General features: G+C 39.8%; 1 protein-coding gene, 1 long non-coding RNA gene and 2 pseudogenes across 13 annotated transcripts; 1 reads left to right on the forward strand and 3 right to left on the reverse strand.

Moving 5' to 3' along the window:
- Positions 1-16523: 16523 nt before the first annotated feature.
- On the reverse strand, positions 16524-95866 carry LOC138842560 (uncharacterized). The gene is made up of 4 exons (XR_011377261.1): positions 95734-95866; positions 59839-59896; positions 17507-17634; positions 16524-16786 (listed from the first exon to the last, which is right to left on the reverse strand). It is a non-coding gene; the product is annotated as an uncharacterized lncRNA (long non-coding RNA).
- LOC115852322 (solute carrier family 2, facilitated glucose transporter member 3 pseudogene) lies at positions 42249-44908 on the reverse strand (annotated as a pseudogene).
- Positions 95180-213498, forward strand: KTN1 (kinectin 1). Of its 12 annotated transcripts, XM_030855068.3 has the most exons (45): positions 95203-95327; positions 131095-131132; positions 134886-135438; positions 138821-138958; positions 140352-140522; positions 141907-142037; positions 156013-156129; positions 158618-158758; positions 161216-161322; positions 162139-162271; positions 163684-163771; positions 165142-165308; positions 165725-165793; positions 167204-167241; positions 167917-168007; positions 168389-168457; positions 169173-169210; positions 169355-169436; positions 170264-170332; positions 176770-176804; positions 177223-177313; positions 177977-178045; positions 178665-178702; positions 179380-179470; positions 179620-179688; positions 180794-180831; positions 181619-181709; positions 181786-181854; positions 182344-182381; positions 183727-183817; positions 185970-186038; positions 187114-187151; positions 189063-189153; positions 191391-191477; positions 194704-194793; positions 198266-198346; positions 199126-199215; positions 199335-199427; positions 200383-200454; positions 200694-200777; positions 200938-201021; positions 203867-203950; positions 205705-205797; positions 206654-206774; positions 212998-213497. In XM_030855068.3, exons 3-45 carry the CDS (start codon positions 134916-134918, stop codon positions 213000-213002), a joined length of 4074 nt encoding a protein of 1357 aa, XP_030710928.1. In that variant the 5' UTR covers positions 95203-95327; positions 131095-131132; positions 134886-134915; the 3' UTR covers positions 213003-213497. The 12 variants fall into 12 exon arrangements, with proteins under 12 accessions (XP_030710929.1, XP_060150819.1, XP_060150820.1 ...); XM_030855069.3 differs by lacking the exon at positions 131095-131132 and having other exon boundaries at positions 95180-95327; XM_060294836.1 differs by lacking the exons at positions 131095-131132; positions 198266-198346 and having other exon boundaries at positions 95180-95327; positions 212998-213498.
- LOC115852324 (actin-related protein 2/3 complex subunit 1A pseudogene) lies at positions 123842-124910 on the reverse strand (annotated as a pseudogene).
- Positions 213499-288358: the final 74860 nt, after the last annotated feature.

Raw genomic sequence — 288358 nt, forward strand, 5'->3', positions numbered from 1 at the left:
GCATGTGGGATCTTCCCAGACCAGGGCTTGAACCCATGTCCCCTGCATTGGCAGGCAGACTCTCAACTGCGCCACCAGGGAAGCCCTCAAACAATTTTTTTTTTTTTAATTGGCCTTTGAAAAGCTTGTAGGCCCTAGGCACTGGGCCTTAGTCTCTAAAATGCGATCACGCTGCTATAAAATGGAGATGGAACTTCACTGTTGAAGGACTATTAGGAAACATTGTTTCACTAGGGGGTGCTCTTTCCTCTCCGTGAAGGGAATTTCTTCTCATTTGGGGAGCAAACAAGCTTCTGGAGTGAGTACAAAGCGGTCCATGCATCCCCTAGATGTTAAAATAAAAAGTGAATATTTCTCTGTGTCAGAAGACCAGGGGGTACTTCCAAAAATAATTGGGATTAGGGAATTCCCTGGTTGTCCAGTGGTTAGGACTCTGAGCTTTCACAGGTTCAATCCCTGGTCAGGGAGCTAAGATCCCACAAGCCCCGGGGTGCGGCCAAAAAAAAAAAAAATTAGGATTAGTCACTGTACCAATCAATGCAGATATATTTGTACATATTTATACAAGGAGATTCAAATTTGTCAATGGCTAACCCAACTGAAAGTGCTTGTAGAGTAATCTACATTCGTACTTCCTTGATAGGTGCTATATGTGAGGGGCAATTTTGCTGCCTAGGAATAAGCCGAAAAGCAAGAGCTTGCGTTAATGTGATTAGGTTTCTTGAGGCCATGTTAGGAGAGGACATTTTTTAATCTGGTGGCAATTTTGCTAGATGCAGCCTTCTCTTTCTTTTAGGAGCTCTGGACATTCATCGTGATGAATCTCTACATTGAGCTGTCAGTTCTCCTGACAGGGGTTTTATATACAACAATAGGTAGGCTGATTTGAGCATTGCTTGAAGGTCTTGTCTAGATCAAAATTTGATGAGTTCTTGTCCTGTCAGTAATTATTTGAAATAAAAATATCCCGCAATAACTCATCCTTCGCCTTTTCAGTGGATACGGAGCATAAACGTCAGCATCTGGGAAGGAACCTGTGTTAGGACTTAACCGAGGAGGCTCTGAAGCACAGTCACAAATAACCCTCTTAGCCGCCATAGCCTTGGCTCACCAATCGCAGAACGTTGAAAATCTCGAATGCTAATGGTACCACAGTGCCTCCCCGGTAATGCCACTGCTTTCCTTCTCAGATGGTACTGTGTTCTGCGTGTAAAGAAGATTTGCAGCGTTTTAATTTTCCCAGGAAAATGGCTCAATTTTGTGTAAAATTAAAGAGAAAAGTTAAAATTTCACGAGTTCTTTTCTCTTTGATTAATCCCCATTATCTTCTTTCTGTAGGTACCGTCAGAGAGTTTCTACAATAAGGAATACATTATTTTTTAAAGCATATAAATAGGAAGTGTTATTTATGAGCACAACTTTGGCAGATTTGGTTCTGTTCTGGAAGCAGAACCAAATCAATCAGCACTGATTGGGGCAGAAGAGAATTGCTTTACCATTTCCCAAACTGAACAAAACCAGGGAAGTCTGATCCCAGAAGAAAGCTACCTGCGCCTGCCAGGCACAGCACATTAGGTTTTACAGTATTTGTTTGGGAAACTACACATAAGGATTTCAGCTTCTGTCTTCTCACTGAACAGCGCTGTGTACACACCTCACTAAAATATGAATCTTTGCACGTGCCCGTGCTTGCATGCTGTATAATTAGAGTCAAGTTGGGAATGACTCTCCAGTACCATCTTTCCTCCCCAAGAATAACATTTAAAAATTTAATTCTGATACACATCCTCCGGAAACTTGAAACATGTTTATATTTCTCATGCAAAATCAGGTAAACTTCTGAGATTGAAGCTGTTTACCCATCCGTGAAGGGTCTGCCTCAGATTTCTAACCCGAGAAATGCGAGAAGATTGTTATTTTCATTCCCTACTTCCATATCAAGTGGACTTCCTTTTTGCAGTTGTGGAGGGAGAAATATGCAGATGCATATTAGGAGGTAGCGGTGTTCAGTGGTTAAGAGCCTGAACTTGGGAGTTAGATCCAGTTGGAATCTTTGCTTCATCATGCACAAGGATTGTGACTCTAGGCAAGTTATTTACTATCTATGAGCCTTCAGTTTCTCCCCTGTGAAATGGAGCTAATCCTAGGTCTCTCCTAGAGCTGTGGTAAGGGTTACAGGAGATAATCGGTAGAGCACAGTGCCTGGCACATACCAAGTGCCCAGTCAGTGGTGGAGGGGTTACTAGGAATATTATCTGCAGCCAGATGGGAGTGACTACCAGCCCTCACTTCTAATGGTGAACATCTTTTAGAAAACTTCAGAGTATTCTAAAACAGAAGACAGGACCATTTGTCAGGAGCCTTGGCCCTTTAGAAATAGCCCATGGGATCACGTGGGGGAGGGTGTGGTGTATAGAGAGAAGAATTGGCAGTGCAGTGAAGGCTTCCACACTCCCAAGAGGCTCTTGAGGGGAGCAACCTTTGGGAGGACGCCCAGGCCGACGTGAGTGAGCACACCTTCCCAGTTCCGGAGAGAAGGCTGCCAAGGGCTACTGAGTCACTTTTCCCTTAAACCAGGAGTCAGCCCCCTCACTCACCCCTTTTTTCCCTTCTATTTCATAGTCGCATCAGTGCTAAGAGGTACAATGGGAATGATAAAATACAATTACCATGATGACAAATCCGCAGATGATGTTCTTTATGAAAATGAATTCTCCGTTGGATATGCTGTGCTTACTCAGAAGGGCCACAGAGTGCCAGATCTCCAGGTCGTGCTTCTTGTAAGTCAAAGGGAGCAACTGTTGGGAGAAATGTCCTAGGAGTGGCTAAGAAGAGACTCCCCACCTTTGGGAAAGACCTGAGCACTTCACTGCTGATGGAGAGCTGGATAGAGCGCTCATCCCCTTCATAACAGTTCCAAATATGTCTCTATGTTGACTATTTTATTTCAAGACAACTTATCTGTCATCTGCCACCAGTATGGTTGCTCATCCATTACTCTGTGCAAGACACTTTTTAGCTGCCATGGAGGACACAGAGATGACTGTCTTTAAGGAACTTACAGTACAGTAAGGAAGATGGTAGTCACCACCACAATAAAGATAATAACACTTACTGATAACTTACTATGTCCAGGAACTGCTTTAAGTCCCTTAAAATGTCTTTTTATCTGGACTTCCCAGGCAGTCCAGTGGTTAAGATTCCATGCTTCCACTGCAGAGGGCACGGGTTCAATCCCTGGTCGGGGAACTAAGATCCGGCATGCTGCCTGGCCAAAAAAAAAAAAAGTCTTTTTATCAAAACAATGCTATAAGTAGATGTAATTATCATCTCAGTTTCAAAGATGAGGAAACTGAGGTCTGTGGAAGTTAGGCAACTCACACAAAGATAAGTCCTGCATACAAACATGCAGTAACACCAAGTGGAATTTAGTTGTGTCCTGGCAGTTTACAGGAGGGAAAGATTACTTCCTGTGGATTGGCATCAGGGCATTCCTCACAGAGGAAGCAGTGACAGAGCAAAATATTGAAGGGCATGCGGGGTTGAATTGTGGCCCCTCCAAAAGACAGCTCCTCCCCAAACCTGTGAATGTGACCTTATGTGGAAAAAGAGTGAGTGTAGGTGTAATCAAGTTAAGGTGCTCGAGCTGAGATCATCCTGCATTTAGGGTGGGCCCTAAATCCTAAGACAAGTTTAAGAGAAAGGCAGAGGGAGATTGGAGACACAGACACACAGAGAGAAGAAGGCCATGGGAAGATGAAAGCAGAGATTGGCAGCCCTAATTCAGGGATGCTGGCAGCCACGAGACGCTAGGAGAGAGGCATGGAACAGATTGTTCCTGAGAGCCTCCTGAAAGAACCAACCCTGCCAGTACCTTGATTTTGGACTCACGGCTTCCAGGACTGTGAGAGAATAAACTTCTCTTGTTTTAAGCCACCCAGTTTGTGATCATTTGTTGTGGCAGCCCTGGGAGACGAATACAAAGGGTATGTGAGAATCGCTGGGAAACAACAGCTCAAGCTAAGACACTAAAAAGGAAAAATACAACAGATTTGAGCATGTGTCTATTTCGGTTTGGCTAAAGCACCAGGACCCTGAAAGGGAACAGGCTGTTGAAAATGGAGGTCATATCATATGATGGAGGGCTCTGAATGTCAGGTTAGGAAATCTAGATTTTATATGCTGAGCAATGAGGAACTTGATGAGAGTTGTATATTTAGAATATTAAGGTGTCCTTGAGCTGGCAAGGGGTAATAGGGGCCTGAAATAGGGCAAGGGCATTGGGAAGGAAGAGAAGGGACAGAGGAAGGTACCTTGTAGGAATCCGAGAGACTTGGCAATCGATTGATCTCAGTCTGACTTGCTAAGTAGCTTGATTCGTATTTTACCTGACATTGTTCATGTGCTTTTGTATTCTGGGCTGCATCATACCCACGTGTTAGATGAGCTACCCCGAGTCTTTTGGCCGCCTGTCAAGTGGGATTATTAACTTGTTCTGGCTTCCTGGCAGTCAAGTTGTGCTCTATGTTGGCGACTTTTCTTTTTCTGAATCTTAGGACTGTTTCCTTGGCTTGCTCTGCCCCTGCTTCTCCTACACGAGCTGAACCTTTGGAAGCTTCAGAAGCTGTTTCAATACCGTCAAGTCACCTCTTCTGGGCTCCCATCCTGCCTGAGCTGGGAGCAGGGGGCAGGGTTTCAAGACTGCTGTGCTGGCCTCACTCCAGCATTCTATAATAGATCCTGTCTTGACATTTGATGCTACGTGTGATGGAGAGGCGGTGTTGATGAAGCCGTGACATCTGGAACAGATGCAAATCTCAGAGCCATTTCAGAAGGTGGACGTTGACCATGCCCTGGAGACCTTTAATGAGGTCTGAGTCTTCAAGCCTCATTAGCATCAAATTCCTTTGGTTAGTTTCCACAAATCACACTGACCCTCCTGATCTGGCTTTATACTGTGAGACCAATGGGAGGGAAAGAAGAGGAACCAGAGTTTACCCAGGGCTGACTCAATGCCAATTATCATGTAAGGTGCTTTGCATATCATCTTTGAGTCAGAACTATGAGGCAGGTGCTATTATCTTCATTTTACAGATGAAGAATTTGAAGCTGAAAGCAATTAGGTCATACAGCGAGTGGTGCTGCCAGGATTCAACCTTGGGACTTTCCCAGGGACCACACTACCTCCTACATAAGAGATTATTTTTAGTCAATGCCGCTAAAGCGGTAGAATTCAGTGTTGGGCACATGTGCAGGATTTGCTGGGTACGTGCTGGGTTTTCACTGTGTGTCATGATTTTGTATGATCATTTCTCCCATGGTTCCTTCTAGAGCCTAGGCACTGACCTAGCACTTCCTGGACATCAGCTTCAAGAATGTTTGAGGACTTTCTAGGCTGATGTACTTGTGCTGTTTCCCTAAAGAACAATAGTGTGTTTCAGCATCAGGTTGCTGTTTGCAGTCTTCTGGTTGCATCTCTGGGTTTGGTTGTACTGGAAAGAGTGAATGCAATGGTTCCTCTTATGTAACCTGCATCTCCGCATTGGTCTGGGGAAAGGAGATGGCCTTGATGGTGTCATGGCGGTGCTGCTTGCAAAACCCGTGATGCTAGGGCCTCTGTACATGGTTTCTAAACCCAGGCCAGTACCCCCGAGTCCACTACTCTAACAGCCTTTTTTTTTTTTTTTTTTTTTTTGTGCTACGCGGGCCTCTCACTGTTGTGACCTCTCCCCTTGCGGAGCACAGGCTCCAGACGCGCAGGCTCAGCGGCCGTGGCTCACAGGCCCAGCCGCTCTGCGGCATGTGGGATCTTCCCGGACCGGGGCACGAACCCGTGTCCCCTGCATCAGCAGGCGGACTCTCAACCACTGCGCCACCGGGGAAGCCCCTCTAACAGCCTTTGTGTGAGCTGTTTCGTCCCACCTTCCTCCTGTTCAATCCCAGAACGTGCTTCTCCCTTCTTTCTGCAATTCCAATCCTACACTTTGTTCTTGGCTCAGTCCCAGTTCATTTCCTCCATGAAGCACCTCATGATTTTCTTTCCCCTTCTGGATTCCTGCAGCCAGTTTGCTTCTATGATCCTCCTCCCCAGCTCTCCTGACTCTAGTCCGTGCATTAGCTCTCTAATTGATTGTAGCCTCTTAGAGTAAGGAGTGTGGTCTTCCATTTAGCGCCATGGTGCCTCGCAGAATGCAGGGCGTACAACCAGGGCATTAATTGTTGATTGAGCCCATAAGTTGCACATATATTTCTAGAACACAGACTACCTTGCAAAATCTGCATTGCTTTCCCCACTGTGCAGAGAATAAAGTGCAAATTCCTGAGCATGGATTTTTTTTAATTAATTAATTTATTTATTTTTGGCTGTGTTGGGTCTTCGTTGCCTGTGCACAGGCTTTCTCTAGTTGCGGCGAGTGGGGGCTACTCTTCATTGTGGTGCATGGGCTTCTCATTGCGGTGGCTTCTCTTGTTGCAGAGAACAGGCTGTAGGCACGCAGGCTTCAGTAGTTGTGGCTCATGGGCTCAGTAGTTGTGGCTCGCAGGCTCTAGAGCACAGCCTCAGTAGTTGTGGCGCATGGGCTTAGTTGCTCCGCGGCATGTGGGATCTTCCCGGACCAGGGCTTGAACCCATGTCCCCTGCATTGGCAGGCAGATTCTTAACCACCACGCCACCAGGGAAGTCCTGAGCATGGAACTTTTGTTTTAAGGAAAAACAAAAAGAACAAAAACAAAAACAAAAAATCAAACCTCTGCATCTTCAGTTTCCAAACTGTACTTCAGCCTCTGAAAAAGCAGTAGGTTATCATTGCTTCCACAGTTCTCTCAGCCGGGAATACCATTTCCAGATTCTCTGTCCCTGGAAATTTTTCCTAGTCTTCAGATGCTGCCTTCTGTGTGGGGCCCTTCTTGATCTCCCAAGACACAGCTAAGACAGTTTTTCTTCTGAACGTCTATACCATGTCACTTTAGCTCCATTTGGCCTGTATTTCATTTAACCTTGTCCTATATTTTATCGTTTACACTCCCTCTGGATTGCACACTGCTTAAGGAGCAGAAGGCTGTTGATTCAGTTTTGTACCCAGTTAACGCCTAACATAGGCTAAGTAGCCTTTCATAAAGCCTGGCTATGCTTGGCATAGTTCCTACCTGATAGGAATCAACAGCAGCTCTTAACGCTCTTGCAGCAGCTTTTGCTTGTAGAGGAGCTAAAAGGGGAGGGTTAGGAGGAAACACACCCGATCCTTCCTTCTTTCTGTCGCCCTCCCTGGTGGCAGAGACAGGGTTCTTAGGTCTCATTTCTGGATGCTTAGCTGGCCGTCCTTAACAACCTCTCTTTGCTGGAGAGGAAATGGGAAATCATTCCTGGTTCAAGTGTACATCATCACATCAGAGGCAGGCCAGGGCCCCTACGTCTTATGAGTCAGCAGGCATTAGACCAAGCGCATCTCTTCCCTTACCTCTAAAAGCCACAAAGCAGCAAACTCATTATCGCTGCACAGGGAATCATGAGCATTAGGCCAAGGTCAGAGCAACCTGGATTGTTGCAAGGGCTGCTTTTTTTCAGGGATGGTAAAGTGAGCCAGTCTCCTTCAGTTGCTCACTGAAAGTGAACCAGAGACATCCGCTTGACATCATTAGTCAGGTGAGCCAGATGTCAGCTACTAGCTGTTTCTAACTTCCCCAGCTTGCTGTGCTCATCTGGTCCTTTATGATTTAGTAAAAATTGTCTCAGATCTTCATCGCTTATTCAGTAAGTAGCCCAGATACTTTCCCAGTAGCTCTGAGAATTCTTTCTTGCAACACAAACAGAAGGAGCCTGTGTTCCCTCTGCCACTTCTCTCTGTTTCCACTGCTTTCTTGGTCTCCACTCTGCATTCTGCCTCCTGTTATGCCCTGTTTCTTTTGCATATACTATCTACTTACTGGACTCCTTACAAACCCTCAGTACCCAGCGTGCCGCTGTTCATTGCCGTGGGTGCTGCAGACTTTACTGAAGATCGGGGCAATGGAGTGCGTGTGTGTGTGTGTGTGTGTGTTTCCTAGGACTGTTGTAACAAAGTAACACAAACTGATTGGTTTAAACAACAGAAATTTATTGTCCCACAGTTCTAGAAGCTAGAATTCTGAGATCAAGGTGTCAGCGGGACAGTGTGTCAGCTCAGAAGGTGCTAGGGAAGGAGCATTCCAGGCCTCTCTCCTAGTTTCTGGTAGTTTCTTGGGTTGTAGCTGTATAACTCCAGTCTTCACATGCTGTTCTCCCTGTCTGTGTCCAAATTTTCTCTTTTTGTAAGTACACTAGTCTCACTGGATTAGGGGCCCACCCTTCTCCAGTACCACCTCATCTTAATTATATCTGCAACAATCCTATTTCCAAACAAGGTCACATTCTGAGGTACAGGATTGGGGGCGGGGGTTAAGATTTCAACATATGAATTTGGGGGGGATATAATTCAACCCATAACAGAGTATGTGTGGGTGTGTTGTGTGTATTAGGGTTAGGAGTGTTACATTACAGAACAGAAAGGCAAAACACTTGCAACTGAATACTTAACCATCTCAGTTTTTAAAAGTCCCTCAGCCATTCCATCCTCTGGGGAACTTCCTGTGGTCATCTCTTCCCCTTGGCCTCCTGCCATGTTGCTGGACCCCTTCTGACCCTCTTCTTGGACTTCTCTTTGCTTCATTGTGGTTCATTCAACAACAACTTCAAAAATTACTGTGTGTTTCTGATGTAAAACAGTTTAACTATTTTCCTCTCTCTTCAAACCATATAGATGTGGCCTAGAGGGCCATACTAATAACCAAAAAGTCCATTTAAGATGTTTCTAGCAAAGACAGTTCTCTGCCTGAGAAGAAATTCTGTGATCAGCTCTGATAGAAACCTTTTTTTCTCCTTCCATCAGTAAATAAAATGAAATTATTTATTGTTCTAAATATTTTAGTGAACTAGCTTTTGTTTATTTCTGGGTGCATTAAAAAAAGAATGCCTCCTATACAAAATGAGAAAAATACCAAAAATGATAGTGAGCATAGGTTGTGCATCTTAGGCCAGGGATGGGCAGCTCATTACTCCTCCTTCTACTGGAAGACATACTTATAAATATGGTACTCTTTTCTGCTGAGCAAGGACATGGCTTCAGGATCCTTCTCTACAGAGCTGATTCAGGCTGGCGTTATTAAGTCCATTAGAGTGGACGGGAGAGATGAAACCAATTTGCCACCACTGTTCTAGACATTCCATGGAGGGAGTTGTATGCTTCTGGTGATTACTTCTATTTCTGTTCACTAACAGTTGCCATTTTCCCGAAATGAATAGGGTGTGGAGAATGTGATTTCTGTATTGGTCAGTATAAACTGGGTTATGCTCTGGTAACAAATGACTCCTAAATCTTGGTATTTCTTGCTCATGCCACTCGTCCTTTCAGAATCAGCCGAAGGTTTGCTCTGTGTCACCTATTTTTTATAAATTTATTTTATTTTTGGCTGCGTTGGGTCTTCGTTGCACGCAGGCTTTCTCTAGTTGCGGTGAGGGGGGGCTACTCTTCTTTGGGGAGCACAGGCTTCTCACTGCGGTGCTTATCTTGTTGCGGAGCATGGGCTCTAGGCCCACGGGCTTCAGTGGTTGTGGCTCGCGGGCTCTAGAGTGCAGGCTCAGTAGTTGTGGTGCACGGGCTTAGTTGCTCTGCGGCATGTAGGATCTTCCCGGACCAGGGCTCAAACCCGTGTCCCCTGCATTGGCAGGCGGATTGTTAACCACTGTGCCACCGGGGAAGCCCCTGCTCTGTGTCACCTTATCCAGGGATTCAGGCTGACAGAGCAGCCTCTATCTGTGATATTGCTGGTCTTGTGGCAGAAGGAAACAGATCATGGTGAACCATGCACTGCCTCTTAAAGCTTCTGCTTGTAAAGTAACTCATGTCACTTCTACTCACATTTCAACAGCCAAGCCTGATGTCAGGGAGGTGGGCAAGTATAATTCTCCCTGAGGGCTGGGCAGCAGATACTTACATTTTATTGTTCTCAAATAAATGTAGTGAAAGAAAATAGAGACCTTTCTATTTATCAAATTTTAATGACTATTCCTTATTCTTCTTACTATATATAGTAGAAATCTTATTTTGAGGTTTAAAGAATAGACATTTGATGTGATTTACATCAGGACCTTTATTATTCAATGTCTTTTCTTCAGCTGGGATATAATTAGTTTTAACCGAAGGCTGCTTAATGGTCAAAATGAGGTATAATATTAATGCAGACTAAGATAATAATCTTAGTGGTTAAATTTGGACTCATCATCCAACACAATAGTGCTGCCTTTTATTCACCTTCATAGCAGAATAAGGTAAACCTAACAGTATTAACCTCATGAGCCATACCCCCTTTAACCTTCTGAAAATATGTTGTACTCTTTTTCTTTTTTAATGGTTGTTTTGTTTTGCTTTTTTAAAAAAGTATTCATTTATTTATTTATTTTGGCTGTGCTGGGTCTTAGTTGTGGCAGGCAAACTCTTAGTTGCGGCATGCAGGATCTAGTTCCCTGACCAGGGATCAAACCCGGGCCTCCTGCATTGTAAGTGCAGAGTCTACTCACTGGACCACCAGGGAAGTCCCTGTTGTACTCTTATGCCTACTTTTAATAGGAAACTAATATTTTCATATTGAAATACATTAAAACAGATATGAAAACAATGATCATATGCTGTGATAATTATTCACTTTATCCCATTAATGTAAGAGTTTCAGCATGTGACATACAAAGTAGAGTTGCTAACGGATGTTTGGAAGAACACTGGTTTAGAAAATGTTAATAGATGTTACATTAAAAGAGGTTTAGGGCTTCCCTGGTGGCGCAGTGGTTGAGAATCTGCCTGTCACTGCAGGTGACACAGATTCAAGCCCTGGTCTGGGAAGATTCCACATGCCGCGGAGCAACTAGGCCCGTGAGCCACAACTACTAAGCCTGAGCGTCTGGAGCTCGTGCTCCGCAACAAGAGAGGCCACGACAGTGAGAGGCCAGCGCACCGCGATGAAGAGTGGCCCCCGCTTGCCGCAACTAGAGAAAGCCCTCGCACAGAAACGAAGACCCAACACACCCAAAAATAAATAAATAAATAAATAAAAGAGGTTTAGTAATTCAAGGGTTCAGGGAGTGCATGGTTATAAACAGGTTTCTGTCATGCAAGATGTCTCAGAATCTTAATGATGCATTATTCGTTCATGAGCCATTTATCTGGTCATATTCTTCAGAACACACTTTGGGAAATGCTGACTCACAGCTTTCAACCAGTCCCCTTACAACCACTTTTTAACCTCATTGGAAAGCCAATCCTTTGAGCCTTCTGTTTGCTTCTAATTAATCAGCTCTCTGCTTTCTTTACTTCCCTGTTTATCCACTTTAGACTGAATGATTCATCATTTTAGTAACATGCTTGGCCAATTATGTAAGCCCCCTTATCCCTTATTTGTACCAACGGATGGAGCCAACTTTCTGCTTCCACTGAGCCCTGCTGGAGAAAGCCGTATGATCATTAATTTCAAACAGGCCCTTAATATCTGACAGTCCTACTATGTTTCCTGTTCAGCTTACATCCTACTCTCCCAATCCCTGTGGCACTATTTCAGATCCTTTCTACTTTCTGGATTCTACCTCTTTCCTCTCCCCCGCTGTGTACCCTACCCACCTAGCTCCTTTACACAGTACAATTGTGCCTGGTGTTCCCAATCCTACAAATTTCCTATAGCTGCCCCCATTCTAGCTTCCTTTTCTCCTGTTGGGACAGTAGAAATGTTCCTCCTCCATCCAAGGACAATCCCTCTACTTGTTCTTTTATTTCCATATCCTCCCAACTTTCCAAGGATCTTACACTATTGATTGTACTTTTTTATGTTGTTGTTATTTAGAGTCAATCTTACTTTTCAACTGGTCTTTCTTATTAGCCATCAGCTTTTACATGTGTTTAGTCTTTCCCATTACAAAAAGGAAGGAAAGAAGAAAGGAAGAAAGGAATGAAAAACGGAGGGAGAGAAAAATTCTCCCTTGACATTACATTCTGTTCTAGTTAGTGCTTCCTCTTTGTGGCCCAAAGTCTCACATTTCCATTTCCTCATCTCCCACGCTTAACTCAATATGCTACCATCTAATGTTTTAAATTTTAAATTGAGATGTAACATACATATGGTAATGTACACTAACCTTAAATGTACGGCTCAGGGAAGTTTTACATATTTATACACCCCATGTAGCTACCACCCAGATCAAGATATAGAGCATTTCCAGGAACAAAAAGTGGCAATATCCTCAATGTTTACTAACTTGATATCTTCACTTCACAATACATCCTGAAGATTACTCCATAGCAGTGTATTGAGACCTTCTTCATTTTTTTTTTCAACTGAGTAGTGCTTCACTATGTAGCTCTGCTATCATTTATCAGCATTCTGCAGATGGACGTTTAGACAGATTCCAGTCTTTTGCTATTACACACAGTGCTTCGACGAAGAGTAACATACAGACGTCATTTTGTATTTCTTCCAATGTTTGTTTGATTCTTAGAAGTGAAATTATGGGCCAAAGGTTAAGAACATTTGTAACTTGGCTAGATATTGTCAAATCCTCTCTATAGAGGTTGTACCGTTTGCATTCCCAATAGCCCTGTGTTAGTGTACGTGTTTCCCCACAGACCTACTAACAGTATAAGTTGATAAAACTGTTTTTTTAATTTATTTATTTTTAATTTTTGGCTGAGTTGGGTCTTTGCTGCTGCGCGCAGGCTTTCTCTAGTTGTGGCGAGTGGGGGCTACTCTTCGTTGCGGTGCATGGGCTTCTCAGTGCAGTGGCTTCTCTTGTTGCGGAGCACGGGCTCTAGGTGTGCTCGGGCTCCTAGAGCTCCTAGGCGGGCTCTAGGAGCACGGGCTCTAGGCGTCACCAGGGAAGTCCCATAAACTTTTGAAATTTATATGCATATCTTTTTTTCCTCTTCTTACTTTCTTGTAGCCTACTTGAGATATAATTGACGTACAATATGCTGCACACAATTTGATGAGTTTTGTCATATGTATACTATGAACAATACTACAATCAAGATAGTGCATGTGGTAGGAGTGAAAGAAGGCTAACTCCTTATCTTCCCACAGGCAAACTGAGGGAGCATTCTTACAACTGAAAGATCAAGAAGGAGCAAAACAAGCATGTTCTCGGCTCCCTCCTACATAGCCTTACATCTTGGCTTGACTGACACGTCCAGGTGCCACTTTTCCTGACTGTCCTTGGTGGCTCCCTTTTAGGCAGTCTTGTGCATACGTCTGTTAGGGCACCACCATAATTTTTTATTTATTTTTCTGTATACCCATGAGATTGTGAGCTCCTTGCGGGACGACAGTATTTTATAACCCCTTGGTCTGATACACAGAAAGTGTGAATTAATGAACAATAGTGCAGAATACTGCAAAAGCAAAAGTTACAAAGTCTTGGTAAAATTAAGAGAAATTTAAAGAGTCTGTTAAGAACTACAGTATACTGAAATTAAAATCAAATTATAATGATTTTAAGACATTTAGTCATTTGACTCTTAAAAGCCTTGAAACATTCTACCTTCCACGGTATTGAGCTGTAGTCGTGCACAGATCTCCACTTAACTCTTTAGGCTATTGTGCATTTTTCTTTCTTTTCTTTTTTTAAAAAAATAAATTTATTTATTTATTTTTGGCCGCGTTGGGTCTTCGTTGCTGTGTGCAGGCTTTCTCTAGTTGCAGCGAGTGGGGGCTACTCTTCCTTGCGGTGCGCAGGCTCTAGGCGCACAGGCTTCAGTAGTTGTGGCACGCAGGCTCAGTAGTTGTGGCTCGCGGGCTCTGGATTGGTCCTTTTCCCTTCATTAGAATATATCTTGATTTGGGGTAAAACCTCAGTTTTTCTTGGTCATCTTATGGCTTTTTGTCCTGAAGACTCGAATCTTTATTTGGAATGGTTTTCTTCTATCAGTGTTTGGAAAAAAATTTTTAATTTATTTGTTTGGTTCTATTCTTTGGGAATATCAATTATGTGTCTGTTAGAGCTCCTTTGACTGCTATATCTCTCATCTTCTCTGATGTTTTTATATCACTGCCCTTTTCCATCTCTTTCTGGGACTTTAAAAAAGCCTGTCATTTATGTCCTTTGTTATGTTTTTGATTGTGTTTTTTCCACTTTTATTTATCATGTAGTGTTTTTTGGTAATGATTTTTCTGTTTCTATCCCACCATTTCTCTTGAGCTCTGATGCCTTGCCCTATTGTTTTTTGAACCCTTCCTCTGTTTCCTTGGATAACTCCTCTTTTTAAATTTTTTAAATTAATTTATTTTTGGCTGCGTTGGGTCTTCATTGCTACATGCGGGCTTTCTCTAGTTGCGGTGACTGGGAGCTACTCTTCCTTGCGGTGAGCAGGATTTTCATTGCTGTGGCTTCTCTTGTTGCGGAGCACGGGCTCTAGGCACGTGAGCTTTAGTAGTTGTGGCTCACAGGCTCTAGAGCGCAGGCTCAGTAGTTGTGACGCACGGGCTTAGTTGCTCCGCAGCATGTGGGATCTTCCCGGACCAGGGCTCGGACCCATGTCCCCTGCATTGGCAGGCAGATTCTTAACCGCTGAGCCACCAGGGAAGCCTGGATAATTCCTCTTTTATACATATTCTTTGTCTGCAGTTTGATTACATTCATTTACTCTTTTCTTTCTTCCTCCAGTATATATGCATAGACCCTGGATGTTTTATTTCTGATGTCAGCAGGGGGAGATTTGTTGGGGGAGGAGGTCAAGAAAAATTGGGTAGTTTTCACGTTCCTATAATTACAACTTCCTCTTTCCTAAGCGTTCATATACTCTTCATATTTAGCATTCAGGAGGTTAGTGTGGTATACAGTAAAATCCCTTAACCTCTGGAAAATCCCTTAAACTCTCTTTCTTTTTCTCAGCTCTAGACCAGGTTATAGACAAAACAACTTATTGCTATCATGGTCTCTCCTTCAGCTATCCCTCCTCTGCCACTTCACATTGCAAAATTGGCATCTCGTTTGGGGCAACCACTGCTTCTCCCATGGTCTCCCCTCACCCCTTAATCCTGGTGGTTTAATCAAAGACTCTTTGGAATTGTCACCTATTCTCAGAAATACATATACCCGACCTGAGGTCCGAGGCTCTCCCACCATTTCTGTTCAAATTTGAAAGTGTTTGGCAAACGTTCTTCATGATTGTTGTTTGAAATGGTAGTATCTCCCTGTTTCACTGAAGATGGGAATAAGGAATCGAGGAGTGGCTTACCTAGGTGGTTCTAGATCAGGGTCTCTCATGAGACTGCAGTCATCTCAAGGTTTGACTGGGGCTGGAGAATCCCATCCCAAGCTCACCATCATGGTTGCTGGCAGGTTTCAGTTCTTTGCTGATAACTGACCAGAGGCTTTAGTTCCCACCACGTGGACCTCTCCCATAGGGTTGCTAATGCATGGCAACTTGCTCCCCCCAGAGAATGTGATGGGAGTGATAGAAAGAAGGAAAGTGAGAGGGAGCACAAGAGAGCACCCCAAATGGCAATCATATTCTTATATAATTTAATTTCAAAAGTGACACACTATCACTTCTGCTGTATTCTACTGTTCACACAGACCAATGCAGGCACAATGAGAGGGGACTGCACTTGGGTGTGAATACCAGAAGGTAGGGACCATAGAGGCTATCTTGGAAGACGGTTACCACAAGCATGTGTGTGTTTGTGTGTGTGTGTGTGTGTGTGTGTGTGTGTGTGTGTATACTTGTACGGGTATATATATATATGTATATATATATATATATATATATATATATAAAATACCATACACACACAAATTAACAAGAAGAATGTTTATAACAATTCTAAATTTGAATGTACTTAATAATATAGCTTCAAAATATATGGCTAAAAAATTGATAAAACTACAAGGAGAAAGAGAAATCTCCCATGATAGTGAAAGATTTTAATTCATTCACCCAGTAATGAATAGATCAAATAGATGAAAATATCAGTAAAGATAAATATATTTTGAATAATACAGTTAACAAACTCAATCTAACGGACATATATAGGACCCCATAAAACAATTGGAGAATGCACATTCCTTTCATGCCATACAGATCCTTGTGAAATTTGACTACTTAATAGTCCACAACTTGTGTCAATACATTTTGAGGAATTGGAACTGCAATTTCTGACCACAATGCATTTAAAATGCAAATCAATTTGTAAAAAGATGATCATGAAAATCTTATACATTAGCAAACTTTAAAATAAACTGCAAAATTATTCACAGGTAAAAAAAGAAATCATAATGGGAAATTTAAAATACATAGAACTGAAAAATAAAAACAAATGCAACATATAAAAATTTTGGAGATTCAGCTATAGCAATGCATAGAGGGAAACTTATAATCTTAAATGGATAATTTAGAAAAGCCAAAAGACAGAAAATTAATGAGCTAATTTTATTTATTTTATTTATTTATTTATTTATTTTTTGGCTGCATCGGGTCTTCGTTGTGGCACGCGGGATCTTCGTTGATGCAGGCGGGATCTTTTGTTGCAGCGCGCGGGTGTCTCTCTAGTTGTGGTGTGCAGGTTTTCTCTTCTCTAGTTGTAATGCGTGGGTTCCAGAGCGCGTGGGCTCTGCAGTTTGCAGCACACAGGCTCTAGTTGAGGCGTGCGAGCTCAGTAGTTGTGGCACGTGAGCTTAGTTGCCCCATGGCATGTAGGATCTTAGTTCCCCGACCAGGGATCGAACCTGTGTCCCCTGTGTTGGAAGGCAGATTCTTTGCCATTGGACCACCAGGGAAGTCCCCGTAAGTGGCTAATTTAAAAGTTATTAGTGTAACAACAGAATAAACCCAGGAGTAGTAGAAGTATGGAACTAATAAAGTAGAAATTAATGAAATAGAAAACAAAGGTAAAAAAAGAATCAAAAAGCAAAAAATTGGTTCTTTGAAATGACTAATAAAATTAACATACCTTTGGAAGATTAGTTTAAAAAAGGGAAAGGGTGCAAAAACACTATACTGGAAATAACTGGGACATAACACAAGGGGCAGCAGTGATTAGAAAGAAGTTAAGAGAAAAACTCATTTTTAAATAAATATAAATGAACAAATGCCTAGTAAAAAAGTAATTTACCAAAATTAACAAAAATTCCAAACCCAACACTGTGTATTCCTTTAAACACATGGAATTGGTAATTTCAAATGAGATTCTCATAAAGAAAACAACTGCTCCAGATAATTTTGAGGACAAGTTCTAACAAACATTCAATGCAAACTCTTCTAGAGAATTGAATAAAAAAGCACATTTATTCATTCTATGGGATTTATTAAATTATTAATTTCAGAAGGTTGTAGTAACTATTAGAAAAATCAGCAAAGCATTTTGTTAATTCTTCCGTTAAATAATCCAGCAGTTCAGGGTAACTCTTGGGTTTATTGTAAGCTCTATCTGATTCGGTTTACATAACTGAACTTACCTCAGGTGTTTAGAGCCCAAGAGAATCCTGTTTTCAGTCTTCTTATTCATCCATGTTAATAGAAGTAATCGTCCCTTTTGTGAGGTGTACACTTTCCAGCAATCTGTGAGGCCATGGTGTTGTAGTATCTGCAAGCAGAGAGTTTGCAAAGTCCACAAACTCTTCCGTGGGAATTACAGATGGAAGAACTTCTTCTTGTATTACCCATATCAGTTCGAATTTGCCCCAGTTTTTCCACTTAAATAATCTTATATAATATGCCTGAGTTGGTGTAATCCCTTCTCTCCCCAAATTCCAAGAATATGAAATCTGGAACTCAACCTTTACCACTGAGTTTAAGAGGAATATATTTAATTGACATAAAGTATAATTCAGCCCTTTTCTCTCTCTGTTCTGCATGCTGCCATAGTTTGGACCTTGTGAAAATTTGTCCATTTATGATGCCTGAAAACTCCTCTCATTAATCCTTTCTGTGCCCTCTGATGCTCTTGCTGGGCTCCCAGGGGCTGTCTTTTTCTTTCATGATCAAATAAATGAACTCTGTCCTAGATGTTTATGAATCACAATTGCAGACTTCTTGTTGATTTGTCTATTTTCTCCCTTCTCTGAGTTTATCTTTTATTTCCAGTGGAAGCATCACTCCCAGCCTCTTGGGGAGGCTCTTTATTTCCAACAGCCCACAGAACCTTTCCTGTGTGGCATTATGCTAAAGGTATGGATTGGAGTAAGACACACTCAATTTGGACCTATAAAACTATCAAGTATCAGCGCAATTTATTCAACATGGCAATTTACTCAACATTTTTCTGCTCAGTTTTCTCATCTGTTAACTGGGAACAGTGATCCTACCTTGCAGGGATGAATGTTTGTGTCCCCCTAATAGTCATATGTTGAAACCCTACCCTTATACCCCAGCATGATGGTATTGGGAGGTAGTTAGGATTAGATGAGGTCATGAGGATGGAGCTAATCTCATGAATGGGATTAGTGTTCTTACATGACTCACGAGAGAGCTTGCTTCTCTCTGCTCTCTTCCATTCAGGATGTAACTAGAAGTCTGCCACCAGAGAGAGGGCTTTCACCAGAACTCAACCATACTGGCACCCTCATTTCAAACTTCCAGGCTCCAGAACTGTGAGAACTAAATTTTTGTTGTTTATAACCTACCCATTCTATGGTATTTCTGTTAAAGCAGCACAAACAGACTGAATCTAAGACAGTAATAATAGTAAGGTTAGAATGAAAGTAAGTGCTTAGCATTATGCTTAGAACTCAGTGAACATGTGCACGCTGATCATTATTATTATCAGAATTCCCATTCCCAAAGCCAAGACAAATCGATCTTCAAATTTTTGATTCTAATCTCTATTGATTATCTATTGATCTTACTCATTTAGGGGAAGGGCACATTTTTATTTATTTTTATTTTTAATTTTATTTTATTTTTGGCTGCACTATGCGGCATGGGGGATCATTGTTCCCCAACCAGGGATGGAACCCAGGGTCCCTGCAATGGAAGCGCAGATTTTTTTTTTTTTTTAAGATTTATTTATTTTTGGCTGCATTGGGTCTTCGTTGCGGTACGCAGGCTCTTCGTTGTGGTGTGCGGGCTTCTCTCTAGTTGTGGCGCGCAGGCTCCAGGGTGTGTGGGCTCTGTAGTTTGCAGCATGCAGGCTCTAGTTGAGGTGTGCGAGCTCAGTAGCTGTGGCACGCGGGCTTAGTTGCCCCGGGCATGTGGGATCTTAGTTCCCGGACCAGAGATGGAACCCGTGTCGTCCCCTGCATTGTAAGGTGGATTCTTTACCACTGGACCACCAGGGAAGTCCCAAGGGCAAGTTTTTTTTTTAATTAATTAACTTTATTTTTTTATTTTTGGCTGTGTTGGGTCTTCTTTGCTGCGCGCGGGCTTTTCTCTGGTTGCGGAGAGTGGGGCCACTCCTCGTTGCGGTGCACAGGCTTCTCATTGCAGTGGCTTCTCGTGTTGTGGAGCACAGGCTCTAGGCACACGGGCTTCAGTAGTTGTGGCGCGTGGGCTCAGTAGTTGTGGCTCGCAGGCTGTAGAGCACAGGCTCAGTAGTTGTGGCGCACGGGATTAGCTGCTCCGCGGCATGTGGGATCTTCCCGGACCAGAGCTCGAACCCATGTCCCCTGCATTGGTGGGCGGATTCTTAACCACTGCGCCACCAGGGAAGCCCCCAAGGGCAAGTTTTTAGATTTTAATATTTAAATACCCAGTGAGATATCTGGGAGCATGAACTGAGAACATAATTGTGATGATGGCTTGTGTCTCTAATTGCCTTTAATGTACTCATAGCCTTCCTGGATCCTGTATCGAGTCCTCGTGAAATATCTTATCTGTTAGTATGGCAATGTCTCTTGCTTTCAGGATCCTCAACAGTGAGTTGATATTTAAATCTTAGAAGGTCAGATGAGACCATTTTCTCTGTGATTTTTTCACAGATGTGCATAAGGCAGTTTTTCTTACACTTTCAGCCTCATTTGACCCCTTATCAGTGTTTGGCATATTTGTGAACTGAAAAATTTAGGTGAAAATTTTAAAAGATTCCTCACTAGTAAAAAGTAATATTCAAAATTTATGATGATAATTTCAGATTTTTAAGGATTGTATGCAATTTTTGTCAAGCCAGGGTCATAGTGGATAACTTGAGTTATAGATCACATTGGTTTCTTTTCTTACTGTTTATTTCTAACTCAGTTAGAAAACCCAAACTCACAACGATAGGTGGCTAATAGCGGCAAGTGTTGGTTTTTCTTTCAGATAATTCTCGCTATTAGTTGGATAGATGTGGACCCCAATTTACAAACATCAACACCCCCCATCTCACAGCCATTTGCAGTAATCCTCTGCTACTCCTCTCATTAAGAGGTGAAATCTCCTCCATCCTCTACATAGTTTTCCCCTTCGAAATGCTCCGTGTTGTTTTTTTTTTTTTTTTTTTTTTTGCAGTACGCGGGCCTCTCACTGTTGTGGCCTCTCCCGCTGCGGAGCACAGGCTCCGGACGCGCAGGCTCAGCGGCCATGGCTCACGGGCCTAGCCGCTCCGCGGCATGTGGGATCTTCACGGACCGGGGCACGAACCCGTGTCCCCTGCATCAGCAGGCGGACTCTCAACCACTGCGCCACCAGGGAAGCCCGTTTGGAACGCAGCCTTTTCGCTCTAAGAATGTTCAAGCCGGCCATGTTGAGGAGAACCTAGGTGTCCCAGAGACAGCCCCAGTCATGCTCCCAGCCGACAGCCAGAACCGACTGCCAGCTATGTGAATAAGACCATTCTCAGAGTTATCCCCTGCCTGCCTCTCAAAATTTCGCTTTACGTCACTTCGCTTTTACGAAAGACGTACACCTAGAACTCACTTATTTCCTCTAACCCAAAGAAATCCAAAGGGGATTTTGCTTTTAGCAAAAAAGGTGAAAAGTTAAACTAGCGTTCAGCCTTCATTTTGCAGCAGCCCTATACAGGTAGCACGCACCCCGAGCAGCAAGTGGGGCACGACCAAGCTCTCCCCCTGGGAGCTACACTCAGCATCTCAGCATCGAGCCTCCATATCTTTGAACTGTGTCTGTGCATTCTTTAGCAAGATGTGTCCTAAGGTAATTGCTTCTCTTCTTTATGCCGTTTTGGCTTACAAAAGGTTTCATAGGAACGCTTTGCTTTCTGATAGTGGGGAAACCTGCAGCCCAGCCCTTAGTCAGGCCATCCCAGGCAACACCAAACAGCTCAGAGACAAGCTGTCCCTGCTGAGGCCTGTCCAAATTGCAGAATTGTAAACAAATATGTGGTTATTGTTGTTTTAGGCCACTAAGGTTGGGGGCTATCCGTTATACAGAAGTAGAAAACTATTTTAGGGCTCCATCAGATGCCAGAACCGTAGCATGTCACACTCCACCATTGAAGTTTGAACGCGTTCATTTAGGGGAGGTGAGGTAAATGGATTCTTAATACATTCTTTGGTCACAGTAGACTCTGGAAGTGATTGATTCACTGTTGCAGCTTTTGAATGTGATTTAAAATAGGCTGAATAATACATCCTTGGTTTATCTCCCAGATATCTGAAGAATCATCAGGAGTTAGTGAAAATTTAAGGTCTTGGTGATTGAGCCAATAGTACACAATGCAGTTTTCTGAAGAAATCCTGATGTTTTACCTTCATCATTAAAAATCTAGATAATTGGTGCTTGAAGTTAGCTTCAGGTCAGTTTCAGATACAGTTTATGCTCCTGAGATTTCCTTGGATGCCACGTCCTGAACCCTTAGCTATTTATTCTACCTTAGCCACAACCAAAGCCACCCAACTCCACTGCAGCCCACGTGGTTCTGCTCCCTGGGTCAGACCAACCTCTCACTGGGAGGGCTGGGTCACCCCCCTTGCTGTGATCCTGCGTCCAGGCCAACCATCCCTGTGCCTGGGAGTTCTGGTGCCTCCTGTCACTTCTGGACCTGGACAAATACCATACCACAGGGCATGGGGGTCTACCTTCCCAGAGGTCACAAAGGGGCTTGTATTAATCAAGGTTCTCCAGAGAAACAGAAACAACAGGGTGTGTGTGTGTGTGTGTGTGTGCGTGGGTATGTGTAAAACTGCCTACTATTCCCTCTGAATAAAATACAGTGTGAATTGGCATTCAGGCGCAGCCTCTTTTATTTAAATATCATTCTTGTCACATACCTGTCTGGTGCTTTGCCAGTGCTGATCTCAACACACTTATGTCCTGTTAAGATTATGACGCACAGAACTTTGACCAAATGAATGATTAGCATGGGTTTTCAGGGATAAGGAGAACAAAAAGTCACCCAGAACTTCTCATGCACATATCATATCACAATATGCCAAGGGCTGATTTGTACCCCAATTCTCATCAGCGATTTCCTCCTCTGTGAAGTACTAGTATCCACAACGGATAGTAACTGCTCTTCCACCATGCGTGCCTTTGTTAGTAGCGTCTACAATAGAGTCATTCATTAAAGGATTTGCCAATAGCTTTTTCAGTCTTCTCTCTGAATATGATTCTTGTCATTTGCTTTGCAACTATTGTTCAGCAATGCCATGACATGCACCTACTTTTAATGACTCATAAGAATGAACATAGGCATTGTTTTAATCTAGCAGCAAATTTTATTGTTTTCATATTGGAGAACATTATTTTCTGTTTGTTTTGGAATAGGACAGATGGTTGGTTCATATGAGTGGTCATGATGCTTTGTTTGAACATTGCACAAAGGATACAGTGCTACTATTTGACAAAATTTGAAGGAGACAACATGCTGAGAACTAGAGAATAAACTGATGAATGACTATCATTCAATTTCAAAGATTTATCTTATTTCCTGTCTATACTTTTTATATTTGGTTACTTGTGGGAAATCAGTATACTCACACTTCACTTGTCGCAGCATGACTAGACTCACATTCTCTGTTTTAGATTCCTGGTCATTTTTTACATTTATTTGGTTGTTCTCAATAATAGCATTTATATTATTATTTTCATGACTATATTTACACTTCAATGAACCATTTTTATTTTATTTATTTATTTAGCCACACTGTGCGGCTTGCAGGATCTCAGTTCCCCGACCAGGGATTGAACCCGGGCCACGACAGTGAAAGCCCTGAATCTTAACCACTAGGCCACCAAAGAACTCCCTCAATGAACCATTTTGAAACTATTGTTGCCTTGGACATAAAATATTACAGAGAGTAATTTCAAAAGTGCAAACTCAGCAAATATAAACACTATTAAATGATATGAAAATATGTTCTCTGAGATAAATTATAGCATATTAATTGAATATAAGCTGAAGGATTGAAGTAGTCCTTGTAACATTTTTACAACTTTAAGAATGTAATAATTACCACACATGAAATGAGATTCGTGGGAAAATCCTATGTAGTTATATTAATACATCTCACATTTTTAAATGTATGTGCAACCGTTTATGAGGCTTTGCTTGAGGCTTTATGGTATGATGTTTCAGATACCCAAAGTTCTAAGACAGACCGCCATGCAGAGACTTTGAAGTAGGTGTTCAAGAATCAATAGAACCGTCTACAATGATGGAGATGTTCTGCATCTGCGCTTTCCAAATGTTAACCTCTAGCCATCAAGTGGCTGTCGAGCACTTGGCATGACTGAATTTTTAATTTTATGCAATTTTTAGTCATTTATTTATTTTTATTTTTTTGGCTGTGCCACATGGCTTGTGGGATCTTAGTTCCCCAACTAGGGATTGAACTCACGCCCTCGGCAGTGAAAGTGCAGAGTCCTAACCACTGGACCGCCAGGGAATTCTCAACTTTGATTCATTTAAATTGAAATATGGAGGACCACACAGAGTTAAGTGGCTCTTAAATCCTTCACCCACACTGAGAGCACAGATGGGTTGAGAGAGAAAGGATTGGAGAGAGCTATGATATGGATTCCCCGACTGCCACCAAAGAGTAGAGCTGGTGGGTAGGTGCTCCTCGCTCAAGCCTAGTGAAACAGAGAGTGGGCTGGCTAGCTGCTGACATACAAATAAACTTTAGTGCGGCTAAGACTGCCTAAATGTTTCCCAAGACCTAGATGTGAGAGAGAGGTGAGGGTACCTCTCCACACATACTGTCTGATAGGGTTTCCTGGGGGTGTGGGTGATGAGGGCCTAGCAGAGACTCTGAAAAAAATCACCAGGTTCCCATGGGCTACAGAAGGAGTGAGACAGACAGACCAGACAGACCTGAGATATGATTGCTCAGATCAAGGAAGCTACAAGTGAAAGATCTCTGATTGGGACTTCTCTGAAGAAACCATGGAAGTTACCCACAAAAGGAAAGAGTCAGCTTGAAACACCTGCCAGGACAAAGTCTTCAAGGCCGTTTAAGGTCATTCATATGAGAAGTTTCCTGGCTTCCTTACTTCTTTCTCTTGCTCACTCCTCTCTCTGCCTAGGGGGTCAGCAACCATGGTTAGCAAGCACGACAAGTGTAAAAGCCTAGACATTCCACTTCAACTAAAGGTGGTTTGCTGATGTCAAGTCATGGTAAGGATTTTTGTTTCCTAAAAGGGATCAGAAAAGGCGTGAGACTGCTTGAGGTCATTCAGAGGTAAAGGAAGGACTAGCTCCATCTAATCAATCTGAAGGGATTGTGAAAGGCAAAATTAAGTTGCTTTATGATTATAAGTGATGAGTCCAGCCTGTTCACTATACTAGGTATTTATGTGAACAAAACTGTTCCATCACTTTTCCCTCTGAAATTAATCACCAGAAAACCACTTGATGAAACGGTATATATTAGACATGGTTGGAGCCCCACCCAGATCCTCTTTACTGGGTTGTCCAACGCATCCTTCAGCTGCTGTGCGTGTTGGTGGCAAACCACTCACAGCTGCACCTTTCCCCAGAGAATTGTTCTAGTCCAGAGAGAACTAGCTCATCCAGAGATGCCGGGGAGGTTGTTAGCCACTTACCCTCAGCCAACCAGTAACTGATTGATGTGGGGAACAAAGCTCTTTGCCTCAAGGGGAGACTAACTCTGTGATGCAAGACACATTCCAAAGCTCCCCATGGGATCCGTGTGAAGCTAGACTCCAGCTGAACCTATGGTTTTGCTTAGGTTTTACTCCTGGCCTATCCGGTTACCCTTCTCCCTTGCAGGCTTCTCCAGAGAGCACTGCTCAATAAATGACTCACCAGTCCCATCTCAGGCTCTACTTCTAAGTAACCAGACCTAAGCCTTTAAAAGTTATTAATTGTGTTCATTCTTTTCATTGATTTGCCTACAAGTTCCCAGATTTATAATTTTTATTGTCCAGTAAAGTTTTTTTTTTAAAAATTAGGGGACCAACATTGTGTCACCAACTTTTAGTTTTGCAAATAAAAATTAAGGGGAAAAAAACCTCTCTATGACAGACACCATTGGTAAGATATTAAAATCTCATGCTCTTCTTCCTTGTTTGTAGAATTCCAATTTTGTTCAGGTATCTAGCAGCCAGGGGATTCAGGAAAATTGGGCTCCCCTTCTGCAGCAAGGGGTGAATGTTGATCAGTATAAGCCAATTATGTAATCCCAACTCCCTTGCCAATGATTTGTTTAGGAGTGAGTATTGACTTAGGTTTAGCCAGTGAGGTATAATGCAGGATTTCTGGGAAAGGTTTTTCTTACTCTTAAAAAGAGAGATACATGAAGAAAAAGTGCTCTTCATGGTAGGATTCAGGTTGTAGAGATTGAAGCTTGTACAATTTGGGGGCCCTTTTCAAGGAAAAAGGTGAAAAATTGTCTTGCTTTTTCACAGTTTACAAAAATATAGGACCAGGTGAATGCATTGCTAGGGTCCTCTCCAGGACCTTGTAAGGAGCCTGTCAAAGTGAAGGGTTCTAAAGCTTAAGCTTCTTTAGTTTCATGGTAAATCACCCCTGGCAGCCTTTCTTTTTTGGACATTGTTGTCTTCATGGGACAACTGGAACTGTTGCAGCCATCTTGCGACCATGAAGAAAGCCAGCTTAAGGGGAGAAGCCAACACACAGCAGATGACACAGTCCAAGGATGAAAGGAACCTTGTTGGAATCACAGCACATGACTTTCCTTGGAACCCCTTTAAGTGCCAGCTTCTTGTATGAAAAATGATAAATATCTTTATTGTTTAGTCACTTTTCAATAATTTGTAGGCAAAAGCATCCAAAAGAAGACAACTAGCATCTACTCTCCATTGTTTCACACACATACACAAACACGTACACCCCTAAATATTTGGAAAGGAGATAATCTCAGAATATAGGATGGTCCTTTCCATCAAATTAGCTTTATGGAAAACTCAGTTCATTATCCTCATTTTTCTAATTGGCTGTATGCCCAATGAAAATTTCACCATGGTATTTGGGAAGCAGTTGCCTAGACCAGTGCTACATGAAGCGTGGTCCGTGGGCTAGTGCCAGTCCATGAGCTGTTTGTTAACAGACTATAATGAGACAAGTACTGAAATTGAGAATGGGAATTTAGAAACCTTTTAGACAGTAATTTTGTTACAATTAATGAACCAATATTGATATATTATTATTATTAATAAAGTCTATACTCAGATTTTCTTAGTTTTCGCTAATGTCCTTGTCTATTCCAGAATCCCACCCAGGACACCATTGTACATTTAGTTGTCACAATGCCTTAGATTCCTCTTGGCTGTTTTTGATGGCCTTGACAGTTTTGAGGAGAACTGGTCAGATATGCTGTTCAGTGTCCCTTAATTGAGATTTGTCTAATTTTTCTCTCATGATTAGTATGTTTTTGTTTTTTAATTTCATTTTTCTAGCACAGTAATCCAATTTTATTGTGTTTTACAAAATTATTGGTCTGCAACAGATTAGACAAAAACCTGGTCCCTCATCACAGGTAGTTTGAGCAGCACTGGTCTAAAGCACTACTGTTCCAGCCTTAGCATTTAAAATTCTCAAACAATTTCTCCTAATGAAACTACTGGTTTGCCTTTGGATACCATTCTGTTCTCTGAATCAAAGTGTTAGGGGTGGGGATTCTCAGTTTGAATCTTAAGAAAAGGTAAATTACCTTTTTAAAAGATTATTTTTTGGGCTATCTATAGTGTGTCAGCAGATGTTTGATGGCTTACAAAGCTTTTGAAAGAACACACACAAATAAACTCTCAACTATGATGAAGATGAAATGTTTCTGAATCAAGATTGTAATAGAGAAGAACATATCTTTATGTTCTTCATAAAGTATTGATCTAACTCAGTATTCTAAGTATTTGATCTGTTTCTTTTACTTTAACCTTTGTATTCTATTGCTTTTGCTACAAGTTAAGAATTTTGCCTATAGCCTGAAATGTACAGGATAGACCATTCTCTAGGCTCTGACTTTTAAAGGTATAACACTTTTCCATTCACACAGAGAGAAAAAGTTGTAGATCAGAGAATAGCATTTGTCTTGTTGGAGGTTTACAGGAACATCATGACCTGACCTACGTGGACAGCAGCAAGAACAAAAGATTCTGACACCAAGAAGTTTGCAACAACAAAACCACATCCCCTCCCCTTTTAGATTAAAACAAGCTTGAATTCTAACTCAGGTAAGATGGTTCTTTGGGACACTAGTCCACCATGTTTTTGGCCTGTGGGCTTTCTGAATAAAGTCACTATTCCTTGCCCTAACACCTTGTCTCTCAATTTATTGGCTTGTTGTGCAGCAAGCAGTTCTGGGCAAGTGCAGCGAGCTTGGACTTGGTAAGAAGATCTTTACTCAATGGGTTTCTACTCAGTGCTCTGTGGTGACCTAAATGGGAAGGAAATCCAAAAAAGAGGGGATATGTGTATACAAATGGCTGATTCACTTTGCTGTACAGCAGAAACTAACACCACATTGTAAAGCAACTATACTCCAATTTAAAAAAACACAAAAAATACAAAAAATTTTAAAACATACTATTTCCATCAGTTAAAAAAAAAAAGGAGATCTTTATTCAAAGGGTTTCATACAATTTAAGCCAGAAGCCCTAGACGTATCATACAAACTAGAATATAGTCATAGTGACTATTCATCTACATTCTGCTTTGTTTTGCGTTGCCATTAGGTGTTTTGTTTTTGTTTTTCTTTCTCTTCTTCATTTCACTATAGCAAGCACCTTGAGCATTGACGGCCAAACTTTCTCCATTATATCACATTCCTCAGTAGGTTATCACTGCCATATTCATTTTTTTCATGTCTCCTCTGATATATTCATGTTGATGACATAAGGAGTCCCCTAAACCTTGCTGCTTTGGAGATTCTGTCTTTGATCCTCGTGTCTAGAATCCTTGTATAATGAACCTGCTTTGGGCTTTGATGATAAAAGCTTCACATGGTATGTGTTTCCTCTCTGGAACTTGATTTTTCCAGTTGCAAGATGTGTTTTAAACAGTGTATATAAACCATTGTATGCCACTTCCTTTTTTTTTTATTTTTGTAGTTCACGAAATTATAGGCAGGTTTTTTTTTCCTGTGTTTAACGTAACAGCCTTTACATTTTGGTTTAGATCTCCTTTTTGCTTTTGAAGCTTTTGACTTCATTTTGAAAAGCTGGTTCTTATTTCTTGCCTCACTCATTATGATGGACACAGCCACGAGCTTGAGTTCATTTTTGTTGGTTGTCCAATAAGTCAATTGAGTAGCCATGGAGGGTTTTCAAAAACAGTTTGCCTTAAGGCTTTTGACTCTCATTTAAAAACTATGGTAAGACTTTCCTTGCCTCACATCTTGACCTTTACATAACAGTTGCCGACACAGAAGGATGAAGAAAAGCACACTTAAGACTATCTTTTCATTAATTCAGTGATGTTCACCTGTGAGATACTACTCCTGCCCCAGCATTGCTGGGCTTGCTTCAGAGGTAAACTGCTCCTGTTTATCGTGGGAAACGTGGGTATATTTTTAAATGTCGGGTCAGAGCCATTTTTTTCCTAAGTATGTTTCTTTAGAACCATTTTATTTTCTTGCTACAATTTTGTCTCTATTTGCCTCTGATCTGGAACTCTGACTTTCAGATGTCTGTTATGATTGGTTTCTTTATTTCCTTTCCTGTCTCATTTTAAACAACTCAAGGAAAGACAAATTATATATTCTTCTGTAGGTCTGCTAAGCCAAATGTGATTTTGCCACAGGGTTGTCTGTTCATTTGCTCATTTATTTATCTGCATAGTCAAAACATGTTTGGAGAGAGCTTGTTGTGGGGCAATGCTAGTGTGATGTATTAGAGATATAGTGGTGAAGACAGACAAAACCTCTGATAAGAAACTTTTGATGTAGTGGGAAAGAGACACATTAAATACATATATACGTACATAATTAAAGATGAAATTCTGACCAAGGCTGTGCAGAATAAGTACAAATGCAATTACCCTAGTTTTGTGCTTAGAGATGGGGGGGGCAGTAAAGGCTTTCCTTCCCTAAAGAAGTGACATTTAGACTGAGACTTGAGGGATAAAGGAAGCTGATCAGTGGAGGTGGAATGAAAGACCTTTCTACAATGAACCATACGCTGGACAAGTCTGATTTTCTTTGCTTTTTTTCTTTACCCTGGAAGAATTCACTCATTCAAATAATATTGAGAATCTACTATGTGCCAGGCAGAGATAAAAACGTGTTGTGAAAAGAATGTTGTATTAAATACTTTTTAATGGTAAAGAGAAATTCACTCATAGTTCTGAGATTGGTTTGGTCTCTAGAGTTCATTTCTCCTCTTCTTTATTTCAGCAGTTGATTAAGAAGATACTTAAAAGCACTAAGGATAGAGGGGTGGATTATAATAGTATCTTATTAATAATAAAGAAATAATTGTGAACTCATCAATAATCCTTTCTGGGTTTCAATTCCTTCATCTTTAACATGATGAGCTGAACTAGATACTGTGCAAGGCTTCTTTCAGCTTCAAGTTTTGGTTAAGAGCCACTAGCTTTCAGTATTTGCCTGTGAGAAATAATTCTGACAGCATTATTACTTGGCATGTTTTGCATGATATATACAAAAGAATTACTTCTATGAATATAGTTTTGAATTATATGAAGATGTTTTCAAAATTTTATTTTAATTTAGCTGTCAGTAAATTTCTTATCATTATCTATTTCTGTTTCAATTCACCAAATATACTATTGCTTGGAAACTTGTACTCAAGGAGCACTAAACTAATCAAGTGTATATTCAAGCAAGTGTAATCAGTTATGTAGTTAATTATGTATATAGGCACTTCCGGGAAGATGGCGGAAGAGTAAGACGCGGAGATCACCTTCCTCCCGACAGATACACCAGAAATACATCTACGCGTGGAACAACTCCTACGGAGCACCTACTGAACGCTGGCAGAAGACCTCAGACCTCCCAAAAGGCAAGGAATCCCCCCACATACCTGGTTAGGGCAAAAGAAAAAAATAAACAGAGACAAAAGGATAGGGACGGGTCCTGCACCAGCGGGAGGGATCTGTGAAGGAGGAAAAGTGTCCACACACTAGGAAGCCCCTTCACGGGCAAGGACTGCGAGTGGCGGAGTGGGGGAGCTTCGGAGCCGCGGAGGAGAGCACAGCAACAGGGGTGCGGAGGGCAAAGCGGCGAGATTCCAGCGCAGAGCATCGGGGCCGACCGGCACTCACCAGCCGAGAGGCTTGTCTGCTCGCCCGCTGGGGCGGGCTGAACTGGGAGCTGAGGCTCTGGCTTCGGTCGGAGCACCGGGAGAGGACTGGGGTTGGCAGCGTGAACACAGCCTGCAGGAGATAGTGCGCCACGGCTGGCCGGGAGGGAGTCCGGGGAAAAGTCTGGACCTGCCGAAGAGGCAAGAGACTTTTTCTTCCCTCTTTGTTTCCTGGTGCGCGAGGAGAGGGGATTAAGAACGCTGCTTAAGAGAGCTCCAGAGATGGGCACGAGCCGAGGCTAAAAGCGCGAACCCCAGAGACGGGTGCGAGCCGCGGCTAAAAGTGCGGACCCCAGAGACAGACATGAGACGCTAAGGACGCTGCTGCCGCCACCAAGAAGCCTGTGTGCGAACACAGGTCACTATCCAGACACCCCTTCCGGGGAGCCTGTGCAGCCCGCCACTGCCAGGGTCTCGGGATCCAGGGACAACTCCCCCGGGAGAACGCACGGCGTGCCTCAGGCTGGCAACATCACGCTGGCCTCTGCCGCCGCAGGCCCGCCCCGCACTCTGTGACCCTCCCTACCCCCGGCCTGAGTGAGCCAGAGCCTCCGAATCAGCGGCTCCTTTACCCCGTCCTGTCTGAGCAAAGAACAGACGCCCTCCGGCGACCTACACGCACAGGCGGGGCCAAATCCAAAGCTGAGCCCCTGGGAGCTGTGAGAACAAAGAGGAGAAAGGGAAATCTCTCCCAGCAGCCTCAGAAGCAGCGGATTAAAGCTCCACAACCAACTTGATGTACCCTGCATCTGTGGAATACCTGAATAGACAACGAATCATCCCAAATTAAGGAGCGGTGTGGATGAAAGGCTCTTGGTGCTGCAGCCAGGAGTTAGTGCTGTGCCTCTGAGGTGGGAGAGCCAACTTCAGGACACTGGTCCACAAGAGGCCTCCCAGCTGCACATAATATCAAATGGCGAAAATCTCCCAGAGATCTCCATCTCAACGCCAGCACCCAGCTTCACTCAACGACCAGCAAGCTACAGTGCTGGACATCCTATGCCAAACAACTAGCAAGACAGGAACACAACCCCACCCATTAGCAGAGAGGCTGCCCAAAATCATAATAAGTCTACAGACACCCCAAAACACACCACCAGACATGGACCTGCCCACCAGAAAGACAAGATCCAGCCTCATCCACCAGAACACAGGCACTAGTACCCTCCACCAGGAAGCCTACACAACCCACTGAACCAACCTTAGCCACTGGGGACAGACACAAAAAACAACAGGAACTACGAACCTTCAGCCTGCAAAAAGGAGACCCCAAACACAGTAAGATAAGCAAAATGAGAAGACAGAGAAACACACAGCAGATGAAGGAGCAAGATAAAAACCCACCAGACCTAACAAATGAAGAAGAAATAGGCAGTCTACCTGAAAAAGAATTCAGAATAATGGTAGTAAAGATGATCCAAAATCTTGGAAATAGAATAGACAAAATGCAAGAAACAGTTAACAAGGACCTAGAAAAACTACAGAAGAAACAAACAATGATGAACAACACAATAAATGAAATGAAAAATACTGTAGATGGGATCAATAGCAGAATAACTGAGGCAGAAGAATGGATAAGTGACCTGGAAGATAAAATAGTGGAAATAACTACTGCAGAGCAGAATAAAGAAAAAAGAATGAAAAGAACTGAGGACAGTCTCAGAGACCTCTGGGACAACATTAAACGCACCAACATTCGAATTATAGGGGTTGCAGAAGAAGAAGAGAAAAAGAAAGGGACTGAGAAAATATTTGAAGAGATTATAGTTGAAAACTTCCCTAATATGGGAAAGGAAATAGTTAATCAAGTCCAGGAAGCAGAGAGAGTACCATACAGGATAAATCCAAGGAGAAATATGCCAAGACACATATTAATCAAACTATCAAAAATTAAATACAAAGAAAGCATATTAAAAGCAGCAAGGGAAAAACAACAAATAACACACAAGGGAATCCCCATAAGGTTAACAGCTGATCTTTCAGCAGAAACTCTGCAAGCCAGAAGGGAGTGGCAGGACATATTGAAAGTGTTGAAGGAGAAAAACCTGCAACCAAGATTACTCTACCCAGCAAGGATCTCATTCAGATTTGATGGAGAAACCTTTACAGACAAGCAAAAGCTGAGAGAGTTCAGCACCACCAAACCAGCTCTACAACAACTGCTAAAGGAACTTCTCTAGGCAAGAAACACAAAAGAAGGAAAAGTCCTACAATAACGAACCCAAAACAATTAAGAAAATGGGAATGGGAACACACATATCGATAATTACCTTAAATGTAAATGGACTAAATGCTCCCACCAAAAGACACAGATTGGCTGAATGGATACGAAAACAAGACCCATATATTTGCTGTCTAAAAGAGACCCACTTCAGACCTAGAGACACATACAGACTGAAAGTTAGGGGATGGAAAAAGGTATTTCATGCAAATGGATACCAAAAGAAAGCTGGAGTAGCAATTCTCATATCAGACAAAATAGACTTTAAAATAAAGACTATTAGAAGAGACAAAGAAGGACACTACATAATGATCAAGGGATCGATCCAAGAAGAAGATATAACAATTGTAAATATTTATGCACCCAACATAGGAGCACCTCAATACATAAGGCAAATACTAACAGCCATAAAAGGGGAAATTGACACTAACACATTCATAGTAGGGGACTTTAACACCCCACTTTCACCAATGGACAGATCATCCAAAATGAAAATAAATAAGGAAACACAAGCTTTAAATGATATATTAAACAAGATGGACTTAATTGATATTTATAGGACATTCCATCCGAAAACAACAGAATACACAGTATTCTCAAGTGCTCATGGAACATTCTCCAGGATAGATCATATCGTGGGTCACAAATCAAGCCTTGGTAAATTTAAGAAAATTGAAATTGTATCATGTATCTTTTCCGACCACAATGCTATGGGACTAGATATCAATTACAGGAAAAGATCTGTAAAAAATACAAACACATGGAGGCTAAACAATACACTACTTAATAACGAAGTGATCACTGAAGAAATCAAAGAGGAAATCAAAAAATACCTAGAAACAAATGACAATGGAGACACGATGACTCAAAATCTATGGGATGCAGCAAAAGCAGTTCTAAGAGGGAAGTTTATAGCAATACAATCCTACCTTAAGAAACAGGAAACATCTCGAATAAACAACCTAACCTTGAACCTAAAGCAATTAGAGAAAGAAGAACAAAAAAACCCCAAAGTTAGAAGAAGAAAAGAAATCATAAAAATCAGATCAGAAATAAACAAAAAAGAAATGAAGGAAACGATAGCAAAGATCAATAAAACTAAAAGCTGGTTCTTTGAAAGGATAAACAAAATTGATAAACCATTAGCCAGACTCATCATGAAAAAAAGGGAGAAGACCCAAATCAATAGAATTAGAAATGAAAAAGGAGAAGTAACAACTGACACTGCAGAAGTACAAAAGATCATGAGAGATTACTACAAGCAGCTCTATGCCAATAAAATGGACAACCTGGAAGAAATGGACAAATTCTTAGAAAGGCACAACCTGCCAAGACTAAATCAGGAAGAAATAGAAAATATGAACAGACCAATCACAAGCACTGAAATTGAAACTGTGATTAAAAATCTTCCAACAAGCAAAAGCCCAGGACCAGATGGCTTCACAGGCGAATTCTATCAAACATTTAGAGAAGAGCTAACACCTATCCTTCTCAAACTCTTCCAAAATATAGCAGAGGGAGGAACACTCCCAAACTCATTCTAGGAGGCCACCATCACCCTGATACCAAAACCAGACAAGGATGTCACAAAGAAAGAAAACTACAGGCCAATATCAGTGATGAACATAGATGCAAAAATCCTCAACAAAATACTAGCAAACAGAATCCAACAGCACATTAAAAGGATCATACACCATGATCAAGTGGGGTTTATTCCAGGAATGCAAGGATTCTTCAATATATGCAAATCAATCAATGTGATACACCATATTAACAAATTGAAGGAGAAAAACCATATGATCATCCCAATAGATGCAGAGAAAGCTTTTGACAAAATTCAACACCCATTTATGATAAAAACCCTGCAGAAAGTAGGCATAGAGGGAACTTTCCTCAACATAATAAAGGCCATATATGACAAACCCACAGCCAACATCGTCCTCAATGGTGAAAAACTGAAAGCATTTCCACTAAGATCAGGAACAAGACAAGGTTGCCCACTCTCACCACTCTTATTCAACATAGTTTTGGAAGTTTTAGCCACAGCAATCAGAGAAGAAAAGGAAATAAAAGGAATCCAAATCGGAAAAGAAGAAGTAAAGCTGTCACTCTTTGCATATGACATGATACTATACATAGAGAATCCTAAAGATGTTACCAGAAAACTACTAGAGCTAATCAATGAATTTGGTAAAGTAGCAGGATACGAAATTAATGCACAGAAATCTCTGGCTTTCCTATACACTAAGGATGAAAAATCTGAAAGTGAAATCAAGAAAACACTCCCATTTACCATTGCAACAAAAAGAATAAAATATCTAGGAATAAATCTACCTAAGGAGACAAAAGACCTGTATGCAGAAAATTATAAGACACTGATGAAAGAAATTAAAGATGATACAAATAGATGGAGAGATATACCATGTTCTTGGAATGGAAGAAGCAACATTGTGAAAATGACTCTACTACCCAAAGCAATCTACAGATTCAATGCAATCCCTATCAAACTACCACTGGCATTTTTCACAGAACTAGAACAAAAAATTTCACAATTTGTATGGAAACACAAAAGGCCCCGAATAGCCAAAGCAATCTTGAGAACGAAAAAAGGAACTGGAGGAATCAGGCTTCCTGACTTCAGACTATACTACAAAGCTACAGTAATCAAGACAGTATGGTACTGGCACAAAAACAGAAAGATAGATCAATGGAACAGGATAGAAAGCCCAGAGATAAACCCACACACATATGGTCACCTTATCTTTGATAAAGGAGGCAGGAATGTACAGTGGAGAAAGGACAGCCTCTTCAATAAGTGGTGCTGGGAAAACTGGACAGCTACATGTACAAGTATGAGATTAGATCACTCCCTAACACCATACACAAAAATAAGCTCAAAATGGATTAAAGACCTAAATGTAAGGCCTTAAACTATCAAACTCTTAGAGGAAAACATAGGCAGAACACTCTATGACATAAATCACAGCAAGGTCCTTTTTGACCCACCTCCTAGAGAAATGGAAATAAAAACAAAAATAAACAAATGGGACCTAATGAAACTTAAAAGCTTTTGCGCAGCAAAGGAAACCATAAAGAAGACCAAAAGACAACCCTCAGAATGGGAGAAAATATTTGCAGATGAAGCAACTGATGAAGGATTAATCTCCAAAATTTATAAGCAGCTCATGCAGCTTAATAACAAAAAAACAAACAACCCAATCCAAAAATGGGCAGAAAACCTAAATAGACATTTCTCCAAAGAAGATATACAGACTGCCAACAAACACATGAAAGAATGCTCAACATCACTAATCCTTAGAAGAAATGCAAATCAAAACTACAATGAGATATCATCTCACACCAGTTCAGAATGGCCATCATCAAAAAATCTAGAAACAATGCTGGAGAGGGTGTGGAGTAAAGGGAACCCTCTTACACTGTTGGTGCGAATGTAAATTGATACAGCCACTGTGGAGAACAGTATGGAGGTTCCTTGAAAAACTACAAATAGAAGTACTATATGACCCAGCAATCCCACTACTGGGCATATACCCTGAGAAAACCATAATTCAAAAAGAGTCATGTATCAAAATGTTCATTGCAGCTCAATTTACAATAGACCGGTGATGGAAACAACCAAAGTGTCCATCATCAGATGAATGGATAAAGAAGATGTGGCACATATATACAATGGAATATTACTCAGCCATAAAAAGAAACGAAATTGAGCTATTTGTAATTAGGTGGATAGACCTAGAGTCTGTCATACAGAGTGAAGTAAGTCAGAAAGAGAAAGACAAATACCGTATGCTAACACATATATATGGAATTTAAGAAAAAAAAATGTCATGAAAAACCTAGGGGTGAAACAGGAATAAAGACACAGACTTACTAGAGAATGGACTTGAGGCTATGGGGAGGGGGAAGGGTAAACTGTGACAAAGCGAGAGAGAGGCATGGACATATATACACTACCAAACGTAAGGTAGATAGCTAGTGGGAAGCAGCCGTATAGCACAGGGAGATCAGCTCGGTGCTTTGTGACCGCCTGGAGGGGTGGGATAGGGAGGGTGGGAGGGAGGGAAACGCAAGCGGGAAGAGATATGGCAACATATGTATATATATATAACTGATTCATTTTGTTGTGAAGCTGAAACTAACATACCATTGTAAAGCAATTATATTCCAATAAAGATGTTAAAAAAATTATGTATATAAATTTCTTTTTGAATCCATTGCTGTTTAAACCTTGAGATTTAAAATGGTTATTTGGAACTGGAAAGCAAAATTTAATGCCAGGCTTTAGACATTTTCCCCTTCCTGCTCAATTGCAGAAATTACAAGATACCAAATCTTGGCCTCTTAGTACAGTTATAAAATGTTACACTTTCCATATAATCCTTTGTGTATGTGCACACATATATACACATATATTGTTTGAAGGGATATGTAGATACCATTTAATGTATTACAGTTTTGGCCAGAAACAAAGCCTCTGCAAAAGCCTGTGCAACAGACAGAGAGTGCTGTAGCATTTTGCCAATTTTAAACCTGCTTCTATTTCTCTTCTGATTTCTCGCTGAAACACGAGCCACCTTTATCTCTGCATAGATGTCACCAACCCAGCTGCTCGCTCATCAAATTAATTAATAAAGATTCCAAATGAGTCATAATTTCATCTAAGGAGTAATTTTGGCAAGAGTTACTCCTTGATGACTTGGCTGAACTCTCTTGCTTCTCTTTATCCAAAGAGAATATTAGTCTTAGAGTCCTGGCCTCATTCCTGCAATGTATCCCTGTGGACCACCACCTGCCATTGGGTAGGATGGGAGGTTTCTCTACCCACTCTAAAGATGGCAACACAGCGAAGAAAACCCCTACTATACTCACAAGGGAAAAATAAAACTAATAACTGCTTAGGTGGGAAATGGGTTTGGGGCCTGATAAGTCAGGATTAGAATACAATTTTCATCTGTTATTTGCTATATAACTTCAGTATCCCCGTCTAAAAATGGGGTAATGATACTGCAATCCACATGCAAGTAGTCCTTGTTGGTTGCCCCATGCTTTCTTAAGATCCATTCAGTATATTGACATTTCTGGGAAAAAGTAAAGCAAAATCCACATTGAAAAGTGATGAAGGCCTATGAGGTTACTCAAGAAGTGAGGGGATTACATTGCACAACACCCAGCAAGGGTCTTTAAAACTCCTCTTTAAACACTTACTTTCCCCTAGGTTTCAGTACCTATATCAATGTTCATGTGCATTAGTTAGGGTAGTGATAAGTTACCATAACAAAGAGTCCCAAAATGCATTGGTCTAAAGAAAAAAAGTTTTTTTCTCTGTCTTGCAACAGCTAGGATGTAAATCATCCAGGTGAGCAGTGCAGCTCTGCTTCCTTGTTATTCAAGAACCCAGGTTCTTTCTAAAGCCCTTCATTGACAACATCTGTATAATAAAAGATGGATTCCAGATGGAGGGAAGAGAAAAGAGGGTGTGGAGGAGGCACAACTCTGTGTCTGAAGACCCAGGCTCATAAACGTATATTTCACTTCTGCTAACATTTTATCATTAAGTTGTTAACAACTTAATCACTTGACCACACCTACTGTAGCAGTTTGCAAATTGGCTGCAATTCTTAACCCTGCCCCGTAGTCAACCCTTTTCATTGTGACTCTACAGCTCCTCTGATCAAGAGGCAGAGTTTGGTTCTCTTCCTCTTGAATCTGGCCTGGACTTGTGATTTATTTTTGCTGGTAGATGACGGCAAAAGCGATGCTGTGGCAGTTCATAGTCTAGATTTTAAATGCCTTCTACTTTCTCTCATGGAGTCCTTTCCATCTGCCATGTGAAAAATTGAACAAATCCATGTGAAAAAATCCAACTAGCCTGATGGAGGATGAGAGACCACGGAGCAGAGATGAGCCACTCCAGCTGAGCCCAGCCCACATCACTGACCCACAGAATTATGAACTAAATAAATGGTTATTTGTTGAAAGTTGGGTACTCTGGGAAGCAGATGCTGAGATGGAGTCAGGAATACAAAATACCTATGAGGACGTCCCTGGTGGTGCAGTGGTTAAGAATCTGCCTGCCAATGCAGGGGACATGGGTTCGAGCCCTAGTCTGGGAAGATCCCACAGGCCATGGAGCAACAAAGCCCGTGCACCACAGCTACTGAGCCTGCGCTCTAGAGTCCACAAGCCACAACTACTGAAGCCTGCGTGCCTAGAACCTGTGCTCCACAACAAGAGAAGCCACCACAACGAGAAGCCCACCACGCTGCAACAAAGAGTAGCCCCTGTTCTCCACAACTAGAGAAAGCCCATGCACAGCAACGAAGATCCAAAGCAGCCAAAAATAAATAAATTTAAAAAACCATGAAAGGAAAAGGGAGCAGGGTTTGGCAGGGGGGCCATCAGAGCATGATGTTCCTAACAAGGCTCCATCCGCCCAGTAAGGAGCTCCAGAGCAATGACTGCCCATTATGGGAGTCCTGCATTGGACAGAAATGGCTAGACCTTTGTACCAGTGCCTTGCTCAGTCACCGGCTAGGTGCTACCCTGAGAAGAGAATGGCCTCAGTGTGAAAGCTGTCAGCTAATTCCACTTCTTGCTATCAAGCGGTGAGTCCTCACTCAAAGAAGAATCTGAATGGTGCATCTTCATATATGCCACACTGTTTTAAACCACCAAGTTTTAGGGTTGTTTGTTATGCAGCAAAAGCTAACTGATTCACATAACTGCAAGGGAGGCTGGGAAATATTATTGAGCTGGGCAGCAAACAAAGGCATCACCCTTTTTAAAAAAGAGTGTGAGTGTAGGCATGAGTGCAGGTGTACACAAATGCTTATAAATCAATGTTTACCCTTTATTAGCTATCTTATGTGATTTATGTAGTTGTGAAAATTAGAGCTAATATATATAAAGTATCTAGTAAAGTGCTCAGAGGTGGATCCAGGTTTTGTGGGGCCAGAAGCTTATATAATTTGCAGGTCTCTTTTCAAAGAAAAAGAATACAAAATTACAAAACCAAAATTAAGTTCAAGACCTTGGATAGGTCCTTTGTAAATGAGAGCCTGTCATTAGCTTTATAGTAAACCTGCTCCTGATGATGCCTGACAGGTGATAAATGTTATAAAGTGTATGTTATTATTTGTCCAGTGCAAATAAAATCACATAGCCATTAATTTATTGGTAGTCAGCATTTGCACAAACGAGGTGTCATCAGGTTCGCTTAGGTGCAAATTCCATACCAACTTCAATTTCCTTCTAGGGGGTCCTTATCATAGGCAAAGGCCACTCATTCTTTTGTCTTTCCATCCTATGAACCTGTGAAAGGGGAATCTGTAGCCTTGTGAAGCAGAGTCAGGCTTTCACTCTAGAAGCTGAAAATATCAGAAATGCACTTCCTGAGCCTCTCTTTCAGCCAAGACAGTGCCAATCAACCAGGCACATGACCTAGACCTTGAAATGAAAATAACTATGAGGAAGGAGCCCAGCCGAAAGCTGTCTGGTAGCTGTTTGGACACACAGGTGCAGTGTCTCTGGCAACAGTGCCCAGTGTCAGATGTCCAGTGTTGGTGGGGCAGAGGTGCAAGTTACAGTGGCTGTACCTAGGGGCAGCACCAGTGAGTATAGATCCTGACCTGGGTTCACAGCCTCCCCCAAATTCCATGAGATGTCCAAAATCTTTTCAATAGATTTCCTTTCCTGCTTAAATTAGCCAGAGCAGTTTTCTCCTGCTTGTGGCTGAAACCCTGACTGACATATTATACATGGGTTTTTAATTTCAGCCCACACAACTGGGGAGCAGGAAATGTTCCCTTTCACTTTGGGAGAATTCTTACATCTGGAGATGCTGTGGAAAGAAGACTGCGCTTACATGAGAATCCGTTGAAAAGCACTTTCCTCGAGTCAGATTACTCATTTGATGTCTTCTGTCATTTACTTGCTATATGACCTTGGGCCACACAAGAAACTCAGTTTTTAAAATGTCTCTAAAATGTCACTTATAATGCATACACCTGTGGTTGGTGTAAGGCTTAAATGTGATAGCATATGTGAAAGTGATCTTTAAATTGTTACGGAGTTAAATTTATTTTATTTTTTTTATTTTATTTTATTTTTTTTGTTATATATACATTCAGAATTTTTATTTCAAAACAAAGAACCATAGTAACAATAATAGAAAATCCGTTTGGAAATTATTCACAATCTGGTCACTGAGAAATGGGAAGACCTCCACACTGCATGACTGCCGAGCCACTGGTTCTGAGGAGCCAGAGTGGAGGTGCAGTTAGAGGAAACTCAGCCGTTCCAGCAGAGCCCCACCCCACGGCTCTGTGAGTTTTTATCCAAAGGCTCAAGGACCAGAGGGAATGGTGAGAACTTAGAACCAAAATCCTGGCAACAGGCAAGGGTTTGGCTAAGGGGCCTGAAATATGTAAGCACCAAAGAGGGAGAGGGAGATCAAGCAACATATGAAAAAGGGAAGAAGGGCCCAATCTCCATTTCTAAAAATACTGGGTAACTGGATGGGCGTAGAGGTGTCCATGGCCTCTGGCAAGTGTAGACCCCTCCATCTCACCTAACTCTCTGAACCGCCCCGAATTTAGAAGCTTCAGTTTGTTTCTTACTGCCTTCAAGGAATGCCTCCCTCTCCCCTGTGACTCCCCTCCAGCACCCCCCAGAGGCACCGAGTCCCGGAGCATGGAGTGAGTCCTCCACTCTCAGTCTCAAAATTTAGGGAGTTCTCCCCTTCCTCTCCAAAAAGGAAAGGCAGCCAGGTAAGACTGAACTCTAAAGTTTGAAAGAAAACCATAGATTCAAATTCTACCCAGCAGAGGCAGTGCTATCGACATTCTATCCAAAAGGGGGCGTTAGGAACATAGAGGAAACAAGTTACCCATAAACTACTTCCACCCAGAGCAAGGTGACAGTGCACATACACTCACGCTCAAGTGTGGGCTCCACTGCACATCCATGCATACTGTCAAGTGTGGTCTGTGGGAAGGTTCAAGTCCCTGGAAGGACACTTGACATAATACTATGGTAACATGGTAACAAGGGTAACTTGACATGGTAACAGACATAAATGAGCATGAGATGACCCTAATGTAACAACATACTTCAACTGGATAATAATCTTTCTGGAAAAATCCTCTCCCAGAGCTGAGGTTACAAATTCCAAGGTAGCTATGCACATCTCTGAATTCTTTTAAAGCTATGGCTTAAAACAAAATAAAAATCAACATCTAAAATCTTCTAAAGAACAAACTGAAGAAATAACAAACCTCTACCAAGAACCAATATTTTGGCTTGTTCATTTGGAAGGCTCTCCCACCAGATGATAGGAGTATTAAAAAAAAAAAAAAGTGAGTTCACTACAAAGAAGCCGTTTGGTCCAGTGAGGGGAGAGAGGATTTCTAGAAATAACCATCCCTTCTCTGGACTCCATCCAAAATTAGAACCCATCAACTACCATTAACTACAATGCCCATCTTAGTGATAATCCTAGATTTCAAGTAATACTACATATAATCTTAAACAAAGGAAAAAGTTCCAAAGGAACTAATAGCTTCTTCATACAGGCACATGACTTTTCTGAGATTTGAGTTTTCACCTGAAGGACAGAAATTGTTAAGAGGCAACGTGCAAACCTCACACACCACGTCATACACCCTTCAACAATGCGTCACATTTCTCCCTGAATTTGTCCCTTCTTATTGCACCCTAACCTCTTCGGTATTAAATCTTCCACCCCATAACCTCTTTTTTTTTCCCCCCATAACCTCTTTAAGCACCTCCCTCTAACCTCAATTTCCTCATGCTTTTATTATTTGGTAAAATTACTTTATACTTACAAAAATAAATATTTATGCAATAAAACCAGAAGATCAAATAAATAAAACTCAAGTTAGTTTGCTCTGCAGAGCCGTATGGAAGTGAGGAAGACGGTCTTATGGAATCCCTCTCTGCCCTCCACATTCTTACGTGTATCTGCTTCCTGGTAAGTCGAGGTCGGAGGAACTGCAGCCTCATGCCCACTCCCCTAGATGCCCTCGAGAGGCAATAGTAGAGCCTAAGGGAGCAGGAGCTGGCAGAGTTGTCATATGCCAAGCAGCCAATCCCTCCTGAAATGAAGGCAGGTTCCCTTGGTCTCTCCTGAACAGAAGAGATTGTCCAAGAAATGAAAATTTTAAAAGCCTTTGAAGATAACAACTAACCCCAGCATTGGGATCCTCTGAGCGCCCAAGGGTGTGTGGGATGAGAAAAGAATTGAGTAGCAGCATTCAGAAACGGTCCTGGGTTACAACCTGATGAGGTCTCTCCCCTGCTTAGGGAGAGGTTGCTTTTTCATGACAGGAGGGAGGTGGGAAGGAGGCACTGCTTAGACGTTGGTGTCCTTCGTGGGCTGGATGCTGTTCATCTCCACGATGGGACCTTTCTCACCTCGGTTACCCGCTGGCACCGGCCCTTCAAAGGCTCGTGTAATTTCCTCAAAAGTCCTGCCACGAGTCTCAGGGACTTTGAAGAAGGTGAAGACCCAGAAGATGACAAGGAAACCCGTGAAGATAATGAAAACGTAGGCTCCTAAATAGAATGCAGCTGAGGGGAAGAGCAGTCCAACCAAGAAGTTGGAGGTCCAGTTGGAACAGCCAGCCACTGCCATGGCAGCCGGGCGGGGTCCCTGGCTGAAGAGTTCAGCCACAATAAACCAGGGGATGGGGCCTGGGCCAATTTCAAAGAAGGCCACGAAGAGTAAGATGGCCCCAATACAGATAAAGCTCATCCAACCGTAATTATCCTTTAATAACAAAGAAATCGTCATGAGGACGGAACAAAAAGCCATCCCTCCGAGGCCTATCAGGTGTAGCGTCCTCCTCCCTGCCTTTTCTACCAGGAACACAGAAACCACAGTGAAGATGGTATTAACCACGCCTGCACCAATAGTGGCGTAGATCGGCTCCTTGACACCTGCATCTTGGAAGATTCCTGTCGAGTAATAGAACACAGCGTTGATCCCCGAGAGCTGCTGAGAGAGCTGGAGCATGATGGAGATGAGGATGGGCTGTCGGTAGCTGGGGGCTCGGAAGAGTTCCACCACAGTGACTTTTTTTTCCTGTGCCATCCTTATACTCTCATCTTTCATCTCCTGGATGTCCTGAGCCACATCCTGGGTGCCCCACAATCGCTGGAGAATCTCCTTAGCGCTCTCCTCTTCCTTTCTGTTAATGAGCAAGAATCTAGGACTTTCAGGGCAAAATGGAAGGGCAGCACATTGGAGGATGGCTGGGATGATGGTGAAGCCCAAGAGCAGCGGCCAGAGCTCTTTAGTCCCCAAGATGTTTTTTAGACCAAAGATCTGGGCCACCAGAATCCCAATAACGATGCCCAGCTGGTTGAGAGTGCCAAAGGCCCCCCGCAGGGCCGTGGGAGATATCTCTCCAATGTACATGGGCACGAATCCTGTGCAGAGTCCACAGAAGAGGCCAATAACCAGTCGGCCCAGGATCAGCATTTCAAATGACTCCGCTATTTTGCAGAACCCCATAAGGCAGCCACCAGCGATGGCCAACAGGTTGACAATAAGCATTGAATTGCGCCTGCCAAACCGGTTGACAAAGAGTCCAACAGAAAAGGAGCCAACCATACCACCAATGGAGAAGATGGCCACAGACAAGGACCACAGGGACGTGAGTACCACCTCAGAGGGAGGGTTTTTGAACCTCTCTTGCAAAGTGTAATTGAGATAGTCCTTTATGATCTCCTCAGGAGCATTGATGACTCCAGTGTTGTAGCCAAACTGGAAAGAGCCTATTGTAGCAATCGTGATGGCAAAGATCAGAGGGGCGGTGACCTTCGCTGTCCCCATGGCCCTAAATTAATTCCTTTCAATCTTCAATAAAGATCTAGAAGTGGGATTCCAGAGACCCCTCTTCCAGCCAACAAAACCTCCAAAATGTCCTTCTCAGCAGCAAGTTTTCAGGCAGGTCCTCGGTACCGCTCCAACGTCTCCTCAAATTTATTTTTAAATATAAAAAAATCTACCAAGGGCTTCCCTGGTGGCGCAGGGGTTAAGAATCCACCTGCCAATGCAGGGAACACGGGTTCGAGCCCTGGTCTGGGAAGATCCCACATGCTGCAGAGCAACTAAGCCTGTGCGCCACAACTACTGATGCCCACGCGCCTAGAGCCCGTGCTCCTCAACGAAGAGTAGCCACCGCTCGCTGCAACTAGAGAAAGCCCACGGCGCAGCAACAAAGACCCGACACAGACAAAAATAAATAAATAAATAAGTTTATTTTAAAAAAATCTACCAAGCTCTTGCTCTAAAACTGATACACTAATTCCTCCTTTGGATAGTTTGGATAGTAACGAAAGTCAGTTTGTGAGCTTATACACATTCTTCACATAATCTGAGCTTGTTCCATCTTGTTTATATAGTTAATTGGTGGCATTTACTATGTCAAATGTAACTTTGTAACTTTCTTCTTCCTATATAAGTCCTAGGAGTCACCCATCTCAACAACTCAGGTATTTTTCAAAATCGGTGAAATTTTATCATTTGGGTTCCTAAAATAAATATAATGTAGGAGAGAATAATAATTTCATGATCATTTATTCAATCCACAGCCTGGTCTTAGCTCTTTTCCATTCTTAGCTTGGAATTTCAGTTTCTCTTTGGAGTTTCCTTTTGGAGTTTCAAAACTTGGTCAGAGAACTTGGATGAACAGGAAATCAGTCTCAGAGAGAGTAGATTTAAGTATTTTTGTAATTATTCTTGAGGTTCTTTGCAAAACATTGTTTTGCTTTTATATAATATGTACTCATTACAGAGAAATTGGAAATATAAATAAGAAAAAATTTTTTAAATCCCATTACTACTTTGGCATTTAGTTGTCTATTGTTAGTTATTTATTTTTTGTATCCATTGCTGCACAACACATGGCCCCAAACTTAGTGGCATAAGACATTTTATGATGCACACAGAGTCTGTGTGTCAGGAATTCAGACAGGGGACCAAGGAGTGACTTTTCTCTGTTCCAAGATATTGGGGCCTCATCCGGCAAGAGAACTGCTAGTGACTCACGAGCTGTGCCTGGAATCATCCGGTGGCGTCTTCACTCACAGATGTGCTGGTTGCCCTGGGATGACGCAGAGGCCAGACTCGGCTGCAATTCTTTTTTTAAAACTTTTTTTTTTTTTTTTTTTTTGCGGTACGCGGGCCTCTCACTGCTGTGGCCTCTCCTGCCGCGGAGCACAGGCTCCGGACGCGAAGGCTCAGCAGCCATGGCTCACGGGCCCAGCCGCTCCGCAGCACGCGGGATCCTCCCGGACCGGGGCACGAACCCGTGACCCCCGCATCGGCAGACGGACCCTCAACCACTGCGCCACCAGGGAAGCCCTCGGCTGCAATTCTTGATTGGAGTCTGGAGCATCTAGGTTTGGCCTCCCTGTATGATTTGGGATTCTCACAGCATGGCGGTTGGTTTCTGAGAAGAATTATCCAGAGAAAGTGAGCAATTATCCAGGAGAGTGAGCATTCCAAGAGAACCAGGCAGAAGCTCCCTGACATTTTATAAATTAACTCTAGAATCCACATAGTGTCACTTCTGCTATACTCTTTTGGTCAAAACAGCCACAAGCTTGCCCAGATTCAAGGGGAAGGGGACACAGACCCCACCATTTAATGGAAGAAGTACCAAAGAATTTGAGGGCCAAGTTTAAAACATATATCTTGTAAGACTTTTCTGTATGGCTTACACAATAGACTCATATACACACACATATATATTAAATACTTTTTTTTCCTACCACACCACGTGGCTTGTGGGATCTTAGTTCCCCGAACAGGGATCAAACCTAGCCCCCCAGCAGTGGAACCACAGAATCCTGGTGATTGGCATCTGGAGTGGGGGCAGTCTTGCAGGACTAAGCCCTAACCTGTGGGATCTGACGCTATCTCCAGGTGGTGTCAGAAGTGTGTTAAATTGTAGAACGCTCAGCTGGTGTTGCAGAGAACTGTTTGGTGGGGGGAAAACCCTCACATATCTGGTGATAGAAGTGTTGTTGAGTGTGGTAGTAGTATGAGAGTAAAAGAGATACACAGAAAAACTGAGCTTTTCCTACACAGTAGTGGTATCTCATTGTTTTAATTTGCATTTCTCTGATGACATGATGTGGAGTATTTTTTCAGATGTTTATTTGCCATCTGTTTATCTTCTTTGGTGAGGTGTCTGTTTAGGTCTTTGGACCATCTTTTAATCAGGTCTTTGCTTTCTTATATTTTAAGAGCTCATTATATATTTTGGATAACAGTCTCTTATCAAATGTGTGTTTTGCAAATGTTTTCATCCACTTTGTGGCATGTCTTCTCATGCTCTTGACTCTTCTATTTTCAACCTGTTCCTTTTGCACTTAACAGTGCATCTTCTACTTGATTGTTTTTCACATCAGGCTCCATTCTGAGAGGGTTGCTTTCTTGGTGCACATACTCTGGGCACAGGCTGGTGATCTCGGGTTCAGATAACTCAGAGGGCTTCTCTGGTGGCTCAGTTTTTAAGAATCCACCTGCCAATGCAGGAGACACAGGTTCAAGCCCCGGTCTGGGAAGATTCCACGTGCTGCAGAGCAACTAAGCCCGCGAGCCACAACTACTGAGCCCACGTGCCACAACTACTGAAGCCCACGTGCCTAGAGCCCATGTTCCTGCAACAAAAGAAGCCACCTCAATGAGAAGCCTGCGCACCACAAAGAAGAGTAGTCCCCGCTTGCCGCAACTAGAGAAAAGCCCGCATGCAGCAATGAAGACCCAATGCAGCCAAAACTAACTAACTAAATAAATTTATAAAAAAATAATAATACTTGTAGATATTCTTTACTTAGGGCTTTGAAAGACAAGAGGGAGATTAGTTGAGATGATTGAATCCATATTATGGAATAAACTATGTATAGACATAGCTTATATGTAACTGTACACTATATATAGAGTTATAATAATTTACAGGTGTAATTAAATGACTATTTTTTCTATTTTCTGCATAGTACTTATCTCCAGCTCAAACATTATGTTTTCGATCATTTATTTTCTACCTCTTACAATAGAATGTAAGGGCTAAAATTACAAAGATTTTGCTCTGTTCATCACTGTGAGCCTAAAACAGCATCTGGCACATAGTAGCCTCTGTGTTCACATTTGATGAATAAATAACTCTGGGGTCCTGTATCCTTCAGATATTGGTGAGACCTTAAGGCAGTTGTAGCTAGAGGAAATGTGTCTGCTTTGGTTCTAGGCCAATCTCTTGTCTTCTCATCTTCAGATCTGCCTGTACCTTTCTCCAGATCTATCTTGTATCAAGTAATGACCGCATCACTTTATACCATCAGCAGAAGCCTTCATTGCAAGGAATCCTTTGTTCCCCCATCTGAAATTGCTCAGAGTGCAGATTTAAAGTACAGAGTATCCAAGAAATGTATTTTTATGGCTCTAGTTATAATGTATGTGACTCTAATTCTGCAAAATACTTGTTACAGCTGCCAGGAAATGCCCCTGAATGCTGGCCGTCAATTGCCTTCTGCAAGTGCTGTGGCAGCTGGAGGAGTCTCAGGAAGAAGAGAACAACTTTCAGTCTCTGCCTGGAAAATCCTCCATCCTACTCCCTCTGCTCAGGAGACCCCCTGTGCATTGTCACCTTGGCTAGGCTCATGACTGGCTGGGTGAAAAATAAAACACATTACCTTGCTAGGGCTCCTATTTATATATGCACATGTGGTCCATATTGTGTATTAGGCATAGCAGAAGATACTCATTACTTTCTAATAGATTGTTTTTATTGTTATTGATTGCATCACTGTTAGTATTTAGGGTTAATAATTAGGAAATATGTATCTAAAAAGTTACATGACACCAAAGAAGATATACAAATGGCCACTAATCATATGAAAAGATGCTCCACATCACTAATCTTAGGGAAATGCAAATCAAAATTACGAGATACGATACCTATTAAGATGGCCGTTATAAAAGTTTTTAAGAAGAAGAAAATAAGTGTGGCAAGGATGTAGAGAAATTGGAACAGTCATGCATCGCTGGTGGGAACGTAAAATTGAATTGTACATCCACTGTGGAGAGTGGTATGGTGGGTCCTCAAAAAATTAAACATAGAATTTAATCCAGGAATTCCACCTTTGGATATATACTCCCGAAACTGAAAGCAGGGACTCGATCAGATATTTAGACACCAATGCTGATAGCAACATTCACAATAACCAAAAGGTGGAATCCAACCAAACGTTCATCAACAGATGAATGGATTAAAAAAAACGTGGTATATACATACAATGGAATATTACCCAGCCTTAAGATGGAATGCAATTCTGACACATGCCACACGTAGATGACATGCTAAGTGAAATAAACTAGTCACAAAAGGTCAAATACTGTATGGTTCCACTTATAGGAAGTACCTAGAGTAGTTAAATTCATAGAGACAGAAAGTAGAATGGTTGTTTCCAGGGGCCTGAGGAGGAAAAGAACGGGAAGCTATTACTTAATGGGTACAGAGTTTCAGTTTGGGAAGATAAAGTTCTGGTAATGTATAGTGGTGATGGCTGCACAACAATGTGAATGTATTGTACTTAATGGCACTGAACTGTACACTTAAAAATGGTTAAGACTGGGCTCCCCTGGTGGCTCAGTGGTTAAGAATCCGCCTGCCAATGCAGGGGACACAGGTTCGAGCCCTGGTCAGGGAAGATCCCACATGCCACGAAGCAACTAAGCCCATGTACCACAACTACTGAGCCTGTGCTCTAGAGCCCACGAGCCACAACTACTGAAGCCCACGTGCCACAACTACTGAAGCCCACGCACCTAGAGCCCGTGCTCTGCAACAGGAGAAGCCACCGCAATGAGAAGCCCATGCACCGCAATGAAGAGTAGCCCTCGCTCGCCACAACTAGAGAAAGCCTGCACGCAGCAAAGACCCAACACAGCCAAAAATAAATAAATTTATTTTTAAAATTATTGTTAAAAAAATGGTTAAGATCGGGGCTTCCCTGGTGGTGCAATGGTTGAGAGTCTGCCTGCCGACAAGTTCGTGCCCCGGTCCGGGAGGATCCCACATGCCGCGGAGCGGCTGGGCCCGTGAGCCATGGCCGCTGAGCCTGCGCATCTGGAGCCTGTGCTCCGCAACAGGAGAGGTCACAACAATGAGGGGCCCGCCTACAGAAAAAAAAAAAAAAAAAAAAAAAGGTTAAGATGGACAATTTAATGTTATGTATCGTTTACCACAAGAAAAGACCCTCCAAAACACTTTGTCACCGTCTGGCGTCCCCAAGGAAAATAAGATGGAATCTAGGTGATAAGGTCTAACCTCTTCCTTTGTGCTTCGTCTAGTTTCCCTCACTCATAGTTTGCTGAATCCAGAGGCCTTGCACCCAGCCTTTCACACCAGAGTTCCTGGTGCAAAATTGCCGTGCCACTCGTCCGGCCGCGTGCAGAAGCGCTGCGACCGACACTCAATTCAAGATGGTGGCACCCGGCACTTCCACTTTGATCTGGAGCCTGAGCAGCGCAGCTGTGCCTGGTCTTGAGAGAACTCCGCCCCCTCCCCCCTGATGAGATCCCTATAAAGCAGCCACACCTAACGCCCGTCGGGAGAACGTGTACTCTAGAGCAGGAGCTCCCATCTCTCCATTCTTTTTTTTTTTTTTTAATTTATTTATTTATTTTTGGCTGCCTTGGGTCTTCATTGCTGTGTGCAGGCTTTCTCTAGTTGCGGCGAGTGGGGGCTACTCTTCGTTGCAGTGCGCAGGCTTCTCACTGCGGCGGCTTCTCTTGCTGCGGAGCACCAGCTATAGGGGCGCGGGCTTCAGTAGTTGTGGCTCGCGGGCTATAGAGCGCAGGCTCAGTAGTTGTGCCCCCCGGGCTTAGTTGCTCTGTGGCATGTGGGATTTTCCCAGACCAGGGCTCAAACCCGTGCCCCATGCATTGGCAGGCGGATTTTTTTTTTTTTTTTTTTTTTTGCGGTACGCGGGCCTCTCACCGTTGTGGCCTCTCCCGCTGCGGAGCACAGGCTCCGGACGCGCAGGCTCAGCGGCCATGGCTCACGGGCCCAGCTGCTCCGCGACACGTGGGATCTTCCCGGACCGGGGCACGAACCCGCGTTCCCTGCATCGGCAGGCGGACTCTAAACCACTGCGCCACCAAGGAAGCCCGGCAGGCGGATTCTTAACCACTGCGCCACCAGAGAAGTCCTCCATTTTTTAATCAAAGAAAAAAGCTTTCCTTTGCTTCTGAACCAAACTCTGTCGTGTTCTATGGCTGCAGTAACACCGAGCAGGAGTTCAACTCGAAAAGGTAAGTAACAACATTACATACAGCTGCATCTATTTCCATACTGAAAATGTAAATGAAAGAGAAGTAACAATAGTAGTAAACACTTAGGTTTACTGTTTGTCAGGCACTTTTCTAAGTGCTTTATATGAATTCATTTAATCCTGCCAACAGCCAATGAGACAGGTTTCATTATCATCTCCAATTTACAGCTAGGGAAATAGAGACACTGAGAGGTCAAATAACTGACAGAGGGTTGCACAGCTAGCAAGTGGTGAAGCCAAATCAAACCCAGCCCCCCAGAGAGACTCTCCCCTTCCTCACTGTGGCACATTGCTCCTCTAATCCCATAACATCCTAATATGAGTGCCGGGTTAACACATAAGTCCTCAAGGAGAGAATATAACCCTGCCCCATTAACGCAAATGAAACAGCTAACTGCTGCCGCCATGGCTCTATCATTCCCCCATTTCACAAGCTCTCATTTTTGAGAAGGCTCGAGGCCTTCGGGCAGTGAGGACTGTCGTGGCCCACGCCCTAGTTGGAAGAAGAATTTCCAGACACGAAGTATTTTAGAAAAGAGTGAGTTTACTGAGAACGAAGAGCAGAGCTAGTGAGGGGCGCTGCAGATACAGCGGGCCGACTTCCTGATAGACCAGGGAGAGTCGACCGCCTTTGTGGGCTAGTGGCCAACCTTTATAGCCTCAAGACAAAATTCCTGCTGGCGGATGGCATTAGGTGATTGGTCAGGGTGCTACAAGGTTGCTACATGGTGACTATTTTACCTACTATGGAGCTGGGGGGCTGTCCGGTTTAGATTAGGAGAGCCCATGGCAACAGTTGCTATGGGGGCTCGGTTAATTCCAGAATTTTTGTCCTGTGTCCTTGAGGTAGGGTGTCCTTGATATAGGGCTCCGCATTCCCCCCTCTTTTTATTTATGGACCAAATCTTTGGCCCCTTAACACCCCGCTCATGACTGACTATTTGCCTATCCCCATCTCGGGCCATAGGAACCCAGGTTATTGGGGAAAGGGGTGATGACTGTTCCTAGATTCTTCCTGCTGGACAGGGGCGTCGTAGGGGCCCTGGGTTCCCGATGCCCTCTCTCTGTCAAGGTGTATTTACGGAGGGAGATGAGAGCCCACAGAATGATAAGGTGGCTTGTTCCAACGTAGTCCGTGTGCCAGCTGGCTGGTAACCTTGTTGTAGCACCATCTGGAACTGAATCTTTTGAACCTGTTGGGAGATGAACTTAGATAATGTGTTAATAATGCAGGGGCTAAACAACAAAACAAGGGCTATCAGGATTAAGGGTCCCAACCAGGGCAATAGCCATGTCCATATCTGGATCCCCATAGAGGAGAGGAGGCTGGAAAGCCAGCTGGGGCCCTGTCCTGCTCTCTCTTTTAAATCTTCTATTAATTTGATGTTTTTCTTTAGACTCTGGAGGTCCTCTTCAGCCTGGCCGGAGGCATTAATATAGAAGCAGCCTGTCTCATTTAGTAGGGCACAGACACCCCCCGCCTCAGCTGTTATAACATTCAGGGCCCTCCTATTTTGTAAAACTACATCGGCCAGAGAGCCTAGGGCTGACTGCTGTTTCCCAGTGGCTGCTACTGTAGCCTTCCAAGACTCCTGGACGATGATGGTGAGATGGAGCACGCTCCTCTCTAAGAGGGGTATGCCTGCAAACCAGAAAAGCCCTCTAAAGACACTATGTATTATTTTGGGCCAATCAAGAATTGGGTTATCATAACCGTGTCCCCCCCAATCAGTGGTTCGTTTTTGCCTCTTCCGGACAGGTCTTAAGGCCTCCTCGAGGAAGGACCCATGGTTGGGGATGCCTCCTGAGGAAGCTAAATCCTTTGTAGTCATAATGGTCACCTCTGGGACCTCAGCAATAATCGTGCAGGAGTCCCCAAAGTGTGGGAAGATCCAGATAGACCCCGTTACCGCATAGAGATGAAAATCCAGTGCCCCTCAAGGATACCCCCGTTGTGGGTCCCCAGATCCAGGCCCTGACCTTTTGGAAGTTTTCCTCTGGAAATAGACTGGGGTACTGTGGCCTAGGATTATATTGGGAAGGCCAAACTCCAAGGAAATAATCATCTACACATAAAGGGGAGATTCCGGGCTCTGACTGATTATGAGTGTGACGGAGGGACTGGCAAAACAAATTTCTGAATATTAGTTGAATTATGTTATATTTTGGAGGAGAGTCTTGTCGGGAGGTTAAGCTAAGTGTCTGGTGGTCACACCAATCCCCACATATTTCGTTCCCAGGGCCGAGCTTTTTATGGGGATATGGTCTTCATTAATATATTTCTTAGTCGCGTTTTTCCTTGAATTTCCCCAACACAAAGTGGAATTACCTTCATGTACATCATATTCATCCTCCTCTAACCAGGGATCCCATTCCAGGCTAGTGTGATTAAAATTGAGGGTGTAGTTACAAAGAGAGTCATTTAGCCAGCCCCAAAATGGGTCCCCATCCATCCAGGTTGGAGATAGTCCTTTAAATTATGTCTTTTCTGGTATGCATAATCCCCTGATTGTAGGTCATGGGGCATCTGATCTTCATCCAAAAATAGATTACTGAGATAAGCTTCAGAAACAAACTTAGAGTGTCCTTTAATAATTCCATTAAACATTTTAGCAATATAACATAACAGCAAGGAACTATCTGGGAAGTGAGTCTTGGTAAACACAGACCTTAATTAACAAAACTAGAATTTAATATTCAGTAAACATAATTTTTTTTCTTCATTGTGAGGGCATTAACCCTGCAGCCAGGGATGGCTTTATCCCATCAAATAAAAAATGAGGTTTGTCAAAAAGCCAAGTGGCTGTTTTGGATTTCCCTTAGCCCTGACTGTTTGATTGACAGCTATTGTTTACCCATTTTAAATTCCCTGATGTAGGAGTAGACTGCTGCCATGTTTTAAGGACATCAGGATGGCAAAAGTCTGGTAATGAGGGGTTAATTTTTGTAGAAGCAGAGTGCCATGATCTTCATAGATCATTGTGAAATAATATTTACTTTACCAAAGTAACAAAAGATTTTAAAAGTAAATACAAATCACTTAAAGGCAAAGAAATTTACATAGTCTGTTATTAAAAGCAGCATTCCAAGAAAACTTTGTTCTCTTAACAGAGAGAGAACCAGATTTCAGCCTGGTCTCAATAAACTTGGCCTAATGATTTATATAACTGTAATTGATCATATGGGCTTTTTGCTTGCGGAAATTTTTAGGAGTCTCAGACTGAACTTTTACAAGACCTCTCAGGGCCAGGAAAGTCACACCAAGGGCTTGTCACAGATTTTGCTTACCAGATCTAGGTGAATTCCTCCCCTTTCAAGGTTCCCAAAATACCTTGAAATTTCTGTACCTGTTGTGAGGTAGACTTCCTAATTTATCTGATAAAGCTGCTGAGAACCTAAGAGTTTCCCATCTCTGGAGGGAGCAGACAGACGGAAAAGGTAAATGTTTCAATTTTGCTTACAAAGGTATAATTTACCAAATTACTGTAAATCAGAATCAGTTTCAGGGGAATATTTTCCTTGCACCTGGAAAACACAGATTCAAACCAGTAATTTTTCAGATAGAACCCATAAAATTATAACCATATTTACCGGTTCATTCAGTCCTTTGTAATTAATTCTTTTTGTTAACAGCTTTATGAAGCCATAAGGTTTTTCATTAGAATTCTTCAATTTCTTACCGAGTTTAGCATTATAGTCTGCAAGTCAGAAACTTGTATTTATCCAAAAGTCCTTTTTTTTTTTTTGCGGTACGCGGGCCTCTCACTGTTGTGGCCTCCCCCGTTGCGGAGCACAGGCTCCAGATGCGCAGGCTCAGCGGCCATGGCTCACGGGCCCAGCCGCTCCACGGCATGTGGGATCTTCCCGGACCGCCGAGTCCCCTGCATCGGCAGGCAGACTCTCAACCACTAGTGCCACCAGGGAAGCCCCAAAAGTCCTTTTTTATAAATCTTCTTGAAGAGGAAGCATTTTTGCAAAGACATTAGAGTGAAACTGTAAGTGTCTATAATGACAAAAGACTTGAGAAGGCATATTAAGAAGGCACGTTTAAAACCTGATTATAATAAAATTAACAAAGTAACTTGGTTACTGCTGTGGCACACAACACTTAAAGAAGCGATAGTTATTTACTTAGCCAAGGTAACAATAAAAGATTTCAAAGGCAACTACAGAACAGATCACTTAAGAAGTAAAGAAATTTAAAATCTGTTAACAAAGGCAGTTCAACAGTTTAAGAAAACTTGTCCTCTTAACAGAAGGAAAAGCCAAATTCAGGGTTTGCACCAGCTTACTTTTAAAATTCATTTACTTAATTAAATTTATTCTAAACTTAGTCAATCCTGCCCATGCATAAGACTCTTTCCTCAGGGTCCACTTTTCACAAAACTTTTTATCACTTTCTGTATCTCTCACCTTATTTTTCCATTCAGAAGCAGTCAACTCTAAATTAGACCTACTTCCTTTTTTCTTAATAAAATGTAATTCCATTCCTCATAACTTCTTTACTGAAAACACACATCCTACTTTCCTTAAGCAACCATGAACTGTCCTTTATATCAGTACTCTGTAGATTGGTAAACATAAATCCAAGTAATGATTCCTTGAAAAATGTGCTACTTACAGAAAATATCTCATTGAGCACCAAACACATTTATTAATAGTTCTAAACCTTTGTTTCTCTGTAAAAGGAAGCCAGTGTTCAGTAATTAAAGTTTCAGTATCTTATTTTATTTGGAAATGGACTAGTTATTTAATAAACTTCCATTCTTCAACTTAATTTAGCACAACTCTAAATATTTTAAGTTGTCGAATATCTGAAGAGATTATTCTTAAGTAGACATTCCTAAAACATAATTATTCCTAAAAAGTTCACCCAAAGCTCTTATCTCATTTGTATTTCTTTTCTTAAAAGCTTCTTCACATTGAGTTATTTTCATTGCTGACAAATTTGCAACAGATATGGTAAGATCTTATTTAGTTTATATTAAACCTAGGCACAATAAAAGTATTAATGTTGATGTCTCGAAAGCCATGTCTTTATTAGTTAGATCAACAAACTTAAACATTAATACCAAGTATTAATTTAATATTGAATATTCCCCAGTTCACGTGAATCTGAAATTTATTTAGCTTAATTTTTCTTGTATTTAGAATTGTTTCATTTGTAAGCGCTTACTTTTCTTTTAAGCCAATTAAATAGAGCTAATTTACAAATTAACCTCAGCAGCATTATCCAAAGGCACAGACACATACTAAGACATTCACATATATCCAGACAGTTAGGGATCTCATAGTTTCCGCTTGAGATTTAAAATGTCTCTTTGCCTCTTTTTTTTTTTCTTGGCTTGAAGTTCTACTAATTAACCCAAGGCTGAAGTCTCAGGCAAAGCGGGCTGTGTTTGTAGCTCAAGGACATGATAAGAGTTACCGTCAAACTTTTTTCCTTTTTCCTAGGCATATTTTTGTTCTCTCAGGGTCAGGATTCTGAAAAAAATATTTCAACAGGCTAGCTTTTCTAATTGCACATGCGAAAAGAACTCTTTTTGCAATTTCAAAAAAAGTTTTATTTTAACCAATTTTCTCCAGGGTCTAAAGAATATTGTGGCCATCCTGACCGAAGGAACCAAACTTGTTTTGAATTTGGGAAATGTCAGACATGGGAAAGGGAACATGGACTCTAATAGTGCCCATGTCTCCATTTGCTACTCCTCTTAAGGGAAGCTTATTAGAATCTGTTTCCTGGCTTTGGGCAGTCCTCGATCTTGTGTGGGGCGGGGAGAGGGGGCTTTCGCCCTGATAAGGGGGTGCCTGTTGGGGAGCTGTGGGTTGAGGCGGGGGCAGGGGCTGAAGCAAAGGTGTTGATGGGGTGGGGGACAGGAGAGATCGAGTAGAGGGTCGTCTAGGAGATCTGATGGAGAGGGAGACAGAGGGGGTCGGGAGGATAAGGCAGCAACAGAAAGACACATGTGGCATGAGTCCCTCAGATCTGGATTCTGACTAAGGGCCATAAAGTCTGGACGTAAGGAACCTCTGAGTCCTTTCCTTGTTTCTGGCAAAAGAGATCAAGTGGGAGGATCATGTCATAATTTACTGCGCCATTAAGAGGCCATGGTTCTTGGTCCCCCAGTTTATACTGGGGCCAAGCCGTGTTGCAAAAGAAAATGAGCCTCTTCTTTTTGAGATTTTCAGGGTCAAATTTTTCCAGTTCCTGAGGATACAGCCAAGGGGTGAGTCTGTGGGAGGCTCCCGAGACGTACCAGAACCCATTCTTAGCCTGTATGCCGTAGAATGGGGGTACTGAGAGTCACCGGCTGACAGCAAGGCGTCCCCTTTGTCCCAGGTATCTCTCCATGTGGCTAAGGCACAAAATGGGCCGACGTCCCAGCAATCGCGTCCGACCCTGAGAGGTGACCCCTCAGCGTGTGACTAAGGCATAAACCGTGAGACTGAGGCACAAACTGTGCGACTAAGGCACTTTGAGACTTGGGCAGGGAAAGAAAAAAAAGAGAGAGATTCCCGGGACCCACCGGGTGACTCACCATTTGGCAATTCCCTGAAACATGAAAAGGCACTCCTGGGATGGCTCAGAGGCCACACCTAGGTTCCTGTAAGTCAATCCAGACTGAGAAAAAGGTGAAAGAAGACAGGCTGAGGACTCGGCCTCGTAGTCCTGCCGGGAAGGCAGCGGCCAAGGGCTGGGGGCTCAGTGTTTTTTGTTGTTGTTTTGCGGTACGCGGGCCTCTCACTGCTGTGGCCTCTCCCGCCGCGGAGCACAGGCTCCGGACGCGCAGGCTCAGCAGCCATGGCTCACGAGCCCAGCCGCTCCGCGGCATGTGGGATCTTTCCGGACCGGGGCACGAACCCGTGTCCCCTGCAACGGCAGGTGGACCCTCAACCACTGCGCCACCAGGGAAGCCCTCAGTGTTTTGCTTGAACCAGTATGTGCCCCACGGTGCATGGAAGTTGTCTTGCTGGGGGCAGATGCTCTAACAGCCTGGCCTGTTCCATGACCCCCTTATCCTTTCACGGCATTCTTCAAGCAGCAGGTGCCCTGATGGCTTTTAAATGCCTGATCTGTGCCTGAATGCAGCTGGCCTTGTCCTCAGTCAGAAGGAAGACAGAGGGACCCTCACCCGTTCTGGGCGGCAGTTACTGGGGCGAAGTGAACTGTGGAGCCTTCGGAACACACCAGGGTGTGTCCCTGGCCAGAGTCCTCTGTTGCTTCCATGGTAACTTGCCTGTTCAAAGAGGGTCCCAAGAAATGAGGAGAGGAGGTCGGGGGAGGAGATCCCCCAAGAGATGTCCCCGTATGGGCCACCAAAATGTCGTGGTCCACGTGCGGGTTGGAAGAATTTCCAGACACGAAGTATTTTAGAAAAGAGTGAGTTTACTGAGAACAAAGAGCAGAGCTAGTGAGGGGCGCTGCAGATACAGCGGGCCGACTTCCTGATAGACCGGGGAGAGCCGACCCCCTTTGTGGGCTAGTGGCCAACCTTTATAGCCTCAAGACAAAGAAAATTACTGCTGGCGGATGGCGTTAAGTGATTGGTCAGGGTGCTACAAGGTTGCTACATGGTGACTATTTTACCTACTATGGAGCTGGGGGGCTGTCCGGTTTAGATTAGGAGAGCCCATGGCAACAGTGCTATGGGGGCTCGGCTAATTCCAGAATTTTTGTCCTGTGTCCTTGAGGTAGGGTGTCCTTGATGTAGGGCTCCACAAGGACTAGACTATTCTAAACTGTTCCTGCGATTGGACTCAACAGATTGTTTGGCAAACACCGATGTGTGCCCTGCGCAGGGATCCTCTGGGATATCCTTAATTTTTTTTTTTTTTTTTTTTTGCGGTACGCGGGCCTCTCACTGCCGTGGCCTCTCCCGCCGCGGAGCACAGGCTCCGGACGCGCAGGCCCAGCGGCCATGGCTCACGGGCCCAGCCGCTCCGCGCATGTGGGATCCTCCCGGACCGGGGCACGAACCCACGTTCCCTGCATCGGCAGGCGGACTCCCAACCACTGCGCCACCAGGGAAGCCCCTTAATTTTTCAATTACGACATGAGCATTTCATCTTGTATTGGCTGGTGCACAGTAAATGGAGCAAGTGGAAGCCAGCCGATTTCCAGAGTGGCAGAAATCTCAAAAATCCCAAACGAGAATCATTTAGTTCTCACATTCTGTGGCATTCTCTCGCAGAAGTACAAAAAAGCAGCACTGACATGCCATTTCCACTCTCCCATCTCTGATGGACATGCACTCTGGAAAGAAGAGCAGTAGGCACTGGGCTATGCCTGGGAGATTAGCCATGAGGATTGTGGTCTTTGTTGTGCTTTGATACGATTTCAGCGTCTCTCCATTAAGAGTAGCAGAATTGAGTCTAACCATCATACTTGAAATTACCTTACTTTACAGAAGCCATCATCTGTGAAACTTTTCAATTTTTCATTGTGATAATAGTAAGAGTGGCATTAATTGAGAGCTTACTAAGTGCCTGGCACTATACTAAGCACTTTATGCATCTTATCTGATTTCCACCTCACAACAACTCTTTGAGAAGTATTCTTACCTGCATTTTACAGGTGAGGAGGCCCGGAAAGTTTAAGAAACTGCCGAAGTCCACACATCTGCAAAGAGACAGAGCCAGGATTCAAAGCAAGGTCTTTATGAATCTGTTGCTCGTGCTCTTAACTGCTTAGTTATGCATTTTGTTTTAAGACTGCATTTACCTTAATTCTCTGATAGATGAAAAGAAACACCGGTAGGATTTTGTTAGGTTGAATGATGCGAAAGCATTGTTTTTGTAGATCAAAACAGTAAGATATTGGCAGTTTCATAGAAGCCAATCTAATAATTCATAACTGAGCAACGAATGAATTTTCTTTTTCATATCCTGAGCATGCTAATGGGCTAATGTGCACAAAATTATGGATCACTGTTAAGTTCTGGCATCATCTTGAAAATGTAGGTGTCGCTTGATAGCTCTGTTGGAACCCTGGGGCCACCCTCCTCCATATAAACTTTATAGAAAAGAAAGTCCCCGGGGAGAGCAGGGCTACGGAATTCTTTGTGGGCCACATATGGGCAGAGAAAGTGCTCTCTATACTGCCTTTTTAGGGAGATGATAGGCGCTGCCTGTGATGGGATGCTTCAGGTTTTTAGTTTCTCTTCTCTCCAAATAGTATTTAAATATTTGCATTATTTGGAGTGTTAAAGGTTACCTCTGAATATCTCTTCACTTCATTATCCTATAGTGGCAATTACAATTTTAATACACACACACTCTGTGTGTACACATATACATAGTTTAGTTAATGTTGATTAAGAAAAACTCTCTTCCTCTCAAAGCAGTGCATTTCTCTCTTCATTCTCATTTATATCAAAACAGCCTAAAATAGGTCTTTACAATAATACAATATAATACTGAAGTTTTTAAAAAGGAAGGAAATTCTGACACATGCTGCAATATGGGTGAACCTTGAGGACATTATGCTAAGTGATATAAGCCAATCACAAAACAATAAATAATATATGATTTCACGTATATGAGGTATCTAGGTAGTCAAACTTATAGAAAGCAGAATGGTGGTTGCCAGAAACTTGGGGGAAGGGGAAAATGGGGAGTTATTGTGGAATGAATATAGAGTTTCAGCTTTGCAAGAAGGAAGAGTTCTGGAGAGTCATCGTACAGCAATGTGAATATACTTAACACTACTGAACTGTCCACTTAAAATGGTTAAGATGGTAAATTTTATGTTATGTCTATTTTACCACAATTAAAAAAAAGATTGATGTTTAAAAACAGTCCAGTTTTCCCAAGATTTCTTATTAGTATATGGGACGATGTGTGAGTTGACTGTGAAGATTATTTTAGAATGCAAAACAAAGACAGCAATCGATTCTTCTTTTTAAACTAGTCCTTAAAAGCTCTCTGAATAGAAAAAGCTTGTTGACAATTTTTCATTTAATGCCAGATTTGCTACATTTTACATATAAGCAACTACAGGCTTTGAATATAGTTGTTGTATGCTCTTTCCAGCACAAACATGGAGCTTTAAAAATATATTGACAGGGCTTCCCTGGTGGCGCAGTGGTTGAGAGTCCGCCTGCCGATGCAGGGGACACGGGTTCGTGCCCCGGTCCGGGAAGATCCCACATGCCGCGGAGAGGCTGGGCCCGTGAGCCATGGCCGCTGAGCCTGCGCGTCCGGAGCCTGTGCTCCACAACGGGGGAGGCCACAACAGTGAGAGGCCCGCGTACAGCAAAAAAAAAAAAAAATATTGACAGTGGGTTCTCTCATCAGTTTAATGGCCTAAGGCAGAATTTCATACTGTTACACATTTTTTAAGAGCATAGCAATTCCAAACACAAGACTTTTTATCCTTTCCTCCATGCTCAAGTATCCTAATGAGTAGCTTCATGAAAATCAGGACCAGATTTATATCTTATTTAAGCTTTAATACTGCTAACTGAAAGTGTATCAAAGATTTTTGCTTTTTTTTTCCTTTTCTCTTGTTGAGGTGACAGGAAGTTATGTCTTTGTTCTTAAAATGCAGGAGGATAAAGAATATTTTATATAACTGTTCAGGGTAACACTTAAGCCTCATGGCTAATCCTGTGTGAATGGAAGCTCAGTGGACAAAGGTGCAGGTGTAAGGGTTAGGAGCTTAAGAGAAGTCACAGGTGTTTTACAGGAATAAGGTAATTATGATGTGTCACAAATGAAGAGGTCGGAAAGTCAAATGCGATGGACAAAAAGAGCACAAAGATACTATCTGTAATTATGAAACTTCAAGATCAAAGAATCTAAATATTTACTACTCATTGTTGAGTTAGCTCAAAAATCATTTGAGGTTGTGATAAGCTGCCATAACAGAAAGTCTTATTAAAGGAGTCAAAAAATAGGGGATAATTTTTCTCATTACAAAAAGCCCAGAGGCTTGTGGCTACTGGCATTGGTTGAATAGATTAAGCTGTTATGACCATTGTCTGAGTCAGTGGACCTCATGCTTTTGGGCCCAGAACCTCTTTAGAGTATTAAAAATTATTGAGGACCCCCAAAGAGCTTTTGTTTATGTGGTTATATCTATTGATATTCACTGTGTTAGAGAAATTATAAGTTTCAAAAATTATTTATTAATTCATTTGAAAATAATAAGCCAATTACAAATTAACATATTTTGTGAAAAATAACTATACTTTCAAAACAAAAAGAAAAAATCAGTGAGAAGATTGGCATTGTTTTGAAATCTTTTGAATGTGTCTGACTTAATAAAGAATAACTAGATTCTCACATCTCCTGCGGTCAATCTGTTGGGCCACGGTCATTTGGTTGAAGTATATGAAGGAAATCTGATCTCACATAGCTACATAGTTAGAAAAAAGATGACCTTGAAAATGCCCTGAAAAGGCCTAAGGACCCCTGGGAGTCCTTAGGCCACACTTTGAAAACTACTGGACTGGATGATTCTTTTCCTCATGTTTGTTGCCTCCTAGTGAAAAGATGACTATTGTACCTCTGGTTTTTGTTTTCGAAGCAGAAAGAAGAGGGAAAATATGGGGATTTCTCATAAGGCTTTTCTTCTCTGTAAATTTCCTCTTCATCTCATTAATCATAACTGGATAATAAACCATCATCAGACCTATCATTAACCAAGGGGTGTAAGAAGATCATGACTGATTTAGAACTGGGACCACCCTGGGGCTGGGGTAGGATTTACCATCTGTGAAATTAAGAGCTTTCCCTCAGATTTAGCAGAAAATACAGGATGTCCAGTTAAATTTGAATTTCAGAAGTCAGAGTGGCCATCTGCTTCAGGAGAACTGTCTCTATGAGGCAGGATGGCTGCTGAAGGTGGGATTAGGGGATGCAGAGAAGAGAAATCAGCTAGCGGAAAGCAGCGAGCAGGAGTTTGTTTCTGGGCTTTCACCACCCACGGGTGCAGAGAGGGCCTCTGTGCTGCAGGTGACAGAAGCGTGGCCAGCACAGCATAACCGAGCAGAAACAAAGAGGAGAGGCCAGTCTGCCTGGCAGCACAGAATGTTAGAGGAGCCCTGCAGGACCCAGTCCTGAGGTTTGGTCCCTGGATTCCAAGTGCTGAGGAAGACAGACAGGCTATAAGAATGCAGTCTCACTGTCCCCACCCCTCCTTTCCAACCTCTCTCCCTTCCAGGTCAGAAGCAGTTATATTTGCATTTTCTACTGGTGAATCTATATTTATCGATCTTCAGATTTCAGAAATGATCACCGCCTTTTCAGTACTAATTCTCAGTACTAATTTATGCCTCAATAAGGTTGTAAGGAAGCAAAACCAATGGAAACATGATGCTTTTTTTTTTCTTTTAATTGGGGTATAGTTGTTTTACAATGTTGTGTTAGTTTCTACCATACAGTGAAGTTCCCTGTGCTATATAGCAGGTTCTTATTAGTTACCTATTTTATACATATTAGTGTATATATGTAAATCCCAATCTCTCAATTCGTCCTTTTTTTTTTTTTTTTCTTAAAGCAAATCCTTTCCCTGGGCAACAACCAAGTGGCAAAATAAATTCTTTTAATCATTCATTTATTCACTTAACCTATTTTATGTGCCTTTTCTATGCCAGGCTCTAAAGGTGAGCTAAAGGTGAATTAGACGTGGTCTCAGACTGTTAGTAGAGGGAGGGAGCTATGTAAAGAAATATCTAATAGCAACAAAAAGAAATAATGCTAATAAAATCTTTAGTAGAGAAATGAACGAGATAACATTTATTGTCAAGCATTGAATGAAATGCTCTATATTAGAGAAATATATCAAATTCAGTAATTAATATCAATAATCAAATTTAACCCTCCTGATATGCATATGTTATAAGCATTATTATTATCTTCATTTGGTTAGCAGATGAGAAAAGTGCTTCTTTCTGCTTCAAAAACAAAAACCAAAGCTCAGAGACATTTAAAGATTTGCCCACATTAGTAAGTAGCGGGAGTGGGATTCGAACTGGTGACCTCTGGCAGGTGAGGAAAGGTTTCAGTGAGTAGGTGATCCTTGAAAAACAATTAGGTGTTTCCTAGTAGGAAAGAGAGAGGGGATGGTTTAAGGGTAGGGCAATCCAGGAAAGAGGAGAAAGTGTAAGTGGGTGGGGGACAGGATGCACCCAGGCTGTGGGGAAGCAGGGAGCAGTTCTGAGAAAGCTGGACATGGGCAGGGTTTGGTGTGAGGAGTGGGGGAAGGCTGGTGAAGAAGGCAGGGCAGAGCACAGGGGCCTTGAGTCTTACTGAGGAACGGCGGGTTTGTTCCATCAAAGGTACTTAGGCAGGGGACTCACAGGATCAGATGTGCATTTCAGAAAACTTACTCTGACAGCAGTGTAGAGAAAGGACGGCAGGAAACTATTTGTCTCCCTGGCTCAGGAGACCAGGAAAGTAATGCCACTCCTGAGAATATAACTTAGAGAAACTCTCAAAAATCTGTTCAAAGAGAGGGATGCCAAACTGTTTGCATTAGCAAAAATATCCTAAATGTCCTTCAACAGAGAATAAATAAATAAATTGTGGTATAGTCACATGACAAAGTACCACATGGTAGTTAATGTGACTGAATCAGGGCAACGTATGTCAACAGGAAGAAAACATGAAATTGAGTGAGGCAAACAAGTTGCAGAGGGTATGTAAGGTAGATGTCATTTTAGTCAAATTTTAAAACCTACAAAGCAATGCTTTAAATTGTTAATTCATAAATATCTAGAGAAAACATACATGAGGTTGATAACAGCAAATTCACGAGAATATGCTGGGGAAGGGGGGACTTGGGAATGGGGGACAGGTTAGTCAAATGGGCTTAAATATCTATATCTATATTTACAATGAAATCTACATCTATATCTTCATTTCTTTAAATAAAATGGCAGATATGACAATGTTAAGATTTTGATGACACTGGTAGTCAGAACACAGTTCATTACATTATTCTCTATACTCAGCTGTATATTTCACATATAACATTAAAAAAAAAAGTGGATTCAAAAGTGTACGCTTTCTCCAACAAAAAGAAAGTAAAGAAAGAGAAAGCAGCACTCAGGCAGTAGTATAGTCCAGAGATAGGGAGCTGGGAGACCACTGCAATGTTCAGGCAAGAGGTGATGGGGGCGTGAACTGAGGTGGTGGCAGTGGGAATGGAGAGGCCATGAGAGATGGGAAGTAGGTGACTGTGGGTTGATGGGAAGTGGGGGAAAGAGTAGAATCCAAATGTCTTCCAGCATCGAGGTTGCGTTACTGGGTGGTTGAGCAGGTGGTGGGACTAATCACCAAGAAAGGGAACATAGGAGAAGAAGCAGGTCTGGTTGGGGGTGGTACGTGGAGATGGCTTTCAGACACGTTCAGTCAGAGGCACTCTCAGGAAGAAGCGTCGGATACGTCATTTGATATTCACACCAGGAGTTCAGGGTCCGGGGTAGAAATAGAAATTTGGTTATCACCAGCATTTGGGGGAAACCATGAAAGTAAATAATGAGATTACAAGTCTTACTGTAGGAATAAATATAGATGCATAATGTGGATGACGATGAAAATAAATGTTAATGGAAGGTGAAGTCAGGTATGAGAAGTATGATATGTAAGTAAAATATGAATCCTAACTTTTACTCATTGTACTTGAAACTTTTAAAAGAAGTAGTAACCTGCATCCGACAAATTACATGTCTATGATCCAAAGTATGTGTCGTCTTAACCCCTCATCACCATGAAGAGGAACTCACTAAGGATCCGCGGAAAGTCTGACCTCTCTGCAGGGCAGTTTGGAACCAGCAAAAAGGCATCGCTAAATCACCAGTGGAAACCAACCTGAGGCTGGTAAACCAGTCAATGCTCAGAATCACCTAGGGAACCTAGGTAAAAGCAATGCAGAGTCCAGACCGATCAGCTGGAACCCTGGAGCTGGGGCCCGGGGATCATAATTTCAAAAAGCTCTACAGGTCAGGCTGGTCGTCAGGACATCAGTTGGTCATCAGCTACAATATCAGCTACTGGACAGCAGCTGTCACCTGAAGTGGAGCCTGCCCATCTCCATCTGCCTTCTCCTCCATTGGGACCTTGAGCTCAATGTCTTTATGTCTCAGTTTCCTTAACCATAAAATAGGAACAAAAATAGTACCTACTCTTGGGGTAGTGGTAAGGATTAAATGCATTAATTTATGCCAAGTACTTAAAATAGTATCTGGCATATGTAAACATGCAATAAAAGATACTTACTATAACTATTATTTTTATTAATATATGTGAGAAGTGTACTGGGATACCATTCTGCTACTATTTTTGCTAACTAAAATATTCTAATGATTTTAAAAAAAGAATAAAATTCTACGCTCAACTTGAGTCCTTTGTACTAAGATCTTCACTGCCCCTGTCTTCTAAGCCTCCTGAAGTAGTTGCCTTATCTCTTTCACTTCTTTGGCACATAAAATTAACCTGAAGATATTGGAAGCCTGAAAGCATATTTTATGCATGAACTGGTCTGTGAGAGTTTTGGCATTTGAAAGAAGATGGATTTGTATTCAAATGGCTCTTATTACTATCCAGGTGCCTCAGCAGACCCTGATGATATTCAGAGTTTCTGGCAGTTTCAGAGGAAGTATTTCCATGGTTAAGAAACTTGCTTCTGAGCAAATTTAGTTTGTTAGACTTCACGTCCATGCATGCCCTGAAGACCTAATTATACAGACTTCCTGAGGTAGATGTATCATATTACACCCACATTTTTGAATTATTACAGTGCATATATTCAATAGATTCTTAATCCAAATTGGTTCATAAAGGTGAAAAAGAACACGTCTATTATAGACATACTCTTTAGCAATCTTACTAATCTCATAATAACCATGCCCCTTGAGTATATATATATATATATATATATATATATATATATATATTTTGTGTGTGTGTGTGTGTGTGTGTGTGTGTGTGTGTGGTACGTGGGCCTCTCACTGTTGTGGCCTCTCCCATTGTGGAGCACAGGCTCCAGACGTGCAGGCTCAGCAGCCATGGCTCACGAGCCCAGCCGCTCCGCGGCATGTGGGATATTCCCGGACTGGGGGACGAACCCGTGTCCCCTGCATTGGCAGGTGGACTCTCAACCACTGCGCCACCAGGGAAGCCCTGTACCTTGAGTATATTTTATGAATATTGTGTTGAGTCATTTTGAGAGTTAGAATTCCTCTACATTGAAAGTTAGTAGTTTTAATTTCATGAGAAGGTAATACATCTAAGATTTTGCCTGTTAAGTGGTTATTTCCAAATCATTACTAAAGCACATTTAAGAGCTAAACAAAAATGTAGCCAACTGAAAGAGGGCATGAAATGACGTAACACTGAAATTTCAACACATTAAAAATGCTCAATATCACTGTCAATAGGGAAATACAAATTAAAACTGCAAGGAAATACCACTACACACCTATTAGAATGGCTAAAATCAGAAACGCTGACAACACCAAGCGTGGCCAAGGTTATGGAGAAAATAGAACACTCACACATTGCTGGTGGGAATGCAAAATAGTACAACCACTTTGGAAACAGCTGGACAGTTTCTTTTAAAATTGAACAAGTATTAATATTTGACCCAGCAATCCCACTCTTAGGTATTTACGTAACTAAGAGAAATGACAACTTATGTTCCCATAAAAACCTAAGTACAAATATTTATAGCACCTTTGTTCACAATTGCCCCAAACCGGAAGTGACCCAAATGTCCTTCAATGGGAGAATAGATAAATAATCTTCCACATATCCATATGTGGAAGGCCAAATAATGGCACCCTGGAAGACAACCATGTCCTAAACCCTGAAACCTGTGAATGTTACCTTATGTGGCAGAAAAAGGACTACACATGTGATTAAGAATCTTGAGAGAGAGAGATTCACATGTATCCTTATAAGAGGAAAGCAAAGGGAGACTTAACTCCAGACAGGTATAAGAGGAGGTACTGCAACCTCAAAGGCAGAGATCAGAGTGATGTGGCCATAAGTTAAGTACTGCTGGCGCCTACCTGAGGCTGGAAGAGGCAAAAAAAGAATTCTTTGCTAAGGCCTCCAGAGGCCTTGCCAACACTTGGTTTTGGCCCAATAATACTGATTTCAACTTCTGGCCTCCAGAAATGTGAGAGAATACATCTGTTGCTTTAAGCCACCATGTCTGTGGTAATTTGTTATAGCAGCCATAGAAAATGAATACCCCGTACAATGGAATACAAGTCAGTGGTAAAAAGGAATGAACTATTGATATACACACTAACATAAATAAATTTCAAAATCTCATATGCTTAGTGAAAGAAACCAAACTCAAAAGGCTATATGCTATACAATTCCATTTATATAACATTCTTGAAAAGAGATAGTCATTAGTTGCCAGGGGTTAGGAGAGGTTGATTACAAAGGGGCAGCCTAAAGGAGTCTTTTTGGGACGATGGAACCCTTCTGAATCTTGATTGTGACAGTGGTATACACTTTATTTGTCAAAACTCATAGAACTGTACACCAAAGAAAGTAAATTTTGCTGTGTGTAAATTTTGAAATAAAATTTAGAAAAGAGGGGCTTCCCTGGTGGCGCAGTGGTTGAGAGTCTGCCTGCCGATGCAGGGGACACGGGTTCATGCCCCAGTCCGGGAAGATCCCACATGCCGCAGAGCTGCTGGGCCCATGAGCCATGGCCTCTGAGCCTGCGCATCCGGAGCCTGTGCTCTGCAACGGGAGAGGCCACAACGGTGAGAGGACTGCATACCGCAAAAAAAAAAAAAAAAAAAAAAATTTAGAAAAGAACTCAAGCTTGAGCAACCAGGAAAAATGCTGAAGTGTTAAACTTTCAAAGGGAAGTTGAAGTTCCTTTTAAAATATTGTTGCTATACAGGGTTGTGAATGAGAAGCAAGGAAATATTGGACGATGTTTACCAAAAATGCTAATTTAACTTCAAGAACACTGTAAATACATCTTCTCTGACTTGCAGGGTCCAAAAACTTAAGCCATATGAGATGCACAGTCTTGTTACAGTGTGCTTAATGAAATGATTGAGGGCAAGCCATACAGAATAGAGTAACTGAGAATTCTAGGAGTACAGCTGTACCATTTCAAACTATCCTGGTCCCTGCTGAAGTCTGATATCACCTGGTGGCAGTTTATTGACATAAATATTGCTGGAGACAATTCTGGGTCCTGTGATGGGCTGAGTCTTCTGGGATAGCAGCAAAGATTCCAGGAATCTCTGGGTTAGTTGACACTTATCTTGATGGCCTTATCCAGGGAGATTGAGCCAAGAATATACCATACACGCAAGAACTCACTTTCAGCCTCTGTACTTCTTAAGACTGGAATTGTCTGCTGTTTCCCTGTTTGACCTAGCCCTCACCTCATTTCTCTGCAGAAGATAAGAATTTTAACTGGCCCCTGTTTTAGAAACAGGGTTGGAAGGATAATGGAAGTCAATTGAGAACTGCATTATATTTGAATTAATCTCATTGCAGGGTGTGTTATCACTGTTTAGTTTTTTTTTTATGGTAAATGGGTCTAATTCATTATTTTTGAGAGCAATTAGAGAGCTGGCCAGTTATGTTAAGCCAGTCCTAGTTTGAGAAGAAAAAGTGTTGTTATCTTAAAATATGGTGATCCTAAGCCTGTTTTGCTCTCAGATCTATTCCTCATTCTTCTGCTCTGCGGGCCTATTTCCTAGGCCCTTATGTCAGTTAGACTCTAGCTGAGTTTGGCCAATGAGAGGCAGAATAATGGCCCCCAAAGATGCCCATGCCCTGATCTCCAGAACCTGTAAAAGTATTAAATGTTATATAGACATAGAGAATAGACTTATGGTTACTAACGGGGAGGGGAGGTGGGTGAGGGATGGACTGGGGGTTTGGGATTAGCAGATGCAAACTATCATATATAGAATGGATAAACAACAATGTCCTTCTGTATAGCCCAGGGAACTATATTCAGTATCCTGTGATAAACCATAATGGAAAAGAATATGAAAAAGTGTACATATATGTATCACTTTGCTGTGCAGAAGAAATTAACACAATATTGTAAATCAACTGTACTTGAATAAAATAAATTTTAAAAAAATTAAATGTTACATGGCAAAGGGGCCTTTGTAGGTGTGATTAAGGTTATGGACCTGAGATGGGGAGATTGTCCTGAATTATCAAAGTGGACTCACTCTAATCACATGAGCCCTTAAAACAGAACCATCTCTGTCTGGGAAGAGGACAGATGAGTCAGAATGGGTCTGAGAGATCTGAAGCATGAGAAAGACTTGATCTGCCATTGCTGGCTTTGAAGATGGAAGAAGGGGGCCATGAGACAAGGAATGTGGGGAGCCTCTAAAGGTTGAGAATCATTCTTATTTGATACCCAGTGAGAAAACAGGGACCTCAGTTCTATACTTGCATGGAGCTGAATTCTGTCAGCAACCTGAATGACTGTGCAAGTAAATTCATCTCCAGAGCCTCCACAAACAAATGTAGACCTGCCAACCCCTTGATTTAGGGTTTGCGAGGACCCTAAAAGGGGGACCCAGCTGAGCTGCACTGTACTTGGACTTCTGACCCACATAAACTGGGGCCCCTGGGTTCTGTAATATCAGTTCTTCCTCTTGTCCCTCCAGCTTGAGTGTCCTAAGAGCTTCTTGCTGTTACTATTATCTGAGATAACTTCCTGTCACTGAAAAAAAAATGCGAAACCTAGAAGATGAGAATTATGTTTTATTCAGTGGACCTGCTGAGGACTTGAGCCCAGAAGACGGCTTCTCACATAGCTCTGAGGGACTACCCTGAAGAGGTAAGGTAGGAGCCAGGATATATAGGAGTTTGGCAACAAAAAAGATTACTGTTAATTAAGGAAAACCAGAAATCTCAAGTTAATGAATTTAGCGCTTTTCTTTGTATAGGAAGGTGCAAGAGTCTGGGCTCATCCAAATCATTCCTTTGATATGCACCTTCACTACCTAGGGCCAGTATCCTGTTTTTCTCCTTCCTGAATTCCTTCTCAGGGTGCAGAGTCAGGGGCAGCTGTAGTGGCTGATGGCTTGAGGGCCACCACATCTTTTGTTTACTGAGATGGCAGATGACATTCTTCGTCCACATTCCGTTCCCTGGTATTCTTCTCAGCCTATTCCACCTCCTGTGTTACCAACTCACTGTGGTAAATTCCTTCTGTTTTAAATACTCCAAGTGATTTTAGTTTCCTGATTTGATTCTGAGTGATAAATACAGGATAATTCTGGGGATTTTTTTGTTCTTTTTTCAGTGGTGGTCAGAAGGGAAGTACAATCATTTATTCATTCAACAAACATTCATTGGGAGTCTATGCTATGTATCAGTGTTGAACAGGGCAGACAAGGTCCTTGACCTCAATGAACTTTATATTGCAGTCAGGCAGACAGAATTTTAATTAATAGTCAAAGTAAAGTGTTAGTATTATGATAAGAATAAGGATCTGTAAGAACATAAAACAAGGGGTTCTTAAACTAATCTAAGGGCTAGAGAATGATTCTATAAAGAGGAGATATTTAATGAGATTTGAAGATTGAGTAGGGTTATCCAGATGATCCAAAATAGTTAATAAGTTTGGGATGGGGCTTTGCTGGAGAATAGGAGTAAAACAACCCTATTTTATTCTGCCGGAAAAGTTAAACGAGAAAAAAAAAATCCTGGACCTAATAAGCAATTACAGAAAAGAGGCAGGATCCAAGGTTAATATCTAAAATCAATCACTTTCCTATATATGAGTAATAAACAAGTGTAATTTGAAATTTAAAACTCATTATCATTTACATGAGCACCCATCAAAATAAAATACTTGGGTGTAAATCTAACAAAATATGTACAAGATTTTTATGAGGAAAACTACAAAACTGTACAAAATGTCAAAGAAGAACTAAACAAATGGAAATATTTCATATTCATGGACAGGAAGACTCAGTATTGTCAGGAGGTCAGTTCTTCCCAACTTGATCTATAGATTCAATGCAATTCCAAACAAAATCCCAGCAAGTTATTTGTGGATATAGACAAAAGCTGATTCTACAGTTTGTATGGAGAGGCAAAAGACCCAAACTAGCCAACATAATATTGAAAGAGAAGAACAAAATTGGAGGATTGACACTACCCAACTTTAAGATTTATGATAAAGCTATAGTAATCAAGATAGTGTGTGTTGGCAAAAAAAAAAAAAAGACAAACAGATCAATGGAATAGAACAGAGAGCCCAGAAGTACAGTCACATAACTAAAATCAACTGATCTTTGACAAAGGAGCAAAGATAGTCTTTCCAACAACTGATGCATCTACGTGCAACAGCAAACAGCAAAAAAGAATCTAGATACAGACCTTACACTCTTTACAAAAATTAACAAAACATGGATCAGACCTAAATGTGAAACACAAAACTCTGAATTCCTAGAAGACAACATAGGAGAAAACCTAGATGATCTTGGGTGATGATAACTTTTTAGATACAACATGAAAGGCATAATCCATGAAAGAAATAACTGATAAGCTGGATTTCATTAAGATTAAAAACTTTTGCTCCATGAAAGACACCATTAAAAGAATAAGAAGACAAGCCACAGACTAGGAGGCAATACTTGTAAAAGATACATCTATAAAGGACTATTATCCAAAATATACAAGGAAGTCTTCAAACTCAACAATAAGAAAACAAACAACCTGATTAAAAAATGGCAAAAGCTCTTAACAGACACCTCACCAGAGAAGATATACAGATGGTAAATAAGCACATGAAAAGAAGTTCAACATCATTAGAGAATTGTAACTTAAAATGAGATGCCACTACACACTTGTTAGAGTGGCCCAAATCCAAAACATTGACAACACCAAATGCTGGTAAGAATGTGGAGAAAAAGGAACTCTCATTCGTTGCTGGTGGGAATGCAAAATGGTTCAGCCATTTTGGGAGACAGCTTGGTAGTTTCTGACAAAACAAAAATACTCTTACCATATGATCCAACAGTCACACTCCTTGGTATTCACCCAAATGAACTGAAAATTTATGTCCACACAAAAACCTGCACATGGATGTTTTATAGCAACTTTACTCATAAGTGCCAAAAAGAAGCATGAAGATGGATAAATAAACTGGTACAACCAGACAATGGAATATTAAAAAGAAATGAGCTATCAAGCCATGAAAAGACATGGAGGAAACTTATATCCATACTACCAAGTAAAAGAAACCAATCTGAAAAGACTACATATTGTGGAATTCCAACTATCTGACATTCTGGACAAGGCATAACTATGGAAACAGTAAAATGATTAGTAGCTGCTAGGAGTTAGCAGAGAGGGAGGGATGAATAGAGCACAGAGGATTTTTAAGGAAGTGAAATGATTCTGTGTGATACCACAATGGTGGATACGTGTCATTATACATTTGTCAAAACTCATAGAATGTACAACACCAAGAGTGAGTTTTGAGTGATAATTTAGGTTCATTGATTGTAATAAATGTCCCACTCTGGCGAGCGTCGTTGACAGTGGCAGAGGTTGTGCATGCATGGGGACAGGGAGTATATGGAAACTCACTGCACTTTTGTTCAACTTTGCTGGGAACCTAAATAAAACTGCTCTGAAAAATAAAGTTTATTAATTAAAAAAAATTCTGTATGCTACTTTAGCGAAAAGCCCGAGTAGTGCCATCTTTGACAATTTGCTTTCTCGGCCAGGACACACGGCTCTCAGGGAAATTCCTCCTGGAACCACTTTGGTATCTGACCTTATTTAACTTGGATTCCAGATCAGATGTCCGAGTTATATCTTTTTTACGCATTTTTGAGAAATACATAAAATGAAAAACGCACTTTTTTCTAAATCAAATAAATAATGCACCCAACAGGTACCCCTGTCAATGTAACACAGAACTGTTAATCTAACAAATCAACTTCTAGCAATTTATTATGAGAAAATAATTATTTAAAGAAGTTCAACACAGTATTGTTCATAATAGTAAAAATAGGATACAGTTTAAATGGAAATCAATTATATAAAGCGAAGCATATATATATACTGTTCAGCAATGAAAAATGTTGACGTAGATCTATATTTATTGACATAGAAAGATGCACACAACATCTACCAAGAGAAAATAGCGGAAAACCATATACATGTCTGTGTGTGTTCCTACGCAGTACCCCTAGGTGGTAGGTTTTAGAGTGTGTGCCAGTTGTCAACTTATTGCCTTTCAGCTTCAAATTCATAGTTCACTCCCTGTTCTACAAAAATGGAGATACATTTTTTGCCTTTGCCAGCTGACACCTGTGGTAAACTTCATCCGTACAGGAAGCTGGAGTTTCATTGCAGGTGGGAGGGATTTTCCTCCCTTGTTCCAGTGTATTGCCTTGGCAGGCTCCTGTGGCCAAAAGCTTCCCCAACGGCCCCACCTGACCCCTCCAGTGGTTTTGCAACAGAATGCTTCTGGCTTCCCCAGAAGCCTAGAGAGCAGATTTTGAGCAAGGTTCGACAGCACAGCAACTCAGTAACTTCCCTGCCATCCTGTGGTGGGGGGTAGGGAGGGTCCTTGAGCCTTCTATCTCAGACTTAGAGGTTGTGGCTGCTCCTTATATATGCCCTTCTTATATTCTTTTTCTTAAAATTAATTAATTAATTAATTTATTTTTGGCTGCATTGGGTCTTTGTTGCTGCGAGGAGGGGCTACTCTTTGTAGCGGTGCACGGGCTTCTCATTGCAGTGGCTTCTCTTGTGGAGCACAGGCTCTAGGCACGTGGGCTTCAGTAGTTGTGGCTCACGGGCTCTGGAGCACAGGCTCAGTACCTGTGGCACACGCTCCGCAGCATGTGGGATCTTCCCTGACTGGGGCTTGAACCCATGTCCCCTGCATTGGCAGGTGGATTCTTAACCACTGTGCCACCAGGGAACTCCCCCTTCTTATAATCTTTAGAGTTCTCTTTGTTTCTTACTAGCTGAATCCTTGTTAGTCCAATTCCCTTCTATAGTTAATAATTTTTTATATTAAATTTTTCCTTGCTTAAAAAAACCCACCTACATAAAATTATATGTAACTCCACTCTCCCTGTGATAACCATCATTAACATCTTGGTGCATATACTTTAAGCCTTTTTTAAAAAAATAAATGTGTATGCATGTATTTTATGTGTATATATACATATGTAAAAACTATGTCCATATGTAGTTTTTACAACAAAAGATAAAGCACGTTATACAGATTGCTTTGTGAGCTTTTTTTTACATCAATATTTGTGATGGTTGCAAAGCACTTCACTTGGTATATATACCTTAAATTGTTAAAAATTTCCCTAGTTTGGGACCCTCAAACTATTTCTAATCTTATGTCATTATAAACAGTGATGCAATGAATATCTTATGCTGGAAATCTCTTGTTTATTTGTCCAGATTTACCTTCTACTCTTCTCTATCCCACTCTCAGCTCCACTCTCTTTAGGGAGTACATTAACTTGTTCCTTTGCTCTCTGGCTTCCTGTCAGGTTCAGACAACACAAAGGCCCAGCAGGAGACTTGAGGAAAGGACAAGAGTGAGATCAGAGCATTCATCCTGGCTCCTTCCTTGTTAGGTCTCCTAGAGCTAGCTGTGCTCCTCAACTGAAAGTCATTATCCTCAAGGTGGCCAACCCTACACAGTCCTCTCTTCCCAGTTCTCCTAACCAATCCTTCCCTTGTCCTTTTTTACTGGGCCCAATGGTGACAGCTCTGCTGCTCCTGGAAGCCCTGGGTACCTGCACCATTGTTGTGGTTTTCCTATAAATCATCCATACCATTGTAAATTAACCCCATTCAAATTATCCTAGTTGTTGTTCTCTCACTAATATAACCTTTGTGTTTAAATCTTTATGTATATCTTTAATTATACTCTTCAAGTAAATTTCAAGATGAAGAATTTGCTAAGACACTGGGTACACCTGTTAGAAAAGACATGTATGCATTTTAGATGGCATGTCTATAATCTTGGTGATACAGAGAGTCACCCTTTAAAATGTGTAATCTATACTCTGGATCCAACCAGATGAGGATATACCTAAATATTTAACAAAGATAAGAAATTGGCAAGGAAGACAGCCCAACATTTACCTTGGTCCCTGAGAAGTTCTGGAGACCTCAAATCTTCCTGAGTGTTTTAATAAACCTATTTTGTGAAGGAGTATTACTAAGATCCAGTTAGAAAATGAACAAAGAAAGAAAATCCAATTAGTTAATGTTGGCTTATAGAGTAGAATAAATAAGCCTTCCACGTGTCAGTTATTATCTGGGCTTTTGAGACAGCATTCATCAAATTTCTAACATAGGTAGTCCAAATTTGTCTTCATGTTTCAGTTTCAGGCCCAATCCTCATGACCATGATTTCTTATACCTGAGTTTTTCTGAGACAATGAACAATTTAAAACAGGTGTGGCAGATATGACTTTAACAAACTGAGGAGACAAGAAATATTGTAACTTTTACAGGTTACACCATATGAAATTGATGTTTTGTAAGTCAAAATTGTTACATACCATCAATTTCATATGCGTTACCCTAGTAATTTTCTCTAAATCAATTTAATTCTATTTAGAACCTCATCTTGCCACACTGGCTGGAAAGATAACCTTGGCCATTTGCAGGTTTTCTTTACACCTCCCCCTTCATCTACGACTGTCCTCCTACCAACCTCCTCGTCTACCTGAGAATATGTGAAAGTTCCAGGGTGAATGGGAGTTTGGGGAAGGGGACGAGCATCTGGTCAAGTTGATGCTGTGTCTTCCATGTCCTCTGCCTCTGTTCTTCCTAGGCCGTGCTGGGAGCATGGAGATCAAGAGAGGCTGCCTAGGGATCTGCCAGCCTAGGCGCACTGGTCAGCGATTTCTTCTCTGGGGTCTTATTGCTTCCATAGTAAGTAGCATAGCTGTGATTGCAAAAGGGTTTCCAGATGATCATGCCAAGGCTTACTGTAAAGGAAATGGATCACTGTCCACAGTACCTGGAACACCATAGGCACTCACTAAATATTGATTGAAGGGATAAATAAATCATCTGAAGGGGTCAACCTAAGCATACTAAGCGGAGTAAGCAGAAAAATAGCAATAGCAAACCCTTAAGGTGACAGGCATTGTTCTAATTGCTCTGCATAGATCAACTCATTCAGCTCTTGCAGTAACCCTAAGAGTCATGTAACTGAGCAGAGCTAAATTAACCTTTCAAGTTTGTGGAAGACCCTTGCAGTCGGACTCAAAAGCCTGTCTGCTTAAGTACTAGTTCATACTGCAGCCCAAGCATAGAATCAAGGATGCTTTCTCACTTTGTACAGAAAGAGCTAGGCCTTCAATGTCCTCACATATTGCTTTCAGCTTCAGCACAGATTTCACTAGTGGCATTTATCTATGATACGTAAGATCACTAACAAAGCCCAGGCAACATCCTGGCTTGCAGCCAGACCACTGGCCTTCCCATCTGGGATACTTGGCAGGACTGGTCATGCGACAAAGACAGCTAATAACAACAATTGCTGGGTGATGAATGGCTAGAAGTAACGCAGCTCAAAGCATGACTGGGACAAGGAATGCAATCAGGAAATGCTGACCTGGAACTTAGAGTGTGCTGAGTTGGGCTGTGATGGATGGAAGGCAGCAGCTGCACGTACAGCATGTTGGGACACACAGTATGAGAAGTGCTGCTTAATTTGAATTGAAATGGGCAGCTTGAGAGGCTGAGATGCAAGCAGTGACCACAGCCACAAACCAAAATACAAACTTTCCATTAATCTGTCCAACGACACTCACACTCTTGGGTAGTATTGTTGTTGTTCGGCACCATCCTTCAATATGATAAAGAACAATGATACAGGGCTGTGGGCCCAGGGCCATGCCTTATGAGATGTCTGAGGGAGGAACCTGCAGCAGAGGCTTCAAGCTGAGACTTATTGGGCTCATCTGAGCCAATCTCCGAACAAAGGTTCCTGTTTAATATTTGGAATAGCAGTTCTGGACCACAGTGAAGTGCCTGTGAATGAGAGCAGAGTATCTCTGGTTCCTTTTTATTTCACACCTCAAAGTCAAGGGCTCCCTCTGTTATTTTTCTTCTTTCCCATTGTGCTTATAGCTCTTGCATCTCAGCCCAAGTCAGAGCTCTGGGCACCCTGGGAGCCAGGAGACTTGACTCAGCAGGAACACGATCCTGAGCAGTCAGTGAAATGTTGGGTCCACGCTCTGTGGGCTCAAGTTGTTCTGGACGCACTTGTACAACTCGCAAGGGGAAGACACTTCATGAGTCTGTGACTTTTTATTACAGGCCTCAAATGAGACTTCAGATGGATGTTTAAAAATGATCCCCTTATCAGAAAAATGGCTTGCAAATATTTTCTCCCATTCTATAAGTTGCCTTTTCAGTCTCGACTGTTTCCTTTGCTGTGCAGAATCTGCTTGTTTGTTGTAATCCCACTTGTCTATTTTTGCTTTTGTTGCCTATGCTTTTGGTGTCATATCCAAGAAATCATTACTAAGCCAATGTCAAGGAGCTTTTCCCCTATTTTTTTTCTGGGAATTTTATAGTTGCAGGTCTTACATTTAAGTCTAATCCATTTTGAGTTGATTTTTGTGTATGCTATAAGGTAGGGGTCCAATTTCACTTTTTGCATATGAATATCCAGTTTTCCCAGCACCATTTGTTGAAGAGATTGTCTTTTCCCCATTGCATATTCTTGGCACTCTTGTCAAAGATCAGTTGACCATATATGCATGGGTTTGTTTCTGGGCTTTCTATTCTCTTCCATTGGTCTACATATCTGTCTTTATGCCAGTACCATACTGTTTTAATTACTGTAGTTTTGTAATATATGTAGAAAATCAGGAAGTGTAATACCTTCATCTTTGTTTTTCTTTCTCAAGATCACTTTGACTATTTGGGGTCTTTTGTGGTTCCATATGAATTTTGGATTTTTTTCTATTTCTGTAAAAAATGCCATTGAGATTTTGATGGGAACAGCATTGATTCTGTAGATCTCTTTGGGTAGTATAAACATTTAAATAATATTAAGTCTTCTAATCATACAATTCAACAGGAAAAAAACAAATAACGTGTATTAAAAATGCACAAAGGACTTGAACAGACATTTCTCCAAAGAAGATATACAAATGGCCAACACATATATGAAAAGATGCTCACATCACTAATTATGAGGAAATGAAAATCAAAACTACAATGAGATAGTTATAGCTATTTTTCTAGGATAGCTATAATAAGAAAGACAGATATTTTAAGTGTTGGCAAGGATATGGAGAAACTGGAACTCTCATCTACAACTGGTAGGAATATAAAATAGTGCAGCTGTTGCAGGAAACAGTTTGACAGTTCCTCTAAAGATTAAACAGAATTACCATATGAGGCTAGCAATGCCATTCCTAGTTATATACCAAAGAGAAATGAAAACACATATCTACACAAAATTTGTACACAGATGTTCATAGCAGTATTATTCATACTAACTGGAAACAACTCAAATGTTCATCAGTTGATAAATGGATAAATAAATTGTGGTATGTTCATAAGATGGAATATTATTCAGCCAAAAAAGGGATTAAGTACTGATTAATGGTATAACATGGATGAACCTTGAAAACATGCCGAGTGAAAGAAGCCAGTCACAATTCACATTTTGTATGATTCTATTTACATAAAATGTACAGAATTGGAAAATCAATAAAGACAGAAAGTAGGTTAGTAGTTTCCAGGAGCTGGAGGGCTTGGGTGGAAATGGGAATTTATTGCTAATGTCTATGGGATTTCTTTTTGGGATGTTGAAAATATTCTAAAATTGATTGTGGTGATGGTTATACAACTCAATATACTTAAAACTATGGACTTGAATACTTTAAATGGGTGAATTGTATGGTTTGTGAATTATATTGCAATAAAACTTATATACAGTAAGTATGTATAATACATGTGGAATCAACAAGAATAAACCACACTCAAAGGGTTTTCCTTGCATAAACCACACTCAAAAGGGTTGTCTATGATTTCCATTATATTTTCTTAAAAGATTAATAAGAAATTAAAGACATTTGTAATGTAATTACAAAGGTCTTTTAGTTTTTTTCAAAGTCCTTGCAAACTTTTGTAGTCACTTCACTCACTCCTAATTTTTTATAACAGCTTTATTAAGATATAATACACATGCCAGAAAATTCACCCCTATAAATTGTACAATTTAGTGGTTTTTAATGTAATTCAGAGTTAACACACACACTTATTTTGACATTGAAGTTTCTAGCTATTTGTCTTTACCAGCTCTTTCCGAAGTAATGAACATAGTTTTAATTAACAGGTCTTTTTGCACTCAGTATTTGTTTAAATTATGTAAATACAGTTACAGAAATCTGACTGAGAAAACATAACGGACCCTTGATAAGCATACTCAATCACGGGCGTAGATGTGCTTGGGTGTGCTAGTGTGTAGCCTATAGGCACAGGTGTTACAAGGCAGTGCATAGCACAGAGAGAATGGAGACAGCCACTGAGTTTGGAGAATGAGTTAAATGGAGACTTGTTAAGAGAGTTTATACTAATGAAGCAAAATGTTTTGGAAGTTTAAAGGAGGAAAGAAAATCTTATAGCTTCTTAGAAGAAATGGCTTTGAAATGTGCCTGTAAGAATGGATGAAAGATTTCTCTTTAGTGGAAAAAAAAATTGGAGAGAATATACTGGGCCTCAATGATGTACAGATCACCCACCCAACAATTATCAACGTGAGATTAATCTTGTTTCGTCTATAGCCCTATTTACTTCCCCCCTTGGAAATATGGGTACAGTTTTGTTTTCTTTTTCTTTTTTACTTTTTTCCAAATTGAAGTATAACTTAGGTACAGCAAAACACCAATCTAGCAACACAGCTCAGTGAACGTTTACATATGTATATACCCGTGTAACTACCACTTGGATCAAGACAGAACATTCTGCCTCAATAAAGCTGGAGAAAAAAGATATAGAACATTCCCAGTTTACTGGAAGGTTTCTTTATGTCACCTTCTAGTCAATGCTGCCCCACTCCACAACATAACCACTATTCTGACCAGTATCACTATAAATTAGTCTTACCTATTCTTGAACTTCACGTAAATGGAATGATATAGTAAGTACTCTGTTGTGTCCATCGTCTTTTAATCGATCTCTTGTTTATGAGATTGATTTATGTGGTTGCATGTAACAGTAGTTTGGTTTTTAATTGCTGTATAATATTTCATTATGTGAATACTCCACATTTTTTGTTTGTTTTAATTTTTTTTTAATTAAAAATTTTTATTTTTTTATTTTGGCTGGGTCACACTGCTTGTGGGATTTCAGTTTCCCAACCAGGGATTGAACCCGGGCCGTGGCAGTGAAAGCACCAAATCCTAACCACTAGACCACTACAGAACTCCCTCCACATTATTTTTTAACCCATTCCACTGTTGATGGACATGTGGGTTGTTTCTAGCTTTTCCCATGAAGCTTCTTGTGCATGCCTTTTGGTGGATATATGCACTCCTTTCTGTTGGGTATATTTACTGGAGTGGAATTTCTGGGTTGTAGAGTATAAATATGTTTAGCTTTAAGTACTGTAAATTTTCCAAAGTGTTTGAATGAATTTATACTCCAACCACCAAGTTAAGGCAGTTCTTTCAGTTGCTCCACATCCTTGCCAACATTTAGGATTGCCAGTCTTTAGGCATTCTAGAGGAGGTATAGTGGTAATCATTATTCCTTTTTCATTTTTGTCTGTTTTTTTTAATCAGATACTTATGTTTATTATTAAAGTTCATAAAGATGTAGTTAAGATAGGGTCATTAGAATGAGCCCTAATCCAATATGATTGGTGTCCTTAGAAGAAGAGATCAGGGCACAAGTGCACAGAGAAAAAACCATGTGAGGATACAGTAAGTAGGTGGCCATCTGCAAGCCAAGGAGAGAGTCCTCAGAAGAAACCAAACCTGCAGACATTTTGATCTTGGACTTCTAGCTTCCAGATTGTGAGAAAATTAATTTCTGTTGCTTAAGTCAATCAGTCTGTGGTATTTTATTGTGGGAATCCTAGCAAACTAATGCATATGGTAAGTGTGTGTTTAATTTTATAAGAAACTCTCTTCCAAAGTAGTGCATCATTTTGCATTCTCATCAGCAATGTATGAGAGTTCCAGTTCCTCAGCATCCTTGTCAGCGCTTGGTATTGTCAGAATTTTAATTTTAGCAATCTCAGTAGGTGCAGTGGGATCTAATTGTGTTTTATTTATTTTTAAAAATATGTATTTATTTATTTGGTTGCGCTGGGTCTTTAGTTGCAGCAGGTGGGCTCCTTAGTCATAGCATGTGAACTCTTACTTGCAGCATGCATGTGGGATCTAGTTCCCTGACCAGGGATCGAACCTGGGCCCTCTGCATTGGGAACGTGGAGTCTTAACCACTGCGCCACCAGGGACATCCCCTAATTATGTTGTAAATTTGCAATTCCCTAGTGACTTGATAACATTGAACATCTTTAATTCTTATTTGCCACTCAGTGTAGCTTTAATTTGCCATTTTCTGATAATTAGTTATATTGGACATATATTGGACATATTTCTATATGATTATTTGCTGTTTAGATAACCTCATTTGTAAAGTGCCTATTCAGGTATTTTGCCTATTCAAAAAATAGGATGTCTGCCTTTTCCTTTTAGAGTTGTAGGAGCTCTTTACATATTCTGGAGAAAAGTACTTTGTTGGATATATGTATTTCAAATATCTTCTCCCAGCTCTACCTGCATCTCACTCTCTTAATGGTATTTTTTTTTTTAGAGTTCACATCCATTTTTATTAATTAATTTCTTTGAGCATCATAATTTATTTAGCCTTAATGGTGTTTTTGATGAAAATAAGTTCTTCATTTTAAAGAAGTGCAATTTTTAATCTTTTATGTTTATACTTTATTCTCTTATTTAATAAATGTTTGTCTACCTCAAGATTGTAAAGATATTCTCCTACATTTTCTTCTAAAGGCATTATTTTTTTAAAACATTTATTTATTTATTTGTTTTTTAAATTTTTGGCTGCGTTGGGTCTTCGTTGCTGCACGCGGGCTTTCTCTAGCTGCGGCGAGCGGGGGCTACTCTTTGTTGTCGTGCGCGGGCTTCTCATTGTGGTGGCTTCTCTTGTTGCAGAGCACAGGCTGTAGGTTCAAGGGCTTCAGTAGTTGTGGCTCGTGGACTCTAGAGCGCAGGCTCAGTAGTTGTGGTGCACGGGCTTAGTTGCTCTGCGGCATGTGGTATCTTCCTGGACCAGGGCTCGAACCCGTGTCCCCTGCATTAGGCAGACGGATTCTTAACCACTGTGCCACTAGGGAAGCCCCTAAAGGCATTATTTTAATTTTCATATTTGGGTTACAATCTGTTTGAAATCAAAAATTTTTGTGTGTTATATAATGTGAGATAGGCATCACATTTTCCTTGACCAATTGATTCACCACTATTTACTGAAAGGACAGAATATGTAAAATTATTTATTTATTTATGTAATATATTTTTTTATTGAATGAAAGATTCTTTAAATTCTATAGTGCTTTACAATTTTCAAAAGTTTCACACAAATGATTTCGTATAGTCCCATAATAAACCTGCTTTTTTTCTCCTACCTCTATACTGTCTCATCCCCCTTCCCTCTCCACACTGGTAATCACTAGTTTGTTCTTTCTATCTGTGAGTCAGCTTGTTTTTTGTTTTATTCACTAGTTTGTTATATTTTTTAGATTCCACATATAAGTAATATCATACAATATGTCTTTCCCTTTCTGACTTATTTCACTTAGTGTAATGCCCTCCACGTCCATCCATATTGCTGTAAATGGCAAAATTTCCAGAACGTGTAAAGTTTAAACTGTGGATATTATGTGAGGAATGGAAGGTGGTGGTATTCCAACATGAAGGAATGGGAGGCAGTGCCACAGGAATAATATATTTAGCAATGAGTAAGTAGGTCTGTTTGAGGGGGATATCAAACTTTAACATTCATAAGTATTACCTATTAAAAATGTTAGGTCCTGAATATGCCTCCCTCCACCCCTCCTCCCTCAAAATTCAGAACAGGAGGCCTGATGTGGATCACAAATAATTTGTGAACTACACTTTGAGAAATGCTAGTAAAGGCATGGTGGCTGCTGTATGTCTCTGTCTTTTTCAGATCACGCTGATATAATTACTTTAAAAACTTTGTGGACTTCCTGAGTGTCCATTGATAATCTATTCCATTATATAAAAGCCAGGCCCACAAATCTCTTTCAAATAAGCTTTTACCTTCCTTGGACTCTCTGTGAAGCTGCTGTGAGACAATGGACTTAGATTCTTAAAAGCCCCGCTGTTTAAACAGAGAAAGTCTGCAAGATAGACTCTTAAAAATCCTTAGAAGGCCTTCTGCCTGTCTGCAAGGATCTGATCTGCACCACCTTAAACCTCTCTGACTTTTTACTAAAGAATCTTGCAGTTTTATCCTAGATTTGATTTCTCTTCTGAAGCCATGTGAAAATTGTCACCTACAATAGACTCCTACAACTGATGGGACAAGATTAACTACAAGATTTATGAAAAGAAATTGGAAAAAAGTTTAGGAATATTCAAACCTGATGATGCTTTGTGTAATGCTTCAGCTGTTGATTTGTACTTCTTTCAATCAAAGCATTTTTTTTCTTTTTCAGAGATACGTTATTTCTATCTCTCAATACTAAATAACTTTTGACAAAGGTATTCATTGAAATTTTCAGTGGAATATCAGTGCTTGGATCTGAGCTTTTCACTAATCTTGACATTATATCCTCTATTGTCAGGCTAGAAGCTGAAAGGAGTTTTTTTGCTATTGACCTTTATGCTCCTGTAATTTGGTTTCTTTTCAATCTCCTGAACCAACGGGAATTCAGATCTCTCATAATAGTCCCGATGCACTCAGTAGAAGAAAATACAGTTATAGAAAAATAAAATAAAGTCAAAGAAGGAAAAAAGTGGTGAAAAAAAATCTCTTTCATTGGCCTTTAGCTGACAGTAGACATCTCCTTTCTCTCCCGGGAATTTCATAGGAGGTGGACTCTGATAAACCCGGGCATGAATTTCTAAGCATGATGAATATTTCTTGGTTAGTATTTAAATTCACAGTTCACTGTTTCTGCAAATTCTGTTCTTCTTTATGTCCTTAAAAAATTAGAAGAACTGATTCATAAGAACATAACACAAGACTAGTGATCTATTTACCCCATTATTTGGTTGAGAGTAGTACCAATGGAGGTTTTGTGGGAGAGTATTGTTTTACCTCAGTTGTTTCTGACCTGAAATAAAATAAATCTTAATCTTGAGTTCTACTCTGTGATTGGTGCTGTAAGCCTAGTTCATCTGCAAACAGATCTTTTGACAATCACTGATGTCATTACCCAGACACAATAGAAAATGAGAGCGATGTTCAATACTTAGAAGACCAGGGTCTCTCACCAACAAACCCTCATTGAACAGTGATTTCTGATGAGATACTAAAGAACACTGAGCTTTTTCTAGGAAAGTCAGGGCTCACAATCATATAAGCAAAAAATTAAATTACTCACTGGATTAAATGTGTAAGTATAATTTTTGGTCAGTTAAGGAAATGAATGCTTGGTGAGCATGACAAATCATAATCTAAAACAAAAATAATGAAGTTTAAATAACAGAGCATTGCAAATAAATATGAAATATTTGGGTTGGATTAGATGATTTATAACATCTCTTGCAGATCTAACATACATTTTTCATGGTGCTGGAAAAATTAGATTAATGAGAATTCACAAGAAAGGATAAACATCAGAGTACTTCATTCATGTCCTGGAAAAATACGAGTAAAGAGCATGACAGTCAAAGTTTTCCCTTCGACTTGCCAAGAAAGCCTAACTGTTCCCAAAGGCATGTAAACCACTGAAGAGGATTTTTGTGAAGAGAGGTGAGCGAATGAAGGGGCATGCCAATGTCATTGTCGAATGTTTCTCCCTGGGATGCAAAATAAGTTTGGATGTCATCAGGAATATATTTTGGGAGGGTGGAGAAGATGGGTTGAGCCTGACATAAACCAGATCCACTCTAAAGCAAATTTGTTGAATTCCTTTCATGTCTCAGGGAACTTGGGTGACCAGCTGTCCCAGATTTCCTGGGACTGGGGGATTTCCTGGGATGTGAGACTTTGAATGATAAAACTGGGAAAATCTCAGGCAAACTGATACAAGTGGGTCACCCCAGTTATGAGAGAACCAAGCAGAAGTCAGATCCCATTGGTAGTACAGATCCACCACCCCAATCAATAGAGTATACCCCTCTTCTTGTTCAGTGGTTTGAGAAACACAAAACAGCCAGTTGGAAGCCTCAACTTTCAGTTCAGATAGAACCATGTTGTGTCTCCTCGTAGAAGCCTTCTTCCCTTGGGAATTAAGAACTTTTAAAGATGCAGAGGGACTTCCCTGGCATTCCAGTGGTTAAGACTCCACACTTCCAATGCAGGGGGCACAGGTTGGATCCCTGGTTGGGGAACTAAGATCCCACATGCCTCTTGGTGTGGCCAAAAAATAAAAATAAAAAATAAATCTGCAGAGATCAGAAGCAAAATTTTTGGAAGCAGATGATTAAGTAGAATAATGAGAAGAGCCACTCTTACTTCTTAACCTTGGTTTCTGTACCTATATACTCTGTCTGTGGGGTAAAAAAAAGAGACGCAAGATACGTATTGCATCTTGTAGAAGAGCACCCTAATGTTGCAAGGCATTGTTTCTGTCTCTCATTTGTCACCAAAACTGGGTCTTTGACAGCCATTCCAGCCATTCTATAATGTCAGCTCTTCTAGTGAATCTTTTGCCTCACTTTTTTTTTTCCTGTGAAATGAGTTTCTTTGTCAGAACAGTGTTGTGTGGGATTTGTGACAGTGAATAGGCATTCAGTAAGTACACAGATGGTGGTGATGGCAGAAGCTTTGCATGCAGGGAAAGCAAGTCCATATCTAGAAGGAGTGTCTATTTCTGGGGGGACCAATCACTAATCCCTTCATGATGGAAAGTGTTTAATAAAATCAACCTGCTATCTGATGGCTGCTGTTCCCCCCAGGGTATGTTGCTATACTAGGGTTCAGTGTAGGTATCTGCTGTTAGTAGGCTGGGCACTTAGCAGTAGTGGTAGGTAGATTAATCTTGGTGAGAAGAAGTCCATGTGCTTGAAGCCCTGCAGAACCTCCATCTCTGCAACTATGACCACTTTCCTTATGAATTCATTGAACGAATTGCAGGTTGGCTGAGGAAAGAGGTTGGTTTACCTATAGTGGCCCATCTTGCCTACCTGATTATAGAGAACTGCAAGCTTTTGCCCTAGATAAGCATTCCTACAGGAAAGAAATATCCTTACATTTTTTAAAAAAATCTTGGCAGTGGTGTATTTTTCCCAATTAATTAATTAATTTTTGTCTGTGCTGGGTCTTCGTTGCTGCACGTGGGCTTTCTCTAGTTGTGGCGAGCTGGGGGTACTCTTCACTGTGGTGTGCAGGATCCTAATTGTGGTGGCTTCTCTTGTTGCGGAGCATGGGCTCTAGGCGCGCGGGCTCCAGTAGTTATAGCACATGGGCTCAGTAGTTGTGGCTTGAAGGCTCTAGAGTGCAGGCTCAGTATTTGTGGTGCACTGGCTTAGTTGCTCCGCAGCATGTGGTATCTTCCTGGACCAGGGCTCGAACCCGTGTCCCCTGCATTGGCAGGTGGATTCTTAACCACTGTGCCACCAGGGAAGTCCTATCCTTACAGTCTATGTCCACTATTAAGTGGGCATATACACATGCCTCTTCCCCAAACCTCCTTGTTAACTGTTCTCCAATCTTATACCAAGTCCCTGACCTCCAACCCATGAATTTTTGTAGACATAAATATATGGGCATCTCTCCTTCCAGGAAAAGTGCATACCAGATGTATGGCTTGACTTTCTTCCCTTTGGGAAAATTTATCCTCCCCATAGTTCTCCAGGGTCACCCCTGAACAGGGTGTGATTCTGTAGCAGTTTATTTTCATCTAGTACCCACACGTTGTATAGTTGCATCTCTAAACCAGGATCAATTTTTTCCTTCCTTGATCAGGTGGAATTTATTTTTTTAATATACTTTTAAAAATATTTATTTTGCTGCACCGGGTCTTAGTTGTGGCATGTGGGATCTAGTGACTTGACCAGGGATTGAACCCGCGTCCCCTGCATTGGGAGCGTGAAGTCTTAGCCACTGGACCACCAGGGAAGTCCCAGGTGGAATTTCTTATGAGACCATAGGTGTGAATGAAGGATAGGCGGCACTGGAGTAGATGGTGTGGCGGTCTTAACCACTTGTTTGTAACACATTTGTGCCTTCTCTGAAGGCACAAATGAGTTATGAACCTGTTTAACCTAGATCTTGCATAAACCATATCTTTTTGATGATGAACATCTTTTCCCACTCCCAAAGTTATGGGTTGATGGGTTAGATTACACCCAGTTCATAATAGGCAGCTCAGGTCACCTGGACAGTTGGTGTTCCATGGTCAAGTACTTGATCTTAATTAGAGGAAAATGGCCAGCATACCCCAAAATCTAAAAGTCTGCACTATGCTTCTCCTATTGAGATTTGCCAGTGGCTTTACATTGTATTCTCATTTTCGCTGTTGGATCTGCTGGGTCACAAGTCTCAACTGACCATAGGGCACATGAGTCTTAGACCTGCTAGAGTTCTCTCTTGATCTGGGCCCAAAATTCATAGCCTAACAGGTTTCCCAGAAAATGAGTTAGAGTAGCAGACCCGAATGTAGTATGCATTGCCTACAGAATCCAAAGATACCATGATGGTTAATTTTATGTGTCGACTTATTAGGCCACAGTACCCAGATATTTGGTCAAACATTATTCTAGATGTTTCTGTGAAAGAATTTTTTAGATGAAATGAACATTTTAATTGGCTGACTTAGGGTCAAGCAGATTATTCTCCATAATGTGGGTAAGCCTCATTTCATCAGTTGAAGGCCTTAAAAGACAAAACCTGACCTTCTAGAAGAAGATGGAATTCTGCCAGCAGACTGCCTTGGGACTTGAACTGCAACACTCTTTCTTCCCTGGGTCTCCAGCCTGCCTTGCCCACCTTCAAGATTTTGGACTTCTCAGCCTCCACAATCATGTGCATATATAAAAAATTGGTTCTATTTCTCTGAAGAATTCAGACTAATACAGATGCCTTTTCCTTAGTGGTAGGGCTTGCAAAATGCAGACACTGGTCTTTGCTTGGGAATATAGATTGTAATATAAGACCAGAGAGGGACTGCAGAGTGAGACAATAGAGGGACAAGGCTGGAAACCTGAGGGACATCAACACAAAAGAGATAGAGAAGACAAATTCAGAAAGGGACTGAGGAGCTTCAGGCTACATAGAAGGAAAAGAGAGAGCAGAAGAGCCATGTTTGTGAGGTCACTGAGGTCAAGGAAAGAGAAGCCTTTCAAGAAGTAATCAGTGGTGTCATGTGACAGAGAGGAGTTAGCAGCAGGGAAATCATTGGTGACTTCAGTGAGAAGTGTTTCAGAATCCAGTTGTGGGTGCAGAAGCAGGTTACCGATGTATAAGGCAGAGTGAATGGGTAGTGAGAATATAGTCAAGTAAGTTGCATCTTAACCAATCCAAGAATCAATCAAAAACCTGGCTTTGTAGGAGATGGGGTAGATGGGGTGGGCTGGAGTTTGAATATTTTCCCCTTCGTTTAACTGGAGAGATCCCTGAATGCAGGAATGGCTGATGGAGAGGGAAAGGTTGAAGATTCAGACAGAAAGGGCATTGTTGATGGACTGCAGTCCCTGAGGAGGCTCAGAGGGCTGACATCCAGAGGTCTGTGTCATGAGAGTCAGCATCCAGAAGAATTATTCTACAGCCTTCACAGAATGATGATTTGTAATAGAGGTTGCAGTCTGTTTACCTTCTCTCATAAGACTTCCAAAACAATATATGCAAGTACCAAAAGGTGGCTTTTAAAAATTGTTGACCTGGATCAAAGGAAGTTGGTAAATTGGAGATGTGGTCAGAAATAAATGGAACTAAGCCTGGGAAAGGTTAATTACAGGGTTGTCATACTACAGGGAGGAAAAACACTGGGCAAGGACTGGCTGGGAATCTAAGAGTTATCATGAGGAGCTGAATATGAACAAGCAAATAGAAGCGTGTTTTTTGTTTTTTTGGTGGTGCCATGCGGCTTTCGGGATCTTAGTTCCCAGATCAGTGGATTGAACCCATGCCCCCAGCAGTGAAAGAGCATAGTCCCAACCACTAGACCACCAGGGAATTCCCAGAAGTGTGGTTTAAAAAGCAGGCACCATTCTGCAGGACACACATTTTTAAATGCATGTTTTATATTTAAACACCTAGCATGCTGCTGTATATGTTGCAAATATTGCTGACTTTGTTCGATTTGTTGCTACTGATCTGCCCTCACCAGGTCATACTCTTAAAAATTATTTGGGTGGGAGTGGTGACAGTTATACTGAAATATCCATGTTCTCTTGCCTGATTCCTAAGGCAAAGATTCATCCCTGCAACTTGCCTGGTTAGGGTGAAGCTTGTATAGGCAGCAGTGGTGAAAGAGTCATTGTTTTTTCTTTTCTTTATGTGACACTAAGCAGCAGCAGTATGTTGACCACATTTTTTATTTAGGCCTCATTGAATAGCTAATACTAATCAACCGATCTAACTTACTAAACAAATAAAACTTCTCACATGAGGACTACAAGTTAATCTTCTTTTACCCTCCACATTATTTAGGTCTCTTATTAGTAAAAGCGTAGTATCCATTATTCAAGCATGCTGTGAAGATCCCTGGTTCAATCCCTGGTTGGGGGAACTAAGATCCTGCATGACACAAGGCGAGGCCAAAAAAAAAAAAAAAAGAATCAGAGAGTTTAAAGATTGTTTCTTCCAATTGCTAGGTGTATTTGGACAAAATGTACATATTTCAATACTGTATTATTTTGGTAAGAAGAGTTTACATGATGCTGGCTGGCAGCCAATTTAATATTGTTGATTTAATTTAGTGTTATCTATCTGCTCATTGTTTATGCTAATGACAAAAAAGATATCATAAGTAAGAGAATCCTATACATAAATGAAAACTCACATTTTGTTTGTGTACCTAAAAGTTTATACTTTGGGAGTCAACATGTTGCAGTGGCACATGCATGGGAATTGGAATCAAATAGATCTGGGTTCAGGTGCTGGGTTTTTTTTTTTTGCGGTACGCGGGCCTCTCACTGTTGTAGCCTCTCCCGTTGCAGAGCACAGGCTCCGGACGCGCAGGCTCAGCGGCCACGGCTCACTGACCTAGCTGCTCCACGGCATGTGGGATCTTCCCGGACCGGGGCACGAACCTGTGTCCCCTGCATCGGCAGGCGGACTCTCAACCACTGGCGCCACCAGGGAAGCCCCAGGTGCTAGTTTTTGAGCTCTGTGTTCTTGAGGTAGTTAGTTATTCAGCGTAAGCCTAGTCCTATGGGGTTGTTTGGACAATCATGTGTGCTAATTACGTTAAACACCTGCACCGTGCATATGCGGAAGAAATGCTGGCTCCTCTTTCCTCATTTAATCCACCAGTTTCCAATCACTGGCAGCCTTTGAAGATAGAAGACATGAAGGTGCCTTCAATAATGTTAAATTATGCTACAAAGTAGTTTTACCTCCCTACTTATTCCTGCCCAAATTTCCCTTGAAAGTCCCCAGTGATGTCTTGGGATTGTATGGGCAAAGTGGAAACTCCCTTCTGCTTAAATAAGACTAAAATTTCTTGCAGCTATTTAGAAGTGGAAGAAAGATGTGCGGCTTATCTATTACTGCATAACAAACCATCCAAAAATCATAAAAATTATATGGAGTCAGAAATTCAAGTAGGGCTTGGCTGAGTGGTTCTTCTGCGCCGTGTAGTACTGACTGGGATCACTTAGTGGTATTTAGCTTGTGGCATGGATGGTCTGGGGCTCCAGAAGCCTTCATTCATATGTCTGGCACCTTGGTGGGGACAGTTGGAAGGCTGGGCCCAGCTGGTTCTCTCTTCCTCGCCATGTAGTCTCAAGGCCTCTCCACATGGTCTCTCCAGCAAGGTAGTTGGACTTCTCACATGGCAGCTTAGGGCTCTAAGATCAATGGTTCCAAGAGACAGGAAGTGAAATTGCCTGTCTCTTACAGTCTGGGCCCAGAAATTGGCACAGTGTTACTTCTGGCATATCCTATTAGTCACGTCAGTCACAGAGCCTTCCCAGAATCAAAGGGAGGGGCACAGATCCCACCTGTCCATGTAAAGAGTGGCAAATGATTTATGGTCACCTTTAGTCTGTTATGAAAGCATTTGAATGCCATATGCTTGAAGAGATTACATGTCAACGGGAACAATGCAGACCTCTCATAAGCACAGTTATGTGCCAGATACTTTGTTAGAATAGCTGATTACATCTAGATCTCCAGTTGCAGATGTTTGTATAAACTTCCCCACTCCATTATTTGGGTGGAAAAGGTGGACCTGGAATCTTCCTTTTTCTTTCAGTTCTGTGAAATGCTTCTATTATACTTTCATCTCTGCCATCCCTGAAATGGTGGAGTAGGAGGTGTAATACGTTACTCATATATTACTCAAATCTCTACAGAACTCACCACTTCTGGGAAATCTTCCCTGGAAAAAACAGGAATAGCCTGCTTTCTCTCTATCTGCTAGAGAGATAGGTACTGTGTGTCTTTAAAACTTTTCCAAAATTAGATAAAAGTTATTACACACTAGAAGTCAGAAGGCAATCGCCAGTAAATTGCACTTGAGAAAGAGAGAGTGAGCAAGAGAGAGTGAGCAAGAATACTCTTCAGGTAATAGTGTTACACTTTATCATTTTCAATAAAATTTAATTTCTTAGTTGTTAACCACTAGAGATACTTCAGATGTTGGGAGTGCTAATCGTTGTTAGCAAGTTAGTTGCTTCTTCAGTAACATTGAGAGTAGTAAGCAGCAACCAAGGTTAATTATATCTTAGGTTATTTATATCTGTTAATTATAGTTAATGATATTATATTATACTATACTTCAAAACTTAGAGGGCAGGTCTTAATTCCTAATAGGGCTTATCATGCATAACAGTTCTAGTAAGGCTTTGTTTTTACGTGAATAAATATGAAGCTTATACTGAAGAATGAAGTATCCAGGCACTTCCCTTTCAAAGTCAAAGTTCAATCACTCAGAGAAGTTGAAATAGCTGACACATTTACGCTTTTTTTGTTTCAAACTATGGAACACAAAAATAAGTGATCCCTGACAATAAGAAGTGGTATATTTAGGGTAAACATGTCCCTAAGTTCCATCCACTTCTTGTCTTATGTACAAATGTACCTAAAAATTACTGTTTCTAAAATGACACTGAGGTTTTACTGAAATCATAAAAATGATAGAATTTTAAAATTCTAACCTAAAATCTGCTTTAGTACCAACCAGAGGAAATTAGATGGTTGTTTGTAGGCTAATCAAGAGTCCTTAAACTCCTCTATAGGAATGATACATTTCCCCTCTTTGTATTAAGAGACTAATGGCTACCCTCTTCAGTGAAGCTGGATCCTTTATCGCAGGCTCAGGAGACAGCCAGAGGTTTAGAGATAGATTGCTTTGAGGGCACTGGAACCGCTGAGGTGCTGAGTAACCCTACTGAGAAAGAAAAAAGAGGGTGGCGCTTCTGGAGTTAAAATAAGACAGAATGCATCATTGGAGAACACAGTGGCTGAAGACTGGCAGAATTCTCAACATCTCAGGCTACCACATACTGTTCAGTTTTCATGTGTACTTTGGAGGTGCTCTAGAAAGCTCTGACAAAAAATAATTAGAATTCAGATGTACAGTACATTTTTAGCCAGTCCATATAAAGGTGACCCTGGTGGTGCAGGAACTGTTCTGACGTTCATTACTTAAAAATTGGTCTTGTTCCCCTTTGTCAGTATGTAGCGGGAGGTGTTAGTGATGAGTCCTAATTTTATGTGTCTCTATCCACCCTCTAAAAGGTTTTGAATTATTTTGAACTCTCATAACATTTGAGGAGAGCCTGTAGGTGTTTTGTATATGTTCTGGACGATGCCTAGCATTCTGGGAGAGATTGATAAGAAGTAAGTAATAAACACATCTCGTTTGCCAGTGGACCAGGAAGATAGCTATCATTCCTTTAGCAAAGAGCAAACTAATAAGCAGGATTCTGGCCAACCTTTCCTTTCTTCTGCAGCTTAAAGTTATTTACTCGGGCTTAATGAATGGCCATCGGCTGGCAGACACAACAGCTTCACAATATTTGCACACAATTTATTTGGGTCCGTTTAAAATTTCTCTCTCTCTTTGGCTCCAGGGATGCCCGAAGGAGAATTCAGAGAGAAACTCTGGAGACAGAGGAACGGATGATTTCGTTTTCTAGTGATAAAAAAAATCCATATATACACTAATATGTATAAAATGGATAACTAATAAGAACCTGCTGTATAAAAAAATAAAATAAAATTCAAAAATTCAAAAAAAGAAAATCATAAAGAAGAGAAAAAAAAAAAATCCAGTCTGAGGGGCCAGGTTGGAGGGCCATCCAAGACGAAACCAGCTTTGGGGGAAAGACAGAGAGAGAGAGACAGCAGGGCCCCCGGACGAAGGGAACTCCGCTGCGCCTCGAGCCCCAGAGCTCCCACCTTCCACCTAGCTGCGGGACGTCATCTCGGGAGGAAAGCCCCGGAATCCCGAGCCCGCCGAACGCTGGGACTTACCCGAGCGCGCGGGAGAGCGCGCGGGGGCCGAAGCGGCGACGCCTGTCCCTTTAAGGGGCCGGTCTCCGGGCACTGCCGGCCCAGACGCCGGGACGTGCCGGGGCCGCCCCGCCCCGAAACCGCCCGTTTCCTGCCGGGCGGCGCGACGGCACCTGAGGTACTGCGGCGGCGGCGGCCACTTGGAGCTGGCGGCTCGGGCTGTACTGCCGGCGCCGCCGCGTCTTTCTGGTATCCTTACCCGGCCGCGCAGGGTAAGGGAGAGCGGGCCGTGCCGGGCCCAGGCTCCGGCCGCGGGGACCGCGGAGAGGGGAGGGTTGCGCCGGCCGCGGGGTCCCAGGCAGACGGGAGGGCCGCGTCGGGCGGGGGGGGGGGTGCGGCCGTGGGGCCGGGACACCGCCTGCCGCCGCCCCCGCCGGGTAGGCCTCGGGCGCCGGGTCGCCGCCGCCGGGCTCCTGCTTGGGCCGGGCCACCGAGGCTGGCGGGCTCCGAGCGGCCTCGCGGCCTCGCCGGGCCGCCGCGGGCCCGACCCCTGTTCCGCTGCGGCGTCTTGTCCGAGGACGTCTCCCGAGGGTGAGGTCGGCCGGAGAGGGCCTTGGGGTGACCGAGACACCTATTTTTAGTTGGGCGTGAGGGCCCCCGGGAAGGAAGGCGGATTACCGTATCCTCGGCCGGGGGACTGAGGGAGCGCGTCCCCGGAGGCCTCCCTGGGCGGGAGCTGGGCCACGCTTACGCCATGCTGGAATTCCAGTCCTCGCTGCTCTCGGGGTACTTGGTGAAGCGGCTTTCGGCCCTTCCAGTGCCCCCTTCCGCCGCCCTGTGCTCGCCCCCGGGTCCTAGAGAGGGGCGGTTGGCCATGGGAAAGCAGCGTGAGGGCAGAGTTTGGAAAAATCTGTGGACCGCCCTCGAGACGGGAAGTTATCCTTCCTCTCCCTGAGGGGTGTGTCTTCCTTACTGATTCCCCCTCCCCCCTTCAGTTTCCAACAATGAGATTTTTGGCGTTGGGGACCTCGGCAGAAAACCCAGCCGGCAGCCTAGAAAAGTCGTACGGTAATCCGACAACTGGTGTGGCATGTGCAGCACCGCGCGTCGGTCGTGAGGCAGCATGTGTACCAGAGACCGGCATCCCCAGACGCGGGGAGCGGCATCCTAACCTCGGCCAGCTGCACCCTGATTAGGTTCAAGAGCGGGCTGTTTAATCTTAGCTCTTCCTTGTGGGAGGAAGCAGGAATCTAAATTCATGGTTGCGCCTATTCCAGAAAAGGATTTCTTAGCAGGTATCTGAATAAGCACTGCTTAAAAAGCTGCAGTTGAAGTTAACTGTTCAAAGTTGTGCTTTTTTTGAGACGCTTTGTGGAAACCCTTGAGAAATTTAGACACCCGTAGCCTGCTAAAGGCAAACACCTTGGGGTGAACTAAGCATTCTGAATTGTGTAGGAATTGTCTTAAAGTTTGAATTCTTGGTTAATTAGGTTGCACTTCTCCTTACCTCACCTAGCAGGTGAATGGCATCACTGTCTCCAGTCTGGCTAAAGTAGTTGCTGATGAGACTGTTATTATTGTCCCAAGAATAACACTGGAGTACTCTTGAATTGCTCTGTGTTTTGGGTAGACATACCTTGCTATAAATACTTTCATATTTAATGTGTTCTCTGATAAACAAGCCCCCGCCCCGCCCCCGACTCCCCATATCCTCTTGTTTAGGGATCTAACAAGAAATAACTGGGTTTATTGTTTGTAGATTCTAAGGAAAATTCATTAATTCATCCCTCTTACCCTCCCCCCAACACTGAGTTAGAAATCTCTTCTAATTTTGCAGCCTTAGCAGTGTAACCAACTCTATCAGGTGCACTTGGAGAGTGAAGTGTTCTATTAACCTTTGTGAGATTCATACTGAAACTTAAAATATAACAAAGCCTGATGAAATTTTTTCTTAAAAATATTAAACACTTTAAAATTATAAAGGGTATTGAGTATTATATAACCCTTTCTTGATGGCTCAGGGTCAACATGAAGAGCCATTAATTTATGAATGTGTTTCCAGTTTAGTATTTTCTGTATCCTCCTTTAATATCATAGTCTCTTCTGCTTGATGCAAGTGTTTTCATCTGTCTCTCACTCCAAGCCTCCTTCCAGTTTGTAGGCTTTAACCTGCTTTTAGTAGGGAGAACATTTTAATAATTAGATGTTAAAGGACAGCCAGTATGACTTTTATATTTTATTATTATTATTTTTTTTGTGGTACACGGGCCTCTCACTGTTTTGGCCTCTCCCGTTGCAGAGCACAGGCTCCGGACGCGCAGGCTCAGCGGCCATGGCTCACGGGCCTAGCCGCTCCGCGGCATGTGGGATCTTCCCGGACCGGGGCACGAATCCGTGTCCCCTGCATCGGCAGGCGGACTGTCAACCACTGCGCCACCAGGGAAGCCCCAGTATGACTTTTATAAAGGGCCTGAGAAGTGAAGGCTTTTTTGAGGCTTAACTTTAAAGGACTTGTGTTAAGATTGATACTGTGGGGAACTTATCTTGAATTTTACTTGAAATGTATGGAAGGTATATTTTTAATTGCATACTTATTATAATTTTTTATAGCAAAGAAAGTTTTAATCTAAAAGATCTCACAATACTTTGTAAAAAATTTAAGTTGTTAATAAACGTAATGGTATGGGTTTCTTAGGAATCTGACCTAATGTGTAAAAAGGAAATGAAGAGAGACTATGCTTTTCAAGAACATTCGAACGTTTGAGGATAACATCTTATAAGCTGCTTTTTCTGTGTACTGTTTATGTTTTTAGTTATTTTGAAGGTAAATCCAGAGGATACTTAGAGGCGAGAAGCAAGTAATTGTTTCTTTAGAAGTGATCACTTTTATGCATAAATAAAGTTGAGTTTCATTGCTTCCTCTTTCAGTTTTTGTGAACATGACTTTGGGTGTTCTGATCATAAAAGTGTAGTTTATGTACAAAGCACAGGTTAAACATTGGTTTAAATAAGAATGTAAGCTATTTTTTTCTGTAAACAGAAAATTAAACAGAAAGAGGAAAAGCCTTTAGTACCATAACTAAGGAGTTTGATTTAACTTAACCTTCTGTATGTGAGCTCTAGAAAGAGAAAAGTAATGACAGTTTATAACTGTTTGCATGCCAGGGTGTTTAATTGGTGTTTAAATGGTTTTTTTGGTCTTAGTGTTATTTAGGCTTTTAAAATTAATTTTTAAAATGGTATACGTTTTTAATTGGTTTTATCTTAAAAAGATAAAATAGGCAAAATAGTATACTTTTAGTACTAAGAATAGTTTTAGTAATGATTCCAGTAGGAAATCTAATATTCCTAGGAAATGTGTAAGAAGTGACCTCCTTTTAAAAAAAGTTGTGCTTTAGTATTTCACCTATCACCTTAACTACTACAGGCTGATTAAGAGCTTCTAACCTCAAGTCTAGTTTCAGCAAAGTGATTTGTACACTAAGTGGAACTTAAATGAATTGTTTATACTCCCCTCCTTCCAGGACATTGCTTTTTGGGTTTCTCTTCTCACTAATTGCTCTGCTCATTCTGTGTTTACGATTCGTTCTCATTCTTGAAGTGCTCAATCCTTGGTTCACTTTTCTTTTTATACTCCTCTGGTGATTTCATCCAGTGTCATGGCTTTAAATACCTATATGCTGATGGCTTCCATTTTTATATCTACAGCCCAGATTTACCTCCTGTATTCTGTACGACCTGTTCTGAATTTCTGTTTGGATGTAAAGTAGTAAACTCAAACTAAAATTCCATGTTCCTCTTTAAACCTGCTGTAGGGGCAGGCTGATCCATCTTATTAGATGGCAGCTCTATCCAGTATTCAGGTGAAAAGAAAAATGGAGTCATCCCTGACTTATCTCATTCATACTTGGCATTCTTGGCTCAATCTTACCTTGAAAATATATCCAGAATCAAATCACTTCTTACCACCTCCATTGCTCATTAGGCTAGTCGAAACCAATCTTCTCTCTCTTGCCTAGATTTCTGCAGTTAACCTCTAATGGGTTTCTCTGCTTCTATCCTAGCTCTCTACAGTCTTTTTCAACAGAGCAGCCAGATCATACCACTTCTTTCCTCAGAACCCTGCAGTGACTTCCCATATGCAGAGTAAAATCCAAAGTACTTATGGTCTACAAGGTCTTACAGAATCTGGATACTCCTACTCTCCCCATCCTCCCTTACCTCTCCTAAGTTAGCTACTACTCTACGTCTTGCTTATTTCAGCTGTCTTAGAGCCTTTACACTGGCTGTTACCCCTTCTTCAATCATTTTTTCTGTAAGGTATCTACATGACTGATTGCCTTGTCTCCTTCAAGTCTTTGCTCTTGAAATGTTTTTCAAAACGATCTGCCTTCTATTTAAAGCTGCACTTCCCTACTTATGATCTCTGTACCCTGTTCTGTTTTACATAGCAATTGTCACCTTTCAACAAACTATATAATTTCCTTGTTGATCGTGTTTATTATCTCTTCTCTCTGCCCCCAGACGTACGCTATAACGTAACCTCTATGAGGACAGGGCTTTTTGTCTCCTTTTGTTTATTGATGGATTCTAAGGGTTTAGGGCAGTGCTTGGCACATAACAGGTGCTCAATAAAGATTTATTAAAGATGTGTTCATTACAAGTGAATTAAAATCTTTATCCTACAGTTTTTTGTTGTTGTTTTTTTTTTTACTGTGATGCATACCTCATTTTTGGACACATGTAGTTTTCAGTTTGCTCCTTTCCTAGGAACAGTCAGAGAGCAGAAGAAAAGTGGCAGGGAACCTTTGGGAACCCCTTGGTGGAGGGAGTGATGTTTAAATGTGGCGGAGACCGTCTTACCTGTCTCACGTGATTAGGACTATTAGTTAGGTAATATAAAAAGTTGGTTAAAGCAAGAACTCGAGGTATCTGTGCACTTCGTTTTAATTTTAAGCATTTACTTACTTTTATTTGCCTCTCTTTTTTTTTTTTTTGCTGTACGTGGGCCTCTCACCGTTGTGGCCTCTCCCGTTGCAGAGCACAGGCTCCGGACGCGCAGGCTCAGCGGCCATGGCTCACGGGTCCCAGCCGCTCTGCGGCATGTGGGATCTTCCCGGACCGGGGCACGAACCCGTGTCCCCTGCATCGGCAGGCGGACTCTCAACCACTGCACCACCAGGGAAGCCCTTGCCTCTCTTTTTTATTTGGATCAATCTCTTGTCTTTGAGTAGGGGATCTCCTGATCTTTTTTCTATACATCATTCCTTAAAAGCGTAATTTCTAGTATTGCTTTTTTTTAGTGTAATGAAACATTCGAATTCAAAATCATTCTAGATTTTTCCAATCCTTATCAAGGCCTTCCAAAGGATTTAACTTTGTTTTTGTAGAAATAACAGCTTTGTCTTTATTCTGTCATTTAATCGATTTATAGAAATAAGCAAATGTGTAGGTGAGTAGGTTGCTAGCCAGAAGCATTTAGCTTTCTGTAGACACTAGCCCATGTATTTTTAACCAAGGGGAGAAATGTCATTTAATCCAGTGAGAGGTCCTTTAAGATAGCTTCCATATTGAATCGTTTTCATGGGGGCCATAGGATCCTAGCTGCCTGCCATTACTAGAGAAGAATGTCATTTATCCACATTTCTTTATTTTTGGATCTGAGTGACATCTGCAATTAGTTATCAGAACTTATATGATTTTTAGTAATTACATTGTCTGTCAAGAGACCTGATGTTATGCTACATTCTCACTGGAAAATGTGGGATGATCATTATTTACTCTTACACATGAGTCATTTAAGTTGCTAAGGGAACAGTCTGGTCTGGAAGTCAGTAGTTAGGAGATCTGCAGGTCTTAGACCTTATTAATTCTAAGGTTTGTGCAAATTTCTTATTGCTCAGTTCTTTAATTGTATAATGTGTGGTGTAAGTGGAAAGAGTGTGGGTGCTAGGGAGTCTGAAGAACTTGGGTTTGAATTTGGCTTTGCTAGTTAATACCACTTACTGTATGTGTGGATTTACTTGCAGGAAACTCATTTGCCTTGCTTATATTATCTTAGTAGATGCTACATAAGTGATAGCTAACATTAGAGTGCTTATTTGTTGTAAGGCTTTGTAAATATGTATAGTATCATATTTATCCTCTGCAACCTTATGAGATAGATAGTATTTGGTGGAAACGAGGGAGGCAGATTAAATAATTTGTCCAAAGACACAGAGCAAGTAAAAGGAGGAACCTGAATTTGAACTAGATATTCTGACTCTAGAGCCCATTCTCATACATTGAGTTGTTTCGTAAGAATGCTTTCTGAAAAAAAGAGTAAGGCACTTGTCCATGTGCAGTTGTCTGATGTTAGGTATTAGAAAGCTACATGAAGGTTATAAAGATTTCTTTCCCCTGGAGTTAGAGGATTAACTCTTAAAGCTAGTGACTTAAATTTGAGAACTTAAAGTTTTCCAAGGAGAGAAAATAGTAAAAGCCATTTAAAACCAAATGCTATAAAGTGTTTTATAGAGAAAGCAATAGGTAGACTATGATCTTTTTAATTTACAAGAAAAATTTTCAGTCTTAATTCCTGTGTAGCGTTATGAGTTTCACTGCCGTGTGATCTTGTAGGCATTGCTCAGTGGTTATTTCAGAAAGGCCAACCCTGATCACCAGAATGAATCTTTATTCTTTGTCTCAGCCTTATTTTTCTTCACTTCATGATCAGTTATTACCTAACATTATAATATATGCTTGTTTATTTATATGCTTGATATCTGTTTCACCTCTAAGAATATAAGCACTATGAGGCGGGAACTCTTGCTCACCACTGTGAACTATATTTCTCACACTTAGGTAGTGCTCAGTTTAATGAATGAATAAATTGCCTGATGTTTGAAAATGATTGGGACTCATTGAGCCTTCTGCTTTACTTGTCATTTTTTTTTCAAATATGGATACTTTAATAGGAAATATTATATAATTATTTCAGTTCACAGTTTTCATTTTTTTGAAAAAGTACTTCATAATTTAACTATAAATTACCTACATGGCAATTATATAAGTGAGGAGCTAGATATATCACGTATTTTAAGGAACTCTCCATATCTAGCCATATTTAAATGACAGATCTGGAGTAAGAAATAATGATTAAAAAAAGCATTGTCCAAATACAAAAAGACATGTAATACGTTCCTTTAAGGCTTAAATAATGACTTAGGAAAGTCGTATCGTTCCTTTCAGACACCACTGATTAAACAGATCATGAGAAAGTCAAACTAATAATGTTAAAATTTGCATGTATTCAAACAAACAAACTTGAGGCTAGAATTTGAAACTTCTTGACTTGGATTACTGCTAATTTTGCCAATTGCTTTACTTGTCATTTGTGCCTCTGCCTTCTCCATTAGCATGGCTAGTTGATTTACGTGCAATGCCATGGAAAGTGAGACTTCAAGAATAAGGGTTTCAGGTTTACTCTTGGGAGTGGGATGGCAAACAAAATTTAATGCACGAATTTCAGCCAAAGTACTTCTTAGTACTAGTTAATCTTGTTGATCAGCAATGTAAGTGTTCTGAGTGAAATATATACATACATTATTTAGTGATTGCATATGTTTACATCTGGTTACCTTTGAAGTAAATTTGAACAAGCTAGGCTGTACTTTGAAAGCTCTCCAGTGTTCTGAATGCTATGTTGTTGAACATTTAAAGTGTTTCCTTACATTTTTTAAAAAATAAATTTATTTTTATTAATTTATTTTTGGCTGCATTGGGTCTTTGTTGCTGTGCGTGGGCTTTCTCTAGTTGCGGTGAGCGGGGGCTACTCTTCGTGCGGTGCTTGGGCTTCTTATTGCAGTGGCTTCTTTTCTTGTGGAGCACGGGCTCTAGGCGTGGGGGCTTCATTAGTTGTGGCACACGGGCTCAGTAGTTGTGGCTCGTGGGCTTAGTTGCTCCGTGGCATGTGGGATCTTCCCGGACCAGGGCTTGAACCCATGTCCCCTGAGTTGGCAGGCGGATTCTTAACCACTGTGCCACCAGGGAAGTCCTTTAAATTTTTAATATCCATGCACAGGTTGAATTCATTTGTGTGCTTTTGGCCTGTACTTGATTAGTTTATTGGGAAGTCATGTTCGTTTGAAATGTGTTCCATAATTATTTTACATAGTTTTCCTAACCTGGATATCTCAGGTTGGCTGAACATGATTTCTGTGAAGTGAATTTCTCAAGCTTCTCATATGATTTGGTATTTTCATTTCTGGGTATAGTTTCAGTTACTGTGGTGTATAATCCCTTTTGGTATCTTTTTTTTTTCTGTTTTGTTTTTGAACACTGTAAATGGGATCCTTCTGTATGAGTTTATTTGCAACTTCCTTTTTCTCCTCAACTTTATTGTCCAAATATTCTTCCACCATCTTGTATATAGCTCTAATTCATTCACTTCACTTCTACCTGGAATTTCATTGTATGTATATTTGCCACCTTGTTTGTTATCTGTTGATGGGCACTTGGGTAGTTTCCAGTTTTCTTTTGCTATTATAAACAGTTCTGCTATGAATACCTTGTATAGGTCTCTTGGTGCACTTGCATCCCTACTGTCTCTAGTATCGTGTTTTAAAAAACTTTTTTGTTACTACTTACAATAAGAAATAAATTTTACGTTATGAGACTCAATACATTATCAGATGTATACATATGTAACAAAGTTTCTTGGGAAAAAAACCTCATGTGATACTAGTTTGTTTCATTAAGAATAGAAATGCTAATCAAGACCCACTGAGTTGATTTTTGCTACCCACTAATGTTGAGGTTTGCAGTTTGAGTAAATTGTGTCGGACCATAACCTAGATAGGAGTGGAATTGCTGCATTGTAGGAGAGGTGCATTTTCAGCCTTACTGTAGGTAGCGCTGTGTTGTTTTCCAATATAATTGTACCAGTTTATTCTCCTCACTAGTGTATACATGTGATGGCTCCACATTCTGGTCTATACAGTTGAGCCTTGAAAAACTCGGTGGGGTTTGGGATGTTGACCTCTGTGCAGTTGAAATTCTGCCTATAATTTATAGTTGGCCCGCCATATCTACCCTGTTCCTCTCAATCCATGGTTTGGCATCCACAGATTAAACTAACTGCACGTTGTATAGTACTGTAGTATTTACTATTGAAAAAAATCTGTATATAAGACCCTCACATTTCACTCCCATGTTGTTCAAAGGTCTACTGTACTTGATGTTGGTAAATACTAAAGTTAGACAGCTTGTTGGGTTGAATTGATATCTCGTAGTTTGTGCATTTTTGCTTACTGAGGGGAGATGTCTTTTCAGATGTTTCCTGGCCATTTTTGTTTCCTTTTCTCAGAAATGACTGTTGGGTTTGTTTTTCTTTTTGATAGGAGTTCTTTATATGTTCTGAATTCTAATTCTCTGCGGATCATGTATCACAAATGTCTTCCCATTTTGTGGCTTGTCGTTTTCACTTTTGTATGTTTTCTTTGTTAATAAAAGTTAAACATTTTAATTTAGTTGAATTTCTCAGGATTTCCCTTTTATGGTTTGTGTCTTTGTGTCTTGTTTAAGAAATCCTTTCCTACCTCAAGGTTATAAAGGTATTCTTTCTTGCATGTTGTGGTATAAAGTTCAATGTTGCCTTTCACAACTGTTTTCCCAGGAATTGATTTTTGTTTCTTCCCTTCTATGCTGCTGTTTTCTTTTCTCCGAAGTTCCACTACTTAGCATTTCAGTTTTTTTTTTAAGGACTAAAATGTATGAATTTAGTAGATACTTTGAAATAAATCTTTTGAGTTACTAGTATTATGTATTGTCCACACCTTGCTTTTAGAGTCATAGGTAAATAATTATGTTAAGAATGTTAAGGTATGGATAGTTATCTAGTAAACTTGGAAGTCTTCACTCTCCCCCAACGCCCATATGACATTATAGATTTGTAAATAATCAGGGAAGTCAAGTCAGTGTTTGCATGTGGTTTTCTTAAGTTGTTATGGACATTTGTTGTGAAGTAGTCTGGTTAGTTATTTTCTTAAAGTTGCAGCTCTTTGTGCTTGGTATTTTGCAGTTTTACCGTAGTGCACTGTGACTGTGGACCTATTTCTCTATATCCAGCTAATACTCAGAGTATACATATAATCTGAGGAATCAGATCTTTCTTCAGTTTTGGAAAATTCTCAGCTATTTAAATATTGCTTCTTTTATTTTTACTTTTCTTCTCTTTTGGTAGACCTGTGTTGGAGTTTTTTATTCTCTGTGTATTTTAATTGCTCTTTCAGTTTTTTTAAAAAAATTTTTCTATGCCTTATATCAGGTGAATTTGGTACAGTGTAGCAATTTACTTTGTTCCTCTGCTACGGTCCAGCCTAGAGTTTATTCTGTCTATTGAGTCTACATGCCAGTATTTACAATTTTCTTTCTTTTTTTTTTTTTTTCCGGTGGCGGGCCTCTCCCGTTGCCTGGGTTCGTGCCCTGGTCCGGGAAGATCCCACATGCCGCGGAGCGGCTAGGCCCGTGAGCCATGACCGCTGAGCCTGCGTGTCCGGAGCCTGTGGTCCGCAACAGGAGAGGCCACAACAGTGAGAGGCCTGCGTACTGCAAAAAAATAAATTAATTAATTAAAAAAATTTTTTTGTCAGACTGTTTCATAAAACTAATACCATCTGGTGTGAATTCATGTTTTTATTGGTTTTTTTTTTCTTCCTCATCATTAGATTTCTTCCTATGTTTTGGATTATTGGTTTATTAAGTTCATTTTAAGTGGAGTTTTTTTTTTTTAACGCTTTTCTAAGTGATCATTCCCACCCCCACCTCCAAATTATTTATTTATTTTTAAACCATTTCTGTCTGGCCCACTCTTCCTCTAGTTGCAAGCTAGGTTTATTCTGGGACAGTTAAAAGAAAAATGCAAGGTGGAAAGTGTTTCTAATGTGAAATCATGTACTGAGAAAGAGGGAGATAAGGATGTGTGTGTGTTTGTGCGTGTATGTGTGTGTGTGTGTGTGTGTGTATATATATAGAGAGAGAGAGAGCGAGAGAGCGAGAGCACACGCTCATGTTTAGAAGAGTATTGAATGAAATCTAAAAAAAATGACAGTTTGTTATGGGGGAGAGGAACACAGTGTAGAAGAGCACTACACTATGTTCTGAATTTTCCTTTTTCTTTAGACCTGACTTTGGAGCCATGTAAGTGTTTTACATAATTATTAAAAAAATTTTTTAGATCTCTAAAAATTAAAAGTAAAACAAAATAAATGAATTTTACGTGTATTCACTTGGTGGATACCAGAGTGAAACTCCGCCAAGTGGCTTTAAAAGACAGTGACTTGACTCACTGATGATATTCCCCCTGAAATAGACCCTGGGAAGAGAGTGCAGGAAGGATGGCAAAGAAGAAAAACAAGTCTTGAACTATTATAATTTTGGTGGCAATGTATACATTGTATTTCAGTACTGTGTAATGTATGTATTGTGGGCTAATTGAAATGAGTGAATATATTGGTTTTGTTGAAAACAAACTTTTAGCATTATTTAAAGAAGATGTAGGTTTTTTTTTTTAATACTTAAGATGTGGAGCATTTTTTAAAGGCTTTATTGAATTTGTTACAATATTGCTTCTGTTTTACGTTTTGGTTTTTTGGCTACAAGGCATGTGGGATCTCAGCTCCCCGACTAGGGGTCAAACCCGCACCCCCTGCATTAGAAGGCGAAGGCTTAACCACTGGACTGCCAGGGAAATCCCTTTTTTTTTTTTTTTTTTTTGCGTTACGCGGGCCTCTCTCACTGTTGGGGCCTCTCCTGTTGTGGACCACAGGCTCCGGACGCGCAGCCTCAGCGGCCATGGCTCACGGGCCCAGCCGCTCTGCGGCATGTGGGATCTTCCCGGACCAGGGCACGAGCCCGTGTCACGTGCATCGGCAGGCAGACTCTCAACCACTGCGCCACCAGGGAAGCCCCAAAAACCCTATAGTACTAAATTTGAGTAGAAGCCTCTGTATGCACTCATGCAATAACTTAACTTATTGAAATGTATGCATTTTCTGGCCCTGTTGACTTAAAAGGCCTAGAAACAGTGACCAATTCAATAGCAGTCTTGATGCTCACATTGTGGTCTTTAAATACCTTTTCACAATAAAAGTAAACTAGTGCTCAGAATGGGCATTTTCCAAGTCTGAGGCAGGAAACGTAGGAGATGAGCCTGCATATATTAATTATCAATAGTACCACAAGCTCAGAGGCTTGCAGTGACACACATTTGCACCACCCCCTTAACTGGGTCCTCTGCTACAGGGTTTCACAAAACTGCTATTATGGTGTTGTCCATGGCAGGGGTCTCATCTGAAGTTCAGCTGGGGAAAGATCTGCTTCCAAGTTCATGTGCTTGTTGGCAGCATTCAGTTCCTTGGAGGGTGCCCAACTGAAAGCCTTAGTTTCTTGTTGGCTGTTGTCTGGGAGGCTGTTCTTAGGTCCTTGCCTCATGACCCTCTCCATAGGCAGCTTACAACATGGCAGCTGCTTTCTTCAAAGCCAGTAAGGGAGAGAAAGAGTGACCTAGGAACAGGGGTTACAGTCTTATGTAATATAATTATGTATATGTAATCATTTTTAACATTCTGTCACCTTTGTCATATTTTACTGATCAGAAGCAAGTCACAGGTCCCACTCATACTTAATGGAGGGGATTGTACAAAGGTGAGAATGCCAGGAGAGCAACTCGAGTTTCTTTTTTTTTCTTCCCTAGAATGTCTTGTCAGAAAGCAATAGAGCAACTAAAAACTATGAAGGTAGTGTCAAAACAACCTAGGAGCCATCCTGAATAAGATCCCATTGGTCAAAAGGGGGACAATTTCATTATATGCAGATGATATGATACTATATATAGAAAACCCTGAAGACTCCACATAAACACTACTAGACCTGATAAACGAATTCAGCAAGGTAGCAGGATACAAGATTAACATACAGAAATTGGTTGTGTTTCTTTACACCAACAATGAAATATCAGAAAGGGAATGTAAAAAAAACAATGCTTTTAGATATTGCAGCCCCCAAAATAAAATATTTAGGAATAAGCCTCACCAAGGAGGTGAAAGACTTATATGCTGAGAACTGTAAAACATTAATAAAGGAAATTGAAGATGATGCAAAGAAATGGAAAGATACCCCATGCTCTTGGATTGGAAGAGTTAATATTGTTAAAATTGCCATACTACGCAAAGCAATCCACATATTTAATGTGATCCCTATCAAATTACCCATGACCTTTTTCACAGAACTAGAACAAATAATTTTAAGATTCATATGGAACCATAAAAGACCAGAATTGCCAAAGCAATCCTGAAGAAAAAGAACAAATTGGGAGCCATAACCATCCCAGACTTCAGACAATACTACAAAGCATGGTACTGGCACAAAAACAGGCATATGGATCAATGGACAGGATAGAGAGCCCAGAAATAAACCCACACACCTACGATCAATTAATCTTCAACAAAGGAGGCAAGAATATACAATGGGAGGGGATTCCCTGGTGGTCCAGTGGTTAGAACTCCATGCTTCCACTGTAGGGGGTGCAGGTTTGATCCCTGGTTGGGGAACTAAGATCTCGCATGTTGCGCGGAGCAGCCAAAAAAAAAAAAAGGAATATACAATGGGAAGAAGTCTCTCCAGCAAGTGGTGTTGGAAAAGTTGGACAGCCACATGTAGATCAAAGAAGTTATAACGTGCCCTCTCACCATACACAAAAATAAACCCAAAATGGCTTAAAGACTTAAACATAAGACATGATACCATAAAACTCCTAGAAGAGAACATAGACAAAACATTCTTTGACATAAATTGTACCAGTGTTTTCTTAGGTCAGTCTCCCAAGGCAATAGAAATAAAAGCCAAAATAAACAAATGGGACCTAATCAAACTTACAAGCTTTTGCACAGCAAAGGAAACCATAAACAAAACAAAAAGACAACCTACAGAATGGGAGAAAATGTTTGCAAATGATGCTACTGACAAGGGATTAATTTCCAAAATATACAAACAGCTCATACAACTTGACAACAAAAAAACAACCCAATCGAAAAATGGGCAGAAGACCTTAATAACATTTCTCCAAAGAAGAAATACAGATGACCCATAGGCACGTGAAAAGATGCTCAACATTGCTAGTTATTAGAGAAATGCAAATCAAAACTACAATGAGGTACCACCTCATGCCGGTCAGAATGGCCATCATTAAAAAATCTACAAATAACAAATGCTGGAGAGGGTAGGGAGAAAAGGGAAGCTTCCTACATTGTTGGTGGGAATGTAAGTTGGTGCAGCCACTATGGAAAACAATGGAAGTTCTGCAGAAAACTAAAAAAAGAATTACCATATGATCCAGCACTCCCACTCCTGGGCAGATATTCAGACAAAACTATAATTCAAAAAGATACAAGATACACGTTGCCCTATGTTCATAGCAGCACTATGCACAGTAGCCAAGACGTGGAAACAACGTGAATGTCTATTGACAGATGAATGGATAAAGAATAAGTGGTACATACATACAATGGAATACTACTCAGCCATAAAAAGAAGTAAATGATGCCATTTGCAGCGACATGGATGCAACTAGAGATTATCATACTAAGTGAAGTAAGCCAAAAAGAAAGACAAATACCATATGATATCACTTATATGTGGAATCTAAAATATGACACAAATCAACCTATCTTGGGAACAGAAACAATCAGGGGCATGGAGAATAGACTGGTGGTTGCCAAGTGGGAGGGGGTAGGAGAGGGTTTGATTGGGAGTTTGGGATTAGCAGATGCAAACTGGTATATATAGAATGGATAAACAACAAGGTCCTGTATAGCACAGGGAGCTATATTCAATATCCTGTGGTAAACCATAATGGAAAAGAATATGAAAAAGAATGTACTGAGTCACTTTGCTGTACAGCAGTAATAAACAACATTGTAATTCAACTGTGCTTCAATAAAAAATAAATTTAAAAAAGGGACAATTTGAACATCAGTAAAGAAAATAACGAATGAATTGAAACAAGTCAAGTATGTTTAATCCTTGAGTTCGTAATGATGCTAAAACTTAAAAAAATACTTTAGTTGCTCTTGGGCTAACTCATTATTTGACAGTTTTGATAGGTAAAGAAAAATAAGCATTTATCCTACTTTTCTTATATGAATTGGATCTCTGGGTGACCAAATAAGAGAAGTTTCTTTCTATAGATGTATTCTAATAAAGATTGATAAACTTTATTTATTATATATTTTTTGGCTGTGTTGGGTCTCCGTTGCTGCGCGCGGGCTTTCTCTAGTAGCTACTCTTCATTGTGCGCGGGCTTGTCATTGCGGTGGCTTTTCTTGTTGCGGAGCACAGGCTCTAGGCGTGCAGGCTTCAGTAGTTGTGGCACGTGGGCTCAGTAGTTGTGGCTCATGGGCTCTAGAGTGCAGGCTCAGTAGTTGTGGCGCATGGGCTTAGTTGCTCCACGGCATGTGGGATTTTCCTGGACTAGGGCTCGAACCTGTGTCCCTTGAATTGATAGGTGGATTCTTAACTACTGCGCCACCAGGGAAGTCTCAGTGATAGGCTTAGAATGTCACCATTTTGCATCTCCTAATGAATAATGTCTAGGCGAAGATCACCAATAGTTGGTAATATCACAAAAAGATATCCAGATACTAGATACATCGTTTTGGAAGTATGCCATGCTGTCTGTGCCTTAGTCTTGCCCTCAGGTTATAATCCTGAATCTGATCTAGCCTTTAAATTTAACTACCAATTTATAGGAAATAGAAGACAAAACAAAAACAAAACACCAAAAAAACTTGTTAATACTGTGGGGATGCCATCAACAAAATTCCTACTGAGAATCTTTACAGGACAACTGCCTGGTTTTTCCAACCCCAAATTCTAAGAATTGCAAGAAAGTGAATAATAAAAGATACAGGGATGATGAATGGAAGGAGACGAGATAAATACAGTAAGTCCTCTACATACGAACGAGTTCCATTCTGAGAGTGTGTTCACAAGTCTAATTTGTTCATAAGTCCAAGTTAGCCTAGGTACCCAATTAACACAATCAGCTATATAATACTGTACTCTAATAGGTTTATAATACTTTTCACACAAAAAATAAAACATTTTTAATCTTGTGGTACAGTACATTGAAAAGTACAGCGGTACAGTACAACAGCTGGCATAAAGGGGCTGGCATCGAGTGAACAGGCAAGAAGAGTTACTGACTGGAGGAGGGAGAGGAGGTGGGAGATGGTAGAGCTGAAGGATCGTCAGCAATAGGAGATGGAGGGCAAGCTGCAGTTTCACTCACGCCTGATGTTGATGGAACGCACGTTTGCATCTTTGAAAGCTCGCAACTCTTGAGTTTCGTATGTAGGGGACTTACTGTACATCAATCAATACAGAATAACTCAAAAAATATTTACACAGCAGTTGGGGAAATGGGAATACTGGCTTGATATTTGATATTAAGGGATTATTGTTAATTTTAAATGTGCTGTGAGCCTGGATTTTTGTCCTCTTTCCTTTCCAGGCTCAGAGCTCCTATAAAGCTATATAGCTATAGGTAATAGGTTTTCAGCCTGATTCTTTTTTTTTTTAAACTTTAAAAAAAAGTATTTATTTTTGGCTGCCTTGGGTCTTCGTTGCTGCATGCAGGCTTTCTCTAGTTGTAGTGAGCAGAGGCTTCTCTTCATTGCAGTGCGTGGGCTTCACATTGCAATGGCTTCTCTTGTTGTGGGGAATGGGCTCTGGGGTGCTCGGGCTTCCGTAGTTGTGGCTCACGGGCTCTAGAGCGCAGGCTCAGTAGCTGTGGTGCACGGGCTCAGTTGCTCTGCTGTGGCACGTGGGATCTTCCCGGACCAGGGATTGAACCTGTGTCCCTTGCATTCGCAGACATATTCTTAACCACTGTGCCACCAGGGAAGTACCCAGCCTGATTTTTTTTCATACATCTTCTTTCTCCCCCCACCCCACCACCCAAGCTGTGCAAATTCTATTCCCATACCCACCTCTTGGTGTCAAGCAGCAAACCTGGTTCTGTTCTGTTGCTGTTACCTGTGGGAGCTGAACTTCTCTGACCATTTGCCTGCTATAGTCAGTATCCAGCCATCTTTCCCATTCTTTATTCCCTGTGCTCCATTTTAGGTACTGTATGGTTTATTCTTTTGAATTTTTATTGTTTCTAGCTCAGGGATATATTTATTTTCGTTTTGGGTTCAACCATATCTTTTTGATAATCTTATTTTTCATCCATTGTTTTTTTTAATTGAAGTATAGTTGATTTATAATGTGTTAGTTTCTGGTGTACAGCAAAATGATTCAGTTATATACTTTTTTATATTTTTCAGTGTGGTTTATCACAGGATATTGAATATAGTTCCCTGTGCTATACAGTAGAACCTTGTTTTTTTTTTTATTGATGTATAGTTGATGTACAATAAGATATAATTTACAGGTATATAATATACTGATATACAGTTGTTGTTTTTTTTTCTCTCAATCCCTAACTCCCTAACTATCCCTCCCTGACACCCTTCCCCCCGGTAACCGTAAGTTTGTTCTCTGAGTCTGTGAATCTGTTTCTGTTTTGTAAATAAGTTCATTTGTATCATTTTTTTTAGATTCCACATATAAGTGATATCATATGATTTCTCTTTCTCTGTATGACTTACTTCACTCAGTATGACAATCTCTAGGTCCATCCATGTTGCTGCAAATGGCATTATTTTAGTCTTTTTAATGGCTGAGTAATAGTCCATTGTATATGTGTACCACAACTTCTTTTCATTCCTCTGTTGATGGTCGTCCATGATTTTATGTGTTTGGATAGAAGCATCCTTATTGGAAGTCTTCATCTTTTCATTTCTACCTATTATAATCTTGTTTTTGAAGCGCAACTTAGTGTATCCTGAGTGCTCTTGTTTAGTGATCTGTTCCTTTGCTCAAATCTGCTCTCTTTTAACCTTTTTTTTAAAATTATTTTTTATTTCTATTTTTTTTAATTTTGGTTATGCTGTGTGCCTTGTGGGATCTCAGTTCCCCCACCAGGGATTGAACCTGTGCCATTGTAGTGAAAGTGCTGAATCCTAACCACTAGACCACCAGGGAACTCCCTGCCCTCTTTTAATCTTGTTGGTTGTTTTTCAACTTTATAGATTAAGTTTGATTTTAGTATCACACTAATTTGTTATGACTACAGTCAATTAAAATCCTAAAGCCTTGAAGTATGATTCTTGTTGCTGCTAGTTCATCTCACTCATCCTATGTTTCTTTAGTTTGTTTTGGAGTACAGGTATCCCTTGCTAGTCCAACTCAGGCTGGGTAATTTTTTTCTTTTTTGAGGTAGCACTGGTATCCCTTGCTGTCTGAACTCTTGTTGCTTATTGTTCCAAACTTGGGAATCAAATATATGTATCCTTTGTTTAATGACTTGAATTCATTCTTGAAAATTCTGCTAAGTGAAAAGCCATTACATGAAAACATATTTCCTTTAATTTTTTCCTACATATAAACTTAATTTTTTTAATTGAAGTATAGCTGATTTACAATGTTTCAGGTATATAGCAAAGTGATTCAGTTATATATATATGTATTATATTTTTGTATATATAAATTTTAAGATTCTTTTCCATTATAGGTTATTACAAGATATTGAATATAGTTCTCTGTGTTATACAGTAGGTCTTCGTTATCTGTTTTTATTAGTAGTGTGTATCTGTCAAAGCATATTTTCATTCATTTTTAATGGGAAATTATGCTCTGTTTTATCTCAACCAATTTTTACACGTAGGAAAATATTAATCTAGAAATGAAGATGAGTTTATACAAGCATAAGCAACACTTTGAAAGTAAATAAATATACTTGATCTTAAAATGTAATGTGATAGGGACTTCCCTGGTGGCTCAGTCGTTAAGAATCTGCCTGCCAATTCAGGAGACACGGGTTTGAGCCCTGGTCCGGGAAGATCCCACATGCCGCGGAGCAACTAAGCCCATGTGCCACAACTACTGAGACTGTGCTCTAGAGCCCATGAGCCACAACTACTGAGCCTGTGTGCTGCAGCTACTGAAGCCTGCATGCCTAGAGCCTGTGCTCCACAATAAGAGAAGCTACCGCGATGAGAAGCCTGTGCACTGCAATGAAGAGTAGCCCCCGCTCGCTGCAACTAGAGAAAGCTCGCGTGTAGCAATGAAGACCCAATGCAGCCAAAAATAAATAAATTTGTTTTAAAAAAAATGTAATGTGATAAAATGAAGGGGTATTGTATTATACTTGCCAAAGGAGGAAGAGAAAACTTGGTTGTGGTGGTGGTTGATGAGGTGTAATTCTTTGGAAAGTCTATTCTTATTATACCATTTTTTTCACCAATTTCAACCTTTCTGGAGCTCAGGGTTATCTTACATTCAGTCTGCACTTAAAAGTCAAATTGTGGTACAGATAAGCACTTTTAGTGGAATAAAGGCCAAACAAGTCCTTTAAGCAATGTGGAAATAGAATACAGGCAGAAAATACTGAAGAGTTGTAGGAGATGATAGCTTTGCATCCCTCTTGCTTGGCAGTATGTGCACAAAGCACATGTTCTCAGTTCATCCAAATGTGTGCAGTACATCAATACATATGATGTGTTCCAACTGGATACCATTGTATTGATTAAATTGTTGAGTGTACCTTTAGCTGAAATTATAATGTTGAAATTTTTATTCTTCATAGAATATTTATTTTATGTGTATTTTAGGCGAATAATAACTAATGTTTATAGTAGTAGTTTGAAAAGTAGTACTTTTCAAGAGTCATTTGATGAAAACCAGTTAACTGAACGATTATATGAGGTAGGTCTGTAGATTGTAATAACATGGTATCCCTCCTTATCTGAGATAGCTATTGGAATTCCTGCTGTTCCAGCTAGGGAACTGAAAGAGTTTGGTAGCAAAGGATAAATAAAAATCTTATTTTATGAAACATTTTTAGTTGGTTTGTCCTTTGTTCTCCTATTCTGAGTTCAGCACATCTTTGTAAACTGGCAAGCTTGTCGTATTATCAGGGTAATGGATGGATTAAAATGTGACTAAGGTCAGGCAAAGAACAGAGTCTGATACATAATAATCCTCTTTCTAAACTATTAATTGGCAACTTTGGGATATGATTATTTAACCTATTAAATATTCTCTAATTTCTACTACTCTTTGGCCATGTTTTAGTACTTACCTATCTTGTTTCCAAGGATAGCTTGTATACATTATCAAGTGTTTTGTCAAAATCACACATTCTAATTTTTCCTAATTTAGTAAACCTTTTATTAAAAAAAAGACATTGAAATGACTTGTTTATAGTGAATGACTTTCGATGCTCCTAAATTTTTTAGTTAGTGACATTGTCTGAATTTACACACAGTGAGTTCACCTATTTTAATTCGATTGCTTTCTGCTATTTTTAGTATATGATAGCTTTTACTTTTACTTTTTTTTTTTTTTGCCCCTTAACCTTTTCAGGCATCTTCTAATAGTGGGGAAAGCAGAAGTCTTTCGGGGATCTTGAAATGTAGGATCCTGGCAGCTGTGTACTGTCTGTTGAAGGCAGTACTGTATCTATCTTTGCATGGCTTTTGAGGTTGTATAAATATGGTTTCTAAGCACAGTGTTCAGAGCAAGATGGCTGTAGGATAAGGACCTCTACTTGTGACTGTATTTCATTTTTTTCTAGCTTTATTGAGGTATAATTGACATAACATTGTGTAAGTTTATTAGCTTTGAAGTTTATAATACATTATTGTTGACTGTAATCACTGCTGTGCATTAGATCTCCAGGACTTTTTAATGTACTAGTTGTAAGTTTGTACCCTCAAAAAAAAACTCCCCAAAGCCCCAGGTAACCACCACTCTTCTCTGTTACTATGAATTCAAGATTCCACATGTGATATCATACAGTATTTGTCTTTCTTTGTCTTATTTAGCATAATGCTCTCAAAGTCTGTCCATGATATTGCAAATGGCAGGATTTTCTTCTTTCTCATGGCCAAATAATATTCCATCGTATATATGTATCACACTTTTAAAATCTATTTATCTGTTAGTGAACTCTTAGGTTGTTTCCATGTCTTGGCTGTTGTAAATAATGCTGCAGTGAACATGGATATCATGTTGAAGATATCTCTTTGAGATACTGATTTCATTTCCACTGCATATTTACCCAGTGGAATTGGGTTTGCTGGATTATGTGGTAGTTCTATTTTTAATTTTTTGAGGAACCTCCATACTGTTTTCCACAGTGACTGCACCAATTTACATTCCCACCAGTGGTACACAGAGGTTTTCTTTTCTCCATATCCTTGCCAGCACTTGTTATCTCTTGTCTTTTTGATGATAGCCATTCTAACAGGTGTAAGGCGATATCTTATTGTAGTTTTGACCTTTGCATTTTCCCCATGATCAGTGATATTGAGCACCTTTTCATGTACTTGTTGGCCATTTGTATACCTTCTTTGGAAAAATGTCTATTCGGGTCCTTTGCCCATTTTAAAAAAATATATATTTTTTGGCTTTTGAGTTGTATGAATTTCTTATATATTTTAGATATTAATCCTTTATCTGGCATATGGTTTGCAAATATTTTCTTCCATTCTGTAGATTGCGTTTTCATTTTGTTGATCATTTCTTTGCTGTGTAGAAGCTTTTTAGTTTGATGTAGTCCCACTCGTCTATTTTTGTTTTTGTTGCATATGCTTTTGGTGTCATACACCGAAAAATCACTGCCAAGGCCAATGTCAAGGAGCTTTTTCCCAGTGTTTTCTTCTAGGAGGTTTATGGTTTCAGGCCTTAACATTTATGTCTTTAATCCGTTGTGAGTTAATTTTTGAGTGTTGTAAGATAGGGGTCCAGTTTCATTCTTTTGTGTGTGAATATTCAGTTTTCCCAGCACCATTTATTAAAGAGACAATCTTTTCCCCATTGTGTATTCTTGGCTCCCATGTCAAATATTCGTTCACTGTATATGAGTGGATTTATTTTTGGGTTCTTGATTCTGTTCCATTGGTTTGTCTGTTTCTATGCCACTACCATACTGTTTTTTTTTTTTTTTTGCGTTATGTGGGCCTCTCACTGTCGTGGCCTCTCTCGTTGTGGAGCACAGGCTCCGGACATGCTGGCTCAGCGGCCATGGCTTATGGGCCTAGCTGCTCTGCGGCATGTGGGATCTTCCTGGACCAGGGCACGAACCCGTGTCCCCTGCATCGGCAGGTGGACTCTCAACCACTGCGCCACCAGGGAAACACTACCATACTGTTTTGATTACTGTATCTTTGTAGTATAATTTGAAATAAAGTGTGATTTATTTCAGCTTTTTTCTTTCTCCAGTTTGCTTTGGCTGTTTGGAGTCTTTTGTGGTTCCATATGAATTTTAGGATTGTTTTTCTTTTTCTGTAAAAAATGCTGTTGGAATTGTGATAGGGATTGCACTGAATCTGTAGCTGTATGACTTTGGGTAGTATGGACATTTTACAGTATTAAAATTCTTTGGTACATGAACACACTATTCTTTTGACACAATATCTTTCCATTTATTTGTATCATTTTCAGTTTCTTTCGTTATTGTCTTACAGTTTTCAGTGTGCAGATTTTTCACCTCCTTGGTTGCATTTATTCCTAAGTATTGTTTTTGGTGCTATATTTTAGGTTTCTAATAACTGATCACCTTTGAACCTCTTCAGTTATATTTCTGTTGTTTGAAAGGGAGTCTTGGCAATCACAAATTTTGAAGGCTTACTGTATTTCAATTTTGTAACTAGGTAATTTATAAACCAACTTTAAGAATGTGGGAATTCATTTGGTGAAATTCTAGAGATGAGAGTTTTTCTTGGGTATCGTTCTTAGATTAACTTCTCTCACTGTTTTTTGCTTTGGTTGCTTATTGGGAACAATATCAAGAATGGAACCAACAACCAAAAAAAATTTTTTTTTTTGGTGGGGGCTGCTGTTGTAGGTTTAAATGTTAAAATACAAAGTATGTACTTATTTCCAATTAATGGTAATTTTATCAGGACTTTTTGATTTTTATTTTTCTGTTATATACTTCTTTTGCAGCTTCAAGAATATTATAATGAAGTCCATATTATGATAAAAAGTCCCTGATTTTATGTCTCACAGTACTGGTGGACACAAATGGGATTGATGTAAACTATATTTATGAAGGTTATTTTGAAAGAAAATCCATAATCATAAGGGCTACCTGTATAAAGCTATTTATGTTAATGAAGTAAACTTTTTTTTCTTCCCAGATTCATGCTGGTTGTGTTTTAGCCAGTTAAAATCTGACAGTGCTATGTGTTGAGCACTGACTGTGTTGGGCTTGCAGGTATTTGGGAGAGAACATACAGATCGGTAGGAGAGTCATTGATTTGGCATGTTAAATTTCAGTAGTATAAAGCAAACCTTGTATAACAAGTAAGTAAAAATCTTTAGTGAATTTTTTTTAAACCATAATTTTCAAGGTACAATTTCACTAGAAGTTGTGTACATAAGATTGTGAGTATAAAAGCAAGTGCTGCTTGATTTCAGTGAATGGGGATGGGAAAATTTCTTACTATTTTAAGATTCTTTAACTTCACCATGGGTTAATAATTTATTAACAGAGGTAATGTTTCAGAAAAAAATAGGAAAATGAAAATATATAAGTAGTTTCCTACCTTATTTTACTATCCTTATTTGTATATGCTTTCATTTTGAATATGTATAAGATTTTGCTCTTGATTCACAATTTTGTTCTTTGTGTGGACTTTGTGTCTCTTTGCTTTCTTTTAAATAACAGGAGTTTGTGGAATACTGTTAAAGTAAAAACTGAAATTTAGACTGTAGAAGTGTAGAACTTGAAATGTAAACTTCAGAATAGATTGTATAGTCTTAGAAAAGATAATCAGGATTTTACTGTTATTTAATTAGTGTACTTGATTGTAAAATGCTGTGGAGTTTTGTCCTAATTTTATATGATTTTATACTTGGAAGCTCTGAACACTGTAATTGAGGGACCAGAGAGAAAATTTTTTTTTAACTTTTTTTTCTTTTTAATGAGAACACCTGACTTTGTAGGAGAGCACTATTTCTTGTCTCATTTTATTTATTTATTTATTTATTTATTTATTTATTTATTTCTGTATGCGGACCTCTCACTGTTGTGGCCTCTCCCATTGCAGAGCACAGGCTCCGGACGCCGTGGCCATGGCTCACAGACCCAGCCGCTCTGCGGCACGTGGGATCTTCCCAGACCGGGGCATGAACCCGTGTCCCCTGCATCGGCAGGCGGACTCTCAACCACTGCGCCACCAGGGAAGCCCAGAAAATTTTTTACTAGCACTTTTCCCCTTGGCTTCCTGAAAAGGTTATTAAGAAAAAGGTTAGATGTGATCCCTAATGAAAGAATTTGGTAATATTCTCAATTGTATTCTGGTAGGAAGAAGTATTGCTCATTTACAGAAACTACATGCTAGATTATTAAATTTTAGATTAAGTATTTATAATTGTTTGCTAAATTAAATTTGTTACACATAGCTGATAGACTTTATTGCTTCTGAAAAGTGAATATTCCAGTGTTTTGCTGGATCTGGAATTCTGTGTTAGTGGTCATTGTTTTTATGGAGATTTTATTCCATTATCCTTTGGCTTCTATTGCTGAGTAATATATGTCTAATTTTATTCTCTTATAGGTAATTTTTCTATGTTGCTTTTAAGACCTACTTTGCATCTTTTGAGTTATATAATTTTCCTACACATATATTTAGGTTTGTTTCTTTTTATTTATGCTGTCCAGATTTTGTTGCCTTTCTGGAATTGATTTATATCTTTTCAGCAGTTTTTGAAAATTCTTCGCCATTTTGTCATCAAATATTACCTTTCTTGATTCTTTTCTCTCCTTGAATTCCCATTTGACTTATTGGACCTTCTCATTCTTTCCTTCATGTCTGTTAGTTTTTCTTTCATGTTTTCCCTAATGTATTCCTTTGTGCTGCATTGCCAGTTTTTATAAGCTCTGTCTTTCTGTTTGATAATTCTTCAGCTGTGTATAATTATCAGTTCATTTAGTTTTTAATGTCTGCATGTCTGTGTATGCACATATGTTTGTGGATGCTTATACACAATTTACAGTTTCTTTAATTTTTACCTTCTGGTCTTTTATATGAGTGTTTTATTTTTTTTCCCATATGTATGATTTAATTTATGCTTCTAATAGCTGAAAAAATTATTTTTTATAGTCCTCCACATTATTCTATTTGGAATTCTTGGGGATATAATCCCTGTTTGTATCTTTGATTTTCTTCTCTTTTTATTGTAAGTTCACCTTCAACAGGAGGGTATCTGAAAATACTGTACTGTTCAGGCCAGACTGGGTAGAAGGATTTTTTTTCCAGAGGCTTTCATGGCCTTGGAGCCATTTTTGTGTTCATATTTTTGGTAGAAACATTGGGGGTGTTCTGGACTGGCAGAGACTGTAGATGTGAATTTAAGAATCTATGGTTATAAATTTTTTTTTTTAAGGGTCAACAATCAGTATTTATTTGGAGATGTCACTTGCAAACTGTTTTACATCGATCTCTTTTTAAAAAATTTTCTGGTTGTATTTTATTTTAATTTGTTTATTTTTAAATTTGATTTTTTAAAATTGAAGTATAGTTGATTTACAGTGATTCAGGTGTACAGCAAAGTGATCCAGTTATGCATATATATACACACATACAATTTTTCATATTCTTTTCAGTTTTACTTTATTACAAAATATCAAATATAGTTTCCTATGCTATACAGTAGCACTGTGTTGTTTATCCATTCCATATATAATAGTTTGCATCTGCTAATCTCAATCTCCCAGTCCATCCCTCCCCTGTACCCTCCTCTCCCTTGGTAACCACAAGTCTGTTCTCTGTGTCCGCGATTCTTTTTCTGTTTCGTAGATAAGTTGCTTTGTGTCATGTTTTAGATTCCACATATAAATGATATCATATGGTATTTGTCTTTCTCTGTCTGACTTAATTCACTTAGTATGAGAATCTCTGGGTCCATCCATGTTGCTGCAAATGACATTATTTCATTCTTTTTTATGGCCGAGTAGTATTCCATTGTATATATATATACCGCATCTTCTTTATCCGTTCATCTGTTGATGGACAGTTAGGTTGTTCCCATGTCTTGGCTATTGTAAATAGTGCTATTAACGTTGGGGTTCATGTATCTTTTTGAATTATAGTTTTCTCTGAATATATGCCCAAGAGTGGGACTGTAGGCTCATGTGGCAACTCTATTTTTAGTTTTTCATTTCTGATTTTATTGATTTGGGCCCTCTCCCTTTTTTTCGTGACGAGTCTGGTTAAAAGTTTAATAATTTTTTTATCTTTTCAAAGAACCAGCTTTTACTTTCATTGATCTTTTCTATTTTTTTAAGTCTATTTCATTTATTTCTGTTCTGATCTTCAGTTTCTTTCCTTCTACTAACTTTAGCTTTGTTTGTTCCTCTTTCTCTAGTTGGTTTAGGCTTAATGTTAGGTTGTTTATTTGAGAATTTTCTTCTTTCCCGAGGTAAGCTTTGTTGCTACATACTTCCTGCTTAGAACTGCCTTTGCTACATCTCATAGGTTTTGGACTGTTGTGTTTTCATTTTCATTTGTCTCCAGGTATTTTTTTAATTTCCTCTTTGATTTCTTCAGTGATCCATTGGTTGTTTAGTAGCATATTGTTGAGCCTCTGCGTGTTTGTGTTTTTTGCAGTGTTTTTCTTGTACTTGATTTCTAGTCTCATAGCATTGTGGTCAGAAAAGATGCTTGATATGGCTTCAGTTTTCTTAAATTTACCAAGACTTGTTTTGTGGGCTACCACGTGGTCTGTCCTGGAGAATGTTCCATGTGTGCTTGAAAAGGATGTGTATTCTGCTGCTTTCGGGTGGAATGCTCTATAAATATCAACTAAGTCCATTTGACCTAATGTGTTATTTAAGGCCTGTGTTTCCTTATTGATTTTCTGTCTGGATGATCTGTCCATTGATATGAGTGGGGTGTTAAAAGTCCCCTACTCTTGCTGTGTTACTGTTTATTTCTCCATTTATGTCTGTTAATATTTGCCTTATATATTGAGGTGCTCCTGTGTTGGGTGCATATATATTTACAAATGTTATATCGTCTTAGATTGATTCCTTGATCATTATGTAGTGTTCTTCTCTGTCTCTTGCAATAGTTTTTATTTTAAAGTCTGTTTTGTCTCGTGTAAGTATTGGTACTCTGGCTTTCTTTTGATTTCCATTTGTGTGTAATATCTTTTTCCATCCCCTCAGTTTTAGTCTGATTGTGTCTCTGGATCTGAAGTGAGTCTCTTGTAGGCAGCAGATATATATAGGTCTTGATTTTGTATGCATGCAGCCAGTTTGTGTCTTTTGGTTGGAGCATTTAGTCTGTTTACATTTAAGGTAGTTATTGACATGTATGTTCTTACTGCTGTTTTGTTAATTGTTTTGGATTATGTTTTTGTAGGTCTTTTTCCCCCTCCTCTTTTGTTCTCTTGTGTTGTGATTTGATAACTATCTTTCATGTTATGTTTGGATTCCTTTTCCTTTTTTGTGTGTATATCTATTGTAGATTTTTGATTTGTAGCTAACCATGAGGTTTTTGTATAACAGTGTATGTGTATATGTGTATGTGTATATATATATGTATATATATATGTGACTGTTTTATGTTGCTGATCTCTTAATTTTAAATGCATTTAAAATACCCTGCATTGTACTCTCTCCCTCCAGTGATTACTGTTTTTGATAACATAGTTTACATCTAATTGTTTTGTGTATCCATTAACTGCTTATGTGGATATAGATGATTTTACTACTTCAGTCTTTTAATTAAACCTCCTTACTGGCATTGTGTATGGATGATTTCCTACCTTTATGTTTGCCTTTACCGGTGAGCTTTTTCATTCTATAATTTTCTTGTTTCTTGTTGTGGCCTTTTCTTTTTTGCCCAGAGAAGTTCCTTTAACATTTTTTGGAAAGTGGGTTTGGTGGTGCTGACTTTTTTTAGCTTTTGCTTGTCTGGAAAGCTTCTGATTTCTCCGTCAAATCTGAACGAGAGCCTTGCTGGGCAGACTATTCTTGGTTGTAGGTTTTTCCCTTTTGTCACTTTAAGTATATCATGCCACTCTTTTCTGGACTGCAGAGCTTCTACTGAAAAATCAGCCGATAGCCTTATGGGAGTTCCCTTGTATGTTATTTGTTGCTTTTCCCGTATAGCTTTAGTGTTCTCTGTTTATCTTTGATCTTTGTCATTTTGATTACAGTCTGCCTTGGTGTGTTCCTCTTTGGGTTAATACTGTACTGTATGTGTATTTATTGGATATCTTTTCTCCCCCTAGGAATCTTCTAAACGTGTCCTTTAACCTTTCTCTCTCAGGTTCATCTTTTTTTTTTTCCCACGTTCAGTACTTTAATTTTTTAGCAGACAATTTACATACCACCCCCACCCCTTCCTTTAAGTTAGTGTGACAGTTTTCCATAATCTGCTTAAAGAGAAGCTTTGGTCAAGAATAGAATGAAAGAGCAAAACAAAAAAGAAAACCCAAATCACTGCTGCTTTTAAAAAACCAACACTTTCACCAATTATCCTCAAACAAAACACACAACAAGGTTTGCGCCATATGTGTCTTCAGTATTTCCTGGCGGCTGGCTCTTCTCCCCATCATGCGAATGGCGGAGCTGCCCAGTGCAGCCTGTCCATACTTGTGCTGGATTTGGGAGGCTCGCTCAGCTTCACATTATCTGAAGGCCCTGGACAGAAGACTCTAAGGTCTTGAAATGCCAAATGGTCATGGCTCTGTCGATGCCAGTAGTGCAAAATTTGCGACAATCTTACTTGTCCACTTCATAAATAGACACTTGAGTGATGCTGCTCTGGTGCAGCATCCCCAGGGCCTTGTTGTGGTTCTCAGTTGTGGCCCGCTTGTCCATGTTGCGGAAGTGCTCCATGGCCGACATGTTGTGCTGGATGCGCTGTTTTGGGATGTCTAGCTTGGAGACGAAGGTCAAGCAGCCGCAGTCGTTGCATCTAAAGAGCATGGGGCAGCAGTCATGGCCAGCAGCCATGATGCTGTTCTCCGAGATGAAGGACACACTCAGGAGGGGCAGGAACTCTGTCTTCAGAGTTGAGACCTGCACACTTTTTGAGGCATCGGCAACGGACACTGTGTTGTGGCTGACCCAGGCCAGGTGGCTCCTGCTGGCGGAGAAGTTGACCCCATGCACCCAGCTGCCAGTGCCACTGCCACCAAACGCTGACATCAGCTGACCAAAAGGCATCTTGCTGCCCCAGGGTGTACTGGCTGGCTTCTCATCCACTTCTTTAATGTAGGCAGAAAACACTCTGCATTTGAAATCACAGGATCCTCCTGCCAGCAAGACATTGTTGGGATGCCAGTCCAAGCTGAGAACTGTGGAGCGAATGGGTTTTTTAACGTGCTTGCTTATTCGCCAGTCATTTTTGGACTCGAAGTAACAAACAGAAATGAGTCATGCTCCACTGCCCACAACAAATTTGTTCTGTAGTGGGGACCACTTGACAGAAGTGGCTGCATTGTTAATTCTCAGGATCACCAGGGTTGGCTTCCAGATACCATCTTTCTGACTCCAGACGTAGGCGTTGCGGTCAGCCCCTCAAGTGACCATGAGGTCACTCTTGGGAGCGCAGTCGATACCTGTGATGTGTCCATTGTGCTGCTTGAGTTCATGAATTTTCACCCACTGGCTCCCAACTTCTTATAGATGTGGACTTCATGGTTATTGGGGCTAAGGGCAATCTGGGTATGATACCAGTTCCAGGCATGACGGGTAATTGGCTCTAGTAAAAATTGATGCAGGGATATTATTCTTAGTGTTTTTAAAGGACAGAAAGCTGGGGGTTGGGGCCATCTGGACGGGCTCGGAGCGTGGAATTCGTGGACTCTGGTCAGTTGATGCGAACAGGCTCTGGCCAGGTTCATCTTTTTCTCACATTTCGGGTGATGTTTGTAAGTTAAGCCTACCAGACCTTTGTCTTTTTTGAGTTAGTCACTTATTTCTTCCCATAAAGTCTTTACAATGTTTTCTAGTCAGATTTTCCAGTTTTTTCCTTTATGGCTCTGGGTTTTACATGAGACATAGAAAAAGCCTTTTACAAAACAAAATTATTTTAGATTGAAAGAAATACACTTGTTTTCTAGTTTTTTCATGGTTTAACTTTTTAACCTTTAAAACTTTGATCCATATATAATTGAGGTAGGGGCTGAATTTTCCCCTGAAATGGCTGTCATTTGTGCTGATACTATTTATTAAATAATCCATAGATTTACTTACTGATTTGAAATAGCTCTCTGATTATATACTAAATTTTTCACATGTATTTGGGGCTTTTTATGTTGCATTTATTTGACAGTTCTTGGGCAAGATGTAAAGATTCTTGTTTTATAGTGAAGCTTTTCCAATAGCTCCCTTAGAGTTTTTTTGGGTAGCATTTGACGATTTTGGCTTGTCATTTACATTTCCTGTTTAGTTTGTGAAATGATCTTAAGTATTATGTGTTTTTTAGGAATAGGCAAGAATAAATATAACATTTTATTATTTTAGTACTTTCATTGTTGAGTGACCTACGGTGATGTACTTATGAGTTATTTCATCAGTCTATTATGTTCAACTTTTAACACCCTAGCAAAACTTTCCTAAAGGATGATAGGGTTTGAAGTAGGTTTTTTGTTTGTTGATAAATTTAACTGGTACCATACATTACTAGGACTGCCTTGTTGTAGTGGGATTGGACATAGATGAGGAGGCTAGGGCACTTAGAGGGCCTCAAGGAGAAGTTACAGGAGGAAAAGATTTTGGATCACAACTATGAAGAATATTCTAATGTTTTTGTGAAAGGAGCTTATGGGAGGTGCTGATTCCTCATAAGCATAGGCTCACTGACCATTCAGCTGGGTCCAGTGTTTTAATTAGATGGCCCTTTCCAACTCAGAGGCCTTGTGAAAAAGTAAAGGTAGGTCAAGACTAGATTTTAGGGGAAGGCAGTCTTGTATATATGGTATAGCTGTTTTACAATTACATCATTGGTGTGAACTTCATGTTTTAATGTTAATTTTTGAACAGTGTTAATTTTTGAACAATTTTGACGATTTATCTTCACCTTTGGAAACTTTTACATATTGATTTGAAATACTGATTATTTAAATGTATTATTAAATTTTTGGTATTAAAGCTTTTAATTTGTCTAATTAAGTTATCATAAATTAGCTTTCTTTACAGAATAAACTTTTAACCAGGTTATCTCCTGTGGGTATGTTTTTTTAAATTTATTTATTCATTTAATTTAATTTTTTAAAAATTTACTTATTGATTTGTTTATTTTTGGCTGCATTGGGTCTTTGTTGCTGCCTGCAGGCTTTTCTCTAGTTGTGGCGAGTGGGGGCTACTCTTCGTTGTGGTGTGTGGGCTTCTCATTGCAGTGGCTTCTTGTTGCGGAGCACGGGCTCTAGGTGCACGGGCTTCAGTAGTTGTGGCTCACGGGCTCTAGAGTGCAGGCTCAGTAATTGTGGCGCACGGGTTTAGTTGCTCCATGACATGTGGAATCTTCCCGGACCAGGGCTCGAGCCCGTGTCCCCTGCATTGGCAGGCGGATTCTTAACCACTGCTCCACCAGGGAAGTCCTGTGGATATGTTTTTAAATGAGCAGTGTCTTTTCCTGGGAAAATGGACTAGTTGGGGCTTGATGGGTAAGCAAAAGTCTGAAAGATATTGGTATAACTCTCAGCAGCTACCAGCTACACAGATACTTTTCATTTTCTTGGAGAAGCTGTTCAAACTGATTTATCTAGTCTTGTATTAAAGGAAAAAAAGGAAGTTTGGTTAAAAAAAAAAAGAAATAGAAGTTTCACGTGTTGTGACATGATAACTAATGGAGAAGTGAAATTTTATTATTCATCTCTGGTATTAGTTGGATTTGTTTCAGACTGGGGTAGCAGTTCTCTAGAACGGGTATTGCTGAAATAACTTAAATGGTATGTTAATAAGGTGTGAGTCATAGAAACAAGTACGTGTTGCAGTTTACAAGGAGAAATTGCACCTCAGCTTTAAGATTTCAGTGTAATCTGTAAAGTTAATTTTAGAAAAGCTGTTATAAATGGACTTCCCATGTCAGGCGACTCAGTGTTTTGATTTGCTAGATTATCTTATCTTTTGGTTGCTTTGAATGTTTTTCTTCTTACCTTAAAAGATAATTTTATAATTGTATTGTGGGCTCTGGGGACATTATACTTTTGGTGTAGAGAATGGAAATTTAGGTAAGTTTTTATATTTTGATGGCTATTTCAGTAAATGATTAATAATTTGTTTTTCTCATTGGTGTCTTTTTCTTATTTATTTGTAGAATCAAGTATTTAAAAACTTACTGTAGACTTAATACACACGTAAACTTTTAAACATATATAGCTGTACAATATAAGGTGAATCTACTTTTTCTGTGTGTTTTCGTTCCAAGTACTTTATACATTTTCTTAAGTTTAAAATTTTAATCTGTCTGGATATCTATTTGATCTGAACGATCAGATAAATTGATTTTTAAATTTTTAAAAATCAATTTGAATCTATTTTAGGTTTTGAGTTCCATTATTTTCTGTTCTTTTATCTTTTATCACACTGCAGTATATTGCTACTTTCCTATAATTGTTACACAATTATCTCCTATCTCATAGAATGCTATGAATGTGTACATAGAGAATAAATGCTCTAGGATTTTAGGAGGAAGAGAAATATCTGTAGGCAAGGTACTTGAGCTGGAAGAGTAGACCTCATTGAGGCTCAGGTTTGGTTTTTATGCTCTGTTTTATTGATACTATGTACTTCCTCGGGTGGGTCATAAATTCATTTAAAGTCAGTGAATCTATTTGTGCAACACTGCTAAGCACCCTGTATTCTCTCCAAAGTTTTAAATTTAAGTGGAGAATCAAAATGAACAAAATTTATAAGTAAAAAATAACAATGTAATAATTATAATGTGTTTTATAGGACCACCAGCGCCACCCTTTCCACCCTTACTCAGAACTAAACTTTGTTTCCCATTTCATTAAGAAAATAGTAGCATTAGGAGGATAATTTTTACAGACTTCTACACTGTATCTACCTCCTTGCCTATGTTTCCGTCTAAGGCTAGTCTCTTCAGAATTTGTACACCAAATTCTTTTCCTCTTGCCATTTGAGAACATTGTCCCTCACCCCTCACTCTCTTGCATCATCAGTCTTTCTGCTTCTGCCAGATCATCTTTATCAGCATATTAACATGCTGTTATTTCTCCTGTCTTTAAAAACTTTAAAAACCAAAGCCCCAACCTCATATTCCCCTCCAGTTTCCATTGCATTTCTTTTATTACTTCAGAGGAAGTCTTCTCGAAAGAGTTGTTCACACCTGCTGGAGTTCTCACTTTTGACTTCACTTCAGTCAGGTTTTGATCACTACCACTCTACTGGTTTGGTCAGTCACCACTAATGTCTCTGTTGCTAAAATCCAATAGTCAATTTCTATCAATAGTTTTTACTGTACTTTATTTACTAACACCATTTGACAAAGTTGATTAATCTCTCTTTCTTAATATAATTTATTCATTTAGCAACCAGGGTGACATTTCTCCTAATTTTCTTTCTACTTCTCCTTCGCTGTTTCCTTTGCAAGTTCCTCTTCATCTTCCTGTTGTTGAATTGTCCAGGGGCTCTGTCTTGAGATCTGGGCTCTGTTTATACCCATTCCCTTGGTGATTTTATCCAAGCTTATGGCTTTAAATATAATTTATATGCTGAGTATGACTAAATTTATATTTTTAGCATGTATTCCTCACCTGCCTAAGCACTCTTTGTTTAGCTGTCTGCTGGATATCTCCACCTGTCTAAAACCTAACTCCTGGTCTTTAACCCCAACCATGTCCTTTCCACACTTCCCCCATCTCAGTAAAGGGCAAGTCTTATTTTTGGCTTAGTCTGAAAGCTTTGGAGTTGTCTTTGTCTTTGCTTGTTCTCTCACACCCCATTTTCCAGTCCTCAGCAAATCATCTTTTCACTACCCTCATAGTGTACTCAGAATTTGACTACTTTTTACTACCCCTCTTGCTACCTGCTTGCTCTGATCATCTGTTGCCTAGATTACTTCAGTTGTCTCTTAAGTTTTCCCTGCTGTCACCTTCTCCCTATACCCTTTTTCTACTCAAAACCCTCTGTTGGTTTCCCATATTACTCAGAGTACAAGCCACAGCCCTTCCATTTGCCTGTAAAAAACTACATGATTTGTTCACTGCACCCTGCCCCCTTCAAATGATCTCTTTAACCTCATCTTCTACTACTATTCCTCTTGTTCATTATACTTGAACCACATTGTCTTTATTGTTCTTGGTCAAATGTGTCAGGTTGTGTTCTGTCTCATATACTGTATATTAACTGCTGGACTGTCTTCCTTTTAGTAGAATGTTAGCCCTATAAGGGCAGGCATTGTGGCCTTTTGTACTGTTGTTTATTCAGAATGCCCTGGAAAACAAGGTTGACGTATACTAATTGGTGCTAAATAACTATACAAAGTGAATTAATAGACTGTTGTGGAAGATGGTAGTTGAAAAGATATTTTCATAGGTGTGATTTGGGCTGTGTTTTGAAGGATAAGTGAAGATTTGATACAAAGGACAAGGCAAAGGTTTCTAGATTTGATACTAGGGAGGAGGGGAAATTGGACTTTTTAGAGAGTTTTTCCTTTTTGTTCCCCAATTTAGAACCTGTAGTACCTTCTTAGTGCTGATTTTGTCTACTCAGTTGACTGCTGATATTCTGTAGCTGGTTGTAGTTTATATTTCCTCAAAATCATATCTAAAACTCCCAGACAAAAACCTATTCCTTGTCTTGAACTTGACATGTGATTTCATAATTTACAGATTTCGGCCAAGCTAGAAACATAGGAGTTAGTTGTCTTAGACTCCTTCCTCACTTTCACCATGCTCTTTTTTTTTTTTTCTTGGGTCGCGCCAAGTGGCATGTGGGATCATCTTTGTTGCCTGACCAGGGGTTGAACCTGTGCCCCCTGCATTGGAAGCACAGCGTCTTAACCACTGGACTGTTAGGGAAGTCCTTCACCATGCTCTAAATAGTTGCCTCGTCCTCTATCTGCATTGACTTAATTCACTCTCACTTTAGCCTATTGAAATAGTTATTTTAATTGGTGTCCTTGCACCTGTGTTAACCTATCCATTGGATTTTAAATTTTGATGCTAATTTTTATTTGTAGAAGTCCTAATTGATTCGTATCTACCCAGTTACTTTTTTTTTTTTTTTTTTTTTTTTTTTTTGCGGTACGCGGGCCTCTCACTGTTGTGGCCTCTTCCGTTGCGGAGCGCAGGCTCAGCGGCCATGGCTCACGGGCCCAGCCGCTCCACGGCATGTAGGATCTTCCCGGACCAGGGCACGAACCCGTGTCCCCTGCATCGGCAGGCGGACTCTCAACCACTGTGCCACCAGGGAAGCCCAGCCCAGTTACTTTTGATAGTTTCTGTTCTTTGCTCATTTTTCCAGTTACCTCTTCTTTATGTGTGTAGGTTATAATCTATATCTATTAATTCCAGTATCTTGAATCTTGAGGGATGTGATTCCTTAGTTTATTTTTGTTGCCTCTTGCTCATGGTGGCTTCTGTCATTTTGTGTTGTGGGCTGTTATCTGGATGACAGTCTTCTTTGGAAATCTTGAGGTTCCTGGCTTGAGGGAGCAATATACCAAAGAAGATGTGCATTCACGTCTGCCACATGCACTATGGGCACCACCAACTTGGAACCACTTAAATTTTTTGTCTTGGCATTTCCAAGATCGTGTTAAGTAGTTTGGACTTTAGACCTATGTAAGAAGAGACCCCTGGAGCCAAGGCAGAATTGGGACCAAAAGTCAAGACTCTTGACTTTATTTTAGTGCTTTATTATATTGCCGTTTATCAATTTTAAAATTTATTTTTTTTCAGGATATATCTGGAATATGACATGCATACTTTATTTGAAGGTTAGTGACACCATAATGTTTAATCTTACATTTTACCAAGAAGGGTTCAGAAAATACTGTAGTTAACTTCTGTTGTGTAATGGAAATCTGAGTAAGTGATACTTGTCCATGAATATACTTTTTATCAGTGTATGGTACTTCCATAAATAAAGTTTTCCTCAAAAAAAATAACTTGAACATTAAAAAAACAACATAAGATGTTATTATGGATTTAAAGGAAGAGAAACATGGCATGTTTAGAACACAGACTACTTAGATTCAGCATGATCAGGTTACAGATAGATTTTTTAACTTACGAACTCTGTTATTTTTTGCGGTACGCGGGCCTCTCACTGTTGTGGCCTCTCCTGTTGCGGAGCACAGGCTCCGGACGCGCAGGCTCAGCGGCCATGGCTCACGGGCCCAGCCGCTCCGCAGCATGTGGGATCTTCCCAGACAGGGGCAGGAACCCGTGTCCCCTGCATCGGCAGGCGGACTCTCAACCACTGCGCCACCAGGGAAGCCCATGAACTCTGTTTTTACAAAGAACCTGTGATAAGAGCTTTTAGCTTAGGTTTCACAGCTACTTCTAGTAATATTATAACTATGTTGTACATTGGATAAAGCTCTTGTAGGCTACTCTTGGTGCCTGTATATCTTTTCAAGGTGTATTCATTTAGTTGTTCAGACATTACAGATTTATACAGGAACTTCTAAGAAATTAAGTGTTCCTGGGTTGAAAACTACCTTTCCCTCAAATCTTTGCTTGCTCTTTACAAATATGCTTGCTTGTATGTTGTTCGGTATACATCCGTGGAAAAAAATTGACTTTCAGTTTGTTCAGACTTCAGTCTTGGATTTTTGTTATATTTTTCTTACTGGTTCTTTTGAGTCACTCCAGTTGACATACTTTTATCAATTGAAGCACAGATAATTTAAAAAATTAGTTTTTTGGTGTCATTTGTTTTAAATGTTCTTTTAGTTTAAAGAAAATGATGTCAGAGGCAAGAGTAACTAAAATACTGTGGTAGTAAGGAAAGAGATTTCAAAATTCTTACATTTACTTGAAATTCAATAGTATACCTATCAAACTGCTTGCATTTTTCCTTGTAATATGTAAGTAACGGTTCTTTTAAAATTTGTGTTTATTTAAACTTTTAAAAGTATAATATTGTGCATTCAGCATGGTTACTTAAATTTCTGTTTTAATGTAGAAAAATTTAAAAAGTTGAGCAATGAACTGTATGTTAAAAATATTTGGGGCTTCCCTGGTGGCACAGTGGTAGAGAGCCCTCCTGCTGATGCAGGGGACACAGGTTCGTGCCCCGGTCTGGGAAGATCCCACATGCCGCGGAGCGGCTGGGCCCGTGAGCCATGGCTGCTGAGCCTACATGTCCGGAGCCTGTGCTCCGCAACAGGAGAGGTCACAACAGTGAGAGGCCCGTGTACAGAAAAAAAAAAAAAAAAAAAAAGGAATTAAAACTTTTATGAGTTTCTCTTAAACTAACAAAATTTAAAATATTAAGGCAAGCGAGACTGCACCCATGATTATGGCACAACTCTTTAATTTACATATTCATCTCAATAACCTATTATACATGAGGTGTTTTGATCATACAAGTAAAACTGTGATTTTGACTATTCAGTATTTAATTGAATTTAAGAAAGTCTCAGTATTTACAGTTTTAACAGCAGTGTTTTATTGAGTTGATATTTGCTAATTTAACCCATTCTGATGTTGTATATTCTATCTCAGTTTTTTGTATTATATATAATACTGCTGTGAACATCTTTATATATGCTTTTCTTTGTAAATTTCTTGGGATAAAGAATCAGGAATGTTGGATTAAAGCAACGCAAACACTTTCTTGACTTTAAATTTGCCTTGGTGTTTTGGTTGGGCTCCTCCTAGTTGCAGAAAGAGCTCACATGACTGGGAATTGAATTGTGTGAAGGGAATCTTCTGAAAAATCCAGAAATGGAAATCATGATTCTTCCAGGCTCGTGTGGGACCTGGAAAAGGGACCTAGAAAAATCATCAGAACATTTGAGGAATGTGTGTTTCAGAGTTCTTGTGGTCTCATGGCCTCTTTTCTCCCTGAACGTTTGCTTCTTGCTCTGCTTCATCATAGATTTTGCTCTCCTAAGACTTAAGTTGCATGTGGGTGCAGTTTGCTGTTCATCAAAGCCCTTCTGACTTTGACTTGACCTTTTTTCAGCATCTGTGGTTGCTTCTAAGTGCCTTAGCCTCTTTTCTTTCCTCAAAGCAAAAATCCATAGAGTTCTAAGTCATTGTTTTGTCCTTTTTCTCCCCCAATTCCCCAGCCAAGTTGAACAGGCTTTGTAGCCTGTAGGTGGTCATGTTAAAACAAACAAAAATCAAAAACAAAACATCTTTTAGGGCTTTCCTGGTGGCGCAGTGGTTGAGAGTCCGCCTGCCGATGCAGGGGACACGGGTTCGTGCCCCGTTCCGGGAGGATCACACATGCTGCGGAGCAGCTGGGCCCGTGAGCCATGGCCGCTGAGCCTGCGCGTTCGGAGCCTGTGCTCCGCAACGGGAGAGGCCACAACAGTGAGAGGCCCGCGTACCACAAAACAAACAAACAAACAAACATCTTTTAAAAAGCATTTCTGGTTGACCACTAACAGGCACAGTAAAATATGTTTAATAAATTAAAAATCTTGGATAGTTCATGAATTATCAGGGAAGAACAATTCTGTATAAAGTTCCTTTTAGTGTTTTGTTAGCACATGATTCCTTTTCCCCTTCATCTTGTTAAAACCTTCTCTTAGTAAGTCCAGGGTTGTGTTAATACCATTAAAAATTTTGCTTCTTAATTAAACATTATTAAGAGAGGATGGTGATTGCCCTTGTTTTTGCAGTATAACTTTTTTTTACAGTAAGAGGTACCTTGAAAAAAATTGAGAAAAGCATCTTATTTGTAATTTATTTTAGTGCCAAATGACATATCCTAACATTTTGATTTTTTACTGTATTATATTTCCATATCCTTGTTGTAGCCCACCATGTCATGAGGCTGTTAGTTAACTGGAATAAAGGTGCTCACAGTTTGTGAATGGACTTAAATCTTTAAGTGGAGGAATGAACCACCTTTGTTTTCTTTGCAGTTAAGAGTGTGGTACTTTTAATGGATATCTAGTGTGTTGGTAATAGTTAATGCCTCTTTATTTCCATGTATAGTAGTATTCATGAACATTGTACAGTAAGAGGAAAACTAAATACTAATAGTGTCAAAAGTGGATATTTTTTGGGAAAAAGTAATGAATGGCTAAGTTTTTTTTCCCTTCCGTTAGAACCTTTCCACATGATTTAAAAATGGAAGGCTGGGGGCTTCCCTGGTGGCGCCGTGGTTGAGCGTCCACCTGCCGATGCAGGGGACATGGGTTTGTGCCCCGGTCCGGGAAGATCCCACATGCCGCGGAGCGGCTGGGCCCATGAGCCATGGCCGCTGAGCCTGCGCGTCCGGAGCCTGTGCTCCGCAACGGGAGAGGCCACAACAGTGAGAGGCCTGCGTACCGCAAAAAAAAAAAAAAAAAAAAAAAAGGAAGGCTGTGTTACACTCCTAGTTACCACAAAATTTTTTTAAAAGTATATTCAAATTGTATTTGGCAAAGTAATCCAGTATGTGATTTAAAAAACCTGTTCGGATTTGTAGATCAGGTTAAATATGAAATACCACTTGAAAGAACAGAGATTTTTTGTGTTTAACAAGACTGACTCAGGTTTTTGTTTCTTCCTTCTTTCACATTTAGGTTTTATAGGATCACATTAACAAAAGCACCATGGAGTTTTATGAGTCAACATATTTTATTGTTCTTATTCCTTCAGTAGTTATTACAGTAATTTTCCTCTTCTTCTGGCTTTTCATGAAAGAAACATTATATGATGAAGTTCTTGCAAAACAGAAAAGAGAACAAAAGCTTATTCCTACCAAAACAGATAAAAAGAAGGCAGAAAAGAAAAAGAATAAAAAGAAAGAACTCCAAAATGGGAACCTCCATGAATCTGATTCTGAGAGTGTACCCCGGGACTTTAAATTATCTGATGCCTTGGCTGTGGAAGATGAGCAAGTTGTACCTGTTCCACTGAATGTGGTTGAAAGTTCAAGTAGTGTTAGAGAAAGAAAGAAGAAGGAAAAGAAACACAAGCCTGTACTAGAAGAACAGGTCACCAAAGAAAGTGATGTATCAAAGATTCCATGCAAAAAGGTGGAACCTGTCCCAGTTACTAAACAGCCCACCCCCCCCTTGGAAGCAGCTGCCTCAAAGAAGAAACCAGGGCAGAAGAAGTCTAAAAATGGAAGCGGTATTGTATTCTATTCAACTTTATTGCGTGGTTATATTTGTTTTAATAACTTTAGAGTTTGAAGTTCAGATACTTTGTTAAGTGTGCATACAAATGTTAAATACTGAATCTGAAATTGAGAACATTATCCTTTTCACTGTGTGTTTGCTTTCATTCATTGCTGATAGAAAGAATTAGTACTGAGCATAAAACAGTGTTCAAAACTAAATTTCACATTACAAATGTGGAAAAGGCCTTTAGTGGAAATATATAAAATCTGTTTATATATATAAAATATAAATATATAAAATATATTATAGAAATACATAAAACCACTGAGGACCTGTAAATATCAGTAGTTAGAAATGTTCACATTTATTTCAACCAGTACTTTCTAATCAGTGTGATAGGAATTAAAGATGAAAAGAAAAATCAGATATCATTTTCACCTTTGATTGATTAATTTTGCAAACATTTGTAATACATGTGTTTTGTGCTAGGCATTAGATTAGGTACTAGGACTGCAGAGATGAAGTGTGCATTTTCAAGGTAGCCTCATGCTAGTTGTAGATACAAAGAGAAATAGGTTATTATAATATAAAAAGTTTAGTATAATGAGCTAGGTATGTCTAAACCAGTGTTGGAGTTCTAAGGTGGGCCACTTAAAGCATGTAATGCCTAAAGTTAATCTTACAGGTTGAATAAGTACTAGCTAGTTTTTCTTGGTGGATAGGGTGTTCCAAGGAGAGAGCTTAATAGGTACAACAGAAAGGACGTGAGAAATGGTGTGCTGATGGTTGAAATTGCAGTTTGCTCTGTATGAAAGGACTTGTGTTCACTATTAAGTTGTTTTCGTATCTTAACTTATGTAGTATTAAGTTAGTTATACTGGATTTTAAATATTTGCTTGCCAGCTCTGATCAAGCATCGTACTAGAGAAATAAGAGTAAAGGGGACAGAAGGACATGTAAGTCAATAATGAAATGTGACTTATATAAGAAAAATACAAAGTATAGAAATACTACGGAGCCAAAACACCTAGTGCTTATGGGGACCATGGGTCAAAAGCTTTACAGAGGAGGCAGTGCCTGAGCTGGGTCTTCCGGAATGAATCACTTCATCGAGCAAATAGTGGGATCTCATTCCCCACTGGCAGAAGATCATGCATAAAGGCATTAAAGATGCAAGAGTACAGTGTATTGTTGAACCATGAAATGGGAGGTGGGGAGGGTAGGAACAAAGCTGAAAAGCTAATGGAGTGGGTAGATCATGATGATTTTTGTATACAATGCTAAGGAGCTGGGATGTTGTGATTTGGCCATTGTTGAAGATTTTCAAGCAGGCTTAGTTTACATGGCCTGATTTACATTTTAGAAAGGTATTTTTGGCAGAACTAGGGAAGACAAGTTTCATAGGGCAGTGTTTAATATAGGCACACTTGTTAAGAGGGTATTATTCTCCAGAGTTAAGTTGAAGGACTGAACTGTGGTAGTGACAGAAGAAATAGTAAGGAGGTTAGAGAGATCTGCAAAGCAAAAATGACGTGACTAATGTTATGCATAGGATATGGCAGACAGAGGAGAAAGCAGGATCAAAGATAATTTCCAAGTTTTAAGTTAGGTCAGGGTAGGCAAACTGCAACCTGTGAGCCAAATCTGGCCTGCTTCTCGTTTTTTATGGCCCATGAGCCAAGAATGGTTTTTATATTTCAAATGGATTAAGAAAACTAAAGGAGTAATATTGTGTTAAATATGGAAATTATATGAAATTGAAACCTCTGTGTCCATAAATCAAGTTTTTTTGAATGCAGCCTCACTCAATGTGTTAACGTTTGTCTGTGGCTGGCTTTCACACTGCAACAGCAGGTGAACAGTTGTGACAGAGTCTAAATGGCCCACAAAACCAGAGTATTTACTGTTCAGCCCTTTGTAGAAAAGATTACTCAAGCTCTGATTGGTAAATGTTGATAGCTTTAAGAGGGAATAATGGAGAGAGAGTGGATGTGTGCCCAGAGGAGAATGCTTTCAGTTTGTGTTTCTGGTGCCTATAGGGGCTATTTACATAGGGAGGATGCAGTAGGAAATTTAAGTGCAGAGGCATAAGGCTAGACTACAGATTCAGAAGCCTTATTAAGCATGATGGTAGTAGTTGATGTCGTGGGTGTAGAGAAGATCATTCAAGGAAAGTATTTAAAATGAGGACACAATCCTGAAGAATACCAGTGTATAAGGTATTCAGTAGGAACAGCTTACAAAGGAGACTGCAAAGGAATATTCCAAGTGTAAGAAAAGAATTATCATGGGAGCTGAATTTTATTGTGGTACAAATATATGTAACATAAAATTTACCATTTTAAAGTATAAGTTCTGGGCTTCCCTTGTGGCTCAGTGGTTGAGAGTCCGCCTGCCAATGCAGGGGATGCGGGTTCGTGCCCCGGTCCGGGAAGATCCCACATGCCGCGGAGCGGCTGGGCCTGTGAGCCATGGCCGCTGAGCCTGTGCGACCGGAGCCTGTGCGACCGGAGTCTGTGCTCCGCAATGGGAGAGGCCACAACAATGACAGGCCCACGTCCCGCAAAAAAAAAAAAAAAAAAAGTATAAGTTCTGTGGCATTAAGTACATTCACATTCTTGCACAGTCATCACCACCAGCCATCTCAAGAACTTTTGGTCTTTCCCAACTAAAATTCTGTACCCGTTAAGCACTAATTCCCCATTCTTCCCTCTCTCTAGTTCTTGGCAAGCACCATCCTACTTTCCGTGTCTATGAATTTGACTACTCTAGGTACTTCATATAAGTGAAATCATACAATATTTGTCCTTTTGTGACTGGCTTATTTCACTTAGCATAACGGAGAAGAGAGTAATTTAAAGAGGTAGAGACCAATAGTATGAAATGCTAAATAGAATTCAAATAAGGATTAAAGGATATTATTGGTAGAATGTGGCATTTGGGACACTAGGGACCTGAGTAAAATCTTTCATGGATATAATGGAAGAGAGAAAAATCAGGTTGCAATTAGTTGAGAAATGATTGGTAGGAAAGGAAGTACAGACTGTTCTTTGGTCAGTATAAAAAGGAAATGGGTGTGGGGGGCTAGGGATTACAGTGGTGGGAAGGGTTTTATTTTTTAAGATGATAAGGGATTTGACCATGCCTATAAGCTGAGTAGGGCTAGGAGTGGCTGAGAAATGGGATATAAAAGAAGGAGCAAGTACTAGAAGTCCTGATGAAGTTAAAGAGCATATGTGGCAGAGTAAGAAAGCTAGAATAAGTGAGAGAATTGTATATCAGAGTTTAAAATTTTGGTGGTAAAGCATTTTAGGAAGTATTCATTAATAATTGAATCTTTTCTGGTGTGTTCATTGTTTGCTATGATGATTTTTCATTTATTTTTATTAAAGATGATCAGGATAAAAAGGTGGAACCTCTTATGGCACCGTCAAAAAAGCAAGAACCATTACCCCTGCATCAAGAGACTAAACAAGAAGGTGGATCAGGAAAGAAGAAGGTTTCATCAAAGAAGCAAAAGACTGAAAATGGTGAAATGTGTAGATATGTATTTTATAAATACTAATTCTAGAGAAGTCCACTAGGACAAGGAACCTAGAGACCTCACATGCTCTTTAACTTCCAGCTTAATATGTACCATAACAGCTTTAAAACTAATACAAGCCCATGGTGCTTTGACAGATGGTTAGGGTATAAGTTTGTGGTGAAGACCTTTATATGAAATTTATAAAAGGACAGAAGCATTTATAAATATTCTCATTCTTAACTGAGTTTTGAAAATAATGTTAATAGCATACAAACTCTATAGAAGAAAAGTATTCCTGAAATATTTGTACTTTTTAATATCACATAAAGATTATGCTTGAGAACATTAGTTAAATTTATCATTACCCTACATTCCTAACTATTTATTAAACATAATTTGCATGTGTGTATGAGAAGCATCCAGTTAAAAGTGATGGAGCAATTTTTATCTGTTCCGAATTGTCCACAGAAGACTTAGCTATGAAATTTACGTAGATAAAACAGTGATTTTTATAATATTGGGCTGTGATATCAACTAGTGCTAGAAAATAGTAAAATTGGCAAGGGAAAAGATGAAATTCTGTTATTTGCATTAAAATTATGATATATCAAGCAATCAGGTATAGAAAAATATTATCACAAAATATTTGTTAATATTAAATATTTATTATACATTTTAAATGAAAGAACTGTATGTGCCCCAGAGTTTTTTTTTTTTTTTTAAGGTAGGGATATAGAGAGACTTCCATATGGGTGTGGAAGTTTGTGTCTCTAACCAACAGATATCAGACTTCAGTATTCAAACTTTTCCCATTAAAATTAGGAACAAAGTAAGAAGCCTTCCTTCCTCCACTTTTAATGTGGTTCTGGAAGTTTTAACTAGTGTAGTAAGATGTACCATATAAGTTAGAGGCATAACTATTAGAAATGAGAAGATATCTGCAAGGAGCAGTGACTAATTTTGTATCTAGCAAGGAAAAAAACTCAGGAATTAACCAATTGGAATAAGAGGTCAGTAAAGTACCAACATACATTAAAAATTAATAGTTTTCCTTGAGCACTAATTAAATGTGAATGGATTCTTAGTTAAATCAGGAGAAACATGAGAACTAACTAAAATGTATAGGGATGTATAAGAAGAAATTTTCAGATACTATTAGAGGAGATGTGTGATACAAATGATATGCTATAAAATAATATTGAACTGGTATTTCTTAATTAGAAGAGTGTTTTGAGTTGTTAAATGATAAAATAGGAATTTAAAGCCAAATTGAGCTGGTATTAGAGATTTGAAAATAACTGCATTTATCATTAAACTTAATTGTGCTTACATGTTATTTAATTACTCTGTTATAAAAAATGCTGAGTAATTATGATTTTGTTGAACTTAAATTACAGTCTTGGTAGATGAACCCCTTATTCATGCAACAACTTATATTCCTTTGATGGATAATGCTGATTCAAATCCTGTGGTGGATAAGAGAGAGGTTATTGATCTGATTAAACCTGACCAAGTAGAAGGAATTCAGAAAACAGGGGCTAAAAAACTGAAGATTGAAGCTGATAAAGGTAATATACAGAATGTGACAATCTTTTGTATTGAAAAAAACACATTTTTGAGTTCTGATGGAGTGAGTGTGTTTTCTCATAGAAGCAATGAATTGCAAAAGACTAATAGAATCTTTGTAGTAAAAGATTTATTGGTAGTTTTCTAATCCACCTTCTCAGTTTTGTAGAGCTGGACATTAGACTTTGACTTGCCTAAGGTTTCATAGCTGTTTTGCTGTCGGGTAATCTGTTCCCTTCTATTATTGTCTCTCAGAGTTTTCTATGCTAATTCACAATGGCCTTATTATTATTATTACTATTATTATTATTATTGTTATTATTTTTGCCGAGTCACATGGTTTGCGGGATCTTAGTTCCCCAACCAGGGGTTGAACCGGGGCCCATGGCAGTGAAAGTGCTGAGTCCTAGCCACTGGACCACCAGGGAACTCCATATTATTTTTTTAATAGTTTTTTTTTTTTTTAAACAGCACTTTTAGGTTCATAGCAAAATTGAGTGGAAAGTACAGAGTTTCCATATACCCCTTGTTCTCATACATGCACACAACTGCCTTTTTAAACTTATAATGTAGCTGAAGTATTAAAAGCTCTGGGCACCTTTGGGTGTAATGGGTGGCAGTTGCTTTTAATGAGAGGCCGCTGTTGCCTAATATAAGAGCCCTAGGGGAATCGAAGTGGGTGAGTCAGGAGATGTTTGGCACATGGATTTTTAAAATGTTAGGATTGCTGTATATACTTGATGTTTGTAAAATCAGACTTCCTTTTTGTAATTGTCTTCGAGCTTATTTTCTCATCTGTAAAATTTGGCTCATAAGTCCTAAGTATTACAGTTAAATGACAGTATTTGTGAACATATTTAGTATAGATACTACCATATATTAGACATTTGCATTTTTTTTTTTTTAAAGTAAGGGTATACTGGCACTTTAATATTCTGCAGTTTGGATACAAACCACTATGTACATAGAATGGATAAACAACAAGGTCCTACTGTATAGCCCAGGGAACTATATTCAGTATCCCATGATAAACCATAATGGAAAAGAATCTAAGAAATAATGTACATATATATATGTATAACTGAATCACTTTGCTGTACAGCAGAAATTAACACAACATTGTAAATCAACTATATTTCCAATTAAGAAAACATAAAAAATATTCTGCAGGTTGAGCAAATTTTTATTTAATGTAATTATTCCATATTATATTAAAAATGATAAACACTTTTTCTCTGTGGACTAGAGCATTAATTGTTGTTTGACCTGAAATGTAAATCTGTTTTCTCTTGGTTACTGACTTTCTGGGTCAAGAATTCTTGGTGCTTTACCTTTGCTGAAGTTGTTACTTATATCTTTTAAATGTTAACTTTTTTTTTTTTAAAGAGAATGCTGAAGTAAAATTTAAAGATTTTCTTCTGTCCTTGAAGACTATGATATTTTCTGAAGATGAGGCCCTTTGTGTTGTAGACCTGCTAAAGGAAAAGTCTGGTGTGATACAGGATGCTTTAAAGAAGGTAAGCATATTTTAGATTATGAGCCTATTTGAGGGCAGTGATTAGAAGTTCACCAAGCAAGACTTCTGCTAGAGCAATAAGTTATAACCTACTCCCATCCTTCATACCCCGAAAGCACTTAGTGACATTTAAAAGTTCTGGAATGCCTTCGGAAGTTATTTCGTATATCCATACTAATCAATATACTTATTTAGTTCAGTTAGGTGTCCGAATCATCTGAGGTTTTGACAAAAACGAATTGCTTATAATAAGTAAGAAGATTTATATAACTTCAAAGTCATTTGGCACTTGGCTAAGTTGTACCTTGCTTTCCTGTGAATGTAAGTGCTGAAGGCAAGGTCGGGTGATTTCTGGATAACATATGGAATGTTTTTGTGACTGAAGATAGCACCATTCAAAGCACCTGGGCATCTTTTTCGTGTGTGTGTGTGTGTGTGTGTGTGTATGTATGTATAGAATACTACTGTTCTAAAGTAAATGCTTTGAATGATAGAATCATTGCTATGACTGACTAAAATTTGAAAAAAACAAAGCCATGAAACTAATATTTAATTTCTCATTATATTATACTCACTATATTATCAGGTCTACTAACTATCTCATATTGGGAAATGTGACAAGTTTTTAAGTGTTACTTTGTGTGAGATAAGATGACATGGTATCCGGTGTTCAATATTAGATTGTGGATGTGACCATTCTTATTTTAAACACACATACACACACACTCCTAACACACTTTTCTGCCTTTAAACCTTTAGTGGCTTCCATTTATTCTTTTTTTTCCCCCATCTTTATTGGAGTAATTGCTTTATGATGTGTTTCTGCTGTACAATAAAGTGAATCAGCTGTATGTATACATATATCCCCATATCCCCTCCCTCTTGAACCTCCCTCCCACCCTCCCTATCCCACCCCTCTAGGTGGTCACAAAGCACCGAGCTGATCTCCCCGTGTGATGCAGCTGCTTCCCACTAGCTATCTGTTTTACATTTGGTAGTGTATATATGTCCATGCTACTCTCTCACTTCGTCCCGGCTTAACCTTCCCCCTCCCCATGTCCTCAAGTCCATTCTCTACGTCTACATCTTTATTCCTGTTCTACCTCTAGGTTCATCAGAACCATTTTTTTTTTTTAGATTCCATATATATGTGTTAGCATACAGTATTTGTTTTTCTCTTTCTAACTTATGTCACTCTGTATGACAGACTCTGGGTCCATCCATCTCTACAAATAACTCAGTTTCGTTTCTTTTTATGGCTGAGTAATATTCCATTGTATGTATGTGCCACATCTTTATCCATTCATCTGTTGATGGACACTTAGGTTGCTTCCATGTCCTGGCTATTGCAAATAGTGCTGCAGTGAACATTGTGATACATGACTCTTTTTGAATTATGGTTTTCTCAGGGTATATGCCCAGTAGTGGGATTGCTGGGTCGTATGGTAGTTCTATTTGTAGTTTTTTAAGGAACCTCCATACTGTTCTCCATAGTGGCTGTATCAGTTTACATTCCCAGCAACAGTGCAAGAGGGTTCCCTTTTCTCCACACCCTCTCCAGCATTTACTGTCTGTAGATTTTTTGATGATGGCCATTCTGACCAGTGTGAGGTGATACCTCATTGTAGTTTTGATTTGCATTTCTGTAATGATTAGTGATGTTGAGCATCTTTTCATGTATTTGTTGGCAATCTGTATGTCTTCTCTGGAGAAATGTCTATTTAGGTCTTCCGTCCATTTATGGATTGGGGTGTTTGTTTTTTTGATATTGAGCTGCATGAGCTGCTTGGAAATTTTGGAGATTAATCCTTTGTCAGTTGCTTCATTTGCAAATATTTCCTCCCATTCTGAGGGTTGTCTTTTGGCCTTGTTTATGGTTTCCTTTGCTGTGCAAAAGCTTTGAAGTTTCATTAGGTCCCATTTGTTTATTTTTATTTCCAATTCTCCAGGAGGTGGGTCAAAAAGGATCTTGCTGTGATTTATGTCATAGAGTGTTCTGCCTATGTTTTCCTCTAAGAGTTTTGATAGTGTCTAGCCTTACATTTAGGTCTTTAATCCATTTTGAGTTTATTTTTGTGTATGGTGTTAGGAAGTGTTCTGATTTCATTCTTTTATATGTAGCTATCCAGTTTTCCCAGCACCACTTATTGAAGAGGCTGGATTTTCTCCATTGTATATTCTTGCCTCCTTTGTTAAAGATAAGGTGATCATATGTGTGTGGGTTTATCTCTGGGCTTTCTATCCTGTTCCATTAATCTGTATTTCTGCTTTTGTGCCAATACCGTACTGTCTTGCTTACTGTAGCTTTGTAATATAGTCTGAGGTCAGGGAGCCTGATTCCTCCAGCTCTGTTTTTCCTTCTCAAGATTACTTTGGCTATTCGGGGTCTTTTGTGTTTCCACATGAATTGTAAAATTTTTAATTCTAGTTCTGTGAAAGATGCCATTGGTAATTTGATAAGGATTGCACTGAGTCTGTAGATTACTTTGGGCAGTATAGTCGTTTTCACAATGTTGATTCTTCCAATCCAAGAACATGGTCTATGTTTCCATCTGTTTGTATCGTCTTTGATTTCTTTCATCAGTGTCTCCCCGCCCCCCCGTCAGTTTCTTATAGTTTTCTGCATACACGTCTTTTGCCTCCTTAGGTAGGTTTATTCCTAGGTATTTATTGTTTTTGTTGCAGCGGTAAATGGGAGTGTTCCCTTAATTTGTCTTGCTGATTTTTTGTTGTTAGTGTATAGGAATGCAAGAGATTTCTGTGCATCAATTTTGTATCCTGCTACTTTACCAGATTCATTGATTAGCTCTAGTAGTTTTCTGGTGGCATCTTTAGGATTATCTATATATAGTATCATATCATCTGCAAACAGTGACAGCTTTACTTCTTCTTTTCCAGTTTGGATTCCTTTCATTTCTTTTACTTCTCTGATTGCTGTGGCTAAAACGTCCAAAACTATGTTGAATAATAGTGGTGAGAGTGGGCACACTTGCCTTGTTCCTGATCTTAGAGGAAATGCTCTCAGTTTTTCACCATTGAGAATGATGTTGGTTGTGGGTTAGTCATATATGGCTTTTATTATGTTGAGGTAGGTTCTCTCTATGCCCACTTTATGGAGAGTTTTTATCGTAAGTGGGTGTTGAAATTTGTCATAAGCTTATTCTGCATCTGTTGAGATTATCATATGGTTTTTATCCTTCACTTTGTTAATATGGTGTATCACATTGATTGATTTGCATATATTGAAGAATCCTTGCATTCCTGAGATAAACCCCACTTGATCATGGTGTATGATCCTTTTAATGTGCTCTTGGATTCTGTTTGCTAGTATTTTGTTGAGGATTTTTGCATCTATGATCATCAGAGATATTGGCCTGTAATTTTCTTTTTTTGTGACATCTTTGTCTGGTTTTGGTATCAGGGTGATGGTGGCCTTGTAGAATGAATTCGGGAGTGTTCCTCCCTCTGCTGTATTTTGGAAGAGTTTGAGAAGGATAGGTGTTAGCTTTCTTCTCTACATGTTTGATAGAATTCACCCGTGAAGCCGTCTGGCCCTTTTGTTTGTTGGAAGATTTTTAATCACAGGTTCAATTTCATTACTTGTGACTGGTCTGCTCATATTTTCTGTTTCTTCCTCGTTCAATCTTGGAAGGTTGTACTTTTCCAAGAATTTGTCCATTTCTTTCAGGTTGTCCGTTTTATTGGCATGTAGTTGCTTATAGTAGTCTCTCATGATCTTTTGTATTTCTGCAGTGTCAGTTGTTTTTTCTCCTTTTTCATTTCTAATTCTATGGATTTGCATCTTCTCCCTTTCTTTCCTGATGAGTCTGGCTCATGGTATCAATTTTGTTTATTTTCTCAAAGAGCCAGCTTTTAGTTTTATTGATCTTTTCTATTGTTTCCTTCATTTCTTTTTCATTTGTTTCTGATCTGATCTTTATGATTTCTTTCCTTCTGATAACTTTGGGTTTTTTTTGTTCTTCTTTCTCTCATTGCTTTAGGTGTAAGGTCAGGTTGTTTGAGATGTTTCTTGTTTCTTGAGGTAGGCTTATATTGCTATAAACTTCCCTCTTAGAACTGCTTTTGCTGCATCCCATAGGTTTTGGGTGTTCGTATTTTCACTGTCACTTGTCTATAGGTATTTTTTGATTTCCTCTTTGATTTCTTCAGTGATCTGTTGGTTGTTTAGTAGTGTATAGTTTAGCCTCCATGTGTTTGTATTTTTTTACAGTTTTTTTCCCTGCAATTGATATCTAGTCTCATAGTGTTGTGGTCAGAAAAGATGGTTGATGCTATTTCAGTTTTCTTAAATTTATTGAGGCTCGATTTTTGACCCAAAATGTGATTTATCCTGGAAAATGTTGCTTGTGCACTTGAGAAGAAAGTGTATTTTGTTGTTTATGGATAGAATGTCCTATAAATATCAAATTATTAAGTCCATCTGGTCTAATGTGTCATTTAAAGCTTGTGTTTCCTTCTTTATTTTCTGTTTGGATGATCTGTCCATTGGTGTAAGTGGGGTGTTAAAGTCCCCTACTATTATTGTGTTACTGTTGATTTCTCCTTTTATGGCTGTTAGCATTTGCTTTATGTACTGAGGTGCTCCTGTGTTGGATGTATAGATATTTCTAATTGTTATATTTTCTTCTTGGATTGATTCCTTGATCATTATATAGTGTCCTTCCTTGTCTCTTATAATAGTCTTTATTTTAAAGTCGGAAGTCTGATTTGTCTGATGTGAGTATTGCCTCTCCAGTTTTCTTTTGATTTCCATTTCCATGGAATGTCTTCTTCCATTCCGTCACTTTCGGTGTGTATTGTCCCTAGGTCTGAAGGGGTCTCTTGTAGACAGTGTATAATATGGGTCTTGTTTTTGTATCCATTCAGCCAGTCAGTGTCTTTTTCTTTATTTTAATGATTGCTTGTTTGCTTCCTTGCTTGCTAGCTTGTTTGCTTATTTATTTATTTATGACTGTGTTGGGTCTTCATTGCTGTGCGTGGCTTTCTCTAGTTGCGTTGAGTGGGGGCTACTCTTCGTTGCGATGTGTGGGCTTCTCATTGCGGTGGCTGCTCTTGTTGTGGAGTGTGGGCTCTAGAGCGCAGGCTCAGTAGTTGTGGTGCCTGGGGTTAGTTGCTCCGCGGCATGTGGGATCTTCCTGGACCAGGGATTGAACCCCTGTCCCGTGCATTTGGCAGACGGACTTTTAACCACTGTGCCACCAGGGAAGTCCCCAGTCTGTGTCTTTCGGTTGGGGCATTTAATCCATTACATTTAAGGTAATTATTGATATGTATGTTCCTATTACCATTTCCTTAATTGTTTGGGTTTGTTATTGTAGGTCTTTTCCTTCTCTTGTGTTTCCTGCCTAGAGAAGTTCCTTTAGCATTTATTGTAAAGCTGGTTTGGTGGTGCTGAATTCTCTTAACTTTTGCTTGTCTCTAAAGCTTTTGATTTGTCCATTGAATCTGAATGAGACCCTTGCTGAGTTGAGTAATCTTGGTTGTAGGTTTTTCCCTTTCATCACTTTAAATATATCTTGCCACTCCCTTCTGGCCTGTGGAATTTCTGCTGCAAGATCAGCTGTTAACCTTATTGGGGATTCCCTTGTATGTTATTTGTTGCTTTTCCCTTGCTGCTTTTAATACTTTTTCTTTGTGTTTAAATTTTGTTAGTTTGATTAATATGTGTCTCAGCATGTTTCTCCTTGGGTTTCTCCTGTATGGGACTCTCTGTGCTTCCTGGACTTGATTTACTATTTCCTTTTCCGTGTTGGGGAAGTTTTTGACTATAATCTCTTCAAATATTTTCTCAGATCCTTTCTTTTTTTCTTCTTTTTCTGGGACACCTACAATTCGAACATTGTTGTGCTTAATGTTGTCCCAATGGTCTCTGAGACCGTCCTCCATTACTTTCATTCTTTTTTCTTTTTCTGTTCTGCGGCAGTTATTTTCACCATTCTATCTTCCAGCTCACTTATCCAATTTTGTGCCTCAGTTATTCTGCTATTGATTCCTTCTGGAGTATTTTTAATTTCAGTTATTGTGTTGTTCCTTACTGTTTGTTTGCTCTTTAGCTCTTCTAGTTCGTTGTTAAACGTTTCTTGTATTTTCTCTGTTTCTGAGATTTTGCATCATCTTTACTATTATTATTCTGAATTCTTTTTCAGGTGGTTTACCGATTTCCTCTTCATTTATTTGTTCTTGTGGGTTTTTATCTTGCTCTTTTGCCTGCAAGATATTTCTCTGTCTTCTCCTTTTGTCTGGTTTATGGTATTTCAGGTCTCCTCCTTTCCCTAGGCTGCAGGGTCGTAGTTCCTCTTGCTTCTGTTCTCTGCCTCTGGTGGTGAGGTTGGTCTAGTGGCTTGTGTAGGCTTCCTGATGGGAGGGACTTGTGCCTGCGTTCTTGTAGGTGGAGCTGAGTCAGGTGGTATGTTTTGGGGTGTCTTTGAGCTTAGTATGGCTTTAGGTAGTTTGTGTGCTGATGGGTGGGTTTGTGTTCCTGTCTTGTTTGTTGTTTGGTGAGAGGCATCCATAGCTGGGAGCTGCTGGCAGTTGGGTGGAGCCGGGTCTTGGATTCAGTTAGAGGCCTCTGTGAGAGCTCTCGGTGATCAGTCTTCCCTGGGGCCAGGAATTCTTTAGTGGTCCAGTATCCTGGACTCCGTGCTCCTACCGCAGAGCCTCAGGCCCGACTTCCAATCTGGGAACCAAGACACCGCAAGTTGCTCATCCCTCAATAAAGGGGATTAAAAAAAAACACAAAAAAGAAAAGACTAATAAAACCATAGAAAAATGGTAAAAAGTAAAATCAAACAAACAAAAACAGAAACAAGGAAGCATACATACACACAAAAGAAACAAACAGAACCATATGAAACAAAAACAAGGAAACAACCAGACAAACAGAACAACTCAAAAACGAAATCAAACAATTAGAATCAAAACTAACAAAAACAGAAAACCTAATAACAAAACCAAAGCAGTGTGCCAACTGAAGAATAAAGTGAGGAAACAGAACAAACTGATAAAAATGAATTAAAAAAATTAAATAAAATAGAAAGGGAAAAAACACAGGATAACAGAAAAGTAAAGTAGAAATGGAAATATAAAAAAAAATTAAAGAAAAAGAAGAAGAAAAAAATACGGGAAAAGAACACAGAAAAACAGAAAAGCAAAGTAAAAATAGAAGTTTATAAAAAAATAAAATAAAAATAAAAAATATGTTATAGAACATGAAGATCTCAAAAGACTAAAGAAAAAAAACCTGAAACAACAACAAACAAAAAAAAGAAAGAAAAGAAACCCAACAACAAAAAAGCCAGAATGAATCAAAACATAATAAAATTAATAGTAATAATTATGTTTCCCTGGGGTCTCAGCTGAAAGTGTCTTTGCGCACACCGTGAGCCATAGCCCACCTCTGCCTCCCCAAGAGGCCCTCCTCTGCCTCTGGGCTGGTCTCTGGACCTGTTGTGGGCCCTGTGAAGACCACTCAGACTCTGATCTGAGCCAGTTCTTGTGTGTGCTTGTCCCCAACGTCCACAGCTGCCAGAGCTAGACCATTTTCATTTGTGAGAACACTCATTGTCTACTCAGATATTCCATGGACGCAGGGTCTACCTAGCTGATCACGGGGATTTAATCTGCAGCTTGTACAGCTGATGGAAAGTTTTCGATCTTCTTCCTTAGTTGCCCCATCCCTGGGGTTCAGCTTTGGTTTTATCCCCACCTCTGTGTGTGGTCCACCCACAGAGTCTGGTCCTGAGGCCGCCGTGGAGATCTTGGGTCTGCTCCAGTGAGGACAGAGTGCAGAGGTGGTATGACTGCTTGGATTGCAGGAGCCCTGGTGGTGCCAAATGCACAGGGGAGCCGTCAGCCACAGGCACAAGAGGTATGGCCCTAGTGAGGGCCTTTTCTGGCACCCAGTGTACGGTGCGTCAGGGCCAGCCCTGGCTGGGCTTTTTCTGGCGCCGAGCAGCAGGTGCGCTAGGGCCGTCCCTGAGGGGGCTTTTTTTTATTGCTAATTGGCAGGTGCTGGCATGAGGGGAGAGAGAGGCTGCAAGAGTGGCTTGCCCCCCTGCGTGTTACTCAGCAGTAGTGCCCTGCTTCCATGGCAGTCCCGTCTTCCTCTGTAGGTATTCCCTGCTGCGGATTTCCTCCCTCCCGTCCTCTCAGTCCATCTCCCCACAGCCAACAACAATTCTTGCTCTGGGCCTGTTCTCCAGTCCCCGTGCTCCAGCACCCAGCCCCCTTGCACACCTGTGAACACATGTCCCAGTCCAGGGTATGTAGGGCCACGGTACGGACCGTCTGTGTATTTCTCACTGTGTCCCATCTGCCACCGATGGGCCGCTTCACCCTCTTCCAACAGCCTCAAATGCTTTCTTCTGTCCCAGTCGATTTCTCTGTTGGAGAGGAGGTTTCCCCGAATTTGGGACTCTCTCCTCTGCTTCTGCCTCCCCCCTGCTCCCCGGGGTGCAGGTCCCATCCAGCTTCCTCTCCTCCTCCTCCTCCCTTCTTTTTGCCATCCTACCCAGTTATGCAGGGATCTTTATAGTCCTGTCTGGTGTTCAAGGTCTTCTGCTAGTCTTCAGCTGGTGTTCTGTGAGAATTGTTGCATCTATAGATGTATTCCTGATGCATCTGTGGAGAGAGATGAACTCCACGTCCTCCTACTTCTCCACCATCTTTTTTTTTTTTTAAATATGTATATATTTATTTGGTTGCACTGGGTCTTAGTTGTGGCACACGGGATCTTCATCGTGGCCTGCGAACTCTTAGTTGCAGCATGCATGTGGGATCTAGTTCCCCGACCAGGGATCAAACCTGGGCCCCCTGCACTGGGAGCCCAGAGCCCCAACCACTGGACCACCAGGGAAGTCCCTTCTCCACCATCTTGAATCCTCTCCCATTTATTAAAGACCGTCCTAGTCCAAACCATCACTTCTCATTTGATAACCTTCAGTATTCTCCTAGTTGATGTTTCTGCATTCCCTTGTAGCCTTCTAGTCTATTTTTTCTACACAACTGCAAGGCAGCCTTTAAGAGGTAAATCACTGCTTTAAAAACCCTTTGGTGCCTTTCTCTTTGCACTTAAAGCAAAATCCAGATTCCTTTTAAGGCCTATGTCTGTCTCTCTCTATAACCTGATCTCATGGCATTTTCCTCATCCCCTCATTAAAGAAAACCAAATATTCTCTTCTGTCTGGACTGTCCGAAAACCCCCAAGCCCCTACCCCCTAACTTCTTTCCTTGGTTATTTCCTCCATCAGGTTTCCATTTAAATATCATTTCCTCATATAAGGCTAATCTGAATTCCTAGTCTAAATTATTCTCTTCTCTCTTTCTCATAGCCATCTGAATTTTTTTTGTCATATAGCATTTATCATGGCGTATGTCTGTCCATACTTCCAGGTATCTGTTGACAACGTGTTTTACAAATCTGTGGCATTTTACAATGTAGTATGCTTGTTGGACAGTCTCCGTGTGGTGCCAGCAGTGGCTCAGTAAACAGTGTGTTCGAGGATCATCAGAGTGCGATAACTGTGTGACTTTGGATACAAAGTTAGATTATTCTCTTGCAAGGAACATTCTTGAAGTTCTTGACTGAAGAATTTATCTTTTGATTTACTTTAATTGGGTAAGTGTCTATCTTAAAAGGGTTCCTGGTTATTTGTGAGGATTGGGAAAATCTTCTTGCAGGGAAAAGCCTCCAGCTGAACTTAGTTACTACCTGTTTGAAATCACTGCTTTTTAAAATTAATTGCTTCAGGTGTTTTTCTTCTGACTAAGGATGGTGGTGGTGGTGGTTTATGGGTGCAAGAGTAGTCATTTTATTGCTTGAGACAGCTTTGAACTCTAGAGGTTGGGTGGTAAATCAGACTCCCCTTGATAGCTATATTAGGCAGGCCAAGGAGGAAGTTGGGAACTGTTAAAGATAACGTTTTGAAATAGAGTAAATATTTTGAAACCTTACAGTTTTCCCTTTTCCTTGGAACCTTTGGCTTTCAATTAAAATCTTGTTCTGTGTTTCTTATGGTGTGATTCTATTATCTTCAGGGACTCAGTGCCCTTGTAGATCCACTCTTATCAGGGAAAGACTTGGTAAGTTTAATTTCTCCCTTTTCCTGTCATGGAAATTGATTCTTGCTCAGACCTTTTAATAGATTTCAAGGTCCAGGATGTAGATGAATCCCCACACCTAATAAAGACCACTTCAGAGAAAGGGGGAAGATAAATGCAGGAATATAAGCATAGATGTAGGATAGAGATAGAGAAGTTAGAGGACTTGCTGACCAATTAGATTTGGTGGCTAAAGAAGAGTCTAGAATGAATGCTTGTTTTTGCTCTGGAGTAACTGGATAGATTGTGGTGACAATGGTATTCATGAGCACTTTGCAAAGGAAGAGAGAGTAGAGGATTATGAAAATATTTAGGAAGTTGTTGTAGGCATCCTTTGGAGCATTTAAGTGGATACAATTATTTCACAATTGAATATATAATTCTCTGGTGTTGAAAATATATTGCAAAGTGGGTAATTTCAGAAAGTAATGAACTATCACCAGTACATATAGTGGATATATGTTAGTCCAGAGAGGATGTGGAGAGTGGTAAGAAAGTTCAGGAATGAACCTTGAGAAGCACCAACATTTAAAGGTCAGGGAAAGCCACCACAGAGTATAGTGAGAGGAGAAACAGCAGGAGACAGTGGGATCACAGATGCTTAGGGAGGGTAGAGAGTTCAGGGGTGGCGGGAAAAATCAGCAGTGACATGCTTTAGAGCAATCAAGGAGAGTAAGGATTGAAAAAATGGATTTGATATCCTTAGTGAAAGCAGTTTCATTGGAGTACTAGACTATAAATAAGTGATGAATGAATAGGAAAGGTGACAGTATCCACTTTGAATAAGCTTAGATGGGAAGGGGAAAACAGAGTAAAAGCTAGAGGGCTTTTGCAGAGTTGGAGAGGAGATGTTATGTTCTATGTGTATGTACACACGCCTTTGTGTTTAAGCTATAAGACACTTCTGTTGTATATTTAGAGTGTAGGTTAAGATCCTGGGCTCTAGGGTCAGATTTCCTGGATTCAAATCTGGACTCTGCCACTTTGAGCTTTGTGGCTTTAGATAAGTTACTTAACCTCAGTGTCTCAGTTTACCCATCTCAAAAATGGGAATGATAATAAGGTATTATCTTAGAGTTCCTAGCATAAAATAATTGCTCAAAAATGTTAACTCAGTGTGATTACTAGTAAGAAAACATTTAAAATGTATTTGAATTGTACATTAACACATATATTTGTGGAATCTAGAAAAATGGTACGGATGAACCAGTTTGCTGGGCAGGAATAGAGATGCACATGTAGAAAATGGACGTGTGGACACAGTGGGGGAAGGTGTGGGTGGGATGAATTGGGAGATCAGGATTGACATAGGTACTCTACCATGTGTAAAATAGATAGCTAGTGGGAACCTGCTGTATAGCACAGGGAGCTCAGCTCAGTGCTCTGTGGTGACCTAGATGTGTGGCATGGTGGGAGCTGGGAGGGAGGTCCAAGAGGGAGGGGATATATGTATACATATAGTTGATCCACTTCACTGTACAGCAGAAACTAATATAACAGTGTAAATCAACTATACCCCAATTAAAAAAAAAGAAAAGGCAAAAAAATATTTGATAGTTTTGGTTGATTATTGATTTCTTCTTGTTGGCCTTTAAATATACTTGCCTCAATTATGTGTTTTTTTTCCAACTCTAAGTTAGTAACTATTTTGGCCCCATGTTGTATAACAGGAGGAAGTCTATTTAAAATTTTTCCTACCTTCTCTCTTCCTTCCCTCTCTACTTTTGTTAATTATAGCATTTGTTTATCAGATACTTACAATATTTAATGTTTGTTTTGTGACTATAATTTTTATGTTTGTTTCAGTCTTAATTCTGTAGCTTAATGCTGGGTTCAAAGCTTGATACCAGTTCTTTTGCCATAAGCTTCTGTATTCATCTCTTGGTTGGCTGAAATTGTTTTTTTTTTCTGGAATTGTTTCAAGAAGGGCTTATGGAACCTGTATTTCCCAAATTCTGGCAAGTTAAAATGCTGTTTTATTGTCTTTGTACTTGAATGATAGTTTGGTGGGGTATAATTTTTCTGGGTAGCACTTTCTTTCCTTGATAATTTGTCATGCTTGCTTTACCATTCTCTACATTCCTATCGCTGGATAGAAGTCTGAGACCAGCCTGATTTTTGCATTCTTTTTTTTTTTTTTAAAGGCTCTGCCACGTGGCATGTGGGATCTTAGTTCCGCAACCAGGGATCAAACCCATACCCCCTGCATTGGGAACCCAGAGTCAACCACTGGGCCACCAGGGAAGTCCCCTGAATTTGCATTCTTTTCATGTATTTTTGTCAAAATACACTCTCACAATGAAAACATCCTTTGGGTAATCAACCAAGTTTTTATTATTTATTGGACTTTCCAGTGTCCACCCTACTGTACAAACATCAAGGGATTCAGCTTCTTTGAAGTCATGGGAATTTTGCTATAATGTGGCTTTGCATTGACTCTTCTATCAGTATTCCCTTGGGTAAAGCATGTCTTTTCAGTCATGAGATTCAGTGTCCCTTAAAAGAATTGAAATAATGGGTATCAATTAAGCATAAGTTGGATCTTCGTTGCCTATTGTCTTTATCTTTCATATTTTTGTCCTAAAAAAAATAAAGCTTTGGTTTATTTCCTCTTATTTTTATTTACTTCTCTCCACCCTGAACTCTATGTCTTCTCCTGTGTTTTCAGCAACATGTCTTTTTCTGTTTGCTACTTCTAATTGGATTGTATTTCTTAGATGGTGTTACTTTTATTTCTACTTTGGGCTTTACCAGCTTATATTTCATCTCTTTCTGTGGTCTTATCTTTCCTCTGAATTATTTCTTGTGAGCTCTGTTCTTTGCTCTTGTTTTTCTAGAAATTGTTGCTATGTTAGACTTTCGAAAGTCATAGTGATATGTTTTTTTAATCAGTTTTTGTCTGTTCTTGACAGTCTTTTTATGGTGATTTTTCTCCACTTGGCATTTGGTTTTTCTTATTGCTTTCCTTCCTTTTTTCTCATATCTTACATAGACCTTGTTTTATTTCTTTTTCATTAATACTCCTCTTCCAGTGAGGGGTGTTTCTCTTGGATCATCTCTGTGGCTAGGGATTGATAATGAATGGCTAAGGCAAGCTATTCTCCTTCGGCTATGTGTGAAAATGAGTTCTTTTAGCCTTTCCTTTTTCTCATATAAGAGTTCACTACAGAGGATCTCACTGTAGAGGATCTCTCTTAACTCTTCCTTACTGATTAGCTGCTCTCTTTGAATAAAGTTTACCTGTATGATTTCTTCTTTCCTACTTCTGCTTGCGAAGACCTCCTACCAAGAAAATTCCTGCCTTCTATATTTGTGCTTGTTCCTGATGTCAAATGGGGGATTGTTGGTTTTACCTTTCAGTATATTCCTGTTAACTTCAGAGAACTATGTACCCATGGCACCTCTGTAGTCTTGGGTATGTTTTGACAAGGTTGTTGAGCATCTGTTTGATCTCCACTGCTTTCGGAAGTCTTTCCTGATATTATGCTTTGACGTTACAGATGTTTGTTTTCTTTTGGTTCAGTTTGCATTTCATTTCATACCCCTCTTTTGAACTTTTAGGAGGAGAAGGGAGAGATTACTATCTTGATTTTGTGTTTAAAAATGGAAGTCAATTCTTTGTAAAAATCTGTTTCTTGATTGATATGTGTCCTATGTTATGCATCAGAATATGTAATGATACAGTGATTTTTCTGAATGATATTTCACTGACCAGTGTTTGGCAGTTATTCTACTTTATATGTAATAGTGAACTCTGCATTGGCCTAAGAACACTTGATATCAGATAGTTCATCTTCATAATTTTCATTAGCCGATGTTTACTATTAACTAATTTTGTATTGATTTCTCAATTGTAGTCAAATAAAGGAGAGTTGACTGCACTTGTACATCAGCTTCAAGAAAAAGACAAGTTACTTACTGGTCTGAAGGAAGATGCTGCTGCTATGAAGGATCGGTGTAAGCAGTTAACCCAGGTGAAGATATTCTTGTATTTAAGGGTTATATTTTCTAAATCAGATACAATGAAGGATTTTAGAAATTGTCCATAATTCCTGATTTATTTGTGCAGTAGATTTATACCACGTGAAAGTAATTTTCTTTTAGAATTTAGGTGGTGGTGATGGGGTCTCACTCTTTCATGTTATTATAGCCTACAGTTGAATTGTGAATTTAAAATAGCAGTACTTACAGGTATACTAATTTCTGAATAATGGAAGCCTGTGGACATTGGGAGTATGTTTCAGTTGGTTCTGACCTAGAATTATTCTATAGAAGCACAAAACTCAGTGTGATCTTGTTTAAATCCAATTTATGGGACAAATGTGAAACTCTTACATGGGTGGTTTATTCATGAAGGTTTTTGTGATATAATTTTTAATCAGTGAAGTTCTTTAAATCCCATTTACTTTGAGAGGTTTAAAAAAAAGGCCTTTAAACAAGTGTAAAAGTACAAATTTCCAGTTGTAAAATAAATAGGTCCAGGGGATGTAATGTACAGCATGGTGAATATAGTTATTAATACTGTGTTGTATATTTGAAAGTTGCTACGAGAGTAAATTTTAAAAGTTCTCATAACGAGAAAAAAAGTTTGTAACTGTGTGTGGTGATGATTTAGCAATAAATGCGAGTATTGAATCATTATATTGTATACTTTGAAACTAATATAATATTCTATGTCAGTTATATTGAAAAAAATCATGTAGACTGAGAACATAATTGAAATTCTGTAGTAAATGTGGTCTCGTTTTTCCCGAAGTGCTTGTTTCTCCTTTTAGGTGTTAAATACAGTAGACTATATGAGGTTTATTTCACTGTCGTTCATGTAGCTACTTGATGACGTTATGAGAATGGCCTCATTTGAATATAAAATCTTTTCTGTGAATTTGAGGTAAATAAAAAAAAGTCAGTGGAAAACTTGGTTAGATTGATTTTTTTTTAATAAATTTATTTTAGGCTGCATTTGATTAAGATTAATCAAAGTTGTTGCTAAAATAAGTGTTTCCTTAAGATTAGAAACTTTACTGTAGTTTTCTGTAGCTATAGTTTTCTGATTATTTTAAAAATTAAAAAAAGAAACTATTTTGTGTAACTCATTGAGCTGTATACTTAAGATGTGTATACTTTTTTCCTAAATGTATTATGTACATCAGTAAAACAATTTGCAAATGTAAATGAACTCTTATGGGCAAACCGTTAGTTAAATGAAAATCTTAAAGTTTGTCAAACAGTTTCTGAGAGCAGGGAAAATGGACTGATCATACCTGCAGATAACTTTAAAGTTGCTTGGCTTTCTTGCACTTTAATAGTTAATATTTATCCTAGGAGTTCACAATACTTGCAACTCAAAATGAAATTACCCTTTTAATGTTTGACTTGGGAAGATAATAAAACTTTCTGAGTTTTACTTTCCCTATTCTGCTATAAACATATCTTATCCTTATCTCTTAACTTAGGATGGAGACTTTATTTCTCGGCTCTTTTTTTTCTGGGGGCCTATTCTGTACCCTAAAAGAGCTGGTACCTGGAAATAATGAAGAATTACCTTGTTTTGCTTTAAAAATGTTCTTTCTTGGGGGCTTCCCTTTTGGCGCAGTGGTTGAGAGTTCGCCTGCCGATGCAGGGGATACGGGTTCGTGCCCCGGTTCAGGAGGATCCCACATGCCGCGGAGCAGCTGGGCCCGTGAGCCATGGCCGCTGGGCCTGCGCGTCCGGAGCCTGTGCTCCGCAACGGGAGAGGCCACAACAGTGAGAGGGCCGAGTACCGCAAAAAAAAAAAACACATGTTCTTTCTTATAATCAAGTTAGAATGTAGGATTTTATTCCATGTTCAGGTCTTTAACTCTTAAACCAGAAAGTGCATTTGAAATATGAGTAAACAGAACAGCTAAGTGTTTATGAAGGGAATTGGTGTAAAGAGCAGGTAAGATGCAGAAGACAAATTTTTTTTTAAAAAACCTTTGACCTTGCTTTTTAAGCAAGTACTTATTTCACAATTCAAGATTGGGCTTCCCTGGTGCACAGTGGTTAAGAATCCACCTGCCAATGCAGGGGACAAGGGCTCAAGCCCTGGTCTGGGAAGATCCTACATGCTGCGGAGGAACTAAGTCTCTGCACCACAACTACTGAGCCTGCACTCTAGAGCCCACGAGCCACAACTACTGAGCCTGTGTGCCACAACTACTGAAGCCTGCGTGCCTAGAGCCTGTGTTCCTCAACAAGAGAAGCCACCACAGTGAGAAGCCCACGCACTGCAACGAACAGCAGCCCCCACTTGCTGCAACTAGGGGAAGCCCGCGCGCAGCAACGAAGACTTAACACAGCCAAAAATAAAAACATAAATTTATTAAAAAAAAAAAGAATTCATGATTGTTTTACTGATGTTGTTTTCTTCTTAGTAAAGTCTTGTTCTTATTTTTTTAAATAACAAGTTTTTCATATTTTTTTTCTGATTTACTCTTCTAGGAAATGATGGCAGAGAAAGAAAGAAGCAGTGTGGTTATAGCAAGGATGAAAGATCGGATTGGGACATTAGAAAAGGAACATAATGTGTTTCAAAACAAAATGCATGTCAGTTACCAAGAGACTCAACAGATGCAGATGAAGGTATATTTTCATTCTTTGAATACAAAATTAAATATTTGTATTCATTTAATTAGCAAACTTTTAAGTGCCCTGGGTTGGGCTTTGGTACAAATGGCTAATTAAACTGTCTCCCTGTCCTTAAGTAAGCAACTTTTTGGGGAGGCTAGAAGTTGACAAGTAAATACGCTGTTATAGTAGAGGTAAGCATCAGGTGCTTTGGGACAGCGCAGATGAGAGGTGGGGAAGAGAAGGATTGATAGGGAAGACTTTTTAGAAATGAGAAGCAGACCGTGTTGAATCTTTTGAAACAATTAGGCATTGTCAGGAAAGCAAGTTAACGAATGGGTGCTGGGTATGAGACTTATTACATGGTGTAATTCCTTCCCATCCCATGAGATGATGGTTTGGTAGGTCTCTTTTGGGGCCCAGGATCGTGCTTTTTAATGAGTGCACTCCAGGTGTTTTCAGCATAGGTCGTCTAGTGATAACGGTTTGTGAGAAATACAGTAAAGAGTTGTGGTATTTGGGAATCAGGACTGGAATGAAGAGATCTAGAGAAATAGATGGAGGTCTTGTCTTAAAGGGCCTTATATCCCTGAAGACTGGGGAGCCAAGTGAAGGAGTTTAAGCAACCCAACAGTGTGATTATATTAGTATTTTAAATTATTACTCTGGCATAGTATGGAGAGTGGCAGCAGTGTAGAGAGTGGAACAGGGATAGTTGAAAGGCTTTTGCAGGAATCCAAGTCAGAGAATAAGGACCTTAAGTCAGACATTGATAATGAGGGGATGAGTTTGATAAAAAAGAGATAGTAGATAGGGCTTGATGATGGAGTGGAGAAGAGAGGAAAAGTGATAATGGTTTTGGCCTAAGTGACCTTCTCTCTCTGATCCTTATTTTCACCTGTTTTCTTTCAACATTTTAGAAGGTTCAGTGCTTACTGCCTATTTTTACAGTGTTATCCATTTTCATGATTTCGGTTAGGTCTGGACCAGTGATTTTTGTTGTTGTTTTGAAGAACATGGTTTCAGTCTGCTTGTCAAGTGGGCTTCTAACACTCCCTCTAATTGGACTTTGTGGACCAGTGATTTCTTTTTGAAATTGTTTACATTGCTGGCTGATGCTTCAATTTGAAAGTGTTTGTCGTCACCTCAAAATTAACGTATGTCTAAAATCAAACTCTTGCTTCTGGTCAGGTTGTTTTTATTTTCTAATGTTTTGAGGCATTATTATCCTTATGCTTGAATCTTTGACTTCTCTCTCCCTTGCCCAATCTACAATTTGTTCTGAAATCTTAAAGATACTTTATTTCTAGTTATTCTTGCATTCAGGTTTTAGATATGACCCTAGTTTATTATTTCATACTAGCATAATTATAGCACCTTAATAGATCTCTCATTTCCTTTCTAATATGTGTAATTAGTACCAGATTTTTATTTGCAAAATATTACTTTGATCACATTGGTAGTTTGCTGAAAAATTTACTGCTTTTGAAGTTCCAGTTTTTTCTGTGGAAATACCACTAATAGCGATAAAGAAGTGAATGAATCTCCTCTCAGGTTCTTACTGCATCCACTACTTTGATGCTCTAATTCGGCTCAATCCTCCATCTTCCCAGGCCCCAGCCATTTGAAATATTCTTTCCCATTAACCAGGTTATTGAAGAACTGATTTTCCTGGCCTTGTGTGATCCTTTTTCTTCTTAATTCTGACTTACTATTCATTTGAAAATTAGTGGGATACATGTAGCAACATCTTTTATTGAAGGTTAAGGGTGTTGAAGTGATTCTTTTTTTCAACTTGATTGCTTATAGAGGCCAGGATATAGATTACATATGATAAGTTCTCTGAAAAGTGGAAACATAGACTTGATTTTCTTAATTGAATAGGTTTACTAAAAATTATTAAGATTATTTCACATACTAAATTGAGGTTGTGGGGATATAAGATTCAGTGTTCCTTGTCTTTTGATTCTGTAACTCTGAAATAAAAAACAAGAAGCCAGATATTTTAGCAAGTAGATTTTTGTGTAGTGAATTTGCCATCTATTTGGCTATGGCTCAGTTTGTAACTTAATGTAAATGTTTTGAACATGTTTTCAGTTTTTAAAGTTTTGATTACTAAAATCTTTCATTAAAATATTGCTAACACAAAATTGACATTAATTCTATGTGAGTCTATTGTGTAGGAAAGAGTTCTAAAACATCTTTTAGTTCTAAAACAGCATCTCAGTGTATTTATTTTGCCTATGATAGCAGCTGGCATCTACTTGCATTCTTGAATGCTGTGGCAGCTTATGTTTACTTTGTATTCGTCACTATCAAAGTTTATCCTTTAAAATTGTTTGTATTTATTTGAAAAGGATATCCAGACTTCATTCTATTGATGCTTTTTACATTCTCATCATAATAAATTTTCTTCGAAGTTAGCTTTGGCAATCATTGTTTTCTAAATCTATGTGTGTAAAATTATTTTAGTTCCAGCAAGTTCGTGAGCAGATGGAGGCAGAGATAGCTCATTTGAAGCAGGAAAATGGCATACTGAGAGATGCTGTCAGCAATACTACCAACCAGCTAGAAAGCAAGTATGTTTGCAAATGCTTTACTTTTAATAGAATGGCAGAGTATTTTCATTGAATGATAGAGTATTTTCTTCAGTCACCAAAATGGTGTTTGATAATAATTGGTTAGACTTTTGTTTTTTACACTTGTTTCTAAAATGAATTTTCTAAAACTATCCTCTTGCTTTTGAAGAACCTCTTCAGCTAAACTGTATGATGAACACTAGTGCCACCAGTGGAACAGTTTATAAATTTATGAGGCTGAATTTACAAGTTTTAAACCTTCTATTCCATTTAACAGTAGTTCTCAAACTGCATTATTCTGAAGAACATCTGGCATGTTAGCTAAAAATCATATTCTTGAGTCTTACCCTTATAAGATTATGATTTATTGGCTCTGAGATGTGGAATCCTGGAATCTGCATGTTAAGACACATTCCTTGTGATAGTGATTTAGTTGGCTGTGGGCTGTACTTTGACAAACAGTCCAAGAGAAGACTAGTAGCATGCTTACATAGAATAAATATTCTGACTGGTTGATTTTAATAGATTTTCAGAACACTGATTTGAGGGTGACACTGTTGATTCGTGCTCATGGTGTGTGGTCATCTGTTTTTCTTGATTATTTTATAGTAATTTTAGTATTTGTGTTATTGTCCTCAGAATGATTCAGATTACACTCAACCAAACTTCATTATTAGTAGTCACTTATAGCATTCATTTTCATTTAGCTATAAGTGGAATTACTAACTCAGCATAACTCATATAAAATATATTTTGTTTACTCTTCATATGTGTTTTGTAGTAATGGAAGGTTCCTAATCCAGTTACTGTTTTCAGGCAGTCTGCTGAACTAAATAAACTGCGCCAGGATTATGCTAGGTTGGTGAATGAGCTGACTGAGAAAACAGGAAAGCTGCAGCAAGAGGAAGTCCAAAAGAAGAATGCTGAGCAGGCAGTTACTCAGTTGAAGGTGATATATTCCTACCTTTATCATTTCATCAATAATGTAGGTATTCAATTCAATGACATTAAAGTGTATATAGCTTTGAGAAGTGTAGTTTGAGGCTTAATGGGACTTCTGTAGTCTTAGTGCTCTGCCTATATAGAAACGTGTACACTAATGAAAAAATTGAATATAGGCTTGAGTTTGCAGTTAAAGACTTTTTGAAGATATGAAAATTGAAATTAGCTGATTGACAGGCATACACAGTAGGATTTCGTCTTATATATATGGAGGTTAGGGTGTATATGTGTAAGGCAAAAATCAAATTTTTGATAGGTAGTTAAAATCACCTTCAACATCGCTTATACATAACTTGGATTTCTCAGTAAGTTTAGTAGAGCCTGTTTTTATTCTGGCATTGGAATAGATGATTTTCCTTTCCTTTAGCACGAGACGAAGAAGTGCTCCAGTTGCTTTCACTTGAGCCATAGTGGGAAAAAAATCACACATTGTTTCTTTAGACACCAGAATGGCACTTGCTGTCATGAGATGCTTACACTAGGAAGACACGCATGGAGTTGCTCAGGCTGACTGAGAGAGAGGAGTGGACTCATTTCTCTGGCACTTTTTAGCCTGTGTACATTGAGTAGAGTGATGAGTAGAATTGTCTGTTCCTCCTTTTACTGGGGAGAGGATTTATTGAACGTATAGTTCAATTTCTGTAAGTAAATGTATCTGACAGACTCCTACCTAGGTCATTGATACAATCAATATAGCTTAATACCAGTTCTAGAGTAGTAGGGGTTAAAAGGGCTTTGAGAATAATTGAATGTAGAAAATAGCATAATTTTTGTTTTCTTGAAGTTTTCATGGGTCCCTGTGGGAGAGTGATATAGTTGTCCTTCCTTTCAGTAAATATTTGTCTTGCTGGTGTGTTTGCTGGTAGCATTTATAAATATGGAAGTTTGTGCTCTATGGATATGGATAAGTAGATAAATGGCATTAAATATTATAGTCATAATTGAAGTGTTGTGCTATACCTAAAAATAAGAATTTTAGGTGCCCACTGAAATTTAGCAATAAAGATACTATCCTTTTGAAAGCCTGTCAGCTGAAGGAAGATCAGTGGAAAGCTGATCAGAGCAAAGTGGATCAGGTATATCCATAGTAGTAGCTATATTGATGCACCAGCACAGATATTGAGTTTCTGAAATAATCTCCAATCTGTAAATCCTGTGTATTGGAGGGTAGAATTGCAGTGGCTGAAAATATCTGTGCATATTATCAGGCTGAGCACATCTGCCTATCTTATTAAAATGTAGGAGACTAGTGATTAGTTGTTGGAATAAGCAGTTTTATGTCACAACAGTAAAGATAGAGGATGCTTTTTTTCCGTTAAATTGGAATCCTGTATTTGTGCTGACTTATCCTTTCTCCAGGTTCAACTGCAAGAAGCTGAGAGAAGGTGGGAAGAAGTCCAGAGCTATATCAGGAAGAGAACAGCAGAGCATGAAGCAGCTCAGCAAGGTAAGGGGAAATGGTATTCATTTAAATTTAGTATGTAATTCTGGGTAAAACTTCCTCCCCTCTCCATATGTGAAGACAGTGTAAATTGGCATTTTGGTTATAGGTCAATAAAAATAGCTTTTACACTTTCATAGTACTTTTATTTCTTTAACATTTCTTAGGGTTTTAAAAATAAGCTCTCTAGTTTTGTCTGAGGCATTAAGTTATAGTCAATAAATAGGGTAATGGGAACCTGTGCATGTTCCCTTTCTGTAGTTATTCCCTCTGGTTCCTTGATCAGTTGTTCATTTTTTTTTTTCCTAAGAAGGACTCATTCCTATATTGTGAAGAGAAAAACAGCAAGAGCATTACCATTCCAAGTAGTTGACTTAATTTTTTTTGGCTGCGTTGGGTCTTCGTTGCTGCACGCAGGCTTTCTCTAGTTGCAGCAAGCGGGGCTACTCTTCATTGCGGTGCGCGAGCTTCTCATTGTGGTGGCTTCTCTTGTTGCGGAACACGGGCTCTAGGCGTGCGGGCTTCAGTAGTCGCAGCATGCGGGCTCAGTAGTTGTGGTGCGTGGGCCCTAGAGTGCACGGGCTTCAGTAGTTGCAGCGTGCGGGCTCTAGGGCGTGCGGGCTTCGGTAGCTGTGGTGCGTGGGCTCAATAGTTGTGGCATACGGGCTTAGTTGCTCCACGGCATGTGGGATCTTCCCAGACCAGGGATCGAACCCGTGTCCCCGGCGATTCTTAACCACTGCACCACCAGGGAAGTCCCCAAGTAGTTGACTTAAAACTGCCTACTTAAATGCTAACTTTCACTACTTACTCTTAATTCGATGAATTCATTTAGGAAATAATGGAGCTTGTATTAGTGTGTTTTATCTATGTTTCCACTACTCCCCTTCCTCCCATGAAAATGGTGGAGAGCTAGTAAAATATAGTACCAAACACAAGGCTAGATCATACAGAGTTTTGGCTCTTTAGACCTTTGGTTTCCTCTGATTTTTTTCACTAAATAACTTACTAAAGCATCTTTGGGGAAATAAAGAATGCTTGCGAGAAATGATATAAGAGTTTTAAACATCCATGTACCATTCATTTAACACATTCATTGATTATGTATTTTGTGCCAAGCCTTGGGTACAGCTCTGGGTATAGGGAAAAGGCAATCTCTGATCTCAAAAAGCTCACTCTCTGGGAGAGGAAGTGAATTAGTACAGTGTGGCAGGTGCTGTGAAAAAGGTAAGCATAGACTGCTCAAGGGAGCCATATGCAGGAAGCAGAGGAGAGATTCAAGGAGAGCATTCTAGAGGAGGCAGTGCCTACACTAACGACGAGTAGCAGTAACCAGGCCAAGGAAGAGACCTTTATAAAATGCAATGTTTTGTTAGATTTACAGAGTAAATTTGTGGCCAAAGAAAATGAAGTACAGAATCTGCATAGTAAGCTTACAGATACCTTGGTATCAAAACAACAGTTGGAGCAAAGGCTAATGCAGTTAATGGAATCGGAGCAAAAAAGGGTGAACAAAGAAGAGTCTCTACAAATGCAAGTTCAGGTATCTAATTTTCCCTCTTTAAAAAAAATAAAGACGGGCAGTGGTTGGATGTGTCTTGTGTAGAAGAGAGAGGGTAGCCTATCTTATCCTAATTCTGGAGTGCGGATGAATAATTCTAATTTAATCTTCAAGCAGTTGTCACAATATGATCTGAATGTGAGCTCAAAGATGCCTTTACCCACAGTCTTATGCTTTTTTGCATTAGATTAGGAACAGTACAATGTATTCTTAATTTCTGCTTTGTAAATTAGCTCTCAGAATAGAATGCCTAATCATTGTTTAAAATGACGCCTTTTGGAATCTAAGAGTGCCTTTTTAAAGGTAAACAGATGTACCTGTAACTCATTTTGTTCATATACATTGGTATATTTAACAGAACACTTTTCCCTCTCCTTTTTGGTTGCTCTTTATGAAAGGATATTTTGGAGCAGAATGAGGCTTTAAAAGCTCAAATTCAACAATTCCATTCCCAGATAGCAGCCCAGGTAATGGTGCTTTCTTATTGCTTGTCATTACTAATGGCTTCCTAGCTGTGTAAATAATCTGAGTGCCTGTTGAGTGCTGCGTACTGGATTAGTAGTTGGGTGACTAGTCAATGAATCAACTGGATGATCCTAAGTGCTAAGCACTCTGATAATTACGTATAGTGCTGTAAGAAAACACTACGGAAGAAATCCAAATCTAATGGGAAGGTGGGTTAGAGAGTTTTTAACTTTAGGAGGAAAAAAATGTTGATTACCATCCTGTCAGAAAACAGGTGTCAAGAATCATAGTTTATGTTTTAGAAGTATTCACTAAATATTGACTAGCCATAAGGGAAAACTTTGTATACCCTCAGGTGTTAGCAGTATGTTAACCATAGCTCTCAGGTTATATATGCCAAAGAATCATTTTTAAATTTATAATTCAGTATAGTTTGAGTGTGAAACCTTCCAGAGTTTTCTAGGTGGTATTGTAAAACCTGTTAATCTTTGGCATCATTCTTATGTAACATGATAAATAGGTAGATAGATAGATATAGATATATAGCCTTTAGAATATAAATAATATAACATTAAGAAGAGAAGAAACTTGCAAGTACTTAGCTTGTTTCCATAATATGCATACTGTGAATTTCAGTTTCAGTTCTTCAACTTTAAACTTCTAAAAGTTGTTTGTAGGAAAAGTAATAGCTTAGAATAGAAGTCATTTTCTGTGCAAAAAGTGGTTTTAACATTAAAAAGTTGTTTGTAACGTTCAGGCAAGTTGAAAATCCCAAAACTTTGAGGTTGCAACCATTTTTTTCTTTTCTAATTGTTCTCTTTGTAGAAACTATAGTCTAAAATTAATTGGGAAAGAATTATATAATATAGGAAAGGGTGTGTGTATATGGATGTATGTGTGTATGTAAATTATTAACTCAAATTGGATTGAGATCTTAAGTTATAGAAAATTTATCAGAAACTTAATATTTAGAGAATGCTATAAGTACCTTTTGAAAAGTAAAGATAAACACGAGCATTACCAAACGACTTGTTATCTTAATCTTGAATGGTATCATTTCATTATTGGAAATTGTTACTAAGGAAAAGAAGCACATGAATGAAAAATAGCCTTTGCTGCTGTTTTTCCTATTTATGTGTTGCTTGGCAGTTACATAGTTTTCAGACCTGTCAACTTACTTTATTAAAAATGTCTTATGATGTGTATAATTCCCTAATACTGGCTGTTATTGATCAAATTTACTTTCAGAATATTAGCTGTTATTTAGTGAACATTCATCATGAGCCAGATACTTCCTTAACTTTATATACATTTATTTCTTTTAATTTTTAAAGCTTTATTGTGATGATTATTGTACAACTTTAAAACTTTCTCTTAGGGGCTTTTATGTTGACACTGTTTCTCTTTCTTAGACATCCGCTTCAGCTCTAGCAGAAGAGTTACATAAAGTGTAAGCCTGCCTTTCTATATTTCTCTTAAAATTGCTTAGTCACCACTAACTGATAGCTGTTAGATTCTACACTTATGATTGACTTTACGTTCTAACTTGTTCAAAAAATACTCTCAAGTAGATTTGGAGCAGCTTTTGCTCTTCTACCCCTAAGCATTATGTATTCTATGTTTTTATGTCTTTGTCATAAAAAGAGTTGGGGAAGCTTTTTTCCCTTTGGGCTTTAGCAGTTATGTGGAAGAGATTATTGTGATTTGAGATTAGTGGAAGTTAGTTTTTGTGTCTAATAAGTAGTTGTAGCTACTCTGTATCTAACTATATGGTGGTATGCCCAAAATGAAGTTCTTTTTTTTGGTGTGTATTGTATAATTTGCATAGACATGGATCACTTAAACTCAGAAGACCTGGAATCTTTTTTTCAGATTGCCAGGCTTGTGAGCTTAAATTACTTAACTTCTTTGACCTCAAGTTTTAAAATAGGGGTATGTATTTTAGGGAGTTGTAGTAATGCCTGTGACAGTTACTACTAAACTGATATGGTCTGTAGAAATGGAAGGTATGGTTATGTGAAAAACTACTTAAGTAAGGATGACCGTATTTGAGGCTTCTAATCCTTTGATTTGTGACTTGACTTCTAAATGTTTATTGAATGTACAAATCTATTTTCTGTTAAAGGATTGCAGAAAAGGATAAGCAGATAAAACAGACTGAAGATTCTTTAGCAAATGAACATGATCACTTAGCAAGTAAAGAGGAGGAACTTAAGGTACAGTAATTCTTATAAATGGCTACAGTATTTTATAGTCATTAAATTACCCTGATCTTGTAATTAGTATGAGTGTCTGTGAAGACTGGAAAATACTCTAGATAGAATTCATTTGAAAAGTGTCTTACCTCTTTTCTAAACTACAAAATCCTCTTTAGCCCTCTAAGAGAAGTTCAAAGGCCTTTTCTCACATGATATTTATTATTCATAATAATTTGGGAAATATGTTAAATAACAGAAGTTGATGGTTTTCTTTCTGACTTAAGAAATTGTAATTTGAGACCTTTGCTTTGAGACCTTTGCTTAGGTAGAAGAGATACATTACAAAACTTCAAATTTAATATTAAATACTTCTAATACTATTTTTCCTTCTTGTTCTAGGATATACAGAATATGAATTTCTTATTAAAAGCTGAAGTGCAAAAATTACAGGCCCTGGCAAATGAACAGGTAGATCTTTATTGCTTTTAAGCATTTACCTTAGAATTACAGTTTGTTGACACTTATTTTCATTGGTATTGCAAACCTTAGTTTTACTTATGTAGATAGTAAACATAATGGTTACTTGTGTTTGGCTGCATGGTGTGTTGTTAAAACCCTCTTCTGTTTTTTTTTTTTTTTTCTGGTACGCGGGCCTCTCACTGTTGTGGCCTCTCCCCTTGCGGAGCACAGGCTCAGCGGCCATGGCTCATGGGCCCAGCCGCTCCGCGGCATGTGGGATCTTCCCGGACCGGGGCACGAACCTGTGTCCCCTGCATTGGCAGGTGGACTCTCAACCACTGCGCCACCAGGGAAGCCCCAAACCCTCTTCTGTTTGACCATGACTCTCACAACTCACCTAAATGTTACTATATTCATGTTGAAATTAATGTTTGATCCAAGAAATTGATCACTTTATCAGAGAACTCAGTTATAACACTTATGATGTGCTGACTTGTTTTAGCCTTCTGCCATTTAATCAGAAAAGGATATACCTTAAACTAGGATAAAAGTTGAACAGTAAGAAGTACAAAATACTGGACAGTGAAAAATATTACTGTAATGTATGCTGTTGATTTAACTATTTACTCTAAATATATGAAAATATAACTTTAATATGTAAAAATAAGTAAAAGAATAGGTTTGAGTACTTCCTGAGAAATGATACAATTCTCATTTCTAACAGGCTGCTGCTGCACATGAACTGGAGAAGATGCAAAAAAGGTGATTAAAGTATTGCTGTACATGGGCCATTCATACATTTATATTCCAGTGTAATTACAGAAGACATTGCTGCTTATAGCTGATAGTTGTGCACATAATTTATGTAAGCTTTCTGTATATATGAAGTATTTTTTTTTCTCATAGTATTCACGTTAAGGATGATAAAATAAGACTGCTTGAAGAGCAGCTACAATGTGAAATTTCAAACAAAATGGAAGAATTTAAGGTGTGTAATTAAACTTGTCAACTCAGCTTTCTTTGAACAAACTTGTGTAATTTTCAGTTGAAGTGAATGTAGAAATACTACTTTTTTATATGTGATCACTCTGAAACAGTGTTTCTATAGTTTATTTGGGGACTTCTACGAACAATTTTATCATAGACTTTTTGCTTTGATTATTTTGACTTACCTGTTTTTATAGTAGACTTTTGATACTTGTCTTGCCCCAACCTTTTCTTTACAGTTTTCATTTGGTAGTTTGAGATGGTTTTATTTGCCTCCATTGTTGGTGTAGTGCTAGTTTCTGGTCACGGCCAAACAGCTTGAGGATTATTGTAAAGCATTCTGATTGCCAGGGTACATCTCTGCATGCAGTAAGATTTGCTTTTTTTTTTTTTTTAATTTTAATTTTTTTTTTTTTTTTGCTTAATAGGAATCCTGTAAGTACTCACTTACGAAAGCAGGGTTTCCCAGAATTCATTGGCACAAACGATTAAACTCTTTGAAATACACATGTAAGGGTTCTAAGCACAGTGTTAACAGTGTTTGGGATAAACCACATGACTGAATTGGGGGGCTCAGTAGAAACAACTTTTTATAGATCATTGTATATGTACATTATACTATTACTGTATTCCTGTTCTCTGGAAATAATGTTCATTGAAACTGAAAAATGGAGCCTCATGAGATTTGCATTCTTAGGTCAGTATATAATTCACCTGTCACTTTATAAGTACTTAACAGTAATATGGCTTTGATTTTAAAAAAAAATTCAGATGGTTGCTTTGTTACCTTTTCTTAATAAAACAGTAAATTGAGATTCTTTCTTTTAGATTCTAAATGACCAAAAGAAAGCATTACAATTAGAAGTTCAGAAGCTACAGACTCTTGTTTCTGAACAGGTAAGGCTTTTCATGAATTATAAGTTAGAAATATCCGATAGATAACAAGGTCTGATTCTTCTTAAGTAGTAATCAACTCGTTCATTTTTAGAAATTTTGTTTAAGTGTAGATATGTCTTTTAATTGCATTTCTAGTCATCTTGTGCTAATCAAGTCTCTAAATTAAGGAAAATTTAATTTCTCTTCCTGAGAAGAAGCTAATGCTGTTTATAGCATTTTCCAAAAAAAAAAAAGTTTAATAGGATGCATAAAAATAATTTCTTTAAGTCATTTTGATGCATTTGGCTCTCAGGATAATAGTCAGACTTTTGGAGCCTCACTTTTTTCTGTAAAGCAGTGTGGATTCTTAAAAAGAGAATGGGTTTGAAACCTACTACCAGCACTTAAAAGCAGTGATGTTGATCAAATTGCTTAACCTTTCTAAGACCTCTCATTCCAGGTCTCCTACATTGAGATTTTATTTACATTATAAGCTTGTTAGATTTAAATTGGGGAGTTTATGTATAGTTGAGTAGCCTAGTGCTTTGCATATAGCAGACATCTTAAGCCTTAATTCCTTTCCTTTAGAATATTTTTTTCCAACTCATCTCCACCCTCTATTGCCATCATACTTCTTTCTGTATTTATAGCAAGCCATCAAAACTGTAGCAGCCTGAATAAGCATGGCTCCATAAACTCGAGCCCCAGGTGATGTCTGTTCTGTGGCTCTTCCTAAGAGTTGCCTTCATACTCTTCTAAATAATTCTTCAAATTCCAGTTTTTAAAAATATTCTAGAAACACTTCATATTATATGACACATTAAAATGAAGGCATGTTTCTCTACTACTGTTAAATTTTGACACATTTTATTAGAAGCTGAAGTGTAAGTTATTGCAAATGATATAGCACTTCCTTTAGCAGATGCATGCTTTCTTTTTTATTTTAAAATCCACATCTGTGCAGGTATTGAATTGGTGTAAGTAGCTGTGCCAAATGTTGTGGAAGTATTTTAGAAGTATTTTGTGAACATCTGTTTACTTGTCAAGAATTAATCCATTATTTGTTTTCCTCCCCCACAAATATGGTATTTAAGTGCTTTGCATAAACTTTGTATATGCTTTACCCGTTCAAACTAAAGGTAATAGAGGAGAAAATGCTGAACAAATGATGTTTAGTGTGTGGACATGACTTCATGCCAGTGTAATGCTCAAATGATATTTAAGTTTTATTCTTAAATCTTATTCCTATTTCCTTTTGTTGTTATACAGCTTTTAACAGATAAGATATTTCATCAACTGTAAGAATTTTTTTCTCCTCAATTTATTATCTCTGAAGTCTGGATGTATCTTAGTCTCCGGTTACAGTTTAATTGGAGGCATCTTTAATTTTTAGTGTTATGTAAACATTTTACCAGTTGTGAGATGCAACATTGGTGACTTGGATTAGATAAAATATGATAGATATTTTTTGGCTGTGTTAATTCTTACCCAGAAAAGCAGAATGTAGTCCTTTTTTTGAGTTGGTTGTCAGAGATTCTGGAACACCTATTTCAATATATAAAGTTTTAAACTTTCTAAAATTCACTTCATGGGAGGTAAAATAAATGCCTAGAAATTTCTGAATCTACCCTAGAATTGCAGTATTAAAGGTGATGGTAATTCTTAGTTTTAAACAGAGTACCTGGATCTTTTCTTTTCACTTCTATTGTATACTAAAAATGATATTCTTCATCATTAGACAAGAGTAAAACCATTAGCCTTAATTTTTTTTTTCCCCCTTAAGGTAACATGATAGCCTAAGAATTACCTAGTTTTCTCTAGTTTCTTTATTTTGGGGGGGGGTGTTGAATTGTATTTTATTAAAAAAAATTTTTTTTATTGAAGTATAGTTGATTTACAGTTGTGTTTCTGGTGTACAGTAAAGTGATTTTTATATATATATATTCTTTCTCATATTCTTTTCCATTATGGTGTATTATAGGATATTGAGTGTAATTCCCTGTGTTATACAACAGGATCTTGTTGTTTTAATTTCTTTCTTACTGAATCAGCCTTCTGTCTACTATAAAGCTTCTGTGTATTTTTAAATATTCTGTTAACATAACTTTTAGCGTGAGATGGATTCTTTTTTTATGAAGAATAGTTTTATGAAGAACAGTCCACAGAACATAATTTCATAGCCACATTTTAAAATTTATTTAAAAGAATTATTTGATAAGAGGAGAAACTCATCTTTTAAGATTTGCTCTTTGGTAATTCTTAGAATTTTTTCTCCTTGTTCCGAAAGCTTTTTTTTTTTTTTTTTTTAAATAGTCTAGAAAGCATATGACTGTGATGTTATGTTTTTGGTTGTCATTGTGACTTCTCTCTCTGATCTTAGCAGACCAGAGAACCAGCTCTTTGGTTTTTCCTCTGGTCTTTTTTTTGTGTGTGTGTGGTACGCGGGCGTCTCACTGTTGTGGCGTCTCCTGCTGTGGAGCACAGGCTCCGGACACGCAGGCTCAGCGGCCATGGCTCATGGGCCGAGCTGCTCCGCGGCATGTGGGACCCTCCTGGACCAGGGCACAAACCGCGCTGCATCGGCAGGCAGACTCTCAACCACTGCGCCACCAGGGAAGCCCTCCTCTGGTCATTTTTATTGTCACTGCTAGTGAAGGAAGAGATAAAGATTAGCATAATTTGAATTTCTTTCATTTCCACCTTTCTTTAACCCCTTCCTACCCAGCAGTCAGAATTCCAAGTGACAGTTGAGAGATGAACAGTTTAGTTATGTAAAAAAAATTCTGTCTCTTTGCTCCATGGATTTTTATCCTGGAGGAAAAAATTGAGCTTATTGAAGCACAAACCAATAATGGTGCCAAGTTTTTGTTGTTTCTTTAGGTGTAGGAAGCAGAAAGACAGCAAATATCAGGTAAGGTAACCTGTTTATATACTAGAGAAGAGAAGACTCCATTTGGATGTAGGCCTATGGATAGATCAAAGAAATAAATCAGTTACTAAGATCTCATTTCTTCAGAATAAAATAATACTTTTTGTGGGGGAAGGTCCTGAGGTGTCTTATTTTTTTTTGAGCATCTTGACTTTTTAGCAAAGGAACAGCATGACTTTTTACTAGTAGTTTTTTAAGATTCAAAGATAAAGATTATTAAGCGAAAACTGTAGCAGTAGGAAGTTTTTTTCTTTTGCCCTGCAGCCTGGTTCTGTTTTATTGCAGAATAATTCATTGTTGTATGATGTAGTTTTGAAAGTCATCCACGGAGGAGAAAATTGGATTGGATTAGATTAATAATGTATAAAGGTAAAATATTGGATAGATAACTAAGTTGGGTCGATTTCATGCAATTGAACATTCAGTGAGCAATTGACCAAGAGTACTTGTTAAACTGTAACCTTGTTAAAGGATATTGAGTCCATTAAATTTTTACTAATGGAGAGTATGCTAGGTACTATGCTGCAATGCTAAGGCTACAGAGATGAATGAGACTTGGTTCTTGCCCCAAGAATGTGGTTTAGTGTGGAATTAGGTGTACACGCAGAAAAAGTGTGATGAATAAAATTTTCTTTGAAAAAATTTTAAACTGTGTGTACAGGTTTAGAGGAAGAGATAATTCTATCTGAAGGAGAGTAAGAGGTGCCACAGAGAGGGGACAGCTAAACCTGATTTTGAAAAATAGCCAAGAATTTGCTGACAGCTATGGGGCAATCCAAACTGAGGGGATACAGTGTTAAAAGTCATGGTAGTGTGGCCAAATTGGCATATTCAGAGCATATTGGCATATTGTGGAAGTGCAAAGTATGAGGTATTAAGGGGAAGAGAAAGATTTGCTAGGGCCTAATCATGAAGGACTTTGTAGGCTGTGTAAGGACCATGAGCTTGATCTAGAATGTGGTATGCTACTGAAGGATGTTGAAAGAATGAATCAGCATTTTGTCTAGTATTTTAGTTGGATCATTCTGGTAACCATGAGGTGTTTGAATTTATGTGGTAGTGAAGTATGCAGTACTAAAGGTGTAATACAACTAAATGATCAAGCTGCATATAACTAGGACTTAATAGTGTTGTCTTTTTTAAAAAATTGAGATACAATTGACATGTTAATTTCAAGTGTGCAACATAATGATTCTATATTTGTGTTACTGTGAAATGATCACAGTAAGTCTAGTTAATGTCTATCACCATACATAGTCACCTACTTTGTATTGTTTTTATGTGAGACATGCATCAAAAATAAAGATGGACAGGACTTCCCTGGTGGTGCAGTGGTTAAGAATCCGCCTGCCAATGCAGGGGACACGGGTTCAAGCCCTGGTCCAGGAAGATCCCATGTGCCACGGACCAGCTAAGCCCGTGCACCACAACTACTGAGCCTGCACTCTAGAGCCCATGAGCCACAACTACTGAGCCCACGTGCCACAACTACTGAAGCCCATGCGCCTACAGCCCGTGCTCCACAACGAGAGAAGCCACTGCGGTGAGAAGCCTGCGCACCCAATGAAGAGTAGCCCCCACTTGCCACAATCAGAGAAAAAGCATGCGCACAGCAATGAAGACCTAACAAGGCCAAAATAAATAAAATAAAATAATACAATTAAAAAATTTATTAAAAAAATGGACGAAAGCCATCTTGATGAAAGATTTATAAACTTACTGCATGATTTATTTTTCACAATTTATAAACATGATTTAATGTACTTTTGACAGCTCCTATGTCCTTTCTGATGGTAGGAAAGTTTTTTTTTTCCCATTCGGAAGTTCTGTACCTCTCACGGTATAGTCCTTATGAACTCTAGAGACAGGGAGAAGAATTAGGGTATTGTGATATTTAAGATGAGTAAAGCTGAGGATCTAACCTAAGACACTGAAGAAAAGGGGGTTAATTTTTAGAAATACGTTGAAAGTGGAATCTTATGACTTGGATTTGGTAATGGAAAAATTAATAGTATTTGTGAAAAATTGTTGTAATAAAATTGGAAAAAAAATTATGAAACCAACAAAATTAGGAGAAAGCAGGTAGGGAATGGTATGGGTAGAAGAAAATGTTGAAGGGAAAAAGACCCCAAACCTGTTTTGTCAGGTTGCTTAGCTGCCTGAAGACCTAGGAATGCTGAGGGGGAAACCTTGCTTCTGGACACATAGTAAATATAACACTGAGGACTTTGTAAAGTGTATGGGCGGGATGCTAGAAGGATGGGTGAATGGTTGGGATCAGCTCACATGTCATGTTTTAATGTAGCAAGGAGAATACGTTCTTGTGTTGCTTCTGCTCTTCACAATCAGTTTTATTTTATTTTTTACTCTTATAAATTTATTTATTTAACTATTTTTGGCTGCATTGGGTCTTCGTTGCTGCGCGTGGGCTTTTGTTTAGTTGCAGTGAGTGGGGGCTACTCTTCTTTGCGGTGTGCAGGCTTCTCATTGCCGTGGCTTCTCTCATTGCAGAGCACAGGCTCTAGGTGCGTGGGCTTCAGTAGTTGTGGCACGCGGGCTCAGTAGTTGTGGCTCGCAGGTTTAGTTGCTCTGTGGCATGTGGGATCTTCTTGGACCAGGGATTGAACCAGTGTCCCCTGCATTAGCAGGTGGATTCTTAATCACTGCGCCACCAGGGAAGTACCTACAATCAATTTTAAAACATTCTGTATATTGGCTTAAGTGTTGGTTATGTGAAATCTACATGTTAAAAATTCATTGAATTGTACACAGGATTTGTGCACTTGCCTTATATGTTACTTTTTAAAAAAAAAAAAGGAACAAAGCCTCCTTCTTGGCCTGCAAGGCCTTAGAGCCTTGGAATTTTAGATTTGAAGAATTAATGTAAAGGAGGAGCAAATTCTCTGCTTATCCTTAGTATTTCTTTTATAGTAATTAAAAACTTACAAGGGACTAGTTCATTTTTGCCAGCCCATTTTATACTTCATCTTTTTCTGTGTCTTGTGTGTAGCCTCGTCTTTTCTGTCCTGTGTTTTCTTTTCTTTTTTTATAAATTTATTTATTTTATTTTTTTAAATTTTTGCCTGCGTTGGGTCTTCATTGCTGCACACAGACTTTCTCTAGTTGTGGCAGTCGGGGGCTACTCTTTGTTGCGGTGTGCGGGCTTCTTATTGCGGTGGCTTCTCGTTGCAGAGCACGGGCTCTAGGCACGTGGGCTCAGTAGTTGTGGCACACGGCCACAGTTAGTTGCTCCACGGCATATGGGGTCTTCACGGACCAGGGCTCAACCCGTGTCCCCTGCATTGGCAGGCAGATTCTTAACCACTGCACCATCAGGGACGCCCCTGTCTTGTGTTTTCTGAATTCAGTAATTCTTTAACTATTAGCAGTCTTCAAACATGGATCATCTTCCTAAATTTTGGATCTAATTAATACTAATAGAATTCTATTTCTGAAGTAGTTTTACCTCATGCAGACTTGGTAAAATTAATCTTTTTTTTTTTTTTCTTTTTTGGTGATTTTATTTTAGCCTAATAAAGATGTTTTGGAACAAATGGAAAGATGGTAAGAGATTAAATTTTTTAAAAATATTTTAATGACTCATTTCTACCAAGTGTGAGATAGCAGAATTATTAACTATATTAATCTAAATTCTTAAAATTCTCTTTGTACTTCATAATGGAAGAGAGTGGTGTACTATTGATTGATTTGGAATTACATTAAGTTTGTGGGTGTCATGTGTGGCCATGATTTACTTGTTTAGGCTAGCATGTAAGCATGCATTACTTGAATACAGTTTAGTTTTTGGTAAAGAGGGACTACCCTTGGACCATGACCAAAGATCCTTAGAAACCTTTCTAGAATTGAAAGTTTAGAAGGAAAAATGGGCATAGGAGTTGATCCATGTAAAATATTTATTTAGAAATCATATTGTTTTCTTTGCAAAATAGTTCATACATGTGTTTTAAATTTATAATTTCAGCATTCAAGAAAAAGATGAGAAGTTGAAGACTGTAGAAGAATTACTTGAAACTGGACTTATTCAGGTGGCCACTAAAGAGGAAGAACTGAATGTAAAGAATTTTGTATATTTGTTTTCCTTACGATTATTCAGTGAACATGAAGCGGTTTTACTGTAATGTGTAATATTTTTCCCATACCTTTTAGTTACCCACATTTTATGAATTTATATGATGTCCTTTTTCATTAAATTTAAGATTTTATTATAAATACAAAAATGTGTAGTTACCTATAGCATTCACTGCCTTAATGATGTAGATATTATTGTTATGGTTTGTAATAGATGCTCCCCCACCTCCACTCATGCCTGAATTATAACCAAACAACAACTAGTTACAAGAATAACTAGTGGACTTGATAAGTTCATGAAATAGTATTGGAGGCCATAGAATGGAGAGAATGCAGTTTTATTTTATGATTATCATTAGCCTTAACTAACTTAATTTGGATAGGATTGCTGGAAGAAATAAGGTAAAAGGTGTATTTGATTTTAGGGAGAGAAGTGACTTGACTGTGTGGTTTTCAGGTTGTGGAAACATAAGTAGAAATACTTGTGAGGATAATTGAATTAAAGTCCATTTGCAGAATTGTAGACATATAGAGCAACTGAGATTTCTGGGCCTTCAGAGAGGAAAAGAAGCAGCTAGAGAAAAATGAGAAGCTAGCTCTTTTTTCAGAAAATAAAAGTATGTTGTGCTTATGTGTCTTTGAAAAAGGCAATAAGAACAGAAAATTCATCTCTGACAAAAGAAGTTCAAGACTTAAAGGCCAAGCAAAATGATCAGGTAATATATTTAGTAGATCCTGCAACCATTCTCTTTTAAACGTTGGGCAAACCTGTTATCAAATATAGCAGCAAGCCTTTTTTTTGTTCCTCCCTTCTCCAACATGGAATTTGTCAATTATAGTTTTAATCTGTGAATGATTGGTGACTTGATTATCAGTAATAGAAGCTGCAATTTATTAAATGCTTACTTTATGCCAGGCACTGGATAGAGTATTCTAGGTAGGATGTCATTGCTTGTTACTATAGTGATAAAAGGTTTTGAGTATACATATATAAAGTAAGACTCTAAATAATAGTAAAAGAGGTTACCTGAAGTTAGGAAATTTCCTATTTTCTCCTTATCTGGTTAGAATCATTGAGTCAATAATTTTAATATTTATCTATTGGTTTTTCTTTTGACCTACACTTACCATAAGTAGCTTTAAAGCTGCTTACTTTCAAAGTGCTTTTCATTTTCATAATTATGACATTTAAAAAAATCTAGAAAGAATTACTTCCCAGGTTTACTTTTCCGGGGTTTTGGTGTAGTGGAAAATTTAAAGAACAACATACTTTTCTATTTATGACCCATTTATATTTTGAGCAAATTACCAAGTAGGATACCTTCCTATTTCTAGGTTTCCTTTGCATCTCTAGTTGAAGAACTTAAGAAAGTGTAAGTAATGACATTATTAAACTGGTCTTTTTCTTTTGGTCCAGTTTTATTAGTGCTCATAAATCTTGTTTTATTGTGCAATTAAGATGGCTAGGAGTTTTCATTGCTGGAATAAGGAGACTTAGCTGTGCTTTCCCAGTGCAGTTGTTAAAAAATCAGTTTCCATGATTGACTCCATTTATTAACTTGTGGCATCAAATTGTTAATTTTCTGTTTCTGCACTAGGAACTGTTAATGAACAGGTTATATTGGATAGAGATCAGTTCCTTGTATGTGTTGTTTTCTTGAAGTGTCTATAAAGTTTAATACCATAATTGTATGTAAGTTTTGCCATAGCTTTCAGAGCCCAGAAACCTATATTGTTGAGAGGAACTCAGTTCTCCTTAGTATTCTTTGGGGTGCAAATCTTATATTCCCTGTGCACTTTGGAAACATGTCACCAGCTTCTCCTTGCGTGCATAGGCTTCAGCCATCTGGTAGTTACTGCTTAATTCTCATTTAGGAAGAGCTTTAAGTATTTTTTTCCCCTTCTGTCTGCAAAATATGGTTGCTCTTTTACTTAAAATGGGAAGAGTTGATTTGGTGAGCCTATTAATGATTTGGTACTATTTTTATATCTTAGTTGGTGGATCTTGATGATTTCTCCCGAAGTTTAATAATGCATTTCTTTATCTAAGGATCCATGAAAAAGATGGAAAGATCAAGTCTGTGGAAGAGCTTCTGGAAGCTGAACTTCTCAAAGTTGCTAATAAGGAGAAAACTATTCAGGTATTGAGAGAGAGAAAACTTATGTTTTGCTTTTTTGTTTATCAACTTTAGTGAATACCATTTAATTTCATGTGTTTGTCTGTACATTGCATTTTATGTCAATTTCTGTGTTTCCATTGTCCAATCTTGTCTGTTTTGTCATTGTCAAGGATTTGAAACAGGAAATAGAGGCTCTAAAAGAAGAAATAGGAAATATCCAGCTTGAAAAGGCTCAACAGGTAAAAATCCCAGAGCCATAGCATGACAGATTCATTAGTGTATGTGTATTAATGAACTATTTGGTTTTTTTCTGTTACCCAGAAGAAAACTTTTAGTAGTGTGCTGTAAGTATATTGGGTTATGTGCTTTTTTATTATTTTTGCCTGATTTGAGAAAATGTTTTAATATTTTAATCAACGTATCTTTTAACTGTTTAAAGTTTTTTTTCTGGAAAGTTTTCTATATTAATGTTTCATTTTAGTTTGTCAACTTAAAAAAAAAAAACACTTTGGTAAACCTTTTTTTTTTTTTGACTGCATGTTCCAAAACATTTTGTTATAGAATACGTATTGCTCAACCTTTGCCTATAGAATAAAGTACAGATTTCATTGGGGGATTTCAGAGGTAGATGTGGTTACTGGAAATAGATGGGTGGTTTTGGTGAATATAATCTGATAAGGTTTGATTGAAAAAAGTGGTGAGATTGCATGGAAGAGATGATTCATTCATTCATCCAACCAACAGATTCATTCAATATTTATTCAGTTCCTCCTGCTTATCAAAGTACTATGTTAGTGGTTGGAGATAATGTGTTGAATGAAATAGGGTATGAGGAAAAGATTAAATTCCTAATGTAGACTGAGAGTTCAGGAAGGTCTCCTTCTGAGGAACTGACATCTAAGCCAAGATCTGAAGGGACTGTGAGAAGGCAGTGGGGAATGAAAGGTACTATTGAACTGTGTATGGTAAGAAGAGGAGATTAAAGGACAATATAGAGTACTGTTGAGTAGTTGGCCTTGAAGAGTGGGAAGAAAAAGCGCTTTGACAAGATAGGGAGGTATGTGGACAGTTAATATTCTAATTTTCACAATTTAAAAAAGTATCACATTGTTTAGACTTATTCATAACCATATTCCTTGTCTCTTCTACCCCCCCCCCCCCCCCGTTTTTAATTTATTACTCTTACTGTCATTGGAGTCGAGAAGGTGAAATCAAGTCATCTCTGTTTTGGCTAGGTCTTTGTAATTTGAAGTGTGCACATTTTAAGGTTTACCATAAAGCCTATTAAGGTAAACTGAAAGGATTATGAATTGCTTTTTTTCTGCTTCTTTCTTTATATTTTAGTTATCTATCACTTCTCAAGTTCAAGAACTTCAGAACTTGTAAGTACCATTTGCCTCATTTCCCTTTAATATCTCTCTTCCACAAGTTAAACATAATTATAATGAAAATTGTAGCTCCTTTTTATTTGATTTCAAGTAATATTTTAAAGAACATCGGGCTTCCCTGGTGGCACAGTGGTTGAGAGTCCGCCTGCCGATGCAGGGGACACGGGTTCACGCCCCAGTCCGGGAAGATCCCACATGCCGCGGAGCGGCTAGGCCCGTGAGCCGTGGCCGCTGAGCCTGCGCGTCTGGAGCCTGTTGCTCCGCAACGGGAGAGGCCACAACAGTGAGAGGCCCACATACCTCCAAACAAACAAACAAACAAACAAAAAAACCCATCAAATTATATCTCACAAAGGCCTCAAAGTCTTAAATTTTTCATTAGGATTTAACCTATAGGTTTTTTGATGGGAATGGGGATAGAGTGGAAGTCTTATTTTTCTGCTTTATATTCTGAATGTGACCTTCAACTGACAGTGTTGCTCTTTGCCCATTTTAATAGCCACTGTGAAACTGGTTATATATTTCATACCCAAACTAGCTGTGATAAGCTAAATTTGCTGGTATTGACTTAAACAGGGTGTTAAGGGGTGGGAGTAGAGCTACTGCTTAATTTGATATCTCCAAAATCTTATATGCCTTTATACTTGAAATATTTATTTTTTAGTTTATTTAATCAGTTCGGGTTATGAGTACAACCTAAAATACGCTTTTCCAGTCTCCAGTATTTTTACTTTGTTTAGTCATGTAACATTTTCACTGATAGTTCTTAACTTATTGTTAGATTAAAAGGAAAGGAGGAACAGATGAATACCATGAAGACTGTTTTAGAAGAGAAGGAGAAAGACCTAGCCAATAAAGGGAAATGGTTACAGGTGAGAAGTTAAAAACAATAGTAAACACCTTTTTTATACTTGAATATCACTTTTATTTAGACTTATTCTTCTTCAGGATCTTCAAGAAGAAAATGAATCTTTGAAAGCTCACGTTCAGGAGGTAGCACAACATAACTTGCGAGAGGTATAGTATAAACAGATTACCAGCATATTTTATAAACATGAGGAAGCTTTATTTTACTGTACTAGGAAGCAAAGAAGTTAATATGTTCTCTGAGTTTTTTGCCATAAAAATTACTGTTGTATCGTTGTTTTGTTGTTGATAAAATAACTTTTATCCCTGTCAAGTCTACTACTGCCTCATTTGTCAACCTAAGTCTGAAAGAATTTCCTCTCCTTACTTTTTCAGATGGACTCTTATTCTCATTTTTAAGTCTGTGTTTAATTGGTGTATTAATCTGTAATCCTTTAACAAATGGATATTAACAATTAAGTTAAATAAAGAAAATCCATTCTTTGTTTTATGAATGGCCCAATCTTAAATTTACCACATATAATTGTGTTTTTATTTTACTGGTGAGTGATTCTATAGATAATATATTGTAGAACCTGATCTTAATCATGTTATAATTAATTATAATGTTATAATTAAAAATGTGAATCTGTTTCTTAGGCATGTTCTGCCTCACGATTTGAAGAACTTGAGATTGTGTAAGTATACTTTTAGCCAGCATTTTAAAGAGGAACTTCTCAATATTTTCTAGACTGTCCTTGAATATTATGATGAGTTTCTTCTAAGTTATTAACTTTCTTGTTAAGTAGGAATTATAGTCCAGGGACAAATAAGTTAAATCTCTGTTTGGTATAATAAAACAGAGGCCTTTCAAATGCTTTCTGATACCTGGAGACTTTATCTTTTCCAAATCCTTCAAGTGCATTTTCTGAGATGCTCTTTCTGCTAATATAGACTGGTTGGTTTTATTTAAGTTTTCTCTCTCTCTCTCTCTCTTTCTAAATGAAGTATGTAATTATTATAAAGAGAGGTTAAATTTATTTCAAATCAAAATCATTTTTAGTATTTGAAAGAATAACATCTCTGAATTAACCAGAAGATAATCTTAGCCATAATCTTGATAATGAATATTGAATCTTTCTATAAAAGTAACTTGCCTTTGGGGGAAAATAGTATCTGTTGTTGTATCAGTTAATGCTGTGCCAATTAGTAAAAATACTGAATCTGATGAGCATAGGAGGTATCAGTCTTAATAGATGTTATCCTAGACAGTTTTTATCCCATGAAGTCTGTTTTCTTAAACTAAATCAGTCTACAGTGGTAAGAAAGGTATCTGTACTTCATAGTTTTGGCCTTCTATCAATTACTTTTAAGAGATTTTTCCTTTGATGTAATCTCATCAGTCTTTATTGATGTTTAAGAAGTGACCCTTTGAAACTGTATCTTTAAAAAAGTAAGATATTGAAGATATTTATTAGGTCATTATCTTTATGGAGAAAAAGGAGATGTCTTTATTGGCACTAAGATTGCTCATATGTACAACTAACTGTTTATCTTATGGGCATTATATAACTGTCAAGGTGCTTTTCTATCATTTGCTAATAGAAAGCTTAGAGACGTTTGAGGCCTATTTGTAGTAGGTATATAGATCATTAAAGTATGATTTTAGATTTATTTCTACCTCACATTAAAGAAAATTAATATAATATTTGGGGGGGCTTTTTTAGTTTTACAGAAAAAATTGAGAGAGCAGTACAGAGAATTTCTATATACCCTCCTTCCCCATTTTTCTTCTTATTTACATCTTGCATTTGCGTGGTAATTTGTTACAACTGATGAAGCAAATCAATATATTGCTATTAACTAAAGTCCATAGTATCCATTAGTGTTCACGCCTTTTGTACATTCTAGGGGTTTTTGACCAATGTATGATGACATGTATCCATCATTACAGTATTATAAAAAAAAGTTTTACTGTCCTAAAATTCTCCTGTGCTCCACCGATTCACCTAACTAAATATAACGTCTTTGTAAAAATTCTAGGTTGAAAGAAAAGGAAAATGAAATGAAGAGATTAGAAACTGTGCTAAAAGAAAGGGAGAGTGATCTTTCTAGAAAAACAAAGCTGTTACAGGTAAATATGTTTATACTTAAAATTATCATGTGAGTTACTGTCTTTGCATGTTTGAAAACAATTTTAACTACTGCAAAAGAAAATTGAATGCAAAATGACATTCCCTCCTACCCAGATACTGGGTCTCATTCCTCAGAGATAACTACTATCAATTATTTATATATCTTTTGAGCAAGCGCCCATGCATAAAATGTGTGTGTGTGTGTGTACTTAATAGTTTTTAAACATATTGTATTTAATCATACACAATTTTGTATTTTGCTCCCCCCACCCAATTAATAATGTTTTTGAGGTCCTTCCACATAAGCACATTTTTATCTTTAACGTTGAATGGCTTCATGGTATTCTTTTGTATGATTGTATTATCATTTATACAACCAGTCCTGGTTTATGGATACTTATATTATTTAGAGTTGTGTTTCCTGTTACAACAGTTCTATGGTGAATATCCTTACACACACATTTTCAATACTTATGCTACTATACTATATCTGTATTTATAATTCCTACAAGTGAGATTTTGGATTTTATGCAGAGGGGTTTTTTCCTTCTTGAAAGTGATAGTTAAAATAGAAAATAGTATCTCTTCATCTTCATGTAGTTAGTATTGAAAGTCCTTACAAAACATTGTTTTGAAGTAATAGGAAATTTTAGATGTCTGCACTGTCTCAGATACTTGTGCTCACATTTCATGCTCCAAGGGTTGGTTCTGTCACATTCCCTTTCCTTCCCAAGTAGGTTCATTTTAAATTTTGTCATATAATGCTAAATTGTCCTCCAAAGTGTTTTTACTAATTTATACTCTCCAACAGACTAAATTACAACTAAACTAAATTGCACTAAATTAAACAACCAGACTACAACAACTAAATTACACTCTCCAACAGAGAGCCATTTCCTTTTCATCCTCTTCAACACTGATGAAGATGAAAACATTTGATATTATGCTTGAAAGATGGTCAGATTATTGTAATTTGCATTTGATAGAGAAGTTAAGCACTCATCATTTGTATATGAATTGGCCTGTAATTTTTCCTACATTTTCCCCTCTGGGTTGACTTTTTCTTACTAATTTATAAGATCCTTTTAACATAGTAAGGGAAGTTAGCCTTCTTGTCATGTGAGGTGATTTATTTTAGTTTTTCTTTCGACTTAATTCCTGCCCCCCCCCCCCCCGCCCCCCGGCTTTGGAAATTTTTATGTACTGAAATGTTAAGTAGTTTGCTGAATTTGAAGTCTTGAAATGAAAGTTATCTCTGACTCTATGATCATAAAAATGTTTTCACGTGTTTTCTTCTAATACTATGTTTATAATTTATTTTTTTTTGCTTAGATGTTTTATTCACATGTAATTTATTGGAGTAAGTTATAAGAATAGCATTTCAACCTTAAAAAAAATAAAAGACTAGCCACATTATTAAATAATCGATTATTACTTGACTGCAGTGGCTCTGTCCCCTGCCTGGAACATTTAGCAATATTTGGAGACATTTTTGGTTATCACAGCTGGCGGAGGGGTGCTACTGCATCCAGTAAATGGAGGCTGTGGATGCTGCTGAACATCTTACAGTATGTGGACAGCCCCCATAATAAAGAAAATACGGCCCAAAATACCAGTAGGACTTGCCCTACTGATCTGAGGTGTCACCCTGTAGTAAATTCTGACATGTGTTTGGGTCTGTTTCTGGATCCTGTTTTCTTCCATTGAGACATACCCACTCCCAGGCTAGTACTGAATAATTGAATTATTCTAATTTTATAATTTTTTTTTTTTGCGGTACGCGGACCCCTCTCTGCTGTAGCCTCTCCCGTCGCAGAGCACAAGCTCCGGTCACGCAGGGTCAGCGGCCATGGCCCGCAGGCCCAGCCGCTCCACGGCATGAGGGATCCTCCCGGACCGGGGCACGAACCCGTGTCCCCTGCATCGGCAGGGGACTCTCTTGACTCTCAATTATAATGTATTTTATAATCGACTCTCAATTATAATGTATTTTATAATCGACTCTCAATTATAATGTATTTTAATATAGGGCTTATTACACCCTTTAAAAATTGTTACTATTGTAGAATTTGCCTGTATGATACGTTTTAAAGCTTATATGGAAAATAAAAGCTCTGTCCATGTGTTCATGTTTAATTTTTGTTTAAATAGGAAGTACAAGATGAAAACAAATTGTTTAAATCACAAATTGAGGAGCTTAAGCAGCAGAACTACCAACAGGTAGGTACTGTTAGATGCCTTGCCTTTTATTTATGTGGTAAAAAATTTTATGACTCATGACCATAAGTATTACCATTTTGCCTTTTCATTGAGAATAAAGTATGTGTTGTTTTATTTATAAGTGTTTATCAAATTTCCTAAAAAACAAAGCAGTTTGCTATGCTATAGCCAAGATAAGATAATCTATAATTTATAAAGTATACACAAATAACATTACTATCTGTATTCCAGCTCTGTTATGTATCTGTGTGTGTATGTTTTCAGATCCTTTAGAATGCCTTTCTTAGCAAGTCAGATAAAATCATGTAGAGGTCAGCTTAAAAACGTGTATACCCTACTTCCCCTTTCCGCAAACAAAACATCTATAATTGGAGAGAAACTAAGAAATGTGTAATATTATAAGTAATAGTTTACCACCATTTAAAATACTTTCTCAGAGTATAATTCTGCTTGGTAAAAATAAAATGTGTGATTTTTAAAAAAAATAATGTTAACCAAAATATTCTTTAAATTAATTTATATTATGAATGTATATGGATAAACTCGAAAGTATTTTGAAGGACAAAAGAATTAGAGTCCTTGTCGACAAGAAGCTTATAGTAGTTTCGTTTGGGAGATTGTAGTCATCAGGAATAAATACCATATGTGAAGGGCTATGTACCTTTACGTATTATGTAAAATTAAATTTTTGTTACATGCAAGTTAACTAACTTTTCCATACTTTTCCTTCATTAATGGTATTTTTTTGACTTTTGGAAGCTTAGTGTAGTCAAATATGAATTATGCATTATGAAAATTTAAGGTATTAACTCAGTGCTTTGCACATGATAGGAAATTTATAAATGTTTGTTAAATGAAGAGTTTAAGAATATAGTGGCAATGAAGATTTGATTTAGCACTCAGTACATTGTATAAATGTGTACATGTTTTTATTAAAATTACTTTTTGATGGCATATAGAATATATGATATTTTTACCTTTGGTGTTGTCTCAGTTTTAGTCTGAGAACAGATTTAATTTTTTTGAAGTCCTCTAGAAAGCTGTGTTTGAAAATAACATTTAACTGTTTTAATAGGCATCTTCTTTTCCCCCTCATGAAGAACTATTAAAAGTGTAAGTAATAATTCTTATTCACAATTTGGGACGTGGCAACTGTTTTTATTTACTAAACAGTTCTCAGATAAGCAATTTGATGTAACTGCAAATGCTCCCCTAATTTTTACAGTTCTATTTGGATTTCTTGGACTGTAGGTCATTAGAGCTTTAGCTGTGCCTTTGGCTGAGCTAAATGTACCTTTTATGATATTTGGATTTCTTTGAACCTTTTTTTTTCTTTTTCTTTTTTATTTTTATTTTTTTGCGTTACGCGGGCCTCTCCCGTTGCGGAGTGCAGGCTCAGTGGCCATGGCTCACGGGCCCAGCCGCTCTGCGGCATGTGGGATCCTCCTGGAACGGGGCATGAACCCGTGTCTCCTGCATCGGCAGGCGGACTCTCAACCACTGCGCCACCAGGGAGGCCCTTTTTGAACATTTTGTTGAGGGTGATAACTGGTTTTTCAGGCATTCAGAAAATACCTAATCACATTTAACTATATTTTGAAGGCTTTACTGATTTACCTTAAATTATCTCAATTATCCTCCTGATATCTTTGTGGAATTGAATGGTGCACATTTTGGTTTAGCTTCTGCATTAAAAAAGTAAATCTTGTAATCTTTGTGGTTACTCTCTTTTAAGTAGTTTTTTTTTTTTAACTGAAACATTTTTATTGTGGGTCTGTATTTTTCTCTAAGAGGCTGCTTTTAAGGTCATTTCAGGTAAGTTGGTATGTTTCAGCATGTTAAACGTCAACCACATGAAGTACATTCAGTGATATATCTGTGTGTTCTTCCATCTTGACTTGTTTACACAGTTGGTAGTTTACTAGTTTAGAATTATTTACTATTAAATTGAGTCTTGAGTTTGACTGTATAGAGCAAGAGTCAGCAAACTTTTTTTTATAAATGGCCTGACAGTGAATATTTTAGGCTCTATGGGCCACGTAGTTTCATATTCTTCTTTTCCTTTTTTCCCTACAGTTGTTTAAAAACATAAAATCAGCTCTTGGCTCAAGGGCCATACAAAATCAGACTGTGGGTCATGCCCTGAACCCTAGTTTGCCAACCCCCTATATCGAGCTTTATTCTTAGGGAAGAGCGATTTGTACTTTAATTTTCTACCCAAGCCTCCTCTCAGCTATTACAGAATCAAATTGTGACTCTTTGCCATTTCTTTCTGCATTTCTGGGAAGTAACTAACTTATTTGATAGAACCAGAAAAACATGAATCCCAAGACTGTTCTTTTTTTTTTAATGGTACGTCGGCCTCTCACTGTTTTGGCCTCTCCCGCTGCAGAGCACAGGCTCCGGACGTGCAGGCTCAGCAGCCATGGCTCACGGGCCCAGCCGCTCCGCGGCATGTGGGATCTTCCCGGACCGGGGCACGAACCCGTGTCCCCTGCATCGGCAGGCGGACTCTCAACCACTGCGCCACTAGGGAAGCCCCCAAGCCTGTTTTGAAAATGAAAAGAGAACACCTACCTCACGTTAATATTATGCTTTTATTGTGGGTTAGCCACTTAAAGTCATAATTGATTTCATTACCTTCTGGGGAAAAAAAATATTTAAGGCAATGTGTCTACATCAGTTTTTACTCCTCTGAAAATAGCTACTTCACTGCCCTAGATAAAAATAGAAGTGACTACAACTACAGCTGTTCATGTATTCATGAACTGTTTCTTAGGGGATGATTTCTCTTTAGCATAAATGTCAGTATATCATATTGTAAAAATTTATTTGAAAGGTTATTTCTGAAAATAGGAATTCATGGATAGGCTTTCTGTGGTAACTGGTTAAGCTTAAAGAGTTTGCCTGTTAGGTTAATGCATTTTTCAAAGCATCATCTACTTGCTGTTTTTATTGTAGTAACAAATAATATGTTCACTGTTTACCTAAAATATTGTTATATATATTCATGTTCTGGTTTAGAATTTCAGAAAGAGAGAAAGAAATAACTGGTCTCCAGAATGAGTTAGCTTCTTTGAAGGATGCTGTTGAACACCAGAGGAAGAAAAACAATGTAAGCAAATTTGTATCAGAATAAAGCTTTTTATTATTATTATTTCACTGAAATATCATGGTTAAGAATTTTTTAATCAACTTTTACTTTAGATTTCTTAATCTTTGTAGGAAAGTACTGTTTTGTGTGTAGGTTTTATGAGAGGATTATTGGGGAAACCACTTTATTAGAGAGTGGATTTTTTAATGAATAAATGAAAAGTCCATTTTGTACATGTCTGAATATCATTTTAAATGTTGACATTACAATTATTACAGCTACAGATTTTTTTTTTTAAAACTATAGTTGACTTTCTGTTAAACTTTTTTTTTTTGTTTTTTTTTGTGGTACGCGGGCCTCTCACTGTTGTGGCCTCTCCCGTTGCGGAGCACAGGCTCCGGACGCGCAGGCTCAGCGGCCATGGCTCACGGGCCCAGCCGCTCCGCGGCATGTGGGATCTTCCCGGACCGGGGCGTGAACCCGTGTCCCCTGCATCGGCAGGTGGACTCTCAACCACTGCGCCACCAGGGAAGCCCATCTGTTAAACTTTTATCTGGAAAAATTATTCTTTCAGCTCAGTATCTTAAAATTAAAGGTTTTTATTCTTATTTTGATTGGGCTAGCCTTTTTGTAAACTGAAAATAATGCCAGTATTCAAACCTAGTATTTTCAATAATTAAATGTCTTTCAAAGTCTTCTGCCACCTCCCTTTTTAAATTGAGAGGCGTTTCAAATTTTGGTAATTAAGCATATTAGAGGGCTCAAAACCTGAATACATTTAGGTTAGAATGGAAGGGATAGTGAAATATTGACAAGTAGTAAATTTAGATGAGTTTCTTAAATTCTCTCTGACCAGAGGATGACACCTTTAAGTAGAATGCAAGCGTTCTTGTTAGACGAGGAATTTTTGCACACAAAAGTATCATTGTTAAGACTTGAGTAAGGTCAGAAATGTTATTGAAATCTAAGCGGGTATTTTCTAATGAAAGCTAATTTTTCAAAGTTTGCGTTAATTTGTTAATTTAACAAGTTGACATGTTCCTGCTCCTCTGAGTTTGTCAAAATTAGGTATGTGAATTGCCCTTTGTGTGTTTGTGTAACATTACTAATAGCATTGCTTGGCCAGAAAACCTAAGCTCAATTTGCCAGTATTACTGTTACCATCTTAACTGTGTTTTATTATCGGGATTCTGAGATAAGGAAGGTATGGTAATGCCAGTCTAATGCCTCAGCAGCAGCAGTGCTGGAGGCACTGAAGTGTGTGAAAAGAGCCAGGACACTGGAGGCCAGCAGACTGCAACGTCAGTCCATTCTAGTTCTGCCCCCTCATTTGCTGTGTACACTTGGTCACATTTATTAACCTACCTGAGCTGTGGTTTTGCCATCTATAAAATGGGAATAAATACCTCTTAGGGTTGTTATGAGGATTAATGAAAATTTTTGTGACATGCCAAGTACAGTGTTGGGCACATAAGTAAGCATTCAATAGATGGTGATTATTGGCTTTTTAGTTTTTGTTTTTAATCTGTTTAGATTTCTAAATCTGAAGAAAGGCTGAAATATAGCAGATTGTCCTTATTAGTATTTGCTAATGAAATGCTGTTGAAATAGATCTTTCAGAACTCAGTTTCCAAGGGCCTCTGTTTCTCTTTCTAGCCTCCTCGTTTGCCTTGATCAAGTAGCTCGTACAGTTCCTGTCAGGTTGCTTTTTGGTATGCACATTTGACCATGCCAAGAAAGATAGGGAAATACAGTGAATTCCTATGTCATTCCTAGGTAGACTTGAAATGTGTTAAATCAATAAAACATATTTAGAGAAAAAAATGTTATGCTGCAGTGGAAAGTCCCATGAGTGATACTGGGTCCTGTTTAAAAATCACACATAAAGCTTTTTGTAATACTTGTGTATTTGTTCTGTCCTTAATCCTCTAATATTCTATGTACCTGAAATTATATTTGTAATCTTGGTTTCTGTGTTTACTTTTGAATGCTTTTTCTTCCTTGTTATATGTGCATAGTAATTACTTTAAAGCTGGCATATTTGGTGTGTATACTAAAACATGGGAAGTGGGCATCTTTATTTTCTCATTCAAACTTCTAAACATTGCTTTTTATTTTTTTGCTAATATACATATTTTCCCATTGAAATAATTTTGCAGTAAGCAGCAGTTAAATGCAGTGCAAAATACTGATGAAGCAAAAAGCAAAAATCTTTCAATAATGGATAAACTGAAATCATTCTTTCTAAAAATGATTAGGACCTTCGGGAGAAAAACTGGGAAGCAATGGAAGCATTGGCATCAACTGAAAAAATGCTGCAGGACAAAGTGAACAAGACTTCCAAGGTTGTAATGCTAACTCCTAGAAACAATCCACTGAACAGAGAAAATCTGCAGCTTGTCTTAAAATCAGACTAAAGCATTTAATTTTACTGCAATTTGAATATAAAATCTCCTTATCATCCACATTTATCACCTCTGTCATCTCTGCTTTTTTTCATCTACTCCTTGAAGCTTTAATTTTGGGCATGCTGTTTTGTTGTGATTACTTGATTGTTTGAGCTTTGGTGATTACTGCTTTAAGCTGATGAGTCTCTGGAAGCCTATGCTACCCATGTAAGCTCTTCTTAGACAGAGTGTACCTCTTGGGTTGATTAAGACAACTTGGTGAAAACCCTGAGCCAAAAAAAATCTAACTGAATTAACAAACACATTTGACTACCTAGAATGCACCTGTGATGCACAGTGGACTCTCCTAGGTTCTTTGAGGCACTCCAAGATGACTCAGACAAGGTGGAAAATGGTAAAAATCTTCAGAAGTACAAGGACGGGATCAATTCTGGGTGTGTTATTGGGGGTGCTTCCTTAGAAGAGATGGAATTAAAATTAAACTTTAGGTTTTGAAGTATCTGGGCAGTAATGATGCACATTTTATGTTTAGTATGGAATATTAATGTAAGGGATAATCCTCTTGACCAGAGTATGTAAAGTGCTCCTGAAACATATATCCCCTTCTGTCTTAAAGACGATTAAAGGTATTGTCCCTGAGTTCAAGTTGTTCCATGGATTTAAAGATTTCTAATGAATTGTAATCGAGAAGCTGTTTTTAAAGATTGAGAGAAATAAATGTGCCAGTTCAGTCAAGCACTTTGAAAATTCCTACCAAGAATAAATGTGGAACAGAATTATTGAATTTCATATATGGGTTAATTAAAGTTCATTATGTTATTCAATTCAGCATTCTGTAAGTATCTTGTGTGCTAAGGTAATATGCTGAATTTTAAATGTAAGTCTTAGTGACATTTGAAGGACTTTTTTTTAAGCAGAATAGAATTTTAATAAATTTTTTTATCAGTCATGTTTGTAGTTATATTTCCTTTAGTGTAAATGGATTTGTATTTACTTATATACTTATTCATCAGGCCCTAATTTTCACTAAAACCTTAATTTGAGATATTGGCAGATATTGGAACCAGAGAAATCTAAACCAGAGAGTAGAAAAATCTAGGCCAGGTAGGACGTTATTATTTTATTGTCAGTGGTTGCAGTCAGCCCTGTTAGCAGTGGGGGTTCTGTATAGTTTCTGATTGTTTCTGTAACTTTGTTTTTCACTGTTAAGAGCTACCTTTTAGCCTTATTTTGTTAATGAGGCTGGTTATCTAGAAAGTGCTAAACTCTTAATATGCCATTCCTACAAGAAGTTATGTGCCACCTGTCATAGGCATTCTTGCATATTATGATGCCAAAAGAAAGCTAGAATTTGTTTCATCATGTGTTTGGTGGTGAATTTAAGAATTTATATATATTTCAGAACTAATCACCAAGTGCATGATGGCTTCTCGCATGGCTGATGATCTACAGAGCATAGACTTTATACTCCTTCTCTATTTTAATGGAATTTAGACAGTCCTCAGATAGCATAGGTATAAAATGATGTTGATTGACCCCTGACTACAGGTTGTGCTGTAAGGAGTAAATAAATGTTCTTGAGGACCTACTATTAATGACAGGTTCACATGAAAGGTACTTCACACATGTTACATTTAGGTAAAGATAGTAAGGAAATTATAATAATGCAGTTTCCAGTATTAAAGTGGAATAGAAATTGCTATCCACAACCAAACTACTATGTCAAATGAAAACGTTTTACCTAAAATTGCTAGTACATCCTTGTGCTTCTTAGTTACAAGTTAGACACCTATTTCCTTTAGTTAGATTCTTTTTCCCTTGGGGAATTTTCAAAAAAGTTTCTGTTCCACAGTGTCTCTTTTCCTGATCTTCTTTAGAGATTGCTCTACCACTTCTATGGTCAGATGATAAAAATGAGCTCTTCATTGTTTCTGAATTAGCAGTTAATCATTTTCCTTAAATGAGTGTACCTTATTTTATGCAGTTAGGTGGATGTATCCCTGAAAAATAGTGGACTTTACTGAGTTATTGAAAATACTCCATTAAAATATCCATTTTTAAAATCCTGCCATTAATCCGAATAAAGTAACAGCTTTTTGTGTGTACAGAATATGATTAATCTCTAGCTTCTTATTGTGTAACTTTAGATTTTCATGTTATTAGATTTTCTTAAATTGAAGTGTGTGCATCTTAAATCCATAATAGATTTGAAAGATTGATTTAAATGGTGGGGGAAGATAGGGTTGAGATCTTGCTAGCTTGCTTGCCTTCTTGTCACCTGTTGAACTTCACCAGTGTTTTGAGATGATTTTCTTGGCTTGGTTTAGATGTGCATTTTTATATATGTCTTTTTTTGTTTTTTAATCTTGTAGAGATAGTTTGAATATTCGATTTTTATTTTTTCGTGTGATCAAGTCATTACCCTAATTTTGACAAACAATGCTTTTGAGTTAATAATTGATACCCATTAGACTTGGATTTAAAATCACCAAATCTAGACATGCATTTGTGATACTTATCTTTAAATTTAACAGCTGACAGAGTCCATACACACATGCCAGAGTTAGTCTTCTTGACGGCATTGGTGAAGTAGTGCACCATCAGTTTTTCCTCTTTCTCTTTTTCCCATATGTACACCTGTCAAATTTTGGTGGTTCCTTTTTCCCCCCCTTTGTTTAGCTTAAATAGCTTCACCTGACCTTGAAACTGGAAGTATCAAAGTTGCCATTTTAATTCCATGGTCCATCAGTGATGCATTTTTTGGAAAGAGATTTACCAGCCTAATAAGCCTCAGTTATGTCACCCAGATGCATATTTTTTGCATGCAGTTCGTTTTAGCTGTAGGAATTATTTTTTGTGTTTTTGTTTGTTTTTTGAATTGTTCCTGGAGGGGTATCACTTGATGGCAAGGAAAATGTCCATATTGTCAGATATTGCCTTAGTTTGATTAATATAAGACATTGTTACTTAGGGTGATTTTGCAGATTTTTTCTTATGTAAGCATTTTGATATTTCAGAATGGGAAATTTGAACATTTGTCAGTAATAAGAAGAATTTTTAAAATATTAAGTCTTTTTCTTCCCTTAGAGCTTAAAAGACTGTAGCTTTTTTTTTTTTAATTCTGTAATCTTGTAAGTTTGATTTGGTTCTTCTTCTGCTTTAGGAAAGACAACAGCATGTGGAAGCTGTTGAGTTAGAAGCTAAAGAAGTTCTCAAAAAATTATTTCCAAAGGTGTCTGTACCTTCTAATTTGGTAAGATTAATTTATTATTTTTTAAAATATGACGTCTTTATCATTATTCAAGGAAGTTGTGAATAAGCAGCATTTGCACTCTGCACTTGGTTTTAGGGTGCACTGATCCCTCAGTCTTTCTCATTTTTAACCTAGGGTGTTTTGAGTAGTTAAAATCAATAACTTGGTTCAAAGACATTTATGTTTTTTCAGTTGATACTTTGTTGTAATCTATAAAATTTGCATATGAGACATATTATTTAGAGGATCATAAAAATCATATTTGGGAAAGAAATATTTCTTCCTAAGTCAATAGTGGTTAATAAATCAGTAATGTTCTTAATGGCTTTATTCAAAATAGAACTTAATTTTAAGTGATTCCTTCTTAGTTTTAGGAACACTTTATTTTTAAATGTATTTAATACTAAGAACCAGGCTATTTTTATTTCATAACTTAAGATTTTGGTCATCTGTTAACTTCTTCAAGCAAAAGTCTTAAAGATGATATAGAACAACTTGCTTCAAGCAAAAGTCTTAAAGATGATATAGAACAACTTGCTTTATTTGAGGTTGTATGTGTTTTAAATGGGAGAGAAAAGTTCCCTCCGTTCAGAGAATTAATACAGTGAATACGTGAGGGCACTAAAATGGTGGCACAGGTCCTTTTCTCTTTTAGTGGGAAGTTGTATGTATGTATAGTCAGAAGCAGAGAGAGGAGCGTAATGAGCCAGGTAAACCAGTATCTCACTTCAGCCATTACCAGTATATCGCATGCCTTGATGCACGGTCTTGTTTTACTTCTAGCCCTGTACTTCCTCTGTTATTTTGAAGGAAGTCAAACATCAGAGCATTTCATTTGTAAATATTTCTAAAATATAAGGATTCCTTTAAGAAAATACTATTATATTTTAAAAAAATTCTTTATGTCATACATCTAGTCAATATTTGGATTTTTTAGTTGTCATATAATGTATTTTAATGAAATAATAACTACTTATTGTAGTTTGTTTTAGTCAGGACTCAAATAAGGTCAACCTGTGATTGATTTAAGACGTCTTTTGGATCATCTTTATTCCACGGGTTCCCTTTTATTTGTCAGCACACCCCCTCGCCCACCCTTTTTTTTTTTTTTAAGGTAGTGGTTTCATATGCAGTTTCCCAGTCTGGATTTAGCTGACTGCATCCCAGTAATGTCAGTATGTTCCTCTGTCCTTTGTGTACCCTATAAATTGGTAGTCAGTGGAGGCCTGATTAGATTCAGGCTCAACACTTCAGGGTTAGGATGGGTAGAGGCAAGACTACTTCATGGCCAGTGTTGTGTACTTCCATTAGGAGGTCCATCATGTCTGCTTTTGCTTCTTTGGCCCGTTGGAGCTTATTTAGGCTGGCTACCAAATCCTTTTGACACAGCACTGCTAAACTTTGGTAGCTTCTTTGCTTTGTGGTGTGACAAGTTGTTCCTGATTTATTGTATACACTTCCTGCCCCAAACTTGGAATCAGGGTATTTCTCAAGGAGAGGGCTGTAGGTGCCAGGTGTGATGTAAGTAGACATCATGGCCTGTTTTCTGTGCAGTCTGAGTTAGCTGCTTGCTCTCTTCGGTTTTATCTACATATCGTCTGCGTCTAACTTGCACAAGAAGCAAAAATTCTTTTGTTTCTGTTGTAACTGTTGAGGATATATTCAGGTTTGATCAGCTTAGTAGATACGGGTTGAGCTGATGAAATAACCTGTGCTGGGCAATATGAATAAATTGTCAGTTCTAATACTGTTCTTACATTGAACCTAGGAGAAAGGGTTGCTCTTCATATACTTCATATTTTTTCCTTTGTGACCATAAGCCGTTTTTATTTCTTTATTCCTACTTTATATTTTATTAGTGGAAATAGAATTGCAGGATTTATTTGGCAGTATTTTATGAGCCAAAAGAGTTAATAATTTGTGTTTCTCTTCTTTAAAGATTGTATAAGATCACCAGAATTAAAAATTCTTTTTAATGTAACATTCATTCTTAACAGCAATATTATCCACCTTCAACCACCAGACCTTTTTGACACTATAAATATTTATAAATCACCATAAGACATGAATGATGATATTTGGCTTTTGTTCATCCACTTGTTAAAAGTTGAATACTTCTGCGTGTAGTCTGTATTGAAGAAATGTATTAAGCTTTTTGTGTGCTACCTAGGGTCTAGCATTTAAAATTTTTAGAGATATGATGGATAATAAACTATTTACCTTAAGATAATAATTAAATTTAATATTGTTAATATAGTCAGTAGATATAAAAGGGCTTTTATACATGAAGTAATTTTTTTAAACTGTTTTCTATTGCTTTTTTGCTAAGAAAATCAGCAGAGGAGTGATCTAAACTATATGACCTGGATTGAAGAGAGGCTTACATACTTTAAGCATCTAAATCTGAATTTAATTTATATTGAATCCCAGTATTTGAAGCTAAGTAGGATTTTAATAGTATCATTTTGTCATCATTCAGATTTATGATGTGAGAATGTAATTTTGTTTTTAAATGGAGAGGCTTTTTTGACTAAAATGTACTACGGGGTATTGTACTACAGGGAGATCTCAGCATCCAGTTTTGTTTTTTATTTGATAGAGTATAGAGAATCCTGATTCAGCCACATAAGTAAAACTTTTAATTAGAGCAATTAATAGAAATTTCATGTGTGTTCTTTTTGTCTTGAATTAAACCAAACCAAAGACTTAAAAGAGGAATAAGAGGAAATTTGCTTTAAAGTATCTAACAAATACTCTCTATCAGAGTTTAAAATTCAGACAAGAATCATCAAAAATCTAGAATAACTTATTCTGAAATTTGGAATAATGACTAAAATTATAATAATGCCTTGTGTTTGCATCAGCTGACCTTTCAGTACAAATAGAGTTTTTGTTGGTTTTAAACACACAAATGTTTGTGTATTCTTATCTCTCATTATGATTTAAAAAATGCTTCATAATACATATTTATTTTGAAGTATTTTCACAATCCCTGGAGCACCTTCACAGAATCTGAAATCTTTTGACTACAGTATCTCAATTGAACTTTTAGTTTATGAGTTCAGTTTTTGAGAACTGGTTCACCTGAAAAAAAGTTTGAAAAATTATTCATTCTAGGCTTTCTCTGTCTTAAATACTGAATCTATTAGTCCTAGCACTAGTAAGTGGTAGAGGCTGGTTTGAGCCCAGATCTTCTACCTGTATGTCCAGAATTCAGTTGCACATATCCTAGGACAGGGTAAATAAATTTAAATTTGATTTTGTGGTAGTACATAGGCATATTTTTAGTGTTTATTTTCAAGGCTGGGTCACGTACAACTTATATAACAATTCTATTCTTCTTTGAAATTTCCAGAAGGATGGTATTTGTCTATATAGATTTCTTTTATAATCTTCTAATTTGGTTATTTAAAATACTTATTTCATTTAGGTATTTTTTGAAATTGGTTGTTTTGACTTTTCTTCTCCACAGAGTTATAGTGAATGGTTGCATGGATTTGAAAAGAGGGCAAAAGAATGTGTGGCTGGAACTTCAGGTTCAGAAGAGGTTAAGGTTAGTTCATGAAGTGAAGTATTTATATTTTAAAGAAACATAGAAAAAAGAAGTAAATCAGAATTTGTCTTTATAAGCTTGGGAAAGATAAAGGCTATATTATGAGTAGAATAGTGATCTTTTCAGAAAGTATAAGAAGGTGGTTTCATTTTTGTGTACATTTTGGTGGAAATGGTATTAAGTCTTCCCTGTGTTTGATTTGTGTACAAAGCTGATGTTTCTCGTTTAACTCTGTTATCTTAGTCATTTCTAAAACTGAATATTTAACTGTCTGTTGCTCTCTTTTTAGCTTGGGTTTAGAAAGTAAAGATCAGTTGATAGGTAGAAACTGACTGGTTTGCTAATGTATCCCCAAATACATTACTTAAGAGTATTCAGAGCCTAGATGTATTTTTATCCTTGACTACTGAAATTTGGGAAATTAACTTTTTTTGTCTCTCAAGTGGCATGAATAAAATTTCCTTCCCATGGCATTGTGATCTTACTTCACATGTGGATCTGCTTTGATTTACTGTCTCACTAAAGAGTGAAAGCCTATTTATTACAAAATTGTGTGATATATTTTGTATTAAACAGACTCTAAGAGTTTTATTAGGAAAATCAAATGACCATAAAAAAGGTAATTAAACTTCATTGTTACTTAAGAAGATTGAAATGTAATAATTACTAATAAAACAGAAACCGTTTGTATAATATACCATTAAGTACTGAAACAAATTTGAAGTACAAAACTTTCTGGTAAAACTAAACTAGAGAATTTTTCTTTATTTTATTTGCAGGTTTTAGAGCACAAGTTGAAAGAAGCTGATGAAATGCACACATTGTTACAGCTAGAGTGTGAAAAATACAAATCCGTCCTTGCAGAAACAGTAGGAAATGATTTTTAACCTACATTTTAAAATAATTATTAACATTACTTAGTTGCTTAAATAGTTTATCTTGGTATTAGAACATGAAGTTTTCAGAACAACTATACTTTTGTTTATAGGAAGGAATTTTACAGAAACTACAGAGAAGTGTGGAGCAAGAAGAGAATAAATGGAAAGTTAAGGTCGATGAATCACAAAAGACTATTAAACAGGTATTTAAAAACGAAGAGCTTAGGGGAAAAAAAATAAAAGGGATGTGTGAACGATTTAAAAAAAAAAAAAAAAGCTTAGAGTAGTGGTTCTCACAGTGTGGGCCCTGGACGCGCAGCGTTAGCGTCACGTGGGAACTTGTTAGAGACGCACATTGTTTGGGCCCCCCCAAGGCTTACCGAATGTGAAGCTGTGGGGTTAGCAGTCTGTGTTTTAAAGAGCCCCCCGAATGATTCTGATGCCCACTGACGCTTGAGACTCACTGGTTTAGGGTACGACTAAAGAGTAATGATACAGAGTGCAGAGTGCTTTGGAAGTTAAAGAACCACAGTGTGATAGCATAAGGCAAAGAATTTGGTGTTCACAATAAGTTTTAAAACACAGATATGTGACTCATGATATAGTATTCAAGAAAAAGTAAGTCCTTCTTCTGTTCACGGGACTTGAATATTATTTTGTAGTCTTAGTTTTTCTTCTGTTTACAGTTGTCCCTCCATATCCATCAAGGAATTAGTTCCAGGAGTCTCCACAGATACCAGAATCTGGTATCTTGGATGCTCATATAGAATGGCGTAGTAGTACTTGGGTGTGGTAAAGAGTGCCATCTCTTGCTCACTTGTTTTCCTGGACTGACCTATGCAGAATCTGGGGTTGCTGATGGTATTCTATATTAATGCATTTGGGGATTAAGTACAGCTGATTATTGTTAATTACAGTTAATTAACAATTAACTGGACCTAATATAATACCATGCAAATGGGGTAGGTTTTGACCACAGTTTAAATCAAGTTAAATGTGACACTCTAATTTTTAAGATCTTTTAAAATTCAGTTATGGCTTTAAGTGAGATACATAAAAAAAACCTCTAAGTGTCTAATTGATTAAAATTCTACAAGATAGAAAAGCCTCTGTATCCTTGGTGGTTTAACTTGGTCATGTAATTATTTCACATTTCAGATGCAATTGTCATTCACATCTTCGGAGCAAGAGCTAGAGCGATTAAGAAGAGAAAATAAAGATATTGAAAATGTATGTTATCTCACCATTTGACTTGTAACCTATGGACTCATTTTTTAGCATTAAGGATTGTCTTACAAGCTGTGTTTTAAGATTTCTTTTGTCTTATGATGTGGTTGTTACGCCTTTAAGAATATCTTGAGTAGTGTTTCAGATGGTATAGTTTTATATTCATAAGTGTCATAACTTTTCATTGTAGGGAAGCCTCTTAAATATGGCTCTTAACTTTTCCTTCTTTGTTGCACTGCTAGCTGAGAAGAGAACAAGAGCATTTGGAAATGGAGCTAGAGAAGGCAGAAATGGAACGATCTACCTATGTTACGGAAGTCAGAGAGGTACTTATGATAGAATTTTTTTCAACCTTCTCAATTTAAGTTAAATTTATAACAGTGATAAAATATTTCAGTGTAAGTTGTTTCTGGCAGAGCTTCCAAGTAGCATACAAACATGGGATATCATAAGGAAATCAATCTTAAACTCTAAACTTCATTGCAGCTGAAAGATCTGTTGACTGAATTGCAGAAAAAACTTGATGATTCATATTCTGAAGCAGTAAGACAGAATGAAGAGCTAAATTTGGTAAGAAGCTTGTTCTCCACGGGGTATCAAGTAGGCTCTGAAAACACTTGTGTTGACATGTGGAGAAACCATCCAGACTTCTTCTCCTTGCTAACACCTTTAGCTTGGCATTTTTATAAGTTTAAGATAATCTTCATATTCTGATGACTCAAGATGGTCTGTCTTTTCTTGATTCCTAAGATGATCCTTCTTTTCTTAGCTCCTAACAATGGCATGTTTGGCTTGCAACTCTTTTTCAGAATTTTCTGTGTTTTATAAAACCAAATTTCTTCAACAGCATTATTTTCAGTGAATAAAGAAATGAAACAGACAAAGACTGGCTGAGTTGCAAAGATTCTCTTCTGAGAGTTACCATAGTTAACTGAGCCTCTTATTTTCTAACCTGGAAGGAGATTATTGAAGGTGGAAGATACATATTCTTCATTCAAAGGCAACGATCCAATGTAGCTTCTTATTTTAACTGGCCTTTCTACACATTATAGATAACAAAAAGCTTGTGGAATTCTTTATCATCGTCTTATCATTCAGAGCATAATAATCCGAAAACTACAGACTCAAAGTTAGTTAAGTGTTGTATAAAGACAGAGTACCCTGTATTCCCATTCTTAAATTTTCTGAAAATTTACACTGAGGCAGGCTTGTTTTTTAAATAAACATGACTATCTTATTGTATGTTTGAAACAGTAATCATTATGTCTATCTGTGACTTTTAAAACTTAAGAATATGATTAGATTTTTAAAAAGTACTTGAATGGGGCTTCCCTGGTGGTGCAGTGGTTGAGAGTCCGCCTGCTGATGCAGGGGACATGGGTTCGTGCCCCAGTCCGGGAAGATCCCACATGCCGCGGAGCGGCTAGGCCCGTGAGCCATGGCCGCTGAGCCTGCGTGTCCGGAACCTGTGCTCCGCAACGGGAGAGGCCACAACAGTGAGAGGCCCGCATACCGCAAAAAAAAAAAAAAGTACTTGAATGAACTCTAGTACAATTGCAGTAAGACAGTTTTCTCCTTACTATAAGTTAACGCTGCCAAGTTTGGGATTTTCTTTTTAGCACTGCTGTATGTACCAAAGAAAATTTCTTAACTCAGCAGTGATTTATGGGAATCAATTTTCAGAGTAGAGCTCTCTATGAAATGTACACAGTCCGCACCCCGACACACACACACACGCCCCTTTCTATTTTTGAAATAAAATTTACCTTTATTTTACCTTAATTGAATCATTCCCACTGCAGTGTGGGAATGATTCAATTAAGGTTTTATGCATACGTTTGCTATACATTGCACAGATTGGTACTGTGATATGCAACAGCTTTAAGTGATATGCTTATCCTGTAATGTGTTTTTTTTTTTTTTTTTTTTTTTTTGTGGTACGTGGGCCTCTCACTGTTGTGGCCTCTCCCGTTGCGGAGCACAGGCTCCGGATGCGCAAGCTAAGCGGCCATGGCTCACGGGCCCAGCCACTCCGCGGCATGTGGGATCCTCCCGGGCCGGGGCATGAACCCGTGTCCCCTGCATTGGCAGGCGGACTCTGAACCACTGCGCCACCAGGGAAGCCCCTGTAATGTGTTTTTTAAAAACCCACTTCCACCTACAGTTGTTGGAGATTTTACTTTTAACTTTGATGCTTTGTGGCTGACTCCAGTGCAGCATCAAACCCACAGGATTATGGTTGAGTCTCCATTCAGTCTGATGCTCTCTTTGTACATTTTGACCCTTTACTTCTGTCAAGAGGTCATTTTGAGTGATATTTAAAATTTTTTTGCCTTGAGTTTGCAGTCTTCATTTTAATCTTCCTGTTTGCTTTTTGCTCTGGGTAACTGTTGCCACATTTTAAGATATATTAAAATAATTTTGTTTGCTTATACATTGTGTGTTCCTGGGCCAAAGGAATAACCTCTCTGATGTGTGAAATCAGAGTTAAGTAAAGGAGCAAGAACTGAAGCATTTGGGATAGAGTTCCCAAAATAAAATTTCCAAATGGAATGTCCTACACTAATTCTCTCTACATGTTCGAAATGTCAGTGTCTTATATTTCCCCCTTTTGGGTTTCCAGAACTGTTTGGAATGCTGTGCCTGTGGGTGAGAGACATAATTAACTTGATGAGTTTAATAAGAAAAAGTTCTTTTGTCAGTGAGTCCATTTCCCTCATTCTTAAGTAATCAGAATAGTTACTAAGAGAACAGTTACTATGTATTAGCTCTAGAGTTTAATAGAGCTTTATAACTGTTTCAACAAGTTGGTTGAGATGTATATATTAAGACATGCCTTGTTGGTATAGTTAGGCCAGTGTGGTCTTGCACTTATCTTTCTAGTGACATCTTAAAGGATGAGTGACATTTAAATTTTTGAAGATTTCATTTTACTGGATTTGTAATCTTCTGTTCAATGTTTTTATTAAAAATATTACACAATTGATTCTTCTTAACTGAACTATATAGGAAAGCCTTTAAACATTTAAAAACTAGTAAAATTTCTTATGACTTGCCTTTTAATTTGAAATAAATGTGAATGAACTGCCCTATGAATAGTGAATAGTAATACTTAAAAAAAATAATCTACTGGAATTTGATGGTTTTGTTTTTACATTTTTTACATTTGCAGTTTTCTACTCTCAACTCTAGTTGGTTTTGTAGCTTTTCTTATGTTTAGCTTTACAGATTGGAACCTCCACTTCTTAGCTTTTCTGTACATCTGGTGCAGCATATTGGCTAATCCACTGTGCATAATAACTGTTAGCGAGCCCATTCTTTCTCATTCATTCTTCAGTCCTAGAGGTCTCAGCATAATCAAAGAAGGAATCAAAGAAGGATGTGAATTAATTGTGGTGTTCCTGTATTTTTACAGTTAAAGAAGCAGTTAAATGAAACACTTGCAAAACTTAGAACTGAACAAAGTGAAAGACAGAAGGTAGCTGGTGACTTGCATAAGGTAAGACACTGCTTGTCCTGAAGATGCCATATCATCATATTATGTTGTACCTTGAATCTTAAGCAGACATACTGCTAACCCTGGATTCATTCCTTTACATCATTACATTAATTTGTTTATAAATTTAAGCTGTTTGTTATACAGTTACATATTTGGAACTAGACTTTTTGGCTTGTTTTTCCATTCTTAATTCGCTTCTTCATTTCATCATATTTATATAATTAATTGCTTTGTAAAGTGTAGATTAAATTTTGAATTCAGTTGATGTGACTCTTAAAATTGGTTACATCTATATATTTTTTATTGGGATTTGCTTATATAGTCATTTACAAAGTATGTTTCTTTTGATCTTCATGAATGTGAAAGAAGTATATATAGACCTCTGATGTTTCAGAAATTCGTCCCTTTATTTCTTTGTCCCCTGCATCGACAGGCGGACTCCCAAACACTGCGCCACCAGGGAAGCCCCTGTTTTGAGATTTTTAATAGTGTAATTCATAAATGCTTTTATCAGAGCTGCTTTAGAGCTAAGATTGTTTATAGCAGATCTAGTCATTAGCAAAACAATTAAATTTGCCACTCTTTTAAAGGTTGAAAGAAATATTTGTTGGTTCTGTATGATTATATCATAATTGTTATGCAAAAGTCTAGGAATCTAGAGTTGCTTCAGATTACTTTGATGTTGTCACCAGTAGATAAAATGTGAACTTAAGAAGTTTCATTAGGTTTGAATCCTACTGCTGCCACTTCTGAGCTGTGTGACCATGGGGCAATTATTTGCTCTTTGCAAGTCTCAAGTTTATCTTCTATAAAATGGCATTTACAAGGGCTATTTTGTGAATGAAGATAAATTAAGAATGTGAATTATTAAAAAATCGTTTCAGAACTCTGACTTAGATATATGATACATTGTCAGGATTGAGCAATCTGATTTATATTTTGATAATGTGAATGTTTGATCACTGGACAAAATATAAAACTTGCAGTTTTAGCCTAGCAGTTTATTTTCTCAAGAGGTACTTTAAGGATATTAAACAGGTGCTCAAAGATATGGATATGCCGTGTTATTTGGCATAAAATGGCAACAGTAGTTGAAAGTGAACTGTACCATATCTATGTAATAGAAATACTGTGCAACTCTGAATTGGAAATGCACATAAATATTTATTGACATGTAAAAAGAAAATGCTTCGTCAAACAGCATGTATGTTAAAAGCCCATTTATAGAACATTTTCTACCAATTTTCTGTTAGGACATATATGCACTAAAGAGGGATCTAGACTAGGAGTCAGCAAACTCACAAACTGTTTTAGGATTTGTGGGCCACCTATAGTTTCTTTCATATACTCTTTGTTTTTTTGTCTAGCACGACTCTTTAAAAATGTAAAAACCAATCTTAGCTTGTGAGCTCTACAAAAATAGGCTGTGTGTGGCTAGATTTGGCTGACCTCTGATCTAGACTAATGTTAACCTAAATATCACTGTGCTTATTTCTGCTTTTTATTTCTTTATACATTTTCTGCATTGTTTGAACTTTTTAAAATGGTGAGCATGTGTTTTTATAATCTGGTGGGGGAGAAAGCTATTTGATTTGGGGGAAAAAACGGAACAGGTTGGCTTTACATTGTATTTTGAGAAGAGCTTTAGTTTTGTACAAAATATAATGAGTGTAAGAAAATCACTCATTTTTTTTCTTGTATATATTTATTTATCAGTTGTATTATTCAGAGACTCCATATTGCTTTCCTCACAGGCTCAACAGTCACTGGATCTTATCCAGTCAAAAATAGTAAAAGCTGCTGGAGACACTACTGTTATTGAGAATAGTGATGTTTCCCCAGAAACGGTATGCATTTTCTTTAGCTCCAAATCTCTGCGCTGATTACCTTGTAAATTATGTGAAGAATAAAAAATGTACAGGATCCATTTCTACCTAAAAAAAATGCCTTTTTAATGTGCTTCTATCAATTATGTTGCATTCTTAACTCAAGGTTATTTTTTCTTTGAGGTATCTTATCTGAAATGCAGTGTTCTTATTAATGTTTGTTTTCACTTTAGCTTGGTGAGACATTATTATGTTAATGTTTAGGTTTGTGGTGGAAGGTATTATGGTGTACTGCTTAAGAATGTAGACTCTGCTGCTTGTGTTGAATCCTGGTTCTATTCAGTAGCCGTGTGACTGACTTAGGGGAAACTTTTTATCCTCTCTGTGCTTTAGTTGCTCCATCTGTAAAAGGCAATGATATTAGTACCTATCTTGTAGGATTGTTGAAGGGAATAAATGAATTACTATATAAAACACTTAGAATAGTGGGTAACACTTAAAACAGTGCTTCAAGTTTAGTAAGAGCTCAATATATGTTAACTGTTATTTTTCTGTTGTTATGAATGTACTCTCCTTTGGTTCCTTGCAATTTTTTTTCTGAAAGGAGAAATGGATTTATATCTGATATTCATCGATTCTAGAGTTTTCCCTTTGTAACCTAGTGACAACATTTATAACATAACTTTCTTTGATGTAAACTAATTTGCATGCTAGGTAGCAAACCCTATTGCGCTATGTGGTTTTTATTGTCAGTTTTCATATCATCTTTCAGATTTTTTTGTTTGTGTTTAAAACAGCAATAAACTATTTTTGGTTTTGGTTGCAAATGCCTTTTTCTTGTGCTCAGCGTTTTTCATCTCTTCTGTCTTCTTTTTAGGAGTCTTCTGAGAAGGAGACAATGTCTGTAAGTCTAAATCAGACTGTAACACAGTTACAGCAGTTACTTCAGGCAGTAAACCAACAGCTCACAAAGGAGAAAGAACACTATCAGGTATTAGGTAAGAATAACTGAAGTATTACTGTTTGTCTATAGATAATTGACATACTGTGTGTGTGAATGTATGTACAGTGTGTATTTACTTTAAATATAGGAACTCTTGTTACCCTAGTGGAAATATTCCCTCTTTATCTCTCTCAGAACCTCCAAATGACAGCTTTATAGCTTTCTTGGAGTTTTATTTCCATCTTGTACATATTTTTTGGTCTTGTAGCTTGGAGGAGAAAAAACATACCTTATCTTTTTTTTTTTTTTTTAATATGTAAGTTTCATGAGTATAGCATTATACATGTGTACACTGCAAGGTGATCACCACCACAAGACTAGTTACCATCTATAACCATACAGTTGACTTCCTTTTCCCATTTTGTCCACCCTCCAACTCCCTTCCCCTCTGGTAACTACTAAGCTATTCTCTTTTATGAGTTTGTTTTTGTTTTGTCTGTTTGTTTTATTTTAGATTCCACATATGAGTGAAATCATATTGTCTTTCTCCATCTGACTTATTTTACTTAGCATAATACCTCCAAGTTCTAACCATGTTGTTGCAAATGGCAGGATTTCCTTCTTTTTTATGGCCAAGTAGTTCACTGTGTGTGTGTGTGTGTGTGTGTGTGTGTGTGTGTACACATACATACCACATCCACATCTTCTCTATCCATTCATTCATTGGTGGACACTTAGGTTGTTTCCATATCTTGACTATTGTGAATAATGCTGCAGTGAACATATCTTTTCCAATTAGTGTTTTCATGTAAAAACGCTTTTTCTTTGCCTCTTTTGACCTTTTTACAGAACAGACTCATAACTTGTTTACCTAGGTTTTGTTCATTGCCATAATGTCTGCAACTGTTTCTTTAGTTTATCCTGATCTTAGTTCTGGCAAAATATCTGTGTGATTTCTTTTTTTTTTTAATGACTTGGTAAAATAAAGTGACTATAATGTTTTTACTGAGGTAAGATGCTGAACTGAAAATCAAGTCGTCACAGTTTCTTTACATTGGAAGCTGGATTTTATTTAAGTTTGCTGTGGGTAATCAAAGAAATCCATTTTTTAACTCCTGAAGTGAGAGTCTTAAGATAAACAAACCAAGCTATAGAATTTTATTGACCGTATTACCTGGAAATGCATGTTGATTGATTTGATTCCTGGGTTTTACCTGTTTCAAGAATGACTTAAGTCACAATGCCTTGGGTAATTAGGGTGTTCTGATACGCACTGAATACTTTAGATATTCTTCTTTTGAAGCCGTTTGTTCTATAATAATCGTGGTGTCCTGGACATGAGTAGGGTGGCCTGTGCAATGCCAGGGGGCAACTCATCACTTAATTGTCCCTTTCAGAACCCAAACTTAAGACTCTTAGGTTATACAAAGGCCTCAGGATAGGTTAGGTGCTCTGGAAAAGTTGGTATGGACCTCCATCTTGGTCACAGGGGCATTCTGTCTCACTTTTGTAGAATGATTGTCCTCTGGCCTGTCTTAGCATACACTCTCCTTTAAAATGCTATTTCAGGTGAGTTACCTCTAAGAAGACTTTTCAAATAAACCCAACTCATTCTTATAACCTGTCAGCAAAAAGAATTATACCTTAATCTTTTATCCTTGGTAAGCTGACCTCTCAGTTGCCTAGAGTTAAATTTCTGCCACCTGACCACTCTTCCCCAAACTAGAAAATAACCTCGTTTCCTGCTTCCCAGGGCAACTTTCCTTCCCACATCTTCAGTCCTGCTTCAGTCCTGAAGTCTACATCTTCAGTCCTCTCCACTCACTGCTTCTGTTCAGTCTTGAAAAATGCTCAAATATATTATTTTAACTTTGCACTTTCTTTAGATTACCACCCTAATTTTTTTACTTCACTGTTTAACAAAGATTCTTAAAAGAAGAAACTATTCTCACAGTCTCATGCTACTAACTACTCCATCTCCTCTAGAATGGCTTCTCTTTCTGCCATTCCGTTGAAACCGTTTTTGCTGAGGTAATTCATTAATGATTTCCTAATTGCTAGAGCTAATACAGGATCATCTTTTGCATATAAGATACTGAAAATAGTTGTGAATTATTCTAAATACGGTGAGGTCAGTCCTTAGGCCTCTGTTTTCTAAGGGAAGGGTTTCGCTTCTGAGAACCTAAAAAATTATAAGATGGCCTGTTACCCTTTGCCTTTAGACCTTGTCAGTAGTATCTCTCCAGCATCTCAAAAGTGTTCTTCAGTATTTTCTTTTTCTTCTCAAACATGTGGTCTGAACCATTTTTGCTTGCCTGTTTCCACATTTGCCTTAATCATATTAAATTTGAGACTTACACTGATCATTGGTAGTAACACTTTTATTTTTCCAGACTTTTTTCTTCCTAATTTATAAAAATGTAGTGTGTAATTTGTTAAAAGAAATACATATACCCTGGCAACACAGCTGAACTGTTGTTTAGCAGACAGCTTACCTAAGTGATAGATAACTCAGCATTCTTTTGTTAGCTGATGAACTTAATTTCAAATTTGGCAAGTGAAAGGGCGGTTGAGTGGTCAGCAGTGTATCATGAAAGATAGATGGATTGTATGAAGCTAGAGGTCCACCAGCACTTGAGAACTCTCTCCTTGCATAGGTTCTAGCCAGCACTGACAGTGATAACCCCTCCTTAGGGATCTCTTGGTTCCCACAGCTCTTCTTTATGCCCTTTAAATGTTTGTGTTACCCTCGAGTTTTTAACTTCAGCCATCATTTTTGCTCAGTGTATTCTCCCTCTTGTCAACTCTTTTAAAATTACTACCAGATAATTAAATTGGAAATACAGATTTCTTAATCATCAGAATTTATAGGTTAATGTCTGATGTCAAGAATCTTTTTTTCTTCCCTGCTTTATTTAGGTATATGTTATTACTGTTTTTTTTTTTTTTAATTAAAGCATAGTTAATTTACAATGTTGTTTTAGTTTCTGGTGTACAGCAAAGTGATTTAGTTATATATATACATATATATATATATTCTTTTTCATATTCTTTTCCATATAGTTTATTACAAGATATTGAATATTCAATATGTTGAATATTGAACCTTATTGAATAAGGTTCCCTGTGCTATACAGTAGAACCTTGTTGTTTATCTTGTTTTATATATAGTAGTTTGTATCTGCTAATCTCAAACTCCCAGTTTATCCCTCCCCCAGCCCCCTTTCCCCTTTGATAACCATGTTTATTTTCTATGTCTGTGAGTCTGTTTCTGCTTTGTAAATAAGTTCATTTGTGTTATATTTTAGATTCCACATATAAGTGATATCATATGGTATTTGTCTTTCTCTTTCTGACTTACTTCACTTAGTATGATAATCTCTAGTTGCATCCATGTTGCTGCAAATGGCATTATTTCATTCTATTTTATGGCCAAGTAATATTCCATTGTATGTATATACTACGTCTTCTTGTTGATGGACACTTAGGTTGCTTCCATGTCTTGGCTCTTGTAAATAGTGCCTCTGTGAACATTGGGGTGCATGTATTTTTAATTAGAGTTTTCTTCAGCTGTATGACCAGGAGTGGGATTGGCATATGGTAACTCTATTTTTAGTTTTTTGAAGAACCTCCATACTGTTTTCCATAGTGGCTGCACCAATTTACCTTCCTACCAGGAATCTTACTTCTTTTTAGTATATACTACAAGTACATATGAATTGTTTAAGATAATGCTGTACATTTTCAGTAAGAGAAAAGCTATTTTTAAAAGACAAAAATGAGAGAGATGATGTATAGTAATTTAGTTTTCGAAATCCTAATACACAGAACTTAGCCTTTCTTTGAGTTGTAGGGGCATTTGTCTTGCGCCCTTAATTTGTAAAACATTAACCCTTCTTTTCTTCTGGAAGTCTTCCTGCTCATCTGCTATCCTTCTCTCCCCACCCCTGCCACCTCCCCAAACAGAAGGCTGTCATCCGCCTGTCCCCCTTTTAATTAAGGTAATTGTTCTTGTAGCTTTGGATTGTTAACAGTAGTATTTTGTAGTATACTTTTTTGTTTCCAGATACCTACTTTTTCTTGTGTTTCATATCTGCCTGGCTTCTAAGTGTTCCAAGTGTATGTCCGACTATATCAGAAAACTTTATCACCCCATGTCTTAGTCTGTTTGGGCTGCTATTAAAAAAACCCCATACATTGGGTGGCTTAAGCAGCAGACATTTATTTTTCACATTTCTGGAGGCTGGGGAGTCTAAGATCAAGGCACCGGTAGGTTCTGTCAGGTGAGATCCACTTCCTGGTTTAAAGATGGCCATTTTCTTTCTGTGTCCTCACATGGCAAAAGGGGCAAGGGAGCTCTCTGGGGTCCTTTTTAAAAGGGCACTAATCCCATTCATGACAGTGGAATCTCCTAAAGACCCCACTTCCAAATACCATTACATGGGAGTTAGAATCTCAACATAGGAATTTCGGGGGATGGGGGAGACACAAACATTCAGACTATAACACCCAGGATCTTTTACCTTGGAACCTGTTAGTGGAATCATGTGGAAGGAGGCTGATGATTTTAACAGCTGACACTTCATGAATGTGCCTCTAAGAACGAACATGCTTCTAACACATGGTCATTCATTTAAATTTTCACAACAACCCAGTGCAGTAGATAGATAGGGATGATGGTGATGATGATGATGATTAATATTATTACTTATTTTTTTATTCCCATTTTACAGCAGACCCAAAGAAGTTCTGTAAGTTGCCCAAAGTCACACAGCTAGTAACTGGGTGAGCTGGGATTTAAATTAAGGTGGTCTGGGCCTAGGCCCTGTGCTCTTAATCTGCACTTTTCTTCTCCCTAATTCAAGCACTATGTGCTCTGATCCTTGTCACAGCTTTCCTTTCTCCTTATTCTGTCTAATCCTTTATTGCCAGCTTCTTATAGTTTCTTCCTTCAGTTCTGGCTTTTTCCTAAAGTTGGTAATTTGGTTTGTCAGTATTGAATTGGAGAGGCTCTTGAATTTATCCAGGAAAAACTGAGGTGAAATTTTGTGTATGTGTTTTGTATATATGTGTCCTTCTTACTCCCTTTAACAAATAGATTCTTTCATGATACAGTTTTCTCTTGTTTCTGAAAGGAAAAAGTTCTTTTTTGGTGCTATTGGAGTGTAAGAGTTAATGTTTCAGACAAAAACTAGCTTTTATTTCTACACTTTACACTTGACTGTCATATGGATCAGGTTTTCATTTTGTGTAATGTGTTTACACAGCACTTCTTAGTTTAATGTACCAGTGGGCTATGTAGACTTTCTGATTAGCTGTTAATCTTGTCTTAGAGAACATGATAGCCAGTGATAACTTTGTTTTTTAACTTTCTAATTGCTTCTTTTCCCCTCAACTTTCTAATTTTGAAAAATTTCACACTTAATGAAAAGTTGAAAGGATATATAGTGTATAACACTGACACCCTTCAGCTACTTCATCTCTTTATTTGTGTATACATATTTTGTTGATGTCAACACATTTGAAAGTAACTTTCAGATAATATGACATTTTACCCCTAAGCACTTAAGTATGTATCTCTTAAGAACAAAGACATTCTCTTACAAATCCATAGTATCACTGTCACATCCAAAAAGACCAGAACAGTAGCTCTAATATCATCCATTTTAAAGCCCATATTTGTGTCCCCACTTATACCCGAAATATCTTTTTAGCTATTTTTTCCAAACCAGGATCCAGTCAGACTTCACATGTTGTGTATGGTTAAGTCCTTTTAATCTCTTTAATGGCTTTTGAAGTTTTAATTTCTTTAGTCATTTTATCTGACTTGGAAAGCTTCAAAAGACCTTAGAAAATCTCTGTCTGAAGCTTCAATTATTTATTCACCGGGGGAGAGTTGTAAATTTCAGTTTCTTTCCAGTGCTGCTCACTCACCTTATTAGCTTTACAGTCTCTTGAGTAGAACAGTAATACAAATGGATTCCCAATGTTGTTCTCTTAAATGTTTTCTAAATAGGATTTTTAAATCCCTGTATTATTCTCAGTTTGGTCTGAGATTTTGGTTCACATATTTAAAAATCCACCTTCAGAAGCTCCTTCTGAATCCTGAGATTTTTCTCTTATTTTTGATTACCATCAGTATTAATTGTTCTGATCTTAGTTGAAAAGGCCATGCTAGATCAAATGGCATATGTACTTTTGGTATTTGACAGATGTCTTCTGATTGCCTTTTGTTTCTTTGTTTTAAAATGAATTTCTTTCTTTCTGATCTTTTACAGAGTGAAGTAATTGGGAAACTGTTCATTCAAGGATAACAGAAGGCATTGTATTATATTTTGCCAAATTAAAGCCTTATTTATGTTTTCACCCTTTCTACTTTGTCAGAAACACTGAACAGAGTTTTGTCTTTTCTAATCCTTGTTAGACTACTGATTTAAAGAGAGAGAAAAAAAGCCAACTCTGTAGACACCTTCAGAGTTTAGTTTTATAATAAAAACTGTTTGAATAATTAGACCTTTACATTCCTGAAAATAAAATAAACATGTAATCTTGTATCTTATTTTGCTCAATAAAATTGTTCAGAAGATCAAAAGTGGTAAAGACAATGTAAAATTTAACATTTTAATACAGATGTTGTACACTGTTTTACTTAACATTTTGGGGAGCAACTGCCTCTGACTTCAACTCAAGAAAACACTTTTTGTTGCTAATGTAATCGGTTTTTGTAATGACGTCAGCAAATAAAGGGATGCTTATTATTCAAACTGGTTTTGATTTTCGTTGAGCTTTAACAGATTTCATTAGCACTTAGATCAACATAATTTAGAGCACAATCATTAATTGCAACTTCAGACAGGGTAGGTTTGTTGCTTGTACACCTTCTCTAACTAGAGCTCTGGGTCTTCTCTGTGGTTCTGTGCAAGGTAAACTGTGTCCTGAAGGTAGTGTGGGTTACAGAAAGGATGGGGCAAGTATTTAGGGTTTCAGACCTACCACCCCTGCTTCAGGTAGAAGAGCTTTACTTTATTTTTACTATTACTATTATTATTTTAAGTAATGATTAACTTTTTTGTTTCCTTCTTATCAGACACTTTTACACAGTTTACATATGTTACCTTTTTTGTTGTTTGAACATGTTGATAACATATGTTATCTTTTTTTTCTTTTTCTTTTTTAATAATTGGCTGAAAACACTGAGTGCTCAGATGCTAAATAACCATTGACAAATGTCTTATGCCACTGAGTATTAAAGTACCTGCTATACCATATGGGGGCCTCCTTGCTGTTTCAGCCATGCTTCTACCATGGGGCCTTTCCACTTTCTGTTCTTTCTGCTACAGCTCTCTTCTCTTGGGTGTCAGTCTTGGCTGCTTCGCTCACCATCATGAAATCTGCTTAAATGTCACCTTTTTCATCGGGTCTTGACTACCCAGTATTCCCCCTGCCTCCCTATCTGCCTACCTGTCTTGGTCTATAACGTTAACAGTCCTCCAGTATATACTTGGTCATTCCCTATACCTCTCCCTACCAGAAAGTAAGCTCCAGGAGGGCAGGAACCATCTCTTTTGTTCCTTGCTTTATCCCCAGCCCTGAGAAAGTACCTGACACTTAATTGTGCTCAAATACTTAAATGAATGAATGGGTGAAGTTCATCTTTATTATTTATTTATTTTTTTGGCCACACTGCATGGCTTGTGGGATCTTAGTTCCCCGACCAGGGATCGAACCCGGGCCTGGCAGTGAAAGTGCCAAGTCCTAACCTCCGCACCACCAGGGAATTCCCGAAATTCATTTTTATACCTTGAGGATTATCTAAAGTGGTGCCTTCACCATATAGCGCGTGCACCAAATAGTATTTCTAAAGTATAGAGAGAGAAACTGAAGAAGCTGCTCATGGCCATTGGTAACTGGACTGGGAATTTGGGCTACCCCAGGCCGTGGCTGCTTTCAGCAAACCACTGGGAAATTGGTCTGAAGGCCAGCCAGATGCCATATCATCGTCGTCTCTTTTTCCTTTGCCATTGCCTATAAAGGTACTCATGTCTCTGCCTTCTGAAAAAAGCAAACAAATCCCACTTTCCATCTTACAGCCTCTTCTTGCTATTTTTTTTTTTATAAATTAATTTATTTATTTTTGGCTGCATTGGGTCTTTGTTGCTGCACGCGGGATGTCTCAGTTGCAGTGAGCGGGGGCTACTTTTCATTATGGTGCGTGGGCTTCTCACTGCAGTGGCCTCTCTTGTTGCGGAGCACAGGCTCCAGGCGTGTGGGCCTCAGTGTGGCCCACGGTCTCCAGAGCACAGGCTCAGTAGCCGTGGCACACGGAGTTGCTCCATTGCATGTGAGATCTTCCCGGAGCAGGACTTGAACCAGTGTCCCCTGCATTGGCAAGCAGACTCCCAACCACTGCACCACCAGGGAAGTCCTTCTTGCTATTCTTGCTCAGAACAACTGTGTAACTGTATTATTTTTCAACCTCCTTATATGTTTGAATTAAAAAAAAAATTGCAAGAGATTTTGAGGACTCAGTCTTAATCTCTGATTAATTTCTGTTCCCTCCCTCAACATCCCAACCAAATATGTGTTCATCTTTTTGCCTCTGAAGTGGCGGGAAGTTCACAATTAGGTACGATTGTAATTGTTAATGGTTATTAAGTTACTGTATTGAAAGTTGTGTTCCTGTTACTCACATCGGTTTGTCCTACTTCCTTACTCCAGAATCACATAGGAAAAGCGTACCATACTCCCATTCAGTTATTCTTCAAATATGCCAAGATAGCCCATGTTCTCTGAAGTCCATTCCCCTCTAGGTTAAGTATCCCCAGTTCCTTAGTTACCCTGAATGATGGAAGGCTAAACTAGCCTACTTGTCTCATCCATCCCCAGCTGTCTACCCTTCCCCAGTGTCCTATAGGCAGATCGCTGGGAGAGGATGGGAGCATCAAAAGAGAGGTCATCTGTGTCCTCAGTCTCTAGTGGCCCCTCTTGCCACTGTTAACAGCCAGTTGAGGCAGGAAGCAAGCCCTGAGAATATTTCTCAGTTTGGGGAGTGACTACAGGGAGGGAGAATGACCCTTATGCCACTGAGTATTAAGGTACCTGCTCTGCCATATGGGGGCCTCCTTGCTGTTTCAGCCATGCTTCTACCATGGGGCCTTTCCACTCAGCTGTAGTTGAGAGCAGACATCGTGATCCCTAGAAAGAACGGAGAGATGTGGAAGGGAGGAGTGGCGGGATACCTGAGAAGCAGGCTATACCCTTCAGTTTGGTGTAGTAAAACTAGTACATTTCTGGCAGGTCAGTGACACTGTGTAAGGCTTGAGCACCTTGTAAGTGTTCACCCCAGCCGCCACAGGGCAGCACCTGTATTGCCCATAGAGGGTTAGAGCCAGGACCAGATTTTCACATGTCTTGCATCCCAGGACGAATCATATATGGGCATCTGCCACTTGTGAGACCTGCCCTAGATGGCGTGTACAGGAGGAACAGTGATCACCAGAAGGGGGCTGCATTTGCACCCTCGGTTGAGTAGAGATGTTTGTCCTTTGACCCCATTCATCATCTGGGTCCCCAGAGAAGGGAGGGCAAAGGAGGAGTTAAAGAACAGTCTCCTCCCTGTTGCTGCCACTGACCTAGACTTGGATTAGCTGCAGTTACAGGACAGCTGTGGGATCTGCTCAGGTTGTGCTTAAGAGAAGAAGGAGGTGCTGCACAAAGACCGTGCTTGGGAAAATGAGGCCAAATCCAGGCAGTTCTACCAACTGATTGATAGATTTTTCTCTTTCTTCTTGACTCAGTTTTTGTCATTTGTGTTTTCCTCAGAAATTGGGCAATTTCATATTCATTGGTGGAATTCTATTATGACAGTTAACACATTAATCACTTATACAACCTACCACATGCCAGACATTTTTAAAGCACTTTACTTGCGTTAACTCATTTAATCCTCACCAGAATTTATTGAAGGGGTGCTTTTATCAACATCTCCATTTTATAAATAAGGAAATTGAGGCACGGGGGGACAATTAAACAAGGTCTCACAGCTACTGACTGGAGGAACTAGGATTCAATCCTCCAACTTAAGCCTTCTGGCTTGCTTCTTTTATTGGCTCATTTGTATATATATATATTCACACACATATATATATATGTATGTGTGTGTAATTATGTATATAATTTAAAAAATTACTTTTTTTAATTAAACCTGTTTGTTCCTGATGTTATTGTACCTTCTCATTTTCTCTTGACTGTACTTTCCAAGGGATCTTCAACCTCAGTGGTTCTCAGAACTGTGGTCTGCAGTGCTCTGGGCATCGCCGGGGTCCTTTCTAGAATTCCAAAAGGTCAAAACTACTTTAATAATACTAAGATGCTATTTGCCTTTTTCGCTGATGGTGTTAAAACAAGTAGATAAAATTGCTGGTGCTTCAACAAGGATCAAAGCAGTGGTTCCAAACTGTGTTAGTAGTTACTGTATTTTCACCACTATTCACTCCCAGTAAAGACAATATTGGATTCACTTAAGAATGTCTTTTCTGATGAGATCAGTAGTGGTAATAATGAATGTGCTTTTTTGGTATATATAATGAAATGTGTCAACGTTTGGAAGATCTGCATAACTCAGTGAACCAGTATTTTCCAAATGACCAATACACAATGTTATAAAATCAGGCTTGGGTAAAAGATTCATTCAAAGAACAAGACAAACTAATGGATTTTAATGTAACAGGGTATAAAAAGTTCATTGATAGGGTTTCAGACTCTACATCATGATTAATCTTTAAGAAATTGCCATGTGTTGAGTTTTGCTGTGTTAAACAATATCAACAGTTACCTGAAATGGCTACTTCTCTGTTTTCCAGTGACATATCTGCATGGGGCCATATTTTCTTCATATACTTCAACCAAAACTACCTGTCACAACAGATTGAATGTAGAAACAGTTGTCTTCTATTGAGCCATATGTTAAAGAAATTTGCAAACATGTAAAGCAATGCCAGTCTTCTCACTACATCTTTTTGGTTTGTTTGTTTTGGAAAATGAAGTTATATTTCACGAGAACCTATTATGATTTTAAAGTAAACTTTAAAATGAGCGTTTATAATTTTTCTTGGCTTTAACTTCTATTACATTGAATATTAATAGAAATAACCGAAGAGCTTTTAAAAGTGTAAAGGAGTTCTGAGAAGAAAAATTTGATGGCTACTGGTCTAGCATATTGTTTTTTTCCAACAGTTTTTAAAATTATACTAGGCAGTTCTATCAGCGCTTCTTGTTGTATTTTGTCTTATGTTTAATTCATATGTGGTCTTATCATTTTCAGTCTTTTTACTTTCTTTGCATTTATTTTGTTGCACTTTGCCAACTTCTTGTCTTTAAATGTTAATTCATTTATTTTCAGTTTTTCTTATTTTCTAATTCCTTTCAGAGGCTGTAAGTTTTCCTCTGGACTTATTTGCATCCCACAGATTTTGATATGTGGGGATTTTGCTGTCTTTCAGTTCTTATAATCATGAATATTTCAGATACACAAGATCATGAAAAAATAATAGAAAAAACCCCCGTGTACCCCACTCAATATCAAATATTAACATTTTGTCATATTTGCTCGAGTTTTTTTTTTTTTTTAATAAAAGGAACAAAACAGTTGATACAGATGAAGCATCTTGTATACCTCTCCCTGATCCCATTTCCCTCCCTTTCCAGAGGTAGGCACTGCCCTGAAGGTAATGTTTATCATTTAATTTTTTTTGAAGTATAGTTAATTTACAATATTGCGTTTTAGGTGTACAGCATAGTGATTCAGTATTTTTGCGGATTATATTCCATTATAGGTTATTACAAGATAATGGGTATACTTCCCTGTGCTGTACAGTATATCCTTGTTGCTTATCTATCGATATTTTAAATATAGTAGATTGTATCTGCTAATCTCATACCCCTAATTTGACCCTCCCCACTTCCCTTTGGTAACCACAAGTTTGTTTTCTGTATCTGTTGAGTCTGATTCTATTTTGCATAGGCATTCATTTGTATTACTTTTTAGATTTCACGTACAGATGATATATAGCGTATGTCTTTGTCTGACTTATTTAACTAAGCATAATATTCTCTAGGTCCATCCATGTTGCTGCAAATGGCAGTAGTTCATTCCTTTTTTATGGCTGAGTAATATTCCACCACCACCCCCCCACATCTTTTAATCCAATTATCTGTTGATGGGCACTTGGGTTGCTTCCATGTCTTGGCTATTTTAAATAGTGCTATGAACATTTGGGTGTATATATCTTTTCAAATTAGTGTTTTCATTTTTTCTGAATATGTACCCAGGAGTGGAATTGCTAGATCATATGGTAGTTCTATTTTTAGTTTCTTAAGGAAGCTTCATACTGTTTTCCATGGTGGCTGCACCAATTTCCATTCCCTCAACAGTGTACAAGGGTTCCCTTTTCTCCACATCCTCTCCAATATTTGTTATTTGCAGACTTTTTGACAATGGCCATTCCAATAGGTGTGAAGTGGTATCTCATTGTGGTTTTGATTTGCATTTCTCTAATGCCTACCATCTTTTCATGCTCCTGTTAGCCATCTGTATGTCTTCTTTGGAGAAATGTCTATTCAGGCCTTCTGCCCATTTTTTGATTGAGTTATTTGCTTTTTTTGATGTTGAGTTGTATGAGCTGTTTATATATTTTGGATATTAACCCCTTGTCAGTTGCATCATTTCCAAATACTTTCTCCCATTCAGTAGGTTGTCTTTTCATTTTGTTGATGATTTCCTTTGCTGTGCAAAAGCTTTTAAGTTTAATTAGGTACCGTTTATTTTTCCTTTTATTTCTTTTGCCTTAGGAGACCAATACAAGAAAATATTGCTACAATTTATGTCAAAGAGTATTCCACCTATGTTCTCTTCTAGGAGTTTTATGGTTTCAGGTCTTAGGTTTAGGTCTTCAAAGCATTTTGAGTTTATTTTTTAAGAAGGTGTGAGGGAATGCTCTAATCTCATTATCTCACATGTAGCTGTCCAGTTTTCCCAGAACCACTCGTTGAAGAGACTGTGTATATTCTTGCCTCTTTTGTTGTACATTAATTGTAGGTGTCTGAGTTTATTTCTGGGCTCTCTGTTCTGTTGTTCTATGTGTCTGGTTTTGTGCCAATACCAGGCTAATCTGATTTTTTTAAAAAATTTTTGTGTCACCACAGAGGAGTTTGCGCAACTTAAAAAAATTTTTTTATTGAAGTATAGTTGATTTGTGTTAGTTTCAGGTGTACAGCAAAGTGATTCACTTATACATACATATATATTTGTTTTTTTCAGATTCTTTTCCCTTATAACTTATTACAAAATATTGAGTATAGTTCCTTGTGCTATACAGTAGGTCCTTGTTGGTTATTTTATATATAGTAGTATGTATATGTATTTTGATTACTGTAGCTTTGTAGTAGAGTCTGAATACTGGGAGGGTTATACATCCAGCTTTGTTCTTTTTTCTCAAGGTTGCTTTGGCAATTCTGGGTCTTTTGTGGTTCCATATATTAAATTTTAGGATTATTTGTTCCAGTTCTGTGAAAAATGTCATGGGTATTTTGACAGGGGTTGCATTAAATTTGGAGATTGCAGGATATCTTTCCATTTCTTTGAATCTTCAGTATCCTTCATCACTGTTTTATAGTTTTCACAGTATAGGTCTTTAACTTCCTTGGTTAAGTTTATTCCTAGGTATTTTAATATTTTTTGATGTAATTTTAAAAGGGATTTTTTTTATTTTCCCTTTTTGATATTTCATTATTAGTATATAGAAATGCAACAGATTTTTATATATTAATCTTGTATCCTACAACCATGCTGAATTCATTTATTCTAATAGTTTTGTGGTGTGTTTATCACTTAATTTCATGTTGTTATATGATTAATACATATACATGTATCCAAGAAACAACATGTAATAGTGTTTTGCATGTTTTAAACTTTATATAAATTATTCTGTCATTTGCTTTATTAGCTTAATATTAGTTTTAAAATTCATACATGCAGCTTTTATTCATTCATTTTTAACTATGGATATGCCACAGCTTATTTGTACATACCTCTGATGATAAACATTTATCACCAATTTAAAAAATTTTGTGTTAACTTTTGTTTTGATTTCCTTTAAGCTAAGAGATTTTTTTTTGAGCATGTGTATTTTCCACATCATGGATTTTTAAAGTATTGTTTTTGAATATTATTGCATTTGAGTCCGTGAACATGACCTGTATGACATGTCATGTTTGTTTGTTTTTTGTTTGTTTTTCTCCTTAATATGTGGAGACTTCAGAAGAAAGAAAAATTGTAAACCAAAAATATTATTTAGTTTTGGTTTAAAATAAAAGAGGTTATCTGCAAGAATGCTAAGCTTTGGCAGGAAATGATTTTATCTGTGGAGTAGTTTGAATTTTCACATTACTTTGCCAGGCTGTTTGTTATCCTCTTCTGTTAGAAAATGAGAGCCATGGGGAATATTTATTTTCCGGTGACCTCAGGAACACAGGAAACAGAGTTAAACAGGTGGGGAGGGACTTCCCTGGTGGTGTAGTGGTTAAGAATCCGCCTGTCAAAACCCTCAAGAAAGTAGGCATAGAGGGAACTTATCTCAACATAATAAAGTCCCTGTATGACAAACCCACAGCCAACATTGTCCTCAATGGTGAAAAACTGAAACCATTTCCACTAAGATCAGGGACAAGACAAGGCTGCCCACTCTCACCACTATTATTCAACATAGTTTTGGAAGTTTTAGCCACAGCAATCAGAGAAGAAAAACAAATAAAAGAATCCAAATCAGAAGACATAAAGCTGTTACTGTTTGCAGATGACATGATACTACACATAGAGAATCTTAAAGATGCTGCCAGAAAACTACTAGAGCTAATCAATGAATTTGGTAAAGTAGCAGGATATAAAATTAATGCACAGAAATCTCTTGCATTCCTATACAATAATGATGAAAAATCTGAAAGAGAAATTAAGGAAACACTCCCATTTACCACTGCAACAAAAAGAATAAAATACCTAGGAATAAACCTACCTAAGGAGACAAAAGACCTGTATGCAGAAACCTATAAGACACTGATGAAAGAAATTAATGATAATTGAAACAGATGGAGAGATATACCATGTTCTTGGATTGGAAGAATCAACATTGTGAAAAAGACTATACTACCCACAGCAATCTACAGATTCATTGCAATCCCTATCAAACTACCAATGGCATTTTTCACAGAACTAGAACAAAAAATTTTGCAATTTGTATGGAAACACAAAAGACCCCGAATAGCCAAAGCAATCTTGAGGAAGAAAAAGGGAGCTGGAGTAATCAGGCTCCCTGACTTCAGACTATACTACAAAGCTACGGTAATCAAGACAGTGTGGCACTGGCACAAAAACAGAAATACAGATCAATGGAACAGGATAAAAAGCCCAGAGATAAAGCCATGCATATATGGTCACCTTATTTTTGATAAAGGAGGCAAGAATATACAGTGGGGAAAAGACAGCCTCTTCAATAAGTGGTGTTGGGAAAACTGGACAGTACCTGTAAAAGTATGAGATTAGATCACTCCCTAACACCATACACAAAAATAAGCTCAAAATGGATTAAAGACCTAAACGTAAGGCCAGAAACTATCAAACTCTTAGAGGAAAACATAGGCAGAACACTCTATGACATAAATCACAGCAAGATCCTTTTTGACCCACCTCCTAGAGAAATGGAAATAAAAACAAAAATAAATGGGACCTAATGAAACTTCAAAGCTTTTGCACAGCAAAGGAAACCATAAGATGAAAAGACAACCCTCAGAATGGGAGAAAATATTTGCAAATGAAGCAACTGACAAAGGATTAATCTCTAAAATTTACAAACAGCTCATGCAGCTCAATATCAAAAAAACAACCCAATCCAAAAATGGGCAGAAGACCTAAATAGACATTTCTCCAAAGAAGATGTACAGATTGCCAACAAACACATGAAAGGATGGTCAACATCACTAATCATTACGGAAATGCAAATCAAAACTACAATGAGGTATCACCTCACACCAGGTTAGAATGGCCATCATCAAAAAATCTACAAACAATAAATGCTGGAGAGGGTGTGGAGAAAAGGGAATCCTCTTGCACTGTTGGTGGGAATGTAAATTGATACAGCCACTATGGAGAACAGTATGGAGGTTCCTTAAAAAACTAAAACTAGAACTACCATAGGACCCAGCAATCCCACTACTGGGCATATACCCTGAGAAAACCATAATTCAAAAAGAGTCATGTACCACAATGTTCACTGCAGCTTTGTTTACAATAGCCAGGACATGGAAGCCACCTAAGTGTCCATCAACAGATGAATGGATAAAGAAGATGTGGCACATATATACAATGGAATATTACTCAGCCATGAAAAGAAATGAAATTGAGTTATTTGTAATGAGGTGATGGACCTAGAGTCTGTTATACAGAGTGAAGTAAGTCAGAAAGAGAAAAATACCATATGCTAACACATATATATGGAATCTAAAAAAAAAAAAAGGTTATGAAGAACCTAGGGTCAGGACAGGATTAAAGACGGAGACCTACTAGAGAATGGACTTGAGGACACGGGGAGGGGGAAGGGTAAGCTGGGATGAAGTGAGAGAGTGGCATGGACATATATACACTACCAAATGTAAAATCGATAGCTAGTGGGAAGCAGCTGCATAGCACAGGGAGATCAGCTCGGTGCTCTGTGACCACCTAGAGGGGTGGGATAGGGAGGGTGGGAGGGAGGGAGATGCAAGAGAGAAGAGGTATGGAGATATGTGTATATGTGTAGCTGATTCACTTTGTTATAAAGCAGAAACTAACACACCATTGTAAGCAATTATATTCCAATAAAGATGTTAAAAAAAAAAGAAAAGAATCCGCCTGTCAATGCAGGGGACATGGGTTCAAGCCCTGGTCTGGGGAGATCCCACATGCCATAGAGCAACTAAGCCCATGCACCGCAGCTACTGAGCCTGCACTCTAGAGCCCGTGGGCCACAACTACCGAAGCCTGAGTGCCGCAACTACTAAGCCCATGTGCTGCAACTGAAGCCTGCTCACTCTAGGGCCCACGTGCTACAGCTACTGAAGCTTGCACACCTAGAACCCGTGGTCCGCAACAAGAGAAGCCACTGCAAACGAGAAGCCTGCACACCACAACGAAGAGTAGCCCCTGGTCACCGCAACTAGATAAAACCCGCGTGCAGCAACAAAGACACAATGCAGCCAAAGAAAAAAAAAAGGTGGGGAAAAGTCTTATTTACGTTTATATTTATACATTGTCTCATGCTTTTGCTATGAACAGTCAAGAAATTAATGAGTTTTTGAGTTAAGAGCAGGTTCTTCCTGGGCTATTCAATACAGAGTTCTTGAGATTTCACTCCATGCCAAGTACAGAGTGTCTGTTTATCTGCTGAATGCAGTATTCCTTTCAAAACATCTGAAATACGGTATTGTTGATTGTAGTCCATACACTATGGTTGTAGGAAATGGAACTTCACTTACATTGATGAATTGTGTTAAGTTCCATCACCGCCTAAATTGTGCAGGCTTTTCAGCCTGTGCATCTAGTTTTTCTCCTTGCTAGCTGTGTAAGTAAAATAAAACTGTGGCTCTAGTAAATTCTAATCTAAATGCAATAATGAGTTTTCTTCAGCAATTCCTTTGTTGCCAAGTTCATGGTCAATACTTGTAAATATTCCAAGCACTTGAACGGATATTTTCTATTTGTTAAATTCAAATTTGTTAATTCCCATGGTTCCCAGACTGTGTTTCTAGTTTATTAGGTCTGGGGTGGGGCTCAAGAATTTGCATTTCAGATAAGTTCCAAGTGATGCTCATGTTGCTTGTTTGGGGACCACACATTGAAAATCATGCATTATGGTTTTCAATTTGCTTTTCTTCTTTTGCAGTTTCTTCACAGTTTCCTGTCAAATGAGAGTTCCTGTTTTCAAATATTGCTAAATATTTACTAATTTTTTTATATTACTTTTCTAATTTCTACAAATATGAGGTGGGAGAGATTGCAGCATGTGCTCTGCCTATCACGCTGAAAACCGAATTCTCCCAAAGTAGGCCTAAAAAGGGTGAAGTGCTAATTGGTGGTTTTCTTGGTGTTTCTTGTTATTTCCTGGTTATGCCACGCAAGGAGTATTTTTTAAAAAACAAATTTATCTTAAGTTTTTCTCCTCTTTGGTGAATTTCTTTATAGGCATGAATGCTATTCTCGCATTGACCAGTGTTATGATTTTTAGCGCCTTGAAGGAAGACTCAGTTGGAATAAAATTTGATAAGAAAAACAAGTTTTTCTCACTTTTGATACCAAGGATAGGATGATTTATGCACTCGGCAGTGTGAGGACAATATAGAAACCTAGGTATAAAGACTCTTACAGACTCTTTGCCTTAATGTTCCCTTAGGGGACAGTTTCTATGGACTCGATCTTCTGTTAAAACAGATGAACATGTCCAGTCAGGTGGAACAGGGTTTTTTTCTGACAACCAATCTTGGTAACTATCTGACTGTAGCTTGACACCTATTTTGAATAAACTAACTGCATTTCCTACCCATACTTGCATAGAAAATACAAAGTTTTCTCATAGAATGGTTTGAATGTTATGAGTAGCCTTAGAGACAACTGGCCCCGCTCTCTAGTCACTCTCAGATGGCTTAGGAGTGAAGGATGGACTACTTCACCACCTTAGACATCGCCCAGCACCCTAGAACATACATTCAATTAGCATATACCACCTAACTTTTAACTGGATTATGACTGATGCCCCTGTAAAGCAACTAATTAACCGTTTACTTAGGGGCATTTTATCAATGTTAATAATAGCAATTGGAATAATTACATACATTTATTGAATGCTGTTTTCCAGATACCATGCTAAGTGTTTTTAACTGCATGCTTCATTTTGCTAGTGATTTCCTTTTGAAGGTCATCTGGAAAGATGTATTATTGTGGGAGTATAGTTTTTGGAGTTTTTATAGAGCTTTCCAATGCCAAAGTTGAGTTTTTGGTAATCCAAAGCCTAGACTTTCTAGAAGGTTGAAAAAGGCAAGGAAAAGGATACTCTCCTAGAGCCTCCAGAAGGAACTCAGGCCTGTCAACACCTTGATTTTTATACAATGGTACCCATGAAGGACTTCTGACCTCCAGGATGATAAGAAAATTAATTTGTGCAGTTTTAAGACACTAGGTTTATGGTAATTTGTTACGGCAGCAATAGGAAACTGATACAACCACTCCTGGCTGCGATCTCCTATCATCTGCACCTGGGATGGATGTTCCTGCTTGTTCAGTGACTGCAGACCAGCTGTGGCCCAGGGCAACCTAGTGAACTTCTCTGCCTTCTCCAGGCTTCTCCAGCGAGGCTTGAATTCCTGCCTTCCCTTCCAACTCTGTCCTTCCCTAGGTACTCTACCTCAGCCCTGAGGTATTCTTTAGAGTTATTTTTACCCTGTTAGAGGTCATCCCCTGGTATAGTTAATAATTCTTTATATTAAACTTTCCCTGTTCAAATTTTGTGGGTTTTTGTGTCTTGATCGGACCTTAACTGATAGACCCTCTAATCAAACATCCTCTCCCAGATTTTCTTCCTCACACTGCCCTGTGTTTTTTCCCCACTGACCCAATCTGCTTGCTTTCTTCCCACCTGAATCTTTCCACTTCTCCCTCTGGAAATCCTTTCCTTTGGAAAACTGATATCCCCTCAAACATTCTTTAAAAAAAAAAAAAAAAAACTACTCCCTTAAATCTTATGCTATCTAGAAATATTGTGTCTCCTCTTTGCTGTCAACCATATGCCTCCTAGTCATTTCTCCCCATTTGTTAAAAACTGGCATCCACCTTGTAGCTTTCTCTCCAGTACAAGTTCCACAACCATCACAGGTGATTTGAACGTCCATGTGGATATTTCACTCAGCCTTCTAGGCTTACAGTTTTTAGACCTTGACTCCTGTAGAGTTTCTTATGGCTGCTATAACAATTTACCATGAATTTAGTGGCTTAAAAACAGCACAAATTTATTCTCTTAGAGTTCTGGAGGCTAGAAGTCCAAAATCGATGTCACTGCACTACAGTCAAGGTGTCAGCAGGAGTGGTTCCCTCTGGAGGCTCTTGAGGAGAATCTGTTCCCTTGTCTTTTTTTTTTTTAAATAAATTTTATTTATTTATTTATGGCTGTGTTGGGTCGTCATTGCTGCGGGCAGGCTTTCTCTAGTTGCGGCGAGCGGGGGCTACTCTGTTGCGGTGCGCAGGCTTCTCACTGCGGTGGCTTCTCTTGTTGCAGAGCACGGGCTCTAGGCGCGCGGGCTTCAGTAGTTGTCTTACACGGGCTCAGTAGTTGTGGCTCGCGGGCTGTAGAGTGCAGGCTCAGTAGTTGTGGCGCACGGGCTTAGTTGCTCCGCACCATGTGGGACCTTCCCGGACCAGGGCTTGAACCCATGTCCCCTGCATTGTCAGGTGGATTCTTAACCATTGCACCACCAGGGTAGTCCCTCCCTCGTCTTTTCTAGCTTCTGGAGGCCTCCTGTATTCCTCAGCTGGTGAGCCCTTCCTTATCTCACTCCAGCCTCCTGCTTCTGTTGTCACACCTCCTACTTCCTCTTTTGGTCTTCTTGCCTTCCTCTTAAGGAGGGATCCTTGTGATTATACATAAAGCCCACCTTGATAATCGAAGATAATTTTCCTACCTCAAGATTTTTAAAATAATCACATCTGCAAGTTCTCCTTACCATGTAACATAACATGCCGAGCTTCTGGGGATTAGGATGTGGCTATCTTTTGGGGGGACATGATTCAGACTACTGCAACTCCAAAGACCTTTGTCTCTTTCACACCTATGAGCACACCTTGAACCTTGTCATTTGCCTCCAGTGTTCCAACCTCTGATACCATCTCCCATCATTCCAGATGTCTTGGCCTCTAAATCCCACAGGTCCTGCCATTTGCCCTCAACAGCCTTTAAAAAAAAAATTATAATACCTATTGATTTCATTCCTTTCTCTATGATTCCACGTATCTGTATCTCTTCTGTGAATATACAAAATCCTGTTACCCCTTGTCTCTTACACGTGCTTGACAAAGAGCTCCAAATCTGCATCATAGTATATTCAAGTGGAAGCTTATGTAGAGACGAAACTGTCAAGTGGGGCAGGACTCTGCAATATGAGGACTCTGAAAATGGAAGATGGGGGAATGGTCCTGCTGCCCTTATTTCCCACATCCACAGTGATGGCATAATAGGGTTTGAAGTTAGAAATTAGTTGAAAAGGGAATTTTTCAGAGATTGCTGTTATTGTACTGTGAGTCCCACTCTCACCAGGGTGGGTAGAAATTGGAGGGTCGGATCCTTCATCTCCAGTCAAGAGGGAGGGCCTTCAATGGGACCGTCTCAAGGGCTTGTAATGCATCCTCCGCATTTGGAAAACAGAGTGGACTGGTGACTGATTCCCTCCTGGAAAATCCAAAGGCTGAGAGATGGTTGCTTTGATGGCAGGTTAAAGGAGAGGTGGCCATGCTGGATGGCCCACACGACCCACATTTTTCAGAATACAGGATATGTGGGTGTCTGCCATGGACCAGACACGAGCCGTGTGAGGGAAAAAGCTAGTGGGATTGTCTTGGATTCTGTCCAGAAAAGACCTCAGCGGACAAAAGCTGAAGATACCATCAGAGGCCTATGAACGGAGGTGGAGGTAACCAGCATGTTCCTGCCCTCAAGGCAAGTGCAGGTGCGAGATCTCCAAGGCTGGGAAGGAAGGACTCAGGGTTGGGAGTCACACCAGGGAGCTCAGATCCCAGAGGCAGTGCTGAAGGAGAGCCGTGCAGAAGAGCGCCCAGCGCACACTGTGTGGGCAAGGAGCATGGTCTGCTGTCTAGCGTGGCCACGGGGGCTTAGTAGTTACCGCAGTGTGTTGAGCCTTTTAGCATCTTCCCACATACAGCAAAGTCTCTTACCCCAGAGGGCTGCAGTGAGAAAACTGAAGTGTTGGCACGGGCTGAGTCTCGGTAATGGAAATCCTCCCACCCCCCATGGTGAACCAGAGCAGCCCTCAGCACTCAGGCACCAGCACGTGTTCCGGAGTGCATCTGTGACAGGGGAACTGAGCCCTTGTTGCCAGGAAGCCCATTTAGATTCCTTAAGCACCGTGTCTCAGCCTGATTTACTGGTATGTCTTGCTTATTCTTTCTAAACTGGGTTCCAGTGTTGGGATTATCTACAGACCTCAACATGAACAGCATCTTGGTATTGGGCACATCAAGGTTAAGCCCGTTCCTTCTTGGCTTCATTTCTAGGGTGGTTTCTGTTTGTTTGCTTACTTGCCTGCTTTTGGGGTAGGAATAAGGGCACTTTCCTAAAACTACGGGTATGTTACAGTATGTTTACAGAGGATGTGTGACTTTTATTCATTCAACAAGTTTTTACTGTACATCTTCTAGGAACCAGGCAGAAGTTCTGGGGCTGGGACACAGCAGAGAATAAGAGACCTGATGGTGTCTCTACAGAGCTCATGGGGCCACGGGGGGTTACAGGTCATGGAAAAGCCAGTGACGGGCCACTGACCCAGGTCAGGGACGGCTCCCAGGAGGACACAACGTCTCAGCTCCCAAAGGCCTAAAGTGGCAGGTACAGGCAGAGAAGGGAATTTAGGGTGGGGAGTGGCAGAGTGGGATGAGGGGGTGGAACAGGAGGTACAGGAGAGGGTGATGGAGAATTTAGGTGTGTTTCTGCCTTCGTCTAAGTGGTTCTCCCCTCCTGTTGTCGAGCAGGTACACGGTAATGGTGACGTAACAATTCTGTACATAGAATTTCACTCTTGAAGCATTTCTGAATGAGAACCAGCACAGCAATCATGGCACTCATTTATGGATTGTGAATTAGGAATCAAGACTTGGCTTAAGCATGTCTTAGTCCACTCAGGCTGCTATAACAAAACACCACAGACTGGGTGGCTTAAAAACAACAGAAACACATTTTTCCCAGTTCTGAGGGCTGGAAGTCTGAGAACTTAGGGTGCCAGCATGGTGGGTTGAGGGCCCACTTCCAGATACAGACTTCTCATTGTGTCTTCACATGGTGGAAGGGGCAAAGGAACTCTCAAGGGCCTCTTGTATAAGGGCACTAACTACATACATGAGGACTCTTCCTCATGACCTAATCACCTCCCAGAGGCTCATCTCCTAATGCTATCACCTTGGGGCTTAGGTTTCAACATATGAATTTTGGGAGGGCACCCTCAGGCCATAGCAAGCATCATATCTGCTTTGAAATGTTCCTGACCATGTGTGGCCTGTCCATCCAAAAGCTATACCCAGCCTCCTTCTCCTTTGCTGCCTCCCAATATAGGGGCTGAAAAGCCAGATACTCACTTTTCTAGCTTCCCTTGTAGCTTAGAGTGGCCATGTAACCCAGATCTGGGCTGTGAACCTTAAGCAGAGGGGCTTCTGGGAAAGCAAAATTTCTCTTGATTAAAAAGAAAAAAAAAAAAGAGCACATGAGCTGGTTCAGCCCTTTGGCCTTTTCCTCTTTTTCCTGCCTTGAATACAGAATGGCTAGAGAGGCAACAGCCATCTTGTGACATGAAGGACAAGCCAAAGAAATTGCAGAAAAGGCCCCCAAATCTTTGAAACTCTTAAGTACCCCTGTAACTTCTCACCTCTGGACTTCTGAGTATGTAGACAGAAACAAAAACAAAAACAATTTGTTTAAACCACCTTAGTTGATTTGCGGCCCAAACCAATCCTGTTACACAATGCTAGGCAGAATCTAATAGTCCTTCCTCTGAGTTTCTGTTTCACATGTTGCACAGTCTTCTATTCTGTTAACACTGACTATTATCTTTGGTTTGTCTGTCTGACTTTCCCAATACTGTGAGCTCCTTGGGGTCAGAGACTATCTTACCATTTTGGTGACCCCAAAACTACTACAGTGTGTGGCACATAACAGCCACCTAGTAACACTTTGTTAGATGAGTGAAGGACTGAATGAATAATGTGGTCATGTGGAGGATGGTGTAGGGAAGGAGACAGTAGTGGCCGGGAGACCAGGGAAGAGGTTGTAGTGGTAAGAATCCAGGCGAGAGGTGATGAGAGCGTGAGCTAAAGCAGGACCACGCAGATGAGAGAAAGGATGGATTCAGGGGTTATTTAGGAGATAGAGGGTAAGGGCTTGGGGACGAGAGGGAGGGAGAAGAAATGCTCAAGAATGGATAAGAGCCTCTCAATACGTGGTGGTTTGGGCGTCCACTGGTTCTGTGATCTTGGGTTAGTTACTCAGACATGTCGGCACCTTTGTCATCTGCAAAACGCGGATAACAGTAACACACTCTTCTTAGGTTTGTTGTGGGAGGTCAATGACTTGGCACCTATAAGTTCCTTATAACAGGGCCTGGCACGTTGTAGGTGTTCCCAGGTTGTTACTGTCACCATCATTGTCGATATTGGGGCAGGAGAGCAAGAAACTAAGGAGGCTATTGAGAGAGGTGGAAGTGAGAATGAACAGGAGCGGGGTTCAGGAGGAATGAGGAGGAAGGGCCAGGTAGCTAGCAGAGTGACTTTAGGATGTTAAACACCTCAGTCTTATCCCCTGGAAAGAAAGGCTTTATTTAAAGTGGGACTGAACGTCATTTAATGATCTCAAGAGGAATGAGATGAGGTACAGGCTGCTTTTATTCAGGACTTGTGTCAACTGGTTATGCTGCTTTGATTATTGTTTTAAACATGTCCCAGGGCGCTTAGGGTAAGAAATGAAGAGTCGAAGATACTCATTTTTAATGTAAGCTATTCTGGGGCACAGTAGGAATCTCTAGAGGGTTGGGCCTAACAGATTTTCTGAAACAATTACTGCAACCCAACAGCAATAACAACATAAGAGGCACCATGTGAGGGCTGTTAGCCTCGAGGCAGTGGAAGATCCTGCATGATGAGGCAGGATGAGATGGTAGGGCACAAACCACACTCAGCTGCTGCAACAGGGCCATTTATAAGGTTACACGGGAACAAAGTAGACAAAGGCTCTGCTTACTTAATGCCTGTGGGTGTCAAGTGTTTTACACGTTGTTTTATTCCCCTGGTTTCCCTGCAAGAGTGGGATATTATTATGTCCATTTTAAGGATGAGAAAACTGAGGACTGAAGAGATTAAGTAACATTTCCAAGATCGACCAACCAGGAAGAGGTAGAACCAGGATTCAAACAAGGTCTGGTCGCCAAGATTTTGCTATTTCCTTTTCAATGTGTTGCAGCTCATGATACTGCCGCTCAGGAAATTTTATTGGAGAAGTTTTTGCCTCTGTACTACAGGAGGTGCTTTTCAACTCATACTCATTCTGGAAATGGCAGAGTATAAAACCTTTCTCATGCCTAAATCATGGGCTGAAGGGGGAAGAACCAGGGAGACAGTGCTAACAGAGAGAAAAAACCTCACACTGCATGTGGTGGTTAATTTTATGTGTTGACTGAGCCACAGGTGCACATATCTTTGATCAAACATTATTCTGAGTGTTTCTGTGAGGGTATTTTTGGATGAGATTAACATTTGAATTGGTAGATTGAGTAAAGCAGACTGTCCTTCCTAATGGGTGGGCTTCATCCAATCAGTTGAAGGCCTGACTAGAACAAAAAGGCTGACCTCTCCCAAGTAATAGAGAATTCCTCCTGCCTGACTGCCTTTGAGCTAGCACATCGGTTTTTCCTGCCTTCACACTTGAACTGAAGCATCAGCTCTTCCTGAATCCTGCTGGCCTTCAGACTGGAGCTACGCCATCAGTATTCCTGGGCCTCCAGCTTGCTGACTCACCCTTGTCAGCCTATCACATGGGCCAACTTCTTATGATGAATCTCTCTGTGTATCTGAGTGTGTGAACACACTCAGGCACACACACACACACACACACACCCTCCAGATTCTCTTTCTCTGGAGAGCCCTGAATGAATACACTGTGCAGTGCTGTGCACATATATGCCAACAAGTGGTGGTGAAGCAAGAAAGTAGCTTTCCCTGCAAAATGCAGTAGAGACTGTATTTACAGTTATATATAGACTTGGAGCAAATATTACTTATTCCTTGCATTTCGTATTAAGGACTCTGATTCCAGGAAAGGACAGGTCATGGTATCATGGCACTGATGAGCACTGAATGGGAGAGTAGACAGTTCTCTTACTCAGACCCCAGGGGTACCATCACCAGACTTCCTTCTCAGCCTCTGTGAATGCTCTAATGATCACAGTGTCCACTGACCAGTCTGGAAGCTCTGCCTTCCCCCAGACACAGACGTGAAGAGGGAAAGGAGGAAGTCATGTGTCACACAGAACAGTATCTGCATAAAATGCAAAACCAAAGAAAAGGAAGACATTTACTTTAGCCATACCTGGCTAGAGCTGTTCATCAGTTCCTAGCAAGGAGAGACTGGAAGTTAGTATCAGAGTCCACCCCTCTGTAGATTATTTATCTTTTGTTGTGTATAATTCTGATTAACTTTAATGATAGTAATAATAATGGTGAACATTTATTGAATGATCGCTGCATTCCAGCTGCTGTGCTAAGTACTCTAAGTATATCATCTCATTTAACTTTCACACTGAGTGAAGTAGATTCTCGTATTACCTTATTGTACAGAAGAGAAAAGGGAGACTCAGAGAGACTCATTGACTTGCCCAAGATCACACAGCTATTGAGTGGCCCAATCAAGGCTTCACACAGGCAGTATGATGTACAGCCTATGTTCTTAGCTCCATTCCCTGGGGCGAAGGTGGTTCTTTTGGCTGGCTTCATACAGTTCAAGATACCCTTCAAGTTCCTGAATGGGGTGGTCCCTACTTGGCAACTGCAGTCAAGGTTTTGGTGTCCAGACTGGGCTGATGAGGTGCACAGCTTGCCTATTAAATGCTGCCCGAGTCAAGCTGTGCAGGACTGGATATGCCATCTTTTTAGGTGACAGCTCTCACCAACAGTGACATTTGCTGCTTCTTGGGATGTCAGCATTGTAGTTAGATCACTTCCCAGTAACCAGGAATTGGTTCCAAATCCTTTTGTCCCTCAAGCTGTGTGGCCATAGGTATCTGTCAAGCAGGGATTCATGGGATCATTGTGAGGACTAAAGGATAAAACTGGGTCAAGCATATAACACAGTGCCTGGCACTTAGAAGGGACTCAAGGAACGTTTGTCTCCTAAAGGAAGAGTTATAACTTCTTGGTCCTGCATCCTTAATCCATCGTTACCTAAAACTTGGAGGCATCTTGGGGTTTTTTCAATACACATGAATAGAACCCTTCAGATCAATCTAACAGATGTTTGTTGAGTGCAAATATGATGGGCTCTGATTCCCAAGTGTCCCTGGCTCCTGGGGTGGGTCTGCAGACTGGGTCCTTACCTTGTTACAGATCTGTCAGTCCTTGGCGTGGGCTTGCAGGACCGACCGGAAGTTTTGAAGAAGCTGAGACCATGATGGCATCTCCTGCTTCCCCTTTAGGGACTGGAGTACAAGTTCTCTAGCCTCAATGCAGAGAAGCAAGCACAAGCTTGGCTGTACGCCCCATGTCTCCCATCCCAGAGCATGAATTTTGGAGAGCTTCTTCCTACCGCACGGTAAAAAAAAATTTCAGTCCTCTGCACCTTGGAGGTGGCAAGGGTGGCATTTTCTTCAGCAACAGAAAGGAGGCACCTGAATAAAGAAGTTCCTGCAGTCCCCGATTTCCCTTTTTTTTCTCCGCATTTATCTCATAAGACCCCAAAGTACCTGGTGGAGTCTTGACTCCTCCATGGAATGGAGACAGAGGCTAACGCTTGTTCCGAGGGCTGCCTGGGTGACTCCTGTTGTGTCAAAGGTATTTGCTCTTCATCCTGACATCTGCTCAGTCCAGGTGCTGGAGCTATTTTTGGTAGCCAACTACAGGAATTATTTCCCATCATCCCCAAAGCGATCTCATGAGCCTATAATTGCTCTGAACTTGTGTGTGTGTGTCTGATTATAAGTCTGATTTCGCGTCTTAAAGAGCTCCCTATGGACTTTTCTGCCCTTCCTCATGACCACTGGTTCCTCTTTATCCACCAGGGGCTAAAGTCTTTGAGGAAGAGAATCCATTCTGAACACAGCCTGGTCTGAACATGCTCTTCTGGTTGTGCTGGCCTCCCTCGGTGCCCAGAGCTGGGCAGATACACTGTCACAGGAACCAAGGGAGCATCAGGAAAGGGCATCCTCTGGGTTTGTACATGGCTCTGGGCTTGAGACCAAAGCTGAGGGATGGCAGGACTCTTGCAATGTCAAGGCTCTTCTCCCTTAGATGTGAACTGTAAGCCAGGTTAAAAAGGGAGAAACGACTGGAAGATAAGGAAAATTGAGCAGAAGAAAATAGATTTAAGCAGTTAGAGTGACATGTTTTTCAGTAAGATGCCTCCCAGCAGATTCAGAAACCATAAATGGGTTTCTGAGGCAGTGAAAACCCCTCCTCAGAGATGCTGTTAGCAGCAGAAGCAGCAGCCATATCATTTTTACAGGCCTTATCTGTGCACCTGACTCAGTGCTCAAGCCTGCAAAAATACGGCTGAGTCCTTATTGCATCTCTGTGATACTTGCAGTCTCCGCCCCCCCACCCCCCCCCCCCCGCTTTCACACGAATGGAGATGGAGGCACAGAGTATAAGCCCCTGGCTGGACATCACAAAGGGATGCATGGCAGCACCAGGCTTCAAGTGCAGGTCTCACTCCAAACCCCTAGGTTTTGATTAATAGGTTCCCAGGCAATGTCAGCTTGAGGCGATTTACTGGTGGAATACACCTTGCCTGTTTCACGGGGCTGTTGTCAGGATACAGAAAAGCATTTTGAGGACCTGCAATATTGTACAAGTATAAAGAGGCATTATAATTATTATCATTGGGTCATTTAATTTTTCAACTCTACCAGTGGATTCTTAGTGCACATCTCAAATGCAATCACTAGGGGGCGGCAATGGATAGTGCATACAAGCAAATTTAGTCTCTGAAGGGAAGTGTATTTTTCTTGTAAATGATGCTCAGGGATTTAAAACAGAAAAGCAAAGGCCTGTATTAGGCACTGGCTGCCGTTCTCATCCAGGTTTGATCTTGTGCTTTTGTTGAAGTGTTTCCATGAAGGCATCTTAGTTTCTCATGAATACTTTTGAATAGTGGGTGTTGCCCAACAAATGAATGGAAGAGACTAAAGGCTAAGCATTGACTCTCTCACTGTTCTCTGGCTTCTTGCCTTGTTCCTCTGTGATCACTTCTGTTTTCCTTGAGGTTCAGTTTCCCCTTTCTTTTCTCCACTGCATTCCTCTGCAGACCATGTTTGTCGGCAGAGCTAGTAAGGCATGTTCCTGATCATTCCCATCCATTTAATTCTGCTCCTGTGGGATGGTCTGTTTGTTTATTGCATGCAGACCCTTCTCTGGCTATTTCTAGTTCATTGTCATCCTTGTGTTTCTTCCTATGGTGATCTGTTCTCTTCTCTTTCCATTCTTCTGGAATTCTTCATTTCCCTTTTGGAAAGGGAAGAATGTTTGGCCTAGGAGTTCAAGCCCTCTGAATACCACTCACTAGCTAGTTAACCTTGAGACATAGCAGAATGCCCCTGAGCCTTTGCTTCCAAGTCTACCATTCAGGTGTAGCACTATTTACTTTGTAACTCACGTTACTCTTGCTCTTGCCTCTGTTGTTCATGCAGGATTATCCAAATAGTCCATCTTCTCTCCCACTTCAAGTATTTCTGGGAGTCAGTCCCCAGTATGCATGAAGAAGTCTCCACCTGTGGTGTCTGCTCTGTTCTGCCAGGTGGAGATGCTTCGTGGCTTCCCTAGAACCAGAGTCCCTACATGGGACTCTGTTGCCAAAAAGAAGAGGCTTACCTTGTGTTACCACCTGCTAGAAGGAGCCCAGAGTAGTGCTGCTTGAACTTCCAAGTGTCACAGAGTTCACCGTCATGTCAGTTGCCTCTCTCACCTCCAGGACTGGCCAGAGGGGGATTCACAGAATAGCCTCTCTCCCCACCCCCATCCCATTCATCTTGTGAACGTCTACTCTCCTTTAACAACCATGGGCCAATCAGTGGTGATCCACTCCCCTCTCTTAAGACGAGTCCTACATCCTTCTGAAATGGGCTATTTGCCAGGCCTTTTTGAACCTATCAGGGGACATATCCCGAATTCTTTCCAAGAGACTTCCCATGCACGTCAACTACCGCAAGGTCTGTCCCTATTGCTCTGACCCACAGTGGTGGACATGGAAGCTCTGGCTGAAGATGTGATCTCTGTTTTGACTGAAAAGAACTGCCACTGGGACCGTAATTATCCTCTTGCCTAGTTCTTCCTGGTCTTCTTCCTTCTTCCACATTTCCCTTGATCTCTGTCTTTCATTCTAAATACCACTGTAATGTGTTAAAAACTGAAAGGGAGGGCTTCCCTGGTGGCGCAGTGGTTGAGAATCTGCCTGCCAATGCAGGGGACACAGGTTCGAGCCCTGGTCTGGGAAGATCCCACATGGCCCGGAGCAACCGGGCCCGTGAGCCCCATCTACTGAGCCTGCGCGTCTGGAGTCTGTGCTCCGCAACAAGAGAGGCCGCGACAGTGAGAGGCCCGCGCAACGCGATGAAGAGTGGCCCCCGCTTGCCACAACTAGGGATAGCCCTCGCACAGAAACGAAGACCCAACATAGCCATAAATTAATTAATTAATTAATTTTAAAAAATTATTTTTAAAAAACCCCAAAAACTGAAAGGGCCACGTCAAAAGGACACCGAATTTGCTTGAAGGGGCTCCCCTAACCAGATTTGGGGCAACTTGAACATCAAAATTAATAATGATAGTAATAATGGCAGTAATGGATAATAACACATTGCATTAAAAAAAGAAACTCCCAGTCTACATTTATACTGAATAAAAGAGGGAAGGGAGAAGAAAAAGCCCTTCTTTGTAGAAGAATGTCAATACATACGGAGGAATGATACAATTACAAAACCATCGTTTTTCAACCACCACAGTAATAACTAACTCAGGTATGAATTTTTTAATGGATGCTAAAACCACTGGGTGAAATGTTGATGGGGTAGGGGATATGCACACCGTCTCCAAATTTCATCCCCTAGGTGACTTATTAATTACAATGGGGAAAAGGTACTTTATGAAGGAGAAATCTGGCAGACACCACCTTAACTAAGTGATCAAAACTAACATCACCAATAACGGATAAATAGACATAATGGCCTCTGGTGTGACACCTGAGGACACAACGCCGCCTGTGTGGGATTCTTGCCAAAAATATCGAGCCTGAATCCAATCAAGAAGAAACTATCAAACATATCCAAATTTGGGGACATTTTACAAAAGTACTGGCCTGGATTCTTCAAAAATTCAATGTCATAAAAGATGAAATGTCTGGAAACTATCCAGATTAAAGGAGAGTAACAAGAAGACATTTCAACTAAATGCAGTGTGTGATCCTTGACTGTATCCTGGATATTGGGAAAAATTAACCTCTACAGGACAGCTTTAGGACAACTGAGGAAATCTGATTATGGATGGTAATAGTATCACATCAATGTTAGAAATCATAATTTGTGTAAAAAAGGAAAAAATGAAATTAGAAATAAAATGAAAGAAAATATCATTCATTATTTATGCACGTGAGTCTTTGTGTTTTTCTAAAATCCTGCCAATTTTATGGGCTGGTAAATATTCCCATGATCCTTACTTGCTCCTTTTGTGATCTTCTCTTTCCATTTTCTGTTATTTCTCAGTGAGAGGGCTCTCACAAAGAAGAGGGAAAATAATCAGGAAATGGCAGTTTGAAGGGCACCATTATTAGCGGGTATTTCCTTTTGGGACAACTGTGGGAGAGCCATAGCTCTTCACAAATGGGGCCATTTCTGTTTTTATTGGACAACGTGTTGGTTTGGGGTAAGACATTTTTACTTCCTTTGGGTTCTAAAAGTTTGCTTTTTTGAAATATACAGTTTTTCTTCTCCTTGCTCGTTCTAGCTCAATACCCAGGGAAGAAGAGGAACCAGCGAGGCTCCATAAATGGGTCATCTGGATCATGGAGCTCCTTGCACTACACCAGGGGCAGTGAAGCCTGCAGTTCTTGCCAAGAGGAAAAACATTGGTGCCATTTGAAAATTATTATCATTATTATTTTGCTACTATTACTGTTGTTTTTTGAGTTACAAAAGTAAAAACAAAACAAAACAAAACAAACAAGGGCTTCCCTGGTGGCGCAGTGGTTGAGAGTCTGCCTGCTGATGGAGGGGACGCGGGTTCGTGCCCCGGTCCGGGAAGATCCCACATGCCGCGGAGTGGCTGGGCCCGTGAGCCATGGCCGCTGAGCCTGCGCGTCCGGAGCCTGTGCTCCACAGCGGGAGAGGCCACAACAGTGAGGGGCCTGTGTACTGCAAACAAAAAACAAAAAAACAAAAACAAAACAAACAAAAAAACCTGACGGAGCATAAGGTTGACTTCATAAACAATAGCATTGGAAAGAATGAATAAATTATGTAAGGGCAGTATTTCCTCCCAAATACAAACCTTTTCTTGTCTTTGGAGAAGTTTCTTTGGTTTTGGTTTTTGAGTTAGGAGATAAGTTGAATTTGATGTCAGGAGTATTTCAGAGAAAGGCTCACACCATCAGAACCAAGCCCCAGCTCGGAGGAATGTTGATGGAAACCCCAGTTAAGTCTGGATGACCCCGGAGCACGGGTGACCTGTGTTTCCTTGCCCGTGGTGTTGCCCAAGGACCCACAGAGGTAGAGAAGGCACATGGGGCCAGGGGACAGCCACGGGGCCCTGAGGGCAGCCTCGTGGAGTCCTGGCACCTCGTTTTAGTGCAAAGAGAATACCCAACCATCCTGGGCCCCTGGAAGGGCAGGAGGGGCTGAGAGAGGCCCAGAGTGGGGCTGGGGAAGACATGTACATGGACACTTATTTAAATTTGACAAGAATGTGTTTGCTACCATCAGCAGAACAGGGGCTCAGATACAGAAATTAAATTGGTTTGTATAAAATTAATGTTATACCTTGACAGTCTGAATCAGAGGCTCTGAAATTTGCTTGGCTATACCTATTGACATTTTGTTGGGTTTAACTGGGGCCTGAACAAACTGCTGTTACCGAAAGCAGACGGTATCTAAACTTGCCTTGCTTGTTTTATTTCGGAGTAAAAGCTTCCCAGCACTTTGAGGCCAGGCCCTTTATTTTAGCTTCCTTCTCCTTCCTGGTCCATCTGGGATTCCTGACGCAGAAGGGCTCGCGATGGATTGCGGTGGATCTTCCTCCACCTTCCGGGGGCTCCCTCCCCAACCTCAGTCCACACCGGGCGCCTGCCCGAGAATGCGCAGTTCCTCTGCAGCAGGAGGTTCTCTTCCACCCCAGGCGGCGGGAGCTCTTGCTGCAGTGTTTCCTTCAGCCAATCAGGTTACTTCCCCGGCTGGCGGGAGGGTCAGCCTGCAAAGCAGATGGTGGAGCGCGCAGCGGGGAGAGCCACCGCCAGCTGCCCCGTGCTCTCCTGCGTGCCTTGTGCTCGCTCTACACTAGGAAGGGCCGGGCTGGGTGGCCGCCAGACCCGGAAAGCCACCGCTGGGGGCTTTTGGTAGTTGTGAAGGAATCACGCAGGTGAGTGTGACCTTTGGGCGCCCAAGGAAGTTGCCTGGAAAGCTGTAGCTTTCGGAGCATCGAGGAAATTGCAATTCTGTTTGTTTCTGAGGCTTTGAGTTTCAAATGTCGAGTAATAAACTGGCCGTTACCCGAGAGACTCACTGTCCTAGGGAACAGAATGCCTCGTTTGGGGAAGAGAAAATGGGGGTGCGTTGGCTCCTACATCCCCAGCAGAGTATTGGCTGATACCCAGTGGCTCGTGGATGGTTTGGGCGGGGAGCTGGCCTTTGGAGGCTGCAGCGTCTGAGGAGTGATTTTTCTAGAACCTTTATTCCGACTCCGACTCAGCACTCTGCGGCCCAGCACTCCAGATGGTGACAGCTGGGTCCTGCAGGGCTGCGCCCACCTTTAATGAAGCCGGCAGCCCTCTCGAGACACAAAACATGGAAGGGTCAGTGCTCAGCCTGACACCTACCCTAGGAAGGGTGCTGGGTGCGGGACGCAAGCCAGAGAGAGGCCAGTTACCTTATCCGGAAAAATGGGACTGTGATAGGGCGGATCAAAGGAGGAAAGCTCGATAGGAAAGGAGATAGAAGATGCAGCTTGCTGTAAAGGACGTTCACATGACAGTGCAGATACAACAGAGCAGGGAGAAAAACAAGTTGACTCAGGAGGAATAAACAGGTTTGTAAGTGATGAGGTCAGATGAGTCACAGTTTACCTCCCGACTTTTTGGCAGCGAGGACAAAAAAATTATAATAATAATGGGCAAGGGAATTTCTAACTATTAAAAGCTAATATTTCATGCCTTCTAGGTACCAGGTACTGTTGAGGCACTAGCCAGGGAATGTTTTGCTTCACCCTCCCAACAGCTCCGTGAGGGCATCCTAACCTTATGTCCATTTTTACATATGAGAGAACAGAGAAGGAGGTTACATAACTAGGAGGTGGTGGCCCCAGTTACTCTAGGCTGTCTCCCTCCAGAGCCCAACCTAAAACCCTCAGCCTAATGCTGTGCTGCCTCAATATACGGGAAAGGGGATGTATAGTTCTTTTTGGCTTTTTGATATGCATCATCAAGCCAAGAGCTAGAGTGGAATCCCACAATCACCCAATGGGCCAAACCTGATCTCATCCGGTTACTAATATGTTTGTGGATGGAAGTGGAAAACCTGTCTCAGGGAGCAGGTGCAAAGAGGCATTAGGCATCTTCCCTTCCAGAAGGTCACCTAGAGAGGCAGAGGGGCAGGGAGTCCAGCTTCACATTAGGCTTCCTAAACTCCAGATTCTGCCAGGTCCAGTGATGCGCTCAGAATTGACGACAGCTACATTGAAAATCAGGAGCAAGGGGAAGCAGTTTCCTTTAACTAAAGATCATGTCAGTTTATGGCCACATCTCAGGTGCCCCCATTCTCTTGGCCTCCCCTGCCTCCTGGACGCAGCTGCTTACTCGTCTCAGCGGTTGCAGTGTGGGTCAGCTCTGGCAAGGCTCTGGTGCGGTTCTGATGCCCAGAGGCTCTGCCTCCTCCCAGCACCTCTGGATGTGAATGAACATCGTGGCACTTGGTGGGGGCAGAGCTGTTCGATGCAACTCAGAAATGCAGGGGAGTTAAATGGGCCACATCTTGGCCAACAAGACTGGAGATGGGTAAATTCCCTCTCCATTCTTCCCTTTGACGGACAGTCCTGAGGTACATTTTTTTTCTCTTTATAGCTTGACCAGAGATGTCCTGCTGTGGCCAAGCAGGTACACCCATTGTGCAAGGGCTGCATCTCTTTAACACTTGTTGGGAAGCAGTGGACAGCACAGTAAGACATCAACATGCATTTACTTTCCATCCTTTCCTGACTGACCCTCCTTTCCCCTTATTTTCACTGCCCTGGCATTGTATTGCCTGAGTAAAGCTTCAGCCCTTAATCCTTGCCTAAGAAATCTAGGCTAAGAGGAATCTTACGTGGGCTTCAGAGTTCAAAGCGAAGTTCCCTCTGAACTTTTCCTCTAGATCACTGTCCTGTACCATTCAGTTTTAAGGAAAGATGACTGCCCATGGACCAGACTTCCAAGAAGTAGAGCCTGGTGGCTCTGGTGTAGGAGATGTAGGCTCTGCTCAGAGAGCCTGACCCCCAGTATCTCCATGGTAAGTTTGATTGGGATGGGGCATTCGTAACCAGAGGATTGTGACATCTGCCACCATCTTTCATTCCCTTCCTGCTTACCTGGTCCTGCCTTGTCGGCCCCATCTTCTCTCTTTTGTCTCTCACTGGTGGGTATACCCTCAGCCTTCAAACCTTATTGTACTGAGATGATCCAGACTCCTCTGACTGAGCCATATGCCTTTCCTTCCTAATAAGCTAAATGATGGCTCGGCCCCCCAAGGAATGAAAATCTGTTGCAGATTAGTGATATTAGAAAGTTACTGCTATGACTTTCCATTCTAATCACTCTGAACAAGCTCCCTTGCTCTGATGTGACTGCCAGATTCTTGTGGGGCTCTTCACAGATGGATTCTAGACAACTGAACATTTTGTTGGCAAACAAATAAGAACTGGAACTTTTTCCCACACTGGACCAAGGAAACGCTAGGAGTCAGAAGTTCTGCTTTCCTAGGACAATGCCACCTCCTCTAGCTAGTCGCCTGGTCATCTGTTGGCCCCTGGCTGTGGAGAAGTCTTACTCTGAGAAACCATGTGGTCACTAGAGACACATATTTCAGATCCCTGTGTATTGGCCGTCACACAACAATGACATAACCTAAGATTTCATGAGCTAATGAATCTCTAAAAATTCACTTTAAGACTTTGGGGTTTATAAGATGTCCCCCAATTCTTCTGTAGCTATCATAATGAAAACATCAGAGCAAAGCCACACCATAGCAAAGTTGCTGAACTTCCATTCCAAGCTAATGATGAGTGGACGCCTTGGTAATATGACTGTGAAAGAATCTGCTGTATTTGGGGAGAGAAAGGGTAAGGATTAGTTTATGACTTCAGAGTCCTGGGTCAGATTGGAGAGAAGATGGAGGAAGGTCTTCGGGGGTCGGAGAAAGCAACCCAACAGTGCATAACCCACATAACTCTGTCCTTTTCCGCCTCTAAATCTTCAGGTAGACGTTCTGAGGCAGAGAGGTGCATTGTGGAGCTTCTGGAGGCACTGCTCGGAGGCAAGGTCATTTAAACTGGCCCTCCCTGGGCTCTTCAAAGAAGCTCCATTGGGCATACAATGTCTTGGGCCTATGGCCTAAGCAGTAGTAGTTACCTGGGCCTGCTCTGAAAGGAGCTCGTCCGTGGAAAAGCATTAGGGGTGATGAAAGGCAGGGAACTTGGGTAAAGGTAAGGCAGGGAGAGGTCCCAGGATATCCAAAGAAGAGGCACTGGAGTGTCTGCATGGAAGAGCCGTTCAGGTCCAGGAGCCAGAAGTAGGCTGGGCGTTCGGAGACCCCATTGCCCAAACCTTGGGTCTCTTTCTCCATCCACCATCCACTCTGTGTCCCGTTCTCCTCTCTGGCTAGTGAGACCGGCCCCCCTACTATTGTCTGGTCCCTAGGAGACAGAACAGGTTAGGGGGCCTCATAGAAGGGTCCCACATGGAGGCTTCTAGGATCCACATCACGCCTTTAGAGCCAGGGGTCTGGATGCTTCCCAGAGGGGCTTTCTGCTCTTCTACCTTAGATACTCCTTCTTGCTTCATGGATGAACATCAGAACAGCGCAGGCTCATTTCGCATCAGGCTGTGTGTGTCGCAGGCACAGCGGGGATGAAAACAGTCTGCTGCATTTGGAGTCAAAGACTTTTTGCTGTAGGGCTCTTTTGGGATCAACAGACCTTTAAACAGAGATCTTTCCCCAGCATCTTCTTCGTTGTGTCTTTGGTGCCAGGGTGTCTGACGGATGTTTTGTCTGGGGATGCATTCGGAATTGACTACCGATGATTCAGCCCCGGGGTCTAGTTTCTCTCTCTCTCTCTAGACTCAGCAGGACTGTGAGTTGCTAGGTCACCACAGGCCTTCTGAGTGCAGATACGGCCTCTACTCAGCTCCTTTTGTCTCTTAACTTCCTTCGGTCTGCGTGAACCTTTCAATAGCTGGGTTGGACCATTCGCATGCAGAGGGCTGGGTAAATTCCCATGAAGCAAGTTAATAATATAGCATTTCCATGGTGGCATAGTGCTGCTGTTTCGCTATGGTTTTTAACTTGTTTTATTCGTATCTCTTCTTCCCCTACATGGTTTTTTTTTTTCTTCAGGTTGATCAAGTAGGGGCTCTCTTAGACTGTTGAGGCGCTCAGAGCTGCTGGTTCTCCCTGGAGTTCTGAGGGGTAACTACTGTTCACTGTTGAGAAAGGAAAATACTTTACCCTGGAAACCCAGAACACTGATACACACATAGCTGCTTCTCTTGGATGAGGCACATACTGATTTTATTATTCTGATAACCTGGGCATCTTCTAGAATAGTGGTTTTTAACTTTTTTAAGGAACCGGACCCCTCCTCAAGTGAAAAACCGTATCTCTGATATAACAGATAAAGCAGAAACCATGGCTGTGGAGGTGGGAGAGATGCTTCACCCTGTTGACCTTCACTTCCCTGCTTCCTCTCTTGGAGGATCCCCTCCGTGAAACGCTGGCGCTCTGTGGAACAGTGGAAAACTACTATGCTAGCATGAAGTGTGACCTGATCTATTTTGGTGCTGATTGGCAAGACCACAGTACCGTCATTAGTTTGAAAAGTAAACATTTTTGGATATCAAAGGTACAGCTGCTATGGCTCCTATATAAGGTCATTTGATAGTTACTTCCTGCCTAGAGGAAAATAACAACTTGTGTCTTATAACAGGCACATAGACATGTGCATGGTGGTGGTGCCACGCCCCCAGAAAACACAAAGGTATGAGGAAGGCCACTTGTAGCCTTGTGAGCTGCAAGTCTGCTCAGGACTTAAGCAGAAGTCCTCCATCATTTCTTTTTTTTTAATGTTTTAATTTTTATTTTTATGGCTGTGTTGGGTCTTTGTTGCTGCACACGGGCTTTCTCTAGTTGTGGTGAGCGGGGGCTACTCTTCGTTGCGGTGCGCAGGCTTCTCATTGCAGTGGCTTCTCTTGTTGTGGAGCACGGGCTCTAGGCATGCGGGCTCTGTAGTTGTGGCTCGCGGGCTCTAGAGCGCAGGCTCAGTAGTTGTGGCGCACGGGCTTAGTTGCTCCGCGGCATGTGGGATCTTCCCAGACCAGGGCTCGAACCTGTGTCCCCTGCATTGACAGGCGGATTCTTAACCACTGCGCCACCAGGGAAGCCCTCCTCCATCATTTCTGAATCAAGGCTCCTTGACAGTCAAAAAGCCAAAGGGCTTCGTTTGGGGTTACCTTGACCCTCTGTTGGTGCAGTGAAACTGGTCTGTTCTATTTGATTTTAAAGTCACTGCTAACAAACTGATAACTTTTGCTTTAGGGCCTATGTATTTGGATTGACCTCTACTTCGCCAAAAAGTTTTCAATGCTTGTATGTTTCTGATCCCTGTTGCCGGAGCATGTCATGGACCATTCACCAGCTCGCTGAGGCTAAATCTTTCTCAACAAACACAGCTAAGGAGATGTGGGGCAGGTGGAAGTATGTGATCTGAGGGGCACTGACTGACAAGGCCTTGTTTGCCATCCTAACCTACCCTGGCCAACTGCTGTTATTACCCCTACAGCTTCCGCTTAGCAATAGTGATCATACACTGTGACCACAGAAATTGTTAGTTGCAGCCCACTTTGTCATGTGAGAGGAAAAAGAACAAGGACTTGGAAATAGCTTGTGAGCTTAGTCTGATAAATCACATCCCATTAATTTCCAAATATTTCTGCAAAATCAGAAAGGGGAACCTTGTAAGTTCTATTAGTTCATTACTGAGTGATTCCTAATTGGTTATGCATTTAAAAACACACAGAGAATTCCATTTAATATTGTTGTCTTTATGTGGAGAGAGATTTGTTTTGTTTGACAGAGCATTAGCTGCGACATTTTGGGGTTAGTGCAGACTACTTGGTTCTCCCTGAAAATTCATAGATACGGAATTTAAAATTTTCTTTTAGCTGAGTATTAAAATAATAGGTACTAATTCTCTCTCCAATTTATTGGTCCCATAACACTGAAATAGTACCTGTCAGGACTGAGGGAGCTAGCCTGCTCCTTCCATGGGGTCCCCCCTTCTCCCTGGAGATAAGTGTGAATTCCCTCTCCTTCTTCCACCCTGTGACACTTTCCTAAAGCACTTTGTTCCATGAACTATCTTCCTTGGTTTATAAAAAGGCAGTGGTGCAATGAGGTTCAATATTCAGAATCTGGCATGCATATCTTGTGTTAAGGGGCTGATGAAGTTAAAATAATGAGCTTTGTTTATGTCTGGGATGTTGTTGACTAGCACAGGAAGAACATCAATTTGAATTTTCTTCAATTAATGATGATGAATTTGATGTTCACGTGTTTGGTAAATATCAGTCGATCATCTTCTCTGTGCTCCGATCTGTCTCTTTTACTCTTTCTTTACATGTTCAAGAACTTATCTGTTTAATTGTCTGATGCTAGGGAGATGCTGAGTATAATGACAGACAAGAATACAACAGAATGTCTGAATGAACCTACAGTTCTTAGCCCTTGAACTTATGGAGCAATTCCATCAGCCACCATTCCCTTTTCCTGGTAAGCAAGATTTCAAAAGAGTGACTGTATATGAATTAGAACCATAGTGGGGAAGCTAAGACGATGGGATTCAGAATAAAATTGTCTGGGCTTGACTGCTGACTACCGCTTACTGTTTAGGATGCCCTGGGCAAGATGCTTCACCTCATGGGGCCTCAGTTCTCTCGCTTGCAAAATGGGGTAATGTTACCACCTACTTCCTAGTGTTAGTGTGAGGATTAAATGAGAGAATCTTCTAAAAGTTTGTAGAATAGGACCTGGCATGGAGTAAGTTCTTAGTAAATGTTAGCCATTATTATGGTTATTATAATTGTAATCATTTTTTTTTATCTCTTTAGCTTTCCTTGGCTATTATGGGAAATACAGTGAAGAGTAATCACTGCCTATGAATAGAAAGTAACCTTTTGACTTACCCGCTCGTTGTCTAAAAGCTTGCTGCCAAAGATGCTCTCTGGGGTGAGGTATATTGTTTTCCCTTCTTGCCCCCACACACAGTAGGTCAGGCGTAGCAGTGAGATGGAGATTGCAGTGGACGTCAGGAGACACAAAGATGGTTGTTACTCCTTCTTGACTATGGAACAACTTTGGCCGAATTCTTCAATCACCTCCAGGTCACCTTTCCCCATGTACAAAACTGAGCTGTTGGAAACCACAGTAGGTGGCAATGAGAGCCTTAAAATACGTTATGTATTGTGGTTTAATATATATTTTAAAGAATCTCGTGTATAATGTAGTGCAAGAGAGTAAAAGCACACTGGGCTCTTCGGAAGTCTTTTAATGTGGTGAGAACCAAGAGCCGATCGTTCATGGAGCCCCCAGTATGTGCTAGGTTCTGCATATTTATCATCTCATTTATTCTTTATAGCAACTTCATGAGTAAGTTGTATTATTTCCATTTTTCAGTTAAGGAATCTGAGTCTCCAAGAGTTTAAATGATGTGTTCAAGTTCACGGGGTTAGTTAGAAGCAGAGAAGGGCTTCAGAGCCACGCCTGTCTTGAGCATGTCCCCTGTGGTGGTCATCAGTGCTGTTTCCTTCCAGGCCAGATCATTTAATTGCCAATGCAAGATTCTCCTTCTGCAGGGGCCATTGGCTGCTCTGTCAGCCTGTGTCCTTGGGTGACTCTGATGAGCAGAATGCCCTGCAACTTGAGATGGACATGCGGTGAGAGCATGAAATAGCCTTTGTAGTTTTTGGTCATTAAGGTTTTGAGTTTCTTTGTTACTGCAGCATAACCTGGCATATCTTGACTAATACATGCTCCAGTAAGGTGATTAACACTGAGAGCTAAATTATCTGTAATCTTCCTATTTGTCAAGTAGAGGCAGCAGGCTGAATCATCTTGTGTGTATGGGGGGAGAATAATGACTGAATGTTTCTAAGTGCTAATAAGGTAGGTCATGGGTTGAAAAGGATCTTTTATCATTTTTTTCCAGTGTTTTCTTTCTGATCAACTTCTTTTCCCTCTCTTACCTTTTCTTCCTCTACCTTCTACCTCTTTCATTTTTTTTCCTTTGGGTCTCCTTTTAGTCTCTAGACAGATCTAATGCCTAGTGCCTAGTAGCACTCAAATTTTTTTTTTTTTTTTTTTTGGGGGTACGCAGTCCTCTCACTGCTGTGGCCTCTCCCGTTGCGGAGCACAGGCTCCGGACGCATAGGCTCAGCGGCCATGGCTCACGGGCCCAGCCGCTCCGCGGCATGTGGGATCTTCCCGGACCGGGGCACGAACCCGTGTGCCCTGAATCGGCAGGCGGACTCTCAACCACTGTGCCACCAGGGAAGCCCTCAAATGTTTTTTAAAGTGGGAGGAAATATTCAGAATCCAGGAAAGCAGTGTTGAATTCCACATTCTCTTCTTTTTGTTGGCAATTTGGTTACAAAAAATGTTTAAGGAGTTTACCTTTACCTTTAATTAACAAAGCAATCATAAGACTCAATTTCTTAGTTTTCACATACCTTCAATGTTCTTTCACCTCCCATTTCTCTTGGTATTGTATCTATGTGGCCTAAGGAGGACTCTTGGCTAGGATGCTTGTGCAAGCAGATTGAATTTATTTCTGGCTGAGCCCATCCCTGTCTGTCACCCAATTATCATCAATAAATATTTAAATATCAGGCCAGCAGCCCCTGAATGGAGCCCTGGGTATCAGGCCTCTGTGAATCCCAGCTGATCATTATTAATTCAATGAATGTAGTTGTAAATTAGCTAAGAACATACAATGGAAGCAAATACATGGACTCTTGTCAATGTGGGCTCACTTCATTGAAAGATGTTTTAAATTTGCTTTTGCCTCATTCCAAGAAGATACGAGATGCAATTTGCCTCAAACTAAATGCTCCCTTAGTGTCTTGTCCAGATGTTAAACAAGAATAAGGCAGGTTGGAAGAGCCATCTCTAAAATGTATTGCTCTGAAGGACTTAGACGTTTGCAGGGTCACTTTTTGAGCTAATGTGAATTGGCAGGCAAAATACTTTCCACTGAGGTGAATTATGTGCTCAGGGTTACCTAGTTTTTAAATCTGAGTTAGACAGAGAAGTCAGAAGTAGATAAAAATGAAATGACCCATTATCAACTAATCAATGAAAAAGCTGCACTCCTGCAATGTTTCTGGATCAATATACAAGTTACCTTTCAGATAGATGAATTATTCTTGTGTAGTTCAGAGTGGATCAAAGCCTACTTGCAGCCAGATGTCCCAAATGCATTGTGTGTGAAAGCAGAGAAAGAAGGCATTAACCCACCAGGCACAAAAATACGGGTCCTCTCCGTTCAGCAGCTTTCCTGAACAGTGCCCAGTGAGAGTATTCTTGGGAACATCAACCAGACCCAGAGGCACAAGCTGTTGAAGGTTTAGTGGATAGTGTAGATAAAGGCTCTGAAGAAACGGCACATTCATTCCTCGAGGGCAGGAGTATAAACTGGCAAAGGCTTTCGAAAAAGCAATTTCACAGTACCTATCAGAATTTAAATTTCTGTGCTCTTTGACCTGGCGATCCAATTCTAAGAATTTATACTAAAATGTAGTTACATGTGTATAAAAAATATTTGTATAAGGATGTTTCTTTGTTGTGATAGTAAACACATAACACGTCTTACAAATATCCATCAAAGAGGGGATAGTTAAGTAAATTGTGATCTATAAATACTGTTGAATATTATCAGCCATTAAGAAAATGAGGTTAAATATATATGTGCTGACATATGACATTGGAGAAGTTATTCAACCTGTCACTGCTTGAGTTTTCTTATTTGTAAAGTGAGTATAATACTTCATAAGTATTAGTTGAGTGACAGACTAAATGAATATATTTGTGTGTGTATGTATATGCATGTGGTACATATGCAATTTTTTTATTTTTGGAGAAACTAAAATTTAGAAAAGTGACTCAGAAATCCAGTAGATAGAGCTAAGTTTAGAATCCTAAGACCCTCATCTAGGAGTGGGAGGTGGGAGATGGGGAGACATATGAGGAAGGATAATAGTCTTTATTGAAAATACACACTATGGGGCTTCCCTGGTGGCGCAGTGGTTGAGAGTCCTCCTGCCGATGCAGGGGACACGGGTTCGTGCCCCGGTCCGGGAAGATCCCACATGCCGCGGAGCGGCTGGGCCCCGTGAGCCATGGCCGCTGAGCCTGTGCGTCCGGAGCCTGTGCTCCGCAACAGGAGAGGCCACAACAGTGAGAGGCCCGCGTACTGCAAAAAAAAAAAAAAAAAAAAAAGAAGATACACACTATGCTAGGCTATCTGCTACATACTTTACATAATCATATCATTTAATTCTTACAATCATCTGAAGTAGGTATTATTATATTCACTTTACAGGTGAGAAAATAAGGCTCAGAGAAACTTACCCAAGGTCGTACAGTTGTGAGTAGCAGAGCTAAGCTTCCAGTGTCAGAGCTGTGCTTCCCACCACCTCCTTCCATGCTGAGACCATATCTTACTCATCACTGGATATTCAGTGTGTAGCATAGAGCCTGACTCCATAATGCTTGTTACATTTAATTAAATATTTGCTTAAAAATTGAGGATACTGACATAGATTTCCCTTTGCTTTATATTGGTTAATAAGTGGGAATAATTATTATGATACTTCTTTGCTATATAAGTTTTTCTATACTTATCTTATCCCACCTTTATCAGTCACCATAGGCTAAGTTATGCTGTGGTAACAAATAACTCCAAAAGTCTCAGTGGACTGCTTTGTTACTCGCATTGCGTGGATTAACTGACGCTCTGCTCCATGTTGCCTTCGTTTCAGGACCCAGGCTGAAGAAGCAGCTCTTTCCTGGACATTGTGAGTCTCATGGGAGAGGAGATGAGGGATGGAAGAATCACCTAGCCATTAAAGCATCCATTAATGGTCATTAAAGCTTCTGCACAGAAGTAGCACATACCACTTCTACTCACATTTCCTTGGCTAAAGTGAGTCAGATGGACAGACATGAACACAATAGGGTGGGAAGAGTATTATCTCTCCATAGGGATAGTCTCTGTTGGGTGGGCCCATTTAGGTGCTCCTTGTAAGAGGAGCAGCTGATATTTTGAAGAGTAATGCGATATACCCCACTACTCTATTGCAAAATAAATTTTAAGCCCCTTAAAATAGATACTGTGTTTTGTACTTCTGTTTAGCTTATATATGTAGAATGGAACTTTTACTCTTGTAATTCTAGTGCTTTCTTCACTAGATAGTAAACTTAATTTTGCTTTTATGGGAGTCAGTCTTATCCAAATACAGCAGTTCTCAAAATGTGTTGAGGGAACCCTAATAGTCCCGCGAGACACTCTCAGGGGGGTCTGTGAAGACAAAACTATTTTAATAATAATACTAAGTTGTTATCTCCTTTTTATTTTTAACATCTTTATTGGAGTATAATTGCTTTACAATGGTGTGTTAGTTTCTGCTTTATAACAAAGTGAATCAGCTATACATATATCCCCATATCTCCTCCCTCTTGCATCTCCCTCCCTATCTCCTTTTTTTTTTTTTTTTTTTTTTTTGCAGTACGCGGGCCTCTCACTGTTGTGGCCTCTCCCATCGCGGAGCACAGGCTCCGGATGCACAGGCCCAGTGGCCATGGCTCACGGGCCCAGCCGCTCTGCGGCATGTGGGATCTTCCAGGACCCGGGCACGAACCCACGTCCCCTGCATTGGCAGGCGGACCCTCAACCACTGCACCACCAGGGAAGCCCCCTCAACTCCTTTTTTAAACTCTCATTCTCTCATGAGTGTACAGGGGGTTTTTCCAGATGTCATGTAACATTGGAACAGATTGAACACAGAAGCAGATATGAGAATCCAGCTATCCAGGCATTAAAGAGATTTGCAAAAATGTATAGTAATACCACTCTCCTCACTAATGTTTTTGTTTTGGAAAACATAGCTGTGTTTGATAAAAATGTTAACATGTATTAGATTTTTTCTTAGTAAGGTTAACAAATAGATATTTAATTTTTTTCAGCCTTAATTTCTAATATAGCAACATATTATATTTATCTTTATAATACATCTAAACAATAGCTCTTTGGGGTACTTAATAATTTTGGTAAGAGTATAAAAGCATTCTGAGAACAATGTGTTTGAGAACTTCCGTCCTAAAATGATATGACAGGCCCCATCTCCATGAGAGTATTAGTGGCAAGATCATTAAACACAGGTAAAGTTTCCTTAGCTATAGTGTGGAGCACGGTGGGTTCTTATAAATACTGTTATTTTTCATAATCATCACCAGTGTTCCATATCTTGTACTTCCTGAAGGAACAAGATTAGTTTATTAAAGAAGATTGGTTGCATGAATTATTTTCAGTCTTGTAGAAGTTCACAGCTTGATGTTGCATTAGTAATGAATAAGAAAAAGGGTGGTACATAACCCTGAAAAGAAAAATGCTACTTTGTAATAAGAGGCCCTGGTAAGTTAACGTTGTCTTGGAACTTTATCATCTTGTCTCCCTAGCTTCAATACGGAATAATTGAAAACAAGCCACATGTTTACACTAATGAATGATAATAATGAAGAACACTGTGTGGAGAGCCGTATTCAGGCTCTATAGTGTTTTTCACGTGTGAAAGTCTACTTTCACATTTGTGACCAAGCTCAGCCAGTTTTTTCTTTTTTTATCTTCCCCCTGCTTTGCGTTTACACTATGCTAGTACCCTCCTTCCTGAAGAGGTAACTCCCAATAAAAGGACTTTAAATTTATGGGCAGAGTCTTGATCTCTGTTGCAGAATTCTTATCAAATAACTTTGAAAGTTCTGGAAGGACAGTTCTGAAGGGGCATCTGGACATGCACATTTTTGCACATATGCATGCATGTTGGAATTTTTTTTTTTTTTTTTTTTTGCGGTATGCGGGCCTGTCACTGTTGTGGCCTCTCCCGTTGCAGAGCACAGGCTCGGGACGCGCAGGCTCAGTGGCCATGGCTCACAGGCCCAGCCGCTCCGCGGCATGTGGGATCTTCCCGGACCGGGGCACGAACCCGTGTCCCCTGCATCGGCAGGCGGACCCCCAACCACCGCGCCACCAGGGAAGCCCGCATGTTGGAATTTAATGCCAGGAAGAACTTTATTTCTTCTGAGAAGCCAACAGTGCTGTTTACCCAACAGTGAGAGGTGTATAAAGTGCTGCATTTTATTTTCTGCCTTGGCTTCCAGGAAGCTCAGTCCTCACATGATATTTACTTTGGGTGATTTTTATTCTTTTTCACTGCAAATTACTTCCATTTTGGAAGCAGGCACAAGATGTAATAATAAATGAACAACAACAAGTCAGATGCAGGACAGCCTTTAAACATAGGTAGAAGTGGTAACTACATTTTGAAGGCTTAGCTAGGACAGAAAGTCCTTCTTGAGTACCATGTATCTGCCACTGTTACGTGAAATTCCCTCCATTAGGGTTCCTCCTGTCAGGTAACATATTTGATCTTTAGAAACCTGCTATGTTACAAAGGAAACACGCTCCCAGGAGAGTCATACCTCAGTATTTGGGATGAAACATTGATGAATCAATGAGAGCATGAACTAGAAGAGAATTTAGATATCTTAGCTTTCAGACGTATATTTTTATTAACATACACCTCTCAGCTAGTGGGAAACATTTCCAGAGACATAGAGAGAAATTTTCCCCATGAGGGTTATGAAGAGATTTTTTTCCCCTTCAGGTAGGGTTGCCAGATAAAATGCAAGACATGTGCAATATATGTTTATACCAGAAAATTATTCATTGCCTATCTGAAATTCAAATTTAACCAGGCGTCCTATATTTTTATTTGCTAAATATGGCAACCCTACTCTTAGGGGAACAATATAGAAACCTTTCTACTGGTAATGTTGCTTGTTAATCACCTTGAAAACTGATTCATATACAGACACGTATTTTACTTTTCAGTATATCACAGGGTCAATCCTTGTAAGTGGGTCTGAGAAGATAAACCGATTATGTACAACTTCGTTTCTTTCAAGTTCCTGCTGAGAGGAAAAGCTGTTATGTAAACAGGGAAGTGGCAAAGCATTTCTCTTCTCCTATGGGCCCCAGCACATGTGAGAGAGCACCCAGAGAATTCTTCCAGCCAGGGTACTGCTGCCGCCCATGACGACTCCCTGACAGGGGAAGCTTGGGGACAGAGACAGCACGATGCACGTGAAGGAATGGGGGAAACAAACTTCTAACTAACGAGGCTTTAGACTTCACAGAGGGAGGACACTTGCTATTACACACCCAAGTCAGGTTTAAATTTCCAAAGGTGATACTTTTAGCTGTAACGTTTCTGAGGCTTGGACCAAGTGACTGCTTCATTTTGTGCAGGTGCAGACCTGGATGTAGCTCACAAATGATATTGCCTCTACAAGCCCACCCATTCCCCATCCATCTTTGTCTTGCCCCGCAAAGATGCACTGAGATCTCTCACAAGCCATCCATTATTACCTTGCCAGGAGGATCCTGACCTTAAGACAAACAATTAAAAATAGCAGTAAAAAAAATCCCAAAACCTTCTCTGCTCTTTATGCTGTGAGTGGTTTAGGCTGTTCACTTTGCTTTCATCCTCAGCTTGGTGTGAATTATACGTGCTTTTGTAAACCCAGACTTAAAGCCCAGCATGGCTTCAGATAGCTTCTCACCGCACTCCTTTATGTGGGTTATTTCTCACATAAACTACGGTGATTCTGCTTCCACAGAGAAGGGCAGTGACTTGCTGAAAGTATTGATTAATTGTAGTCTCATTCACTGGTTTGCTCATTTTACAAACATTAAAAAAAATGCATACCTTGTGCCAGGAGCTGTGTGCAAGGCACAGGCGAAACAGATAAATAAAGCACAGTCCATGCCCCCAGGGAGATGACAGGTTAAACAAATATTTGCAATTCAGTGTGGTGAGTCCATAGGTGTGCCGCAAAGAGGGGCTGAAGTGCTGTCTGTAGGAGGGGGAGGAGAAAGAAGGAAGAGCGGTTCCGAGGAGATTTACGAGCTGAAGCCTGAGGAATAAATAGGCATATTCTAAGTGCAGAGACGGCAAAATGGGAGCAGCATGGGCAAAAGCCAGGACTTCATGTAGCATATAAAGTGTTATAACTTGTTTGATGAGAGGCCTCCACAGGCTGAAGATGATCCACTGGGATCCAAAAATAAACAGCATAACTTCATACCTGTATTTTTATGTAAAAATTAACTTTGCTAATATTCAGTATATGGTTTATAGTTTGGGCGTATGTAATTTATCACGAAGTATAGTGCTCAGCCGGTTGCATGCTCAAAAATGCTTTACCAAAAGGGGACGCTCACGATCAAATTAATTTGGCTACCACTGCTGGAGTGGTAGAACTAGGAATTCAGTTCTTGCCCACCAACTCCTTCTGCAAACGGTGCCAACAGGAGTCTAGATAATGATGTTTCTTTTGCTCCAGGGTACCTCAAAATACACATAGAATGCTTAGAGTACTTGTTAAAGAAGGGCAGATTTCCAGGCCTGTCTCAGATCAATAGTCAGCCTCTTTCAGGAATAGAAACAACAACAACCTGTATGTCTAACAAGCTCCACAGGTGATGCTTATTGCCTTAGTCTGTTCAAGCTGCCATAACAAAATACCACAGGCTTTCTGGCTTAAAACAACAGAAATGTATTTTCTCACAGTTCTGGAGTCTGGAAAATCTAAGATCAGGGTTCCATCAGGGTTTAGTTTCCAGTGCAGTCTCTCTTCCTGGCTTGTAGATGGCTACCTTCTCCCTGTGTCCTCCCATGGTGGAGAGAGAGGGCTGGTGTTTCCTCCTCTTCTTTTTTTTGTTATTGAAGTATAGTTGATGTACAATATTATATAAGTTACAGGTGTACAATATAGTGATTCAGTTTTTAAGGGTTATACTCCATTTATAGTTTTGATAAAATATTGGCTATATTCCCCCTATTGTACAATATATCTTTGTAGCTTATTTTATACCTAATAGTTTGTACCTCCCACTCCCCCACTGGTAACCACTAGTTTGTTCTCTATATCTGCGAGTCTGCTTCTTTTTTATTATATTCACTAGTTTGTTGTATTTCTTAGAATCCACATATAAGTGATATCACACAGTATTTGTCTTTCTCCTTCTGACTTATTTTATTTAGAATTATACCCTCCAAGTCCATCCATGTTGCTGCAAGTGGCAAAATTTCAGTCTTTTTTATGGCTGCGTGTGTGTGTGTGTGTGTGTGTGTGTGTGTGTAATCTTCATCCATTCATCTGTTGATGAATGCTTAGGTTGCTTCCATTTCTAGGCTATTGTAAATAATGCTGCTATGAACAGTAGGGTGTGTGTGTATCTTTTTGAATTAGTGTTTTTGGTTTTTTTGAATATATACCCAGGAGTATCAGTTTTATTGGATCAGGGCTCCACCCTTGTGACCTCATTTAACCTTAATCACCCCCTTAAAGGCCTTATCTCCAATACAGGGAGGGTTAGGCTTCAACGTATGAATCTTGGGGTAATGCAGTTCAGTCCATAGCATTTATGTTCACTGAAGTTTGAGGACCACTGCTGTGGTCTAACCAATAAATAGTAAAGCGAGTGATGGTTTCTGAAGTAGGTCCCTTTTTCCTAAGTCTGAACCCAGAGGAAGAGCCAGAGAAATGAGGGATTTCCAGCTCCCACCTTGCCTTCCAGACTAGCGCTGTTCAACTGAAGTGTAATGGAGCCACTTTACAAATTGCATATGTAACTTAAAATTTTCTAGTAGCCACATTGAAAAAAAAGTAAAAAGAAAGAGGTGAAATTAATTTTAATAATTATTTAGTTTAATCCAATATATCCAAAACATTATCAGTTCAACATAAAATCAATACATATGATTAGACATAAGATATTTTACAATTTTTTGTACTAAATTTTTGAAATCCTGTATTATTTTATACTTACATCACATCTCAAGTCAAGCTAGCCAGATTTCAAATGCTCAGTGTTCTCATGTGGCTAGTGACTGCTGTACTGGACAGTCAGTGCTAGAGTATTACAACCTTCAGTTCAGCGCTTTAGGAAGCAGAGCAGACAAGGCGTGCTGTGAACATGCTGTACAAGCAGCATCCTTTCTAAAAGAGGCTTTATGATTATGATTAGTCCTGAAAAGTTTTTAACATGCCTGTCCTCTAACCAGCAGCTTAAGATGTCAAGTTTGAGCAGAGAACAGAAGCCGACGGCTCATCCTAGCAGTTGAAGAAATTGTCACCATTCAGTGTTCTGTTTACCATGTACGTGAGAAGTCACAAGCTGCCAGAGCTGCTTGATGACTGAGACAGGCTGGCGGAATGATAGTTTGCCCTTAAATGAAAACTGAGCTGCATTTGATTTAGCACCCTCAGCTGTCACTTCTCACCTCCACTGAACCTTTCCCAAGACCACAATAAATGTCACTTTAAAGGTTCGGGACTGGATTTCAACCGTGAAGAGTGTATTAGTCCTAAAATGGGCTCTTTCAAACAAAGCAGCATCTGCAGTCGGGGCTGGGGCTGGGGAGAGCATATGCAGAATGTTCCCTGAATTTTATATGATGAAGAAAGCATTAGGCTTAACCATGAGGTTAACTTCATCCATATCCCACAAGACCAAGTTGGGGATCCTGCAGGGCCATTGGCATGTTATTGGTGCTGAGATGTGTCTTGGGATCCACTGGAGCCCAGATGCTTCTAGTTACTTTGAAGACAACAAATTCTTGTCTTATTGGAGGAACCTGAGGATGTTTGGCTGGAAAAGAGAAGTTTGGTGGGGAGGGCATGAAAGGTCACCCTCATATGTTTGAGGGCTTTCTGGAGGAGGAATTAGACTCATTCTGTATAGTCAAGAAGGGCAGAATTAGAACATATTTTTAGTTCAATACAGAAGTCTTTTTAATGAGATTGTGGAATCATTAGAAGACCCAGATATTAGATTGTGTTTCCCTAAGGACATTTATCAAATACCCACTTTGGGTCAAGCACTGTCACGCATAATATTTCAATTAAATTTTCACAGTGTTCCTGCAAGGTAGGTACTATTACCTCATTCCAAATGTGGCATCCCCCTGCTCTGGGGCCACGATGACAGCAGTCATGGTTCCAGCATTTGCCCCGCATCTGGAACCTGCTGAATGCTCAGCTTTCTGGAGCCGACCTTATGCCCCAGACAGGAAATCAAATGTAAATGTCATTTTCTTTCTGTGCTGGATTGGAAAGGACACGGCTTGTCTGTCCTGTACAGTGGAATTTGAGTTTAACAGATGGGAGAACCACATTAAAACACCCTGTACAAAGTTGCACAAAGATTTTTATTTAAACGAGTACTTCCCATTCTCACCAGTGATAATGTGTGCCATGGCCGCGTCTAAATTCTCTTTTCATGTGCATTTACAGTTTTTACTAGCCTGTACAACCCGTACATCCATCATCAGTCTCATTTGTTAAGATATATCTTGCAGTACCCACGAAAGAACATGTTACTGACCCTCCCGAGTTGGTCCCTAAGAAGGGTCCTTCTGCCCAGTGTTGCTCAAACCAATAGAACGAGACTGAGTTCTTCCATTTGGAAGCAAAAGAGTTTTATTCTTTGATCAAAGAACAGAGAGGTGTGAGCTCCGGCTGCAGAGCACACGCTCTCCCGTAAAGACTGTGGGCGGGGCTGCTTTCTAGGGATCTCGGCAGTGGGGAAGGAGGCGGAGCTCTTGTGGGATCTGGTGCAGCTGCTGCGGCTCCGCCTCCAGGTCGCAGCGCCGAGAGCAGCGGCTCTGCACACGGCCCGCTACCACCGCCATCTTGAACTGAGCGCTGGTTGCAGTGTTTCTGCGCAGAGCCTGGAGCTGAGGGGACAGCGCAGCCGTGCTGCACCAGGAACGCCGGTCTGAAGGGGCAGGTGCGAGGCCTGTGGATGCGGCACCCTAAGAACAAGGGAAACTACATGAAGCACAAAGGAAGAGGTTAGACCTTATCTTATCACCTAGATTCTGTCTTGCTTTTCCTTGGAGAACCCAGGGGTCTTTGTCGGTGACAGATATGCTCAGAATGTAATTCTAAAATGGATACTGGTTCTTCTTTTGTTGTGACCACGGAATGTGTGGTGACTTGAGCTACCTCCCATCTCGTGTGGCAGGAAGTGGAGCATGAATATCTGTACATGATGTAAACATATAATAAGATATTAAATGGCTGATGCTATCGCGTACTTACTATGAGACAGGCAGTGTGCTAAGGGCTGAGGGATCTTAACTCATTGCTCCTGCCATCTCTCCCATAACGTAGATACTGTTATGAAAATACCCCCACTTTATAGAAGAGGGAACTGAGGCACAGGGAGGTCACATAACTTGCCCAGGTCGTGCAAGTAGTAAGTGGCAGAGATAGGATTGGACTCGGGCCATCTAACGACCAGAAAGAAGCATAAGGGATGTGTTGCCTCCCGGTGTAGCAGAGCTTAAATGTTCTCCTACTTTCCCAGCAAACAAGCACACTGGTAAGGCCCTGGTGGAGCCCAGCCGTGCACTGTCCCGTATGGTAACCACGTGTGGCTATGAGCACTTGAAATGAGGCTTGTCCAATTTGACATCTGCTGTAAGGGTAAAATAAGTACTGGATTTTTGAGGACTTACATGATAAAAAGAGTATCTCTGACCGTTTGCTCACACATATGTTCGCTCATTCATTCAATATGTCCTGACACCTGGGAGGCACTGACGGTGGGATGTAGCAGAGTCAGCCAGATGGGTGTGGCTCCTGTTCCCATGTAGCTCAGTATTCTGGAAGGACTGGTGGTTTGGGGTGGGAACTGGACCCTAAGAAATAATTATGTAAGTACTTAACTACCATCATTATTGTTAAAGAGGGGAAGGCGTTTGCTGTGGAAGGGCACCTTACCCTTGGGGGCCACTCAATAAATTCATTCAGTAGATATTTGTTGAGTGAAAGAATGAATCTAGGGGATTCGAGGAAGCATCCCTGAGGAAATAACTTTGAGATAGAGTTCCGAAGGAGGAGGAAAGAGGTGAAATATTGGGAGCGTCTGCTGTGATCACAGGCCCGCTGGGCAGGTGGCTCTGGCCGGCTGTTGCTTTATATCAGGGACAGTTGTCTCTGGCCGGGTGGCAGTGGCACAGCTGAGCCCAGAGTTTTGTGGGGTGGGCAGAGGCGTGGGGAGCTGTGTTCCCTGGCACGGGGAGGCATGGTTGCAGGCACAGGGACACTTCAAGGAGCCGGCAGGAGGGCGGCCCCTGGCCCCCTCCTCCAGCATCACCCAGTGCCCAGCACCCCCTGGCACACGGACTCAGTTTCTTCTTCATGGCGGCTTCTTGTCCTTCCTCTCCCTTCTTCTTTGCCCCCAGCAGTTTGGGTCTGCAGCATTTATTTCCTTTTATTGCACAATCCATTCCACAGGTTTTTATTTTGTTGTTGTTTCCACCCAGTGTAAATGAGACCTCCAGTAGGGAGAATAACTTAAATCTCTTGTGACCCAGCAGGACAAAACGTTCCCAGTTTCTTCCCCCAGAGCAGTTTTCATTTCTGTGGCAAGTTACCACGGAGTGCTTATTCTTGTCGATAACAGTGTGGCAGTGAGGACGTGAGGAGGGGGCGTGGAGAAGGAGGAGAGCCCTGGACGTGGTGGCTGGGTGCTGGCTGGCCTGAGTCTGCTGCCCGTAGCTCGCCCAGTGTGACAGGGAGCTGGAGCAGGCTGGGCTGGGGGCAGAGGGCAGCTTTGGGCAGCTGGGAGGAATGCTAGGCATCTGACCTTGGGCTTCAGGCTGTGCTAAGCCTCACCCCAGTGTAGCCCTTGGGAGAACTGATTCTTGGATGGGTCTCCTTCCGTTCTTTGCACACCTGATCCCAGGTTGCCAAGTTACCCAATGAGTCAGAAAACAATAAAACCACCATAAACCCAGCTGGGGGTGATTGTGCTGTGTTCTGAGTCTGCATATCTTGCCTGGATCTTATATTGGGCTTGAACATTAAGAGGGCTGTTCCAGGGTGGGTAACAGTGTTGGCAGGGAAATTTGGCAACGTGCCCTGAACATACTGGGCACCCAACAAATACTTGTTAAATCAACGAATAAGAATGTGCTGTAAGGAATACCATTTTTAGTTAATTTGCAACACTTGCGCTACCTGGGCGGAAAGTCAAGCCAGCAATGCATTATTATAATGGGGTTTGGTAAACACTGTGTAGCTTTGTTCTAGGATTTTCCTAAAAACCCAACTGAGTCTCAGTGGGCTCATTGTCTCTGAAGTCTCTTCCTGCTGTAAGACTCTGTGATTCTTTGAAACATGCTTGGTCAGGGACGGGCTTCCGACTGGAGGAGGGTTGTATTCAAGGCTTTGCGTCTACCTAGTGGTGACTACTGCTTCTTTACAGCAGAGTGTTTCAACTTCAGTACTGTTGTCATTTGGAGCTGGATAATTCTTTGTGGCAGGGCGCCATTCTGTGCATTGTAGAATGTTTAGTAGCATCCCTGGCCTCTACTCACCAGATGCCAGTAACACCTCCCTATCCCTCCCAAGTAGTGAGAAGCAAACTTGTTTGCAGACATTGCCCAATGTCCGCTGGAGGGCCAAACTGCTCCTGCCTGAGAACCAGTGCTCTGTAGGAATAAAGTGAGACAGGGGTGCAGACTGTTTGAAAAAGCCCATTATGCACAAGCAGTTTTTACTGGAATATATCACACAGCGTGCAGGGTTTGTGGATTTATGTTTCCAAGGCATTAATTTGGCACACATTAAAACTGTGTGCCAAATTAAATGCCTTGCAGGATCCCTTGCAGCACTGTGTGGCTCTGGGGGTGGATAACTGGACACAGACAATGGCTACCCACTGTGTTGTCCTTCTGTCCACACCTCCCTGCTCTATTCCTTGTGTAGAGCAGTGGTTCTAGGCCCTACATATTCACTATAATCACCGGGGGAGCTTTTCCAAAATTAATATGCCTGGCTCCGCTGCTAGGGGTTTGACAGAATTGGTGGACCCTGGGGCCTGGGCATATGTATTTTTCTAAAGCTTTTCAGGTGATTTAACTCTGCAGCCAGGGCTGGGAGCCCCAGGTGTGGTAAAGACCAGTCTCAGCCAGCCAGACTTTTCTGGGTTGACTGTTGATGGAACTGGGGATAATTTTGGGTTGGCCGAAAAGTTCCTTTGGTTTTTAAGTAAAAATAAAAGACACATTTTTAATTTTCACCAAGAACTTTATTGAACAACGTATTCACTGTTTTGTTCCACTGCCTTCTGCCATTTTTCAGGCAACTTCATAATGCCATCTTCCCAAAACTTTTTATCTTTTTGAGCAAAGAACTGTTCCAGGTGCCTTTTATAGTCTTCCGGGGGATTGAAATTTTTTCCATTAAGAGAATTTTGTAAAGACCAAAATAAATGGAAATCCAAAGGTGCAATGTCTGGTGAATATGGTGGATAAATCAGAACTTCCCAGCCAAGCTGTAACAGTTTTTGCCTGGTCATCAAAGAAACACGCGGTCTTGCATTATCCTGACGGAAGATTATGTGTTTTCTGTTGAGTAATTCTGGATGCTTTTCGTTGAGTGCTGCTTTCAGTTGTTCTAATTGGGAGCAGTACTTGTTGGAATTAATTGTTTGGTTTTCCGGAAGGAGCTCATAATAGAGGACTCCCTTCCAGTCCCACTATATATAATATCACCTACTTTGCATGAAGACCGGCCTGTGGTGTGGTTGGTGGTGGTCTATTTCACTTGCCCCACGATCTCTTCCGTTCCACATTATTGTACAGTGTACACTTTTCATCACCTATCACAATTTGTTTTAAAAATGGAACATTTTCATTACATTTAAGTAGAGAATCACATGTGGAAATACGGTCAAGAAGGTTTTTTCGCTTAAGTTATGTGGAACCCAAACATCAAAGCGATTAACATAACCAAGCTCTTACAAATGATTTTCAACGCTTGATTTGGATATTTTGAGTATGTCAGCTATCTCCCGTGTGGTATAACTTTGATTGTTCTTATTAATGTCTTGATTTGATCGCTGTCAACTTCAACTGGTCTACCCGACCGTGGAGCATCATCCAGCGAGAGAAATCCCCAGCGTGAAACTTCGCAAACCACTTTTGACACGTTTGATCAGTCACAGCGCATTCTCCATACAATGCACAAATCTTTTTTTGTGTTTCAGTTGCGTTTTTACATTTCTTGAAATGATGAACCATAATATGCCAAAAATATTGCTCTTTTTCTTCCATCTTCAATATTAAAATGGCTACACAAAAATTCACCAATTTCACACTCCCTCTTGCGAGACCACTGGAATCACAACTAACTGCTGAACAATCATCAACAGGAAGACACTGGAACTCACCAAAAAAGATACCCCACATCCCAAAACAAAGGAGAAGCCACAATGAGATGGTAAGAGGGGCACAATCACAATAAAATCAAATCCCATAACTGCTGGGTGGGCGACTCACAAACTGGAGAACAGTTATACCACAGAAGTCCACCCACTGGAGTGAAGGTTCTGAGCCCCACGTCGGGCTTCTCAACCTGGGGGCCCGGCAACAGGAGGAAGAATTCCGAGAATCAGACTTTGAAAGCTAGCGGGATTTGATTGCAGGACTTCAACAGGTCTGGGGAAAACAGAGACTCCACTCTTGGAGTGCACACACAAAGTAGTGTGTGCATTGGGACCCAGGGGAAGGAGCAGTCTCCCATAGGAGACTGAACCAGACCTACCTGCTAGTGTTGGAGGGTCTCCTGCAGAGGTGGGGGGCGGCTGTGGCTCACCATGGGGACAAGGACACTGGCAGCAGAAGTTCTGGGAAGTGCTCCTTGGTGTGAGCCCTCCCAGAGTCTGCCATTAGCCCAACCATAGAGCCTTGTAGCATCCAGTGCTGGGTCACCTCAGGCCAAACAACCAACAACCAGGGAGGGAACTCAGCCCCACCCATCAGCAGACAAGCAGATTAAAGTTTTACTGAGCTCTGCTCACCAGAGCAACACCCAGCTCTACCCACCACCAGTCCCTCCCATCAGGAAGCTTGCACAAGCCTCTTAGATAGCCTCATCCACCAGAGGACAGATAGCAGAAGCAAAAAGAACTACAATCCTGCAGCCTGTAGAATGAAAACCACATTCACAGAAAGATAGACCAAATGAAAAGGGAGAGGACTGTGTACCAGAGAAAGGAACAAGATAAAACCCCAGAAAAACAACTAAATGATGTGGAGATAGGTGACCTTCTAGACAAAGAATTCAGAATAATGATAGTGAAGATGTTTCAGGGCCTTGGAAAAAGAATGGAGGCAAAGATCGAGACCATGCAAGAAACATTTAACAAAGACCTAGAAGAATTAAAGAACAAATAAACAGAGACGAACAATACAATAACTGAAATGAAAAATAGACTAGAAGAAATCAATAGCAGAATAACTGAGGGAGAAGAACAGATAAGTGACCTGAAAGAATGGTGGAAATCACTGCCATGGGACAGAATAAAGAAAAAAGAATGAAAAGAAATGAAGATAGCCTAAGAGACCTCTGGGACAACATTAAACGCACCAACATTTGCATTATTGGGGTCCCAGAAGGAGAAGAGAGAGAGAAAGGACCTGAGAAAATATTTGCAGAGATTATAGTGGAAAACTTCCCTAACATGGGAAAGGAAATAGCCACCCAAGTCCAGGAAGCACAGAGAGTTCCAGGCAGGATAAACCCAAGGAGACACACGCTGAGATGCGTGGTAATAAAACTGACAAAAATGAAAGACAAAGAAAAATTATTGAAAGCAACAAGGGAAAAACGACAAATAACATACAAGGGAACTCCCATAAGGTTAACAGCTGATTTCTCAGTAGAAACTCTGCAAACCAGAAGGGAGTGGCATGACATATTTAAAGTGATGAAAGGGAAGAACCTACAACCAAGATTACCCGGCAAGGATCTCATTCAGATTCGACAGAGAAATCAAAAGCTTTACAGATAAGCAAAGCTAAGAGAATTCAGCACCACCAAACCAGCTCTACAACAAATGCTAAAGGAACTTCTTTAAGTGGGAAACACAAGAGAAGAAAAGGACCTACAAAAACAAACCCAAAACAATTCAGAAAATGGTAATAGGACCATACTTATCGATAATTACCTTAAATGTGAATGGATTAAATGCTCCAACCAAAAGACACAGACTGGCTGAATGGATACAAAAACAAGACCCATATATATGCTGTCTACGGGAGATCCACTTCAGACCTAGGAACACATATTGACTGAGAGTGAGGGGATGGAAAAAGATATTCCATGCAAATGGAAATCAAAAGAAAGCTGGAGAAGCAATACTCATATCAGATAAAATAGACTTCAAAATAAAGAATGTTACAAGAGACAAGGACGGACACTACATAATGATCAAGGGATCAATCCAAGAAGAAGATAAAACAATTATAAATGTTTATGCACCCAACATAGGAGCACCCCAATACATAAGGCAAATGCTAACAACCATGAAAGGAGAAACAACAGTAACACAATAATAGTGAGGGACTTTAACACCCCTCTTACACCAATGGACAGATCATCCAAACAGAAAATAAATAAGGAAACACAAGCTTTAAATGACACAATAGATAAGATAGATCTAAAAGATATTTATAGAACATTCCACCCAAAAGTGGCAGAATGCACTTTCTTCTCAAGTGCACATGGAACATTCTCTAGGATAGATCACATCTTGGGTCAAAAATCAAGCCTCAGAAAATTGAAGAAAGTTGAAATCGTATCAAGCATCTTTTCTGACAAAAACGCTATGAGATTGGAAATCATTTACAGGAAAAAAAACTGTAAAAAACACAAATACATGGAGGCTAAACAGTGCACTACTAAATAACCAAGAGATCACTGTAGAAATCAAAGAAGAAATAAAAAAAATACATAGAAACAAATGACAATGAAAACATGATGACCCACAACCTATGGGATGTAGCAAAAAGCAGTTTTAAGAGGGAAGTTTATAGCTATTCAATCTCACCTCAAGAAACAAGAAAAACCTCAAGTAAACGATCTAACCCTGCACTTAAAACAACTAGAGAAAGAAAAAGAAAACCCAAAGTCAGTAGAAGGAATGAAATCATAAAGATCAGAGCAGAAACAAATGAAATAGAAATGAAGAAAACAGAAGCAAAGATCAATAAAACTAAAAGCTGGTTCTTTGAGAAGATAAACAAAATTGATAAACCCTTAGCCAGACTTACCAAGAAAAAAAGGGAGAGGACACAAATCAATAAAATTAGAAATGAAAAAGGAGAAATCACAACTGATAGTGCAGAAATACAAAGGATTATAAGAGACTACTACAAATTACTATATGCCAGTAAAATGGACAACCACAAAGAAATGGACAAATTCTTGGAAAGGTACAATTTTCAAAGACTGAACCAGGAAGAAGTAGAAAATATAAAGAGACCTATCACAAATAATGAAATTGAAACCGTAATTAAAAATCTTCCAACAAACAAAAGTCCAGGGCCAGATGGCTTCACAGGCAAATTCTATCAAACATTTAGAGAAGAGGTAACACCAGTCCTTCTCAAACTCTTCCAAAAAATTGCAGAGGGAGAAACACTACCAAATTCATTCTACGAAGCCACCATCACCCTGACACCAAAACCAGAAAAAGCTATTCCAAAAAAAGAAAGTTATAGACCAATATCACTGATGAACATAGATGCAAAAATTCTGAACAGAATACTAGCAAGCAGAATCTAACAGCACATTAAAAGGATCATACACCATAATCAAGTGGGATTTATCCCAGGGATGCAACGATTCTTCAATATATGCAAATCAATCATTGTGATACACCACATTTACAAATTGAAGGATAAAAACCATATGATAATCACAATAGATGCAGATAAAGCTTTTGACAAAATTCAGCACCCATTTAGGATAAAAGAGCTCTCCAGAAAATGGGCATAGAGGGAACCTACCTCAATATAATAAAGGCCATATATGACAAACCCACAGCAAACATCATTCCCAATGGTGAAAAACTGAAAGCATTTCCAGTAGGATCAGGAACAAGACAAGGATGTCCACTCTCGCCACTATTATTCAACATAGTTTTGGAAGTCCTAGCCACAGCAATCAGAGAAGAAAAATATATAAAAGGAATCCACATTGGAAAAGAAGAAGTAACACTGTCACTGTTTGCAGATGACATGATACTATACATAGAGAATCCTAAAGATGCCACCAGAAAACTACTAGAACTAATCAATGAATTTGGTAAAGTTGCAGGATACAAAATAATGCACAGAAATTCTTGTATTCCTATACAGTAACAATGAAAAATCAGAAAGAGAAATTAAGGAAACAATCACATTTACCCTTGCAACAAAAAGAATAAAATACCTAGGAATAAACCTACCTAAGGAAGTAAAAGACCTGTACTCAGAAAACTATAAGACACTGATGAGAGAAATCAAAGATGACACAAGCAGATGCAGAGATATACCATGTTCTTGGATTGGAAGGATCAATATTGTGAAAATGACTATACTATCCAAAGCAATCTACAGATTCGATGCAATCCTTATCAAATTACCAATGGCATTTTTTTTGCAGAACTAGAACAAAAAATCTTAAAATTTGTATGGAGACACAAAAGACCCTGAATAGCCCAAGGAATCTTGAGGGGGAAAAACAGAGCTGGAGGAATCAGACTCCCTGACTTCAGACTATACTACAAAGCTACAGTAATCAAGACAATATGGTACTGGCACCGAAACAGAAAGATAGATCAATGCAACAGGATAGAAAGCCCAGACATAAACCCATGTACCTATGGTCAACTAATCTATGACAAAGGGGCAAGGATATACAATGGAGAAAAGACAGTCTCTTCAATAAGTGGTGCTGGGAAAACTGGGCAGCTACATGTAAAAGAATGAAATTAGAACACTCCCTAACACCATACACAAAAATAAACTCAAAATGGATTAAAGGCTTAAATGTAAGACCAGACATTATAAAACCTTTAGAGGAAAACGTAGGAAGAACACTCTTTCACATAAATCACAGCAAGATCTTTTTGACCCATCTCCTAGAGTAATGGAAATAAAAACAAAAAGAAACAAATGGGACCTAATGAAAACTTAAAATCTTTTGCACAGCAAAGGAAACCATAAGCAAGATGAAAAGACAACCATTAGAATGGCAGAAAATATTCGCAAACGAATCAACGGACAAAGGATTAATCTCCAAAATATATAAACAGCTGGTGCAGCTCAATATTAAAAAAACAAACAACCCAATCCAAAAATGGGCAGAAGACGTAAATAGACATTTCTCCAAAGAAGACATACAGATGGCCAAGAGGCATATGAAAAGCTGCTCAACATCACTAATTATTATAGAAATGCAAATCAAAACTACAATAAGGTATCACCTCACACCAGTTAGAATGGGCCTCATCAGAAAATCTACAAACAGCAAATGCTGGAGAGGGTGTGGAGAAAAGGGAACCCTCTTGCACCGTTGGTGGGAATGTAAATTGATACAGCCACTATGGAGAACAGTATAAACGTTCCTTAAAAAACTAAAAATAGAATTACCATATGACCCAGCAGTCCCACTACTGGGCATATACCCAGAGAAAACCATAATTCCAAAAGACCCCAGGCACCCCAGTGTTCATTGCAGCACTATTTACCATAGCCAGGTCATGGAAGCAACCTAAATGCCCACTGACAGACGAATGGATAAAGAATATGTGGCACATATATACAATGGAATATTACTCAGCCATAAAAAGGAATGAAATTGGGTCATTTCTAGAGACGTGGATGGACCTAGAGCCTGTCATACAGAGTGAAGTAAGTCAGGAAGAGAAAAACAAATATCATGTATTAACGCATATGTGTGGAATCTAGAAAATGGTACAGATGAACCGGTTTGCAAGGCAGAAATAGAGACACAGATGTAGAGAACAAACGTATGGACACCAAGGACGGAAAGGTGGGGGTGCGGGGTGGTGGTGGGATGAATTGGGAGATTGGGATTGACACATATACAGTAATATGTATATAATAGATAACTAATAAAAAAATTCACCAGTTTTGATTTTTTTTAAATGCACGCTATGACAGCTGTCACAATACAATGTAACAAAATTGTTTCAAATGAAGTTAAAGACAACTAAGCACTAGTAGAGCCATCTTACAGAAAAACGCGAACAAACTTTTTGGCCACCCCAATAATGGCTCTGTGGTGACAAGTAAAGGAAGTAACATTTGCAAAAGGGTCTTACTGTAAGGTACATAATAAGTGCTCAGTAAATGCTCTCTCCTTTTGGGTCTGCCTTCCCATACCTACTTCCTTCCTTGTGCCCTCTCCCCTCTGGGACCACCAGATCTTGGGGCACTCTGTGTGTGCCTGATGTGGGGTTGCTTCTCTCCACTCACTGTGGAACTGCACTCACTTTAGTCCCCTGTACCTGGAAAGAACCAGTTTCTGCACATTTTTGAGGCCCTTGGGCCACAGCAGGACTCAGAGTGCTCTCTCAAGTGTATTCCTGGAGGTCATTGGAGGGGCCAACAGTGAGCTGCCAGGGGTGGGGACCACGAGAACCCATTCCCTGCCAGGGGTGTGCCTCAATCACTGCCTGCTATTTTTTAAAAAAAAATTTATTATTTTTGGGGGGCTTCCCTGGTGGCGCAGTAGTTGAGAGTCTGCCTGCTAATGCAAGGGACACTGGTTCGAGCCCTGGTCTGGGAGGATCCCACATGCCACGGAGCAACTAGGCCCATGAGCCACAATTACTGAGCCTGCGCGTCTGGAGCCTGTGCTCTGCAACAAGAGAGGCCGCGATAGTGAGAGGCCCGCGCACGGCGATGAAGAGTGGCCCCCGCTCGCCACAACTAGAGAAAGCCCTCGCACAGAAACGAGGGCCCAACACAGCCATACATACATACATACATAAATAAATAAAATTAAAACAAAAAAACCATTCCCTTAAAAAAAACATTATTTTTTTTATAGGGAGGTGGGTGTTTGGGCAGAGCCTATATATTAGTAAACCTGAGTCGAACAGGTCAACAGAAGGTGGCAGGAAAAGGAGGGGTTTCATTCATTCTTTTGCTCCTTTATCCTTTTATTTTCTTGTTAAAGGGCCCCCTGCAGTCGCAGGCCCCTGGAATTGGAACAGTGCCTTGGTATGTTTAACTCGAGAGTGATGAATACCCCTGGAAAGAATGCTGCTGACCAGCCACAATGTTTAACCAGCGGCAAGGCGCTCCTGCCAACATCTGGTCTGTGCTCGAGCTTTAGCAAATCCCACCATTTTATCAAGCAGCAGTTGGTTGTCACAGATGTATTAGCATGAAGCAGCCTTGTTCATAAGTACAAATGTTACGTGCCCACCAAATTAGTTCCCCAGTTCATTCTCTTCCCTTGGAATGTAGTGCTTATAAAATATATGAGGTGAATGTTCTTCAGTGGTTTGCTGGAAAAAGGTAACCCTAGGCAGGTGATTTGTAACCAGAAACTCTGGGTAGATTCTTTGACCTTACCTGAGAAACCCATTCTAGGCATGTCACTAGACCAGTGGTTCAACCAGGGGTAATTTTGCCCCTGGGGGAGCATATGGCAACGCCTGGAAACATTTTTGGTTGTGACAAGGGGAAGATGCTACTGGTATTTAGCGAGTAGAGGCCAGGGATCCTGCTAACCATTCTACAAAGCACAGGACAGGGTTACCCAACAAAGAAGTATTTAGTCCAAAATGTCAGTAGTATCGAGGTCGAGGAACCATGGTTTAGGCCAACCAGTGTCCAGTGCTGGCTCTGTGCTCTCACTGGCGTGTGAGGTCCAGGTGGCTTTGTCCAACCAAAGCCTGGCTCTCACCTGCTGAAACAGCTCACTTAGGTTGGTCATGGTTAGATCTGGGCACACTGTGGTCAAACGATGATGGTGACACCTACATACATGACTGTTTCATTAATACCTACTCTGTGCCCGTCCGGAGCTGGGCCTCTTATGCACATTATCCCATTGAATTCTCACAACAGTCCCAGCTCATGTAGATGAGCAAGCACATCCTCAGACAAGTGCAGTTGCTTGGCCAGGCCTGCACGGCTAGTAAGCAGAGGATTCAGGGTTTGTACCCAGGTCTCTTCTCTCCAGAGCTGGGGTTGCCTATTCCCAAGAAAATCGAGGGAAAGGGCAGTTGCTAAGCATCTTTCATTCAGCTTTTGGATGGGTTTTGCCCAAGAAATGGTCATCCCCTCCTTTAGGTAACCTGTAGTCGATTAAGTCTTCGCCTTTGTAACTTTTTAACCTTACCTTGATTCATCTTTAATGACTAGTGATTTTGGCAGGTACTCTTTCGTAAGTAACAGCAACATCACGTCACACAATGAGCAGAGTGACTTGCCTGAATCTCTTAATCTTCACGTTGCCTAAGCAAGGTGTGCTGTAGTGAGCCTCAGGTTCTCTGGTGCCTCCAGATGGTCTCATTGAGCTGGGATGACACTGCTCCTACCTACATCAGCTGTGAGGACATGGAAGCTCAGGGGCCCTCCAGGCTCCCATGTCTGATGTCTGCAAACACTCTTGTCACCCATGCAGCTATTGTAACGCTGAGACTTCACTGGGTAGCTCTGGAGAGGTCCCACTGGTACCAGAATACATGGGTAGCCAGGCCAAATACTTAATTCCAAGACAAGTTCCGGCAATTAGGCATGTCGCACAGCTTCTTTGGGTCTCGGGTTCTGTATCTGAACACAAGGGGACGTACTTTTTGCACTTTTCTATCTCTATAATTCTATGGCTCAAGACAGAGAGAAATTTGAATTCCAATCTAAAGGTAGAGGGGAAAAGTCCAGAGAGATTGCAGTTTGCCACATCAGAAGGAAGGCAGAAACTTCAGACTAGGCTCCCATGTTTAGACTTCCGCAAGCTTCTATTACCTCTGCAATTTCCCACCTTCATTATTTTTTATCTTTGTTGGTTTACAGAAAACCCTGAAAGTGGATATGGACAAGGGGAAGGAGGCAGACTAATTCTGGGTCCCTCAAAAACACTGTGCCTTAGATCTAACTTCATGTTTGTGCTTCCCGGGGTCTCTCTCTCTTGGAGAAGGCCAGAGGAAGCTTTCTCTAGTTCTTCTGGCTAAATACTCCTGAGTAGATGCCCTCCCCCGCTTCCCCATGTACTTTGGTCTGGGTCCTTGCCACCCCTCCACTCCCCCCATATCCCCTTCAAGAGAATGGAATCTGCCCCTGTTCACAGGTCGGGTCACACTGGAAATTATGATGGGACCCTGTACTGCCTAAATCCTGCTGACAGACTGGGGGCTACAGCTCACCTGAGGGGGAGGTCCTTAGTAGTAGACTGGCCAGTGAGCGAAGTCAACCGGATTCCCTCTCTGGGAAAAATGTGAGTTAGGAGTCACAGGGGAACAGAGAACACTCAGGCTAAAAGATCCTGTCAGCTAAGAGGCTGAGATGAGCATTAAGGTAACAGTCCTTTTTCAAGGTGAGGAAATTGAAAGATGAAAGATGCTCATTGAGGGTTAAGATTTGCATTCGTGACAGAACCTGGGAAGGTCTGGTTGGGCCACTTCCTGTCCTGATCATCTGCTGTGCTGGCCGTGTCAGGGTGAACAAAACAAGTTAGACAGGCCCCTGCCAGGGCGTTGTGTGCTAAGAGGCACAGCTATTAGAAGGGGCTTCAACAGGATTTGTTTTTTGACTTGCTCTTTGCTTGAAAGTCTCTTAGTACAAGTGGGAATTTGGATCAGGAGGACAAGTGCAAGTGTAAAATCCATTCTTTAAAGCATCTGGGATGCCTATGAAATTGGCTTTCTGGTTCCACAAGGCCCTTCTTTCTCTGTTCTTCCATCTATTTCCCCAGCTCCACAGCCACCTTTCTCCTTTACAAAACTTCCCTGTATTGTAAGGTAAAAAATGACTTAACATATTACCAAGTGAAGGGAACTAAACTGAAGAGGCTACACACTGGATGATGCAACACTGTGACAATATGGAAAAGGCAAAACTATGGAGATAGTGACAAGATCAGTGGTTGCCAAGGGGAGGGGCAAATAGGTGAAGCACAGAGGATTTCTAGGGTAGTGAAAATACTCTGTATGATACTGTAATGATGGATACATGTTATACATATGGTCAAACCCATAGAATGTACAACACCAAGAGTGAACCCGAGTGTAAACTATGGACTTTGGATGGTATTGTGTCAGTGTAGGTTCATCAGTTGTAACAAATGTACCACTCTGGTGGGGGATGTTGATATGGGGGGCTATGTACGTGTGGGCAGGGGTATATGGGAGATCTTTGTACATTCCTCTTAATTTTGCTGTGAACCTAAAACTGCTCTAAAAAATAATGTCTTAAAAAAAAAGCAGAGCCAAAACCAACAAACCAACCAACTAACCAACCAAAATGTCTGTTAATGAGTGTTACTTATACTACTAGTTAATTTTACCTTTGAAGACAAATAGCTTTAAAACAAAGAAAGGATTGTAATTTTTTAGCACAGAGAACTGAGCGTCACACTAAAAATAGCATTTATTCAGCATCTCTGCAAACTCAGCAACTGTGGTTGACATCGTTGCTTCCTAACCCCTCAGTCAATCTGTACCAACCCCTCCTTCTTGCTGGAAGAGCCCTGATGTTTGTTTGGCTCCTCCTCACATATTCTATGGAGGTGACTCGTACCCCTGTACCAGGAGGAGCATGTTGCTTGGATCTAAGCCAATCATGCTGCCTGGATTCCTGTTGTCAGGGATTGGTTTAGAGACGGAATGCAATGCAGACCTGGCTAGTGAGACATAAGGGGGCTTCTGGAAATGGTTTTCTCCCTTGATATAGAGCATCTTGGGGGACAGTCTCCTGCTCTCCTGCTGATGGTTGTTGCGTGAGGTGGTGCTGCTTGGAGCATCTTTTGCCATTTTTGCATCCATCAGGGGAGACAGATTGCAGATGGCATAGCAGAACATGGAGAGCATGAGTCCTCAATGACATAAAAAAACTGCTTAACCAGCCTTGGAGCAGCCCCAAGTCTGAGCTTCTTATTATAATTCCCTTTTCTTTTATACTTTTACTGAAGTATTCTGTTATTTAGAGCTGAAAGCATCCCAATGAATGCCATGCTAAATTCTTTGTATAGATCATCTCACTTGATCCTCACAACTTTATAATGATGAGAAAATGGTGACTTAGAGATCGTAAATAGCTTTCTACAAATCACACAAGCAGCAAGTGGGGCCTCAAACCAAGATACCTGCCTTCAAAAAGCCTGGTTCTCAACCACTATGGTCAAAAAACTGTCTCTTGCCTCTACCTCCCTCTGGGACCTTAAGTAAATCTCTTCACCTTGCAAGCCTCAGTTTTCTCATCTGTGAAGAAAGAAACTGGATGGCCTCATATGTCCTTCCCAACTCTAAAATTCAAGGAGTAAAATATCACCTTGTTGGACACAGGAGGCCCTCTCTGCTGGCCTCAGAACAAATTCTGGACTGTTCCTAATCCTTCATTTGCTCCAGGGTAAAAATCTCATGTGGAAGCATTTAGGTCATTTGGACTTAAGTTGGATGCCCTTGTTGCCAGGGGCTGGGAGTCCAAGTCCAGGTGGGGTTCCCCCAGAAGCAACCGCGAACAAGGACTTGAGTGCAAGGGGTTAATTTGGGAGGTGATCCAAGGAAACACTGGAAGGGAGTGGGAAATTCAGATAGGGAGAGAATGAAGTAATAAACGGTGTGTTATCAAGCAAATTACCCCTGTGGGCAACTAGAGCATAACCCTGCTAGGAGAAAGTGTAGACCATGCACCTCAGAGCTATGTCACTGACGGGCAGGGAGGTAGGATGTTTGTCCATCAACCCTAGACAGTCATTAGCTGAGGGCTGCTGGGTAGGAGGTGCAGTGTACCTTTCCTGCTCCTCTTGCATCCTGCATTGGCAAAGTGGGCTTTGGGGGCCAGAGGAAGCCCTCAGGCAACAAGCCACGGGTGCTGGCGATTGGAAGTCTGACGATGCCTAAGCACCTAGCATTTGCTGCCTCTCACCCACATTTACACAAACAGGAGGGAAGTTCGGAAGCTGGGCAGCCACCATGATCAACACCCATCCTGGGGTCCTTGTGAAATCCTGTCAGGTAGGCAGCCACACTGTGTGGGGGTCCCTACAACCCACATAGACCTGGGTCCTCTAGGCACCCCCAGAAACGGAGGCTGGGCGCACTAGCTGGAAATACAGCCAGTTCAGGCTGTGGTGTCTCATGGCTTCCTGTGTGTCGTCTCGTCTCTTATGGAACCGCGAGCTCAAGGGTAGATACCATCTTTGATAATATTTACTTCCCTCTTACCAATTGCATTCTTTACAGTGATAGGCACATAGCAGCCACTAATATGTTTAAAAGTTGAATTCAATGTTTTTGTAAATACCATTATTAGTAGTCTATATAGGTTGATGGAAAATTAGTCATAACTATTTGTAAGGATCCTGTAAGTCACATAGAACATACCTTTTCTATACCAAAACCCCTTCTACAAGGTCCCTGTTGTGACTGTTAGTTACAGCTACCTTCCAGTGACTTCCATGGGCCAGTGTGCTGGTGTGGGGAAGAGTGGGCCTCTGTAGTCAGCTGCCTGCCTTTGAATCTCCGCTAAGCCTTTTACTCTGTACGTGGCCTTGGGGAAGTTAGGTAATGTTCTGAAACCTTAGTTTACTTATCTACAAAATGGGGGTAAATGGTAGTATCTCCTTACATAGGGTTGTAAAGATGAAATATAAAAAATGGATACAAACATAAATATAAATTCATACATACATACCATATATACATATATGTTTTATATATCTCTATAGATAGTGCTATTTAGCACAGAATCATAAAAGAGCAAACACTCTGTCTGGGGTGGCTATTATTGTTATTACAGAGACAGGTTATTCGGTCTTCCTGATGATGGACTTCTTCATTTGGCAACAGCTGTTATTGTCAGCAAGTGCTTCAATATATCAAGCCTGGATCTTTTGTCCTCTAACTTCCATGCAAAGGTTCAGTACTGAAACTAAATTGTTAATTCCACTCTCCCAAAGGAATAATTTTAAACATGTGTTGTCTTCTGAAACTAGAGAAGATAATTCTTTTTCATTTGCATGATTTGCCTTCAGATAAATAAGTTATAAAGCAGTGTTTCCCAAGTGTCTTCTGAAAAATCTGCTCTCTGAGGAAAAAGTCTCTTTCAAGTCACCATGCCCATTCCTACATTAAAGGCTCTGAGAAGTCCTGCAGTAAATCATTCCCCAAACTAATTTGAGCATGGAATCCTTTTGCTATGTGACATTTACTAAAATCTCTGCAATTTCCTACATTAAAGGCTCTGAGAAGTCCTGCAGTAAATCATGCCCCAAACTAATTTGAGCATGGAATCCTTCTGCTATGTGACATTTATTAAAATCTCTGCAATTTCCTGGCACGGATTTTGATTTCTTTGCCCTCTTTTCAGCAAGAATTTTGGTGCCGACCACCAATACTATAGATACTGAAAATAAGTGCCTTATTTTCACAAAAAAAATTTAATTTTTTTTCACTTAAGAACTTCTTTTCCCCCCTCTTCCTTTTGCTCTTTTCGAAAGGACATTTTTCACTGTCTGCAAAACTGGAAAGGCAGAGAGGCAAAAGAGCCTGCTCTTCTGCTCTCCCCCTTCCTCTCATCCACTTCCTGTCACCAGTAAAACTACTCCTGTTTCTTGAATACCAGCTGCTCGACCCCAGCAGCAGACTGAGAAAGAGTTCCATATGGAGAAACTTTGCTGGCCTTTTTGTTTGTTTGTTTCTTTGTGTTTTATTTATTTATTTAACGTCTTTATTGGAGTATAATTGCTTTACAATGGTGTGTTAGTTTCTCCTTTATAACAAAGTGAATCAATTATACATACACATATGTTCCCATATCTCTTCCCTCTTGCGTCTCCCTCCCTCCTACCCTCCCTATCCCACCCCTCAAGGTGGTCACAAACCACTTAGCTGATCTCCCTGTGCTATGCGGCTGCTTCCCACTAGCTATCTATTTTACGTTTGGTAGTATATATTAGTCCATGCCACTCTCTCACTTTGTCACAGCTTACCCTTCCCCCTCCCCATATCCTCAAGTCCATTCTCTAGTAGGTCTGTGTCTTTATTCCCATCTTGCCCCTAGGTTCTTCATGACTTTTTTTTTCCCTTAGATTCCATATATATGTGTTAGCATATGGTATTTGTTTTTCTCTTTCTGACTTACTTCACTCTGTATGACAGACTCTAGGTCCATCCACCTCACTACAAATAACTCAATTTCTTTTCTTTTTATGGCTGAGTAATATTCCATTGTATATATGTGCCACACCTTCTTTATCCATTCATCTGTTGATGGACACTTAGGTTGCTTCCATGTCCTAGCTATTGTAAATAGAGCTGCAATGAACATTTTGGTACATGACTCTTTTTGAATTTTGGTTTTCTCAGGGTATATACCCAGTAGTGGGATTGCTGGGTCGTAAACATAGGCAGAACACTCTATGACATAAATCACAGCAAGATCCTTTTTGACCCACCTCCTAGAGAAATGGAAATAAAAACAAAAATAAACAAGTGGGACCTAATGAAACTTAAAAGCTTTTGCACAGCAAAGGAAACCATAAACAAGATGAAAAGACAACCCTCAGAATGGGAGAAAATTTTTGCAAATGAAAATTTACAAGCAGCTCATGCAGCTCAATATCAAAAAAACAAACAACCCAATCCAAAAATGGGCAGAAGACCTAAATAGACATTTCTCTAAAGAAGATATACAGATTGCCAGCAAACACATGAAAGAATGCTCAACATCATTAATCATTAGAGAAATGCAAATCAAAACTACGATGAGATATTATCTCACACCGGTCAGAATGGCCGTCGTCAAAAAATCTAGAAACAATGAATGCTGGAGAGGGTGTGGAGAAAAGGGAACACTCTTGCACTGTTGGTGGGAATGTAATTGATACTGCCTCTATGGAGAACAGAATGGAGGTTCCATATGTATAACTGATTCACTTTGTTATAAAGCAGAAACTAACACACCTTTGTAAAGCAATTATACTCCAATAAAGATGTTAAAAAAAGAAAAAAACTAAAAATAGAACTACCATACGACCCAGCAATCCCACTACTGGACATATATCCTGGCCTTTTTTTTCCCCACTGTCCTTGGCGAGGGGGTTTCTCATTGTAGTGAGCGTGAAAAATTAAAACCTGAAAAGGAGGGCATGTTTTCACCAGAACCTTCTCCTCTTCAACCTCTTCCCAATGTTGCTAAAAAATATCTCTAAAGAAGAATATCTGCTCTGTAGCTGGGCTCCTTACTCAAAGCAGGAGGTTGAGAGAAAGGTCAGCCCCATGATTTGAATGACAATGGCTCTTCCTTATAGTTGCTACCTTGATAGAGGCAGGCGTCACTCCTTTTGCAGGCAAACTCTGTAATTAGGTGTGAGGGGCTGTGCCTTAGAGAAGCTCAGAGCCATAGGATCTCAGCACTGGCTCACCAAGCCCAGACTTTCCATTATACAAACGAAGCAGTTATGGCCCAGAGAGGTTAACTGCTTTGACCCAAGTCACAAAGCAGAGGTGGCTTCTTCCTACTGCTCTAATGATACCTTTTTTTGCTTTCCTTTTTGCTCTTTTCTGTGTGTGGGTTGTGGGGAAGAGAGGGGATATATGGCTTCAAAAATCTGATTTTTACCTTTCCCCACTTGCAGCCAAGAAATACATTGCTGGGCTTACGATCTTTCTCATTCCTTCAGTAAATATTTATTAAGTGCTTACTGGGTGTCAGGCATTGTGCCAGGACATTCTTCCACTGGGTCTGTTAAACAAACATGATTTATATCTCTCTGAAGCTGGTGGAATAAGACCCTAGGCCAGTTGCTATATGTACAAAAAAATGCCATTTTATATTTTCTGGTGTCTGGCACCAGGCAGTTTGGACCCAGTCACCAAAGGACCCCATTGGTGTTTCCAGCCCCTTGTGTCCCTTGCACCTTGGCCTTGAAGCTTTACAGAGATGGCCTGCAGAATCCTTGTGTATCTGTCTCCTTGCTGGGTACAGGGACCGTCCTTTTCCTTGAACACTGTGGTAATATGGAACGGTCCGAGGGTGGTGCCCTTGTGCCAGTCCCCCATCTCCACAGTGCCAGGGACCTGGCTAAGCTGATTGGGGGTGTTCCCCAATCCAGACTCCAGGGGTGAGCAAACTGATGCTGGGAGGAAGGGAAGGGAGTGGAAGATGCGTGCTCTGGTTTATAGGAGGTCATTAACCCTTGGTCAGGTCCCACCCTGAGGTATTAAAACTTAAATTCAACACACATTTACTGAGTGCCTTCTACATGTCACTCACAGGTCAAAGTGCTTGTACATAGCAGTAAGCAGAACAGGCAAAGGTCTCTGCCCTTGTGGAATGTACATATGACGGTGGAACGTACGTAGGGCAGCTTCCTGTGGATTCACTGATAACTAAGTCCAGAGAGTGAGGCACAGGGCAGGCCCCCAAGGCTGCTCACCAGGGTGGAGAGAGACAATGAGGGTTTCCAAAGAAATACTTTATTCACTTCTCCAGTTTTTCTGGGCCCTGACTTTTGCTGTGCTCTCAGTAGAAGCAGGAATGGCCTGTGTCTTTCCTTGTAATTGAGATCTTCGATCTCCCGACCATCTCCCAACCATCTCCCATAGTTCTGGGCAGCAGGGGGAGGACCAGCCCACCCACAGCACCTTGCCTTCATCGTTCCACCTGCAGAGACGGTGGGGCTCTTTGGTGACTGGTGCTGATATGTGAGACTTGTCTCTGTAATCAACATGGTGAAGAGACTGGAAGGTTGCTCCTATGACACTCTAGGGCTCAGAGATATCAAAAAACCAGCATTTCCCTGCCCAGACAAGTCAGAAGACTGAAGAAGCAGCTGTTCCGTTAGAGCCAACGTTTCCAAACAATTGTCTTTGGATCAGCAGCCCCAGCATCCACTGTGTGTTAGTTACATAGTGTTGCTTAACAAATTACCCCAAAATGTCGTAGCTTAAAACAACAAACACGTATTATCTCGCAGTTTCTGTGGGTCAGGAATCTGGGTGTGGCTTAGTTGGGAGCTTCAGGCTCACAGTCTCTCATGAGGTTGCAGTCAGGCTGTCAGTAGAGGCTGTGGACTCATCGGAAGGAGGGGAGATCCACTTCCAAGCTCACTCATGTGGTCGTTGTTGGGTCTCTGTCTCTCACCCCATTAGCCCTGTCATACGGCTGTTTCTTAACGTGACCCCTGGCTTCCCCTAGGGCAGGAGATCAAAGAGAGAGTGAGCGATCACTCAAAATGGGAGCCACAGTTTTTATATAACCTAAACTTGGAATTGATATCACATGGCTCCTGCCGTATTCTGTGCGTTAGAAATGAATCGGTAAGTCCAGGGTATGACTCCTGGGAGGTGGGGATGATTGCATGCCAGGAAGAAAGGAGGTAGGGGATCTTGGAGGGTCTTCTGAGGTGACTTGATTGGCTCAGGTTCTTGCCCCCCTCAGCTGTTCAGATGTGGATTCTCGGCCACAGAAAAGGATGCAGCCCGTGGGTAGACGGAGGGTCAAAGAGCACTTCAGAGAGAGGAAATGCGCGTTCACACGAATCCTCCTTATTGGAGACCCCTGTGAGATCTGTCCCTTTGTTAGGAGCCAGTGGGGAGGGGACATGGGGCAGTGCTGATTGTTCCGTTCCCACTAGGTTATGTCCTTTTGAGAATAAGCAGTCCCAGCTTTCATAGCAAAGGGAAAAAAGGATTGCATTTGGAAAGTTGATTTCAATTGGGTAGATAGACTTATCCCAAATTAGAATAAAGTAACTAGCTATGAAAAAGGGGTCAGACAAGTAACGCAAGGTAAGAGCAGGGTGTAATGCAGTAGAGACTGGTGAGGACTAGGGAGAAGTGGAAAGTGAAGACCCCATTAAAGGGGGCAGGTACTATATAGCTTCACTTGTGGCTATATAACAGTTGTTGCTACATCTTCACATTTTTAAAGAAAAGCCTGAAATCCAGACTCTTAACTGAAATTTCCCATGTACAGAATGTTGGCAACTAATTTAAAAAATTTAAAAGCACTGGGTTGGCCCATTAAACACACACACATATGTGGGCAAAGTGCAAGAAATACAGGCAGACAATGCACACTTTTCCTGAGCAACATTTCTCCTTACTGTTTCATCTTGAGGGCCATATCCCAGAAGAACTAGAACAAGGACAGGGAGACATTGGGTATTTATGGTATGTTATGGTACAGAATAGTTGTGAAAAAAATAATATGTTTTTATCCTTACTTATTTGATCACAAAAATAATGATGTTACCTGAGTGCTGACCTCTCAGGAAATGATTAAACTAAGTTTTGATGAGCTTCATATAAAAGAGCAAAGAAATGTTTATATTGTCTCAACTGGCTATTTGAGGGCAAGGGGTCTTCTTCCTATTTTAGAGGAAGGAAATAGTAGATGCCCTGAGGTTTCTGTAGGAACTGACCAGATATGCCAAAGAAATCCGGTTTTGAACTGAGACAAGTACTAATGCTTGAGTTTGCCTCCAGGGAAATCTCTACACGAATAGAAGAGGAATAATTAACTGGTGAAAATGGGAAACAAGAGGCTTCAGGTTAGACATAAGGAAGTACTTAAAGACTAAGAGGACCTAAAGGCATTGGAACAATGGAGAGAAGAAACTCATTATTTTTTAGCCTAGAGTTTCTAAATGGAAGAATTAACAGCTTTCTTGCTGATCTGCTCTGTGAGCAGTCCTACTCAGAAGGGGATGTGCGAAGGAGGCAGCCCCTGGACCCTCTTCATCCTGTGATTTCTTCTGGGGCCCAGCAAACAGAGGCCCCCCAGTTTACTAACCCACCAAATTTACCAGCTGTCCCTTCCCCCAGGAGGTAAACAGGCAATAAAATAAATGAAATTCCTACTCTTTATTACTTGACCCCCATAAATCATCACTCACTCCAGGTGACCACTTATCTCTAAGGCATCACAAAATATTTAAAGTGCTATCTCCTTTATTATGAATGAAATAGAAGAAATGAGCAAAAAACCGAATGATGATGTGTCTTAGTGCAAGGACAATTCTGCCAGCAGTAACTGTTAAATTTCAGAAAACAGGAGACTCTGTGTGTGTGTGTGTGTGTGCTTGTGTGTGTCAGGGGAGTGAGGATTCTTAGGGCTTTCTCAGTTTCTTCCATTCTGTTCCAAACCTTTCCTAGGATTAGATTCACTCTGAACTTTAGGTCCTCACAGAGCGACAGATAGATAGATAGAAGCATATGGGATGTTACTTTCCATTCTTGGTTACTTATAAAGTCTATCTTGAACTAAAAGCTTATTGTGCCAAAATAGGGGGCTTTTGCATCTTGCTGGTGAGCAGACGAGTGCTATCCTGTCACCATGACAACAAGTATTTGCATTAAAGAGGCTCCTCAGACCACATTACAGTCCCATGGCCCAGAGGGACCCCTTTGAAGGCCTTGTAATCTTTTCCCTAAGTGTGATTAACATCTTCTGAACATAATCATGAACCATGTTCTGTAACAGATAATTACCTACTGCAGTTAGCATCTTCTGTCCCTGAGAGCTCTGTGAAATGGATAGAGTGCAAGACTTACTCTACTGTTACTTTACCTAACCAACTAAAGTAAAGCAATCTGACTTCTTAAAATCTGGGGAAGTTTGCATTTTACACAAATATATTGTGTTGACCCTGGCATCATGTGTATCTGTCACATGCTCTGGGATGTTCTTCACCCCGTTTTTGAATACCTCCTGCAGGCATTTTCTGCAATGCCAAGGGCTCCCTTATCCTGTCTGTGCCTCCTGTTTTTCCCATGACGTGTGCACACTGCTAGTCCCAATGTGTGCTTCAGATTTATTGCAGTCACTTGCCTGGATATACGGGGACTTTTAAAACTTTCTCTTCATAGAAGTTTCCCCTGTAGATTTCTGTTTATCACCTAACATTGTTTCTTGAGACTCCCAAGGCTCGTGTCATGACCCAGGGGAGTCCTGTTTCTCTCTTGGCTCTACTTTACCCAGGAAAGTCTCTCTTGCATAGGTGAAAGCCTCCTCTTCCAGGTTCCCTAACCCCATTTTATCTTTAGGGGTACACTCAAAACTTAAGGGAAGCTAGATGAAACGGATGTTGAAAAGAGTGTTTGAGAGAAAAAGGAAAGAAAAAAGAAAACTCCAAACCCCAAGCTACCATAGAGATTGACCTTTACTGATATCTTTCCAAGTCTTTGCACTATATCACACTGTTGTTATGCAAATAGGGTGTGGAATCATTATGACGATAAAGAGCACTTCGGTGTTTTAAATGTTACCTTGCTGGAGTACCAGGATTCTAAAGGTGAAACAATAACCTTTAATATCCTGCCATCTCTCGCAGGGTAGGGGTGGGGCATGAAGAAGACTGATCACACACCACGTCTACTCCCTGACCTGCTAGTCTTTCTTTGCTAATAAAATTGACTAAAAGGATCTTCCAGTGCTGTTTGGGTGCCATATTTTCTGAACTCCAAATCAGGAACCATGGCAAAGCCATCGTACTATGTTGGTGGTAGAATCAATGTCTCCCAAAGGCATGAGACTGAGGGAAGTAGTCAGAGCTTCACTCTGGAAGGGAAAAAGGCCTGGAGAGGTTGCAAAAGGTCAGCCTGCTGGATGCAAGGTGTGGGCTGTCCCATATTGAGTACATATATGTGCAATGTATCTCTATATGTGTATGAAATATATGTACACTTTATATATATATATATATACACACACACACACACACACACACATAGAGAGAGAGATAATTTTTAAAAATGATCCACTCAGGTCTTTAAAAGAGCAGCTGGCTAGGCCATCTCTATCTCCAAGGGGTTCAGAACAAGCCTTCTCAAAATGTGTCACTTTGACATGTGGATTATTTTGAGCTGAAGACAGTCAAGGCCCAAGAGGCTCAGGAAGAGCTTTCTGCCTCCCCCTTAACTACATAAAAGAATTTAGGTAACAGAGAGCTATTACCAGAGGTAAGTTTCCATCTGAATGACCTATCCCTATGGCCGGGCAAGCATCTAATGACTATACTTCTGCTCTACTTACTGTCCTGTGAATTGTCCTCCTCCCCTTGGAAGCCCCAGGCCCCTGTGCCGTTCTTTAGCTCAGGATGGCATATGAGCCTCGACCGCCCATCTTGCCATTGTGCCTCATATTTTTATGGCATCCCCGTGCGTACAAAATTAAATTGGCTTTTCTCCTGTTAATCTGTCTCATGTCAATTTGATCATTAGAACAGCCGAAGAACCTAGAAGGGTAGAAGGAAAAGTTTTCCTCCCCTACACTCCTCAATTTGCTTTTGGCCTCAGCCGTCTGGAGCGTTACAGCTCCCCTTTCTCTACCCTCCCGCCACCAAAAGCCCAGGAAATAGGGCCTGTCCCCTATTTGTGCTGCACTCCAGGCAAAGCTTCTGTTATAATGAACTCCCTTGTGATGCAGAAACCAATAAACCTCTGCTACGAATGCCCAATAGTGAACCAAATTATACATTTTTTCCCCAATTGAGTGTTGTTTTAAATATGCTCATACCTTTTTAATGGTATGCATAAAATTGTCATGTGTATGAGAAAACATACTTGCCTCTGTGTGTGTGTGCGCGCACACATGTGTATGTGCGTAAAAACTTCTCTAATTAGCACTACCATGGGTAAAGATTCTTCTGGGATGAAGTGTTGAGATTGGGGGTACTGAGACCCCATCCAGCTATATTTCTGAAGGCCTAAGGCAGAGGAAATTCTTGGCATATGGAATATAATTATTCAAAATGGAAGGTGGCCAAGGTGCTGGAGTTAAGATTTCCTATTCTTACACACTGTGGGATATTTCAAGAACTTCCTTGCCATAACCAGTTGGACACAATTTCTAGGGATGAATGACAATGTGCTGGGACAGGAAGATAGCAGCTGGCCGTTTGGCCAATCCATTATTCTGCATTAATTTGACTTTTTTTTTTTGGTTAGAGCCCTGGTGGCGATGAACTCATTTAGAATCTTCTCTGCCTGCCACATGTCAGTTCAGAAATATTCCAACACAATGTGGCATTAGTTATGTGGCCTGGGATCGGGGCCAACCAATTGGATCCAATGAATGTGGATAAGCTTTATTCATTGGCAAAATTAATAAACAGTAACAGTGACTTGAGCCAGTTAGAAAGCAGCTTATTCATAACAGTTCAGTGCCCCTGGGATGAACTGGTCCAGTCTTTGATTGGCCTCAGCCACAATGGTTCTGTTGTGTACACCAACCAGTGTGTTGGGGTCCGCAGGGGCACTGTCACAGCTCTGCACTGATATCCATCTGAGAAACTGATTAAATTTGCATTAATCACAGGGCCCAGCTTAAGTGCTGTCAGTGCCCTTGAATATTGCCAAGAGGATCAATTGCTTTGGCTTGGAAATATAAATGCATTTCTGTCATTGCTGGAAGCTATTATCTGGTGATAACGTTCTAGTACATTGGTATTATTTTCAGTTAATGAGCACCGAGGAACAAATTCTGACCATAACCACATGTACATGCTATTCAGAGATGGGAGAAGGTAGAAAAGAGAGACTGAGTAACATGTGAAGTCTTTTCAGTGGCCTATGAGACTCGACCTTGTTGGCTCCTATCTGTCTGATAACTCCCATCCCTCTGATATTACAGATTGCTTCTTACATAGCAACCCTCCAAACTGCCCCACCACATACGAAGACTGAATAGATGTGATTTGTTCAGAAATATAGACACAGGCGTAGAGAACAAATGTATGGATACCAAGGGGGAAGGGGAGGGGGGATGAATTGGGAAATTGGGATTGACATATATACACTACTATGTATAAAATAGATAACTAATGAGAACTTACTGTATAGCACATGGGACTCTGCTCAATGCTCTGACCTAAATGGGAAGGAAATCCAAAAAAGAGGGGATATATGTATACGTATAGCTGATTCACTTTGCTGTACAGCAGAAACTAACACAACATTGTAAAGCAACTATACTCCAATAAAAAAATTAATTTAAATAAATAAATGGAATCATAAAAAAAAAGAATGTGCTTTGTTTTCTTCCTGAAGAAGAAAACGGTAACTTTTCAGAAGTGCTTTCTGTTGCAAGAAAGCTCTTTGCCACCAGTGAAAAACTTTCCTGTGTTCTACATGAAAAATACAATTATTTTATATCCAATCAGCCTGTGTTCCTCAACAGATTATTTTATTGTAGGGAAAACATGATGCTTTTACTGAAACCTGTTTTGGTTTTTAAAAATTGATGATTAAAAAAAAGTGGTTATGAAAAACCTAGGGGCAGGGCAGGAATAAAGACGCAGTTGTAGAGAATGGACTTGAGGACACGGGGAGGGGGAAGGGTAAGCTGTGACAAAGTGAGAGAGTGGCATGGACATATGTACACTACCAAATGTAAAATAGGTAGCTAGTGGGAAGCAGCTGCACAGCACAGGGAGATCAGCTCGGTGCTTTGTGACCACCTGGAGGGGTGGGATAGGGAGGGTGAGAGGGAGACGCAAGAGGGAGGAGATATGAGGATATATGTATATGTACGACTGATTCATTTTGTTATAAAGCAGGAACTAACACACCATTGTAAAGCAATTATACTCCAATAAAGATGTTTTAAAAAATAAATAAAATAAATAAAAAATGATTTAATACACAATGTGTTAGGTTTGTGGCTATGATAAGGCTATCACTTGTACCAGACCATTGCTTCTGCCAAGAATGCCTAGAAAATGTGGATAAAGTACAAAAGAACGCTTTGTTTGAAAGCATCAGAGAGATGCCAAGCCTGCTATGATTTGAAGGGCCGGATTCTAGAAAGAAAGAAGGCTCATTGAAATAAGCATATTTTATTTTATGTGCTACCTTCTTCATTGGACATTTAGTAAGTATAGACATGGATAAGATGCTGAGACTCTGGGCAGTGGTTTGGCTTGTAAGGGTCAGAGAGGACTTCTGAGCTTTTAGCAATTTCATGAAGCTGGGGAGACAACTATTAGAGTCCAGGCTTGCAAGAAAACCAGGAGTCAAGGGCCCAAGAACTTGGAGAGGAGTGGATCAGATGCTGCACCGGTTTTCCCTTTGAGACATTTACTGTTTAATATATGTAGAGTAAGCAACCAGAAGGCTGCTGAAACAGAGTGGAATCTTAGACAGTGCTGTGGAGATAAAACTTGAGTTCAGGGCCCATTAGGGAGGAGGAAGCATAGAAAACATCCTAGATTCTCGGTTGGGACCCCTGGGAGGCCTAATCTCTAGGATTGCAGAAAGAGCCAGAAATAACTGTGAACCTAATGAGGACTGAAAACAAATCTTGAGCAAGATCGGATCCTGCCTGGGTTGATGTTATGCACCGCTACAGCATCTGGCAGAGAATAGGGGGTATCTTCTCTGGAGTGATGTCATGTAGAGATTCCACAGCTTTTCATGTACAACATTTAGTATTCCATAAAAAATGATAAATCAAGCCAAGAGAAAGAAATAGAATCTAGAAAAGCAGACCAAGAAGTGACCCCCAAAATGGAGAATTTCACTGAGAGTAAGAATCTGTACAGAAAAATATCAAATGGAAATTTTAGAGATTAAAAAATCCTACACCTGAAATTAAGAACCGAGTAGATGGCTTTAACAGCAAATAAGACACAGGTAAAGGGGGATTGGTGAGCTATACGATGGGTGAGTAGAAATACCCATACTGGAGGGTGGAGGAA

Source organism: Globicephala melas, chromosome 2 (genome assembly GCF_963455315.2).
Source record: "Globicephala melas chromosome 2, mGloMel1.2, whole genome shotgun sequence".
Taxonomy (NCBI): Eukaryota; Metazoa; Chordata; class Mammalia; order Artiodactyla; family Delphinidae; genus Globicephala; species Globicephala melas.

Coding starts and splice junctions, on each gene's coding strand:
- KTN1 (XM_030855069.3), top strand. CDS start 134,916: ATGGAGTTTTATGAGTCAACATATTTTATTGTTCTTATTCCTTCAGTA. Junction 178,046..178,664: donor AGGCCAAGCAAAATGATCAG/GTAATATATTTA, acceptor TCCTATTTCTAG/GTTTCCTTTGCATCTCTAGT. Junction 199,428..200,382: donor CACAAAAGACTATTAAACAG/GTATTTAAAAAC, acceptor TTCACATTTCAG/ATGCAATTGTCATTCACATC.